Genomic DNA, 275,936 nt, shown 5'->3' with positions numbered 1-275,936 from the left:
GCCCCTCTGTCCCTGGGATTCTCCAGGCAAGACTACTGGAGTGGGTTGCCATTTCCTCCTCCAGGGGGTCTCCCCGACCCAGGAATCCACCCCAGGCCTCCTGCACAATAGGCAGATTCTTTACCATCTGAGCCTCCAGGGAAGCCCCGGAGCTGGAGCTCTGCCTTCTGTCCCTGGAGGCCGGCCTCCCCACCACGAGCGGGGCCCTCGCAAGACCGACCGCACACCCAGCTCGCCGAGGGACCGAGGGACGGGGCTCCAAGGACCCCGTCTGCTTCCCCTGCCCAGACCTGCTCCCTTGTCCTGAGAGAGAGCACCCCGATAAATCCCACAGCCCGTGACAGCCATGCCGTGGGACCGCCTCGAGCAGCAGGAGACAGAGGAGCTGGTGTCCAAACACGCGTGTCTCAGCGCCCCAAGGCTCCAGGAGGGCCAGGCTCACCGCCCAGCACTGTCTGAGTGTTAGCCTCCGTCTCGGCGTGTTCTAGAAGGGTCTCTGCCCCTCTGGCCCTGCTGGCCCAGGGCTGAGAGAGAGCCCCGGCCCCTCCCGGAGGCCCGGCTCTGCAGTCCCGTCTCCTGGGCGTCCAGGGGGACGGTCGCTCCCCCTAGACCCAAACCAGACTCGAGGGAGAGCACACGGGTGGGAACCCTGGACCCCTGCCCCGACCGGTCTGCTGTGACGACCGAAGGCCCAGGGGCCCTCCCAGAGACGGAGCAGCCCTTCCAAGGGCATCAGAGCTGCTTTCGAGAAGCCCCCTAGCCCTACCCCCCGGGTTAACAGAGGGCTGAGGCCATGCTGAGGGTATCTCAGAATCGGTCTCTTCAAGGAAACAGAGACGGCCCGCTGGTCTACGGCCACGCCACGCTGACGGCGCCCGTTCTCTTCTGATCTCGGAATGAAGCAGGGTGGGGCCCGGTTAGGGAGACGGGAGAAGGGCCCTGGGCAGGGCAGGGACCCGTGGGTGGGCCTGACATGCTGCCCACAACCCAGCCAGGGGACCGGGGGGCGGGGGCCGCGTGGGGGTCCCGAGGCCCCACCGCCGACGTCCGCTCTGTGAGAGTCTGGAATTAGCCTTGAGGTTTATGACCGTTTTAAGCCCGTCCTTTTCAACAAGTGTAAAATGTGCTAAAGGGCGCTGAAGGTTCTAGTAAAAAAGAGGCCCAGAATGACTACAGACGCGAAAGGACACGGCTTTCAAAATAGAAACTGGTGAGAAAAACGGCAAATGCTGTGTGATGACTGGGCTGAATCATCCGACGGCAGCCGCGACTGGCAGGACGCGGTGAGTCAGGCCTCGTGGGAGGGGGCTGCCGTCCTCGGGCCGCTGCGGGACCCCCCAGGACCCGCGTCTGCGTGCCTGAGGCCCGGGCCAGCTCCCCAACCCCAGACTGGGGGGGACACTGGGGTTTCACCGGAGCTCACAGGCCAGGCAGGACGACTGTGACTCCGGGAATCCTCTCAGGCCTCCTCAGGACCGACCCCACCGCAGCCAGCCAGATTCACGGCCTGGGCGTGAGGCCTCACCCTAGCTCCGCTGCACACCTCATTCATTCATTCTTTCATTCAGGAAACGCTGCTGTCCAGACCTTGAGACTGTGTCTCAGAAGGAGGCGCCCCCCTCCCCAGCACCACCAAGGGGATGGGCTGCCCTGGGGAGCCCTGAGCCCCCTCCCTGTCCCCCCGGGAGGCACACAGCGTGCCTTGGCCCCCAGCTCGGGTGGAGACCCCTCCTGAGGACGTGGGAAGGTGACAGGGACAGCCTCGGGAGGAGCAGTCCCGAGTGGCTGCTCCTGCAGGACGCGGGGGCCAGTGTCACCCCGGCCTAGCACCAGGCACCCACACACTGCGGACAGACCCTGGGTGCTCCCGAGACCCCCCGGGACCAGCGTCCTGGGGCTGCCATAACAAAGGCCTGCAGAATGGGGACTTAAAGCAACAGGACCCTGCTCTCTCCCAGCCCTGGAGGCTGAAGTCCGAAGTCCAGGGGCCGGCAGGGCCGGTGGTCCTCTGGGGGCTCCAGGGAGGGGCTTCCCACCTCCTGCGGCTCCTGCGGCCCCGGGGACCTGCCCGCGTCACCCCCACCTCTGCCCCCGTCTCCACCTGGCCTCCTCCCCGTGCGTGTCTGGGCCTCCCCTCCTGTCTTATAAGGGCCCCCGTTGTTGGATGTAGGGTCCGTCCAGGACAGTTTCATCTCAAGACACTTAACTTAAGCACATCTGCAAAACCCTTTCCTCAGATAGGGTCAGGTTCACGGGGTCTGGGACGAGGTCGTCAACACTTCTTTCGGAACCTCCATCCCACCCTCTACAGCCCCTAGACCGCCACCCTGACTTCAGACTTAGCTAGACCCCACAAAGCCAGTTCTCTGAAAACAACTCTTTATATATATTAAATAATTAATTATATAAGTATATAATATATACAATACATAATTAATTTATATATTAATTAATATATATTATTAATAATCTCACACACACACACACACATATATATATACACATGCACGTGTGTATGTGTTTTCACAACCCATGGACTGCAGCCCGCCAGGCGCCTCTGTCCATGGGATTCTCCAGGCAGGAATATGGAAGTGGGTTGCTATTACCTTTTTCAGGGGACCTTCCGCATGCAAGGATCGAACCTGCGTCTCCTGTGTCTCCTGCACTGGGAGGCAGATTTACCGCACACATGTGGTTCTTTTCACTGGAGAACGCTGATAGATACATAGGAAATAAGCAAATGAAAAATGGGCAATTGTCTTCCCCGGTGGCTCAGTGGTGAAGACTCTGCCTGCTGGTGCAGGAGACACAGGTTCAATCCCTGGTCCAGGAAGATGCCATGTGCCGCAGAGCAACTAAGCCCGTGGGCCACAACTCCTAACTCTGTGCTCCAGAGCCCAGGAGCCGCAACTCGTGAGCCGGCACACCTAGAGTCCGTGCCGCTCTGCAGCAAGTGAGGCCAAGCCAACGAGAAGCCCGCACACCAGCAGGGTAGCCTCCACCCTCTCCAGCTAAAGGAAAAGCCTGAGCAGCGACGAAGATCTAGCACGGCAAGAAACAAATAAATATTTTTTTTTTAAAAGCGAAACGGGTAATTAACTTCAAGAAAAGGAAAACTCAGCCAAGAATGGAGCTACGCACAACCCAGCAGGGACAACTGACGCTGGTGGGTCTCTGCACTGGGCAATCCCAAGCATCACTCTGTAAAAACCCCACGTGGTAAGCTCGACCGTCACTCGCATACTCTACAGATGGGGAAGCAGGCACAGAGAGGCTTAGTAACTTGCCCGAGGCCACACAGCTCCCAACTGCAGAGGCAGGGCTCAAACTCCGGCAGGCTGGCCTGGAGGCCCCAACCCAGACCAGAGCCAGGGGCTGGGACCCCAGATTGTGACGTGACACCTTGAAAGGATGAGGAGGAGAGGCCAGCTTGGGAAAGCTGTGGCCTTGACCACCGTAACCGGCGTGCGGGCTGGCAAACCCCAGGGTGAGCGCGTTGTGTGGTGACCATGCAGACACTCCAAGAAGCCAGGAAAGAGCCTCGGAAGTGCTCAGTCTGGGCTCACCTGCGGCCCACGAGGGTGGGAGGGGGTTGGCCTCTCAGCATCCTTTGTCTGTTTGACTATAGGCAGAATTTTCTGTAGCAGAAGCAGAATGACTGGTCCCTGCCTGTCGCCACCCCCAGGAGGCCTGGGACCTCCCAGGGCAGGTGCAGGGGTGGGGCGGTGGCCTCTGGGCCGTGACGCCTCAGGGTGCCTGGCCAGCTCCCCCCACCCCCGCCCCATGTCCCTGGAGAAGCCAATCTCGCTCCCAGGAAGCCTGGGTGAGTCACAGTCCCCAGGGCCGTCTGGAGCCGCCAGCCGCCTCCTGCCACCAGTGCCCTCGGGCCCTGTCTCCCCTTCCTTCAGCAGTGTCTGCATCCCCAGCCACCCAGGGGTCACCCTGGCAGCGTTCAGACCTGCCCCAAGGCGGCATGATGCGGCTCAGCCTCCACCTCCGCCTCCCTGTCCAGTGTCTCCGGCCCAAGTCCTCTCTCTGGGCCTGGATGTGCCAGGGGGCTCCCCACCCTGGGCCCTCTGCTCCCAAATCTCAACCTCCCCGAATGCCCCCCCAGGCCCACACCCCCCTAGACCTCCTGCGCAGATGGACTCCTGCGCCGATGGACTCCTGCGCCCCCAGACTCTGAGCCCCCCCTGAAGTGACCCTTCCCAGCCCACGTCTCCTCCTAGAGCAACTCGCCCGCTTCTCCCGACTCTGGCCTGAGCTCAGCTCCGCGGGAACGGCTCTGAGCTCGCCGCCCCGTCCTGCCCTGCGCACCGCAGACCTCCTCCTGGGGCTTCGTCCTCACCTGCCCACACACCTGCCCCTGGGCCCCCACGACCTGCCACCCCCTGCTCAAGGCCCCCGGGTGAAGCCCCGCGTGCCAGCCAAGCCTTCCCCTCTGCCCCAGGGAAGCGGTACAGTCACAAGTCCTCTTCCTCCCGCTGACCTGTCCCCCCACCCTCCCTCCGGCCTCCCTGGGAGCACCACGACCCCATTCGGAAGCAGCGCTGGCTCACGGGCCTGGAACCTCTGCTCGCTGCCTGCGTGTCTGCGGCCAAGTCACCGCACTCTCTGAACCTGTTTCCTCATCTCTAAAATCAGGAAAATAATTCCTAGCACCGTGGGGGCTGTGAAAAGTCAGCAAAATAACGTGCACTCCACGCTTGCAGGGGGCGAGATGAGGCAGTGCTATTTAAAGGGATGTTTCCCCTGTCTGAGCACTTGGCACTACCCATGAGCATCCTGAGAGTCCTCTGAACCGCAAGGAGATCCAACCAGTCCCTCCTAAAGGAAATCAGTCCTGAATATTCGTTGGTAGGACTGATGAAACTGAATACTTTGGCCACCTGATGCAAAGAACTGACTCATTGGAAAAGACCCTGATGCTGGGAAAGATCGAAGGCGGGAGGAGAAGGGGACGACAGAGGATGAGATGATTGGATGGCATCACCGACTCAATGGACATGGTTTGAGCAAGCTCCAGGAGATGGTGATGGACAGGGAAGCCTGGTGTGCTGCAGTCCATGGGGTCACAAAGAGTCGGACACGACTGAGCGACTGGACAACAACGGTGGATATCCCAGCTGAGTGCTGACGTTCGGGAGTGGAGAGTATCCTCCCTCTCGGCTCAACGCCACCGACCCCCGGCAGAGACAGGGGGAACCAGTAAGCGAGCAGGGCGGGGGCTTCCTCCCCTTCAGCTTCCTGGGAGAATGTACACGCTGGTTTCCTCTGTTCCTCAGGCCGGGGGTGGAACCCTCCAGTGGAGCCCTCTGGCCTGGAGTTCGCTTTATGGAAAGGTTTTAACCACAGATTCTATTTCTTCAATGCAGGTGCAGCTGCTCAGATGCTGTTTCTTCTCCAGCAAGCTTTGATGGTTTGTGTCTCTCAAGGAACTTGTCCATTTCATCTAAGTCACCCTTTCATCAGCCTTAAGTTGTTCATCATAGTCCCTTGTTATCATTCAAATACCTGTAGAATCAGATGACATCACCTCCCTCCACCCTGATGTTGGAGATATACGTCTTCTTTCTCTCTTTCCTGATCACTCTGGCTAGATCATCAACTGTGCTGATCTTCCAAAGAAGCGTCTTTTGGTTTCATTTATTTTCTCTATTATTTTCCTGTTTTCTATTACACTGATTTTCCACTCTGTTTATGTTTCCTCTTTTCTGATTTGTTTCCTCTTTTCAATTTGCTCTTCTTCTTCCTGTTTCTTAAAGGTGGGAGCTAAGTTCATTGATCTGCGACCTGTCGTCTTTTCTGATGCAAGCATTCCCTCCAAGTACTGCTCCATATACACGCCGTAAATTCTGATACATCATTTGGTTTAAAATAGGTTCTCGTTTTCCTCCTGCTTTCTCCTTTGGCCCAAGTGTTATATGGAAGTGTGTTAGTTGGTTTCCAAATATTTGGGGTTGGCTAGCTAGAATTCTGCTGCTGCAGTTGAATTTTAATTTAGTTCCATTGTGTCCAGAGAATACACTTTAAATTACTGGAATACTTTTAGGTTACTGAGACCAATTGTATGACTCAGATTTGGTCTGTCTTGGTGAAAGTTCTCTGTGAATGTTTCCACTGCGGTAGGAAAGAGTGCTTACAAATGTCAGTTAGGTCTGTTGGGTGATTCATTTGCTTAAGGCTCTATGTGTGTGTGTGTATATATATATATATATGTGTGTGTACAATATGCATATATATCTATAGTGGAAAATCACTCAGTCATAAAAAAGAATGAAATATTGCCATGTGCAGCCATAGGGATGGACCTAGAGATTTTCAAACTATGTGAAGTAAATCAGAGAGAGAAATACATATATGCCATCACTTAATGTGGAATCTGAAAAATAATACAAATGAATCTATATACAAAACAGAAGCAGACTCATATAGAATACAAATTAATAGTTACCAAAGGGGAAAGGGAGGATTAATTGGGACTAAGGGATAAATCCCTTTAGTTAATTATATGTGATTAACATATAATGGAAAATAATCTAATATACATACATGAATAACTTTGATATACACCTGAAACTAACACAATATTGTAAATTAAAAACACTTCCATTTAAAGAAATGAAATAAAGTCCCTTAAAGCAGCGTATTATTGGATCTCACTTTTTCTCTCTCCAACTGACAACCTCTGCCTTTATATTGCAGTGTTTAGAACACTTATAGTTAGTGTATTTATTAACGATTGAGTTTAAATCTACCATTTTGCTATTTCCTTTCCTACTTTTTCTTTGTTCCTTTTCCTCTTTTTCTGTCTTCTTTTGGGTTAATCGAGAATTTGTTGTGATTCCATCATATCTCCCTTGTTGGTTGACGATTGATAACTTCCTGTGTTAACGTCTATGATTCTCCTCACCTCGGCTCACCTCCGGTATCCCAGTGATCATACCCCTTAGCTGAATGCTATTTGATGTCCCAAACACCTCGGGTCATACCTTTTGTCTGGGTTTTTTGTTGTTTTTTATTGTTCCCTGCTACATCATTTTGGCTGGAAGTAGAAATCCTTGCTCCTGTTTTTTGGTATTTTTTTAATTGAAGTATATTTGCTTTACCACATTGAGTTAATTTCTGCTGGATAGCGAAGTGATTCAGTACACACACATGTACATTCTTTCTCATATTCTTTCCCTTGTGGTTTATCAGAGGGTGTTGAATATAGTTCCCTATGCTATACTGATGGGCTTCCCTGGGGGCTCAGACAGGTAAAGAATCTGCCTGCAATGCTGGAGACCTGGGTGTGATCCCTGGGTTGAGAATATCCCCTGGAGGAGGGCATGGTACGCCACTCACATGTTCTTGCCTGGAGAATCCCACAGACAGAGGAGCCTGGCGGGCTGCAGTCCACGGGGTCGCAGAGTCAGACAGAACCGAGCGGCTACGCGCCCAGGGCTTGCTGCACGACAGGACCTTGTTAGTCATATTCCACACGTAATCGCTTTTGCACCTGCTCACCCAGCCTCGCGCTGCATCCCGCCCCCGCCCCCTCGGCCACCACAGACGGTCCTCCGGGTCTGCGGGCCTGTCTCTGCTCACAGAAAGTGCGTTGGTGTCACACTGCGTATTTCACGTGTTAGTGATGTCCTGCAGCATTCGTCTCTCTCTTTTTGACTGGCTTCACCCAGTATGATCATCTCTAGCTTCCTCATGGGGGGAACTGCCTTTCTCCTCTCCTCTCTCTCTATTAATCCCTTTTTGTCAAAGTCACTTTCTCTTTGTGCATCTTTCACGCTAAGAAATGGCAACGCACTCCAGTGTTCTTGCCTGGAGAATCCCAGGAACGGCGGAGCCTGGTGGGCTGCCATCTATGGGGCCGCACAGAGTCGGACACGACTGAAGCGACTTAGCAGCGGCAACAGCGTGCTAAGTCATTTCAGCTGCATCCGACCCTGCGACCCCGTGCACTGTAGCCCACCAGGCTCCCCCGTCCCTGGGATTCTCCAGGCAAGAGCACTGGAGTGCGTTGCCATGCCCTCCTCCAGGGGATCTTCCAAACCCATGGACGGGGCCCCCGTTGCTCATGTCTCCTGCACTGGCAGGCAGGTTCTTTACCGCTAGCGCCACCTGGGAAGCCATTGACACATTTCATGGGCTTAGTCACTCAGTCGAGTCAGACTCTGCGACCCCCATGGACTATAGCCCTCCAAGTTACTCCGTCCATGGGATTCTCCAGGCAAGAATACCGGAGCCACCAGGGAAGCCCGACTTTCTCTTGCTTACAACCAGACTCCTCGGCTGACACCCCAACCCCTGCTCCCCCTGCCCGGCCAGCTCTCTCTGTGTGGGCATCAGCCCCTCCCGGAGCCCCCCCGGCCCCACGTCTGTCTCAGATGACCGGTCCCGTGCCCGCCAGCCCCTCACCTGGCTGCACCCTGCCCTTACCTGCCGTGCACCCTGCATGCCGCCCCACCATCATCGGTCCTGCCTGCCTCCCCCACCAGACCAGGGGCTCCTTGAGAGCTGGACTGTCCCATTGCCCGGCACCCTGCCTGGCACTCACTGAGCCCTCGGAGAGGTGGTACTTCGTCTTACGGTCAGTGGATCTCCCCTCTGCCTCCCAGGAGATCCCAAGCCTTTCGTGCCTGGGGAAGAACCAAGCACCTCGGGAAAGGCTTGCTTCACAGTTAGATCTGGGGCTGGCTGCTACGTGATGAGTGTGAGCTGGGTTCCCAGCCTGTTCCTTCGAGGCCTTGGGCTCCCTCCTTCTCTCTCTCTCAGCTTTTCTTCTGGGGGCTGCAGCAGCACCTGCCCCCTCCACGCCCCCCCCCCCGCCCCGGTCATTCTGCAGACCCCGTCAGCTGGGACTGGAGAGGCTCGGCCTTGGGGCTGCTCATGGTCCCATCTGTCGTGGTTACTCGCTATGCCGCCGAGCTCACTGGACAAGCATCGCTGGGCGTCTGCTCCAAGCATCAGGGACTGAAACATACAGGAACCTCTGCCCATGGAGACAGTTCACATGCAGCTGACCAAATGAGTAAGAGGTTATTCCAGGGCGGCGGGGGGGTGGTGGCTAGCCGCACAGCCTGGTCAGAGCCCCGAGCGTGGGGAGGGGTGGCCTGGCGTCATGTTAATCACAGCACTGGGGGCCTCCCTGTAAAGGGGCCCTGAGCCCAGGAAGGGACCCCCCAACCCCAGCCTGGCTGCATCGGGCCGGGGAGGCAGGAGACTGCCCGGCTGAAATGCACATGAGGGACCCAGCAGCGTGTCCAACACCGACAGTGATGCCTGGACAGCGGGGTCCACCGCGAGGACCGCCCCCGGCCCCAGTGTCAGATGGGCAGTCTCCCACCCCACCCCGCCTCCCCATCCCCGCCTCAGTCCTCAGTTTCTTGGCCTCCGTCTCGGCTATGATTTTAGGACTCCGGGCTTCGGGTTTGTTTGGTTCTTACCCAAGGTAAACACCGTCTGTTTCAACTGATGGAGAAACATTTGCAGAACAGAGTTTTTATAGCTTGTTCTTTGAAACGATCTTTGAAATCATCACTCTATTCAAGTTAAAAAGTGAGGTCAGATATTCAGGTCCAAAGAAGCAGCGCGCCTGGACGTTTCCAAGCGCCAGGCCCTTCTGCCCCTCCCTTTCCTGGGTACCCCCCACCCCAGCCTGGGCACCCCCCCACCCATCTGGATCACCCCACTACTCACCTAGCCCTCCCGCTACCTGGAACCCCCAGGCCCCCAGACAACGCCCCCTCGAGTGTGGAGAACCCACACTCACCTGTACGTGGCCTCCCCGCAGGACGCCCTGGTGGGGCCCTGGGAAGTCTTCAGGAGGAACTTAGGGGTGGCCCCGGGACCCCGGGACCCTGAGAGCCAGCTGGGAGGGGGAAGTTCGGCCTCAGTGGAGTCCTGCATTCAGCTCCACTGAGCACCTGCTGTGTGCTGGCTCGGGAGGGGCGCGGACCAGCAGCGGGACGGGACCTGCTGGGATGCTGGTCTTCTGCGGGAAGAAGGGTCCTAGTGCCACGGGCCAGGGCGGGGCCGGGGGCCGGGTCATCCTCCCCTGTCTCCCCCCTCCAGTGACAAGTTCCGGCGATGTAATATCACTTCTCGGATGAACGTGGGCTCTTGAGCAGAGGAGGGCAGGAGGGGAGCGCGGAGGGGAGCACGGAGGGGAACACGGAGAGGGAGTCGAGAGTCTGGAGGCAGGACGGCTCGCTCTCCAGGAAGCGCCGTCTCCAGACCACTCAGAACCCTCTTGGGAACAAATCATCAAGCAGAGACAGTGTCTTCTCCAGGCGTCTGGGCAGCTGGCCTTGAAAGCGGGGGCTGGTGGGCGGGGTGGGGGGTGCCTGGCAATCCCACTCTCTCAAAGGATGGTGAACTCGGGGTTCGGGGCGCTGGAGGACGCGTGGGCCCAGGAGCTCCAGCCGCGGCTGGGTGGTTCTGACTCAGGCAGGCCGTCTCCCTTCCACGGGCCTCTTTCCCTCGCCCACAAACACCAGCATCACGGGCTCCTGTGAAAAGGAAGCAATGCTTCACCTTGCCGGGCTCGGCCCCGGGTACACGGCGACCTTCGCCAGCACCAGCAAAGTCGGGCCTCCAGGGCCGACACCCCGTCTGGGCCAGCGCCCCTGCCTACGGCAACCCCTCATCCCCTCGAGTTCACACCTGCTTCGGGGCTCCAGGTCACCCCCAGACCTTCACAGGAGCCCTGCGCCAACCCCCAACTCTATCACCACCCCCCCAAGGTCTGCAGTGACAGGCCAGCCTGGGTGGGCAGAGCAGGGGGTCCCCCTCTGCTGAAGGACCCAACCCCTCTCCTCGGGGCTCATTGGCACCCCCAGACTCCTCCTCCATCGTCAGGTAGACTCGTGATCTGAGAACAGTCACGGCCCCCCTAGGAGGCCTGGCCATGCAGAAGGGAGAGGTCTTCCCTGAGCTTCCTGGAGGGTGGGGCAGGGATTCCACACCGACAGGCAAAGCCAAGAAGGGCACTTGGGCCCACCTCCAGGCTCAGGGTATTCCCAGGCCTGCAGCCCCCGGCCAGCAGGAGGGCAGAGGGGTTGGTCCAGGCTTCAGGGGTCAAGGCCTGCTGCTGGCCCCTGCCTGCCCAAAGGCCTCCATGTCCTCTCCGACACAGCAAGTCTCTCCCAGTCACCAAGGTCCAGCCCAGGCTCCCGGGCTGGGGTCTCTGGGGTCTCTGGGGATATCTCCATCCTTGTATTCCTGAGAAGCTCATCACTGATCCCCCCAGCAGGAACCAGCCTGGGGGAGCACAGAACCCACCCCACCCTCAGCACACCCCAGGTCGGCCTGGGAGAGGCTGTGGGCCCCCCACCGCACCCTTCCCCTCCCTGGGTGTCCCTTAGGCACGGCGGGCGGGGTGGATGGGACATGCAGGGCCTGAAGCTCTTCCCAGACGCAACCTCACCCAGCTCTCTCTGGCCCCACCGAGCACATTTCTTGGGACTGAAATCAGCTCGGGACCCTGTGGGGCTGCAGAGCCCTGCCCACAGACACGTCCCTCGTGAGGCCTCCAGGAAGCAGTGGGCTGTCCTTGGCCAAGGCCCTGATGCCAGCCCCCCCCCGCCCCAGCCTTGGGACACCCCAGGATTCATCCAAGGCCAGGCCCTGAGGTCGGCCCTGGGGGTCCCCATCCAGCAGGGACAAACCAGCTCCACCAGGGTCAGCGACTTCCGAGCTGGACTTCCCAGAGCAGAAGGCTGGAACCTGGGTCCTGGACCCACTGTTGGAACAAGAATAGAAGTGAGAGTTTTCTGATAGAAAATAAGGAACAGGCTGCAGAAACAGCACAAACGGGCCTGAAGGAGTTAAGCAGGCTGGGTTATTCTCTGGCTGTTACTGCTGACAAACACTTGTAGCTGGACTTGTCCTTCACAGAGCTGCACAAAGCTAATTACTCTCTGACTGCCTATGAATTGCACTCTGCACCTGACCTTCTCCCCCCAACACACGCTCCCTGTAGCATTCTGTATTTCAGAAAGAAAGTCAGGCCGGTAACTTCAGGGCCACCAGACCTGGTTGGCGAGCCGCCTGACACCAGCTTTGGCCATACGGTTGCAGAAGGAAAGGAAAAAAAATTCAAAACCTTCATTACTCTGAGCCTTATCGCCTCTCCCAGACCACAAACCCCAGGATGTAAACCTTCCTCTATTCCCCAGGGACGGGTTGGGGGGGTTGGTTCTTGAGGCACAAGCCTGCTCTGTTTCCCATTTCTCCTGGCAAAGAATAAAGCTATTCTGTCTTTAGCTTTTTTCCTCCAAAACTCAGTCTCCATATTTCTTTTCAGCATCAGTGCACAGAGAGCCAAGACTCTGGCACCGCTGCCAAAGGCCTGCGTGGCCCTGGAGCCTACACAGTCTCCCCAGGCCTTGAGCGTTGGCCACCTCTGCCCTGCCCAGCTCCTGCTCTGTGAACTGTGAAGTCCTCATGTGAAAGGCACAGCTGGTGCTAAAGTCCTGCTGAGGACCGGCTCAAGCCAACCTGGCGGAAAAGCCGCAGCCTCGAGGCCTGGCTCCAAGATCAGGGGGAAAGCGTCTGACGTTTTTCCGGTCAGCAGTAAGGAACAGGGGCCGACCCAAACCAGCTCAAGCAAAACTGAATCTCAAATAAAAATGCAAAATGTGCAATAACCTTTAAATAATTATTTATTCACTTTTTAATTTAAAATTGCAGCTGATTTCCTGGCTCCTGTCATTGAGAAACCGTGCACCTTCAGGCACCGCTGGATCCAGGGACTCAGAGGCGTGGCCTCTGGCTGTCTCTCACTGCTTTCTTCTGCACTGGACTCATCCTCAGACAGCTTCTCCCCGGAGGGGTGCTGGATGGCCCCAGAAGCAGAGCAAGACCAACAGTGGCAGCCACAGTCCCGTGCTCAGTACTGACCTGTCCAGTGTGGGTCCATCGCCAGGGCTAGAGGGACACAGGTGCTTCCTACGGGCCATTCCTGGATCCCATGCCCCCCTGGAGTAAAGAGGGGTGCTGTGATAACCCAGAGCACATGAACTGAGAGTCCAGAGGGCTTCCTGGAGGAGGGGACGTCTAAGCTGGGGGATGAAGGAAGAGAAGCCTTTTTCAGGCCAAAGAAACAGCACATGCAAAGGCCCAGGGGTCCAAGGCACTGGTGTTAGCACACAGCAGCAACGTCCAGCACTCCCTGCCTGGAGGAGCTAAGCGACCTGAGGAGGAAGGAGGAGGTGAGGGACGTGTCCTGTCACCATCTGCAAGCAAGCTGAGCAGCTCGGCCATCACCTGCTGGCAGCCGGGATACTGAAGTGGGCCTGTGGGTACCCAGTGGCGGCTGGAGGGCACTGGTGAATCACAACTGCCCACGACAAGGAGGCTCCAGAACCCAGAATCAAAGGCCAGAGACTGCCCTGGCTGTGACAGGACCCACAGGAGACCTCAACCCGGCTCCCCTCCCTCTGGCCACCTGCTTGTCCTCACCCGTAAAACCGGATGTCAGCCCCAGAGGCCCACCAGCTCCCTGCATGGTACGGGGTTTATAAGGTAAGGGCAGCCCTGTGGTTAGCCTGGAAGGGGCACCAGGGAGGAAACAGTCCTGAGCCCCTGGAGGCCCAACGTCCTCCCCGCTGGGTGCTGGATCCGCTCCGGCAGAAGGAGCCGTGGTGCCCAGTGAAAGGAGGGGGCAGGAAAGGAGGACCCCTGGGGCAGCTGTGTCCCTGGAGATCTGGCAGGGGAGCTTCAGAAGCTTCTAGCAGAGCCCGTGAGAACCCAGTCACTTAAGCTAACTCTAGTCCACAGGGAATTCCAGGCCCACTAAGGCCGAGCTACGAAATCGCTGCTTTCTTGCAATTGGATTCCCCTGCCAGCAGTGGGTTTTGGCTCCTTGACTTTTAAGCAGGAAGCAGCTACAGGAGACATGGGCTTTTTCTGCCTGGTCAGCGTCTCCTGTAAGTTGCCCCCTGAGAAGCCCCAGCCTCAGCCTCTGGATGGGACAGCTGCCTTCACCCACCGCTTCTCAGGAAATCACTATAGCAGGCACCCTGACCACCCCCATGGCAAGATTCCAGGTCAAGAAGACCCAAGAAGGGCCCACATTGAGCTGGAGCTTCCTGAGAAGAATGGGACCTCAGAGAACAGACTGAAGTCCATGGAGACCAGAGGAGAGCCTCATCTGTGGGGTGTCAGGAGGGAGACTCAGGACAGAGCACCGCCTCCCCCCAGGACCCAGTCCCACCAGCCCCCCGGGGAACAGGTGGGTGGCAGGGTTGGCTGGTGAAGAGGACCCACCCCATGGTCAGGCCAGCCAGCCTTCATGAATCCACTCATCCAGCCACCAATTCATCCCCCCTCACAACATCACCAGTCCAGTTCCCCAGTCACCCATCCACACACCCAGCTAAACCCACCTTCCACCATTCAACCTTGACAAGCACATCCACCCACCACCCACTTACAGCATCCTTTTATCAAACCATCCACCCGCCGTCCACCGACCTGCACACCCACCCATCCATTCAGACGTCCAGTCAGCTGCTGACCCGGTCCTCATCCACGTGCCATTCATCTACCCAACATACACGTAGCAGATAATCATCTAGCCATTCACTGATGATCATCCAACCGGTAACTAGTACATCCACCCAATCTTCCATTTGACCACCAACAATTCATAGATCCACCCACCCATCCAACCAGCAATCCACCCCCCACACCCTAGCCCTAACCACCCGTACGCTGGGCTTAGTCACTCAGTCCTGTCCGACTCTGCCACCCCATGCACTGTAGCCCTCCAGGCTCCTCTCTCCACGGAGATTCTCCAGGCCAGAATACTGGAGTGGGTTGCCATGCCCTGCTCCAGGGGATCTTCCCAACTCAGGGATCGAACCCAGGTCTCCTGCTTTGCAGGCAGATTCTTTACCCTCTGAGCCACCAGGGAAGCCCCCTACAACCACCTATACAACCCCCATTCAATAATATAATCACATATCAATTAATCCACCTCCCATCTACAACCCAGGAACTACCCCATCCTCCCACTCACACATCCATCCAACCAGCCAACACCCACTCATTTAAACAACCCACCACACACCCATCCCTCAGTCTGCCTCTTTTTCCTCCGAGATCCCACAGCAGCCTCCTATCTAGTACCCTCCACAGGGCCGGCTGTTTCTGCATCACCTCTCAGGCTCCTTCCAGGCTCCAGCATTGTCTTCCCAACTAGGAATTACCAGGAAGACATGCCCCTGACCACCGCAAGGGTGTCCCTGGCTTATCCACGCTCAGAGCTGAGAGCTGCCTCTGCAAACCTCACGGCTGGGGACAGCTGGCCCCCAGGAGCCGCACAGGGGCTGGGGGAGCTGGGGCGGGGCCGTGAAAGCCAAGCTTCTGCCTCATCATCCCGCCGCCATGCACCCTCATGAAGGGGAGGCCAAGGCACCCTTCCCCAACTGTAAAGGGGGGGGGCTTGTTTAGCCTGGAGGCAGGGAGCACGTGGCCACCCCACAGGGAGAGAAGGGACGGCACAGAGAGTGGCCGGAGCGCAGAGGGCAGCCTGGTGCCCCGTGAGCCCCAGTCCCGCTGCTCCTAGACCCCAGATCCGGTCCCCAGGCTGGCAGTCCGTGGAGGTGCCAAGCAGGGCGGAGACAGAGGCAGACCAGGCTCCTCCTGGAATGCCCTGGGGGGTGCCAGGCTGACAGCCGTGCCCAGGGCACTGAGGTGAGATGGGGAGGCTGCGTCTCCCTGGAGGAATCACCCTTGGAACTTGCCTTTCGTTTCTGGTTTCCACAGCAATCTGAGCCCAGAAACGGCTTTGAGAAGCTCCAGGGTGATCTCTCATCGCTGGTTCCACGCTGAAAGGTGGCCCAGCTTTGCTCTCTGCATCCCTGGAGCCATGCCTGGGTGGGGAGGGGGGGAGCAGGACACGAGTCCCGCAGGAGCGGTCAGCCGGTCACAGACTAAGCATGCAGCAATCACGGTCACCTGCTCTGCAGTCCTGGGCAGGGACTTCAGCCCGCCCCCCGCGGGGACGGAAGAGGAAACCAGACCCCCGTGCAGGGAGCTGCCCTCCTCCCGGGAGGGTGAGTGATGGCCAAAAAGAGCATCAGCGGTGAGGCTGCCACTGTCACTGTTTCCCCTTCTATTTGCCATGAAGTGATGGGACCAGATGCCTTGATCGCAGCTTTTTTAATGCCGACTTGTAAGCCAGGTTTTTCTCTCTCCTCTTTCACCTTCATCAGGAGGCTCTTTAGTTCTTCTTCATCAGACAGACAAACTGGTGGATGGGACGCAAGAGGGCCCAGAAACCCACCCACCCCTGTGTGGTCGGTCAGGTGACCTGTAACGAAGGTGATAACGCAGAGCTAGTCAAGACGGACGGGGAGGACCATCCTTCAGACAACAGCACTGAGTCGACTGGACAGTCAGATGGAGGAACGATCTTGACCCCTACCTCACACCATACACCACGATAAATCCAGGTGGGCTGAGACCTGCCGGGGAAACATAAAACAACAAAGCTTTCAGAGGAAAACACAAGTAAACGTCTTCATGACTTCAGCCTAAGCGAAGATTTCTTAAACAAGCACAGAAAGCATTTGCCTCAAAACGTTTGATAAATTAGACTATATTGGAAACAATTTCTTGTCATCAAGAGACACCATAAGGAGCCATTCAATTCTTGCAAGTGAAAAAGGACTTAAAACAGGTAAAGAATTCATATAAATGTGTACAGAAATGTTGACAACAGCATAGAAAAATGGGCAGAAAACGTGACGAGCACTTCGCAAAAGAGGAAACCTCAGTGGAGACAAGCATATCAAAAGAAGTCCAACATCACCGGTTACCAGGAAATCGCAAATTTTCAAACCGTCACGTGACACCCTTCCATACCCGCCAGCCTAACTAAAATGAAAAGACAGATAATCCCAAGTGTTGGCAAGGCTGCGGCCCAGCTGAGCCCTCACACCACTGCTGGTGGGGGCGGAAGTGGCGCTGGCCCCGTGGAAACACGTTTGGTGGAACGCTCGCCCACCCCACGATCCCAGGGTCACACCCAGGACATGCGGGGAAAACACACCCCTGAGGTCCCATAGACGCCTGCTGGAACATTCACAGCAGCTGCCACGGTGATCGCCTCAAGCTGGAAGCCGCCGATGCCCACAGTGGACACACAGCCCTGACGAGGAGGAGGAGGAGGAGGAGGACTCACATAGCACCCGGCCTCGTGGGGAGCGAGGAGGCAGGCCTGTGTCCCACCGAGGGCAGGAAACCCGGCTCTGTCCCCTAGGGCTGGGAGGGAGCGTCTGCTGGGTGTTCAGTATGCTCTTTCTCTTGACCTGGGCACTGTGCTAGCTACATAGCGTGTCCAGCTCATAAAAACCCACTTACCATGCGAAATATACAAAGATATGTGTGTTACTGTGAGCTTCCCTGATAGCTCAGTTGGTAAAGAATCCGCCTGTAATGCAGGAGACCCCAGTTCGATTCCTGGGTCAGGAAGATCCCCTGGAGAAGGGGTAGGCAGGTTTTAGCATCCCAGAGCTGCTGTAACGTAGACTGGGGACCTAGACAGCAGAAATTGTCTCGGTTCCAGAGACCAGAAGTCCGAGATCAAGGTGTCAGCAGGGCTGGTTCCTCCCGAGGCCTCTCTCCCGGCTTCTGAAGGTTGCCAGCATCTTCCACGATCCTTGGCTTGTGGAAGCATCACTCTGCTTCCCGGCTCCATCCTCACATGGCCTCCTCCCTGGGTGTGTCTGCATCCAAATATCCCCTTTTGACAGGGACACGGGTCAGACTGGGGAAGAGCCCGCACTAACGGCCTCATCTTAACTAATGATGCCTGCACCAATCCTATCAGCAAACAAGGCCACGTTCTGGGGTCCTGGGGGTTTAAGACTTCAGCATATGAATCCTGGAGGAACACAATTCAATCCACAGCCACGCGTACATGTCTATAAAGCACATTAGACTGCAATAAAAGTGGGGTTTTTGAGTTAACAATAAAAGTAGCTGAAGTGGATTAAACATTTACGAGGAGCTGGGCACAGCTCCGTATATTTTGCAAGCATTACGTCACCCTCAGACCATTGCTCCAGATCCTTGGAACAGAGGCGCAGATTTGGGGTGCAGTGAAGAGAAAGGGAGGGGGCCTGTCTGAGGCAGGCAGCCCTCCCACCCCAGGGCACCCGCCCTTTGGAGGATGTACCAGGCTCCTGCGACATGTCCAGGACTGCAGCTCAGAGCAAGACCCACACACAAGTCTGGCTCAGCCAGGCCTGGGCTCTGATGCATCTTCCAGCAGCTCCTACATTCACGGAGGAAAGAGGCAGAGGCGTGGCCCACAGGTCTGTCTTTAGACGGACGGGACGCTGTGCAGGAGACTTAAGAGACCTGAGATGGATCCTGGGGTCGGGAAGATCCCCTGGAGGAGGGCGTGGTAATCCACTCCAGTATCCTTGCCTGGAGAATCCCATGGACGGAGGAGCCTGGCGGGCTGCAGTCCATGGGGTCACAAAGAGTCGGACGCAACTGAAGCGACTTAGCACACACGATGCTGAACCGAACCAGGATGAAAACCAGAGCAAGAGGCTGGGCGCTGCTGACCCGAGCAAGACGGCTAGCTGCGCTCTCCTGTCCTCACACTTACAAGGCTCAAACTCGCTTTTCTTTCATCGCGGCTCAAAGCAACAGAATCCCGAACGGAACCCTAGATAACCCCCTCTCTGGATCTGAAGAAACGCAACACAGTGGCGGTAATAAAACCTTTAAGGGAGGAAGAGATGGCAGGCTTGATGGCAGGCTGGAAGCCGGAGCAAAGCAAAACCATGATACAGAGGAAGAGTTTGAGAAACATTTTCAAAATGCAAAAGAAAAGGAAAAGAAAAACATGGAAGCAAGAAGCCAGGGAGGATGGTGGTCTTGCATCAGTTCAGTTCAGTCGCTCAGTCGTGTCTGACTCTTTGCAACCACGCGGACTGCAGCATGCCAGGCCTCCCTGTCCATCACCAACTCCCGGAGCTTGCTCAAATTCATGTCCATCCAGTCAGTGATGCCATCCAACCATCTCATCCTCTGGTCTTGCATCACCTGACCCCAATTACTAGGAACTCCCAAACGAGGTAGAAAAGGAAGCGGCAGAAGCACCCAGAAACAAGACTGCAGGGAAAAGTGAAAACTCAGAGAGAGCAGTAAAATGTGGTCAGGCGATCCATTTTCAGGGAAATCGAGGCGTCTGAAAAGCTCCCAAGAGGAAAAATAAGTAGATGATCTTGAAAGAAGCTGCAGGCAAGTTGTGCTCACGTTTCCCACCAAAATGAAGGCTGCCAGAGGACGGCACGTCTGTGTAGGAAGCTTCAGGACCCAAGATCGGAAAGCCCCAGAAAGATGCCCCCACAAACGTGACTCTTCAAAGACCCACGGGATCCGTTTTAAATCATACGACGAGGAGGTGTCATGCTAGAAAGTGCATGTCTGGGAAGTGTGAGCCAGATAGAAACAAGAGAATAAAAGCCCTAACCACTAGGAAGAATGTTGCTGCCGACACTGATTTAAAATGAAGTTATTAATACAACAACGCCAACCAAACAGAATGCATTTAACACCTCAGGGTGATTTAAACGTTAAAGCAGAAAGAGTGAGGTTTCCAGGTTCTGAGGACTTAGATGCACTTAGAGAAGGAATGAAGAGGAAGAGGTTCTTCCACCGTGGGCCAGCAGTTAAGACCCCGCCTTCCACTTCAGGGGGCAGAGGTTCCTTCTCTGATTGGAGAACCAATATCCCACATGCCATGAGATGCAGCCAAAAAATGTTTAAAAATAAAAATAAGCAATTGAAAAAAGAGAGAGAGAGAAAGAGGAAAGCCTTCTGTCTTCCAAAGAAGGGGGTCAGAAGTTATTCTTTAGATTTTGATTATTAGAGAAACATAAATTTAGGACTGTTTGTTTAAAAAAGAAAAGTGGTAGAATAAAAAGCATGAAGCCTGCCTTCTAAACCATGACAACAGATTTTCTTTTCTAAAAGGGAAAAAGCTGCGGGCAGAGACAAAACGAACAATAACGTGTAAGACAAAAGAGTCTGAAAAAGGATGTATCACTGAGTCAGAGCGCTACACGCTTGAGACAAACACAACATGCAAATCAATCAACCGTGCTTCAATTTCAAGAAAAAAAAAGAAAGAAAAGAAACTACAACCCAGCAAGCAGAGGGAAGGAGGAAAGGACTAAAACTGTGTCAAAAACTCGTATCAGGATTTCTGCTTCTTTTTTTTTAACAACACTGCAATGTCTTACTACTTTTGAGAGATATCAGAAAACAAAATAACAAAGGAGAGTATAGAATTAAAAGATAAGGAAGGGCACAGATTGAAAAAAATACAGAAAGCCGCTTTAGTCAAGAAAAATTGAGTTTATAGCAAAAGCACACTCAATGTGAACACGGGGATCATTTTTACATTGTTCAAATATGCAAATAAAGATAGAGAAAGATGGTAAGAAACATTTGTGAGCTGACCGAGACAGCAAGAAAACAACAAAGGAAAAAGAAAATGATTATCCACGCAGGGAGACAGGATGAGGTGCGCTCTGTGGGCCGGATAAACAGGGTGGCAGGGCGGAGACGGGCCAGCAGGTGGGTGAGGCAGGCACCCTTCAGGACGTACGCTCATATTCCTGCGGACCCCACGTGGATCTCAATCTGTGCTGGAAACAAAAGATTTATACAGCTTTTGTCTTCTTATCAGCGTGTGACAAAGCTACAAATAATAAAAGTTTAAGCAGAAAAATCAACCACTTAGAAATGTAAAAGTTTTGGAGCAAGACGGATATGAAATACTGTATTGTTTATAATAAAATAAATATAAGGGTACTAAGGATCGAAACATATGAGACAGAGCCAAAACTGTCAGCAGGCATAAATCCATAGCTGCAAGAGCTAATGCAATTTTTAAAAGACTAGAGAAATATGCTTGGCGTTCAACTTGGGAGTTTGAAAAATATTCCTGATTTAAAAGGCTGTTTGGCCAGCAGCCCTTGACAGACCCCGAGACTTCCTGCTGGAGAGAAGGCCATCCACGGACAGAGCCACACGCACAGAACCGCCGGCTCCTGCATCAGACGAGTGACCCACGCTGGGGACACTGGGGAGAGTCATCGCAGGACCGCCCCTCACCTGCGCCCCCTCCATCAGGCGACCCTGTGTCTGGCTCCAGGTGGGACCCCAGCATCCTTCTACCATGCCACAGTGCCTTTTGGGGTGACAGTCACACTCCCCCCTTCCTTCTGCACCACCTAAACCCATCACCGCCTTTCAATGTGGCCCAAGAAACTTGTACCCAGCTTGATGGGCTGAAAAAAGAAAGAAAGTGAAAGTCACTCAGTCACATCCGACTCTGTGACCCCATGGACTATACAGTTCTGGGATTCTCCAGACCAGGATACTGGAGTGGGTATCCGTTCCCTTCTCCAGGGGATCTTCCCAACCCAGGGATCGAACCCAGATCTCATGCATTGCAGGCAGCTTCTTTACCAGCTGAGTCACCAGGGCTGATGGGCTGAATGTGTCCCAAATCGATGTATTGACACCCTAACACCTGGGAACTTGGAACGTGACTATGCTCAGAGAGAGGAGTTTTAAAGAGGGGATTGAAGTAAAATGAGGTCATTGGGGTGGGTCCTAATCTAATTCAATTACTGCCTTTATCAGATTAGGACACAGACACGCACAAACGGACCCAGAGAAAGGATGCCTTTCTACAAGCCAGGGAGAGACGCCCCAGAAGAAACCAACGTGTCCACATCTTGATCCCAGACTCCCAGCCTCCAGGATGGTGAGCAGATAAATTTCTACTGTTTGGGCCTCCCAGGTAGCAGTACTTTGTTACTTAGCCTGAGCTGACTAGGACAACAGCCCAGGAAGCGACAGGCCTCGGGTGTGCAGGAGGACGCCAGCATCATCCCTCAGGTGCACCTGATGGGACTGCATGTCACCCAGGCGAGTTCCGCCCCCTCGATGGAATTCACAGCCCAGGGGCCCACCCTCCGAGGGGCTGTCTGCCCTCAAACACAGCAGCCTGGTGCTTCCCCACAGAGACAAAGGATGATCGGATCAACCTCCCACATTTTCATCCTGTGAGCTTTGTTAGATGAACCGAGAGAACTCTGACAAACGGCAATAAAGCACAAAACCACAGAAAGGGCACACAGTGCCACACTCAGTGCTCCGACCCTGCAACAGACCACCACTGACCCATGGCTTCGTCGAAGACTCCTGGACACTCACAGATCTTTGGTCTTCGGAGTCTCCTGGCAAACGAAGAAGGCTGGCCCATCTTCCTCAGATTGACTGGGATCCCCGCTGTGCTGCAGCTCCTCTTCCTGCCTTTCTTCCCTGAGAGCCCCAGGTACCTGCTGATTCAGAAGAAAGATGAAGCAGCTGCCAAAAACGCTCTGAGGAGGCTTCGTGGCTGGCACGACGTGGACGCAGAGATAGAGGAGATCCTGGAGGAGGACAAGACTGAGAAGGCTGCAGGCTTCATCTCTGTGCTGAAGCTATTCAAGATGAGGTCCCTGCGGTGGCAGGTCATCTCCATCATCGTTCTCATGGCTGGCCAGCAGCTCTCCGGAGTGAACGCGATCTACTACTATGCAGACCAGATTTACCTGAGCGCAGGAGTGAATGAGGACAATGTCCAATATGTGACGGCGGGCACAGGTGCTGTCAACGTGCTGATAACTGTCTGTGCCATTTTCATAGTGGAACTGATGGGGAGGAGATTCCTGCTCCTCCTGGGCTTCTCTATCTGTTTCACCGCCTGCAGCGTGCTGACCGGTGCCTTGGTTCTGCAGGACAAGATATCCTGGATGCCCTACGTCAGCATCGCCTGTGTCATCTCCTACGTCATAGGGCATGCCCTTGGGCCCAGTCCCATCCCCGCACTGCTCGTCACCGAGATCTTCCTGCAGTCTTCCCGGCCAGCTGCCTACATGGTGGCGGGTACTGTTCACTGGCTCTCCAACTTCACTGTGGGCTTGGTCTTCCCATTCATCCAAGTGGGCCTCGGAGCTTACAGCTTCGTCATTTTTGCTCTGATATGTCTTATCACCACCATCTACGTCTTCCTGATCATCCCTGAAACCAAGTCCAAGACCTTCATAGAAATCAATCAGATCTTCCTCAAGATGAACAAAGTGCCAGGGGTGCACCCAGAGAAGGAGGAGCTAAAGGAGTTCCCACCCTCGACTACAAGGCAGTAACTTGAGAGGAGGAGCCCATCAGTAGGATCTATGTAAAACTTCTCTCCTGGGCTATGAATCCAGAATAAGGACAAGTCTGGTGTGGAATGCAGGCACTGCTGGGACTGTCCAAAGGGCTTCTGTGCAGTTCTTAAAGCCAGGCTGTCTCTTTCCAGATTGACCCACCACCAACCCTGAGGCATGGTGGACAGCTGTCCCTCAACCGTGCTGGTTCAGCCATTAAGTGGCTCCTGGTAACACCAGCTCCTATCACAAAAATCGTTACCATGATGTCAAGACAGAAGGAATCAAATGTGGCCAAAGAAGCTATCTCTCCTCCAATCCCATTGTCTTCCAGGAGCGACGGGCATGTATTCAGAGTGGAATCCCTCCTCTCATCAGATCCATCTCCAGAAACCCTAGTCTTAGAAAGTGTGATGTCACAAATAATGTCTAGGAGTCTGGGAAGCAGGTCCCCATGGAGACTTTAACCAAGTCAGAGATTACTGATCCCAAATTATATTATGACAGGACCATGGCATTGCCTCTGTATACTCAATAAAACAAATATGATCACTTTTCAAAAAAAAAAAAAAAAAAAAACACAGAAAGAAGACATGGAATGAAAAGAAGTAAGAGTGGGGCCAGCCTGGAGCCAGCATCAGGATGACCGAGACGGGCAGAAAGGCAGACACAGCAGAAACACTTCTTGAAGAAGACATGGCATGAGCTAAAACTGAGGACACGGACCAAATAAATAATACACAGCGTACAGACTGCTAAGAGGCTCTGGGTTTCCTTCCTCACCAGGGACCCGTGGGTCCTTGCAACTCACAGATGCCTCCATGAGACCCAAGCAGTCCACTGGGAAGGACCTCAGGTGTGCGGGAGGATGCCAGCATCATCCTGGAGTGCGCATCACCCAGGTGAGTTCCGCCTGCTCGTGGGAATTCACCACCCAGGGGCCCACTCTCCGAGGGGCTGTCTGCCCTCAAACACAGCAGCTTGGGTGCTTCCCCACCTGCAGACCAATTACAGAAAATCCGAAGGAAAACCACACAGAATGAAGACCGGGAAAGACACTGGAATGCCTGGCAGAGGCTGTGGTGAAGCAGAAAGTGAATCTGGGAGATTATCGGCCCATTCTCCCGCCCTGCGACTCCACCGTGAGGACAGATCCCCTTCTTTCTGCCGCATCCTCTTCCCCAGCTCACCCAGCCATCGGGCACCTCTTGACAGGTTGCTCCGCCCCAGGAGGAGGTCAGGGACCAGAGAGAGAAAACCGGGACACGCTTGCAAATCCAAGCCGGACAGACCATGAACGCCTGCCTTCCAAGACTTAGTGTTGGCGGAGAGGCAGAAGATGACGCACATAGTAAATACGCTGGATCCTTACAGGTTAAATTCTGGGCGAGTACCACGCCCAAGGGCAGTGCTGGAGCTGCAGGACAGAGGGCATCCAGGAAGCCTGCCTGGGGGAGGCATTGCTTGAGTTGAGTCTTGAAGACTGAGCAAGAAGGCCCGGGATGGATGACTGCTCATGCCTGGGGAGGTGAGGAGGGGTCGTGCAGCCACTTCCGGGCAGAGTGAAGAGCTAGGGCAGGTCACCCAGGCTGGGCAGGAAGAGCAGGCAGAGACCCATCAGTGTTGCTGATTTCCAGTCTGCCCGCCTAACGGGCCACCACTGCCATCCACCCGCCCCTGCAGGCCCTCCAGGACTTGCTGGTCATCACCCCTGTGGGTGCTGGCGGGGGTGCTAGGCTGACCGCCCGGGGGGGCTGCCATTCTCCACTCCCGCTGCGTGCCCCCGGCACCCAGCCTGCTACCGGCAGGCCTCCCACCGAAGTCTCACCCCCACTGCAGCCCCGTGCCTCCTGCCTGGGTTCTCCTGCATCCTCGCTGGGGTGGGCCAGGTGTGCTTGCCTTTCTTCTTGGAAATCACTGCATTCCTTGAATCTGCAGATTCAAGCATTCCATTAGTCTGCAAACACTGGCCGATATCTCTATAAATACTGCTTCTGCTGCATTCTTTCTGCTTCCCTCCCCACCCCCCGCCCCACCCGCCCACCCGTGTCTGCTGGAGGCCGTCACGCACATGTCAGCCTGGCCGTGCCTGCATGCATGCTAAGTCGCTTCAGTCATGTCTGACTCTGCAGCCCTATGGACTGTAGCCCACCAGACTCCTCTGCCAATGGATTTCTCCAGGCAGGAATACTGGAGTGAGTTGCCATGCCCTCCTCCAGGGGATCTTTCCGGCCCAGGGATCGAACCCATGTCTCCTGCGTCTCCAACACTGGCAGGCGGGCTCTTTACCACCAGCACCCCCTGGGAAGCCCCATCAGCCTGTTCACCCCCCTGCGTCCCCATCCAGCGAGTCCTGCGTGCTTGGGGTTCTGGTGGCCCCAGCGGCCACTCAGCGCCTTCTAACAAACGGTATTTGTTTTGCTGTGGTCTTCATCTGGCTTTCCCATTCTCAGCAGGAGGCAATGATCCAAGAACATTTTTAATTAAAGCCCCAAACCTGGCCCAGCCAGAAACAAAGCGAGCTGCCAAGCGGCAGGGATGGTCAGCCCAGCTCAAGGGCCAAACGCGCTGAGTTTCCGCGGACGCCGGGACCCGCGCCAGCCAGCACGATTTGCCCACCACTCCTTTCTCACCTGGACACGCAGCCTGGAAATGGATCGGCCCCCTGCTCACCGAGATTCTGCCTGGGCCCAGAGCCCACTCTTCCATCTAGCAGGCAGGTTCCAGAGTAGGAACCGAGGGAGGGGCTGACGGACTCAGGAAGTCGGGGGGCGGGCGACGCCTTTTGGGTGAACGGGGCAAGGAAGGGGATGCGTGGAGTGAGGGGAGGAGAGTGTCCACCTCGCCATGACCCTGGCAGGGGGGGACCCTTGCCGAGACAGGTGGCAAGTGTCCAAGGTCCTCAACAGGGAGAAGGGGTACAGCTCAGCACCCCGGGAGCTCCGTGCGTGGCAACACAAGCAAACCCTCCAGACTCAAGGAAAAGCACCTGTTTCCTCCCGTCTCACCCAGTCAGTCACACCAGACACCGTGCGTTTGCTGTGGTTGTTCAGTCGCTCAGTCGTGTCTGACTCTTTGCGACCCCGTGGACTGCAGCACGCCAGGCCTCCCTGTTCTTCACTATCTCCTGGAGTTTGCTCACACTCATGTTCATGGAGTTGGTGATGCCATCCAACCATCTCATCCTCTATTGTCCCCTTCTCCTCCTGCCCTCAGTCTTTCCTAGCACCAGGGCCTTTTCCAATGAATCAGTTCTTTGCATCAGGTGGCCAAAGTATTGGGGTTTCAGTCCTTCCAATGAATATCCAAGGTTGATTTCCTTTAGGATGGTCTGGTTTGATCTCCTTGCAGTCCCAGGGACTCTCAAGAGTCTTCTCCAACACCACAGTTCGAAATCATCAATTCTTCGGCGCTCAGCCTTCTTTATGGTTCAACTCTCACATCCATCTGTGAGTACTGGAAAAACCCAAATCAGTCAAACCAGTGACTGTGCATTTAATCTTATTGAAAGTGAGACCCAAGGTCAAATGGGATTGAGTGGAGAAAATCTGGAGCCCAGTCCCCACCTTCATGGCGAGACCCCTGCCCCCAGGTGTCAGAGAGGTGGACCACCCCTGACCTCGTTCGTTCTCAGCGACCCAGGTTTGAGCTCCCAGCACCCCCGTGATGGCTGCATGTAGATCCCGGGGCTGGGTTGGCCACAGTCACTGCCCTTGGCAATGATTCCAACACAGCTGGTTGTTTGTGGTTTAGCACAAAAACCCTGTTTCAGACGAAGCTGTCATGAGCAGTGTGACCCCAAGAGGGAAGGTGTTGTTGTTCAGTCACTCAGTCGTGTCCGACTCTGCGACCCCGTGGACCGCAGCACACCAGGCTTCCCTGTCCATCACCAACTCCCGGAGCTTGCTCAAACTCATGTCCATTGAGTTGGTGATGCCATCCAACCATCTCACCCTCTGTCGTCCCCTTCTCCTCCTGCCTTCAGTCTTTCCCAGCATCAGGGTCTTTTTCAATGAGTTGGCTTTTCAAGAGCTGGTGTTTATTCACGGCCCTCTCACGGATGTTGCTTCCTTTCTTCTCTAATCTGTAGCAGCATCTGTTTTCTGAGAAAGTCAGTCCAGGTATGACGGCCTCGGGCTCTTTCCTGGGAGCTCTGCTGAGGCCGCACAATCCCCTTGAGGAAGCAGTCCAGGGACAGGCGGGGGAATTCACAGCCCCTGAGGAGCTTCAGGGCCCCAGGGAACGGTGCCTCCTCTGGGGAATGATGCGGTTTTCCTCTCAGACTGCTTGCAATCAATTCCTGGCTCTTCAAGGAACACAGAGGGAATTCCCTGGGGGTCTAGTGGTTACAACTCTGAGCTTTCACTGCAGGTGTGGGTGTGACCCCTGGTCGAGGAACTAAGATCCCACAAGCCATGCCCTCCTCCTCCCGCTCCTGCACTGAACAACTGGGGAGAAGAGAGCCTTGGTCTCAAGTAATCCAGCCGGCTGGAGCTCTGGCCGCACGGGCGGGGAGGGGGTGGAGAGTGGAGCGAGGGGTAATCACTGAACATTTCTGGACAGTGGTGGCCGTGGGCACAAGGGTGGGGCCCGGTGTGCAGGCTGCCTGGGGAAGATGGGGCTGAGGTCTCAGGGGCTTCCAAACTGGCTGGCATACTGAGTGCAGCACTTTCATAGCAGCATCTTTCAGGATTTGAAATAGCTCAGCTGGAATTCCATCACCTCCTATAGCTTTGTTCATAGTGATGCTTCCTAAGGCCCACTTGACTTCACATTCCAGGATGTCCAGCTCTAGGCGAGTGATCACACCGTTGTGATTATCTGGGTCATGAAGATCTTTATGCATTCATGACCCAGGCTCTGGAGACGCTCCCAGTCCATGGGGTCACAAAGAGTCGGACACGACTGAGTGACTGAACTGAACTCAGAGGCCTTGTCAAATTCAGCAGGTGCCGCCTGGTGACGCCCTCCTTGGCGGACAAGCGCGGCCCTACTGTCGGCTGATCAAGGCTGGGCTTGAGCTGGGAGGCCAGATCCGAGCCGCCCCGTGGGTCTGGGCCTGCTCCACGTGTTCCCCATCCCCCCGAGGTCCGGTGGCCTGGCCGGAACGCCCTTCCCAGGACAGCGACCGAGAAACCGGGGGGAGAGGAGAAAAGCCGCCCTCCCAATCCCAGCCTCAGACGGCACGGGGTCTCTTCCATCCAGGCTCGAGGCCCGTCAGGGGCCGCCCCTCAGGGTCCCAGACGCCCGCTCCCCCTTCCATCAGGAAAGCAGTCTGGTGGCAAAGGGCTTGGACGCAGGACAGAGTGAAGAGCTGTGGCCAAGGATGCCATCTGCCGTTGTGGCTGAAGAACCTGGCCCCGGTCCTAGGGTGATAAGGAGCTGTCAGCAAGTGACCCAGAGCGAGGGCAGTGGAGTATCGGAGTGAGGGGTGACTCAGGGGTGACCGCAGGTCATCACGCAGAGGACAGATGACCAAGGCCTGACTCGGGCCGGCCGGGGGAGGGTGAGAGATGAGAACAAAGCTTGGAAGGAAACCCTCTGACCCCAGGGGCCCCTGGGGGCCCAGGACTGAAGGAGCAGGTGTCGGAGGATGCGGCCTGGCTTCCGGCTGTGAAACTGCCAGCCAGGGGACCAGACACTGACCAGAGGGATGAATCCAGCTGTGTGACCCCAACGATGAGGGGCTGGATCTGTGACGGAGACTCGGTGTGGTGGGGGGAGGGGAGGATCTCCAGCAGAGCCGCCCCCACCCCCAGGGACCAGGCAGGGGCCCTCTGCCATGGACCCCAGTCCCTCGGCGCTCTGCAATCCAGCAGGACCCTGGCCCGGGTGGACTGCGGGAGGGCTTGTCTGCCGCCCCCTCCGGGGCTCAGACGTCTGACCCTCCAGAGCATGGGCTCCCCCACGAGCCCGAAATCTGTGCCCCCCCGGCTGCAGGCCGGAACGGGGTCCGCTAAGACGGCCCGCGCTCATCTCCCTCGCAGGAGTGAGAAGCAGCTAGTTGCCATGGCAACTGGCAGGCCAGCCTCCCTCACCACCTGACCCGGGCCCACAAGCGAGGGCCCAGGTGGGGTGGGCAGGACACCCTCCTGACCACCTGACCCCCAGAGCGTCCGCTGAGATCATCTGTTCCTCCACAGCCCCGCCGGGGGCTCTAAGCCAAAGAGCCTAAGGGGGGGACAGCAGAGAACACCCCCAGGTCAGGCCAGGCCATGTCCGCAATGGGTCCATCACACACTCAGAGTGATGCCCTGGGGACTGCTGGCCCAGGTCCTGACCTCTGAAACCTTTCCCCTCCTGCTGAGGAGAAACAAACACACAGACACACACATAGGCACACACACACACACACTCAGGCACACACACACACTCACGGAGCTCTCAGCCCCCTTGCCCAGGTCCCCTTGACAGAGATGGGGAAACAGCGCCCGCGGCCCTGGGCAGGGGGAGGGGAGCGGGCACTTGGCAGGCCATGGCCGGGGGGGCCACCCCAGCGTGTGCACAGAGGGAGGAGGCTCCTCCGCGTCCAGTGAGGTCAGATGGCCTCTGCCACGGCCCCCACCCCTCACAGAGCGTCTCGCCATCTGCACACGCGCTTGCTGCCAGCTCTGCCACCCTGGCCTGCACTGGGCCTGCCTGCCCTCAGCAGCCACCTTCTCCAGGGAGGCTCTGACTCCATCCTGGTGCCGCCCACAGCCCTCCGTGGCTCCCACTGCCCTCAGGACCGAACCCGGGCCTGACTGCCCACCTGAAAAGTCTCTGCTGCTGGGCCGGGCCTGGCTGTGCCCTCCCTGCCACAGTTAAAGTCAGTTCAGTTCAGTCGCTCAGTCGTGTCCGACTCTCTGCGACCCCATAGACTGCAACACACCAGGCTTCCCTGTCCATCACCAAATCCCAGGGCTTGCTCAAACTCATGTCCATTGAGTCAGTGATGGCATCCAACCGTCTCATCCTCTGTCGTCCCCTTCTCCTCCCGCCCTCAATTTTTCCCAGCATCAGGGTCTTTTCCAGTGAGTCAGTGCTTCACATCAGGTGTCCAAAGCATTGGAGTTTCAGCTTCAGCATCAGTCCTTCCAATGAATATTCAGGAGTGATCTTCCTTAGGATGGACTGGTTGGATCTCCTTGCAGTCCAAGGGACTGTCAAGAGTCTTCTCCAACACCGCAGTTCAAAAGCATCAATTCTTTGGCGTTCAGCTTTCTTTATAATCCAACTCTCACATCCATACATGACCACTGGAAAAACCATAGCCTTGACTAGACGGACCTTTGTTGGCAAAATGTCTGCTTTTTAATATGCTGTCTAGGTTTGTCATAGCTTTTCTTCCAAGGAGTAAGCGTCTTTTAATTTCATGGCTACAGTCACCATCTGCAGCGATTTTGGAGCCCAAGAAAAGAAAGTCTGTCGCTGTCTCCTTTGTTTCCTCATCTATTTTCCATGAAGTGATGGGACTGGATGCCATGATCTTAGTTTTCTGAATGTTGAGTCTAAGCCAGCTTTTTCACCCTCCTCTTTCACTTTCATCAAGAGGCTCTTTAGTTCTTCTTCACTTTCTGCCATTAGGGTGGTGTCATCTGCATATCTGAGGTTATTGAAAGGTCGTTGCTGAAGACGCGGGATTCTTGGCCTCTGGAGGAGACGAATTCAATCCGGAACCAGAGACGAGGCTAGATCGCTCAGAGCTTTTGTGTAATAAAGTATATTTACTTTATTTATTTAATATTTAATATTTAATATATATTAAAGTATAAAGGAGATAGAGAAGGCTTCTGACATAGGCATCAGAAGGGGGCAAAAGAGTACCCCCTTTGCTAGTATTAGCAATGGAGTTATATACTCTCCAATGAATCCAAAGAATGTCTGGAAGTTGTAAAGACCTCACCAGACCCACTCCCATAATTTACATTTTAAGATGACAGAGCTGGCCAGAAGGTCTGATCCAGAGACTGTCCTCAGGCAGGACACATTATTGTTATATAACCCTAAGGAATGTAGAGGAAAAAAAGTAAAAAAGTTTGTCCTTTCTTCCTTGGACATCCTAAGGAAGTCCATCCTAAGGAAAATCAGTCCTTGAATATCCCAGACCTCTCTCTCCTTGGGGACCCCTAGACTTCTTATCAACCTGCCTAGGAAATGACTCTCTCATTATTGATATTTCTTCGAGCAATCTTGATTCCAGCTTGTGCTTCATCCAGCCCAGCGTCTCTCATGACGTACTCTGCATATAAGTTAAATAAGCAGGGTGACAATATACAGCCTTGACCTACTCCTTTTCCTATTTGGAACCAGTCTGTTGTTCCATGTCCAATTCTAACTGTTGCTTCCTGACCTGCATACAGATTTCTCAGAAGGCAAGTCAGGTGGTCTGGTATTCCCATCTCTTTCAGAATTTTCCACAGTTTGTTGTGATCCATACAGTCAAAGGCTTTGGCATAGTAAATAAAGCAGAAATAGATGTTTTTCTGGAACTCTCTTGCTTTTTCAATGACCCAGCAGATGTTGGCAATTTGATCTCTGGTTCCTCTGCCTTTTCTAAAACCAGCTTGAACATCTGGAAGTTCACGGTTCACATACTGTTGAAGCCTGGCTTGGAGAATTTTGAGCGTTACTTTGCTAGTGTGTGAGATGAGTGCAATGTGCGGTAGTTTGAGCATTCTTTGGCATTGCCTTTCTTAGGGACTGGAATGAAAACTGCCCTTTTCCAGTCCTGTGGCCACTGCTGAGTTTTCCAAATTTGCTGGCATATTGAGTGCAGCACGTTCTCAGCATCATCTTTTAAGATTTGAAATAGCTCAACTGGAATTCTATCACCTCCACTAGCTTTGTTCGTAGTGATGCTCACTAAGGCCCACCTGACTTCGCATTCCAGGATGTCTGGCTCTAGGTGAGTGGTCACACCATTGTGGTTATCTGGGTCCTGAAGATCCTTATGCATTCATAGTCCAGGCTCTGGAGACACTCCCAGGTGCCCTCTGCCCTCTGGACGTGCCTGCTGCTGGCTAGGACCTGCCCGCTGCTGCCTGGGACCTGCCTTCCAGGGCCTTCGAGAAGAGAAACTCTCTCTGCCACTCATCTCTGCTCCCCCCCACCAGTCACCACACCTCAGCTCCCTCTAGATAACGCATTTTACAGAAGAAAGTGCCCTGTGGGCAGAGACCCCAGGGCTGAGGCTTTGAGCCGAGTGGACACGGGGAGCCGTGAGGCGGGAGCGCCCTGGGGAGTTGGAAGGATGAGCAGAAAGGCCGTGAGGCTGGGTGGGCAGAGAGTGGTGAGTGGCCGACGGGCCGTCGAGAGGATTCAGAGCAGGAGACGCAACAGGCAGCCTCAGAGTGCCCGGCCGAGAGCGGCAACCTTCCCCGTGCCAGGCACCGTCCTGGGCACACGTGCGTGCCCGCGCAGTGGTTTAACCCTCAGAGCAACCCGCTCAGGATGCCAGGCTGCAGATAAACAAGCACAGAGACAGGCAGTGGCCTGCCAGGGCCCCACGGCGGGTAAGCCCACACCCCTGCCCGCCCCACCTGGGTGTGTGTCCTGCGGCGGGGCCTCTCCTCCCCGCCCCCGCCCACGCCAGTCCCGTCCGGCCCGGGTCACGGACCGGCGCGCAGAACGCGGGGCGTCAGCGACCCTCCCGGAGCTAACAAAACGGAGGAGCCGCAGGCTTCCAAGGCCCTCAGATCATTGAACACGAACGTCCGCTGACTCCCCACCCACTCACTCACTCATTCATTCACTCACTCAGTCACTCACTCACTCATTCATTTCTCGTGCATCCACTCATTCATTCGCTCACTCATTAATCATTCATTCACTCATTCATCCATTCACTCTTTCATTTGGTCACTCATTCATTCATTCACTCACTCATTAGCTCATTCATTCACTCACTCATTCATTCATTCACTCATTCTTCTGCTCACTCATTCACTCATTCATTAGCTCACTCATTCATTCGCTCACTCATTAATCATTCATTCACTCATTCATCCATTCACTCTTTCATTTGGTCACTCATTCATTCATTCACTCACTCATTAGCTCATTCATTCACTCACTCATTCATTCATTCACTCATTCTTCTGCTCACTCATTCACTCATTCATTAGCTCACTCATTCATTCGTTCACTCATTAATCATTCATTCACTCATTCATCTGCTCACTCATTCATCCACTCACTCAGTCACTCACTCACTCAGTCATTCATTTCTCGTGCATTCACTCACTCATTCACTCACTCATTAATCATTCATTCACTCATTCATCCATTCAGTCATTCATCTGCTCACTCATTCATCCATTCAGTCATTCATTCACTCACTCATTTATTGAACGAATCCCACTAAGCCCCACCCGCTCCTCAAGCCCACACTGAGGACACAGACCCACCCACGGCTGGAGGGGTCCATGGATGCAGACAAGAACCACAGTGGGGAATGTGCACGAATGGCTGAGCGCGAGGAGACCCTTTCCTGGGCAGCAGCCAGAAGACACTCCATCATCGGGGGGGTGGCCACTTGCTCCCAGCCTTTAGGGCCGCCCTGTCCATCCCTGCTAGGATCTTCAGGGACATGAGACCCTGAGGTCTCCTGCCACCCCAAACCACCCTGTGTCCTGGGCCAGGAAGAGAAAGTGTCACCTGCCTGTGACCTAGAGGGGTGGCACAGAGCCGGCCTCCCGTCCAGGCTGGCCCAGACGCTCTGCTGACCACGGAGCTTCAGGAGGCCGGCAGACGGGCACGAGGCAGGGGCTGCCTGAGCCTGCCAGGCGCTCTGGCACACAGCGGCCGGCGGAGTTGCTCAGGCCAGACCTCAGGCGGGAGACTTGGAGTCTGGGGTCCCGAGAGCCAAGGTAGATTGAGGGCAGGAGAGGAAGTGACATGTCCTGGCCTTGGTCCAGCTGAGTGGACAAGAGCAGCCGAGAGGTGTGAGACAGGCCCCAGAGTCCAGAAGCAGCAGACGCCGAAGTGAGAGAGAGCCCCCGTCCCTCCCGCAGAAGAGCTGCTCTGTCCTGAATCCCGTCCCCGGGCTCACGTGCTGGCGTGTTAACCTCCAGTTCTTAGCACATGACTGTTTGGAGGTGATCGGGGTGGCCCTAACCCAACATGACCGACGTCCTTCTGGGAAGAGGAGGTCAGGATCTAGACACGCAGGGAGGGACAGGCCAGAGAAGGCGGCCATCTACACGCCAAGCAGAGAAGGCTCGGGAGGAGCCAACCCTGTCCACACCCTGACCTTGGATCCCCAGCTTTCAGGACCGTGAGAGATAAACGTCTGTGGTTGAAGTCACCCAGCCTGGGGTTCTTGGTTACCATGCCCAGAGCAGACTAACAAGGCCCCCAGAGAGAGTGGCCTGCATCCGAGTTTGGTTCTACTCAGCCCCGTGGCCTCCCAGATGCGTGGGCTCAGGCGTGGTACCACCTGGGAGTGGTTGCCGTAGTTACTGAGCCCCACAGCCACGCCCAGCATGTCATCCTTTGGCTCCGTCCAGCGCCTCTTAACAATGAGCAGCATGTATATAGTGGAATATTACTCGGCCATTAAAAAGAATGAAATCACGCCATTTGCAACAACATGGATTCGCCTAGGGAGAGGCCTACTGAGTGAAGTGAGCCAGACAGACAAGGAGAAATGTTGTCTAATATCCCTTATATGTGGAATCTAAAAAGAACTTACAAAACAGAAGGAGATGCGCAGACAGAAAACGGACTGCTGGTTGCCGGGGGGAGGGGACAATTAGGGACTTCAGGGAGGTCACATGCACACCGCTCTATTTAAAGTGGGTAACGGCCAAGGGCCTACGGTACAGCACGTGGAATCTGCTCAGGGTTATGTGCCAGGCTGGAAGGGACGGGGGGCTGGGGGAGAATGGATCCTCGTGTATGTGTGGCTGGTCTCCTGAAACTGCCACAACATTGTTAATCAGCTAAACCCCAATACAAAATAAAAAGCTTAAAGTCTGGGGGGGAAGCAGTGGGTACGTCTCTGCAGTTCACTCACAGGAACAGGCTCAGGGTGGCCGGCCGTGAGGGGGTGGGGAGCCAAGACCCCAGGACCCCTGCACATGGCTGACCCCTCCTGGGGTACAGGTGAGCATTCGGCAGACGGCGGGAAGCAGGGGGCCCAGGGCCCACCGTTTCACTCTGGGGAGCCTGGAGCCCAGTCCCTGTCTGGCTGGTGGAAGCTCAGAGTGCCCAGGAGGCCAGCCCTGCAGGGTCCTCCCAGGCCCTAGGCTTACGGAAAGACAGGGCTTGAGGAGAGCCCCCCAGGGATGGCGGCTGGTGACTGATGAAGCTCGGGGCTCCCGCAGAATATGCATTTGCAAGTTGATCTTCATCCTGGGAGGAGCAGAGGCGTGACTGGGTCAGAGCCTGGGCTGCCCGCGCACGTGTGCTCCGGGGTCCGCCCTGCTGCTGGTCTCGGGGCAGGGGCGGAGGCTCCCCTGCGCTACAGCCTGGTCTCCCGCGTCTTTTTACTGCTCACTTGTTGCCGATGAGCACACTGGGCCCGGAAAGGTTGTAGCTTGCCTGGGGTCACACCTCCCACGGAAAGAAGTGAAATTTGAACCCAGGGGTCTTTGATTTATGGACGTCCCTTTTACCCATGGATCCCACACACATACTCCCCGGCTCGTTCTCCCAGGTGTTTCCTCTAGTTGGAATGCCCCTCAAAGTTCTGGGCAGACAGGTCACCTCCTCCAGGAAGCCGTCCCTGACTTCTCCCCACCACAGCCAGCTCGGGTAGACTCCCCCTCTCCCGTGGCAGACAGCCTGTCATTAGCTCATGTGACGCATTCAGGGAAGAACCGCGTCCCTCTGCGGGTCTTCTCTCCATCGCCTGGTGCGCCAGCCCTACCGGATCCGCCCCAGTCTGAGTAATTTCCATCCGCGGGCAGCTATGAGTAAGCCTCCAGTATTTTCAGCCAAGCCCCTTTCATTAGCTCAGTGTTTGTTTGGGTTGTTTTTGCCCTTTTAAAGTAAAAATAGTTTATTTTTAACATACTGATGTTGTTGTTTTCTTTTAAAGAAGGTGCCAAAAAATGGCTGTTTCTTTTCTTGTCTCAGCCTCTCTGTGACTAGGCCTCCTCATCAGACACCCCGAGGCTCTGTCTGGGCCCTCCAAGTGTGTGGTTCCCCTGGATGTTCAGAGGGGAGGCACTCTGGGCTGGGAGGGCAGGGAACACGGAGATCTGCCTCTGGGGGACAAAACAGAGATGCAAAGGAAAGCCTAAGGACCCCTCCCCACCAAGACCAAGGCGTCTTTGGGCTTCAGAGAGATGGGATCGGACACAGACAGTTAGAGCCTCCTGTCACTCCTGGGAGCCAGCCGGCCATCCATCCTGGCTGGGCACTGGAGCCTGGGGAGACAGCCCCGTCCCCCGTCCACCACCGTCTGGAAACTCGTGGAGCAGAGAAGGCGACAGAATGAAAGGCGTGAGTGCTAATGCCTAGCAAAGGAAGGGGAATGGGGTTACAAAGAGGAGCTTGGAGGGCCTCCTGGAGGAGATGGCTCCTGAGCTGACCCTGAAGGATAAGCAGGAGTTCAGCAGATGAACAGGCACAGGAAAAATGCTACAGGAACACTTCAGCCCTTGAAGGTCTGGAGACAGTCACGGTTGGTAATGTCTGCCACTGGATCATAGAAAAACAAGAGAGTTTCAGGAAAACATCTACTTCTGCCTTATTGACTAAGCCAAAGCCTTTGACTGTATGGACCACAGCAAACTAAGGAAAATTCTTAAAGAGATGGGAATACCAGATCATCTGACCTGTCTCTTGAGAAATCTGTATGCAGGTCAAGAAGCAACAGTTGGAACTGGATATGGAACAACAGACTGTTTCCAAATTAGGAAAACGAGTACGTCAAGGCTATATATTGTCACCCTGCTTATTTGACTTATATGCAGAGTACATCATGAGAAATGTCAGACTGGATGAAGCACAAGCTGGAATCAAGATTGCCAGGAGAAATATCAACCTGAGATATGCAGATGATACCACCTTTATGGCATAAAGTAAAGAAGAACTAAAGAGCCGCTTGATGAAAGTGAAAGAGGAGAGTGAAAAAGTTGGCTTAAAGTTCAACATTCAGAAAACTAAGATCATGGCATTTGTTCCCATCACTTCATGGCAAATAGATGGGGAAACAATGGAGACTGTGACAGACTTTCTTTTCTTGGGCTCCAAAATCACTGCAGATGGTGACCGCAGCAATGAAATCAAGAGACGCTTGCTCCTTGGAAGAAAAGTTATGACCCACCTAGACAGCATATTAAAAAGCAGAGACATTACTTTGTCAAGAAGGGTCTGTCTAGTCAAAGCTATGATTTTTCCAGTAGTCATGTATGGATGTGAGAGTTGGGCCATAAAGAAAGCTGAGCGCCAAAGAATCGATGCTTTTGAACTGTGGTGTTGGAGAAGACTCTTGAGAGTCACTTGGGCTGCAAGGAGATCCAATCAGTCAATCCTGAAGGAAATCAGTCCTGAATATTCATTGGAAGGTCTGATGCTGAAGCTGAAACTCCAATGCTTTGGCCACCTGATGGGAAGAGCTGACTCATTGGAAAAGACCCTGATGCTGGGAGAGACTGAAGTCAGGAAGAGAAGGGGACGACAGAGGATGAGATGGCTAGATGGCATCATTGACTCGATGGGCATGAGTTTGTATAAGCTCCCATCTATTCCTTTCTCCCTTCTTCTTCCAGTGGCCTCCAGACTCTGAGGAGCTCCTGTCCTTTGGCCCCACCTTTTTTGGGGCACTCTTGCCTCTTGGCCTTTGGTTTCTGGGCATCTCTTTGCCTTTTGTTTTATTTGGAGTATGACTCCCGGATGGTGAAGTTCTGGTTTGGTTTGATTTGGTTGGCTTGAGTGTGCAGATATCTGGTTCAAACTGCTGGAGCTAATCTGGGAAGTGCTTCCTCTAAGTTTCCACACCCAACCTGGGAACTCCTTGTCAACCTATAGGTCTGATCCAACGATCAGAAAAACTGGCCTAAAAATATTAGATCTTCATTGACATAGGATAGGAAAATGGACTAACGTCCCCTTAGGGCCAGGACACTCTCCTATAGTCAGCAGCCTGGGGCTGACCAAGAACCCACCACTTACCCAGAGGGACAATGCCTGCTGGGACCAATCTGCACTTGGTTATCAGGGCCAATCTGAGCACTATCTGGTCTAAATTTTGGCTATGAAACTATGACCATGGAAAAGCACAACCTTGACAGTGTGGTCACAATCTTCTTTAGACTCCAGAGAAAGCGTGAAGGAAATTCTCCTTAAGAATTCTTGCCCTGAGGAAATAACTCCTCCTATGCCTTAAGACGGGCTTCCCTGGAGGCTGTGATGATAAACGATCTGCCTGCAAGGTGGAAGACACAGGTTCCACCCTTGGGTGGGGAAGATCCCCTGGAGGAGGGCATGGCAACCCACTCCAGTATTCTTGCCTGGAGAATCCCGTGGACAGAGGAGCCTGGCGGCCTGCAGTCCACAGGGCCGTGAAGAGTCGGACACGGCTCAGCCGCTGAGAACAGCGCAGCGTTTTAGCTCGCCTTCCCGCCTCCCCCGGTTCCAGCAGCCTCAACCTGCGGGAGGAAAACCTGCCCCATCCCCCATCCGCACACGGGTCGGGAGAGCTGTGCCCACACCCCCTGGAGAGCACGCATTCCTGCACGCGGGCACACACGGGCGCTCAGCTACACACACAGGCACCCGTGCACACGCACACTCACCAAGGCTCCACATCACGGTCTCGTGGAACCGGGCAGGAGTCAGTGTGAGGGCCTGCAGCTCCGCAGTTGCCATGGGAACCTCCCACCACCACCACCACCACCCGTGTGTGCCCTGGGTTTGGCCCTGGCTCCGTGAGAAGCACGGCTCTCTCCACCTTCTGCTGCCTCTCGGAGAAGACCTCTCAGGGCCGGTCAGGGCCGGACGGCTCAGCACTCAGTCATCGTCTCCTGCCCTCGCGGCCGGAAGGGGCGGCAAAGCACCAGGATGGCCCCCACCCTGTCCTTAAGATGATGCTGGACCTTCTGGAAGCCATGGCCACGCCGAACCTCAGCTTCTCGGGGCCAGCAGAGCGGAGGCCACTGTCTATGGGCTGAGGGTGCTGACCGAGCCCGACACACGGAGCCACCCCCTAGTTAGGGGCTGTCCCTTGACTGGGTCTGGGTGTCCCGAGTGGGGACCCCAGAAGTGAGGCTGGTCTGTATGTCACCTGGCGGGGCACAAGGGCAGAGGTGCCGGAGGGCACGGCGACCCCTGCAGCCCCTCGGCAAGGGCACAGAAGTCCCGCCCAGCCCTGCCCACTGACCCCGCAGGGCAGAAAGGCACCCGGGCAGCGCCGGTCACCCAGGGCCCCGGCCCCCAGAGCTCTGTGAACAGCAGTCACTGTCTCAGCCAAGGGTGTCCTGTGCCACCCTGGGTCCCCGTGGGAGCCGGATCACAGGCCACTCTCTACTCGGCGGCAGGTAACCTTTCCATGTCAGGGGTCAGGGTCCCTGCCTCTCACCCTCATGGTCTGCCCAGCAACACATGCCCCTTTGGGGGTCCCACACCTGCCTCCCGGGCATTTCCACTCACAGAGGGAGGCTGCTGGGAGCCACCAGCCTAACCCCAAACCCCCAGCGTGCTGCACCCCCGAGCCAAGAGTCAGCAGGCCTGTTCCTCCGTCACATGGCCAGATCCAACAGCCCCAGGTTGGCGGCGCAGCCGCTGTCCCTGGTTGGAATCTGCATGGCCCACCAGCCAGCCCAGCATCCCCACACTTCCTGTGAGAGACCACCCAGCCTCTTACCGGCCCTGACTTCTGTCTGGATGAAGAACAGACCATGTGTCCCCGCTGCGCGACACCCTTCCACCCGTCCCAGAACTGTGCGTGTGGACCCCTGGCCGCCTCCCGAGCCAGCCCCATCCCTCCTCCACGCTCAGGTCACGGGCCCACCTGTGCCCCACGGGTCCTCTCTAGACACGGCAGCGATCACCAGGCAGCATCCCTGCAGGCCCCACGCGCCATACGCCCATCCCGGCCAATCCAGCAACCACACGGCCTCCCCCTTCTCCATCTCGACGCCTCTCAGCAAGCTCCCCCCGGACGGTTCCGGCTTCTGGCCTCCACACTGACCCCATCAGCAGCCGCTCAAGGACAGATAAAGGGTCAGCCACTCAGTCGTGTCTGGCTCTTTGCCACCCCATGGACTGTAGCCCACCAGGCTCCTCTGTCCTTGAGATTTCCCAGGCAAGAATACTGGAGTGGGTTGCCATGCCCTTCTCCAGGGGATCTTCCCGACCCAGGGATCGAACCTGGGTCTCCCGCACTGCAGACAGACTCTTTACCCTCTGAGCCACCAGGGACAGATACAGACCCAGGTCAAATCCCATCCCAGCGGCTTCCTTCTCAGACCCTCAAAACCACGTGGATGAATGGGCTAATGAGAGCATGAGCCCTGTGGGCAAGCGGGGGATGCAAGCCCAGGCTCCTGGGGGGGCCACCCCTCTGCCCTGGGGGACACAGCTGGAGGATTGCAGCCAGGCCCTGACCCTCCCTGCCCGGGGCCTCCTCCTGGGAGTCACAGCTGCCCCTGCCCGGGGGTGACCCAGCACCCTCGCTCCGTGAGAGTCACCTGAGAGCTCAAGGGAAACGGCCACGTGCCAGGGGTGCACACGGACGCCAGACGCTCCTCTCGGCACGGGCAAGCGGGCGCCCAGCCCTGGCTCCCAGCCGTGCATGCAAACAAGAATCGAGGAAGCCGCTCCCCCCGCGGGGGTCCTGGGCGCTGGCTCGGCCGCCCCAGGGAGCCCGTGAGGAAGGCGGTGGTGGGGGTTACTGAGGCTGAGACACAGAAGCCCGGGGTGCCCATCCCCACCATGGACGAGCTGGGAGGCTTGGGTGGGGACCTCCCTGACCCCCTGTCTCCTCCTCTGTAAAACAGGACAGTGTCACCCATTGCCTGGGGCGTCCCTGGGCGCTCAGACGGTAAAGAATCTGCTTGGGGTGCAGGAGACCTGGGTTCGATCCCTGGGTCGGGAAGATCCCCTGGAGAAGGAAACAGCAACCCACTCCAGTGTTCTGGCCTGGAGAACCTCCTGGGGTCACAAAGAGTCGGACACAACTGAGCGACTTTCACTCGGTCACTCACCCATTGCCTGGGGCTGAGGGAGCAGAGGACACAGGGTGTGTGAGGCCCTAGGGCAGGGCTGGAAGCTTGGTCAGTACCCAGGAAGGCCACTCCAGCAGCGTCCACCCCCTGCCTTCAGAAGGCTCCCTGCTTTGGGGCTGCCTTGGGGCAGTCCCAGCTGGGCCACGCACCCTGACCCCCTTCCAGCCAAGTCTGGCCATGTGGCTGAGCTCAACCAGCAGGGCTTAGAGGGAGCGGATGTGCTGTTACGGGCTGAATCACTCTAGAGGGTGAGGTCCTAACCCGCAGGCCCTCAGAATGTGACCTGCTGGGCAGTCACGGCCGCGTCACCAGTTAGGATAAGCTCACTGGGGTGGGCTCTCAGTCAACGCGGCTTTTACAAAAGGGGACATTTGGACACACAGGTGTGCTCCAGCAGAGGGAGAGATGGCAAGGCGTGTGTAAGCCAAGGAGCAGCCCGCTTGGCCAGTGGACCCCCGAAGCTGGAGAGGGGCCCCCGAACCCCCGAAGCTGGGAGAGGGGCCTGGAGCAGAGTGCCCCGCCGTCCCGGGCTCAGACGTAGCCGGCCTGGCCCCCTCGATCTCAGACTCCAGCCTCCAGAGCGGAGAGGCCCTCGGTGTTAAGCTTCTTCAGGGCCGCCTGCGCCTGCGTGGCCGCCTCAGCTCCGTGTTCAGGGGACGGTCAGGCTGCCCTCAGCCTGGCCCTCGAGCCCTCGGCCACCTCCTTCAGGTGATCAACCACCATGAGGGCGTCCCTCGCAGCTGCCGCTCCCTCCTGCTGAAGGACCCTGGAGAGACCCGGACTCCCGGAGACCCAGGCTGCTGTGAGAAAGGGGTGTGGAGCCAAGCGGAGACCCCCACCCAGAAAGCGAGGCTGTCTGGTGGGAGCTGTCTAGTGAGCCAGGGGTCGGCCTCATCACTCAGCAGAGACCCAGAGCCAGGCAGGACTGGGCGAGCTTCCCAGCAGAGAGAAAGGGGGGCTCAGCGTGCCTGATGGAGCCGGGGGCCCGGGGATGCTCTAGAGGGGGGCGTTCCAGGCGACGGGGCGGGGCCAGGCAGGTTGGTCCGGAGTCGGAAGCAGGACGACGGTTTAGGAGGCCGGCAGTCATTGATCGAGTCCTGGCTGGCTGTCACGGGGGTCGTTGTCCAGCTTCTGGGTTGTCGCTGGAGGCGGCAGGCTGTCCTCCTGCAGCTCAGAATCACGGCAGGCTGGTGCCCTGGGTGGGCGGCTGTGGACCGAGGGTCAGAGTTCTGTCTTCACGTACAGTCTGGTCGGTGTTCATTTGTATATTCAGTCTCTCAGCCAGGTGGGTAAGGTTTTAAACCGCCTGCTGGCTGGGGTCCACCCACCCCTGACCGGGGGCTGGAAAGACCAGGTGAGTTGGGCCTGGACCACGTTTCTTGGGGAACAAACTACCCCCACATACAGCTGGCCCACCAGTCAAATAACTGCCACTTGGGGTACAATTCAACAGTCCAGACCCAACCACGTGGATCATCTAAAAACGTATATTGTCAACCTCGGTAAACGGCTAAAACATTTTTAAAGGAGGCCTAAATAAGTCAAAAAGGAGATGAATGGAATTTTTAAGTGTCCTATCAAAACAGAGATGGCAAGAAAAGAGGGGGAAAGAGAATAAAAGCAAAGATAGGCAACATCCTCCCATCTGTGCTTCTGGAGAAAAGCAGTAGAAGAACACAGCTCACTGATGGAAAATAAAAGGGAAATGTCGCTCATGAGGGGCTCACGCCTGAATTCCCATTTAGAGAGAAAACCGAGACACGGGGACGCATGAACATGCCGGGGGTGGGGATAGATGCACGATGTGGACGCCACCCATCCCTGAGCAGCCCTTCGGAAGGAACGTCATGAGAAAATACATTGAGCATCTCCAGTACTAACCCCAAACTTTGAATCTAGAAAGACTCTTGTAGATGAAAATATACCAAAGAGGCAAACCAGTGAGGCAGTGCAGGAACCCCGGCTGGGTCTTGGTTCTAACTAACAGCTACGAAACAGATTTGGAGGACGCACTTTCTATCTGGACAGGATATTAGATGATATTTGAGAACTGATGGTTAGTTTTCTGAGGTGTGACAGTGGCATTATGGCTCTGTATTTAGGGTTAAGTATCCCTGTGTCTGTAATTTATTTGAAATGTTCAGCAAAATATTAAAAGAGGGACGGGGAGGAAGAACATATATGTCAAGATGCTGGTAACTGTTGGACCAGGTGGGGGAGATACAGGCATTCATTGTGTTCATCTTCCATATTATCCTCTCATTGCGAAAATATTTGTAAGAAAAAGAATCTCATAGTTACGCACAGTTCAGATTTCCAGGAGGTTCAACCATCTGGCACACGGGCACACGCCCAAGACTGAGCAAGAAGGGTGGCTCAGCGGCCACCGTGGCCAGCACCAGGCATGCAGGCCGTGTGTGCCGTGTGGGAGCTGACTGGTCGAGGCCCAGCATCTACCCCACCCCACCCATCTGCTCTGATTTCCATCTGGTGATCTGTGTGGTTTGCAGGAAGCTGGCTCCACCCTAATCTGAACGTTCCAGCCTCCAACAACAGAAGCTGGTTCCAGGATGTTCAGGTGATCTAAATCAGCCCAGGCAGTTCAGGGTGGGTGTGGGCAAAGAGTCGCCTCAGGAGTTGCTGGCAGACAACTGAGAACAGAAAGGGGAGGCAGCCCTGGGGCAAGCCAGCCCTGCAGAAGCAGCATGCGGAGGCTAAGGACTGGGTCCTGGGTGACAGTCAAGCTGCTAGAGCAAGCCTCACCTGAAGCTGCCAGTCCCACTGGGCTGGTCTGCTGCAGGAGCTAATAGGTTCACTGAGGTTGCATTCCTGTGGCTTGCAAGCTAAAGCATCTTCTAATGCTATACAATTTTAAAGGGGAATCCTTCAGGCCCTCAATTACAGCCTTAAACCAGCAGAAGATTCATTATCTTATTTCCCAGAACTCAAGATTGTATACCCTAAAATTTAGGAGAGCGAGGGGCAGCTGCAGGCAGGCACGCCAACAGCACATGAGCACATGAGCTCTTCATAAAAGAAACCCGATGCTCACCCTTGTGCACGACCAGAGAAACGCACATTAAAGCCACAGCCAAGGGCTTCCCTGGTGGTCCAGTGGCGAAGACTTCGAGCTCCCAATGCAGGAGGCCAGGGTTCGATCCCTGGTCAGGGGACTAGATCCCACATCCTCAACTAAGAGTTCACGTGCTGCAACTAAGACCCGGTACTGCCAAATAAATAAATTTTAAAAAAAAAAGTCACAATAAGAGAGCGCTTCACACCCACCAGGCTGGCAAAACCAGCAAAACCAGGGTAATATCAAATGCTGGCAGGGATGTGTAATACCTAGACTGTTGACACACTGCTGGCAATGAAAGGGTAGCAGGAGGAAATAAACTGCAAGTGGCAGACATTTTTTGGTGGCTCAGACGGTAAAGAATCCACCTGCAATGCGAGAGACCTGGGTTCTATCCCTGGGTTGGGAAGATCCCCTAGAGGAGGGAATGGCAACCCACTCCAGTATTCTCGCCTGCAGAATCCCATGGACAGAGGAGCCTGGCCGGCTACAGTCCACGGGGTGGCGAAAAGTCGGACACGACTGAGCGACTAAGCCCACACACACAAAATTAAGAGGCTTCTTTTAATTCTGTGTTGAAGACACCTGCTTCTGCCTTGAGCTAACAATGCGTTTTTCTTATGGAAATGTTTTTCTTAAGCTGCGCTAATGAAACTATGTATCTGCTTTGGAATTTGTCTTTCTTCAAAATGGTTCCACCTAAGACTAGCTTCTTTTTCTTTTCTCAAACCTTGGGCCGATAATAGCTCAACAAACCAGTGTTCATCTCAGTTGTTTTACGGCTGGGGGATGACACAGCTCATGCCATCCTATCTCAAAGTGCACATTGTGGGAGAGGGGCCTGGTGAACCTCCCTCAGCCTTGAGGGGTCTCCCGTATCTGATTAATAGCTTTCTTACAGACATAGAACCGCTTCAGACAAGCTAGCACGAGAGCACTCTTTCTGCCCCCTTCTGACGTCTGTGTCAAAGGCTTTGCCTATCTCTGTTATACTCGAATAAAAATTCTCTACACAAAATGTTCCAAGTAGTCAAGCCTCACCCCTGGCCCCGGATCAAAATCCTCTCCTCTGGAGGTCACGAATCCCAGCATGACACATGGCTTGCTGCAGCGAACTTTCAGTAGGAGTGTCAATTCATGGAGCATACTTCAGAAAGCAATTTAGTACACCCAAAACTAATGCAGCAGTGTAAAGCAACTATACTCCAATTTAAAGTAAAAATTTTTAAAATAAAAACAATTTTTTTTAATTTTAAATGTCTAAAAGAAAGCAGTTTATCACACATATACATGTGCATATACACATATACTTGTGTCTGCAATTTGCATTATATGTATGCATATGTGTGTAGGTCTAGGTGTATATAAATATTTATGTTTATATGGGAAAATAGTAAGGACTAGTAAATCTAATTAGGAGAAGGCAATGGCACCCCACTCCAGTACTCTTGCCTGGAAAATCCCATGGACAGAGGAGCCTGGTAGGCTGCGGTCCATGAGGTTGCTAAGAGTCAGACACGACTGAGCGACTTCATTTTCGCTTTTCACTTTCATGCGCTGAAGAAGGAAATGGCAACCCACTCCAGTGCTCTTGCCTGGAGAATCCCAGGGACGGGGGAGCCTGGTGGGCTGCCGTCCATGGGGTCGCACAGAGTCAGTCACGACTGAAGTGACTCAGCAGCAGTAAATCTAATTGGAGGGCATACAGGTGGTCACAGGCTTGTTCTTTCAACTTACCTGTTTGCTTGAAAATTCTCTAAAATAAGCTCAGGGAAAATAAAGTAAAAGAACGCCAGAAAGGGAAGAAAATATACCCAGAATCAGTAGACAAATAGAAAGCACAAAATAGAAGCTGTGAACTTCAATGTATCAGAAATGCATCGAATATAAATGGACGAGACGCGCTAGGGAAAAATCCAGCAGTGCAGATGGAATACGGCGGCTGGAGGCGTCAGAAAGGGGTGAGCTGACACCCAGAGGCCTGGCGTGCTGCTGTCCGTGGGGTCACAGAGGGTCAGACCCGAATGAGCCACTGAACCGAACTGAATACCCAGAAGACGCTGCGTGCAGAGAATCTCCGGAGAGTTTTCTCCAAAATGACTGGAACAACAAAGCCAGAGCCCTCCCTCGTGGGCGACGTTCACGGAAGACACCCCACGGCACAGAGCAGCCGAGGCCTGGCCTGACGGGGCCCCCCAGCTGACGCTGCTGGCACCCTCACCCCAGGTCCCACCACCCTGATGCACACAGACTCACAAGAGTGCCCTGGGTCTGCTTCAAGGAGAGGGAGCCCCTGGATGCTCCCGACACTCAGGGATGCAGTGTCCTGCACTAGCTAAGCAAGGGGCCACCCAGCAGCCCTGGCCCGCGCACCCCCTGGCTGGCCCAGGGCTCTCCGGCTATGGACAAGCCACGTGGGCAGCAGAGGGTCAGGAGACGTCCCGGGAGCCAGAGTCAGGCCGGGAGCTGCCACCTGGGAAAGGCAGCCGCCTTCCTCCACACCCCCCCGGGGTCAGCGGTCCACTCTCCCTTATCCTTGCCTCGGCCATCCCGAGCCCGGGTAGGCCTTCCGGAAGGAGAGCCGGCTACTCTTCAAGGTCAAGGTCACACGGCCTCTCCTCCCCTCCTCCCCTATGGAGCATCCTCGCTTCACCTTGTCTTCCTACACGTGCTCAGGAGCCAACGTGACCCTACAGTTGTGCAAATCCCCCCCACCCCCAAAGTCTGTCTTTATTTTTCTCTCTCTTTTGGCCACACCGCTCAGACTGCAGGATCTTAGACCCTGGCCAGGGAGAGAATGTGTGCCCCTGCAGTGGACCCACGGGCGTTCACCCCTCCAAGTCCCCAGAGCCTGTTTCATGAGGAGGTGTTGACTGTATCATGGAATTGAATGAATACTCGACCCAAAGTGAAAGCCAGACCTGTCCTCTGGGCCTAGAGGGGTTGTGAGTGTGTCGGTTGTCAACCTTGTGATCTCAGGCTGACCAGGAGCTTTGGCCACGACCCAGCCTCTCAAGCGAAGATGGGACTGAAGGTGGAAAAGCCGTAAGTCACGCCATCATCAGTCGGGCCCCACCTGCGTTCAGCGGGAGGGGTCTGTCTCAAGGAACTGACTTCCACGGGGGTGGAGGTTTGTGGGTCCAGGATCGCAGAGTGCGCAGCAGGCTGGAAACGCAGGGAAGAGTTGAGCTCAGGTCCAGAGGCGGGCTCACAAGTCCTTCTTCCTGGGGGAGGGCACTCTTTGTTCCACTAAGGCCTATCAGACTGGAGGAGACCCCCAGACCCAGGAGCGTGGACACTCATCTCACCCCGAAGATGCTCCAGCAGAAAAACCTCCTGCCCAGATTATCTGGGTGCACGGCCCTGCCGTGCTGACACAGAAAATCACCCTCCACAGACACCATCTCTAGGAACGGCTAACAGGAAATCCCTGGGAATGACACTGACAAAACATGGGCTAGTACAAACAGAAAAGAAACGGACTTTTTTTCTGCATGTCCTTAGAGGAAATCTAAATTAGCGAAGAGAGAAAAACAGATCTGTTTAAAAATCAAGCCTGTGGACTTGCTTGGCGATCTGGTGGTTGAGAATCCACGTGCCGGTTCAGGGGACGTGGGTTCAAGCCCTGGTCCGGGAGGACTGCGTAAGCCACGGGGCAGCTAATAAGCCCGCACGCGGCAGCTACTGAAGTCCTCGGGCCCCAGAGCTCGTGTCCACAACAAGAGAGGCCTGAGCACCGCGACAGAGTGGCCCCCAGTCGCCGCAACTAGAGAAAGCCCGTGCGCAGCGACAAAGACCCAGCACAGCCAGAATCAGATAGGTTAAAAAAATTTTTAATAATAGTAAAAGTTAAGCTGTTCTACTACAAAAGTGAAAAACAAGACATGTATGTGAATTAGAAGTCCCTACACCGCTACCCCCAAACGACTTGTAGGGTCAATTCAATGCCGATCACAATCTCCTCTGTGTGTGTGTGTGTGTGTGTGTGTGTGTGTGTAGTACTTGACAATCTGGTTCACAAATTACCACGGTTAGCCCAGATACTCTTGAAGAATAACAAGGCAGGGGGACATCCCTGACGGTTCAGTGGTTAGTTCTCCAAGCTTCCAGTGCAGGGGGCACAGGTTCGATCCCTGGGCAGGGACCTAAGATCTGGCACGCTGCAGGAAATGGCAAAAAAAAAAAATAGAACAACCAGGTAGGAGGGCCTGCCTGCCCTACCAGATGCCAAGATTTCCTTTAAAGCTAGAATAAAGCCCCCGGTGAGGAAGCAGAGCACAGGCACCGCCTACACTAGGGAAATACAGCCTCACCTGTTTGCTGGTCCCAGGGACCAGCGGATAAAGGGCAGGCCTTTCCTTACAGCAAGTTTGTAGACCTGATTATCCAGAGAGGAAAAAATATTAATGAGAATCCTGTTTCACACTGTCCACAAAATTCAATGCCAGTGGGGGAAAAAAAGTACTAAATTAAAAGCAGTACTAGGTGGATTAAAGACTGAAATACGAACGACAAATCCACAGATCTTTCAGAAAGGCGTAGACAAGAAAATGCGATGATTTCAGAGTAGGGAGGAATTTCTTAAGCAGAGCACAAAGGGCACAAACTATAAAGAGAAGGAAGAATTAATTGGGCGACATTAAAACATAGTCCCTTCAGTTCACCAGACACCACACAGAAAATGAAAAGATAAGCCACGCTGGGAGGACACATTTGCGGCACAGACAACCAGCAAAGACTCATTAGGAAATATGTGGGGAACTTCACTGTTCCTTAAGGAAAAGACGAAAAAAATATTTTTAATGGACTAAAGCCTTGAACGGGTGCTTCAGGGGGAAAAACTCAAATGGCAAAGGAACACAAGCAAAGATGCTGCCCTCACGAACACTGGAAGGGAAAGTGAAAGTCACTCAGTTCGAGCCCGACTCTTTGCGACCCCCTGGACTGTACAGTCATGGGATTCTCCAGGCCAGAATACTGGAGTGGGCAGCCTTTCCCTTCTCCAGGAGATCTTCCCAACCCAGGAATCGAACGGGAGTCTCCTGCATTGCAAGCGGATTCTTTACCAGCTGAGCCGCCAGGGAAGCCCAAGAATACTGGAGTGGGTAGCCTAACCCCTCTCCAGGGGACCTTCCCAACCCAGGAGTTAAACCAGGGTCTCCTGCATTGTAGGCAGATTCTTTACCAACTGAGCTATCAGGGAAGTAACACAAATATTTAAGGAAATGCAAATGGATCACAGGCAGTCCTCTTGGACATTCACTCAGTTGTCCAAGTGTTGAAATCGGATAGATCCCAGGGTTGGTGGGACACGGAGCATGGGTCAGGCTCAGAGCACGCCTGGGCACCTGCCCCTCGGCCACCAGCCCGCGAGTCCAGGGAAGCTTAAGGGGTGGGGACCGTGAACACAGCAGGTCCCTTCTGGGCCTTTCAGTAAAGGAGATTTCGTGACCCGGGTGCCAGAATACGGTGCTTCCAGCGTGCACCGCGGGGTGGGCCCTGTGATCACAGGTCACACGCGGCGACGACAGTGACCCTCAGCTGACGCCAGCCTCACTGCAGCGAGGCACCGAAGGGATCCGACCACGTGGCCCCGCTTACAGCAAATTCAGACACAGACGAGGGAGCCGCCCGGGTCCAGAGTCGTACCTGTGGTGGAGACACCGTCGAGGGAGCCAGAACCGGCGCCCCAGAAGTAGCCTTAGGGCTTCCAAAGTCGAGGGGGCTACGTCCGCCCCCCACCGGAGGAGCTACAGCCAGACAGGGCCCACGCCCACCCTCCTCCAAGGCAAGCTGAAGAGAGCCCCTCGTCCTTTCCCCTGCGCACCCCCCCACCCCGCAGTTAACGTGCGGGTCACCTGCAGAAGGGCCTCCTCCTGGCCCCGAGGTCTGTGGGGTTCGCAGCTCCAGGGACCGAGCCACCTGGCCGGGAGGGGCCTGCCTGTGCGGGAGGGGGCCCGGGGTCCCGAGTCCAGCGCTGGACACGCACACTTTGGTCCCGTGACCCGGGGGAACTCCCAGCCCCTCAAGGCCTGTTTCTCCGGGAGGGTCAAGAGGGCCCAGAAGTGAGTGAAGGAGTGAGTGAGTGATTAGCCCCGCCCCGCCTCCCCCGCCCCTCCCTCCTCCTCTGCAGGCCACGCCCCCCACCGTCCTGCTCACAGCACTCACTGGGCCCCTCCAGTCCCTCTTAAAGGGAGAAAGGGTCATCGAACCCTCCAGATCTCGCCTCCCTTGGCAGCCGCGTGTCCAAGCCCAGGATTCCTGCTGCCCCTCCCGCCCCAGAAATCCCCTCCCCAGCCCAGCCACCTACGCTGTCCCCCTCCAGTCCCCAGGCCTCTGGGCTGCACGACTTTCTGTCCTTCAGTTCCGTCACTCAGCCGCCTCCGACTCTCTGCGACCCCATGGACTGCAGCACGCCAGGCCTCCCTGTCCATCACCAACTCCCGGAGTTTACTCAAACCCATGTGCGTTGAGTCGGTGATGCCATCCAGCCATCTCATCCTCTGCCGTCCCCTTCTCCTCCTGCCCTCAATCCCTCCCAGCATCAGGGTCTTTTCCAATGAGCCAGCTCTCCGCATCAGGTGGCCAAAGTATTGGAGCTTCAGCTTCAGCATCAGTCCTTCCAATAAACACCCAGGACTGATCTCCTTTAGGATGGACCGGTTGGATCTCCTTGCAGTCCAAGGTCCTCTCCAGAGTCATCTCCAACACCACTGCCCTTACATCACTTCTCTCCTCGCTTCACTCGGCCCCAGGGGTTCTCCCTCCCTCTCCCCCCACTCCCCCCTTTTTCTGAAACCCACCCCCCAGGGACCCGACCACCCACCCAAGCTGGAACCTGGCATACAGTAGGAGCTCAAGCAGCGTCTTCTCCCTCCAGCCAGTTCATTTGCTCTGCACACACTCACACGCACCCAGCAAGTGTAGACTCTGAGGACCCAGTGGCCACCCCCACCCGGGGACCGTCCCAAGCAGGAGGGTGGGCGGCGGGGCCAGGTGGCTGCAAGCAGGGGACCTTCTGTGGCCCTGAGACGGTGGTGGACAGGGAACAGCGGAGGCCTGAGGACTCCATGTCCAGTGAGGTCTGCTGGGGCGGCCGGGCTGGACAGAGGGTTTCAGGTACATGTCCATGTGTGGACTGGAAAGGAATTTCCAGACACGTGGCCGAGTGAGAGGAGAGCCAAGTTATGAGAGGGAGACACCCGGCCCAAGGGAAAGCCAAACGCTTTCGCTGACTTGCAGCCAGTTTTTATTTCCTCGGGACAGAGAAAATTCCCACTGGAAGGGTGGTGTTAGGTGACTGGCTACGATGCTCTGGGGTGGATAATAGGGTAGGTATTTTACCTAATATGGGATCAGGGAACTGCCTGGATTAGGTCTGGAGGCTCACGGCAGTAGCTGCTATGGGGCTGGGCCAGTTCTAGACTTTTGCCCTGTGATCTTTTTTTTTACTTTTTAACATTTTTCTGAGAATATTTTATCAAGTGCAGAAAAAATAAGAGTATATTGAATGACATCATTAATAATTTAAATATAATAGATCTCTATTTGTATTCATTTATTTTAATCCTATGTCCTACAGAAACATATTTAAAATTTTGTATCTCATACATTGTTATTAGATGTCCATGGGACATTTAGAAAAACTTTGTCCTGTGATCTTGATTCAGGGCTCCACACCTGTGACCTTGGTATGGGGCTCCATATTGAACATGGAGGAGACAGCATTCAACGTGATGCCAAGGGTCACGGGGCCCTGGGGGCTCAAGCAGCCAGGTCACACACGTCTGGGAAGATGCTGATCTCCTGGGGCGGGGCAGAGCCCTCACCAGACAGAGCAAGAGGACCGACATCCCAGACATGAGCGCCAGGCTTCTCCTTTGCTGCACGCTGTGCTCCAGGGAGGCTGCAGGGCCTGGCTGTCTGCATGGGTTCCCGGGCCAGCTCATCTCTCCTAGGCCATCCCTCAGCCCAGGCCTGGCGGTGGGGTGCCAGGCAGGGGGCTGCCCGGGAGGGGCTGTGAGGAGGCTTGGTCAGCTCCCCTTTGATGCCGAAGACACTGTCCCCCACGAAGAACTGTCTCCTTTCCATCCTTTCACAGACCAAGTTCACGGCCTCGTAGCTCCTATGACGGCTGCAGCTGTCCATTTGTCTGTGCCCATCACTCCCGTGAACCCAACCCCTAAGTGCAAACACACACACACACACACACACACACACACACCCGTCAGGGGGTGTCCAGCAGGGCTCCTGGCCACAGACCCAACAGGAACAGCTCTGACCAAGGGCTGGCAGGAGGCCCATGCCCCCGGAGCCTTCACCATGAACCTTCGATGTCGAGGCTTCTTTCAATGAGCTCCACAGCCAGCATCACACAGAAGGAGGAACTGGGCGTTGAATCTGGCCACTGGCCCCAGGGCGCGCACACCTGCGTCTGCACCTGCGATCCCCGACAGTGGGGACAAGACAGGACAAGGGAGGGGAAAGGCCAGAGGGGGGCCGGGCAGGTCCTCCCAACGCCCATTCGTCACGCACGTCCTACCGTCCAGAAGGGGCCTCCCTTTAGCTGTGGGTATTTTTCTAACGTCTGCCACCTGCTAGGTCCTTTAGGCAATGCTTGTTGGCTGGCTGGATGAACGGGTAGATGAATGAACGGGTGGGTGGCTGGATGGGAGGGTGGGCTGATGGACAGATGGATGGGTGGGTGGGTGAATACGTGAATGAGCAGGTGGGAGGCTTGTAGGGCCGTTGGACCAGAGGCTAGGGTGTGGAGGACGCAGGGTGACAGGGTAGACGGCTGAAGAGGAGGAGGAGTGGGTGGTGGTGTTAATGTGACATTGTTTCTAGGTCTGCGAGCTGGCTTTTTACTTAGGAAAACTATCCAGAAATCCGTTTTCTTAATTAAATTTTCATTTATTAATGTTACAAAACCAGAAAGCTAGATTTTTTTTCCTTTAAACTCAATTCAATCTCATTATACTTTTAAGTCTAACAAATTTCAAAATTCTTTTTAAGTGTTCTTTGATTAACATTATGTCCCATGTTCAGGCTTACTTAACAAAACATCTTCAGAAATATAATTACATTCATAAACTTGATGTACTTTATTTTATCTGATGAATCTTCCCAATATGTTAGGTAATTCTTATAAACCTAAAAAGATAACTTCTTGGGACTTCCCTGGAGGTTCGGTGGCTAAGACTCTGTGCTCCCAGTGCAGGGGGCCCAGGTTCGATCCCCGGTCTGGGAACTAGATTCTACATGCTGCAGGGAAGGTCTAAGTTCATAAGTCTAAGTTAAATAATTAAGTATATATTTTAAATCTGAATTAAAAGGTTAACATGTTCTCCTGATTGTCCAAATTCCCTCAAGTATCACAAACACTTACAATATCAGACACCTAGATTCCTTCCCACAAAAATATCAGTACTGTGGAGTGGATACCATTAAACATTTCTATATGGAAGTGAGAAATAGATTTAAGGGTCTAGACCTGATAGATAGAGTGCCTGATGAACTATGGACAGAGGTTCTCATTACACTGTACAGGAGACAGGGATCAAGGCCATCCCCAAGAAAAAGAAATGCAAAAAAGTAAAATGGCTGTCTGAGGAGGCCTTACAAATAGCTGTGAAAAGATGAGAAGTAAAAAGCAAAGGAGAAAAGGAAAGATATTCCCATTTGAATGCAGAGTTCCAAAGAACAGCAAGGAGAGATAAAGAAGCTTTTCTCAATAATCAGCACAAAGAAACAGAGGAGAACAGCAGAATGGGGAAGACTAGAGATCTCTTCAAGAAAATCAGATATACCAAGGGAACAGTTCATGCAAAGATGGACACAATAAAGGACAGAAATGGTAGGAACATAACAGAAGCAGAAGATATTAAGAGGAGGTGGCAAGAATACACAGAAGAACTGTACAAAAAAAGATCTTCATGACCCAGATAATCATGATAGTGTGATCACTCACCTAGAACCAGACATCCTGAAATGTGAAGTCAGGTGGGCCTTAGGAAGCATCTCTATGAACAAAGCTAGTGGAGGTGATGGAATTCCAGTTGAGCTATTTCAAATCCTAAAAGGTGATGCTGTGAAAGTGCTGCACTCAATATGCCAGCAAATTTGGAAAACTCAGCAGTGGCCACAGGACTGGAAAAGGTCAGTTTTCATTCCAATCCCAAAGAAAGGCTATCCCAAAGAATGCTCAAACTACTGCATAATTGCACTCATCTCACACGCTAGGACAGTAATGATCAAAATTCTTCAAGCCAGGCTTCAACAATACATGAACTGTGAACTTCCAGATGTTCGGGCTGGATTTAGAAAAGGCAGAGGAAAAAGAAATCAAATTGCCAACATCCACTGGATCATCGAAAAAGTATGAGAGTTCCAGAAAAACATATATTTCTGCTTTATTGACTATGCCAAAGCCTTTGACTGTATGGATCACAACAAACTGTGGAAAATTCTTCAAGAGATGGGAATACCAGACCACCTGATCTGCCTCTTGAGAAACCTGTATGCAAGTCAGGAAGCAACAGTTAGAACTGGACATGGAACAACAGACTGGTTCCAAATAGGAAAAGGAGTACGTTAAGACTGTATATTGTCACCCTGCTTATTTAACTTATATGCAGAATACATAATGAGAAATGCAGGGCTGGAGGAAGCACAAGCTGGAATCAAAATTGCCGGGAGAAATATCAATAACCTCAGATATGCAGATGACACCACCCTTATGGCAGAAAGTGAAGAAGAACTAAAGAGCCTCTTGATGACAGTGAAAGAGGAGAGTGGAAAAGTTGGCTTAAAGCTCGACATTTGGAAAACAAAGATCATGGCATCCAGTCACATCACTTCATGGCAAATAGATGGGGAAACAGTGGAAATAGTGGCAGACTTTATCTTGGGGGGCTCCAAAATCACTGCAGATGGTGACTGCAGCCATGAAATTAAAAGATGCTTACTCCTTTGAAGAAAAGTTATGACCAACCTAGACAACATTTTAAAAGGCAGAGACGTTACTTTGCTAACAAAGGTCCATCTAGTCAAGGCTATGGTTTTTCCAGTAGTCATGTATGGATGTGAGAGTTGGACTATAAGGAAAGCTGAGAGCCGAAGAATTGATGATTTTGAGTTGTGGTGTTAGAGAAGACTCTTGAGATTCCCTTGGACTGTGAGGAGATCCAACCAGTACATCCTGAAGGAAATCAGTTCTGAATGTTCATTGGAAGGACTGGTGTTGAAGTTGAAGCTCCAATACTTTGGCCACCTAATGTGAAGAGCTAACTCATTTGAAAAGACCCTGATGCTGGGAAAGATTGAGGGCAGGAGGAGAAGGGGACAACAAAGGATGAGATGATTGGATGGCATCACCGAGTCAATGGGCATGAGTTTGAGTAAACTCTGGGAGTTGGTGATGGACAGGGAGGCCTGGCGTGCTGCAGTCCATGGGGTCGCAAAGAGTCAGACACGACTTAGTGACTGAACTGACCTGATACTTAATTCTTAATACCCTTCTGAGTTTAAATCCCTTATTGACTAAGCAAACCACCAAGAGCTTTGAGGGCCATCATCCTGCTGATCTGAGGTTGTAACATACCAGCCCCTCACATCTCTGGGTTTTTTCAGTGCTTTGATGATCCATCCATCCGCACAGAGGGAACTTGCAGAAACCTATTTATTATGCTTTATTATGTACGAGGACTTCATAACTGAGTCCAGTCTTCAGCCCTTGACCCCATGCGTTCCCATCCCCGTCCTCTCATGCACAGCCCCAAACCCCAGCCCAGAAGCTCTACTGGGTTTTGCATTTATCAAACCCTCCACGAGGAGCACAGCCTTCCTGGTAAGACCACACATCCCAGGTGCTCAGAGGATGCCAACCGGATGGCAAAAATCTCAAAACTGAGTTGGAGTCTGCAGCGAGGCCTTCTAAGAGCCCACCACTGCTGTGTGATGTTCGGATATCTCGGTGGATGAGGGACTGTGATGTGGTGGAGAGATGGGTTGGCGAGTGAATATCAGAACAGGGGTGTGTGTGGGTGGATACAAGTTTCATGAGCGTGGGGTAAGTGGGCAGTAGGGCAGGAGGGTGGGGGGTGGGGGAGCAGGTGGGTGTGTAGGAGGTGAGCGAGTGGGTGGGTGACAGGGAGGGGGGCTATGGATGGAGGAGGGGCAGCTGGGCGTGTGGCCCTGCATGGAGCCGGTGGAGGAGGTGGGCGTGTGCTGGGTTAATGGTAGTGGGTAGGTTGAGGAACGCATGGCTGGATGCGGCCACAGGGAGGTGGATGGAGGGGCAGGTAGATGAATTGGGGGAAATGTGGGGGCAAACGTGTTCAGCTAGTTTGTGGGGGGATGGATGAATGAGCAGGGGGACAAGTGAGAGGGGGGTGAGTGGGTGAAGGGGCAGGGACTGGGTGAAGGGACAGAGGAGGGATGGGAGGCTGGTGGACGCAGTAAACATAGAAGCTTTGAGTTCAGATTACTTGTCGGAAGTTACCTGGTGATCCAGTGGTTAGGACTTGACGCTTTCACTGTCAAGGGTCTGATCCCTGGTTGGGGAGCCAAGATCCCACAAAAATAGACAAATAAAGGGGACCAATACCCCTCCCAGAACCCTCTCTGAGCGTCTCCCCTTTTGCTGGGCTGTTTCCCCATCTGCTCCGCGAGCGTCTTGGTGCAGATGGAGCAGCTGTGCCCGCTGCAGCCGTCCAGCCTCCCAGGCCAAGCCCGGGTGCCTGGGAATGACACCCCAGGACACAGCACTTGCCCCTGGGGCCAGGGTCAGCAGCCACTGGCCAGGCTCGCCCCCTAGGGGCCAGCTGGACCGGGAGAGGACGCTCTGTCACCGCTGGTTGCTATAAGAAACTCCTTGCTGCTTGCTTTTCTCCTTGACTGATTAAGGAAAGTGACTCGTAAAGTGACAGCGCCTCGCAGGTCTTTGCCTCTGGCCAGCCCTGACTCGTCCCCTGACATTTCCCGAGAGCCAGCTGACCTTTTCTGCCACAAATAAGGCTGACGAGGCTCCCTGGAGGCGGCTTGATCTGGCAGGGTCCAGTCTCAGGGGAGTTGGGGAACCAGGGGCAGGAAGGGGAGTCAGATGATGCTAAAGACCAGGCAAGAGTGCAGGCAGCTCTGCGGGACCCGCATGTGCAGAGGTGGCTGGTGGGCACGGTAGGGCCGTGGGGGCTGCAGGAAGACAGACTCCCAGTGGAGCAGGTGGCCATGGGCACCCCCGGCCCCAGAGATGGCGAGCTCCCCGTCCTTGGAAGTGTGCTAGCTAAAGCCACCCGACCACCTGGCAGGCAGCCTGCAGAGTCCAGGGGTCAGCGAGGTCTAAGCATTCCCAACCAGCCCTGCATTTCTGTGTCTGATGCTCTCACAGGATTCCAGGATTCTGGGCCGTCCTGCAGGGAGTCAGTTAGGCAGCCACTCTCTGGTCAAGGGATATATGGCCAGTTTGGCTGCAGTGGTCAGGGAGGGCAACCTGGAGGAGGTGTCATCAGGCCAAGAGCTGGGGGAAGGGTGTTGCCGTCGTAGGGAACAGCTTCGCAGGTGGCACTAGTGGTCAAGACCCCGGAGCAGGAAAAGGTAGCCGGATCTAGTATTCTCGTCTGGAGAACCCCATGGACAGGGGAGCCTGGTGGGCTACAGTCCATGGGGTCACAAAGAGTCGGATGTGACTAAGCGACTTAGCACAGCACGCAGCACCCTGCCTCAGGGTGGGTGAGTTTGGGGCCCGGATAGCAAAGGCACGAGGGGCCTGGGAGGGCACGGCTCCAGCCTGGGCTCAGGACAACGGTCTGAGCACGGGGGCCTGGGCAGCCGCAGGGGGTCACCTGGGAGGTCGGGTGGGGGGACCTTCTCCTGCCTCCTCTCCTTGCTGCCCTCCCCGAGTCCCAGCGGCGGGTTGGGCGCCTACTTCCCCAGGGTTCGTGGGGCTTCCCTGGTGGCTCAGATGCAATGCAGGAGACCCGGGTTCAATCCCTGGGTTGGGAAGATCCCAAAGAGTTGGACTCGACTGAGCGACTTCACTTCACTTTCCCCAGGGCTCTGCCTTTCTGACCACGAGTTTGGGTGGGGCTGAGCCGCTGGCAGCCCCCCTTTCAGACCTGAAGGCCCCAGGGGTGGGCTCTGGGCCCAGCATCCATGGAGCCGTCATGGCAGAGTCTCCCCAAGCAGGTTCCCAGGGGCTGGGTGCCCCTGTGGTAGGAGACGCAAGGCCCCCTCCTGCACAGCCCAGTGGGATCGTGGGACCCCCCAACCCGCCAGGAGCCAGTCAGGGAACTCACGGCCCAGGGCGACCCCTCGGCGGGCTCCACTATGACCTGGGGGCCTCAGGAGGAGGGCTGGGGGCTCCCGGACGTGGCGCCCAGCACGCCTGGGTCTGGGGGTGCCCGGCAGCTGCGGGGAGCTGGCTCTGCCTCCAGACCAACCCTCGCTGACCTGCAGCCCAACAAGGGAGCTGTCTGTGCGCGCTAGGCCCAGCCAGGCTGGAGAGACTCGGGAAGGGCCTGAGGCGGCTGTTAGATACTTCTGTGCTTCCGACTGTAAATCAAGGATTAGCCACTGAGCTGCCCCCGAGACGGAGCAGCTTGTCCACAGGATCCGAGTCTGGCCTGAGCCCCAACAGGAGGCCGCTCACTCTGGAAGTCCTGGCGGGAGGTCAGACAAGCGTGTGAGCCAGCATCACACCTCGTGGGTGGCTTGAAACCTCACCTACAGACCAGGAAACCAAGGGAGGGCCTGAGACCACAGTCAGACCCACCCAGAGCCCCACCCTGCCTGTGTCCTGTCCACGCTGCACCCCCACCCAGGGCGAGAGGGATGTGGGGTGAGGCTCATTCTCCCACCTTGGGGGCCAGGAGAGGCCCCGCGAGGGCCTGGGACAGGGTTGGAGAGGTTGACGAGTGACCAGCTCATGGACAGAGGGGCCCAGGCCAATGGAGCCCCCTCTGGGTTTGCTTTCTCTAGACACAAACGCAGCTGAAGGCACAGCCTCAACCTAGGAGGTGGGCCTCAGGCCACCAGGCCCGGTTCCCTGGTTTTATTGATAGGGAAGCTGAGACCCAGAGCCACACACATGTTGGCATCTCCAGCGATTCCAGGTCCCTCCAGGGTCCCACCCTCCAGAGACCCTCCCCCATCTGGGGCCCCAGCCCCCGACCTGGGCAGTCAATCTGATAAATACTGGCCTCCATGCCTACACGGGGCCACTGGTCTTCAAGCGAGCATTCTGGAGCGGACAGAACCGAGCCAGGGGTGTGTCTAGAGGCACGGGGCCAGCCTGGCCCCTGATGGTGCTTTGGAGCAAGTGTGACGGCCAGATCAGGCTGACCCCGGCCACCCCTGGGGCCCAGCGGTGGGAGGGAGGAAAAGGGCTATTTGTGCCACAGCAGGAGGTGAGGAGGGGGCTGCCACCTGAGATGTCCCCGGGACCCGCGGCTTGACAACTCTGACTCAGCGAGTGTCCCCTTCACAGGCTGTGTGCGGCTGCACCCAGAGCTTGGGCACATTTGACCTTGGAAAGCCGGCTCTGTGGGGAGCTCCTTCCACGCTAACCACCCCAGGGCAGGCACTGGGCTTCCCAACCCAGAGGGACAAGTGGGGAACCTGGTGAGGGGAGGGGAAGGAAGGAGAGAGAGGGAGGGGGAGGGGGCCAGGAAGCGGAGGGGCGAGTGGGGTTGTCCCTGCGGAGAGGGTGGTCTAGGAGGCGGCTCCACACAAGCAAGTATCTATGGCCAGAGCGACGCGGGCAGTGCCTGGTGAGGGCGGCCACTGAGGGGGCGGCTTCTCTGGTCCCTGTTGGCTCGCTGGGCCACGTGCCCCTTTAGCCAAAGGGAATCAGTACCTGTGATGCCAGAGGAGACTTGAAAAGCTCCAGAGCCTGGGGTTTGCGCTCACACCTCTGCCTGCCGGCTGACCCACAGCCCAGCTCCGGACACAGGAGAGAGGCCACATACCTGACCGAGATCCAGCCGTGCCACCGGCTGAGGGCAGAGCCCAGCCCAGCCCGCTGGGACCAGAGGAGCTGCCTACTCAGCCCAGGAGTCTTGAGCTGAATGAGGTCACTGGTGTGTTTGACTGTGGCCTCACCGGGTGGCATGAGACATTTTAGCTCCCCAAACGGGGATCAAGCCTGCACCCCCTGCACTAGAAGAGCAGAAGCTTTTTTTTATTTAATTAATTAATTTACTTATTTTTGACAGCACTGGGTCTTCGTTGCAGTGTTCGAACTTTCTCTAGTTGTGTGAGCAGGGGCCATGCTCCATCGCGGTGCTTCTCTTGTTGCAGAGCGTGGCTCAGGAGGTGGGCGCACAGGCTTAGTTGCTCCACCGAATGTGGAAATCTTCCCGGACCAGGAAGCGAACCCGTGTCCCCTGCATTGGCGGTCGGATTCTTTATCCACTGGACCACCAGGGAAGTCCTAAGAATGGTATCCTAACCACTGGACCTTCAGGAAGTCCGGCTGCTGATGTTTAAGTCACTTAAGTTTTGAGGATTTTTAAGCAGCCAAAGCTCCCCTGGCAACAGCCCCCTCTTCCTCAGGGTCTCTGTCTGCCCTGGAAGATGAGCTTGAACACAAGACCCTGGTCCATCAGGCAGTGTGGACGCTGCACCCCTCCCCACCTCCCCGGCAGAGCGCTGGGCTCCAAGCTCCCTCCTTCATCAAGCACCAAAGTTCACCACTGGGCCGAATTTGCTGGGATGAGGAATTCCACATTGTAACAACGCGCCATTTGTCATCGAGATTTCTAAACTGGAAAACAGATGGTGTAGGCATGTTCAGGGCCCCAGTTCTCAGCGGCAGCGCTGAGGAGAAAGAACCCTGGCAGAGGAGTCAGCAGGTGGAGAGGCTCACGCTGCTCAGTCGAGCCGGCGCTGCGGCTTCGGGAGGACTCGGCGTGGGGGGAGGTAGAGGTGGATGGCCCCGCCCACCCACCACTAACAGCATCCCTGGTCCTCCGCCGACAAGGAGGCGTGGCTCCCCAAGCCACGCCCAGAGGGGGCGTGGCCACCCAAATCCCCACCCCAGGGAGGCGTGGCTCCCCAACCGCGCCCCGAGGAGGCGTGGCTCCCCAATCCCCGCCCTGAGGAGGCGTGGTTCCCCCCATCCCCACCCCGAGGAGGCGTGGCTCCCCATCCTCACTCCGGAACACAGGAGTCGCCTCTGACTCTGGTCTGCCTCAACCCTGACCCTCCTCCCTGTGCGTGTCCTGGCCCCTCGGGGAACCCCCAGGACAGCCATTGACCCTCCCAGATCACAAAAGTAAACTGGAACCTAAAGACCGCAGGCCGGCGAGGATGGAGGAGAAGCAGCAGGGTTCAGTGCGCTGAGCTGTTCTGAGAACCAGGGAGCCTTCCTGGAGGAAAAGCTGGTCCATGGGGACCGGGAGCCCTGGAGCAGCGTCCCCACCCCCACCCCACTCCCCCATCCCCCACTCCCCACCACCACCGCCCACCTCCGGGGTCAGCACCAGCCCCTGGGCCTAGAGCTGGTGGAGGGACTTCCTAACGTTTTAATTAGGAACATTAACAACCTAGAAAAAAGATACAAGAATAGTACAGTGAGTACCCCTACACTTCCTCATCACATACACGTACACACATACACACTTGCAAAACCAGTTAGCACTGATACGACAACATTGCCTAATACACAGTCAATACTCAGACTTCTCCCAATGTCCTTTCTGGCCATATTTTTGGACCCAGGATCCAACAAGGGAGATCCATGGAGTTTGGGTGCTGGGGTTCCTGTGTCTGATTTTCCTTTAATGACCTTGACTGCCTTGAAGGGGTCAGGCCGGTTTCTACAGCGCATACCACCATCTGGACTGGCCACAGTCAAACTCAGCTGGGGCACTCTAAGGGATGCTGGGACATCCCGTGGGGACATGTGACGTCCGGCTGCCCCTTTGCAGGCGATGCTAATTTGCCCCACTTGGGTACAGGCCCCCCGACACCCCACCCGATAGTTCCCCTTTTCCTCTGTGGTCAGTGAGTCATTGGCGGGGTGTTTCCCTGAGTGTGAACTTCCTGTCCCCAACAGCCTTTAACTCAATGGTCTCAGCAGCTGCGTTCGTCTCCTCCTGCTGCTGAAACAAGTGACCATGAACTCAGTGCTCTAAACAATATGAAATTATTCTCTTATGGTCCATGGATCAGGAGTCCAAAGGGGTCTCACTGGGCAGAGGTCACCGTATCCCAGGGGAGGTTCCTTCCAGAGGCTCCAGGGGAGAAGCGTGTCCTCCCCAGCTTCCCAAGGCACCTGCCCCCCTCCTCACCTCCCACGTGGCCCTCCTCCACCTCCAGCCTCTGCCTCCATCGTCACTTCACCTTTTCCTCCGACTGGAATCTCTCCCCCTAAGGACACTTGTGATTGCATTTAGATGGGGAGGAAATGGTACCCCACTCCAGTATTCTTGCCTGGAGAATCCCATGGACAGAGGAGCCTGGTGGGCCACCGTCCATGGGTCACAGAGTCGAACATGTCTTAGTGACTGAGAACACACCAACCCAGAATAATCCCCTGCCGCGCCCGGGGAGGAGGTGGGCTTGGTGAGAAGTGGTCCAGGTGCCCAGCTCCTGCCTCATTTCTCCGTGGGCTCAGGACTCACAATGGAAGCGTGAGTGATCCCTGGTCCCCTCAGAGACCCCGCAACTCTCTACCCCATCACTCTGTTTCACTTCCTCAGCCACGCTTGCCACCATCGGAACCATCCGAAGCATCTGCCTCCCTGCCAGGAAGCCCAGTGTGCAGAGCAGGCCTGGGGCTGACCCCCAGCACCTCAGCATAGCAGGTGGTCCTTCGACCACTGCTGGATGGAGGGATGGATGGTAATGGATGCAGGATGGGGGAAGGGTGGAAGGAAGAAAAGAAGGAGGGATAGAGGGTTCGGTGGGGGTGGCCCATGTGGGAGATGGGTAGATGGGCAGAAGGACGAGTAATAAATGAATGGGGTGTGAGCAGATGGATGGAAGAACGGAAGTGGAATAGGGGTGGATGAAAGAAGGAAGGAAGGAAGGAGAGAAGGGAGGGAGTGAGGGAGAAGCTGGGTGGCAGATGGATAGAAGATGGAGAGGCAGGTGGGTGGACAGAAGGATGGATGGATCGCAGAGCAGCCTCAGCGCTGTGCTCTGTGGGTCCCTGCATCGCCAGCCCTGGGCTGGGCGCAGGGGGAGGGGCTGAGTGGTATCCTAGAGCCAGTCAAGGCATCGTCACAGGGACTGAGATGACCCCCAGGCCTATCCCCCAGACCAGGGCCCCCCACAAGCCCCCTGTCCCCACCCCCAGCCACTCTGAGGGCTACAACACAGCCCAGGCCTGGGAGCTGCCTCCGGGCTCCTCCCGTGCAAACTTCACGGCTTCTCTCTCCTATTGGCTCCTGTTTCTGGTCACGAGGACCAACGCACAGGTCACGGTGACATTAAAGCTCAATTACGTGCAGCCATTTACAAAGTCAACTGGAATATAGCTGTTCCCCTGGGAAGCTGGAGGGGTTCTTGTGCCACCCCCCCCCCGCCCCCAAGAGAGCTCTCCTGCATCTGCTGTCAGCCCCTCTCTTCGCTGTTGTTATTCAGTTGCTCAGTCGTGTCCGACTCTTTGCGACCCCGTGGACTGCAGCAAGCCAGGCTTCCCTGTCCATCACTATCTCCCAGAGCTTGCTCAGACTCACGTCCACTGAGTCAGTGATGCCATCCAACCATCTCATCCTCTGTTGTGCCCTTCTCCTCCTGCCCTCAATCTTTCCCAGCATCAGGGTCTTTTCAAGAGTCGGCTCTTCACATCAGGTGGCCAAAGTATTGGAGCCTCAGCATCCATCCTTCCAATGAATATTCAGGGTTGATTTCCTTCAGGATTGACTGGTTTGATCTCCTTTCTGTCCAAGGGACTCTCCGGAGTCTTCTCCATCACCATGGTTCAAACGCATCAGTCAGCCCCTCCATGTCCCTCACCAAACTGTCGGGCTGTGTGAGAGCCCAGCCGCCGTCCACCCCACCTCCTCCTAGCACTCAGCGAGGGGCCTGGTACGAGGCGAGTGCTCAACGCAGCTGAATGAGTGAGTGATGCAAGACTCCAAGGGCTTCGCACAGTGACGGCACCGCTCGTGATGCAGGGCTGCGGTTCAGGAGGACGTGGGAAGAAGCAGGTGCTCCAGGGCAGAACCGATCCATACACACGCAGCACGCACGCACACCAGGTGTACACAGGCAGCACAGGCGGGGTGAGTCCTTCCCTTTGGAGTGACAGAAACAGCAGGTGCCTCTAAACCTGCCCCCCCATGGAGGCTGGAAAGTGACTCTACAGTGATTTGTCTCCAACAGCCCTCCCTCTGCGCAACATCCCAGAAACAGCCGGCAGCCGGCGAGCTGCGGGAGCCCCAGGGCGAGCCGCTGTGGCTCTGCTCCCGTGCACGCCACCTGTGGAGAAGCTTGGCCGGAGGAGGATGTTGTTTGCACCCCAGGCTGCCGGGGTCAGAGTCCCATTGATGCCGGAATGCAGACGCTGCCAGCCGGAAGGAGGGGCATATTAGGAGTCTGCACCCACCTGTCTCTCCATGAAGGTGTCCTTGGGTGAATGCCCCCTCTGCACTCAAGGCTTACCTACCACTTCCAGCTGTGTGACCCGAGAAAGTGCCTTCCCTTCTCTGAGCCTCCATTTGCCCTTCTGGAGAAGAGTGGTCAGGGTTATGACGACTATTGGCAATAGCACATGTCCATCCCAACCAGAGAGGCATAAACAAGACAGAGCCTTATTTCTTCCCTACGTAAAAAAGCCTCAGGTTCACGAGTCCAGGGAAGCACAGCAGCTCTGCAGTGTCCTCAGGGGCCCAGACGCTTGCTGTCTGCTGTTCCCCATCCTCAGTGCATGGCCTCCTTGCCCACTTCATGGTCCAGCGTGGCTGCCAGAGCTCCAGCCATCAAGAACGCAGGACAGGAAGAAGAAAGCTGAGGAAGCACAGGGCAGGAAGGGCCCCTCCCAGGAGTCCCAGTTGAGTCAGCTCATTTTTCAAGCAGCCATTCTGGAAGCCTCACAGAGAACTTCCTCTTTTATTTCGTTAGTCAGAATGCAGTTGCTTGGCCCCATTTAGCTGCCAGGGAGGGAGGTTAGGAGATGTAGCCTTTTATTCAGACCAACTCCTTGGCCAGATAAAACTCGGGGTCTGTCCCCACAGAGGACAGGGGGCAGGGGTGTCCAGGAGGACGTGGTCCCAGCACGAGGCTGACCCGTAACAGACGGAGCCACCGCTCTTGCTGACGTCGCCAGCATCCCCGGGGACCACCCACAACTCCGCCTGTCCTGAAGTCACACCCCCTTCACCAGCATCCAGCCCAGGCAGGTCCTCCTGCAGCCAGGAGGGGACCAGGGTGCAAGGGGACAAAACCACATCAGAGAGGGAGCTGAGGCAGACGCCACCCAGGGCAGGGAAGTCCTGGGGCTGCCTGGGCAGGGGGCCTCTCCCTCTGCCCTCTTCCTGCCCCCTCTGCTCCCCTCACCCCCTTGCTATGGACTTTTTACTGCATCCCCCCCAAATTCATGCGCTGGAACCCTACCCCCCGGTGTGATGGCTTGTGGAGTGACGGGGGTCAGATGGGGTCACAGGGCTGGGGCCCTGTGAGGGATTAGCTTCTTCTTCTAATTGGGATCAGAGGGGAGATCTGTCAGCCCCGCTCACCGTGTGCACCCCCGGAAAGGCTGTGAGGATGAGCCAGGCAGGGGCCTCCCCAGAACCCAGCCTGACCCTGGAGTCCCTCCGGCAGATGCAGGGGTGAATGTCTGTTGAAGGCCCGTCTGTGGCGTTCTGTTTACGGCGGCCTCGACCTGCACAGGGTGGGGGACACACACACCCCGGCTCCCCTGAGGTAGGAGGAGACTGACAGCCGGCGTGGGACGGACCCCCGCCGAGGCTCTCGGACAGGCCTGGACTAGATGCCCCTCACGTGGGCCCTCTGGGGGGTGGGGAGCCGGGCTGGCGACCTCTGTCCCAGGGGCTCTGCAGGTGGATGGCGGGCGGGGGGCGGGCGTGTGATCTCGTGGGACCTGGAGCTGAGCGCCGACTGAGAGCCCCGGCTCTCGTGAAGGTCTTTGCACTTGATTATTCACAGACACCCGGAGTATCTAGTGAAACATTTTTTAATCAACATTTTATTACAAAAATCTTCCAACACACAAAGTCACTGCCTTCTTTTTTTTTTTTTTTTTTCCAGTTTGCATCATCTTAGCTCCCCAACCAGGGATCAAACCCCCGACCCTGCAGTAGAAGCACGGAGTCCTAGCCACTGGGTGTCCTTCTCACTGCTTTTTATTTTTTTGTAGATATGCTTTGGTTTTTTTGTTTACTTCTGGCTGTGCTGGGTCTTCACTGCTGTGCGGGCTCTTCTCCGGGTGCGGACAGTGGGCTTCCCTTGCTGTGGACCACGGCGCTCGGCTCACCGGGCTAGCCTAACCTGGGTTAGCCCGGCTAACCTAGGGCTCTAGGCGCTCAGGCATCAGTGGTCGTGGCTCCCGGGTTTCATTCCTCTGTGGCATGTGGAATCTTCCCAAGCCAGGGACCGAATCCATGTCTCCTGCACAGGCTGGCGGATTGGACCACCTGGGAAGCCCCTGTCATCGTTGTTTAAACTCACGCTGCCCCGCTCCGGGCAGGGACCCCCCTCCATCTGTCCGTCTGTCCCCCAGGTTTCCTGCCACGTTCCCACTTTCCTGCCACAAGTCCTCCTGGTATCCCTGTCCACATTCCTGATGGAGACATCAGGAAACTCCACGTCGAGACACTCCACGTCCGGACCCTGAACGAGAGCTCACACTCAGAGTTCTAAGCAGGGTCTCCAGAAACGATGTCAGAGTCCCGCAGGCTGGGTGGCTTGAACCAGGAGGTCATCGTCTCAGGTCTGGGGACCAGACGTGCCCGGTCAGGGTGTCAGCAGGGCAGGTCCCTTCTGAGACGGTGAGGGGCCTCTGCGCGTGGCCTTCCGCCTGTGGTCATGTCTGTGTCCCGAGATTCCGCCTGCATAAGGACGCCAATCAGACTGGATTCGGGATGCACCCTGCTCCAGTATGACATCGCCTTAACTAATTCCATCTGCAGGGACCTGTGTCCAGAAAAGGTCACATTCTGAAGAGCTGGGGGCTTCACGTATGAATCTGGGGGGAACACGACTCACCCCGTAGCAGTGAGATGTACAGACCCCCAGTGGGCCGCCCACAGAGCTCCGCAGACGCAAACCCCATCAAGTGACAAAGCGTGACCGTCACCCGACGCCTCTCCCCGTCCTGCGTAGCCACCCCTGCAGAGGCGGCCCCGTCCCGCCTCCTCCCCACAGATCGGGCGGGCTGTTCTCGAACTTCTACCAACGAAGCGGGGCTGAGCTGGCGGGCCCGGGCGCAGGGCCGCTGTCCCTCGGGCACCAGCACAACCACCAGCCGCGATGGGGCAGCAGGACCTCAAGGCGGAGCCCGTCCACAGGCCAGGCAGGAACGCACGGAGCTGAGGGCAGGAACCGTCTGCACGTCCAGGGAAAAGCGCGCCACGTGAAGGCCAGTGACAGGACAGGAGCGCTGTCTCCACTTTAGGGACCGCACCGTGGCCCCGCAGCTGAAGACTCAGCCGACGATTACCACCACAACCAGCAAACCTGGCACCTGAATCTCCAACATGAACTTCAGCTCTGAAGGAAGACCGCGATTCAGGGCAGGGGGGCAAACAGCACGGAGTCTGACACGGGAACCGACGTGATTCGGGAAAGAAATGCGAGGAAAGGCAAAACCGTTTCAGAAACAAAGCGATGACTTTAGAGGGAGGTGAGAAGATAGACAGATATCATAGCAAGGGACATTAAAAAAGGGGGGAAGTGAACGAATGAGAAGAAATAGGGAAGAGATTAAACAGGATTCGAGAGAAAACGGCAACCATAAAAGGCAGGGGAAGAGTTAAAACACGCGCATAGTTGGAGTTCTGCGAGGTGACCACCAAAAACAATCAGAGTATTTGAACAATTGCTCAAGAACGCTTTCTTGAAATAACTTGAAACACTTTCTTGCATCTGTGTATCAGAGTCCATGCCGTGTGCGTGGGCATACTGACCACGGAGCGCTCAACAGCAGGACATAGCCTGGCAAATAGCCTGAATTGAAAGGAAGAGAAAAAAATCTTCTGGGTAACTGGACAGAAAGAACAAGCATCTTATCAGGGGAGGAGGACCAGGCTGGCGTTAGATTCTCAACAGGACCATCGAACGCCAGAAGAAACAGAACAACATCTAGAAGAATGTGCCGTGTCTGACTCGTTGTGACCTCATAGACTGTGGCCCACCAGGCTTCTCTGTCCATCACCATCTCCCGGAACTTGCTCAAACTCGTGTCCCTTGAGTCGATGATGCCATCCAACCGTCTCATCCACTGTCACCTCTAAAAGATACCTGTGGGTTGAAAGTGTCCCCCCCTTCCAAAATCTATGCTGAAGCCCTGAGCCCCGCACTTGTGAACATGATCTGCTGTGGAAGAAGGGTCTTGGTAGGTGCGCTCACGTTAAGATGAGATCATACTCCATTCGGGTGGGCCCTGATCCAAGATCACTGGTGTCCTTATAAGAAGGGGAAAAAAGACGCAGACACAGGGGGAGGAGGCCGTGTGATGGGGACGCAGAGATTGGCGTGTTTCAGCCACAAGCTCGGGGTCACCGGCAAGCTGAGAGCACAGAAAGTGGGCGGTACACACGCTCTCCTGGAGGAACTGCTGGGCAAGGCTTCTCGCTGCAGAAAGAGAATTTTGGCAATTCTCTGACTCGTTGAGCAGAGAGCATTAAGTGCAATTAACTGAAGACTTTTTAAAAAATTATCAAGAGGGGGAATGAGACTGGCCTAACAGAAACTGAATGCAAATGTGTCATCAGACAATGACACGGAGAGAATAAACCAACAAACTGGGGAGACAAGAGAAAAACGCCTCGGGCTCCAGGCTCAGCTTGTAAGCGCTGGAGGGCAGAGGGTACATTCAACAGCACAGAGCAGGCCCATAGAGAGAATTCCTGACCAGGTGGGGAGTGAGGGAAGATGGAGACGGGCTGGGAGATACGAGCCGGACACCCCCAACCCACACACACGTCCAGACGACGGCAAGCGCAGTTCCTAAGCAGACTCACCCAACAGTTTCCCGCGAGGGGCGGTGACCACACAGACACCCAGCAGGACCGGCCCAGCGGTGGGTGTCGATCCTGAAGCTGCAAGTGCAGATCCTGTGTAAGCCCCTCTTTCCAGCCCAGGGATGTCCCCCCATGTTAATCCTGGGTTCTACCCCATTCCCTCTGCTGTGTAATGTCCCAGACGAAGGGCCTGCGGTGTCTCCCCTGCAGAACCCCAGACCCTCCCACACTCCCAGGACCCCCAGTGTGGAAGGACCCCCACCAGGCTCCGGACCCCCTGCCCCAGGCAAGTCGGGGCCAAGGGTGAGCGTGCCTGGAGTCAGTCTGGCTCTCACGGACGAGGTGGGTGGTAACCCCTGCAGCCTCTGCTTCCTCCCGGGGGTCTGGCAGGGGCCCAGGGGCTCAGGTGGCCGTGGGGGCTTCTGGCCCTGAGACCACAGTGGGCATCCTGGCGTGGGTGAGCAGTGGAGACCCCCTTCCCTCCCAGGCTGGTGAGGAGGAGGTGCTGGGCCAGGGAAGGGGCAGGACCAGCCTGAGGCTTCTCCAGGGACCAGGCTGGCTCCCAGGCCGGTTGCCATAGCTGCCGCTGCGGAGCCCCTGGCAACAGGGCTGCCATATCCTCCAGGACACCAGGAGGGTTTGTGAGCAGAGGCTGCGGGGGGAGATCCTGGACAAGCTTCCTTTCCCACACCGTGACACGAGACCCACCCAGACGCCTTCCTCTGCCGGCCTTTGTGGGCGTCCCCGTCGGGGAGGCGGCAGCTGGGGTGCAGGTACCCCTAGGACTCATCGTGTGTGACTGTTCACACCCGGCTCTTGGGAGAGGCTGAGGTGCGGTGTTTGCACAGACTCCCGCTGCAGCTGACATCAAGCTACAAAGTGACACCATACCCCGAGCTCTCACTGTAGAATCAGCCTCGAGTTTCAGTCTGAAACTTGCACGGGAAAAGTTGGGAGGAAAGACCCATCTAACAGCTGTTGTTCCCTCAGTTGTGTTCGGCTCTTTGTGACCCTGTGGACTGCAGCAAACCAAGCTTCCTGTCCTTCACTATCTCCTGGAGTTTGCTCAGATTCACATCCATTGAGTTGGTGATGCCATCCAACCATCTCATCCTTTGTCACCCCTTTCTTTCCCGTCATCAGAATATTTTCCAATGAGTCGGCTCTTCACATCAAGTGGCCAAAGTATTGGAGTTTCAGCTTCAGCATCAGTTCTTCCAATGAATATTCAGGACTGATCTCCTTTAGGATTGACTGGTTTCATCTCCTTGCAGTCCAAGGGACTCTCAAGAGTCTTCTCCAACACCACAGTTGGAAAACACCATTTCTCTGGTGCTCGGCTTTCTTTATGGTCCAACCCTCAATCCGAGCATCCCTACTGGAACTATATGGTGTTTGTCCCTATTTCAGCAGCCATATTTGCCTACCTTGTCTGGCCCAGGCACCACATTCCACAGCCAGTCGCCCAACCCACCACCAGATCCCCCACTCAGAGGAGGCAGGAACACCCTCCCAGAGAGACACCTCCGGCCAGTAAGCAAAGGACACCGCTGTCCCACCCCCAACCAGGCCAAGCCCCGCCCCGCTCCAAGCCCCTCCCCTCTGCAAGCACCTCCCCACTCCAAGCCCCGCCCCCTCCAAGCCCCTCCCCTCTCCAAGCCCCTCCCCTCTAGCCCTGGGCCCGCCTTCCCTCCCAGGTCCTGACTCAAGGTCTCCGAACAGCCTGAGGGTGTCGGGGTCCCCACCCACCCCGAGGGTCTGCACTGCCCCACCTGGGAGATGCACATTCCTATCTCCAGACCCTCCCTAGCCCAGAGCGACCCTGGCTGGGCCCAGAGGCCGGCTCAGACCCGCCCCCTCCCCCTGACTCGGGACCCCAAGCACCATTCTCACTGGAGCCCTCCCCACTGTGGGAGAGGACCGGATGGACGGGGGCAGAGCCCAGCCCCTTACACAGCGAGCAAAGCAGCGAGGTTCCAAGAGGTCAGGTCTGAACTGGCGCTACACAATCAGGAGGCAGACAGCAGCCACGGCTCCTCTGCTCAGATCACCCGGCCCCCAAGGAGCATCCTGTCCAGCAGGACAGGCCGACACCCACCCCAGTAGGCAGCCAGGCCAGGGGCCACTCAGCCCTGCCTCTGGCCAGCTGGGGATTAGGGGCTGGGGCTCCTTTCTGAACCGCAGGTCCTTTATCCACACAAGGGGTGTTGCACTTGAGTGTGCAGAGCCCGGGGTTGTGGGCGCGCTGGGGGACTCCTGCTGCACCCCACATTCCGCTCCCTCCTCACACACACAGCGGCAGGCCGCTCGAAGCTCCTCAGGGGCCCAGCTGTGACCACCCCTCAAAAATGCAAAGAGGCCCTTGAGGCCTCATGAAGGTTATTTTCTTCCCAAACAGGTAACCTTACTTAGTGATCCCACCGTGGAATCTCGCCGGACAAGCTCAGAAGGCCTCCAGGACCGGCGGTTACAGATTCCAGACTCGCTGGGGTGGGCCCAGGTCTGGAGGTGCAGTTGGGGTGGGAGGGTCCTGTGAGGTGGGAGTGGTTCTGGGCTCTCTGCTCCTGGCGTGGTTTCACCAGCTGCGTCTGCAAAATGGGGGCGAAAGCCTTTCCTTCTTGATTCTCGGAAGCGCAGGAGGACAAAATAAGGACGTGATCTGGAAGGTTGAATTTCTCCACACTTGAGGAGTTTTCTGAGGCAGAGTAACTGGGATGCAAACCCTGAGCTGTGGGACTGGCTCGGGCAGGCAGGGGGACCCAGCCTTCCAGGACTCTGTCTTTCTGTGAAACGGAAATAGGCGTCCTTGAGCCCACCCCAACTTCCAGCAATAAAACGTCTTGTTTTATTGCTTCCCTGACCACCAGATGGCACAGACCCATAGATCCCCAAGATCGCCCCAGCCCTGGGCCAAGCCAGCACCTCTGCTCGGCACCAGGCCCTTCCCCCTCCCGACACTACAGGTGGGACTGGATAGCCTGTGCGGCGGGGCTGCCCCTGGCATCCCTGGCCTCCAGCCCTGAGAGGCTGGTTTCCCTCTTTCTGCTAGCTGGTGATGACCCCGTTGCCAATTGTCCCCGGGGGAGGGGGGGGGGGCGGGTGCAGAAACTTTCCCCAGTCGAGAACTAGTGATCTGGAGACCAGAGCATCCTTTTTACTATCTCTGACTCCTTCTGCAAACAGGGAGTCTGTCTGAGTCCTCCTCAGGCCCAGGCCTCATCCAGCTCAGGTTTTTATAAACCAAGCCCACCCAGCACCGGGCCCCACCCTGGGAAGGGAGGAAGGGAGGAAGGAAACAAGGGCAGGACACACCCCACAGTGTGACCTCTCGGGAGCTCTGGTTTGTCGAGGCCCGTGTGCGTCAGGTTCTACTCTGATCACTGCAGGCGGTCACTCTCAAGCAGGGTTCCAGGAGGTTCTGTCTTGCCCCTGCCGTGCACAAGTCCCCATCCAGCGATGACCCCAGGCCTCACGAGCTCCACATCCCCCAGCCTCCGCCGTGTCCTTCCTCCACCCCGGCCCAGCAGGCAGGAGGCAGGGGGCAAGTGGGATCCACGGAGCTTCTTGGGACCTGAAGCTCACACAGCTTGGGGCTCTCTTTACAGAAGAGAATGCAAAGTTACAGAAACAAAATTAGGTATGAAAGGGAACATTTATTCAGAGTGAGAAAAAATGAAGACAACTTTAAACTCAGACAAATACACAAAATCTGAAAAACCAACAAGACGTTTTTATTAACTAGCTGCCTGGTCCATCTCCATCATACTTTTCCGGGTATGTTTTGGTCACATCTTTGTCAGTCATCTCAGGGTGTGGCGTTGTGATGTCATGTCTGAGAGAAGGAACAGAAATGCTGTTGCCGTTCTCCCAGCAGGGCTGACTGAGATGCATTTTGCTTATTGAGAGTTAGGACACGGAGAACGTGGTACCCTACCCCACATAGCGTATGTACATGGCTTCCCTGGGGGCTCAGATAGTAAAGAATCCACCTCCAATGCTGGAGAGCTGGGTTCGATCCCTGGGTCGGGGAGATCCCCTGGAGAAGGGAACAGCTACCCGCTCCAGTATTCTGGCCTGGAGAAGCCCATGGTCAGAGGAGCCTGGCGGGCTACAGTGCATGGGGTCACAAAGATTTGGACGCCACTGAGTGACTAACACTTTCTTTTCTTCTATGTGTGTATTTTTTGTGCTTAGGTGCTCAGTCCTGTTTGAATCTTTGCAGCCCCATGGACTACCAGACTCCTCTGTCCATGGGATGCTTGATGACTTGAGAATTTACTCTCCTCAAAGAACCATTTCAACATGGAGGAAAGGATGAATCTGGCTTATAAAGGATTTTTGTGAGTCACCAGTTGGATGGCACCACCGATTCAATGGACATGAACTTGGGCCAACTCTGGGAGATGGTGAAGGACAAGGAAGCCTGGTGTGCTCAGCCCACGGGGTCTCAAAGAGCCGGACGTGACGTGGCAACTGAGCCACAGCAACAGTTCTGCCTGGCGTTTGGACCACTGGATATTTGTGTTTGAGGGCCCAGACTTTAGGGCACTGTTCTAGGGCACAGCTAGTGTCTAGTGCCCTAAACAGCAGCTCTGGTCAAATCCATCTCCTAAGATTCCCATTTCTGAAAAGGAAACAATGCATGGTGCACGTTTGTCATTGCAGACAACGCACGACCGACCACATTTCCGCTCTGAGAACCTCCCCACCCAGAGGCCCTCTGCTATGTGCTGGGCTAAGCCGCTCAGTCGTGTCCGACTCTGCGACCCCTGGACTGTAGCCCGCCAGGCTCCTCTGCCCATGGGATTTCCCAGGCAAGAATATTGCAGTGGGTTGCTATTTCCCACTCCAAGGGATCTTCCCAACCCAGGGATGGCACCCGTGTCTCTTATGTCTCCTGCATTGGTAGGGAGGCTCTTGGCCATCTCAGCTACCAGGGAAGCCCCCTAAAGCCATCCTCAAGAATCAATCCCAGATGGAGTAGAGACTCCAATGTGAAAGGCGAAGCCACAGGGTCTTTAGAAGCTAATGTGGAATGTATTCATCTCCTTGATGCTGGAAAGGCTTTATGCAAAAGCAGTAACAAGCGAAGGAAAATATTGATCGTTACAGGTATATTAAGCTGCCTATACATCAAAAGAGGCCATCAAAAGAGCGAAAGCAAGCCCAAGGATGGGAGGATATATTCACAACACGCAAAACTGATGAAGCATGTGTGTCTGAGCTTCGGGGACTTCACGAAGAATATTGGAGAGGCTCGCGCCAGAGCCCCGGTCAGCTCAGGGGGTGCATGCGCTGGGCCCAGAGCCAATTTCCCTGCACCTCAGCAGGCATCACCGCGAAGTTGGAGTCACATGGAAAGTGCCTGCGTGCAGGTCTCTTTGGGGAAAGATGGAGGCGGGGGAGGACGAACTCTTCCCAAAAACGTCAACTTTTAAAAATGCATTTTCAGTAATCGCTGCTCTGTGCCAAGCGCAGCCTGGTAGGAGTTTCGTGTCGGAGTCACTAAGTGGGACGTGATAGCGGACAGGTTAGTCGTCCTCGTGCAGGGATGTGGGGCTGAGCGCTGATCCAGCGACCAGGCGAGGCGCTTCCCCAGGGCTGCCAGGGCAGGAGGGCACGGGCAGGGCAAAGGGTGCAGGAACAAGGGGGTGGGCGAAAGCAGGGGAGGGGGCCCAGTGGCCCCATTGCAGGGCTCGCCTGGGCTGGAGAGGCTCCAGGCCAGCCCCCAGGCCCTGGACCGGGAAGCTGCAGTCTAGAGAAACGCTGCGGGGGCAGGGGCTGCGGGGACAGAGCTGTCTGGAGCCTGGGAAAGGAGTTTAGAGCCTCTTCTCCACCCCCACCCCCACCCCAGCCCCCTTTATCAGATCCTGATGGCTGATGTCACTCCCAGGCCCGCTGCGGATCTGAAGTCCGTATGAGATGCTCACCATCTTTCTCTCTGCCCATCACCATCAAGGGCTTTGTGGCATCTTGTTGTTGAGAAAAGACAGCATATTCTAGGACCAGGCTGGGAACAAAGGAAGAATTCATTACGCATCCCTCCATCCATCTGTCAATCTATTCCTCCATCACAGCTTGATTCCAGGCACCTCAAACCCTTTCTGGAACAACACAGGCTACAATTTACTACAAAGTAACTAAATGCCTTGTGTTAGCTGCTCAGTCCTGTCTACTACCCCACGGACTGTAGCCCGCCAGGCTCCTCTGTCCATGGGATTCTCCAGGAAAGAATATCGGAGTGGGTTGCCATTCCCTTCCCCAGGGGATCTTCCTGACCCGGGGACTGAACCCCGGTCGCCTGCACTGCAGGCAGATTCTTTACCATCTGAGCCACAAGAGGTGCTGTTCAGTTTAGCTCAGTAGCCTAGTCATGCCCGACTCTTTGCGACCCCATGGACTGCAGCACACCAGGCTTCCCTGTCCATCACTAACTCCTGGAGCTTACTCAAACTCACATCTGTTGAGTCGGTGATGCCATCCAACCATCTCATCCTCTGTCTCTGGAGATGCTGTACTCAGTCATAAAAAGGAATGAAATGATGCCACTTGCAGCAAGACCTAGAGATATCATGTTGTCAAAGACAAATATCATATAATGTCACTTACATGTGGAATCTTTAAAAAAAAGATACCAATGTCCTTATTTACAAAACAGAAATAGACTTACAGACACGGAAAATGGAACTTATGATTACCAAAGGGGAAAGGCGGGGAGGGATAATTTGGGAGCTCAGGATTATTAGTTATACACAATAATATATAAAATAAACAACAGAAACCTACTGCATAGCACAGGGAACCATAGTCAATACCTTGTAATAACTTATTACAGAAAAGAATTTGGAAAAGTAAATATATATATATATACACACACACACACACACACACACATATACATATATCTCTAACTAAAATACTTAGCTGTGCAGCTAAAGCTAACACAACATTGCAAATCAACTATGCCTAAATTCTTTTTAAAAAGGTAAATACCAGTTCCTCCCAAGGTGCCCAGATTTTCTCCACTCCCCTCATTTTCTTTCATGGACCCTCCACTTGGAACGCCCTCCTGTTACCCCCAGAAACTGGGTTCACCTCTTAGTGGGCATCAAGCCAAACCAATCAAATCAAAAAGTGGGAGAACGACTTATTATCTGCAGCAAGTAAGGAGAACTTTGGGGGTACTTCGCAAAGCATTGTCTCCCAGGACAGCAAAATGGGGGAAGTTTTAAGCTAAGGGAGCACGCATACTCATGAACGGGCTTGTGCAAAGTGGAACTGAGCACAGAATTGGGGCAAGCGTCATCCTAGGCTGACAGAGGCCAGGGTCTTGGTTGACTGAAGGCAGCAAAGATCAACATCGTCAGTGGTCTGGCTCCAGTTAGTCTGGTGGCCAGTTGTCCAAGGGGGTTTGGACCCTGTTTGACAGCTCAGAGAATATGTGTCAGACTATTCTTCATCTCTGAAACAGAACTGGCAGTCTCTATGACTGATGTGAGGCTTCCCTGGGGGCTCGGTAGTAAAGAATCTGCCTGATATGTTGAAGACTGCCTGCTATGCAGGAGATCTGGGTTCGTTCCCTAGGTTAAGAAGATCCCCTGGAGAAGGACATGGCAACCCACTCCAGTATTCTTGCCTGGGAAATCCCATGAACAGAGGTGCCTGGCGGGCTACAGCCCATGGGGTCGCAGAGTCAGACACGACGTAAAGACTACCAGGACCGACGTATTATCTCCAGTTAAATTGTTAGATTATTTCCCTGGCCTGGTAACAGCTGTCTGCTCCCACATGCTTTTGTTCACTCCCGAGGCCTATTCCTCCTCCAGGTGGCGTTGTGGCCAGGCTGAGATGGCACCACGGCCTAGGCCTACAGTGGCTTCTCTCACCTCAAGAAAGCTGCGCTCGGCCCCCTTTCCCCGGCACTCCCTCCCAGGTACGGTCCATCATCCTCACCAGACGGGCTCGGCCAGCTCCTTCTCGAAGCACCAGAGCTCCCCGTGGGTGCCTCTACCTGACCCCAGAGGCTGCCCAAGGCCGCAGGCTGCGTCCCACTCTCCCCGATCCCTACTCTCCCGGGAGAGTAGCCTTAGCACGCTGGCTGTATTCACCTTTGCTCGCTTACTGAAATACAGCAGATGGGGAGGGAGAACAGGTACACAAACGTCTCTACTAACAGAACAAATGCGGGGGGGAGAAGTGGATGCGGTTCAAAGTCAGCGTTGAGGTGCGGGCACTCTCTAGATGGTGGGGGAAGGAGTGGGCTTGGGAGGAGGGATCTAGGCTTCCTGACAGAGACGTTCATGGTGGGGTGCCAGCCGAGGCCAACTCACAGAGTTCATGATGCCAGGGAAGGCTCAGCACCAAGGCAGGTGACACAGAAACAACCTAAGGTGTCAGCTAGACACAGTCCCGATTTCTGAACCGTTTCCTCTTTCCACGCAGCCGAGGGGAACGCGCCCTTGGAGGGGTCAATCCAGGCTGTGAGATCAGATCTCTGCCCCACCTATAGCCCTAGCAGTCTCACCGTCCCAGCCGCACTGATGCTGAACCTGAAATTCCAGTACTTTGGCCACCTGATGTGAAGAACTGACTCATTGGAAAAGATCCTGATGCTGGGAAACAGTGGAAACAATGAGAGACTTTATTTTGGGGGCTCCAAAATCACTGCGTATGGTGACTGCAGCCATGAAAATAAAAGAAGGTTGGTTGCTCCTTGGAAGAAGTTATGACTAACTTAGCATATTAAAAAGCAGAGACATTACTTTGCCAACAAAGGTCCGTCTAGTCAAGGCTATGGTTTTTCCAGTGGTCATCTATGGATGTGAGAGTTGGACCATAAAGAAAGCTGAGCACAGAAGAATTGATGTTTTTGAACTGTGGTGTTGGAGAAGACTCTTGAGAGTCCCTTGGACTGCAAGGAGATCCAATCAGTCCACCCTAAAGGAGATCAGTCCTGAATAGTCATTGGAAGGTCTGATGCTGAAGCTGAAACTCCAATACTTTGGCCACCTGATGCGAAGAGCTGGCTCATTGGAAAAGACCCTGATGCTGGGAAGACTGAAGGCAGGAGGAGAAGGGGACGACAGAGGATGAGATGGTTGGATGGCATCACCGAGTCCATGGACATGGGTTTGAGTAAACTCCGGGAGTTGGTGATGGACAGGGAGGCCTGGCGTGCTGCGATTCATGAGGTCGCAAAGAGTCGGACAAGACTGAGCGACTGAACTGAACTGAGGTGCACTCGGGCCCCGCGGCGCCCGGTGACTCCCTGCCGCGGTGCGGTTGCCTAGGAAACGCCCCCGCGCGGTGCCTCCCAGGGCTCTTCGGCCCTTGTAGTCCGCCTGCTGCTCCTTTTGGGTCGGCCGCGCAGGAAGGGACTACAACTCCCAGGAGGCAGCGCGGTGGGCGGGGCGAGCCCCGGTGGGCGGGGCGGGGCCTTTTCAGTCCCTCAGCGCCCGGGGCTCCGAGTCCGGAGGCGGAAGATGGCGTCGCGCAAGGTGCTGTCCGCGCTGCGCGCGCTCCGGCGGCCACTGTCGCCGCTGCTGCTGCTGCTGCTCCTCGGGCCGTGGGCCGCGGCGGGCCATGCCGGCAAGTACTCGCGGGAGAAGAACGAGCCGGCGCCGCCCTCGAAGCGCGAGCCCGCGGCGGAGTTCCGCATGGAGAAGCTGAACCAGCTGTGGGAGAAGGCCCAGCGGGTGAGCGGCGGCCGGGTCCCTCCACCTCGGGGCTCCGCGGGCAAGGGCGTCCTCTGATGCTGGGGTCCGCAGAGCCCAGCCCCGGGTCTCTTCTGTCTCGAGGGTCCGCGGGGTCGGGCCCGGGTCTCTTAAGTCTCGGGGGTCCGCAGGGCGTCCTCTGATCCTGGGGTCCGCAGAGCCCGGGCCGGGGTCTCTTCAGTCTCGGGGATCTGCTGGCCGGGGCCTCGAGCCTTTGACAGCCTCAGACACGCCTGCTCATACAGGTGTGAGTCCCTCTCACTGCGTTCCCTCTACCCTTCACCAGGGAACAGGGACCCTGGCCTGGCGGTGACAGGTGAAGACAGGAGGCCTTGGCCTGGGCAGAGGGGCTGCCCCGTCAGTTTGAGGCCGAGATTCCCTCCCAGCAGGCAGGCCCAGGTCTCCTGCCTTGCAGGTTTTTGCCTTTTCTACATTCTGTTTCCCTATATAGAGAAACAAGAAAACAGGTGATGCTGCTCCTGAGGACAAGTCAGGGATAGCAGAAATCCTGGAAGCAAACAGGTTCTTGTTAAATTGGGTGAGAGGCTGTGGTGAGAAGGGAATGGCTACCCACTCCGGTATTCTGGCCTGGAGAATTTGCAGCCCGACACGACTGAGCGACTCACTTTTGCTTGTGGTGGGAGGATAACACCTGAAACTCCTGAAATACTCAAGTGAACTGAATCCTACCTTCCTGGAAGCCCAGAGGGCAAAGACGCCCCTAAGGTCACTCCGCCTGGAGGCAGCTTGCTAATTGACCTGCACCAGTGGCTTCCTCATTAACATAAAAGTCCCTTCTGTTTCTGGCGGGGTGTTTTTAGAGAAATGGGTATATACTAGCTTCCCCCAGCCTCTGGGCCTCTGTCTTCATCTTTCAAATGGAGTCTTATCAGCTCCAGTCTTCAGTTTTAAGCATTCCTGAGTCCTTGAAAGAGTAAAACAAAGTGAGGATTAAGTTTTGGAAAAGAAAAGAAACTGAGGGGGAAGAACAGTGGGGGAGGAACGCGAGGAGAGCCGCCTGCGAGCGCCTGCGGGGCGGTCAGGGCCCAGTGGATGCCCCCAGGCCCTTAGCTTCCAGGCCCCACACTCTTCCTAGGCCAGTGCCCTTGAGGATTCCGTTGGGGTCCCTAGCTGTCAGGGCCACTGTGTGTGCGCAGTCTGCCTGGTGAGAGAGCACCCTGGGTTGGAGAGGCTGGAGGGCTTCCTGGAAGAAGGGGCTCTTGAACCTGCCTGCAGCCCTCCTGCCCCCAGGGCTGTGCTGGTCAGCCCTGTCTTGTCTGTCCAGATGCCGCTTTGCATCTGCTGGCCTCCTCACGCCTCCTGGCCGTCCCCTGCCCTTGAGCTGCGCCTCCATGACCCTCCCCGCCACCTCCACCCCCCCCCCCCCGCCCACCCCGCACTCAATTCACTGCTGACCTGGTCAGTCTCGGGTCACATCTGTCTGAGAGGGCCTGCCTTTGTTCTCTGGGAACCCCATCACTGTCCTTGGATGGGCCGGCCTTGCACTAGATGTCTTTTCTGGGCTGCTCGGCCCTGCAATTCCCCAATTGCATGTACAAGTGTTTTCTGCTGAACGAAGTGCACACGTCCTCAGGGTGGGGTTCACACCTGGTGGCATCATTTTTTGGCTCCCTGAGCAGACTTGTGGAATACAAGCTGGCCTGTCCCAACCCCCTAGTCCCCTAGGAGCTCCCTAGCTTCAGGAAGCTTGTGACTGTGGCAGGAGCCCGCCCGGGGGCACGTGTCCCAGGGTCGGCACTCCCCCGCCCCGAGCCGAGCCCAGGCAGGAGGCAGGGCCATCACGAGGCACTTTTGGTTCTTAGCCTTTTGGTTTTGTTCTTGGGATAATTTGCTCTCTGGAAACATCAAGACTTTGGCCACCTGATGCGAAGGACTGACTCCTTAGAAAAGACCCAGATGCTGGGAAAGATTGACAGCGGGAGGAGAAGGGGACAACAGAGAATGAGATGGTTGGATGGCATCACTGACTTGATGGATGAGTTTGAGCAAACTCCAGCAGTTGGTGATAGACAGGGAGGCCTGGCGTGCTGCAGTCCATGGGGTTGCAAAGAGTCAGACATGACTGAGCGGCTGAACTGAATGACAACATCACGTGTTTCTTTTTTTCTAAACGTGAGGTGACCTCACGGTGTGTCTTGCATGGTGTGTGCGCAGGGTGAGAGAAGGTGTCTCCCCATCGTCTCGCCAGTCCTTCCGCGGGCCGGTGATACGGGCCCCACCTCGGTCCACGGTCAGCGTGCAGAGCTGTGGCTGGAGCTGACTGTACGTGGATGCTGGGTCCCAGGGTTTTTTTTTTTAGTTGGTTGTTGGTTTTGGTTTTTTGTTGTTTTGTTTTACCACTTCTGAGGTATGATTGGCCTCTGAAAATCTCCCGAGCTCTTGTTTGTTATTATTTGTGGTAAGAACTTAAGCTCAACCCCCACTCCCTTAGCAAATTTTTAAATAATAAATAAACAGTTTAAATGGGATTCCCAGGTGGCTTGGTGGTGAAGAATCGCCTGCCTTGCAGGAGACCCAGGTTCGATCCTGGGTTGGGACGATCCCCTGGAGAAGGCATGGCAACCCACTCCAGTATCCTTGCCTGGAGAATCCCATGGACAGAGGAGCCTGGTGGGCTACAGTCCGTGGGGTCACAAGGAGCTGTACACGACTCAGTGACTAAACAACAAACACACACGTCTGGTTGCCAGAGTCACACTGACAGGGAGTCTCCGGGACTCACTTGAGCTGCACAGCGGACTCTGCGCCCTTTGACCAGCCCTTCATTTCCTCTGCTCTGCCTCTGAGTTTTGTCCACTTTCCTCCCCTCGTGTTAAGCGTTGTTGTGGAGGAGTGTTTGCTGATATGTCTGGCTTGTCTCACGCAGCATCTCGTCCTTCAGGCTCACCCGTGTCGTCACCAAGGGCCAGTTCCCCTTCTGTTTTGAGGCTCGTATTCCATTGTGTGTCTGTCCCGCATTTTCCTTCTTTATCTCAATGAACATCTTGGTTGTAGTTGTTCGTGTATCTTGGCCGTTGTGACTGCTGCTGCAGGAAGCATGGAAGCACAGATCTTTCTTGGAGATTCTGCTTTCAGGTCCTCTGGATAGGTACCCGGCGGTGGGATTGCTGGATCGCACGGTAGCTCTAGTCTCCATTTTTGAGGCGCCTCCTCGCTGTTTCCCGCAGCGGCTGCGCCCGTTTGCATTCCCACCAGTCGCCCAGGGGGTGCCCTTCGCTCTCATCCCCGCCGGCAGGGGCTGCTTTCCATTCTCCAGAGTGACCGTCCTGTGATCGCAGTGAGGTGGTGTCGCCTCATGGGGTTTCCATTCCTCCCGATGATCTGCAATGTGGAGGGTCTGTTCATGTCCCTGTTGGCCATTCGTGTGTGGTGTTTGGAGAAATGTATATTCAAGTCCTTCACCTGTTTGTTTAAGAATTAGGTTGTTACTTCTATTCAACAAGGAGTGGAAGCTCCAGGCAGAACAGCCAGGCAAGAAAAAAGAAAGAAAGGTCATCCAGATCCGAGAGGAAGAGGTGAGAGGATCTGTTTGCTGACGACGTAATCTGTGTTTGTAGAAAACCTGAGCACTGCAGAGAGTCAGTAGGTCCGATCAAAGCCTCACCAGAGTCACAGGGCACAGGGGCGACACGCAGGCCTTGCTGACAACTCTCTGAGAAGGAAACGAAGGCCATCCCCCTTCCAGTAGCAGTGGAAAGGGTCTGATACCCAGGGACATGCAGCCGTGTCCTCTGGGCAGGTCCTTACCCTCCCCGGGCTCCGACGGGAGCAGAGGCAAGGGCCCCAAGCTCATAGAGCACCTCCAGAGAGGCGGCCAGGATGCTGCCCAGCGTCCGCCCCGCAGGCCCAGCGTCACCCACGAGGGCTGCGAGGCTTCCTCCCGCCCAGCCGGGCAGGCGGACAGCCAGGGAAGTCGGGGCGAGTGGAGCCCCGGTGTGCCACGCTGCCTGGCAGCTTTGGTTTCCTCTCCACACCTTCTTCCTGCCCCAAGTGAAGGTTCTCACCCCAAGAGGTCTCCCCCTGCCTTCCTGCTCCCGTGCACGCGCGGGCACGCACACGCCTGTGCCACCAGGCCCGACTCATGAGGGTTCCCTTCCTGCAGGACAGGCAGGCTATCTGGGGTCAGGTCCCAGCGCCCGCCCCTGCCTGGGGTAGCGGGGCCCCCGGGGAGCTGACGGATGCGGAAGGGCTGCCCAGGGGGGCCCGCACTGCAGCCCTGGGTCCTCACCGTGTCACCGCACCCGCCCTTCGAGGGTGCAGGTGTCTGCCAGGCATGCTAGCACGTTGATTTAAGTTGCACATTTAATGGGCCTGACGGCAGCCTTCACATGCCGGTTCTGGCCAGAAGCAAGGAGGCGACCTCGGGCTGAGCACAGAGCAGGGTCTGCCAGGAGCCGGAGGGGGCCCGTCTTAGCCCCGCAGCCCATATCCAGGGAGGCCCCGCATCCCTCGGTCAGCCCCCAGCACTGGCAACGACCCTGGGGAGCCGTGGCTGTGCTCTTTCTTTTTAAATTGGAAGTTTTCCTTAAATATGATCTATTCTCCAGTCCTTGCAGTTTATTTTTTATCCGAGTTACATATACAGGGAGAAGTTTCTCGAGCAAGCCCAGCATCCATGCGCCCGCATACCCACGCCCAGGTGCGCACAGGCGCCCAGGGTCCAGGCTGGAGGGCGAGCCCGCCTGTCTCCCCAGTGCCCAAGCTCAGGCCACTGACGCCCCGGGGCTCCCTGGGGACGCGGTGTCCGCCGAGGCTGGAGGGTGGGCCTGGGGCCTAAAAGCTGCTGGGCTCCACGCTGCGCTCAGAGGCCCCTTGGACGCTCCCATGTGAGAGCGCAAGCAGGATCCTGAGCTCCTGGGACCCCGGCTCCTCCTCCCCACCTCTGGCCTCATCTCCTCTCCGAGGACAGTTTCTTCCGGCTACCGTTGGTCACCACGCGGCTGGTGGTCAGGCGTCCTCTCTTCCTCTCCTCCCACAGCTGAACCTTCCTCCTTTGAAGTTGTCCGACCTCCACACTGATCTGAAGATTCAAGAACGGGATGAATTCAAATGGAAGAAGCTGAAGGCTGAGGGTCTGGATGAGGACGGGGAGGAGGAGGCAAAGCTGGTCCGCAGCCTCAACGGTACCTCTATTCTCTGTTCCCTTTCTCCTCTCTCTGGCCAACGGCAGCGGCCTCCCCGGCTCAGGCCCCGGCCTGTTGTTCTGACTTGGTCTGTGGGCAGGACAAGTCAGGACTGCTCCCGTGAGCCTGATCCTGCAGGGTGACCCTCAGCTCCAGGCAGGCGCGGCTGCCAGGCTGCCCTCAATGGGCCTTGGGCAGCAGGAGGGGGTCCAGGGCGAGGGTGTCTGGCCAAGCGAGTTCCCAGCAGCCGAAGCCCCGGGTCTGTCTGGTCCAGGGAAACGGCCGGGAGTCACCTGGACGAGGAGGCGCGGTGTTCCTGGGGTCTGGTCCCCCGGGATGAGCAGCGCCCTCACGGTCCACGGCCGTGCCCAGGCGGGGCCGCCCTGTTTGTCTTGGTGATGCTGGTCTCTGTGGGTGCCCAGGTGACCTGGCGGAGACCCAGCCAGCCTGGAGAGCCGGGGCCTGAGCTGGGCCCTCCAATCTAGGGGCAGTGTTCCCCGAGCAGCTGGCTGTCTTCTAGGTGTGGCCCCGAGACCCCACATCCCACCTGCCCCCCTCCGCTGCCCCAGCCCCTTTATAAGGCAGGTGCCACACCTAGGTGTCCACACAGTGCGGCGTCCAGACCAGGACCCAGCGGTGGCCAGGTCTGCCCTGGGCCCTGCCAACGGTGGTCACCCATGCCCGGCGTCTTGGGGAGCTGGTGTGGAGGGTTGGCCTGGCGACTGGGCTGACGGCAGACCTGCCCCCCAAGCTGAGTCCTCACGGAGGCTGGGCCACCCACGGGCTGCACCTCCTGCGATCAGGCTCCCATCGCCGGGTGAAGGGCTTCTGCAGTTTAGGGAGAGGATCACGGACGGGTTCTTAACGTCTCGAAAACTGCAGGCCGGAGCACACCCTCTCTACGGCCCACTTGCGGCCCCCGTGGGCTGAGTCCCCGGGCGGTATAGGCAGGGCAGTTTAGCCTCACGAGGTGCCCCTGGCAGCAGGCGGGCGCCCAGGGCCAGGAGTTGTGCGGGGGCCGCACAGGGGGCCGCAGGCCCCTTGGAGACCACGCGTGTCCAGCGCTCACGCGGTCAGCCCCAGAGGAGGGGCTGCGGGTCAGGGGCCAGGTGGCCTCGGCTTGACTGAGGACCTCAGGGATGGAGGGCAGGGGAGAGAAGCCCAGGACCCAGGGCGGCCCCGGGGCAAAGTCTGGAGGGCAGGTCCTGTCTGCAGCCTGCAGGCGGACCCATCCCTCCAAGCAGGGAGGGTGGGGGGGGGATGTCGCTGGGGGTAGGAGGGGCTTCCTCCAGGGCGGACCCAGCAGCCCAGCCCTGCTGCGGGAGAGCTGCCTCCAGACCTGCCCGGGCACCCTCGCGCATTGTGTCAGAGACAGCGGCGCGGAGATGCAGGCCCCTGTTTGGTGCAGAGGCCCTGGGCGGGCGCTGCGTCTTGGGCGCTGTGGGGAAGTGTCACCCGGCCGCTGGCCTGCAGTGACCCGCCGGCAGTGGCTGAGCCAGCGTCCCCCCGGCTCCACTGTTAATAGTAACTTTTCCCTGAAGCTGTTGACAGGAACATGCCGTGTTTAGAAATCTCCAAATAAAGACGTGGGTTGTGGGGGGGGCGGCCCCGTCCACGTCCGCCCCAGCTGGGGCTTGCCCCTCGACAGAATCAGACGGCGGGTTTGGTTTGGTGAACACGTGCAGCCGGTCCCGAAGGTGGTCCCACGGGTGCCAGGCCTGTGCGCGGCTCTCCTCACAGGCAGGAGGCAGGGGGTCGCCCGGAAGCCGTGTGGGGGGACCCCCGGTCCCGGCTCCTTCCCCAGGTCCTGGGCGCGCAGAGGAGGGTGCAGCCCCCAGCCCACCGCCCTGACCGCACCCCGCTCCCTCCTAGTCATCCTGGCCAAGTACGGTCTGGACGGCAGGAAGGACTCGCGGGTCGTGAGCAGCAACTTCATCGACCACGGCGCCGATGACAGCAGCCTGGAGGACCCCCGGCTGGAGAAGCTGTGGCACAAGGTACCCTCTGCCGAGCGCGGCCCTCGGCCTGGCGTCCAGCCCGGGGCGGCCGGCCTCACCCTGCGGGCCCTCCCCTGCCCTGCGTCCCTGCAGTCCCGTCTCTGCCCCACCTGGAACGCTTGCTGCTGCGACCAAGAGCTCGCAACGCGTGTTTACAGGGTCGCTCGTGGCGCCTGGGGACCTGAGCCTCGAGCATCAGAAGCGTGCTCCTAACCTGTGGTTAGAAACGCAGGCTCGCGGTGTCCCGAGCGGCTCTTTTCGCTTGGTGGCTGGACCGTCGACCCGTGAAGACAGTGGGTGGTGGGGCGCTGACCCCGCCCTGCCCAGGGAGAACCCGCGTGTGGCTGGGAGTCAGCCCTCTGTCTGCGGGGTCAGCCAGCCGCCGGTTGCATAGCGGTGCAGTGTTTTTGAAAATAATCTGCCCGTAAGTGGGCCCACACGGGTCAGACCCTGTGTTCAGGGTCATCTGTGTGTGACATGCGATTGGATCCTGTGGACGGCTTCTGCGAGCTCCGCCGGGGTGGGGGTGCTGGCCGGCCAGCCGGGGGGCGGTGGGGGCGGGGAAGGGGGAGGGAGGCCTCCTCGGGGCTGAGCCCAGGACCCGTTCTTCCCTCGTGTGTCTGCACCCCCATCCCGGGCAGGTGGGGCGATGCCCTGGGGAGTGGCCAGGACTCGCCCGGCCCAGGGTCCTGCTGGGGTCCATCCCCATGCCCGCCTTGCTTAGTAGTCTCCCCGCCATCCGCCCTGGAGGCAGGCAGATCTGGGCCCCTGCCCTGCCCCCGGTAAGGTGGGTAAAGGCTGAGAACCGGGCCTGCGCCGGCGTCCCGCTGGCCCGGGTGAGCGTGGCCCCTGGGGGCGTTCACCGGAGGTGCTGCCCTTCCAGGCGAAGACCTCCGGGAAGTTCTCGAGCGAAGAGCTGGACAAGCTGTGGCGGGAGCTGCAGCACCACAAGGAGAAGGTGCAGGAGTACCACGTGCTGCTGGAGGCCCTGGGCAGGACCGAAGGTGCTCCCGGTGGGCAGCCCTGGGCCCGGAATGTTCCAGAACGGGGGGGAGAGGGGGAGGCCTGCGTCACGCCCTCAGGCCTCCCAGCCTCTGAGCAGGAGCCTCAGCGTCTGGGTCCGGTGCACAGACGGACTGGTTCTGCGGTGACGCGGGCGCCTCTCCTGTCACCTCGGGAGTGGCCCCCAAGGGGTGGCGGTCTCGGGGCCCACCTGGGCGTAAGGAGGGCAGTGGCGTGGGGCACAGCGTCCCCGAGCCGGCCCCTCACAGGCTCCCGGCCTGGGCTCCGGCAGAAAGCCACGAGAACGCCATCGGGCCGGTGGACCTGAGTGGCGTGCAGGCGGAAGCACTGGCGAGCAGGCACGCGGAGCTGAAGGACCGGCTGCGGAACATCGGCCAGGGCTTCGACCGGCTGCGCAGGGTCAGCCACCAGGGCTACGGCGCGGAGACCGGTGAGTCGCCGCCCGGCACCCGGCGGTGATGCCCGTCCCGTCGTCCCCCACCCTCTGTTCCCCGAGCGCTGACCACGGGGCAGCCACTGCTCTTGGCCCAGGGACGCGTCGAGGCCGCACCGGGCTCCCTGCTCCTCTGCCCTACCCGGGCACCCTGGGCTTGCTCAGCCTGCCGTGGTGGAGGACCCGGACCACGCCGCGGGCCCACTGTGCCGACCTGCTGAGTTTCCGGGGAGCAGGGACCCCCGCAGGCCCGGCCATGTAGGGGGTGGGGCCAAGGCGGGCCGCAGTGCCTCAGCCCCTGCCCTCCGGGGTCCATGCACCTGGAGTCCTTCCTGCAGCCCCAGGCGACAGGAGGGGTCGGCTGGGGGCTGGCCGCGTGGCCCGGTTGCCCCTGGCTTCCTCCGGGGCAGGAGGGAGGTGGGTGATGAGTGCTCACTAAAGGGTCTCCTCCATTTGGTTTCCCTTGCCCCAGAGCTGTGAGGAGAGGCAGCAGCCCGAGCCTCGGCCTAGAACTGCGGGTGGGGGGGCCCTGCAGAGTCAAAGGCGCCCCCAACCCTGGAGTGCGCCCCCTGCTCACTTTGAGCGGTGGCTTCTGCGCCCTGGGGAGCAGCGGCCTGGCCTGGGAGCTGCCGGCTGAGCGCGGGCACAAGGAATGCTTCCCGAGGACGCTGGCACATGCCCTGTGCAGGTGGCGTGCACGCCCCTGGGCGTCCCAGGCTGGGGTCACTGAGCCCGTCTTCACTCTCGTGCAGAGTTCATGGAGCCGCGGGTGCTGGATCTCTGGGACATGGCCAAGTCAGCCAACTTCACTGAGAAGGAGCTGGAGTCCTTCCGGGTAAGGATGGCGCCCCAGCCCCGTGGGGTGGCAGAATGTCCCTGGTGGACATGGTGATGACGCGGGAAAGGCCCCCTTCTCCAACCCAAGCAGACCGGCGCGCACAGCACCGTCTCTGGTCGCCCCCCGCAGCCCCGAGTCCTGGTCGGCGGCCCGTGTGGGACAGAGCTGGCCTCCAGCGCGCAGACACTGCCTCGAGGCCGTCTGCTGAGTTTGGGGCTCGCCGGGTGTGAGGAGTGGGCTCGTGGGACGAGTGGATTGAGAGGGTTATGGAGGCGCCACCGAGGCCCTGCGGGGTCCGGGCTGGACCCAGAGAGAGGGAGGGTCTTGGGGTCACTCGCCTCCGCGTGGCCGAGCCACAAGTCAGCGGTCAGGGAAGGGCACGGGCCCCGGGGCGTGAGGCTGCTGTTTCCCTGGACGGGAGCGCGGGGCGGGGTAGGGGGTGTGCTGTGGTGACCTGAAGGTGGTGGACGTGTGCGGGAAGCGTCTGACGCGGGCCTGGAGGTGGTAGAGGGGGTTTAGTTATTTCAATCTCATCCCAGGAGGAGCTCAAGCACTTCGAAGTTAAAATCGAAAAGCACAACCATTACCAGAAGCAGCTAGAAATTTCTCACCAGAAGCTGAAGCACGTGGAGAGCTTCGGGGACCAGGAGCACATCACTCGCAACAAGGAGCGGTACGCCATGCTGGAGGAGAAGACCAAGGAGCTGGGCTACAAGGTCGGTGCGGCCGCCTGCCGGCCCCCCCGGGCTCATCCGCGCCCACGGAGCTCGGCGGGGGCGTCGGGGGGCGTGGACACCGTCAGGCCCCCGCCCCTGCCCCTGCCCGGGCCTGCACAGCCCTGAGGGGGTCGGGGCTGGGCTGTGGGGCAGGGGCTTCCCAGGCCTTCCCACCACCCCCCACCCCGCCTCTGGGCCTGTTGGAGCCGGGCCCGCCCCCTGGTGACCAGCAAGAGGTCTGGTGTGGCTGTGCCCACGGGAGGCGGTGGGTAGGCAGGACGGAGCCAGGCTCTTCCAGCCACACAGCTGGCCTCCTGGTCCCGAACGTGTGCCTGCCCCTGGTCCTGAGTGACCTTCACCCGCGCGAGCTGCCGGTGACTCTGGGGGCTCCTGAGTGGCCGCAGGGGCCGGCAGTTTCCCGGGCTTCGGGCCTGGGACACGGGGGTTGGTTCCGCACTCGGCGCCATGGGAAACGGGCTGCAGCAGGTGGCCTGCACGGGGTCGCTCCTCATGTGCAGCCCTGTGGGGCTCGCAGATGCCCTCGGCGGGCTGACGTGAGACCCCAGAGGACGTACGGGATGCAGAGACCAAAGCCCCCGCGCTGGAGGCACCTGACCCGGCAGGGCCTGCGGCTGGTCATCGGCGGTGAGGCCACAGCTCAGGGCACCTCCCAGGCACCAAGACGCAAGGGGCCCGTCTCCAGAGGGGCATCAGGTTCAGACTCAGTGAGGGAGTGAGAGGCAGGCGGCGCGGAGGCAGCAGCACAGGCGTGGGCATCGCTGCGGGTGCCCAGGGGAGCCCGGGCCCGGGGCGGCTCTGCAGGGACCCCCTCTGTGCCTCCTGCACAGGGCGCCCTCCCCTCCCTGTGCAGGATGAGCTAGGGGAAGGAAAGGAAAGAACCAGAGAGGGGGTGGAGATGACCAGGGAGAAGCCAGACCCCGCTGGGACGAGAGGAAGGAGAGGGAAGCTTCCCCCACGGTGCTGCCCGCCCCGGGGCCCCGCCAGCCTGGGGGGCTCCCGCCCGCGGGCTCTGTGCCCAGGGAGCAGGGCAGAGTCCAGGCCCGGGAGGCCACGGAGGCCCCCGCCACTGTGATGGGGACAGAGCCTGGGGAGCCGCAGACGGGCTGGGTCTTCATTCACTGCCTGTCGTTGTTGTTTGTTTGTTTTTTTTGCTGCTCCCTAAAATCACATAGCTTGAAATTCAGACTAAACTACAAGAAAAGATAATTTTGCAAAAACCGTAACACACAGAGGTTACACGGTAGGCTACTAAACAATCAGTGGATCACTGAAGAAGTGAAGGAAGAAGTCAGAAGGGACCTGGAGACAAAAGACCTCCCCAAACTCCAAACCTAGGGGGCGCCGCAGAAGCAGTTCCAGGAGGGCGGTTTGTAGCCACACAGGCCCACCTCAGGGGGGAAATGCAACCTGACCTTAGACTTGAACCAGAGAAAGAGCAGATGAAACCAGAGTCAGCAGAGGGACAGGGATGAAGGTCAGAGCAGAAACAAATGAAGCGGGGAGAAAAAGACAAAAAGTTAGGAAAGGTCCATGAAACGAAGAGCTGGTTTTTTAGAAAAGATAAACAGAAAGGATTCCCTGGTGGCTCAGACGGTAAAACGTCTGTCCACAGTGCAAGAGACCCGGGTTCGATCCCTGGGTCAGGAAGATCCCCCAGAGAAGGAAATGGCAACCCACTCCAGTATTCTTGCCTGGAGAATTCCATGGATGGAGGAGCCTGGTGGGCTATAGTCCATGGGGTCACAAAGAGTTACAAAGAGCAACTTCACTTTCACTTACAAACAGAATTGATAAACCTTTAGCCAGGCTCATCAGGAAGAGGAGAACAAGAGTCAGTGAAGTCAGAAGTGAGGATGCTGGGTTGGAGAGGGAGGCCGCTCACGGTGTTCCCTGGAGGCTGTTTCTGGTTGATGAGCTGCTCGGATGGTTTATCTGTGATGAGTATAGATGGGGGTTGCGGGGGGTTAATGAGCTGCTCGGATGGTTTATCTGTGATGAGTATAGATGGGGGTTGCGGGGGAGGCACTTGGAAAGCAAACCGCCGAGCTCCGACTCTGCATCGGGAGGCTGAGTCTCGGGTCGCGAGCAGATGTCCCGTGTGACCGGCCCGTGCTGTTCCTGCAGGTGAAGAAGCACATGCAAGACCTCTCCAGCCGCGTCTCCAGGGCCCGCCACAACGAGCTCTGAGCCCACAGCGAGCTCTGAGGCCCCGCGGCCCAGCCCGCCACACGGAGGAGGCACCAGCGGCCTGGGGGGGTTCCCAAAGAGGGGCCCGGGCCCTCGGGGGTCGCTTGTCCATCAGCAGGACCTCAGGGAAGGTGTGAAGGGGACGGGCCGGGAGGGGCTGTAGCCGGAAGGACAGACGGACTGCTGCGGGTGCCCCGGGGCCGGGAGGAGGAGCTCCACAAGCCCTCCCCCCAGCTGCCCATGGAGTGGCGGCCCCCTGCACTACAAGGTCACAGTTTGCATCGAAATCTTATGAATCTGCCACAGGAAATACTATGTACAGGAGTCCTTACAAATACATGACAGTATTTAATTAAACCTCGTGGTCACTGAGGTATCACTGGGCCCCGCCTCACTGTGTCTGCTGGGCCTGGGGAGTCCAGGCCCCTCTCCTGCCCCGTCCCTACCCCCAGTCTCTGGTGGGAGATACGGGAGGGCTGGTGGGCTTGGCTGGGCCTCCCTGGCTTGGCGCTGAACTCCCGGGACTGAGCAGGCAGCACCCTGGCTTCTGACGTGAGGTCTTGCCCCTGCGGGTCGGGGTTGTGGGGGAGCCCGGCAGCCTGCAGGGCTCTCCAAGCATTCCAGACTGTTCCCTGGCCCCTTGGCTGAGGCCCTTTGGCAGGGCCGGATCCGTGACATGCAGACCCCAGACAGTCCCGCTGGGTGCCATGTCCTACTCTCAGCCACGTCTGACTCGCTGTCATCACTGGCATGCCAGGGGCAGATGCCCTGTTAGCTGGTCTCAGAAGGAACGCCAGGGCAGCCGGCCTGGACCGTCAGGGCGCCATAAAGAGCAGGGAGGGGGCCCCATGGCAGGAGTTCCCCCCAAGTCACTGGGCCTGGCGCCTGTCCAGCCTAGGAGACCCACCCAGGCCCTCACTTCACGTCTGCCCCCGACTGCGCCTGCTGCCCTGTCCCTCCCAGCCATGACCAGGCCGCGGGCAGGGCTGGGGCCGCTGCACTGACACAGCCGTCTGAGGATGGGGGTGGACCCCGGGCTTCCAGGGTGGACCCCGGGCGTCCAGGGTGGACCCCGGGCATCCAGGGTGGACCCCGGGCATCCAGGGTGGACCCCGGGCTTCCAGGGTGGACCCCGGGCGTCCAGGGTGGACCCCGGGCTTCCAGGGTGGACCCCGGGCGTCCAGGGTGCTCGGGGGCGGGGGGCTCAGAGCCCCCAGCCACACACTCGGGGACTGAGTCCCCCTCTGAGGAACATCCTGGCCCTCGTGGGTTCACAGTGGGGGACAGTGCAAGGTCTGCCCAGGACATGCCCCTAACGGGGACTCAGTTTACCGTCAGAGGAGCCAACAGCCTGGGGGCTACTCCTGGGCTCAGGCGTGCCGGAGGAGCGATGGGCGCTCGTTGCCCTGAGGACGTGGCTGAGGCGAGGGTCCTGGTCGGGGCAGCGGCTGCCCTGTGCAGCTGTGGCTTGTCGACGGTCATTTGGGGCTGACGGTGTTCATGCGGGCGAAGAACATGCCCGCGGCTCAGCAGGCTTCCCCACGAGTGCTGGGGACCCGCGCCAGCTCACGAATGCAGGGCCCCCCAGCACTCCTCTTCCCTAAAGCGAGCCACTTAGGGTGTCCCCAAAACCTCCAAGTTGGAACCTAACTCCAAGGAGATGGTACCCAGAGGCGGGGCCTCGGGGAGGTGATCAGGTCACGAGGTGGGGTCCTCACGGTGGGAGTTAGTGCCTTTACAGTAGAGGCCCCAGGGAGCACCCTCGTCCCCTCCAACGTGAGACGCGCCTACGTCTCGGTGACACTTCCCTCCTCCCTACCCCCACCTCGCGGACCCCCTCCCCAGAGACGAGCCGCGTGACCTCCCAGCTCCTTACTCCCTGCCTTGGGCTTTTCTCAGGACCTTAACCAGGTCCCTGTCAATGGACACATAGAACCAGACGTGGAACAGTGGACTGGTTCCAAATTGGGAAAGGAGTATGACAAGACCGTGTATTGTCACCCTGCTTATTTAACTTATGTGCAAAATACATCATGTGAAGTGCCAGGCTGGATGAAGCACAAGCTGGAATCAAGATTGCTCGGAGAAATATCAATAACCTCAGACATGCAGATGACACCACCCTTATGGCAGGTGAAGAAGAACTAAAGAGCCTCTTGATGAAAGTGAAAGAGGAGAGTGAAAAAGCTGGCTTAAAACTCAACATTCAGAAAACTAAGATCATGACCCAGTCCCATCACTTCATGGCAAATAGATGGGGAAACAATGGAAACAGTGACAGGCTTTATTTTCTTGGGCTCCAAAATCAATGCAGATGGTGACCACAATCATGAAATTAAAAGACGCTTGCTCCTTGGAAGAAAAGTTATGAGCAACCTAGACAGCATGTTAAAGCAGAGACATCACTTTGCTGACAAAAGTCCGTCTAGTCAAAGCTATGGTTTTTCCATTTGTCGTGTAAGAGTCAGACCATAAAGAAGGCTGAGCATTGAAGAAATGATGCTTTTGAACTGTGGTGTTGGAGGAGACTCTTGAGAGTCCCTTGGACTGCAAGGAGATCCAACCAGTCCATCCTAAAGGAGATCAGGCCTGGGTGTTCATTGGAAGGACTGGTGCTGGAGCTGAAACTCCAATACATTGGCCACCTCGTGCAAAGAACTGACTCATTGGAAAAGACCCTTATGCTGGGAAAGATTGAAGGCAGGAGGAGAAGGGGACAACAGAGGATGAGATGGTTGGATGGCATCACTGACTCAATGGACATGAGTTTCAGCAAAGTCAGGAGATAGTGAAGGACAGGGAAGCCTGGCGTGCTGCAGTCCACGGGGTCACAAACAGTCGGACATGACGTAGCAGCTGAACAAGGACAGTGGTGCTGGTATCAAACACACACAGATCAGTGGGACAGAACAGAGGTCAGAACAAACCCACACTCATGGGGTCGGTTAATTTATAGCAGAGGAGTCAAGAATATACAATGGGGAAAGGGTAGTCTGTTTGATAAATGGTGTTGGGAAAACTGGGCCACTATCTTACACCAGGGGGCCCAGTGGTGAAGAACCCGTCTGCCAACGCAGGAGACGTAAGAGACGCGGGTTTGATCCCTGAGTCGGGAAGGTTCCCTGGAGGAGGGCCTGGCAACCCACTGCAGTATCCTTGCCTGGAGAGTCCCATGGACCGAGGAGCCTGGTGGGCTACAGGCCGTGGGGTCACAGTTGGACACAATGAAGCAACTCAGCATACATCTTACACCATGTACAAAAATTAACTCAAAATGGATTAAAGAATGTAAGACTTGAAACCATAAAACTCCTAAAAGAAAACCTAGGCGGTAAGCTCCCTGACATCGGTCTTGGCGATAATTTTTCGGACCTGACACCAAAAGCTACAGTAAATAAGTGGGACTACACCAAACCAAAATTCTTCACAGCAAGGGAACCACTGACTAAGTGAAAAGACAGCCTGTGGAATGGGAGAAGAGATCGGCGAACCACATGTCTGAGAAGGGGTTAATATCCAAAATTTATGAACTCATTACTCAGCAGTGAAAAAACCACAACAAAGATGCTCAGCATCACTAACCATTAGGGAAACGCAAATCAAGCCCACGGCGAGACATCACCTGGCACATGTCACAAGCACTGTTACTAAAAAGATGACAGACAGGCTTTCCCTGGTGGCTCCGCCATAAGGAATCCGCCTCCCAATGCAGGAGACGGGGGTTCCATCCCTGGTCTGGGAAGATCCCACGTGCCGCGGACCAACTAAGCCCGACAGCCACAACTCCTGAGCCTCCAGCCGCGGCTATGGAAACCTGTGCTCCCGGGAGACATGCTAAGCAACAAGAGAAGTCACTGCAATGAGAAGCCCAGAAATAGAGAGCAGAACCACAAATAGAGAGTAGCCCCTCCAAGAGAAGTCCCTGCAGCGGTGAAGACCCAGCACAGCCAAAAAGTTAAAATTATACAAAAGACAACAGATGCCGAAGGTCAGCAAGGATGTGGAAAGAGGACCCTTATGCACTGCTGTAAATGGGTGCAGCCTCCATAGAAAACTGTGGAGATGCCTCGAAAATAAAAATAAAAACAAAAACGGAACTACCATACAATCCAGCAGCTCTTCTTATGGGTATTTATCTGAAGAAAATGAAAACATTAACTCAGAAAGATATCTGCACTCCTTGAGTTCACGGCAGCGTTATTTGGAGCAGCCAAGATATAGAAGCAACCTAAGTGCCCGTGGACAGCTGAGTGGATAGAGATGTGGTATATACACACAGCGGAATACTGAAAGTGAAAGTCGCTCAGTCATGTCTGACTCTTTGCAACTCCATGGACTATACAGCCCATGGAATTCTCCAGACCAGAATACTGGAGTGGGGAGCTGTTCCCTTCTCCAGGGGATCTTCCCACCCAAGGGATGGAACCCAGGTCTCCCGCATTGCAGGCGAATTCTTTCCCAGCTGAGCCGCCAGGGGAGCTTATTCCTAAGTGGAATATTACTCGGCCATTAAAACAATGAAACCCTGCCATTTGTGACAACTTGGCTTACCTAGGAGGGCATTAGGACAGAGAGCCAAATGTATGATCTCATATATGTCCAATCTTAAAAAAAATTGAACTGGTAGAACAGATGAATGTGGTTGCCAGAGATGGAGGTCCAGGAGTGGACGCCACGAAGGGAGCCAAAAGGCACCAACTCCCAGTCACAAACCAGGTCACGGGGTGCAGTGTACAACGCGGGACTCTGGTTAGCGATGCCGTGTTTGTGACAGCTGGTGGAGAGTCCGTCTTCAGAGTTCTCACCATGAGAAAAAGAAACCTGGTACCTCTGTAAGGTGACGGATGTTAACTAGACTTACTGCGGTGGTCATCTCACAATGTACACAGATACAGAATCGTGATGCTGCACACCTAAAACTAATATAATCTGTCAATTATACCTCAATTAAAAAAAAAAAGCTTCTGGTCTGAGACTGATATTCCAGAGTCGGGATGCTAAACCCTACCCGGGACGGGAGGCCCCCCGGCTCCAGGGCACCCCTCCGCCGGGTCTGTGTCCAGCGCCCTGTGTGGTCCCCCTGAGGGCCAGGGGCATGACAGGACAGGAGTGGGGCGGGCAGTGACCGCCAGGCCGGGGCGCTCCTCTCAGCAAAGGCGAGGAGCCCTTCTCAGGCTTGATTCAGGTCCAGGCTCCCCGAGACCTTCCACAACCACAAAGTGATCTGCGTGCCTCACCCCTGGCGGCTGCGACAGTTTTGCCGAGGTGACCCCAACGGACTCGGCCACCACCAGCCACCCTTCACGGCTCTGCAGAAACGGCAGGCGTTTGTCTGGTCCCCACCTGGCTCCGTGTGGCTTAGCCCCCGCGCCCCAGAGCCTCCCTGGCCAGAGGGCAGCCGTCACGTGTCAGGACAAACCCCTGCCCCTGGTATTTTGACTCCTGGCTCCTCGACTGCCCCTCCGAGGTGCCTCTGGCCAGGCCTGGAAGACCTCCGTGGGGAACTGCTCAGCTTCCCACGGCCACGTGCCTCCAGGCAGGCGCTGCCCAGGAGACCCCCGGCCACCCACGGGGCAGAGGACCAAGGGGCCGCAGGGGCCCTTCCTGGGTGCCCCCACATCCTGGGTCGGCCTCGTGAAGGCACGGCAGGCTCCTCTTATTCCTACAACAGGAGGACCCAGACGCCAGTCACCCGAGGTCACGGGTAACGCCTGGGACCCAGGCTGCCTGTCCGCGCGCTAGAGCATGTGGCCTGCCCAGACCCCAAACCCCCAGCTGAGGGGCCCCAACACAGCAGGAGCCCCGGACTGGGGTGCACTTGGCCACACTCTGCCCGCACGTGCAAAGACAGAAGCTTGCTCCCCTTGGAGTCCTGTCCATGGTCTGTGAGACTCGGACCTGCGTGTGGAGTGGCCCTGGGGCCTTTGCATCTCACTGGGGGCATCTGCTGGCTCAGGCTTGGCGGGGGAGGGGAGCTACATCAACCCTGGCCACATCAACCCGAGGGACCCTCCCCCGAGAGGCGGAGGACGTGTGGGGTGTCCCACAGGGTTCCCACGGTCAGACTAACCGAGGCTTGCTGGGTCCTGGGTGGGATCACCGCAGGAGGCAGTGCACGTGGGTCTGTGTGTGTGGGGTGGGGGGGGTGGGGGGTTGGAGCTCCCACCAGGCAGAAGAGCCCCATCACATCTCTGAGACCAGGGTGGGCGGGTCCAGCCCAGCAAGGAGGACAGAAAGCCCACCACCAACTCCAGGAACTGCCCAGCACCCAGGCCACCCCCACCGGCCAGGGGAGCCAGGACCAGCCCTCCTGCCCACTGAGTCACGGACACGCCTGTCGACCCCCAAGGCCTCGGGAAACCCCCGCCCGCCGGCCAGGGGTCCAACCGGTGCACCCAGAGGCACACGGCAGGAGCCCCAGCACTCAGGAAATAACTGGCCGTGTTGACAAGGAACATAAGCGATTTTAAAGATCTAAACCGTTCACAGGACTAACTGAATGGGTCCCAGGAGGCCGGCAGTCCGCTGAAGGGCTCAAGGGCCACGCCCTCTGGGCGCAAGGCAGTGGTGACCCGGGGGGGATGGCGGGGCCCTGCAGATGGACACCCCCCCACCCCTGTCCCGGCTGGAGACGAGGGTCCTCGTCACTGGGCCGCCGCCTCCAGGGAAGGTTGCGGGCAGCTCACATCCCAGGGCCGGAAGCTGCTGGCCAGACGCTGCGTCGGGTCCACCGGAGCGCCGCGGACACCTGTACAGGCGGCACCTCCCGCTGGCCTGGGGGCCAGAGCAGGCGTCAGAGGGGCCACCAGAGCCGGCCGTCCACCCGCCGCCCCCGCCCGGGCCCGGGGAAGCGCGCCCACCCTCGGCTCCGAGCCCGACCGCCGCGATGGCGCGGGGCCGCTCCCTCCGCCGTCCAGGCGCGTCGCCGTGGTCCAGCCGCCTCACCGCGGGGCCGCCTTCGGCCTCTGCTCGGGCGCGGGCAGCCGCTCCTCCCGGGCCTGCGCGTGCTGGGCCCCGGCCCTCTGCGCCGCCTCGGTGGCCGCGACGTCAATCAGCGCGTAGCGGGAGGCGCCGGCCCCTGCAATTACCGCGGGGTGAGCGCGGCCGGGCGAGCCCCCGCACCCCGGAGCTCCTGGACCCCCGGCCCCCCAGCCTCCCGAACCCCGGACCCCCGGAACCCCCGGACCCCCGGGCCTCCTGAACCCCGGACCCCCGGAACCCCCGGACCCCGGACCCCCGGAACCCCCAGATCCCCGGGCCTCCCGAACCCCAGAACCCCCGGCCCCCCAACCTCCCGAACCCCGGACCCCCGGAACCCCCGAACCCCCGGGCCTCCTGAACCCCAGACCCCCGGAACCCCCGGCCCCCCAGCCTCCCAAACCCCGGACCCCCGGAACCCCCGGACCCCCGGGCCTCCTGAACCCCGGACCCCCGGAACCCCCGGACCCCCGGGCCTCCTGAACCCCGGACCCCCGGGCCTCCTGAACCCCGGACCCCCGGAATCCCCGGACCCCGGACCCCCGGAACCCCCGGACCCCCGGGCCTCCTGAACCCCGGACCCCCGGGCCTCCTGAACCCCGGACCCCCGGAACCCCCGGACCCCGGACCCCCGGAACCCCCAGACCCCCGGGCCTCCCGAACCCCGGAACCCCCGGCCCCCTAGCCTCCCGAACCCCGGACCCGCGGAACCCCCGAACCCCCGGGCCTCCTGAACCCCGGACCCCCAGACCCCGCGACCCCCCGGACCCCTGAGGAGGAAGCCCCGCCCGCGCACCCACCTCGCACGCCCGCGCCCGCCTCCGGCAGCTGCAGGCCCAGGTAGTGCAGCCGCTTGGCAGGGCAGGGGCTGGCGGGCACATTCACGTAGGTGGGCGCCTCACCTTGCGGCCTCCCGGGGCCCGGCGCTCCTGCGGGGACAGCGGCGTCAGTCCCCATGCGGTGACCCCCTAGACGGTCCAGAAAAGAGCTCCCCACTGCGGGCCATCCCTCTGGCGTCTTACCTCCACCTTTCCAGGGCCTCCCCGATGCCCCCATCTTCCCATCACCTTTGCCCACCCCCGGCACGCCCGCCTCCCTCCCCGCCACGTCCGCCTCCCTCCCCTCCCTCCTCTCCCCCCACCCCCCCCACGCCCCCTCCCCCCCCCACGTCTCCCTCCCCCGCCCCCCACACACACAGCCGGCTGCCCAGGGGCGCCCCGGTGGCCCCGCTGGGCCCAAGCAACCACACTTCTGTCTTCAGCCCCTGGCCGCCCAGCCTTCCAGCGTCTCTCCCCACCACTTCCTCCTGGGCTCCCCAGTGCCCTGCCCTGCTGACAGCCCCCAGCTCCCCCTCCGCTGTCCTCCTGGGACCCCCCGCCTGTGTCAGGGACCCCCCGCCTGTGTCAGGCACCCCCTGTGGACTAGTGAGTCCCCCCCTGAGCACAGGCCCACCCACACTTCCTTTCACAGTGACACCTTCTCCAGGATGGCCCCCGGGCACTCCTCTCCCCCCATCCAAGAAACTGCACCCGGCCGGCCCCCAGCGGGGCTCAGGGCCCTGGCTGTCTGTGGGGTCCACCGGGGTCATGGCCAGGTCAGGGGGTGGCCCCTCTCTGCGGGGCAGCTGGCTGAACGCCCTCATCAGGCAGAGGATGGGAGTGAGTCCAAGCCCCAGACATCTCAGCCCTGAGGCAGGGCTCAGAGCTCAGGGCTCTCTGTAAATCCACTGTGTCTGTAGCACAGAGCCCATCGCCCCATCACCCCCGAGAAGGAGAGCTCCTCCCCGAGGCCCAGTGGGCAGTGCAAGAGGCTTGGCGGATGGTGCTGGGCAGGGCCCTCTGCACTCCCCCAGCCCAGGGCGGCAAGGAAGAGCCTGGCCTCGCTGAGCCCATGCTGGCTCCAAGCTCCCATCCAACACACCCAAACAGCAAGGCAGGACCCCACTCTGGGCAGGCCTGTGTGAGCACTGGCCCACAGACGGGTAGACGCAGACCCTCTCCCGTGTAACCCGAGATAACAGGCAGAGGCGCCTTGGGGAGGCTCTTAGACCAAGGGACCCAGGGGAAATCTGGGCGGGCTGCCTGGAGAAGGGGGCATGTGCCAAGGGATGAAGTTGGGGGCCGGGGGGGCGGGGAAAGGCCTGGTTGGAGCGAGGAGAGTCCTTGGGGGCTGAGACAGGGGTGTGAGGGGAGTCTGGGAAGGAGGCCCAGCTCCTGAAATCCGAGAGAAGGACCCTGCTTGGCCCTCAGGGGCCAACCCCAAACGGGGCACGCCCCCCTGAAGAGAAGAGGGAAAGACCTAGGATTGTAAGGACCGCCCCCCAGGCTGGAGGGGCCTCTATGCAGCAAGAAGAGCAAGCACAGAGTGGACCCTCCCCAGCCGGGCCAGGCCAACCGCCCCCACCCGCGGCCCCTTCCACCCGCCCAGGCCTTCCCAGCCCAGAGCCAGGTCTGCCCAGCTGTCCCCCCGTACGGGGGCGTCCCCGAGGAGACCCTGGATCTCCCCTCGCTCCCTGCCTGGGCCCCCTCCCACCACAGTCCGCTGGGCAATCATCACCTCCATTCTCTGTCCCCTGGGGGACAGGCTTCCTCGTAAAGGCTTGGGCTCCAGGCCGGTCCTGGACCCGCCCGCCCTGTCCACGCAGCCCCGGCGGCAGGCTGGACACACTCGGCCACCTTGTCCCCAACCCGCTGCCTGGCACCCCCCGACTCCAGCCAGGGCCCACCCAGCCACCGTCCCCCTCTCCCACCGTCCCCCTCCTCCCGCTGTCCCCCGGCGTCTCATCTGGCAGACACTCTGGCTGGGCCGTGACCACAGCCACCGTGACCCCACGTCCCTGCCCCGGGTTGGTGGGCGCTGGTGCCCAGGAGAGGCCTACCTGCGTGCGTCACCAGGAGCCCGGGGCGCACGGCAGCAGCTGCCTAGACCAAGGAGAACACGCGTCAGTCGTCCACCCAGCTCCACCCTAGGCAGAGGTCAGGCTCATTGGGTTTGCCCCCTCTGAGGGTCCTGCCCGCCCTGACACCCACACAGCCCACGTGGGGCGAAGTGGTGGCACCTCGGGGCCCCAGACGTGGCCCGCAGCCTCGCCATGTGTCACACGTTCACAGCGGGTTCGTTGTGAGGTGTTCAAGGGCACTGTTCACTTGCTCTAAGCAGGGCACCCCGGGTGAGCCCCTCCTGGGGGCTGCATGAGATGAGTCAAGGCCCCCAGGCTGCAGGGCAGCCACTCTGGGGCCTCTGATTGGAGGTTCATATGGGCCTGGAGGAGCAAGACGGTTTGGAGAACTCAAGAGCTGGGGGCGGAGCAGGCGGGGGGGACGCCCCACCACGGGCACGGTCATCACTGCCTGGGCCTCTGCTTCACACACCTGGGAGGAGATGGGCCTCCCCAGGGCTGGACCCAGCACCCCGGCGTGGCTGAGGGGGCAGCCTGGCAGTGGGGCCTCCCGGGGGGCCATGGACTGGAACAGGGGGTTCAGAGGCCAACCCGCTCTTCAGGGGGGCAAGGGTGCTGCCCACACTCAGGAAACAGGACCCCAGCCCCGGCCCCAGGCCGGCTCCTTTTGGGAGCCCCGACCCATCACCTGTGAAGAGGCCACCGGGCAGGCTCCAGGACTTGGGGAGGGTATGTGTGAGCCCTGAGACCTGGGATGAGAGCCGGCTGCCCTCGGGGGCCCCCCGTTACTGGGAGCCCCACCCACAGTGGCCCCCGCTTCCGGGGCCAATCCTGCAGGCATGGCCTGCAGCCCCAACGATGCACCCAGGGGCTGGGGGGGCAGCGAACACAGTCCCTCCCGTCCGCCCTCCCTGGGGGCCGGGACCAGGTGGGGGCAGGCGGGCACACATGGCCCGTGGGGTGAGGGGGGCTCTCCAGTGGCCCCGGGGGCAGGGGTGGGGAGCAGGCGTTCCCAGCCAGGAGCACACATGAGGCCCAGGGACCCAGGCCCATCCTACGGCCTCACGCTTCCCTCTGGGAAGGGGGAGGGCTGTCTTTGTCACCCGCCCTGACAGCTCAGAGATGAGAGTAAGTGAATTGGAAGCCTTGTGGGGGCGGGCGGGCGCTGTCCTGGGGCCCACCCAGCCCCACCAGGCGAGACGCCCCCACCCCCACTGGTCCCCTGGGCCACGCTAGGCTCAGGGGAACCTGAGAGGCAGCCACCGTGGGGGCCAGGCCTCCTCCAGAGCCTCCCCAAAGGGCCTCGTGGTCAGGGGCCACCGCCACGAAGGGCCCTGCCTCCCCCGGCCCAGGGCCCCCACTGGAAGGCCTGGGCCGCCCACTCTACCCGGGCCCGGGTCCCCCCCACCGAGCGTTGCCCACAGTCCACCCTGCCCGCCTCAGCCCCCAGACGGCCCTTCCCCGAAGTCCCAGCCATCAGCCTCTGACAAGGAGCCCGGCGCTCACAGCCAGGACACCCTCGCGGGGCGGGGGGCCGGCAGAAGGGAGGCCTCGCTTCCAGCCCGCCCGGCTTCACGTGGGGGTAGTTCCCTGGGCCGCCAGGGCCTCCGCCGGCTCTGCTGGAGGGGTGGCCCCGCGGGACAGAGCCTGGAAGACCCCCGCCTGCAGCTCCAGCCGCTCCCAGCCCCTCGCTCTTTGGCAGCAAGGCCAGCGGGCCATCTGCAGGGAGACGACTCCCGTGGACAAGCTTCCACTAGATGCGGTGTCTAGCTAGTCCCCAGCTCCCAGGCCGGCAGCACTGCCGTCCCATGTATGGGGCAGGGGACTCCCGACGGGAGAGACCCCCCAGCCTGCCTTTCCCACTGCAGTCCTGCAGGGGCCAAGTCAGAGCCTACTTTCAGCACCCCTGGGGAACCTGGGACCCGGGTCCCCACCAGGCAGTGAACAAGGGTGAGACGCCCCGGGATGTGCAGGGAGCCCATGATGGGGGGGTCCCGGCAGCTCTGCCGCCCACACGGGAGAGACGGGACGGGGGCGCTTCAGGCTCAGAGCCAGGACCCTCGCTGACCCCGAAGATGGCGGGGGGTCCACCCTCCCTGGACACTGGGAGCCACCTGCCTGAGCCCAAGCGGACCACTGAAGACTGCGCTGTGGTCTCCAGTGAACGCGTGCAGACACGGTGTCACACACACGGGCGCACACGCACACACCTGGCACACAAGCACACATCACACCAGACAGGCAACACGCGCACGGCACATGCGAGTGCATGCACATGTGTACACACGCGTGCACGCCGCATGCCACACTTGCGTACACACCTCATATGCAATGCACACGCATGCAGACGCACGCTCTCACATGCACACATCACGCGCAGACACACACCACACATGCATGCATGGGCCCCGGGGGCTGTCCGAGGCCTCTTTCCTGGTTCATGCTTCCGGCGTGTTCAGGCTTACGGCCGACCAGACAGGCAAGGCCTTGTGCGGCTGCAACCCACGGGCCAAAGGAGGCCGGACCCCCGGATTTCAGAGACAGCGAAAGGCCCCAAGCGGCAGGGCCGGGGCAGGAGGTGGAGAGAGCCAGCCACACGGAATAGGACAAGACAGTAAGAAAAAACAGTTTTATTTCCAGTCTAAGAAGGTCTTACAAACGGTGTCAGGTTTTAAAAATGTGAAAAGAGCGACAAACGGTCTTCAGCTGACAGTGAAGGTACAAAGCGGAACATTTACGGGTGAGCTGAGCGCGGGATGCCCGCCGGCCGGAGCCCAGGTGGGCAGCCACGGGCCTCGCCTCCCACGGGGGCGTCTGGAACCAACTGCGGCGCCAAGGGACACAGCAGGCCACGCAGCCAAAGTCCATGCGGGTGAGCAGGCTGCCCCCGAGGGCGCACGCGGTGCCGGGGCCCCGGAACGGGAACGGACGTCCCCTCCCTGCACCTTCTGGTCCTGACCGCAGGCCCTGGGCTCAGCCAGGAGTGGGAGGAGGGACGGTCCTGGGGCTCCCGACGCGTGACCCCAAACCCTGCCCTTCCCCGCCCACAAGAGGCCGCTGTGAGTGAGCCACAGAGGTGCTCGGGTCCCAAGAGCAGACCCCCGCCAGCCACCAGGCCCCCTGAGCCTCGGCGTCCTGTTCAAAGGATGGGCCACCTGTGGGGGCAACCTCGGCAAGGAGATGCGGGGGCCAGGCAGGTGGAGGCCCCTGGGACGCGCGTGGAGGAGCGCTGGGAGGTCCTCGGGTTCTGCCGCCCCGAAGCTGCCCAGGACGCAGCCCTCCCTGCAGGCTGGGCCCCACTCTGACCCCGGGCCCTCCCCACGGAGCTAAGCACCGCCCCCCCACCCCCAGGCCACGGCCGCCCTCAGGGAGGGGGCTTTACCTTCAGTCCTCCGCAGACGGGACACGCGGAAAAGAGCGCGGGAGGGGGCCCGGCGTGGGGGACGCCCGCTTCCCAGGGCTCGCCGGCCCCCGCCGCTGCCGCCTCTGGCGCCGGTCCCCGCCGTCTCTCGCCAGGCCAGCCAGGGGGACACCCTGAGTCCCGGGCGGCGCCCCCGTCGGGGCTGCCCGGCGCGGCGGGGGGCTGGTCCCGGGGCGCCTGGCGCAGGCTCCGGGGCGTGTCGTAGTGCGGCCGCGGGGCGGCGGGCACCTGGTACTCGGCCGCCCCGGGTGGGCAGGCGCACAGGCCGGGCTCTGGGGCCCCGGCCGCCGGCAGGCTGAGCAGGGAGCCGAGCTCGTCGCCGGCCCGCCACACGTCCAGGCTGCTGCCCGCGCACGACGAGCAGCTGCCGGAGCAGGAGGAGTGGCTGCCGGTGGCGATGCCGCTGTCCGAAGAGCTCTGGCGGCCGAGCTCCCGCAGCTGCCGCGGCCGCAGCGGCTGTGCGGCGGGCCTGGCAGCGCCCGACGCGGCGTCCCCAGGGGCCTGGGCGGCCGCCAGCCCGGGGCCCTCCTGCGACGTGCTGGCCGAGGACGAGGACGGCTCCGGCCACGGCGTGAGCCGGCTGCTGGCGCTGACGTCCGAGTGGCTGGCCTCTGACGACGAGCTGGACACGCTGCGGTCGTCCCCTGGGTGGAAGAACCCGGGGCTGAGGCTGCGGAGGGGCTCGGCCACTCAGGTGGGCGGGGTCGGGGGAACCTGGGTGGGGGGCTGACGCCCGGCCCCTGAGGCCCCGGCACTGCCACTGCGGAGGGCTGGCGCTCATCACGCTGGGACGGCTCACACATCCCCTCCCCAGACCCCGCCCCCAGGGCCCGCCCCCCAAGACGGCCCCCTCCCCACGTCAACGCCCTCCCCACCTTCGCCCTGGGAACCAGACATGAGCGCCTTCCCCAAGGATGTGGCAGCCCCGGGCACACCTGAGACCCCCGCATGTGGGGCCGCCGTCCCCAGCGTGCACCCGTGGGGCTGTCGGCCACCCCAGAGGACAGAGGGCCCGCAGGGCTCCCCTGCTCTGGGCCCAGAGACCCCGGTGCCGCCCCCCAGCCCGGGGGCTGGCCCCCTTCTCCAGAGCTGCAGGGCCCCTTGAGGATCTCAGCCCCTTCCTTCCATCACCCCATGAACCACAGCAGCGGGGCGGGTGGGGGGGGGCCTCTGCACCAGAAGCTGACCCTCCCGGGCCCCCGCTCTGGGCACAGACGGTGCAGCCTGTCCTCACCACGCCCGGGCGGCATCCAGGCTGGAGCTGGGTGAGTGTGGCCCCTTGTGTGAGGGGGACAGAGGAGTGGACAGGAGCTCGGGGCGGGGGCGGCTTAAAGGGGCGGGGCCAGCCCCAGGGCCACCGGACCGGACCGCCCCGCCCCGCCCCGAGCCAGGTCACGGCCCTACCTCCGCTGCCCGGCCGGCCGGAGTGAGAGAGGAGGCTGAGCCGCTTCTCCAGCTGCAGGGCTTCCAGGGCCTCCTGCGCCACCCTTTCCTCCAGGGCGGGGCCCCCAGGGCTCAGGTCTGCGGCAGAGCAGGGTGTCGGTGAGGACGCGGCCCCAGGCCTGTCGCAGCAGCGTCCTCCCCGCGACCCCAATGCCATCGGAGCTGCGTGGACCCTGGTCCAGCCCCAAAGCCAGGATGGGACCCCTGGGAGCCCCAGCCACCGCCCCCCCCACCATGCCTGCGCACCAGCCACTGGACCCCGAGCTCAGGGTACCCCAAACATCCCAGCGCAGGTCCCCTGTCCCAAGGAAAGGACAGCCCCTCAACCACCAGCTGATGTCCCTGGCCCGAAGCTGACAGTCCCTGCAGAGGGTGGTCAGGACGCTGACGGGTCTGCAAGACGCTGGCACTGGACGGACTCGCGGCCCCACCCCTCGCCCTCCCCAAGCCTGGCATCAGCATCTGCACCCCAGTCACGATGGGGCCCAGGTGGGAAGACACAGAACATGTGCTCAGGGCGGGGGCGGGAACTCAGAACTCTAATCTCTCCCTTCCTCCTCGCAATTCTGTCTGTCTGAGGCAGCTCCTGCCTCCGGGCCTTGGGGCCTGCATGGGTCCCCGCCAAGCCGCAGTCAGCTGGAGGAGACACTCCAAGATCCTCGAGGGTTAAGGCTGCGCAGCCAGTGGAGGCCACGTCTCAAGAGTCCCTGACAATCACAGGCCTCGGTGGGATGCCAGCCAGGCTCAGAGAGCAGAGCCCCACCAGCTCCATCCACACCCCACGTGTCCACCCCTGCCCTGTCCACAGGCTCCCCCATCCACGCCGCCCACGCCACACCTGTGGCTGCAATGCAGGAAGGTGCCAGCAGAGGGCACAGCCATGCCACCCAGCAGAGCCTGGGCAGCGGGGGCTCTGGTCCCAGGAGCCCTGTCCCTGCATCCATCACCCGCGCCTCCCTCTGACTCACTGAGGGCTGGGGGCCCAGGGGCTGAGGCGGGGAAAGGGGGTCCTGGCACAGCCCCAGCCTCCCTAGAAGGTCCACCTGACCCCCGTCCGGCTGCAGGGCTCATGCAAGAAGGCCACAGCTGAGAGCTCGGTGACCACCTGCTGCCTGACGCAGGTCTTGGTCTCCCACCTGGACCAGGGGACAAGCGCCACCTCACTGGGGCCAGGGCAGCAGCGGCAGTCCCAGGTACCACCGCCCAGAGGGCCTCGGTGCAGGGCGGCGGCGATGCCCAGGGCCCACCTTTGTCCCTCCCAGGGCAGCTGTCCCCGAGCGGGGGGGACAGAGCTCACCCGGCGCAAGGAAGTGCCTGGCTAGCATGCCCTCCGGGGGCCGGCAGCATCCCCAGCCCAGGACTGGAATGAGAGGGGCGCCCCGCCCACGCCAGGGAAGCTGGGAGAAGGCCAGGCCAGCTCAGAGCGGCGGGCCCCCACCCCCACCACCCCGACATGCAGGCACCGAGACCCCACCTCACAAGGCGGCCTCCAGCCCGAACACCGGCTCAGACGGGGCCAGAGAGCCGATCCCAGCGACCTCGGGCAAGGCTCTCGGCCAGGTCTGGGAGGCAGGCCCCACTCAGGTGTTTGGGGGGGAGGTGCGGTTCCAGGCTCTGGCCTCGCACTGGTCCACCCAGTACGGCCGCGGTAACTTGTCCCGGCCCCAAAGCCGCGGCCTCTGAGCATCTTGTGAAAAAGGGGCTGTGCGGGTGTGAGCGCCCCCCATCCCGGGAGCCCCGCGGGGGCTCACAGCAGCAGCCCCCCAAACCCTCCAGCCAGGCCAGGCGTCCCCTCCGCCCACCACGCACTCACCTGGAAGAACAGGCCGCAGCCCGAAGGGGCCCTTGGTGGGCGAGATGCCTCGGACAATGCAGTCGAAGAGAAAGCTGATCTGGTCTCCCTCGGCGGAGGACAGGAAGAAGACTCCGGCCCCTGAGGGGGAGGACAGACCCCGCTGACAGCCTGGCCCAGAGCATCGGTGGCGTGGGACCCCCGTGGGGTGGGCGTGGGCCGCCAGATGGAGGCTCCCGCTGAAGCCAAGCAAATCCACGAGTCCCCCCCCAACCCCTGCACCAGGGCGATGCGAGCCTCTTCCCCGCCAGGGAAAACACGCAACTCGCCCAGGAGGCTGCGGCCACACGCAGCTCTCCCAGGCCTGCAGGCACCGGGCCGGGCTGAGCAGCCTGGACGGGGTGGATGAAAACAATGGTAGAGGGTGGCCGGAGGCCAAGGAGGGCATCCTGTCTGCACAGAGCGCCCAGCAGCCACTTCCCACACCCCGTGCTCCTCTGAGGGGTGGCAAGGGCGGGTGCACCCCCCAGGAGGCGGCTGTGGGGCCTGGCTTCCTCACCTGGGGCTGTGCTGAGCGGCCTGGCCCCCTCCAGGCCTCTCCTCTTCCCGGGCGTGTTCTCAGGGTGGGGACCCCTGGAGCACTCCCACCCGCAGAGAGGGTCAAAGGAACACTCACATCTTGAGATACAGGAAGGTCACGGTGGCTCACGCAGGAGTTAACCTGAATTTGATGCTAACCGAAGCCGCCTGTTTGCAGCCTATCAAACATACACTGAACATCTGCTTTGATCATGAAAGCAAAGGGCACCCTAACCAGACGTAAAAACGTCCGTGTTAAAGAAGACAGTGCTGGCTCTCCATCCAGGGTGACATCCCTCCCCAGGTGCCAAGGCCACGCAGACTCACTGGGCACAGGCCGGTCCGTTCTTCTGGGGGAGGAGGAAGCGTGAAACCACGTAACCCTGACTTCTTTAATGTTCTTTGTTCTGACAAGATAAACTCCGATAAAGCCGCTGAAAACCCCTGCTTCTGCAGAGCCATTTGGCAAGCAGGCTTATGGGTCAGTCCTCAGGTGGAGCTCAAACAAAACTCTCCTCTGTTCTTGTGACTGAAGTTTTGTTGATCACTGTTGTTGACAGGGGGAGGCCAGCTAGGATCCTGGCCCCAGGGGGGCTGAGGGTGCTGGGGGGCGCCTGGGCCTGCGGGAGCCTGGGTGGAGCCCGCTGGCGTGAATGGAGGCCCGCGGCCGCGTGAATGGGGACACCGGGTCCCGCGGGCCACGCGCCCAGCGTGCCATCACCGCCCAAGAATCCCTCGTGCCTCACTGCTGTCTGCCCAAAGAAAGGCCGGCCCCCGCGCGGAGGAAGAGGGCGCTCGGGGTGGGGCGGTGACCGGCCTGGTCACGCTCGCCCGCCCTGGATTCCAGGGCCCGGGCCAGCCCCACACGTGGTGACGCCGCTGTGCCCCTGGGCGGCCCCCCAGGGCCCTAGCTGGTGGCACACCCGCTGGAGAGACCAGGAAACAGAGGCCGGGACAGGCACCACGGAGCCCCGGCCAGGAGCAGAGCAGCGACACCCCCGCCCGCCCGCCGGGCCCCCTCTAGGGGCCCCCCTGAGGCTCGCTGCCCACGGGGCTGGGCGGGGTCTCTCCCTCTCCCGGCCCCAGGGTGGGGGGGCTGCTGACCAGGAACTCAAGCCGGGACCTTGGCCGGCAGCGGGCGGACAGGAGGAGGCCCTGTCCCGACCGCCCCGCTCAGCTGGGGCCAGGCCTCTAATCCCGAGCTTATGGTCAGCTGGCAGCGGCGCTGGCACAGCCAGTCCCCCGACTATAAAAAACTGCGTGACAGGAGGGAGCGGAGCCGGTGGCATTCCGCGGGCGTCTGCGGGCTCCTGCTCCTGCACTGGCCGCCAGCCGCCCCCGTCCTTGGCAGCCCCAGGGGCTCCCGCGGGGGACGTGAATCTCTGAGGGGGCCCACCCGAGCCTCGCGACCGAGAGACCAGGCCGCCCAGACCCAGCGCTGACCGCTCACCACCCCGGGCTCCCCTCTCCACCCCAGGCTTTGAGGAGCAAACGTGCATGGCCCACCTGGCACACCTCCCCGGGGGTGGCCACATCCGCAAGCCCCCGCCCCGCCCTCGCCCAGAACACCCCTCAGCCACACGCACCCACCCTCCTCCTGTTGACTCTGCTCCTGTGACGCGGCCTTTCCTGGCCCCGACCCCTGGGCACTCGGGGACACTTTCACGGGGCCAGGCGCCAGGAGCGGGCCCCCACTGAGTGTGGATGGAAAGAGGGGGTGCGGGCAGCCAGGCCCCTGCCTTCAGATGCCCTCCCCAGGAAAGTGTCTCCGTGTTTCCTGTTTGCTCGTCTGTCCGCGAGGAGGGGAGGAAGGCTAGAGCCTGGCCCGTTTTGCCCTGTTGTGCAGGTGTGGTCCACAGTCACTGCAGGTGGTGGCCGCAGCCATGAAACTAAAAGATGCTTGCTCCTTGGAAGGTTATGACCAACCCAGACAGCACGTTAAAAAGCAGAGACATTACTTTGCCGACAAAGTCCGTCTAGTCAAGACTATGCTTTTTCCAGCGGTCATGTATGGATGTGAGAGTTGGACTATAAAGGAAGCTGAGCACCGAAGAATTGATGTTTTTGAACTGTGGTGTTGGAGGAGACGCTTGAGAGTCCCTTGGACTGCAAGGAGATCCAACCAGTCCATCCTAAAGAAAATCAGTCCTGAATGTACATTGGAAGGACTGATGTTGAAGCTGAAACTCCAATACTTTGGCCACCTGATGCGAAGAGCTGACTCATTTGAAAAGACCCTGATGCTGGGAAAGATTGAAGGTGGGAGGAGAAGGGGACGACAGAGGATGTGATGGCTGGATGGCATCACTGACTCAATGGACATCATTTGAGCAGGCTCTGCGAGTTGGTGATGGACAGGGAGGCCTGGCGTGCTGCAGTCCATGGGGTCAGGTCGCAGAGAGTCGGACACGACTGAGCGACTGAACTGAACTGAAGAGGTGTGATCACTGCCACCATGCCCCTCCCACCCGCCCCCTCTGATCCATGTCCGTGAAGCCCCCACTCCACCCCGAAGCGGGGCCAGCCCCTCCCCTGGGCTCTGGACCACAGGAGGTGGCAGAGGGGACACTCTACACGGTTTGGGGCCCAGGCACGAGGGGCTGGCAACCCCCAGGTTCCCTGTCTTGGAACCAGCCACCCGGGTCGTCCTGTTGGAAGGTAAGGCCCGGAGGAGAACTGAGGAGTCCCAGCCAGTAGCCAGCACCGGGGCCCCAGGCCACGCCTGAGGCCACCCACCAAATGCCACTGCCCAAGTGACTCCAGTCGGCCGCTCAGAGCAGAGGGAGCCCCGCCCAGACCGCTGACCCGCAGAGTCGCAGCCAGGAAACAGCACTAAGGTTTGGGGGCATCTGTCTCCCAGCAATAAGTAACTTGGAAAACTAAGATTCGGAGCAGAGCGTCTTGCCCGGTAGGAAGCAGCTACCTGTGGGTTCACGGCCACCTTTTGCTTCTAGAGACAGACGCTGTCGGTCATAAGGGGGTGCAGCAAATTTCACTCCGGTCATAAATGCAATTGCTCCCCGGAAAGAATATCTCTAGGGGAGAAGCATCACGTTCAACTCGAAGAGTCACCAGCCATGAGAAAGAAAAACCTTCCTTCAAATATCCGATGAGCCCGGTTAGATCCGGGCTTTCATCTCCAGGCTCCAGACCTTTGTCCCTGGATCTCGGTACCCCAGCTCCTCAGAGAATTCCACTCTCTGCTGACAAAGACCACACAGCAAAGGCCAGTCGGGGACAGGGACTCTGAAGGACTTTCCTGCTGAGAAGGTTCTAGAAAGCTCCCTCCACACAGCCCTGGTTATCAATCAGAAAGCTGGCAGAGCTAACTGAGCCTTGGGATGTTATTTTGCAGTTTCCTAATAGAGTGAAACATCTACTGATTAAAGTTTCATTTGTCTCTGCCTCTATTTTGGGAGAAAGAAAGTGCAATGAAATAAGTTCATGTGAAATGAAGTTGAAATCTCACCTGATGGTTTCATACCCACTAGGAGTGGCTATTTAAACCTATGTAAATAACAGGTGTACTATTTAAATAACACACAGAAACGAAACAGAAAACAAGAGCTGGTGAGGGTCTGGAGAGACTGGGACCCTCGCACACTGCTGGTGGGAACCTAACATCGAACAGTCGTGTGGAGAGTAGTGTGGCAGCTCCTCAACACGTTCCACCGAGAACCACCATCTGATCCAGCAAGTGTATTTCTGGGCACGCACCCAAAAGAATTAAAAGTAAGGTCTCCAAGAGACATTTGCCTGCCCGTGTTCACAGCAACATCATTCACAATAGCTAAAATGTGGACGCAGTCCAAGTGTCCATCGACAGATGGATGGATAAACACAATGTGGTCCGTCCATACAGCGGAATCTGCTTCAGCCTTAAAAAGGAAGGAAATTCTAACACCTGCTGAACGCAGATGAGCGGTGAGGCTGCTGAGCCAAGGGAAATAGGCCAGTCACAAAAGGGCAAATCCTGAGTGATTCCACTTATATGAGGTCCCCAGAGTTGTCAAAATCAGAGACAGAAAGCAGAATAAGGGGTGCGGGGCTGGGCGGGGAGGGGAGCAGGGAGCTGGTGTCCGGGGACAGAGTCTGGGACGAGGAAGAGGTTCTGGGGACGGCGGTGGTGATGGGGGCACAGCCACGTGAACGAACGTGCTCACTGCCACTGAACTGCAGAAGAGGCTTAAGTGATGGAGTGCGCACCATGTGGACTTGGCCACGGTCAACCAAAAACAAGGACAAACACCACACAGGCTCCTCCCACCCTCCAGCGAGCCACCTCCCCACCCCACCCCGCCACCACCCAGTCGGATGCAGCCATGCGGGCCAGGCACCTCACATGATCGGAGCAGCTCCTGCTAAAGGCCAGGAGCTCATCCTAATCACCCTGACAACGCCCCCTGCACACGGGAAGGGGGGCACCCAACCCCACCCTGAGCAGACAGCAGGGGCGTCAGCCTCGACCCTGGACTCTGTCCCTGGGTGGATGCTGGCCTCCGGCTCCCAGTCACCCACCGACACCCTGCTCCAGCCAAGGCCTCTCGCTGGTGACCCACCTTCCTCCTGTGCTCCCCCCAGCCCTCCCGCAGGGATGCACTGGGCATCTGCCCAAGTGAGGGGCCCCTCAGGGCGAGCCTGGGGCCTTGCTTTCCTCTGCATCATCTCCCCAAGTGCTGGCTGAGGGTCCTGCTCTGAAACGGTGTCCTGAATGACCCGGCCACAGAGAGGGCCTGCCTGTCCCCACCTCCACCCCGTCCCCCAGGGGTGCAGGAGGACAGCAGAGAGGGTCAGCGGGTGTCCCCACTCCCGCGTTGGGACAGGGAGCTGAGGTGCAGGCCGGGGAACAGCAGGTGGAGACCCAAACCCAAGCCCCACTCACTGCACGGTCCCTGCCATCCCCCGGGACCTGCCAGGGTGAGACTCAGAGGCCCGGGCAGGAAGAACACGGCTCAGACAGAGTGCCCACCACTGGGAGAATTCTGCCAAGCACACCTGCCAGCCCGGAGCCATCACGGAAGCGGGGGCCGGTGCCACCCGCCCAGTCCGTGCAGGGCCAGTCTGGCCAGTAGAAGTCTCTCCCTGGGAGTGTGAGACTCGGGGTCCCCTCTAGGGGACACTGTGACCCATGGCCCACGACCCACTGCACCAGACACCAAACACTCCTTGGCCAGAGACCCGCCGGTGGGGTCAGTCCCAACCCACGAGAGGCTGCGAGGCTGCTGGCTCTCCGGCAACCTCCGCGGGAGCCTGGGCGAGGACGGGGCCTGAGCACCCCGGGGCCGGGGTCCAGGTCACCACGTGGCACACGCCTCCCAGGCGGGGGCACAGGAAGCCGGGGCGGTGCAGATGAGAGACGGAGGCTCGGAGAGGCTGAGACGAGCCAGACTCGTCCCTGGGAGCCTCGGGTGAGCCGCGCTTCCTGCCCACGGACCACCTTTCTCCCACGTAAAGATGTGGGATGCGGCTCACACGCCATCATGTTCAGATGGTCCCATAAGGCCACCCTGCCCGTCCCCGAGGACGCACTGGGCCCGCTTTTCAGCCTGGGAGGGGACAGACTGAAGACAAACGCCCCGAGAAGGAGTCCCGGAGGCCGCTGAGAGCTGGACGGGGCCCCGCCCCACTCAGGCCTGGTGCCAAGAGGCTCAGGGCTGGGCACCGAGGGGGTCAGGCCCCCCAGCATCACCACGCTCAGACACAGACTAGGGCACGTCTCAGGCCGCTCCGTGCCTCAGTGTCCCCATCTGTAAATGGGCGCGCGCACACACCGCCGAGGGTTGGTGTGCGGATCCGGACTCCCCCGCCAGGTAAGGCGTCCTGCAGGGGCCTCGCAGGTGACTATCACCCTTGGCCCCTCTCTCCCTGACCCTGAGTGACCTCGGCCTCCCTGGACACGCAGAGGCTCCAGAGCCATCCCCGGGTGCACATGCCATCGTGGGCTGCAGAAAGGTGACAGATCCCGGCCCGACTCCGGCCCCCAGAGCACAGACCTCCGGGCAGAGGGCTGAAATTGACCGCAAGTCTGTCCCAAAGTGTGACAGGGGCTCTAGACCCAAAGAGAGACTCCGCCTCCAGGGGTAAACCTGATCCGGCTCTGGACAGGCTTGAACCCCACCTGGGGGCCTTCCCCTCCAATGCAACGAGCCCTGGAGCTCAGCCCAGGCCCCCCTCCTCAGACCCTCCCCTCGGCATCCTCACCACCCACCCCAGCTGGCCCTCCTCCCTCCCCCCTTCCTAACGCTCCTGAACCCGCAGGCCCCGCCCCCAGCCTCCTCACGCCCCGCCTCCATCCCCCCAGCACCCTGGGGCCAAAGCCAACACCCTCAACAGGTCTGCTGGTGGCACCATCCCGCTCCAGCACCTTCGAGGCCTCTCTGCTTCCCTGGGAACACAGCCCAGCTCAGGTCCAGGCTCCGGGGCCTCCCATAACCAGGACACAGCTTCCCCCCTCCAACCTCACCTCTGCCACTCTACCAGCCAGGGTCCCGCACACACCATTCCTGCCACCAGCCACGCTAATGTCTGCCTGGAACCCCTTTTCTCTTCCCTCCACTCTACCCTACCTTCAGCAGCCAGGCTCAGTTGAAGTCCTATCTGACCTGCAGAGGCCCCATTCAGGCTCAGCCTGCGAGGGCCTCCCCAGTCTGTGACCCCTCCTGGCTCCCCTCGCACCCCTGAGGACTCGAAATGTCTGTGTCCTCTCACATAGCCTGAGTCTTCCCCGCCCGGGATGTTCTCCCCACTCCAACCCCGCACCCAGGGCCGGGCATGGAGAATCCCCTGAACACGATCCCCCCTCCTCCAGGCTCCGGGGCTGGAGACCACGGCTCCAGCAGCTCCAGCAAGACCAGCCTCTGGACCACAGTGCCCACAAGAGGCAGCCGAGGGCGTCTCGGTGCTGGACACGCTGGCAAGGCGGCCTCTCCCGCTCCAGAGCTTCACCCTGTGCTCACGTATTTGCTTTTGTTCAGGCGCTTGTTCTTGTTCAGTCGCCCAACTATTTGTGACCCCATGAACTGTCCTCCACTATCTCTCGAAGTTTGCTCAGACTCATGTTCATCGAATTGGAGATGCCATCCAACCTTCTCATCCTCTGTCATCCCCTTCTCCTCCCGCCCTCAATCTTTCCCAGCATCAGGGTCTTTTCCAGTGAGTTGGCTCTTCACATCAGGTGGCCAAAGTGTTGGAGCTTCACTATACTTGCTTACATATATATATTCACTATACTCACTTGTATACCCATGAAGAATTGATGCTTTTGAACTGTGGTGTTGGAGAAGACTCTGGAGAGTCCCTTGGACTGCAAGGAGATCCAACCAGTCCATCCTAAAGGAGATCAGTCCTGGGTGTTCATTGGAGGGACTGATGCTGAAGCTGAAACTCCAATACTTTGGCCACCTGATGTGAAGAGCCAGCTCATTGGAAAAGACCCTGATGCTGGGAAAGATTGAAGGTGGGAGAAGGGGACGACAGAGGATGAGATGGTTGGATGGCATCACCAACTCCATGGACATGAGTTTGAGTAAACTCCGGGAGTTGGTGATGGACAGGGAGGCCTGGTGTGCTGCGGTTCATGGGGTCACGAGTCGGACACGACTGAGTGACTGAACTGAACTGAACTGAACACTCACTTATAAAAATGATATACAATGCTCACTGCTCCCCAAAGGGCTGACGGGATGGGCTGGACCCCAAGAGCTGGGGAGGAGGAGAGGCAGAGCAGCGGGCAGAGGTCTGGGCGCCAGCCTTGGACTCTGCCGTCCACCACCTGCAGAGTCCTTCAGCAGTCAAGGACCCTGATCCTTGTGGCCGCAGCCAGCTCACGCGGGTGTGGAAACGCCTTGGAAGTGTACTTGACAGGACCTCACCCACCAGTGAGGGACGGGGACATCCCATGGCCCCAGTGCCAGAAACTTCCATTCACCCCTAGGCCCTGTGCAAATGCCCCCCAGCACTCCCCAAAGCCTTCCCAGCCCTGGCAGGACACCCCACACCGGGTCCGCCACTCTCCTTGCGACTGAGCCTGTCCTGGGCGAAGGGTGCCCCAAATTTCTGCACCACCCCCATCTGCGTGACATGCCCCAGCCTGGGAGCCCTAAACACACCGCCGTGACCACCCCAGAGACAGAGACCTCAGGCTCCTGTTCAAAGAATCTGATCAGGCTGCCGTCCACGTGGAGGCCACAGAGAGATCACGCCCACCCACGGGGACCCGGAGCCACACGGAGCCCCCGGCCCCGACCCCTCCCTGACACCCACGGGGCACTGACCGCCCCCACACACTCCCCAGGGCCCTCTCCTGACAGCCAGTCACCTGTGTCTCAGTGTGGGTGAAGGGGCCGGGGTCCGGTCGCTGCTCTCCGGAGTGGTCTGGGGGCGTGACTCTAGGGCCCAGGGGCCAGGCTGGGGCCTGCCCCAGGCAGGAGATGTTAATTCCTTCATCCAGAACCTTCCAGAGCCTGCTGGTGACTCTAACCCCTGCTCCAACTCAGGGCCCACAGACTCACTGAGATCTGAATTCTGGCACCATCAGAGTTGGGGTCACCTGGTTATGGGCTAGATGGTGGCCCCAAAGGACAGGCTCACATCCTGGAGGCTGCGACTGCGTCCATCCATATCTGGAAAAGGGTCTCTGCAGGTATGCCCAAGTGAAGGCGCTCAGGCCCTCCCGAGTATCGAGGGGCCTTGACGCCAATGACCCGTGTCCCTCGTGAAGCCGGAGCAGACAGGAGGGGTGTGGCCACCAGCCTGGAACACTCGGGGCCCCCGGGGACTGGACTCGGGACCCCCGGGGCCAGAACAGGCCAGGAGGACCCTCCCAAGAGCCGCCAGGAGTGCGCAGCCCCTGCCCGTCCTTGACTTTGGACAGAACGGTGAAGGGGCAGACTGCGCTGTTCTCAGGCCCGGGATGCGGTCACTCGCTACGTGGCCCTGGCCCTGAACTAGCCACCCTCCTCCCCAGAGGCCCGCGTCCTGAGCGGCCTGCTGCTGTGACCACACGCGGGGCTGCACGGTCCTGCTCACCCCGCCTGCGTCACCCGGGTCTGGGGACCATCTACGAACCGGCAGAGCCGCGGCACCTGCGGGGGGCAGAGGGTCGTGTCCCTGGAGGAGAACGGAGGCCCATGGGACCCGCCGGGTGGCAGAGCGTCAGAAAAGGCTGGCCCAGCCCCCCGCCGCACCCACCGTGTTCTCTGGCCACCACTCACCGGCCGGCTTTGCCCAGGGGCCTCCAGACAGTCTGGAGGTGAGGGGAGGACCCCCAAGAGGGACTTTCTGTGGGAGGGAGAATGTCCACCCTGGAGCCCTCGGGTCTAGGCAGACCCGTCGGGCCCGCTCAGGGCCGAAGGCCCAAACTCAGGCCTTGCACAGAAGCCCCAGGGCGGCCGGCCACAGTTCACGCTGTTGGCCTGCCCGCCCGGGACAGGACTCAGCAGCTTGAGTTGCAGCTTCCGCCCTCCCAGGAAGCCCTGCGACTTCTGATGCCTGGAATCGTCGACGGTTGGAGAAGGAGCCCACCCACACCAAGAGCTGGAATTTTAAACTCTGAGGCCTCTGGGGGAAAAACATCCAGTGGACTCTATTACATTACGTCCGGGCAAATAAAACAGTCTCCAAGGAACCGGTCCTCCTGGCCGCCCCCGTTCGAGGGCACACACCATCACCAGCCACGGCCTGCACCCCAGGCCTCACGGCAACCACAGGCCACTCTGCCCGAGTCTCGGCCCCGGGAGTCCCAGCAGTCCAGCCAGGATGCTGGTCTCTCTCCTGCCGGGGCCCCCAGCAGCTCCAGGGCCCCACGTGAAGGACATCTAGGGAGGGAAGGGTGGCCACACACACCAAGCATGCTGCAGCCTGCTGTCCACCACCGTCCATGCAAGGGAGGGGGTGGGAGCCAGGCTGGGGCCCCCCACCCGCCTGCTGCCGGTGCCTTTAAGGTCCGGCGGAGAGGACTCTGGACGGTGTCCCAGGCAGGCCTTCCCCACCAGACACGGAAGGGCCAACAGCTGCACTCACCTCTTCCTCCTGCTCGAAACCCCCCAGGCAGGAAAACGCACAGACCAAGCCTCGCGCCCCCCTGCCAGCCCTGGGCTTAGCTCCCCCGGCCCGCCTGCACCTCCGCTGCGTCACCCCTCCCCGCCTCTCTCTGCATCTCAGAGCTTCTAAGCTCCCTGGAGCCCAGGACGAGCCGTCAGCACGAAATCCAGGGGCTGCAGTCCCTGTCTCAGCAGCAGCTCCGACCTGCTTGTTCACCTGCCTGCCAAGGTCCACGGCAGTTTACATCTCGTCCCGTCAAAGGCAGGGCCCGCCGGAACCGTCCTGCCTCGCACACCCCCCACCTTGAGGAATGAGGGCCACGGGCCCAGCATCCAGCACGACCACATCCTCAAGTGCGTTCCCTGCGCCCAGAGAAATCTGGGCGCAATTGAGTTCCGGAGCGTGGGGTGGGGGGCACACCCTCCCGCCGGTCACACTGACTGTGTGCCGGGCCCTGTGGGCGCCACTGGCCGGCTCTGTCCTCTCCAGGGGCTGTGGGTTGGGGAGCGATCTGTGGCGGGGGGAGGAGAGAGGTCACCCCCAGCTCGGAGCCCTGATCGCCCTCCGCATGAGGGAGGGGCCCGTGAACCCCGAACCCCAGCTGGGGTCGTGGGCTGACCAGATTTGGGATGCACAGCCCCCACCCAGGCCGCACCCTCCAGCCCAGCCCAGTGACCGTGGTCGTCGAGGAGGCCCGGCTGGCGGCACTCAGCTGGACAACAGCCTGAGACAGCTGCACGCACAGGCTCGGACGCTCTGGACAGAGGAGGGGAGGGACTCGTCCCCCACCCTCAGGAGCAGGTGCAGGTCCACAGCAGCCCCCTTCACTGGGAGAACAGCAGGCTGGGGGCGCTGGAACACACACACACCCACCCTGCACCCCAAACTCTCCAACCGAGGGCCTGTGTGCTCCCCCTCCTGAGCCCCTCCCAGCCAGAGGCCAGCTCCCCGCAGCGCTCACCCGGCCTCGGATGCCACCTCGGCCCTGGGGTTCCCCCGCCCTCGCTGCTGGGCCCTCGCATTCAGCCCTCAACTCCAACATCGGCCAGGGTGGGGGCTCAGGGCCCAGGGAGCCGAAGTGTCCGCTCAGCATATCCTCAGTGGACACGTCTATTCTCTTTTTTTCCCAGCTGAGCGGCTCTGATGCCCTGTGACTGGGCCCTGAACCTCCCCCAGGCAGCCCTGCACCAACTTCATGCGGGACGGTCCCTGCTCGGAGCCCCCAAGCCCCTGCCTCCGGCCGGAAGCCCAGAATCCGGGCTGGGGGTAACCGCCGGCCCTTTGAGACCTCAGGCTGCTGCAGGCCCCAGAGAGGCCACTGCAAGTGGGAGGGCCGGCTCTGGGTCGCGGCCCGGCCAGCAAGCCCGCGGCCCACGTACTTACAGAATCCACACCTGGTCCCGCCTTCAAAGATGAACCCGTTGGGCACGGCCCCGTAACGCCGGAGGTCCGACAGCTTCCACTGCCCCGCCACGGCCGGGGGGACGTCCCTGGCCACCACGAGGATGTCGTTGCAGAGGTGCAGGGTGGCGGGGCCGCTCTCCAGCTTGGTGCCCGGAGCCACGATCACGGGGAACCTGTGCACTGGGGCGGGGCGGGGGGACAGGGTGTTGCTGGGAGCGGACGGCGGCCAGGAAGCGGCAGCCCGGGTGTCAGCTCCCGGGGGCAGGGCCACCCGGTGCCATGGCCCCGCCCTGTCCCGTCCTCAGGGGCCCGCCCTGAGTGCCCCCCCACCTCCCACCCTAACGAGCCTGGACCGGCCCCAGCGAGATCCGGGAGAAGCACGTGGGCCACGGCTGGCAAGTCCGAGTCCTCAGGCGCCTCCTCTGAGAAACCCCACCCAGCGCAGCTGCTGTGGTCCCATTCCAAAGATGGGGACCCTGAGGCCGAGGAGGCCCAGCCTCCGGTCCCTCCTGGAGACTCCCAGCCCGGCCGCAGGGACACACAGGAAGCCCCAGGCCCTCCCCGCTCCAGTGAGAGGATCTCCCTGGCGCTGAGCACGGCAACGAGCTCCCCGAGACCTCCTCGCCGCCTCGGGCTCAGCCCTTTGCCCCTGAAGCCCCTCAGGAGGGCGGTGGTGAGCTCTTCGCTCTTCACAGGGCCCCCCAACAACCTCGGAAGGACTTTGGAAGAGGGGTGCATCCCAGAGCAGCCAGGCCCAGGAGCGGATGGCGGCCTCCCAGACTGTGCCCACCGCCCCCGTGTCCACCCCGAAGCCGAGGGGCCAGCCCCAGCCCTGCCTCCTCCTCCCTCCTGAGCCCACCGGAGCCCCCGCGGTGGGCAGGGGCCCCTGGGCGAGAATCCTCACAGCCTGGCCCCAGGGGGCCGGGGGTCAGCGACCCGTCACCGCATCCTGGTGATGTCTGTTAAGATGCCGGGCCAGACCCCTGCCCACCCCGCCCCGCCCCAGCAGAAGAGGAGTCACGCCCTAAGCCAGGCTGAACTGGCTGAACCCCAATGGGAGAACTTTCTGGAAGAGGCTCTTCCCTCCTGCCCCCGCGCCCCCTCACTGGGCCCTCCACACATCCCCCTCCCTAGATGCCTGGTCTGGGGTCTCCCGGAGGAGGGACGAGCCGCTGCCCCCTAGCTCGACTGGGCTGAGGTGAGTGAGACTCCTTACTCAGGGGCCAAGATCAGTGATATTTTAACGATGACTTAAACAACAAAAATCAGCGCAAAAAGTCCATGGTGAGTGAAACAGCTTAAATAAAGCCCAGGCCAGCTGTGGCATCAGGGTAGGTGTGGACGGGAAAGTTTAAAGACGGCTCACAGACCAGCTTTGCTTTAGATTTTGACATTTCTGTTCATCGTGGGCTTCGAGCTTTTAACTCTTTAATTTTAACTCTTAAATATTGTGTTAAAACATCATGGCTTTTGAGATAAATCAGGGCTTTGGGATTAAAACGTACACACTGCTATATATACGTTAGGTAAACGACAAGGCCCTACTGTACCAGCACGGGGAGCTATACTCACTGTCTTGCGATAACCTGTAACGCACAAGAATCTGAAAGTGAACACATACGCATGTGCCCACCACACACACGGACAACTGAGCCAGCCCGCCGTCTGCCTGAAGCTGACGCAACACGTGAGCTAGCTGCGCTTTGATGAAAGATGCCGACCGTGCGTACTGATGACTCAGCTGGGGGCTGGCCCGCCTCTGCTAGGTCAGTCGGGTGGGCGCTGGGTCTTCCCCTTCTCCCGAGAGCACCCCGTCCTGCACCCCGCGCCCCCCCCCCTTGTGGGGCTCAGGGGCCTGGCTCCTCCTCCCCGGGGCTCCAGGCTCGGGCGACCACCCGCTCGGGCTAAAGACCCCAGTTCACGTGAATGTGGTCAAGTTCGGGAGCTCGAGAGGCATCTCCCCCATGACCCCACCATCGCCCCAGTCACAGCCGACCAGAGGGCGCTCAGCAGGCACGGGGAGTCCTGTCCCGGCCCCTGCAGCCCACCAGTGAGACCCCCGGGGACCCCTGAGGGCAGGCAGAGGCCGTCCCCGCGGACCCCAGGCGCACTCACCCTCGCCCAGCGCGTAGCGGATCCGGGCGTCCCAGGCGCACATAGCCTCGCGGCTGTCGAAGCCCAGCATGACGGCCTGCGACAGGCAGACGATGGCCAGCGTGTGGGCCAGGCCCTCGTAGGGCAGGCCGGGCTCCAGCCCGCAGATGTCCTCCAGCGTCAGGCTGCTACGCTCCCGAAGCCCCTTGGCGCGCTCTGACTTGTCTTTGTAGGCCAGCATCAGCAGGCAGTCTGCAGGGGGCACAGGGCGGGTGGTCAGTGCGGCCAGGACCCCAGGTGCCCGGCACCCCCACACACACACGCCCCAGAGACCCGGGCTCCAGGCACGGCCGGCCCCCAGCAAGCCCCAGGCACCCCGGCCACGGGCCATGCGGGCAGAAGTGGGCTCAGGACACTCCCTGGCGGGGGCCCGCCCACCTGGCCCGGGGCCCCCAGCCGGGCCCTGCACCCTGCACCAGCCCTGGGGGGACACCGTTCCAAACGCAAATATGCTGCCGAGCCTCTGCGTGGCCCTGGTGAGCGGCCCTGGGTCAGCGGCCCTGGGTCAGCGCCCCTGCGGCCCTCCTGAATGCAGGTGCGCCCCGCCGGCCACCACCCAGGTTCTGCTGAGCGTGGGGGGTCCCGGGCCTGATGCGAACGCCGAGACCCTAGAGTGCAAGGCGGCCCCGAGCTCGGTGAACAGGCCCCCTCCTCAGGGCAGGAGAGGGTCGGGGGCGGGCACTGAAGGACCCCTCGGGATGGAGCACTTCCCCGCCCCCGCCCAGCACTGGAAAGTCACCCTGCAGGCCCAAGGAACACCCAGACCCCGGAGCTTGACTCCACACTCAGCTCGGCCAGCAGACGGACAGCAAGGGTGACGCCTCCTGCCTGCCCGCCGTCAACCCCAGCACCGCGAAGCCAGGGGGCCGACGGCGTGTCCTGGACGCACACACACCGCTCGGTCAGAGGGGAACATAGCCACAGGGAGGCTGGCTCCAACAAACTATTTACAGATCTCCAAGGCCTCTGATGGGGGCTTCGCTCCCTATTTGACCCTGTTCCTAGTGTTTGAAATGCTTATGTCAGAAAAAAAAAAAACAAGACTGTTTTCATTCTCAGGGGACACACAGAACCCCAGAACCTACGCACACCCAGCGGCCGCCCGAGGGTTCTGCTTGCTCTCTCTGGAGCACAGTGCCCTTGGGAACGCGTGGCCTGGCCCAGAGAGAAATCAGTCACTCCAGAGGCAGAAAGGGCACGTGTTGTTATGGAAATGTCCCCCAAGTGTCACCAGAGGCTCAAGAGGAGAAAGCCTGGGGAGGCTGTGAGCACAGAGAGACTCCCAGCAAAGAAGCATGTGGACAAAGGGAGGCCACCGGGCGGCCACGGATGGGAACCTGGCGTGCAGACCCCAGGGCGGCCACGGACAGGAGGCGGGCGTGCAGACACCAGGGTGCCCACGGATGGGAGCCCAGCACTCGGACACCCAGGCGGCCTTGGACAGGAGCCAGGTGTGTGGACACCAGGGCGACCATGGACTGGAGTCCAGCATTCGGATACTGGGGCGGCCGTGGACAGGAACTGGTCGTGTGGACACCAGGGTGGCCACGGACGGGAGCCCAGCATTTGGACACTGGGACAGCCATGGACGGGAGCGGGGCGTGCGGACACCAGGACGACCAAGGATGGGAGCCCAGCATTTGGATACTGGGACAGCCGTGGGTGGGAGCCCAGCATTCGGACACCCGGGCGGCCTTGGACAGGAGCCAGGTGTGCGGACACCAGGGCGACCATGGACTGGAGCCCAGCATTCGGATACTGGGGCGGCCGTGGACAGGAGCCGGGTGTGTGGACACCAGGGTGGCCACGGACGGGAGCCCAGCATTCGGACACTGGGGCGGCCGTGGACGGGAGCCGGGCGTGTGGACACCGGGGCGGCCACGGATGGGAGCCCCGCGTGCACACTGCCCCGCCACCCACACCAGGCTGCTCCCCAGACACGCCAAGCACCTCCTGCCGCTCCTCCCCGCTGGCAAGGCCGGCCTCTCCCGCTGGTGTCGCCGTGCGGCTGGCTGTCCCGTCTCCCATCTCCCCGCTCCCCACCCTGGAAGGCGAGCTCGCAAAGGCAGTCCTCTTCTGCTCTGACAGTCCCGTCACCCAGCACAGACGAGCGTGAGTCCCTTCAATCCCAGGGAAGACTGTTTGCTGCGGTCGTGGCCTGACCAACAAAGGCAGGGCAAGACGGTCACCTCCTTTGTTTTAGGAGTTATGCTCCCAATGATGTAGCCAAGAGCAGGGTCCGTAAACTTCCCTGTGAGGAGACAGACAGTGACTACATTCCAGTGCGTGGGCCACGCAGTCTCTGTCACAGTTCTTTCTGATCGTTATTTATTTATTTCGTTGTGCCGGGTCTTAACTGCAGCCCTGGGGGTTTTCAGTCTTCGAAGTGGCAGACAGGATCTGCAGGATCTTTCATTGCGGCCTATGGGAGCTAGTTCCCTGATCAGGGATCGAACCCACACCCCCCGGATTGGGAGCGTGGAGTCTTAGCCACTTGACCAGCCGGGAGGTCCCCGGCACAGCTCCTTAACTGCGAAAGCAGCCAGACCACACTCACGGTTATGGCTGTGTTCCAACCAAACTTCATCACAGAAGCAAGAGACGGGCCGGATTTGGCTCAGGCCCCAGTTTGCCGATTCGTGGTCTGGGGTCCAGCTTGCTACAAGGGCCCCTGGGCTGCCCCACAGCTCCCTGATGCCCCCTGCTGTCACGGAGGGAAGACGCCTGCCCTTGCAAGGCTGGTCTGGGGACGTGCGTGCCAGAGCCAACATCTGTCCCTGAGACCCTTTCCCCCAGCCTGTCCAGTCTTCCTGGATCCTGGCTCTGTCTGAAATCAGCTCACAGCCCACTCCTTACAGAGATATGAGAATCGACTCGTGCCCTCACCTGTCTGCAGTGGGGTAAATGGGGACCCCCTCAAAAAGACGTGTCCACGTCCTGACCCCCAGAACCTGCAGATGTGGCCTCGCTTGGAGAAAAGTTCTGTGCAGATGTGGCCAGGTTAAGGATCTCAAGGGATTGTCCAAGGGGGCCCCAAATCTAAAGCTGAGTGTCCTCGTAAGAGATGGGAGGAGACACAGCGACACAGAGAGGAGAGGCCACAAGAAGACACGCCACGGAGCCACGTGCTCGTGAGCCCGGGAGCCTGTGAGCCCAGGAGCCTGTGAGCCCGGTAGCCTGTGAGCCCAGGAGCCTGTGAGCCCGGGAGCCCGAGCAGGCGTGCAGCGCGCCCCAGCGCCTTCGCAGAAGCACGTGGCCCTGCCCACACCTTGACTGTGGGCTTCCAGGCTCCAGGACGGGGAGAGAGCACACCTCTCTCGTTTCCAGCCCCTTGGTTAGAGACACTTCGTTACCGCAGCCCCAGGAAGCTGAGACACCAGGCGGGTCACTGGTCTCATTTTTAAGTATGAGCATAAACGGCGGCAGAGGGGGGACACGCTGTGTGCCAAGCCCCCACCTTCTGCCCGGTGGAAGCCGCCCGCAGTCACAGCCTGGTGATGGTGACGGCCGGAGGAGTCATCCCGGACCCCGCCATGGACTCCCACGAGCTGGGGCAAGATGCGGCCCAGGGGAGGGGCAGCAAGTGTGGGGCCAGGAGGGGCCCCGGGACGGGCAGCTGCCCCGCCCCCTCCCCTCCCATCACTTTGGCCATAAAGGGATCCTAATTTTAAAACCCATCCTATATAGAGTGCTGCTTGGTGAAAAAGCTGTTGAAGGAACAGGCGCCGGGGAAACAGAAATTCTCAGGTCTGGGACCTGAGGCAACACGGGCCTCAGAGGGGCTCTGCACCCAGATGAGCGCGCCCGAGCCTCCAGGGGGCAGCAGCCCGCTGGCCCTGGACACAGCACATGGAGGCCGCAGGGGCCTGCACCAGCTGCCCAGCCCGGCCGGGGCCCCCCGCCACGAGCACCCAGGGCCGCACCCCTCACACGAGCGAGGCTGGCCCCTCGGCGAGGTCTCCCAGTCACCAGCGAGGGAGCGCCGCCAGCCTTCCCGCCCTGCACCCGGGGCGCCCCCTTGTATCCACGCCAGGCCTCATGGGCCCGAGGATCCTGCTCACAGCAGCCGGCCACAGCCAGGCGGCCACCGGGCCTGGAGCCACCTGGAGCCACCGGGCCATGGAGCTGAAGGCGCCCGCGGGGCCTGGAGGGCGGGCTGGAAGGGGCAGCTGGGGCAGGGGGTGGAGCGGACCGGGGTGGTCGTGCTGAAGGGAGGCAGAGAGGGGCCGGAAGCAAAGTGGGAAGATGAAACGAGGTGGTCCACGCACAGACACACACACAGCCACACCTCCGGTCACGCGTGCCTGCGTGCCCACATGCATGTGGGGACACGCACACCCGCTCGCTTGCACGTACACATGCACACACACTCTCCATGGGCACCGCGGTGGGGACCGCCTGACTGGTTCAAGCCCCACGCCGTGACCAGAGACCCCTCTCAGCTCACAGAGCCTCTACTTTCAAAGGAGAACTCCGCGGAGTCGAGGCACTAACACAGCCTTGGCCAGGCACGCAGAGGCCCTCAGCCACCGGCCAGCCAGCCGGGACCTCGGCCTGGAGCTGGGCACCGTCCCATCACCACAAAACTCGGGGGAGGGTCTGCCTGTGGACCACGCATGCTCACCCTGCCCTCCTACACCCGCCTGCCCTGAGCCTGGCCAGGGGCAGGGGGCAGGTTCCTGGTGCAGAAACGGCAAGTGCCCAGTGGCCCCGCTCGCCGAAAGGGCCGCTGAAAGACCCCCATTGGGGCCCCTCGGAGCCCACCCCACCTCCTTTTCTGTCCCCCCCGCCTGGCGGCCTCCCCCCGCAGCACTAAGCCCGGTTCACTCTGCTCATGAGTCGCCCAGGCACCTGGGGACACGGCCTGACTTCTGTGGAGCTGAAACCCAAGAGGGGGGATGGTCTGAACGTGGAAAAGGTGGGCAAAAAAGCAAACCCTGAGGACGTGCTGTTCAGGGGCCCGGAGCGGGCACGTGACCACAGCAGCTGTTCATGGGACCTCCCAGACGGGACGCAGACTCCCGAGGAGGGAGGGACACCAGCCCGGCAGCACGCAGGGAACAGCACTGTGCCAGAGGGAACAGCCAGTGCAGAAGCCCGGAGGCCAGCTTGGGGGGTGGGGAAGAGCCGTCTGAGACGTAAGTGGGGTCCAGCCAGGTGGGCCTGCTGAGCCAGACTGAGGCCTCATCCCAGCTCACGGGGGCCTGAGAGATGTCATCAAACAGGGCCCAGGCTGGCTGCCTGCGGAAAATGGACACAGGGAAACAGCAAAGCTCCTGACCCTGCAACTTCCCGGCCAGGGGAGCTGCTGGCCTAGGCTGGGCAGAGGAAAGGGGGCCCAGGCTCTGCAGTAACCGCAGTAACAGTGGGCAGGGCCTTCCCCCTGCCAGAGGCCAGCCAGCTCACGAGACCCCTTGGTGGGCAGAGGCAGGGCCTGAGGGAAAGGAAAGAAGAGGATGATTCTGGATGGGGGGCGGGCTGGTACCTGGGGAGATGAGGGGGCAGCAAGGCGGGGTGGAGTTTCTGTCACAGACACATGAGCCCAAGAGGCCCAAGGGACACCAGGCGGCCTGCACGCAGGCAGCTGGACACGGGCGCCTGAAGATGTAAAAATAACCACGAGAGTCATGGGCACTCGGAGGCGTTTACGGCCCGGGGCTGAGCGCCTGGGAGGGCAGCCGGGAAGCTGCGGGCCTCCGGGCCTCGTGGGGGCGGGGGGCTGGCAGGGAGGACGGAACTGGCAGGGGAGACGAGGCGGACGCCCACCCACGGGGACACAGCCAGAGCAGCGCTGTGGGGCTCAGTCCTCGCCGGTCACAGTGACCTTGGGCTGTGGCTTCCACAGAGCTGCTGGGCAACGGCCCTAGGGGCCACCCGAGGGCTGGGGCTGGGGGCTGCTGACCAGGCCCACCTGCCAGGGCCCCAGGCTGCCTGACCTACAGGCCTCCTGACACACAGGCCCAGGCCTGCTGCTGATCCAATTCAGGGGGGATGTGCACCCACCGTGTGTGTGTGTGCAGGGTGCCAGGGGGCTTCACGGGGCGCCAGAGGGCTTCACGGGGCGCCAGGGGGCTTCACGGGGCGCCAGGGGGCTTCACGGGCTCAGCACACAGGTGGCAGCAGGAGCGGTCAGGGCCCCAGGCTCCCTGCAAACCCGCTGCCCGTCCACCCTCTGCAGGGTCCACCTTGCAAGCCCAGTGAGGACTCATTCTTATCACTCAGTTGGTCAGAGCAGAAGCCAGACCTGACCCCAGGTTCTCTGCTCCTGGTTGGAATCAGGGGCTGCAGGAAGCCTGGCCCTCCGTGTCGAGGGTCCACGGGGACCAGAGGGCTGGTCACCACCCTCAGCCCGTGCTTGGGGGCCGGCCCAACCCCAGGACTGAGATGGGACACCCATTCCCAGGGGACACGACCGATCCCAGGCCAGAAGGTGGGACCGGAGCAGGGCCCTCCTGGACGCCACCACCTGGGAGCCCCACCTGTCTTGGAATGTGCCCGCCTCAGCAGAGCTGCCACTGCATGGGGTGGGGCGGAGGCTGGTGGGACGGAGGCTCAGCGGGCTTATGGGGCACGTGGCCCAAGGGCCCCGTTCCTGGGCATGTCTGCAGGACCCAGGTGTTGCTGAGAGAGGCTGGGCTCCCAGGCTGCGTCCCCTGGCAGGCCCCAGCCCCAGCATCACCTGTGAGGCTGAGTCAGGGTCCCTGCCCTCCAGGAACTCAGCACCAGGACGCAGCGTAGTCGGCAGGGGGAGCACTGGACCAGCCCTCCCCAGGACAGCCCGGTGAACTCCCACCGGGCCGAGGGGCGGAGCACACGGGGGGCGGAGTCAGGAGACCACACCCACTCACCCAGGGCCAGAGCCCTTGGGTCACCAGGTCTCAGCCCCGCTGCCTGCAAGGCCCTGCCAGATCCAGGACTCAAGGTCCCTCCTGCCGGCTTTTCTGGGCAGAATAACGCAGCCCCGGCAGCACACACAGGAGTCCCTGCAGCAGAGCCGTCGGAGCCGGTACCCGGGGAGCGATGATACCAGGGGGCCGGTACCAGGGAGCTGCCCTGGCTGCTTGCCAGGACAGAGGTGGGGACCCCCGGGGGCAGTCCTCACTGAAGCTTCTGTAAAGACCGTCCGCTGTTTCCATAGTAGTTCTCCTCCCTCTGATTACCTAAACTTTATTACGAGTGTAAGTGGTCCTGGCTAAGACAAAGTGCAAACAGCAGAGAAGAGACCAAGTGGAGGGGGCCCTCTGTGCCCCCCGCCTGCCCAGAGCCTCCAACACCCTTTCTACTGCTGTCCACGGGCCCTCCTGGGAGGGAAACAATTTCTAAAAGCAAGAGCCCTGGGGTCTTCACGAAGAGCAGGCAGGGCGGCCCTTCCTCCCTTTCCCAGGCTCCCCTCTACTGCAGCCGGGATCTGGGGAGTCTCAGCGGTGAGACCTCCGCATGCAAAGGCCTGCCCCCCACCCAGGTCCACCCGAGGGAGCCGGTCTTCTGGATAAGGAGGACCAGGCAGCTGCACCCGTCACAGCCAGGCCCCTAGTGAGCCAGAGAGGGGCCGGCTCATTGGCTAAGGGCCAGGGAGGAGGGACGGGGGTCGGGGGACGGATCCTCAGACCGGATCCGGGGCCACAGTGGGGGTCCCAAGACTCTGGGGACCAGGACATGGGGCACAGGGCTCAGGGCGGACAGCAACCCAGAGGGGCCATGTGGACCCTCCCCCAGCCCAGTCCTCTCCCGCCCAGTCCCCGGGCCAGGTCCTGCCTGGAGCACCTGACCCTCTTCTCCGGGGACGTCCCCTCCAGCCGCACTGCCCTAACGCCCTGGAGAGGCGGCTCTTCCCTGCCCTGAGGCCCGTGGCATGCTCCCCTCCCGCAGGTCTGCGCGTGGGAGGACCCAGGAAAGGCTTCACGACCACAAGTCCGCTTACAGACCGGAAGTCTGCAGTGGGGAGGAGCCAGTGCCAGAGGGCCCCAGTCCACAGGTGCATCCGCTGGGGCCGGCCAGGGCGCAGCCTTCACCCAGCTCTCTCGGATATGGACACGATACCACCACCAAGGGCTGCCCGTCACCACCTGCCCCAGCAAGAGGGACGAGGCCCGCCCAGGGCTGCCCTCGGGTGGGCCACCTTCCCCAGAGGCCAGCACAGGCCCTGGCTCATCAGCCTCCCCGCAAGCAGCCCCCGCCCCGGGCCCCGGCCGGCCCCTGCCTCCCCCGTCAACACGGCCTGCGCCCTACCTCAGCCACCCGCAGCCTGGCTGGTGCGGGGACCCCACTGCCTCCCGGCCCCTAGCCCTACCAGGCCTCCCTGAGCTCCCCGGGACGAGGGCCCCCCAGCAACAGGCACGGGGCTGGGCCCGCAAGATCGGTCAGCTGTGTGAAGGGGGTGCAGAGCTCAGGCCCCCTTGGTGGGGACGCTGAGGTCCAGGCAGGAGGAGACTGTGTCCGAGGCCAAACACAGGCCCTTGCCCCACAACCGTGCGGCTCCCAGAGCCGGCTCGGCCTCCGGATGGAGGAGGGGAGCTCCCTGGAAACTGCCAGACACCCCTAGGCATGCCGGAAGACCGACAGCCTCACACGTGTGAGGCAGCGTGCACACACACCCCCAGCAGCCCACACAGACCCCCGGGGGCCTGGGCCGGCTCCAGGGCACCTGTCTCCGGGAACAGCTGCAGCCACCCGGCTCAGAGCTTCCAGGACGCTGCTGCTCACTGGGGACCGTGGCTGGAGATGCCCAGCTCCGCGTGCCCGGCCGGCCTCCTCTCGGGGGGCGCGCTGGCCCTGGTGGGGCGCTGGGACTGGGGGGCTCCCAGGACACACCCCCAGAGGACGCCGCTTTCCCGTTTCTCTTTTCCCACCTGGGCAGTCCGGCCTCAAGGTGGAGGGGCCGCCTGGGGTTAGCCCGGCCCTGACACCCGTCTGGATTTGGGGTCAGTGACACAGCCCAGTCCTCACTGGGCCGGGACTTTCTGGGGTGCTCCCTGCGGAGCGATGGGGGAGGGGAGCAGAACGGGCTCCTGCCCTTCCAGCCCTCGGGTCTCCACGGCACCCCATAACCCCAGCAAGTCCCTCTGAGGTCGGGTCAGCCCTCCTGCCAAGGGGCGTCGGCCAAGGGGCCTGGGGTCTGAAGCCACGACAGGGCTCCGGGCCGAGTCGGGGCTGCGGGCCGAGTCGGGGCACCGGGAGGGTCCCCGCAGGCCGACGCCGGGGCGCTCTCCGGTTACAGCCCTCGCCCCGGGGCGCCCGCCGCCGGCTATTTCGGGCGAGCTGGCCGCCTCTCTGGGCCTGCCGGGCGTACGCAGGAGGCCGCCGGCGGCCGATCGCGCGCGCGCGCGCCCCCCGACCCCGCGCCGGCGCCCCGAGCCCGCTCACCTGCCACCGGCGACGGCTTGCGCAGCACCAGCCACCTAGTCTTCCACTGCGGGGACAGAGGGAGCGTGAGCCGCCGCCCGCGCCCGCCCCGCCCCGCGCCCGCCGCGCGCCCCGACCTTCTTGCCGTCCCGCAGCTTGACCTGGCCCTCCACCAGCGCCGCCTCGGTCATCTTCTGTCATGGTTCCCGCGCCCCGCCGCGCCTCTCCCCGCCGCCCCGCGGGCCGCCCAGCCCAGGGTCACTTTCAAAATAGCTCCGGGAGCGCCGTGCGCCGGCCGGCGGGGCGGCGGGCGGGGCGGCGCGCGCGGCGGGCGGGGCCGAGGTGCCAGCCCGCCGGTCCTGCCCCACCCGCGCCCCGCCTGGGCGATGCGCCCCCCGCGGCACCTGGGGCCACCTGAGCGCCCTGCCCTCCGGGGCTGCGCGCCCGGCCGAGGCCCGGACCCTGGGGCTCCGACGCTGCTCACCCCAGTAGGGTGGGCGGGGGAGGAGGCCCCCCTTCCGAAAGCAGAGGAAACGACCACCGGAAGAGGCATCCCGGGCGGCCCGGGTGGGTCCGGTTTTCAAGTGCGCCTTCCTCTGGGCTGGCTTCACCCTCACGCACCTGCCCCTCCCACCACCCTGAGCTGTCACCGGACACCACGGACCACACACTGACCACGTCGGCTCTGGCCAGGCCGTTGCCTCACTCCCCTACCCAGCTCTCCTGCCTGCTCCCTGCTCCCCTCCAACCCCAGGCGACGCCTTCCCCATGGGCAGGGGAATAGAGGAGGGGCGTTCATTCCTGTCCCCGGCAGCAGGCAACCCGGTGCGGATTGCTGCCACGGGGCTAAGGGGCCACAGTACCCCAGGCTCTGAGTCTGCTCCCGGACCTGCACACCCCGCCACTGGCTGCTAGGCTGGGGAGGCCCGTCCCTCCAGGCTGCTCCGTAAAGGCCCCTGAGAGAGCCCCCATTGCAGCGGGGGAGCTCTGAGCCTCGGGTTTCCGTCTTCCCACCCACCCTGGGGCTGACCCACAGCCCCAGCTCAGCTGCCCAGGTTCTTTGGGAACCCAGGTGGGTCCACATCTCAGACGTCAGCCCCCATTTCTGAGACAACCTCCGACACTCACGCCTTTAGGAGCATCGACGAGGCCCCGTGGCCAACGGCAGAGATGGGGCGGCACCCTGAAAAGCAAAGAGAAGCCGTGCACCCCATCCGGGGTCCCACCCTAAGGAGGCTGAGGTTCTGGCTGGCAGGAGGGAGGCAGGCTCTGCAGTGTCCTGTTACCCTGAAATCCGCAGGGGCAGGAACGCGGGTGCGTGTTGTTATCCCATCCAGGTCTTGCCTCTCACGGGGGAAGATCTAACACTAAGAACCGTGGGCACCTCCAGGACTGACCCCCGTTGGCTGAGCCCCGAGCAGGGCATGGGGGCCATGGGGGTGGGCAGACCCCTGGGCTGGGGTCCCAGCTCAGCAACAACCATGCTGGGCACAGAGAGGGCCAAGTCTGTCCTCTCTGGACACCCCCATCCCCGTTGTCCCTGGGAATCTGAGAAGGCAGGGCCCTGGGGGGTGGTGATGAGCTCGGTTCGAATGTCCCAGGAATGCGTGCCCAGGGTGTGATGCGGAGCAGGATCACCCCAGACCCAGGAGGCGCCTCGCTCTCCCCTCCTCCAGGGGCACCGCCTCTGCAGGGCAGCTGCCCACTCTCCCCAGGCCCCCAGTCCGTGGCCCAGGACAGCCGGCAGGGAGCCAGGCGGCGGAGCTGGGGGGCTGTGGCCACCAGCACCTCCGCCGCCCCGGGCGCTGGGCACGTGCTCGTCCCCGCGGGGAGGGGCAGCGCCCTGCAGCATTCCGCAGCGCTGGCCCTGACCCAGGCTCCTGCCACGCCCAGCAGCTGCACCTGCTCCCGCACGGGCCCCAGGAAACACGGGCTGCTGTGGGGAGAGAAGGCTGCCCGCCGCCCCCCTCCACGCCGGCGACCTAGAGGCGGGACCACCGGCCTGTCTCCCGCTTCGGACCTGGGGGGGAGTCCTGGCCTCTCTTTCCTAAGCTCCTGCTGTGGACCAAATGCTTGGGTCCCCACCCCCCAAATTCATGTTGAAGCCCAGCCCCAAGGGGATGGAACGAAGAAGCAGGGACTTTGGGGGGTGATAAGGTCGTGAGGGTGGAGTCCCCAGGACTGGATTAGCATCCTCGTGAGAAGACGTGATATTTCTCCCCACCCACCCTGAGGAAACAGCCAGAGGCAGCTATCTGCGCGCCCGGAAGAGGGCCCCCACCCCAGACCCCAACCAGGCTGGCACCCTGATCTCTGACTTCCGGCCTCAGCAACTGTTGAGAACCGCATCTGTTGTTTCAGCCTGACAGTCTACAGTATTTCTGTCATAGCTGCCTAAGCAGACTCAGACAGTTCCCTCAGCCGTGGCAGCCAGAGTCGCTGGTGGCACGTGGCAGAAGCTGACTCTGGTCACTCAAGCAGGAAGGGATCTGTGGGAAGATCTCCAGGCCTCAGGTGGAACCCAGGGCAGGCGGGGGTCAGCAGGAGCTGCAGGAGGCGGAGAGGACAACCACACTCCGGGGACCAGACGCCACCCCAGCTCTGCACCACTGCGCGGCCGGACTGCACCGCCACGGGCCACGGCCGCTGCCTTCTGAGAAGCCCACCACCACCACGGGTCAGAGCCGCCGATCACACAGCCGCGGGGGCTGCTGCTGGACGTCACCGCCGAGAACACCGCCAGACCCCAGGGCCACAGGGCACGGCCACCCCATCAGTGGCTCTGCAGGGACCTGCCATCTGACGCCGCACCTGACACTCGACACCCACATGAACTTTAACCGTTCTACGACTTCTCTGGCCCGTCTCCTCTTCCAGCCGATGTTATTATGATGAGCTCCTAAATGACAGGGCTTCCCTGGTGGCTCAGACGGTCAAGAATCTGCCTGCAGTGCAGGAGGCCTGGGTTCGGTCCCTGGGTGGGGAAGATCTCCTGGAGAAGGGAATGGCAACCCCACTCCAGTATTCTTCCCTGGAGAATCCCATGGACAGAGGAGCCTGGCGGGCTACAGTCCATGGGGTCGCAAAGAGTCAGATGCGACTGAGCACACACCTGAATGAGCGGATGTGTGTGAGCGTCTTTCAAAGTGACCCTGAGTTTTACAAACGCAAGAGAATGCTGGGACCAGGGACAAGCTGCCTTGTCTTGTGTCTCCGGGTGCTCAGTGAGGCTGGAGAAAGACACATACCAGCTGATCATGGCCATAACTCCGCCTGACTCCACCCGAGTGACTCTCTGAGTTGCCCCTCTGCAGGTCCCAGCTCCCTGCAGATAGGTGGAGCCACAGGAAGGAGTTGTGGCCAGTGGATTGTGGGCGGGAGTGATGACGGCCACCTCCCAGCCCTGCAGTCTCCTACACTCATTCATCGTGTGGTGAGATAGGGCGTTACGGACCCACCTGTACGCCTGCTAATCCACCTGGTGAGGCCCTAACCCCAAGGTGACTGGTGTGTGGAGATGGGATCTCTAAGGAGGCAGCAAAGGTCAAATGAGGTCATAAGGGTGGGGCCCTGATCCCACAGGACTGCGGCCTTTTGAGGAGGAGGAGAAGTTCTCTCTCTCTCTCTTTCTATACGTCTCAGGTCGTGCACAGGCACGGCCATGTGAGGCCACAGCAGGAAGGCCCAGAGGAGAGTCTCCCCAGAAACCCACCTCACTGGATCTTGATTTTGAGCTTCACCTCCAGAATCACGAGAAAATAAATGTCTATGGTGTGAGCTGTCCCTTCTGTGGCCTTCTGTTACAGCAGTCCCAGCAGACGGGTACAGAAAGCATGTAAGATTAAAAGACACTGCAGTGTCTCTGGCCTGCACCCACACCCCTTGACGTGACCTCCTCCCACTGAGAGCTGGAGCGTGTCTGTCTACCCCGGCTTTGACGAGTGAAATGCAGTGCAGACACTCACATCCACTGTTTCTTTGGAGCCCAGCCTCCACCATGGGAACGGGCCCAAGCCAGCCTGCCAGATGACAAAAAGATGTGTGTCCCAGTCACCCTACCGCCCCAGCCAAAAGCCTGTTGGCCCTCAAAGGCAGAACTGTCTAAGACCCACCGATGACCCATGTACAACTTGGGCCACGAAAACCACCCCATGAGCAAAGCCAGGGACCAACAGGCCCAGCATCATGAGCTAAGTAGTTTGGGTGTCATTTGCGACACTCTTGAGAGTCCCTTGGACTGCAAGGAGATTCAACCCATTCATCCTAAAGGAAATCAGTCCTGAATACTCATTGGAAGGACTGATGCTGAAGCTGAAACTCCAATACTTTGGCCACCTGATGTGAAGAACTGACTCATTAGAAAAGATCCTGATGCTGGGAAAGATTGAAGGCAGGAGGAGAAGGGGACGACAGAGGATGAGATGGTTGGATGGCATCACTGACTCAGTGGACATGAGTTTGAGTAAACTCCGGGAGTTGGTGATGGACAGGGAGGCCTGGCGTGCTGCAGTCCATGGGGTTGCAAAGAGTTGGACACGACTGAGTGACTGAGCTGTGACACTGAGCGGCATTCTGATACAGTGTCTGTGGCAGAGACTCCAAGCCTGGGGGGACACGGGAAGCTCTGCAGAGAAGGAACTTGGACCCCGAGTTGCCATGGCCAAGGGCACCAGCAAATGTCCAAGCTGAGCAGGGGTCGGCACACAGCAGGCACGACCAGACAGAGCGAGGCCCCCCAGCGCGTCCCGTGTGAGATCACAGCACACCAGAGACAAATGCCAGGCATCACAGGGAAAAGCGATGTCAAAAGACACAATTCACAGTCCGATTTTTTTTTCTGGCCACATGGCTTGCATGATCTTACTTTCGCAACTAGGGATGGAACCTATCAGAAATGCAAAGTCCTAACCACTGGACTGCCAGGGACATCCCCACGATTCCATTTAAAGCAGATTTCTCAACAGTAGGAACAGAAGCCAGTGGAATACCTTCCAAGTGCTGACAGGAAATAGCTAACAATACACGTGAGATGAAACGCCGAGAGAACAGCATGAACGATGTTGTGGCAATAAATGTGGAAATGTAGACAGATAAATTCACCAAAGTGGAGCTTCCTAAACTAGCTCAAGAAGAAACAGAATTCTCAACAAGTCCCAAACTATTAAAAAATGACTCAGTAGTTAAATATCATCCCGTAAATAAGACACTGGGGGCTTCCCTGGTGGCTGAGTCGTTAAGACTCGCCTGCCAACGCAGGAGACATGGGTTCGAACCCTGATCCGGGGAGATCCCACACGCCATAGAGCCACGAAGCCCGAGAACCACGACTACTGAGCCTGTGCTCTAGAGCCCGGGGACCACAACTAGAAAAGAGCCCTCGAAGCAACAAAGACCCAGCACAGCCTATAAATAAAAAAGAAAGAAAACCCTGGGTCCAGGGAATCTTATAGGAGATTCTACCAACCTCTGAATGAACAGACGACCAGCTTTCTACAGCCCCCCAGTGGACAGGGAAAGAAGGGGCAGATTCTCTTAGTCCATGAGGTCTGAGGGTAGCCCTGCAGACGGTCATTCAAACAATGGAAGAAAGGAAAATCACAGGCCAACCTCCCTCGGGAACATAAATGCAAAACCCTAAACAAAAGCAAATTCCGAAAAAGCTGCTAAAACGTCAGCGTGTGTCGGCCAGGGGCCCAGCTGCTGACATGTTAGGACAATTCAGAGAGGGTCTATTTACAAAGGTGTGGTCTTGGAGGGAACCACCAGCGGTGGTGACTGTATGTGTGTGTGTGTGTGCAAGTTGCTTGATTATTTCCGACTCTTTGCAATCCCATGGACTGCAGCCCACCAGGCTCCTCTGTCCATGGACTTCTCCAGGCAGGAATACTGGCGTGGGTTGCCTTTCCCTTCTCTAGGGGATCTTCCTGACCCAGGGATCAAACCCTCGTCTCCTGCATTGCAGGCAGATTCTTTACGTCTGAGCCACCAGGGAAGCCCACTGTGATTGTGTAGCCTGGGCTGGTTAGAGAGACGTGGAACTGCTTCAAGACCTGGGGGTAGGGGGGTCCCTGAACCACAAAGGGGCGTGATCGACACCTTGGGAGGAGTGTGACCTTCAGGTAAGGGATCCGGGTGTACGCTTTGCTGGGATACCAGAACAAATCACCGTCCTGGAGGCCTGAAGTCCAAGGTGAGGATGTCGGCACGGCTGCGTCCTTCCTGCCGTTGTAATGACCCGCTCGGGCCTCCGGCCTCGCCTGTGGGTGGCCGTCTCCCCCTGCGTCTCTTCACATCACCTTCCTCCAGCAGGTGTCTCTGCGAGCACGATTTCCCTTCTTACGGGAACCCGGTCATATTGGATCAGGGCCCATTGCAACGATCTCATGTTAACGTGACCTCCTCTCTGAAGACCTTCTTTCCAAATCAGGTCACATTCTGAGGTCCTGGGGGTTCGGACTCCAGTCTATGAACTTGGGGAGGACACAATCCAACCTGTAACACTGAGGTCACCCCAGAAGGAGGAGCCAGGGAAATCAGCACCCCAATCTCACGCTCCCCTCTCCTGACCTCCTGCTGGGCTCCCCCTACCCGAGAGCATGGGCGCCCATAGATGCAGCCTGTCAGGGTCAGCAGACGGGGCACAGCGTGAGGTGGAGAGGACTCCCTCCCTGACTCAGCACCGCTCGCTCCAGGAATGCAAGGTTGGCTTGACATCAGACCACCTGTAGACGCATGTCACCTCTCTAACAGATCCACACTCCACATCCACAGAGAGAACGGGGTCGGGGAGCGCTCACAGCAGGCAACGGTGTGGGGAACCTGAAGCTACATGGCTCCTGGAGGCCGAGGACGGGCAGTCAGAGGCCCCAGGTCAACCGGTGGGAGCTGCTGTGCCTTCCACGGGACAGGGGTGACCAGCACCAGCCTCTGCCGCCCTGGCTGAGGCCAACACAGCGATCCCCGGTCCACCGCAGGCTCCGAGCCCCACCCAGGGCTGGGGCAGCAGGCACCCACGGAGGCCACCTGTCTTCCTCTGGCTTTGCCGGGGGGCCGGGTGCCTTCCTGGCAATGTGTCCCGTCCTGTCCTGACAATTCTGTTCCCTGCCCTCCCAGCCTCCCCAGCAGCTGCCTGTGGCCACGTGACCCTATTCGGGCAGATGAGAGCGAAACGCAAAATCTGCTGGAGAAGGGGTCCCTGGGGAAACCCTTCCTCTCCTGATTAAAGGGGCTGTGGCTGGACTTCCTGCTACGGGAGGGAAGCAAAGCTCTCCAGCCCCGTTGGTCAGGTCCGAACGGGGCCAAGAGGCAAGGGGTCTGTGCCTACCTGTGTGCGAGACGATGGGGAGGGACTGGAAAGGACTGACCGCCAGGCCTCTAGGGACGTCGAAAGGGTGAGTGGAGGAGAAGGGGCAGCAGGGGACAGAACGTCCTAGGCAGCAGTGGGAGCAGGGTGAGCAAGGAGCCTGGTCAGTTTCACGAACACAGGGAGGCCAGGGTGGCCGGAGCAGTTTGGGGGTCAGGGCGGGGCAGAGGAGGCTCTGAGAGCAGCCTGGCTGGGGAGAAGGTCCCATCCTGCATCTCTTGACCTGAGTCTCCAGGCCGTGGGGCCAGACCCCTCCTGATGGGGTTGCAGGCTCCCTTCTCCGCTGAGGAAGGGCAGCTGGGGTGCTGGCTTGGGGGGCCCCCAGCCCTGAGGGCACGTCACCCACAAAGCTGGGGGAGGGTCATGGCCTCGGAGGGAAGGCAGGGCTGGGGGGCTTGGGCAGGGGGAACTGCAGTGTAGACCCGGAGTCTTGGAAGCATCTTTATTGGCAGCAAGGAGGGAATGTCGGGGGGTGGAGGTGGGGCTCAGGCGGGACTCGCGGGTCGCTTGGGGGGGCGAATCCGGTCGTTGATCCAGTCCACATAGTTGGCCACGCGGGTGTAGACGCCGGGCTTGTTGAGCCTCCCGCAGCCGTCGCCCCAGCTGATGATGCCGTACAGGTAGGCCACGCCGTTCTTCTCGCAGGCCAGCGGCCCACCGGAGTCTCCCTGTGCAGAGCGACCCATCAGGGCCTGAGACCCGCCTGGAAACCGCCCACCACCCCTCACCCCAGCCTCCCGCACCCCAACCCTGAAAGTGCCGCCGCAGGGGTCCAGAGCTGCTCTGGGGTGCAGATTGTCAAGGTAGACCCCCAGCAGCCTGGGGGGAGCGGACGACACAGGCATCCCAAGAGAGGGAGCAGTCCTGCTCGCGCTCCCCCAGCCCCAGAGGAAGCGAGGCCTCTGGCTCCTGGACCGCCGTTCCGCAGGCCCTGCCCTGCCTCCCTCCACCTCCACAGCGAGCAGACCGCCTCAGTCTGGCTCCCCACCCACCCACCAGCTGGCACCCTGCTGGAAACGCCCTCTTCACCACCTGGAAAACTCCTATTCACCCCTCAGGACAGGTGCAAGCGCCCCCTCCTCCGTGAAGCCATCCTTGACCTTCCACAAGGCACGTGCAGGACCTCGTGGTCCAGGGGCAAGCCACCACACCCTTTGCCACTTCTCGGATGGGTAACCCAGGAAGAGCGAGCAGACCCTTCTGGGCATGTCTCCCCGCCCATGAACTGGGGAGTAAAGCAGCTTCTCCATCTCAGCCCTGAGGCGCAGCCCCCCAACCAGGCCTTGGTAACTGAGCTACTGGGATCGGCAGACCGATCAAGCCCACTCGGAAGAACGCGGGGTGAGATGGGCTTTGGCCTTTGGTGTCATGTGGACATTCCTGCCCTTGGTTCGATGTGCCCAGGCTTTGGGACCCGGCACGGGTGAGCACCCATCCTGGGGGCAGCCAGCGACTGGGAGGTGGGCCTCCCGCCCCACCTCCTGGCTGGCCCTGAGGGTCTGGCCGCTTTTGGCTCTGAGCTCCGGGGCGGCGGGCTGTCCAGACTAACCTGGCAGGCATCCGACCTGCAGTCGAAGTAGCCGGCACACAGCATGTTGGGGCTGATGTCGGCCCCATACACCTCGGGGCTGCTGCACTTGTGGTCCGCGACCAAGGGGACCAGCGCCTCCCGCAGCGAGGGGGAGTAGCCGCTCACGTCTGCGGGCCAACACGGGGTGGGGGGGCGCTCAGGCTGGGTCGGGCCACCGCTCCCGGGGGCACAACCCTGGCCCCCGGCCCGCACTCACTCTCGTCCTGGTGGCCCCAGCCCGCTATCTGGCACTTGTGTCCCGCGGGGAAGGGGCTGCCGGGCTCGGGCAGGCAGATGGGCTGGACAAACTGGGAGCGGACAGCGCAGCGCTCCCCTTTCTTCTCCAGCCGGATCAGGACTGGGCGGGAGAGAGGTCGGAGGTCAGCCTGCCGCGCGGGAGCCCGTGACAGCCGAAGGTGGCCACGGAGTCACATGGGGTGCAGCCCGCTGGGCCAGAGGGCTGTGTCCTGGGAGGCCCAGGAGGGAACTGCAGGCAACCTTCCCCCTCCTCCTCACCTCCTCCCTCCCCCCGCCCCCATCTCTCCCATCCCTCCCGGGACAGCCTGAGGACTCCCCCAGGCCTGCCTGGCGCCTGCTCCCAGCACACAGCCCTGGTCGGAGCCTCACCGAGGTCGTGGTCACTGGGGTTGAACACGGAGTACAGTGGGTACGGGATGTACTTCTCTATGCCAAACGTCTGTGTCACGTCCGTCGTGCGGTTGAAGAAGTGCTGGCCCAAGACCACGGAGACGCTTTCCCTGGGGGGGCTGTGCGGCAGGGGCTGGTGGCGGCATGACCCTCAGGCCCCTGAGGTCGGCTTGCCCCTCCCCACGGGCACAGAGCATCCAGGAGACGACCCAGCGCGGGGGGTGACACTGCACAGGGCCCTGCCCCCACACCCTGGGAGAGACCTGAGCAGGGGTGCAGCGGGCTGTAGTGTGGTGGGGCTTGGCGGGCTACGGCCACACCCACGGTCCTGGCAGCACCACCTCTGAGACCAGGGCCCGCGCGAGCCGGGGGCCTCTCGTGGGTCCAGGTGGGCTTGCTGCTGAATGGGGCCCAAGCTGGTGCAGGTCCAGGTTGGGGCACGGTTCTGCCCGGTGCTCCTGGCCTGGAAGCAGGCCTTCCTGTTAAGTCACCCGGGGGTCTAGGAGCCTGAGCACTCCTCCATCACACCTGCCCATGAACGCCCTGCTCCAGCCACCTGCTTGGCCCAGGCCTGGGACCACTGCTCTGGGGCCCCACCCGCAGAGGGTGGGTACCTCCACCCAGCTGGGCCCATCCCCTGATGTGAGAGCAGGCCAGCTCCTCTTCTCCAGCCTGTTAACCACCTCCAGCCCACTGCGTACCGAGGAGGATCCAAGGGACGTTTCACAGGTCCAGCGGGGAAGGGGGGGCCCAGGCCACAGGCAGTCAGCACAGGGCTGGTGCCCACTTTCCCCACCCCCGCGGTGTAGTCCTCAGGGTGACTGCTGGGGGAGGAGTGCTCATTTCGGACTCTCACGCAGCCAGACCCCAGCCTGCCCCAAGCCCCTGACCCCTGGGATGACACTGGACCCCCCCTCCCGAGGACAGCCCCTTCCCCCCAAGGCAGAGAATTTAGGAGCAGGGGATAGGCAGGCCTTTCCCGGCTCTGAGCTCGCTGCCCCTACCCCTGGGGTGTGGTCGTGGGCCTCTCACCCCTGACCCCGACCCTGGACGCCAGCCCCGGCCGTCCTCGCCCACCCAGAGGAGGCCCCCGAGTGGGCAGGACCTCAGGCTCCCCGGGGGCCACCTGCTCCTTCAGGGCAGAGGCGGGGCCGGAAGGGGCGGGGCCTCATGGCAGGTCACGCCCACCGCCTGCTACGCCGCGCGCCGCCACGCCCCGCCTCGCCCCACACGCCCCGCCACGCCCCGCCTCGCCCCACCACGCCCCGCCACGCCCCATCACGTCCCGCCCCGCCCCGCCACGCCCCGCCCCGCCACGCCACGCCCCGCCACGCCACGCCCACCGCCCTGCCGCGCAGGCGCGCCGCCCCGCCCCGCCCCGCCATCGCCCCGCCATCGCCCCGCCCCACCCCGCTGAGCCCCAGGCTCCGGACCCGGGAGCTCCCAAGAGAGGACCGTCCACCCGGACAGACTAGGGACGGCGCCACGGGGCAGGAGCGCGGCGGCTCTCGCAGTCTCCGGGCCCAGCACCGAGCTGAGCGCGGAGCCCCACCTGAGTCAGAGGGGCGACGGGGAGCGGAGGGACCGAAGGACGGGCCTTACACGGGTAAGGTGGGAACGCGCGAGTGATGCTCTGGAGCGGCGGGAGTGAGCGCGGATTGCTGGCGGCGGAGCCGGGACGCCGCGTGTGGGGCCGGGCGGGCGGGCGGAGAGGCGGGTGGTTGGAGGGGGTCACAGGGATGGGTCGTGGACACCGGGGCCCAGGGCCGCTCACCTGCTGGAGAAGCAGTGGGCGGCAGACACCACCCAGCAGGTGTGGACGAGGCTCCCTGCACAGAAGTTGTTCCCGATGTAGATGGCGGCCAGCCAGGGATGGGAGCCGGGCAGCGAGGAGGAGCCGCCAATAATGCGCGGCCGCAGGAAGGTCCTCTTCTTGTGCCTCTTGCCGCAGGTCTGGCGTCCAGCTGGCCCAGCGGCCGCGGGCCCAGGCAGGGTCAGCAGGGCCTCGGTGGGCGGGGGCTGAATCCTGGCAAGGGATTCTGGGGACACAAACCACTGGATCGCGCCGCAGGTCCTGGCTGTGTCCAGGATTCTCTAGGCCCCCAGTGGTTCACCGGCCTCCAGCCCCAGCCTAGGCAGCTCCTCTGAAAGAGGACCCCAGCTCAGGCCCAGCTCTGCTTCTCGGGGCAGGGCACAGGACTTATTCTGAGCCTCAGTTTTCCTCATCTGCAGGATGGGGAGAACTGCACCTGATCACAGGCTTTGCGGGAGCCAGGGTGGCCCAGCATGCCTGGTAGGGATTCCTATCCCTTCCAGCAGCCTGGGACCCCAGAGCCAACCTGGGATGGGTCAAAGAGCCCTGGGACAACGGGGCCAGAGGGCAGGCTGGCTTCTTGGAGCCACCTACCCCCAGGGGCTAACCCCAGGGACACCCAGCTATCCGTGTCCGTGGGGACTCTCCAGGCATAGTGCAGAATGTGTGGGCCCCCTGACCTCTGGTGCCGACCCACTGCATGGCCTTGGACCAGCCCCGCTGTGGTGAGCCTCAGTCTCCCCATCTCTCAGATGGGCCCATGGTCGCCCGGGGAGAGGCGGCTGGGCATGGGGGTGGAGTCGGGAGACCCCAGTGGGGGTGGGGCCAGCCTGGTGCCCACCCTGCTCCTCCCGAGACCACCTCCGGCTGCTGCGCCCACCACAGGCCGCCAAGCGGCAGTACTCCCAGGAGAGGGCGCTGTCCTTCACCACGTAGCACCAGGGCCTCTCGTCCTTGTCTGGATTCCTGGTGGATGGGGACAAGCGGGTGGGTGGGGGTCATGGCCCCTCAGAGGCAAGGGGAGGAGATGGGGACGCCTGCTGGGGGGTTCCTGACCCGCCCAGCAGCTTCTGCTCCTGCAGAAGGTTCTGAGCTCCAGCCCCAGGCTCTGCTCCCTGGGCGGCCTCCCGAGCAGAGGGGTCAGGGCTGTGGGGACAGTGCTGACCGGCAGTAGGCGTGGGGGCCCAGGCCCAGGAGGGCCGCAGCACCCACGGAGTCCACGTGCAGCTCCTGGTAGAGCAGGTCGGAGTTCCAGGCCAGGCAGCTGAGGCCCGAGGCCGCCGTGCTGGCCACGCCTCGATACTCCGTGCCCGTCCCCACGAAGCAGCGCTGGGCGGGCACTGTGGGCGGCAGGAGTGCAGTGAGCCTGGGCCGCGGGCCGCGAGGCCCACCCTGCTCCAAGGCCGGGCAACTCACCGATGTTGCAGAGCCGCCCGGCGTAGTCTGGGGGGCAGGCGCAGACGGTGGTGCCGGTGGCCACGATCAGGTGGCAGGAACCCCCGTTCAGGCAGGGGCTGCTCAGGCAAGCTGCGGGGGAGCACTCGGGAGCTAGGCCTCGGCCCCAAAGCGGGGGCAAGGGGGCGGGTGTCAGGGCCTGGTTCCCGCCCCGGTGCCCCTCTCTGGGTGGCCCTGGGAGGTCCCTTTCACTGAGGGCAGGCTCAGTGAGTGGCCCGCCCCGCCGGGCCGCGCGCTTGAGTACCTGTGTGGCGGGTCCCTTCGCAGCGGGCCTGGCCCCCCACGCACTCGCACTGCTCCACGCGGCCCTGGTGCACGCGGGCCCAGCGATCGCCTGGCTCCAGATACTCGTAGCGGCTCTCATCAAAGCACTTCTCTGGGGGGTTTGGGAGGGCACGGTGAGCCGCGGCTCCCCGCCCGTGGCCGGCGCCCCACCGCCCCGCTGCCCCGCTCACCTGTGCCGCAGTCCTGGCCGGTGAAGGCCGCGGGGCAGGTGCAGTGGTACGACTCGGGGTCCTGCGTGCTGGAGCACGAGCCCCCGTGGAGGCAGGGGCCAGAGGCACAGGGGTCCCGGGGGGCTGGGCACACGTGGGAGGGAGGGGGGCGTCTGAGAGCCCCGCAGGCTTCGGGCCCCCGACCCGCACCGTGACGCTGCCCGCTTGCCAAGGGCCTGCCGCCTTCAAGATGCCCCTTCTAAGGCTCCTCGGGGCCTGTGTGCCCTGCAGGCCTCCGCCCTCCCCACCCCTGCCCAGCTCTCAGACCCCAGGCAGGTGGGCCTCTGACTCCACATCCAACACCTTGAAAGCCAGACCCGCCGCAGGCAGCACAGGCCCCTGGAGCGCCCTGGCCCCGGGAGCACATCTCTCGGTCTGCGGCCCTGTGCGGGGACCCCTCGAGCCCTGTGGGGCCGAGCCTGACCAGCAGGGGGCGGCGTGGCCCCAGCAATAGCCAGAGCAGCTCTGTGGCCCCCAGAGAGGGCAGGACCCTGCCTTGTGGGTGGGCGGGTGTTCCCCACTCCCCACTCCTCCAGCCCCCAGGCCTGCAGTGGGATGAGCCGCAGACAGGACAGGACCCCCCACCGCACCTCAGCTCTGACACCCCCAGGAGATCCCCACCCCAGCTCCAGACGCCCGGGCACCCACCTGGGCGCCCCTGGGGAGCGGGGTCCTGCACACAGTAGCCCCAGGCCCGGTCCCGGTCGTAGTTGTGGGTCGTGGCACACCTGGGGGTGAGGTGTGCGCTGATGGGGGGGCGCCCACAGACCGGCTCGGTGCGACCCGACTCCCCGCAGGGCACCCTGGAGCACTCTCCCGCTCGTCCACTCCACCTGCTGCGTGCCGGGCTCAGGCCGGAGTCGGGAGGGTGGAGGGCAGAGGGCGGGAGGGCCTCCAGGGTGGACACGGGGGCGCAGGGACCCACCACTTCCTGTGGGCGCTTCCCTCTGCGGTGCAGGAATGCAGCATGCGGCCGCCATAGCGGAAGGGGAACCTGCAGGGCTGCCCGGCCTCGGTGAGCACTGTCAGGGTGGGGGGGGGAATAGCAGTCAAGGGCTCCCGCGCCAGATGCCTTCTGACCCCCATCACCCTCCCCACTCCACCCCCCAGCACTGCGGCGGTCCTCCCAGACCACTGTCTGGCGGTCACCCGCCGCCTCCTCCAAGAAGCTCTCCTAACGCACCTGTGCCCCCAGGGCTGTTGGAGGGGGCTCCCCTGGGCAGGGGGGTGAGCCCGCCACCAGGGGGCCCCTCTGCCTGGGGTGTTTCCGCGGCTGCAGTGCTGGGGGTTGCCAAGGTTACAGGGGTCACAGGAGTCACTGTGGCGTTGTGTCCTGGGGGCTCCCTTCGGCTCTGGGAAGGACCGAGAGGGCTGTGATGGGGTGTGTGGGGCGGGCCCCTCACACGAGGACCTGCCTCCGTTTGCATGTCGGCGTCCTGAGGCCTCAGAGTGGGGACCAGGGGATACCGGCTGCAGCTGAACACTGTCCCTCCCCGCCCGCCCAGGCCAAGGAGCCGGGACACCAGCACCGCTGCCATCCAGGCTTGAATCCTGGGGCTGTGGTCAGACGAGAGCAGCTGTGTGGCCTTCGGAGCCCCCGCACCCTCAGACACGTGGACCCAACAGAGGCCCAGAGGGTAGGGACCAGCCCCCGCGCTCCCAGGCCGGGAACCAGCAAGTTGGAGACCCAGTGTTCTGTCCCCCAGGCCTGCCCATCTCGGCCCTGAAGGTCCGCTGTCCCACGTTGGGCCCCTCACCCCGTCCACACCCTGCCCTGGCTTCGCCCCAGGACCCGGAATGGGCCCAGGGTAGCCTGTGGTCACAGTGCTGGGATCAGCGCTCACCCTGGCAGCCTGGGGCTGCGCCCCGCAAGGCAGCAGCAGCAGCAGCAGCAGCAGCAGGGCTGGCCCGGGCGAGGGGCAGGGGCTGGCGACCCGGGCCCAGCGCCCCATGGCTCCTCCTGGGCTGGCGTGAGGAGCGGCGGGAAGCGGGAGCAGGGTGACGGTCAAGGCCGCCTGCAAATGATTAACCCTGGCTGCTTCCCGCGCCGGGAGGCCCGCACATCTGCAGTATCTGCCGCCTGGCTCACCCTGCCTGGGCCAGCGGTCCCCTCTCGCCTCTGCCGTGCTGTTCCTGGACCTGACCGCGTCCTCCAGGCTCGGCACAGACGCCTCCTCCAGGAAGTCTTCCAGGATGACGTGGAAGGAAGGGGCCTGGGCCCCCCAATCCCAGCTTCCGGTCCCCACCCAGCCAGAGGGCTGGCCACTGTGTACTTATGAGCTGTACCAACCAGAGCAGCTGTCCGTGCTGGGCCCGTTGGTGCGGCCCCATGGCCGCCAGGAGGCCCGGCGCAGAGGAGCGTGTGCGCGCTGGGCTGAGAGTTGAGGACAAGGCCCCGGACGGGGACCTCCGCCACCGTCCTCCACAGCACTTCCGTCTGTCCCTTCCCAGGGAGAGCCTGGAGTGGGGCCTCCCGTGCGAGGGGAGCAGGGAGGAGGCCTGCCCCCAGTACCCCGTCCCCACAGCTCCTGGACCCACAAGCCTCCGGAAGCCCAGGACCAGGACCACCCAGGACCACCCGTGCCGTCCCACCTCCCCCCTCCCGAGCCCCTGGCCAGGCACGCGGGCCCACAGAGAACCCAGCTTGGGGCCCTGCCCTGGTCTGGGGGCACTTCGCTCCCCGACCCGTGAACGAGGACAGGGTGTTGCCCCCCCAGACACAGCTGGAGTCGTCGTCCCAGCCAGCCTGTGGTTTGTGACTGCAGCCGCGGGCAGAGCTGCTCGGGGACCTGCTTCGGCAGTTTGAGGGGGTCACAGAGGCCAGGAGACCCCGATCCCCGTGAGTCAGCTCAACTGCCGACACGGGGCGGAGGGAAGGGCTGGCTCAGAGGGTTGGCCTGGCACTACAGCCGCCTCACTGTGCACCCCCAAATTGCCCTCTCTGGGCCCCCGTTTGCCCTCTCTGTGTAGGGAGAGGGAGCGCAGAAACGGGGGCACCCTGCTTGGCAGGCGGTAGGCGCCGGGCCTTCTTCCACGCAGGCACTCTCGGGCCCAGCTCAAGGCACAGCCCGCGGCCCCCGGGTGCACTGAGGCCTAGGGCCCTTCTGCAGACCTGGAGCGCGTCTCCTAGGGCAGGGCGCTCAGCACGGGCTCCGTCCGCCCAGGAGCCTGGGTCCGCAGCACTGTCTCTGCCTCCCGCCACCCCGCGCCCTGCCCGCAGCCTGGCTGCCACCCCATTCCCCCCCAGGCCCCAGCCTCAGGGCCTTTGCACAGGCTGCTGCCCTTTCCCAGGCCTTCTCGGGCAGGCAGGGCTTCCCTGACATGGTCACTGCAGCCTGGCCCTGCCAGACCACTTGTCTACACAAGGCCGGGGGCAGGGGTTCGGGGCAGGGTGGCCTGAGGGGTCCCCGGGCCGGGCCCCGCCCCCACTGGCGGCCGCCCCAAGAGGACGACCCTGCGGGGCCCCTGGCAGACGGCATGGAGCAGACAAGATGGGGCCTGGACGTCGCAGGACCTCGGCCAGCCGCCCACACGCTGGGCCCCGCACCCCCTGAGGTCAGCCTTGTCTCCCTGCCCGCCTCTGACCTCGCCCCCTGAGCCGGTTCTCCCCAGCCGTCCCCGCGACGTGCCCGGGGCCACGGGGGCCACGGTTCCCTGGGGACAGGGCCTCTGCCCCCGGACCCAGCACGAGGCCGACAGTCGGGTCCGCACTGACACTTTATTGCGGGAAGGCTGGACTCCAAGCAGCAGGGACCGGACCACCAGACCTCTGAGCTGGCCCTGGCGGGCCTCTGAGGCCAGGCCCTTGGGGGCGGCTGACCTGGCCTGTCTGAGGCCCCCGATGGGGGGCTCAGCTGCCCCCTGAAGACCACCACTCTCCACGCACATGTCCTGGCCGGCAGCCTGGGTGCAGGGTCCGCAGAGTCGGCTGGCGGGCGGCAGCCTCAGACGAAGGTGGCGTGGTGCGGGCTGGCCTTGGGCTTGGTGGGCCCTCCGGGGACGGGGCTCGGGGTGGGGCGGGCTGACGTTGGGGCCCCGCCGGCCCGTGGCCTCCAGGGGGCCGTCCGCACCCCCGGGACGCTGCTGGCCGGCCCCGGCGGTGCGCCAGCAACTCGGTCCATGTCCACGACTGCGCTGACCGGGGGGCGTCGGCTGCCACGGGCCCCGCCTGCTGTCACGGGGAGAGGAGAAAGGCTGTCACCCGCCTGTCCACCCTGATGGGAGACCCCGGCCGCCCTCCTCGCTCAGACCCTGCCTAGGGGTTCTCGCACCAGCCCCGCCTCCGCCCCATGCCTCCCAGGGGCGATGGCCTCTGCCCTGCGGCCCCTCGGCCTGTGCTCCTGGGAGCACTCAGCAGGCACCCCGAGGAGGGTCCCAGGTCGAGGAGGGTAGCGGTCTCCGGGGAGCGGGCAGGGGCGAGGGCAGCTGCGATCCTGAGTGCTGGGGGCGGGTCTGGAGGTGCCGGGCCTGGGAGGCTTGGTGTGCTGGGACCAGCGGGGCCCGTCGTCTGGCAAGCGGACACCCGGGGCTCCCGGCCCGGGTCCAGTGCAGCCAGGAGACGGGACAGCTCACCCACCTAGGGCTGCCCGCCCAGCTGGGCCCCTCTGGGAGGAGCTCAGAGGCGGGGCAGCTCCCCACCGCCCCCCACCGCCCCTTGTTCTCCTCCCCGTGGTGGGGTGCTATCTGCAGCCGAGGGGCGTCGGGAAGGCGGTCGTGATGGGGGCTCCAGGGAGACGCGCACTGCTGGGCTCGGGAGCGCGGAGTGCTGGGTGAGGCTGTCACAGACGGGCTGGACCCTGGGAGCAAAGCCCTCCGCGGGCACTCGGGGTCTGCACCCACGGGCCGCACTGCTGGCTTCTCAGGGCCGTGGCCCCCCAAGCCAGGGTGGGCAGGGGGCCCCCGGGGCCCTCCTGACCTGGCCCTGCCATGGTCCACCTGCCGGGCCCCCCTCCACGCTCTCCCGCTCCGCCAGCAACACCGCAGGCCGAACGCCCCTTCCTCCAGCCTGCTCGCTGCTCAGAGCAGCCAGGCCCTGACTCCAAGCTCCCCCTTCACCCCCAGGAGCTCCAGGCTGCCTGGGACTGCCTTGGAAGCTTCCAGACACTGGGGTAGGCAGCCACACCTCCCTGCCCACCACCCCAGGCGGTGGTCACTGCCGTCGTCGCCCTGGCTGGTCCCAGGTGGGGCCCCAGCGGGACTGAGTGAGGTCCCCAGGAGCCAGGCGGGTGTGGGCAGGGCACAGGGCACTGGGCGGGCCCTCAGCCTCAGCCCCAACACGGGCTCCCCAGGTTCACCCCAGGACAGGCGCCAGGCTCAGGGACACAGGCGCGACTCCAGACCCCGGTTGGGCCAGGTGTAGGCGGGACACAGCGTGTCTGGGGTGGTCTCGGTGATCCTGAGGCCAAGGACCCTCCGATGTCTGGGGTGCAGGGGAAGACGCTCCGGCCCCGACCCCCCGGTGGACAGGCTGGAGGAGGGGGCTCCAGCCCAGGAGCACAGGGTCCCGCTCCCCTGACCGCCCCTCCCCACCTGCGGGGGAGGGTGCAGACGGCTCCTTCCACGGGCCAGAGGCCTACGAGTGACGGAGGGTGGCTGCAGGGGTCTGCACCTTGCTTCCCCAGCTGCTCCATGGCCACCGGGACCCCTGGGGCAAGTCTAAGCCAGCGGCAGGGGTCCGGCGTCCTCTAATCTGACGGAGGTGGCAGGAGGGGCCCCCACGGCGGATCAGCCTCACGCCTCCCAGGGGGGCTGCCCAGCCACACGCGTCCTGCTCGGCAGTGTGACAGGGTAGGGGTGGAGAGCATTTGCAAGGGAAGCGGCCTCTCCAGGGCTCCCAGGGTCCAGCGGAGCAGCCCGGGAAAGATGCTCCTCCCAGACCATCAGTCCTTTAGTCATTCAACAGACGTTCCGCTTGGGCCTGTCACGCGCTTGCCAGTCAGCCCCCCGGGGGCCAGGAAGCCAGGAAGCCCCAGTGGGGCTGGTCTGCCCTTGGATCTGAGGCGGTGGGGACAGGCGGGGGTGTGCTCCTCAGCCGCTGGCCCCCACTTGGAGCACCTGTCTGGAGCATGAAGAGGCCTGTGAGCCCACACACACCGCGTGGCACGGCCCGCTCCTGTCCAGCCCCGCTCGGATGGACCCGCCAGGAGGACAGAGATTGGTGAGCAGGGTGGGCCCAGCCGCGGGCTCGGGATGGGTGCGTCTCAGGAGGGCGGCTGCAGTCCAGGCTCCTCCCGCCACCTAGACTTGCTCCTCTGAGGCAGCGGCAGCCCCAGGCCTGTGACTCAGTGTCAGGGGCACGGCCTCTGTGCCAGGGCCTGCCCATAGCGACTGCTCTCCCGGCCTCCCTGTGACCCTCCTGGCAGGGGGCGGAGCACACAGGACCCCCCACCACCCACCCAGAGCTCAAGGGCCACCGCTTCCAAGGAAGCCGGGCTGCCCTGTACACCAGGCTCACTCCTGGCACCAGCTGGCCCAAGCCCTCTGTCCAACATCTCCCCAGACCCCACACGTGGGGCCAGAGCTGGAACTTCACTGCCCACCCCTCAAGCTGCCCCAGGGGTCACAGGCCAGGACCCCTGGCCGACCGGATTCTGTGCTTCTGACTGGCACAGCCAGCCCCTCCCTGGGGGCCCCCTGCTGGACCCCTCACAGCAGCTGGGACCAAAGAGCCCCTCCTGGGACCCTCCAGGCAGCCCCTGGCTAGCAGCCGATCTGCTCTGGCCCTCAAGGCTCCACGTCGGGAGAAGGATCCTCCTCTGGGGGGCTGGCGGGGCTCCTGACGGCCGTGGTGCAGCCTGACCCATCGCCCACCCCCAGGGTCATGGTCTGGCCTCAGCCTCCAGACCTGCTGGGCCCTTGCAAGGCCTTCGCTGGCCCTGGGAACCCCATCCCACTCAGCTCCCTTCCACGGAGGCTGCCTGGGCCCTCAAGGGCAAGTCAGGGAACAGCCCAACCAAAGCCCTGGTTCACATGAGGTTCCCCCCACCCCGGCCCCCAGCGTGTGTCTGTGATGGGGCAGGGAGGTGCCTGCTCAAAGCCCCTCAGCAGATCTCTGCTGGGTGCCAGGGCTGCAGCACAGGGCAGGTTGGGGGCCCACACGCAACGCAGGCGGGCAGACCTGGGGGCGGGGGTGTGGGCAGGGCTGCCCCAGCGGAGGTGGCGGAGGTCATACTACCAGCCACCAGCGGCCCGTGGCTTCCACTGGGAGAGACCCAGAGGTCAGGTGGTATGGGACCTGCGGGGCACTCGGGGTAGACACGGAGAAGGGGACGCGAGGGGGACAGACATGCAGCAGAGACCCAGGGCCGGCGACCTGCGTGGCCAGGAGGACGGAATTGTCCTCACCCATGCTGGGGCCTGGGGACGGGTGTTGGGCCAGCTTGGTCAGCCCCAGGGAGGCCGGGGAGCTGGCCAGGTGGAGGTGGGAGCCCGGGACATCTTACGGGAGGTCCGCTCAGGGCCATCCTGGCCAGGGCAAGGCCGGGGTGCTGTGCTGGAAAGGGGATCCTGGATATAGCCCTGGCTGAGGACTGCCCTCCCGGGACCCCCAAGCACCCACGTGTCCCTGAAAAGGTCCAGCAGCCGCCCCATCTGCCCTGGAAGGTAGGTGTGTGCAGTGAGGGTGGCCCTCTGCGGCCCAGATGGAAGGGCCAAGCCACCGCTGGAGAGGGGATGGCTGAATGGACAAAGTGCAGAGGAGGTGGCCGGGGCGGGAGGCACCTGGAGCAGGCACACGGGGCTGGGCCCCGGGCCGGGGAGACCTGCAGAGCTGTCCCAGGAGGCCCTGACGCCCCGGGCGCAGGCAGCGGCCCGCTGCGGAGCCAGGCGGGCTTCCCTGGTTGTCCGCGGCCCGGGGCTCCCGCCTCACCTGGGCCTTAGCAGGTGAGACACGCCAAGCCTGTGGCTGGGGGCCCAGGCTGGAGTGGGGGGCGGGCAGACAGGGGCAGAGGGGCTCCTGGAACTCGGGGCCACCCCGAGGGCACGCGGTCTGGCCGCCTACACTGCCCAGTGGAGGGCGTGGCCCTGTCGGCCTGGGTGACGCGCCCCCCGGTTTCCATGGAAACCGATTTACCAGGCCACAGCGACCCCTGGCGGGGCGGCCGCGTGGCAGCACTTCCTGGATCCGCGGAGAAGTGGCTGCGGGCCCCTCCCGCTCTGGGCGGTGGGACTGGACGTGCCTCTGGGGGCCCGGGACTCGGTGCAGGGCTACGAGTCCCCAGGGCGGGGGGCTTCCGCCGGGTCCAGTGCTCCTCGGGCTGAGCCCCCAGAGGGGCCAGGATGGTGGCGAGGGCTCCTCGGGAAGGGTAAGGGAGAGCTCGACCCCTGACCCAGGCCCCACCGCCCAGCGCTACCGGGCAACAGGAGGGGGAAGCCTGCCCAGCGCCTGGCGGGGCCGGAGGGCCGGTCCGTGGGCAGAGCGGGCGCGGAGGGACACACTTCTCTCAGCCCAGCGCCCGGCAGCAGGTCCCACAGGGTCAAGTCTGCACCCGGGTTATGGCACCCCGCTGAGCGCTCAGCCGGGGGCAAGGCCAGGACCCATCCCGCCCAACACCTGGGGGCGACGGGGTGCTGGGCCGGGCCCCACCAGTCAGCGCTGCAACGGCTCCTCTCCTTGAACACCCTGCTGTCTCCCTGGGAACACAGGGCCCTTCGGGGTGACTCCCACACCCTCGCCACACCCACCCACGTGGACAGGGGCGTCTCGACCCCCTGAGTGAGCCCTGAGCCCTCTGCAGGGCCCTGGACAACGTCCTTGGGCCTGACACTTGCTCCGCCGGGGCCAAGGACTCATACCCACACCCAGCTGGTGCTCCCGGGGGCGGGACATGCCCACCACCTCCTGGGGCTTTGCTGGACACCAAACAGGTTAACAGGACCAAATCCACGGCGGCAAGGCCGTGCCCTGCGTGGAGACCGCGCTGGGCACGTGTCCGTCCCAAGGGCTCTGACAGGCCTCTGAACGTGGGCGCTGGGGCCCGAGGCCCACCCTGACGAGACCCTCTCCTCGGGGTGGCGCAGAGCTGGCAGCCCTGGGTTCCACACCTCCCGGCCTGGCGGCATGGCCGTGCTGCCTCTCACCCTGGACAGAAGGGTCTCGGTGGCCACGCTCTAGGAAACAGCTCACAGTACCTATAACTGGGGGCGCACGCTGCCTGAAACCTGCCAACGGACCCCAAGAATAAGCACACTGGCCTAAGGGTGCCCGCAGTGGCCCACTGGCTGGGGAACCCCCGGTGCTGTTCTGAGTCACCAAGGTGAGCCCGAGGCTCACGGGAGGAGTGGAGGGTCCCTCTGGTGAGCACCCCCTAGGACACCCAAGGAGGCAAGCATCCAGGGCCCCCACCTCGCTGGGGGCTGGGGGGCGGTGGGGGTGGCCATGGTGGTCAGGAGCAGCTGCCGGCACTGGCCATGACCTGGGTTCCTACCCACCAGTGCGCGTGGGGGTGGGGATGGGGCTCACATGGCCCCAGCAATGTGCCGGGAGATGCAGGGACCCACCCGTCACCCTGCCCAGGCTCCGGAGCGAGGGGCAGAAAGAGGCCCCACTGGGTAAACCGCTCGGGCATCGAGCCCACGAGCCCATCGAGCTCCAGTGTGGAGCTGGGGAGGAGGGAGCTGGGCCGCAAGCAGCGAGCACGCCTGCGCTCTGGGTTCACTAGGGGCAAGGCGGAAGGACCGGCGCCTCACCCAGCAGGGCCAGCACTCCCCACATTGAGCCATCCGAACCCTAACCCCAGGGCTCAGGGAGGGGAGAGCCATCCCCCCGTGTGCTGTGTCTGCCCGTCCAGCGCCCCCCCCCCCCAGTCACACCCCCCTCATCCCGCCCTCATGCAGGTCTCTCTGCAGACACACCTGAGGCTCCCAAGTGTATCTAGAGTGGTCTATTTTCAAAAGCCAGTATATTAAACAATGAATTACACGAAAATGTGCAGTGTTTGCCATGGATTAAAATACACCTATCGTTTTCTAAAGAGAAAATAGGTTTTCAAATGAAGGAGGAAAGAGTTTTCAAGCAGTCCGATGGTCAGACGTAGAGTTTATTTCTCCTGAAGGAGCACAGACTCAAAGCACAGATGCAGCTGCACGGGTGTGCAGGGGATGGAAGGGGAGACGGGGTCGCAGAGCAGGCCACATGCGAGAAGGCCCGGTGTGGTCCCGCGGGGAGCCCGCCCACACAGCCCGTCGTCCAGAGCCGGCACCCCGCGCACCGAGCCAGGCCACCGCGGCCCGGGGTCCCCAGAGATGCGGCTGCGGGTCCCGGAGGACCCATCCCAGGCAAGACTCAGGCAAAGGGGGCCTTCCCGGCGGCAGAGCAGCCCACAGCGAGGAGCCGCCCCGCCCGCGGGCCGGGCACGGGCGTGGCCCTCGGCAGGCGGGCGGAGTGCCCCCTGAGCCCCTTCTCCACGAGGCCAGGGGCCTCGCTTCCTCAGCCAACATTCATGCGTCTCGGGACCGGCTCACGTGACAGGTTCACGCCTCCGTTTGGAGGAACCGTGCTGACCTCCCGGGTCAGCAACCCCAGGCCCACGGGCCCCCACGTGCTCTGACCGATGTGGCGAGGGGAGCAGCCCCCGCGGCCGGACCTGGGGGGTGACCGTGAGCCTCGGGCTCTAAGCCACATAGGGCTTCTTCCACTTGCTCAAGACAAACACTTTTTTTTTCAGTCTTGAGATTAAAATACTGAAAGTGCTAGCGATCTAGATTGTAAAAATAACACACATTTTTCAGAAATCCCCAGGGCCTTGCTTGGTGGCATTACTGCGCCGGGCCCGGTGGGGGCGCCGCTCACGAGCGCCCCCCACGGGAGGCCTCCTCCGTGCCCGCCGCCCCCTCCCACCGTCCTGGCCACTCTCCGACCTCAGCGGCGCTGGGCCCTCAGGGAGGGCGGGGGCAGCCAAGACAAGCACGGTCACCGAGGGAGAAGCACGCTGAACCCTCCCTCAAGGGACTCCGGGCGGGGGGCTCACGTCCCGCCGCCCTCTCGTTTTAACCGGACACTGAGTGGACAGCGCCAGCGCCGGGCGGACGGCACGGGGCCAGCGGGAGGAGGGCAGTCAAAGGGGAGCAGGGGCGGCGCGCCCGGAGGTACCTGGTCTCGGCGGTGCGGCCGCGTCCCGCGGGGCGGCGGGCGGCGGCAGGAGCGTGCTGTTGGGGCTGCTGATGTCCCCCTCCCCCGTGAGCGTCAGGTCGGCCACGTGCTCGCCCTCCTCCGTCTGGACGCTGCCGGCCTCCACTTCCTGCGCCGGCGGGCTGGGGGTCCCGGGGGCGCCGAGCGGCAGGCTGTCGCCGGAGCCGGGGCTGCTGGCTGGGCTTTCTCGGGGCCGGGGTGCCCGCTCCTCCCCGTGACCCGTCACAGGTCTCGGGCCGAAGGCCTTGGCAGCGGCTGAAGGGGAGGGAGCGAGCCCTGGGGGGCTGGGGGGCAGACGCAGGAACTCGGGCAGCACGAGGTCCTCCTTCCTCAGCAGCCCGCGCTGGTCGTCTGCTCTGCTGCTCTGAGCTTTGGAAATGAGCTCAAAAAACTCTAGCAAGAAAACCCAGTGACCAGGTTTTAGAGTGGGTCCCCTCCGGCCCGCGGGCAAGCGCGCGACTATTAGTCCCGTCCAGCTGCCCCGGGCCTTCCCACCCTCTAGTCTCCAACCAGAGCCCGGGAGGCTGCAGGTCCTCCCTGGACTGGCTCTGGGTGCCGGGGCAGCAGCCACCTGGTTCCCTTCTGAGCAGGAGGGAGGCCGCTGACCAGACGCCACGGCCTGACAGAACCAGGAGCCTAGGTGTCCGGCGCCTGTGAACCCGCGTGCGGGCGTCCGTGGGCACCACCTGGGCCTGTGAGCCATGCCTGGCCCTCGACCCCCTCCCGCAGCTCCAGGACGCCCGCCTGCGGCGCCCCTGGCCAGGTACTCTAGCTTCCTGGATGCCCCCCAGAACTCTTCCTGTTCTTGAAAGTGGAAGTGTTAGTCGCTCAGTCGTGTCCGACTCCTGGTGACCCCATGTAGCTCCCCAGGCTCCTGTCGATGGAACTCTCCAGGCAAGAATACTGGAGTGGGGTGCCCTGTGTTCCTCCACACCGTCCCCACCACGGGTCAATCCGCGTCTCTTCTGTCTCCTGCACTGCGGTGGGTTCCTTTCACGGCTAGCTCCACCTGGGAAGCCTGTTCTTACAGGGCTGGGTTCTCAGCTGTAACTCGAGTCCACCACCCCGGGTAGATGGTGTCTACACTGAGCCTTCTTGGGGTTAGCTTAGCTAACCAAGGCTACAGTCTTAGCTTCTGACCAACAAGCAGCCTGCAGCCTCACACCTGAGGGCGCGCAGAAGGCGGGCGCCTCGGCGCGGGCGCGGCCGGGCAGCGCAGGAGCTGCGACGAGCCGGCCGAGCGGAAGCGCTGCCGGGTTCAGCCGTCACAGGGTAGCTCTGAGCGGAGCTGCTCCGAGCGCTTCTCTGTGTTACTGGCTTCTGGAGGGAGAGCTTCCCGCCTCCCTGTCTCTCACGCGCTGCCTTCCTCCAGCCTGCGGTCCCGGGGCAGCGCGGGCGGCCAGCCCCCACGGCCTGACCCACAGCGTTCCCTGTTCCCTCCGGGCCTCTGACCTGGGCGGTCAGCGAAGTCAGGGCTCCGCCTCACCTGGGACCCTCCCCTGCGAGGACCCGCCCCGCCCCGCGAGGGCCCGCCCCCTGACGAGGACACGCCCCCGACGAGGGCCCTCCCCCTGACAGGACCCGCCCCCCGCGAGGGCCCGCCCCCTGACGAGGACACGCCCCCGACGAGGGCCCTCCCCCTGACAGGACCCGCCCCCCGCGAGGGCCCGCCCCCTGACGAGGACCCGCCCCTGGTGAGGACACGCCCCCGACGAGGGTACACCCCCTACGAGGGCCCGCCCCCTGACGGGACCCGCCCCCCGCGAGGGCCCGCTCCCTGACGAGGACCCGCCCCAGGGACCCTGAGACCACCTGTTGCAGCCCCAGGCCCGGGCTCCCTAATCCTGAAGGGCCCGGCCCTCTGTCTGAAAACTGGGGCTTTAGTAAGGTTACACCGACAGCTGCAGACCCACACGGGCGACTTCTCAGTGAGAAAGGGTCACGGTCACCCCAGCGGCATAACCCAGAGAAGGGTCTAGGGATCCTATGCATTCACCAAAAACGTGCAAGTTTTAAAAAGTACACGTACCCTCTGCTTCGTCCAAATTAATTTTCTGATTTTTTTTTTTCCCAATCTTTGCAATAGATTCTTCTCTCTTTGAAAGCCGGGGCTCCCTAGCATTCTTCCCATTTTCTCCTTTAATTTTAATAGAATTAGACTTGCCTAGCGTTCTCTCCTCTCCCTGCGTCAGAAGGAAAGTCAAAGTTCTACTCACGTTGCAGACACGATAGCACGTTCATCAGTTACATAACAGGGGACTTGGAAACAGACCGCACAGATTTGGGCTTTGCATGCGTTGCAGAAAAGTCAATCGCAATGAAGACTGCATGTGAGGTACACACTCCCACCCAGCGATTCCCAGGCCAGTGGGAGCAGGCACCACAAAGGGGCCCTAGAAGAACCCCCCACCCCGGGGCACAGGCCCAAATGCTGCTGGGGCCGCCGCCCCCGAGCATCGCAGGTGTGGGGCGAGGGGAAATTACCGTAGCCGAGTGATTCCTGGAGCTCGCGTTTCCAGCTGTGCTCTGTCTGACGGGCGCAGCTCTCTGTTTATCTGTGGACGCTGAACACAGCAAGATAGACTTTATACTGCAGTGAACCACAAGCCCATCAATACAATGACGTTTATCCGTCTTTGAGAACAAAGCTGCACAGAAGCCAAACCTCTCAGGTCCCTTATCTCCATCATGTTCAGGCCAAGGTGCCCGCACAGGGCCAAGGGACAGAGGACCAGCGCCCTGGACTGGCCGCCTCTGGACAGGGCGGGGGGAGGGCGACCATGCTCACTGGGCTCTGCAGTGAGAGACAGGGCCTCCTGGGGACTGTTTGGCACGAGCGCCTTTAGAAAGTAGGAGGCTCTCACATTCATTACGTATCTTCAACCACGGCCCCTGCCCCAAGTCAGGGCCGCAGGCTGGCCCCCAGCCCTCATGGTGCACGGCCACTGCTCTGGCCCAGGACGGGCCGGCGCAGTCCTGCCCTCCTGTCTATGAGCAGCATTCTGCACCCTGCACACACCTGCCTGCAGCTGCACCTTCAGACTCACCTGTGCACACGGGCCGGGGGGTCCGACCGCATCAGACCCTGGAGGGGGCCCTGCTCAGGCTGCTCGCCCCCCAGACCGGTCGCCGGGCAGGGGGAGAGCGCACTGCACTCTCAGAACCCAGATGGGCCCAGAGGGGGACGAGGGGCTGCGCTGGAGCCCCGAGGGCCAAGAGGCCACCACAGCCCAGGTCACCCGGGGGGGCACAGACAAGTGACTGGCGCCCCATTTCAGAGCTGAGTCAGCCCGGGAAAGGCATGGGGCAGCTCCCAGCACAGCTCGCCCTGTTCTGTGGACTCCAGGGGCTCCCTGCAGGAGACATGGGCCCGCTACCCCCTGCCTGAGAGGGGCTGAGCGCTCCGGGGAGTGCCGGTCCCTGAGACCCAAGGCAAGGCCAGGTGACACTGCTGCCCTGGGGTCTTGGCAGGGCCCGTCACCCTTCTCCTGGCAGATGAGACACACTCGGTGAGGCCCCAGCGCTCCTGCCCACATCACATGGCTGTTAGGCTTGAACTCGGCCATGGCGGGTAGCTGCCGGGCCCCGGGAGACCCTAAAGCCGTTAGCGGCCCTCTACGGCGTCATGCTGAGACCCAGACAGCAGAGCCCGGGACCCAGCATTGCTCCGCTCACCTTTCCCGCGGGAGGGGTCCTTCTCCTCCAAGATGACCCGCTGTCCGTCCAGACTCGAGATGGGGGCCCCAAGGTCCAGGGGCTCCTTCTCTCCACTCTAGAGGCAGAGATGGTGCAATGAGCAGCCCACGTGGGCTGGAGCTCTCCGGAACAACCACGTGTGGTCCATCTGCCAGCAAGACCACCCCGGCCTTGATGGAGTCACACGGGCCAGCTGACCCCACCTCCTGCCACCTCAGCAGGGCTGGCCGCAGACCCCAACGCTGGCAGGCCCACCCGAACACAGGCACCCCGAGGAACTGGCGTGAACGGGGCTATCAGCAGGGGCCAGCTGCGGGCTACGCCGAGTCGGGTTGAAGACTCGGGGGTGGAGGGCACGCGGTGGCACCACTAACAGCTGCGTCCCCAAGTCAAGCTGGCCGAGGTCTCAGGACGACTCTCAGCCTGGAGGGGGCGACCCCGAGCCCGCCTCGCTGCTCCTCAGTCTGCCAGGAAGCTCGTGTGGGGCTTCACGCCCCTCCCTGAGAGCAGGAAGCAGGCGGGTCTGAGGCCCAGGGTCCTGCCCTTCTCCCCTGGGAGACTATTTTGCTGTTCGAGTCCCACAGCTTCTGTCAGAAAACAATCTGAATTTGCAGTTTGGCTCTTGAACTACCTAGGGACCCGACCCCCAGCCAGAGCTCCAGCCAAGTGGGGAGCGGACAAGGCTAGCAGGTCCAGGTGGCTCACGACCTCTGGCCTCAGCGGCCCACAGCTCACCCAGGAGGGTCCGCAAGAGGGTCCCGGGACAGCCGTAACCTTGGAGACCACCCACGGGACCCCCATTCTGCCCTCCCCAGTTCTCCCGGCCCCTCGCCCTGGAGCGGCTGGACCGCCCTTCTGGCTCAGGCATCCGCATGGAAGGAGCCCTGCCCGCCGGCCAGCCCCCCCGGGACAGAAGCCCCACAGCTGCCCCACGAGCAAGCTGCCCTGCTCCCCCACTTTACAGACAGCGCTACAGGCACAGAGCGTGAAGCCACAGCTTAGGATCTCAATCAAGAGAGGGCAGGGAGGCCACGTGACACCCAGGCCGTGCGCCTCTCCATCGGGCATATTCTAGACTCCAGATTCTGGGACAGCGCTCCCCCCGTCCCCTCCCCCACTGTCCCAAGCTGGGGGGAGGGAGCCCTGGGTTCCCCTCAGGGCTGGTCCTCTGCTTCACTTCAAATTTTCTGAACAATTCTGGAGCTCGTCTCAGAGAAAATAAAAATCCTAACAATACTTGCAATCTAGCTCTGATACAGCATGTTTTGTAAAGATAGGAGAACACAGGCCAACGGGCCATAACTGTGTGCCCAGTCGCCTCAACACGTCCAACTCTTCGCGACCCCAAGGACTGTGGCCCACCAGGCTCCTCTGTCCATGGGCTTCTCCAGGCAAGAATCTGGAGTGGGCTGCCATTTCCTCCTCCAGGAGATCTTCCCAACCCAGGGATCGATGTCTCCTGTGACTCCTATGTTGCAGGCATGTTCTTTATCGCTGAACCACGAGAAAGCCCCCAGTGGGTCCCAAAATCACTACATTTCAAAGCAAACATGTGGCTCATGTGGGGACAGCCCCGAGTCTGCTGGCCCGAGTCCCCCCAGACGCCCTCCGGCAACAGGGTGGGGCTCTGCTCTGTCCCTCCTTAACCCATTCACTAAGTAACCCGATGGCCGGCTGGGAAATGCCCAAGTGCCATCAGACCCTCGGCGTGTGGGCAGCCGGGCAGTTAGCGGGCGCGTGAGGGGCTGGTGAGGATGGATGGGGCAGCTCCCGCCCTTGAACCGACGCCTGGTCAGATGCGCAAACAGCAGGAGGCTGCAGGCTTTTCCTTGTTTCTTTTCTTGGCCTCCTTGGGCCAAAACCCCAAATCTCAACTCAAACCCAGAGGGCACAACGGAGGTACGAACAGCAAGCGTTTCCACTGCAGGGCGGGAGGCAGACGGGCGGAGGTGACACCCTCTCAGGGCTCTGGGCACCACCAGCCGCTCCTCACCCGTCCCTTGCGATGCCAGAGGCCACTCTGCGGACGAGTGGGGGCAAACTGCACCCCGGCAGGCAGGAGCTCGTGGGCAGCTCGGAGCACAGGGGGCCCCGTGACCCCGTCAGCCTGGTCACTCACCAGCCGGGCCACCAGCTCACTCAGGCGCAGGCCGTACTTGGCCGCCACGGGACGCAGCACCTCCGTGACGGGCTTACTGGGCTTGGCCTTGAGTCCCACCGATCGGTTAATCGGCACCAGATCCAGCCTGGGCGGAGGGGGAGAAACAAGTACGCCTTTGCACATGCATATGCAACCCTCACGCAGACGCTTTCCCTCAAGAGCAGAGCGGCGTGGCACCCACGGCGTCACCATCACCAGGGCAGCCCTGTTCCACTGGGAGAGAGCCCGCAGGGGCTTCTCCAGGACCCACCACGGGACGGCCCGGCGCCGCGTGCAGCCCGACAGCGGTCGCTGGCAGGGAACGTGACCCCCTGGCCCCAGGGACTCCTCCGCCTCCGAGCTCACAGTGGGAGTGTTGGCCCTCCCATCCCAGCGGAGTGGAGGCCAGCATATCAAGTCTTCAGAAACGGCCCTGTGGCTCTGGAAACCTTACGGAACCGGCAGCTGCATTTTTCTTACCGAAATAAAGTGCGTTTTTCTAGGCGCAGGTCCCTGGACTCCAAGATGCTACTGTCCTGATGCAGCACCAGAGGCTTTAAGCACATGGAAGGAACGGAGAGGGACGTCAGCGGGGGCCGGGCACACAGCCGCGGGGAGCACAGCCGCGGGGAGCACAGCGCGGCTGCGGAGCCCGCAGGGGGAGTGCACAGCCAGGCCAGGCTCCTGGATGGGCCTCCGGCAGAGGCGGCAGGGAGCCCGCGGGTGAGGTGGACAGATGCGGCGGGCTAGCTCCCCACCAGCAGGATCCCCACGGGGCAGGCGCCCCCCAGAGAAGGGCCCGAGGTCGCGCAGCCGTACCTTGTCCCCGCCCACCAGGAAGAGGTCCACGGCAGCCCCGTTGATGCCGTGCCGCTCGCAGAGCCCGGCCAGCACGTCCTTGATGGAGAGCCCCGCCCTGACCAGCACCACGCAGGCCGTCCCGTCCGGCAGCTGGATGCTGCAGCGCTTGGCCGGCTGGTCCCGCTCGGGCGCGAGAGTCCTGCAGGCCTCTGGCTGGGGACAGGGAGACACGGGGTGGGCACATGCCGGGGGGGGGCAGGGCGCCCCCGTGCACACCAGCCCCAGCACACAGCCCGTTCTGACAAGCGCACGCTGCATTGCAGGGCCTCCGGCCGGCACGGGAGGGAGCCAGCCCCTCTCTCAACCTCGGGTGCCATTCGGATGGGCCCACCCTCCAACCTCTGGGTCTAACTCTCACAAGGGTTAGGCTGACAGCTAACCACACAGCTTTCCTGCTCAGAACAGGACGGGTCTTTCCACTGTGGTTTCTGGGGGTCTGGTCTTGGCCTCCCTGACCCAGAAGCGCATGCAGTCACCTCTGGAGCCCCGTGGGGCCACTCGGGGTCCATGAGCGGCGCTGCATGCCTGCCACTCAGTCTGGGGGCCGCGGACATGTGAGGCAGACTGGACCAGCACTGAGGGCCTGCGGCCCAACCTCCGCTGCTCCTGGTTGCTTTTCTGGCTCTTTCTCCCTGACCTCCCAGGACTGGAGGCTTTTCTGGGAGGAGCAGACTGACAGCAGGGCAGGGGAGGCGGCCAGGCCGAGGCTCAGGGGCAGAGAAGCAGGCGGGGGGAGGCGGGGTGGGGACACAGGGACCCCGGGCCCTTCCTCCGGGGAGCAGGCGGGGGCTGCAGCCTGCGGTTTCCCCAACCTGGGCCTCACGGCGGTCAGCTGCGTCTCCCTCTACCAGGGGAAGGGGCCGGGGCAGAGCAGCGCTGCGGTGTCCACGTGGTACGGAGGGGGCGAGCGCGGGGGGGCGGCCCCTCACCGCACTCAGAGCCGGGTCCCAGGGCAGGACAGGAGCCGCCCAGCGGCCCAGCTCCCGGGGCGGACCCCAGGTCCCTCCACAATGCACCTCCAGGTCCCTGAGCCACAGGAGCCCCTACTGCCAAAAGGGGCTCTCCACATACATCCTCCTAAGGTCTGACCACCCTGCTCCTCAGGTTCGTAACACACTCTCCTCCTGGGGTCGGAAAATCCCTTTCACCCAAATGTGACTTCAGAAAACGAGTCTGTAGGTGGCAGACAGAGAGAAAATGGCCCCAGCGTGCCCTTCTCGGATGCACGTGTGATATACACGCACTTTGAAGCCGCTGGACCACGGGTGGCCCGTGAGGCGTCAACAGCCGACTGGTACACAGTCTGCCTGACAACTCTACCTGGTACTGCCTCAGCTGGAGAAGAAACGCATCCTACATTAACCCCTGCCTGACCGTTTCAAGAGACGAGGCTGCTGACAACAGGGTTTTCCAGAGCTGGCGTCAGACAGCAGCTAAGAAGCCAGCCGGTCTGCCAACGCCTCCTCCACGTCACTGGAAACGGGGGCCCAGCAGGCGGCTCAGCGTGGTGAAGGGCGCGGGGCCGGGCAGGTCGGGCACCACCCCCAGCACACAGGCGCGGCTGCGGGGCGCAGGAGCTCACCGCCCCGCGGATGTGCAGGTGCCAAGACAAAGACGAGCACCTGCTGCTCCCGTGGGCGCCCAGAGTCACGTGCCCGATCGAGAACAAACGCTAGGGAATAAAGCCCGAGATATTCTCGGTGCTCCGGGGTGCCCTCCCACCCGTCCCCGCTCCTCCTGGAAGCCCCGTGGATGAGGGCGGCGGCTCTGCAGGCACTCACCAGGTCCAGGCTCCCAGCCGAGGACACGGAGCCCTGTGACTCCCGGCGGCCCAGGCCTCCGTTGGCGTGCAGGGCGTCTGCGGGGACACGGGCACTCAGAATACCACCACACCAGCCTCACGCCTCTTCATGTAACGCAGCCACTCCCCAAGCGTGGCTGGGCCCCCACACCCCCAGCGGCTCAGGCTGGACAGATGTACTCGGAGGACAGGAGCGTGGCTCGGAGGCCCGTGCGCGGCACGGCCTCCCCTGGCACCTACCGGAGCCGGGAGCCCGACCCAGGCCTGCGCTCTGCTCTGTTCGCGGCCGAGCGCCCCCCACCCCCGCCTCACAGTCAACACACAGCAAGTGCAGGGCCTCGAGGCCCCTCACTAATCCGGATTCGTTATCTCCGCACGCGGCTTAACATGCAGCAGGTCACTGCAGCTTCACCGTCAGCTCCTGGGAAGTCCTGAACCAGCGATGATCGCACTGTCTGAGGTCACTAACAGCTAATTATGGTCTGAAAGTCGCGCCTACTCTGCCGCAGAAAGGCCCTTCCAGAGCACAGCGCCGACTCCCGGATGAGGCCTCTGTGCAGGGCCCTGGGGCTGAGCAGGGGCCCGATTACATGGAGGCCCCCAGGGCCCACCGACCACCTTCCAAAAGCAACAGACAGCCAGGCAATCGAGTCAGAACTCCTGGGGAGGGCCCTGGACTCAGGGTTTAGCACCCCTTCCAGGTGGCTCTCTGAAGATCGGGGTATGGGGGCCCTGACCTCCTGGGGTCCTCTCTGGGGGCACAGCCCTAGAGAGGCAGGCCCTCCCCATCTCGGGTCCTCGGGGGTCCCTGACCCCACTGACCACGGCGCCCCCATCCCCCGGCCGTCTGCCCTTCTTTGTGGAAGGACTGCTGTCCCAGCGGCCCCCGGCCGGCCCGGAGCCTGAGGGCCCCACCAGGCGCACAGCCTCCCCCACGCCTCTCTCTGTAAAAGGGGCACAAGGCCCCCTTCGTGGGCTGCCCTGAGGAGGAGACAAACACCCTCCACAGCGCGGGCCCCGCCCCTGGAGGCCGCCTCCACGCCGTCCTCAGCTGCTCCCTGCCTGAGCCTGCGACAGGCTCCCGGTTTAAACCTGGGGACCAGGCCTGAAGCCTACAGGTGACTTGCTGGAAAATAACCCTGCTCGTTGGCAGTCTGTGGGGAAGAAACAGCCCGCCCCCCGCTGCCTCGCACTCCTGCCCCACCACCTCCTCTCAGCAACGCCCCCGCCCCCCTCACCCTCTCTTCCCAGGCACACAGGAGAAAGCAGCATGGGGAAACAGCTCTAGAATGCTGACCTTTAAGATTTGCAACAATAAAGTGACGATTTTGAAAATGCTTGATAACCGAGCTATGGTGTCACATTTTCTTTAAAAAACGACAAAGGCTCATGGTCCCCGGCACACCGCAGAAAAGCAAGAGCTGCCTGGGTGGACGGAAGGCAGACACCTGTGTTTCCCTCATTTCTCCTGGTTGTATCTCCCAAACTTTCTACAGAGAGCTCGGGCAAGACGGTGGTTGAGTGGCAGGCACCAAGCCCCCCGCAGGGCACCCAGGCTGGGGGCCGGGGGCGGAACGTATCCTGCGCCTCTCAGAGGACCTGGAGCCGCCCCGCGTCCCCAGCCGGCCGCCCCATGGGCCGCCGCACAGCACAGCCCGCACTGGCTCCTCCGTGCCCCCAGCCCCCGCACAGGACAGACCACGAACCGTTGGGACGGTCGCCGTGGTCCTTCTTCTTCTGGGAGCGTCCGGTGCTCCTGGTCCGCGACCACGAGAAGAAGGCGCCTTTCCGCTTCCTCTCACTGTCCTCGTCCCCCAGCTCTTCGTTCAGGGACCGTCCTGATTTCGATTTTCCACTCAACTGCCGTCAAAGGGAAAGCGCTGTTAAAACAGCATGACGCTGCTGCACGGCTGTAGGAGACGCACGCGAAGGGAAGTGGGGTGGGACGCCCAGGCGGGGGCGCCGAGGGAGGTGCAGCCCGCCAACCCCTCCAGACCGGCAGCTGGCCCCCGCCCCGCCCAGAGCCCCAGGAGTGCAGGCCTTTCGGGTTCTGCGAGTGAGGGAAGACGCCAGCAGAGACGTCTGCTGTCTGCAGAGCGCCCTCCTGGGGAAGGCCGGCGCGCGGGATGGGCACCTTCTTGGGCGTGGACGTGTTGGAGTGGTCTGAGCTGGCGCTGTGCTTGGAGACGGGGCTGCTGGGGACCTGCTGCGCGTCGGGCAGCGGGCGGCCCTCCACCTCCGCCAGGATGCACTCTTGGTACAGCGGGGATTTCAGGAACCGTGTGTAGCTGTCGAACTTCATCAGGTTGAAGATCTGCCGGGAAAAGGCAGCGCTGTCCCATCACAGACGGAACTGGACCCTCGGTCCCCAAAGTGCAGGCCTCTTCCCAGAGCCCCTGTCTCCCTTGCAGGGGTCACCCAGGCTCCTCAACGTGTGATCACGCTTCTTGCAACACGCCAGCCCCTGGGGTCACGCTTACAAACAGCCCGGTCCAACACCGACATGAAGCCAGGGCCTGAGGTGACGCAGGACAGGCAAGGTGCAGTTGTGGAGAACCTTGACTTTGTTAAACAGGAATGAAACCAGGGCAACCAGAATCTAAAGGAAGTGAGACCTGCCTTGAAAATACATTCCTCGCGACTTCCCTGGTGGCCCAATGGCTAAAACTCCAGGGCTCCCATGCAGGGGCCGCAGGTTCAATCCCCAGTCATGGAACTAGAACACACACGCTGCAGCTAAGACCCGGTGCAGCCAAATATATAAATATGTATAAAAAGAAAATACCTTCCTCCATTTTTTAACCTAATTCTTGTGACTAGGCAATAGAAGGAACTTCTGCTGAGGCCAGGGGACACGGCCTTGACAGTGGGTCCCACGTGGACACGGGCTCTGACACTGGGTCCCATGTGGACACGGGCACTGACACTGGGTCCCACGTGGACACGGGCTCTGACACTGGGTCCCCCGTGGACACGGGCTCTGACACTGGGTCCGCGTGGACACGGGCTCTGACACTGGGTCCCGCGTGGACACGGGCTCTGACACTGGGTCCCATGTGGACACGGGCTCTGACACTGGGTCCGCGTGGACACGGGCTCTGACAGTGGGTCCCGCGTGGACAAGGGCTCTGACAGTGGGTCCGCGTGGACACGGGCTCTGACAGTGGGTCCCATGTGGACACGGGCTCTGACACTGGGTCCCGCGTGGACACGGGCTCTGACACTGGGTCCGCGTGGACACGGGCTCTGACAGTGGGTCCGCGTGGACACGGGCTCTGACAGTGGGTCCGCGTGGACACGGGCTCTGACACTGGGTCCCATGTGGACACGGGCTCTGACACTGGGTCCGCGTGGACACGGGCTCTGACAGTGGGTCCCGCGTGGACACGGGCTCTGACAGTGGGTCCGCGTGGACACGGGCTCTGACAGTGGGTCCCATGTGGACACGGGCTCTGACACTGGGTCCCGCGTGGACACGGGCTCTGACAGTGGGTCCGCGTGGACACGGGCTCTGACAGTGGGTCCGCGTGGACACGGGCTCTGACAGTGGGTCCGCGTGGACACGGGCTCTGACACTGGGTCCCATGTGGACACGGGCTCTGACACTGGGTCCCGCGTGGACACGGGCTCTGACACTGGGTCCGCGTGGACACGGGCTCTGACACTGGGTCCCGCGTGGACACGGGCTCTGACAGTGGGTCCGCGTGGACACGGGCTCTGACAGTGGGTCCCATGTGGACACGGGCTCTGACACTGGGTCCCGCGTGGACACGGGCTCTGACACTGGGTCCGCGTGGACACGGGCTCTGACACTGGGTCCGCGTGGACACGGGCTCTGACACTGGGTCCGCGTGGACACGGGCTCTGACAGTGGGTCCGCGTGGACACGGGCTCTGACACTGGGTCCCGCGTGGACACGGGCTCTGACACTGGGTCCGCGTGGACACGGGCTCTGACACTGGGTCCCGCGTGGACACGGGCTCTGACACTGGGTCCCGCGTGGACACGGGCTCTGACACTGGGTCCCCCGTGGACACGGGCTCTGACACTGGGTCCGCGTGGACACGGGCTCTGACACTGGGTCCCATGTGGACACGGACTCTAGCAGTGGGTCCGCGTGGACACGGGCTCTGACACTGGGTCCCACGTGGACACGGGCTCTGACACTGGGTCCCCCGTGGACACGGGCTCTGACAGTGGGTCCCGCGTGGACACGGGCTCTGACACTGGGTCCCCCGTGGACACGGGCTCTGACACTGGGTCCCGCGTGGACACGGGCTCTGACACTGGGTCCCGCGTGGACACGGGCTCTGACACTGGGTCCCGCGTGGACACGGGCTCTGACACTGGGTCCCGCGTGGACACGGGCTCTGACACTGGGTCCGCGTGGACACGGGCTCTGACACTGGGTCCGCGTGGACACGGGCTCTGACACTGGGTCCGCGTGGACACGGGCTCTGACACTGGGTCCGCGTGGACACGGGCTCTGACACTGGGTCCGCGTGGACACGGGCTCTGACACTGGGTCCCGCGTGGACACGGGCTCTGACACTGGGTCCGCGTGGACACGGGCTCTGACAGTGGGTCTGTGTGGACACGGGCTCTGACACTGGGTCCCGCGTGGACACGGACTCTAGCAGTGGGTCCGCGTGGACACGGGCTCTAGCAGTGGGTCTGTGTGGAGACGGGCTCTGACACTGGGTCCGCGTGGACACGGACTCTAGCAGTGGGTCCGCGTGGACACGGGCTCTGACACTGGGTCCGCGTGGACACGGGCTCTGACACTGGGTCCCGCGTGGACACGGGCTCTGACACTGGGTCCGCGTGGACACGGGCTCTGACACTGGGTCCGCGTGGACACGGGCTCTGACAGTGGGTCCGTGTGGACACGGGCTCTGACACTGGGTCCGCGTGGACACGGGCTCTGACAGTGGGTCTGTGTGGACACGGGCTCTGACACTGGGTCCGCGTGGACACGGGCTCTAGCAGTGGGTCCGCGTGGACACGGGCTCTGACACTGGGTCCGCGTGGACACGGGCTCTGACACTGGGTCCCGCGTGGACACGGGCTCTGACACTGGGTCCGCGTGGACACGGGCTCTGACACTGGGTCCGCGTGGACACGGGCTCTGACACTGGGTCCCGCGTGGACACGGGCTCTGACACTGGGTCCCGCTTAGACACGGGCTCTGACACTGGGTCCCGCGTGGACACGGACTCTAGCAGTGGGTCCGCGTGGACACGGGCTCTGACACTGGGTCCGCGTGGACACGGGCTCTGACACTGGGTCCCGCGTGGACACGGGCTCTGACACTGGGTCCGCGTGGACACGGGCTCTGACACTGGGTCCCGCGTGGACACGGGCTCTGACACTGGGTCCGCGTGGACACGGGCTCTGACACTGGGTCCGCGTGGACACGGGCTCTGACACTGGGTCCCCCGTGGACACGGGCTCTGACACTGGGTCCCGCTTAGACACGGGCTCTGACACTGGGTCCCGCGTGGACACGGACTCTAGCAGTGGGTCCACGTGGACACGGGCTCTGACACTGGGTCCCGCGTGGACACGGGCTCTGACACTGGGTCCCGCGTGGACACGGGCTCTGACACTGGGTCCCGCGTGGACACGGGCTCTGACACTGGGTCCGCGTGGACACGGGCTCTGACACTGGGTCCCGCGTGGACACGGGCTCTGACACTGGGTCCCGCTTAGACACGGGCTCTGACACTGGGTCCCGCGTGGACACGGACTCTAGCAGTGGGTCCGCGTGGACACGGGCTCTGACACTGGGTCCCGCGTGGACACGGACTCTAGCAGTGGGTCCGCGTGGACACGGGCTCTGACACTGGGTCCGCGTGGACACGGGCTCTGACACTGGGTCCCGCGTGGACACGGGCTCTGACACTGGGTCCGCGTGGACACGGGCTCTGACACTGGGTCCGCGTGGACACGGGCTCTGACACTGGGTCCGCGTGGACACGGGCTCTGACACTGGGTCCGCGTGGACACGGGCTCTGACACTGGGTCCGCGTGGACACGGGCTCTGACACTGGGTCCGCGTGGACACGGGCTCTGACACTGGGTCCCGCGTGGACACGGGCTCTGACACTGGGTCCGCGTGGACACGGGCTCTGACACTGGGTCCGCGTGGACACGGGCTCTGACACTGGGTCCCGCGTGGACACGGGCTCTGACACTGGGTCCCGCGTGGACACGGGCTCTGACACTGGGTCCCGCGTGGACACGGGCTCTGACAGTGGGTCTGTGTGGACACGGGCTCTGACACTGGGTCCCGTGTGGACACGGGCTCTGACACTGGGTCCCGCGTGGACACGGGCTCTGACAGTGGGTCTGTGTGGACACGGGCTCTGACACTGGGTCCCGCGTGGACACGGGCACTGACACTGGGTCTGTGTGGACACGGGCTCTGACACTGGGTCCCGCGTGGACACGGGCTCTGACACTGGGTCCGCGTGGACACGGGCTCTGACACTGGGTCCCGCGTGGACACGGGCTCTGACACTGGGTCCCGCGTGGACACGGGCTCTGACACTGGGTCCCGCGTGGACACGGGCTCTGACACTGGGTCCCCCGTGGACACGGGCTCTGACACTGGGTCCCGCGTGGACACGGGCTCTGACACTGGGTCCCGCGTGGACACGGGCTCTGACACTGGGTCCCGCGTGGACACGGGCTCTGACACTGGGTCCCCCGTGGACACGGGCTCTGACACTGGGTCCCGCGTGGACACGGGCTCTGACACTGGGTCCCGCGTGGACACGGGCTCTGACACTGGGTCCCGCGTGGACACGGGCTCTGACACTGGGTCCCGCTTAGACACGGGCTCTGACACTGGGTCCGCGTGGACACGGGCTCTGACACTGGGTCCCCCGTGGACACGGGCTTGACACTGGGTCCCGCGTGGACACGGGCTCTGACACTGGGTCCCGCGTGGACACGGGCTCTGACACTGGGTCCCGCGTGGACACGGGCTCTGACACTGGGTCCCGCTTAGACACGGGCTCTGACACTGGGTCCCGCGTGGACACGGGCTCTGACACTGGGTCCCGCGTGGACACGGGCTCTGACAGTGGGTCCGCGTGGACACGGGCTCTGACACTGGGTCCCGCGTGGACACGGGCTCTGACACTGGGTCCGCGTGGACACGGGCTCTGACACTGGGTCCCGCGTGGACACGGGCTCTGACACTGGGTCCCGCGTGGACACGGGCTCTGACACTGGGTCCGCGTGGACACGGGCTCTGACACTGGGTCCCGCGTGGACACGGGCTCTGACACTGGGTCCCGCGTGGACACGGGCTCTGACACTGGGTCCGCGTGGACACGGGCTCTGACACTGGGTCCCGCTTAGACACGGGCTCTGACACTGGGTCCGCGTGGACACGGGCTCTGACACTGGGTCCCGCGTGGACACGGGCTCTGACACTGGGTCCCATGTGGACACGGGCTCTGACAGTGGGTCCGCGTGGACACGGGCTCTGACACTGGGTCCCCCGTGGACACGGGCTCTGACACTGGGTCCCGCGTGGACACGGGCTCTGACACTGGGTCCCGCGTGGACACGGGCTCTGACACTGGGTCCGCGTGGACACGGGCTCTGACAGTGGGTCCCCCGTGGACACGGGCTCTAGTAGTGGGTCCGCGTGGACACGGGCTCTGACACTGGGTCCCCCGTGGACACGGGCTCTGACACTAGGTCTGCGTGGACACGGGCTCTGACACTGGGTCCCACACACACTTCTCATTACCGTGATGTCCTAAAGCTGAAAAGACCCAAACACCTATGGATCTGTGTGTGTCAACGCCCATGAACCTGCGATCGCGCACAGAGAGGAGCCAACAGACAGGGATGCGGTGCTGGGCCTTCCTGCTCCAGGCCCTGCTGAACCCTGGCCCTGAGATGGGAGCCCAGTGCGGGGGGTCCCACTACACTCCCTGTGGGGGGCTGGTGCCTGTGGGAGCAGCCCTCCAGGACCCCATCCTCTGTCCCCACCGGGGCCGTCACCTGGAGCTGCTGCTCCTTGAACATGTCGGGGTGGGGGGCGCTGAGGATGTCGTCCGCCAGCTGGGCCTGGCTGTCGATGTTGACCGGCGTGGTGGCCTTGCTGCCCAGGAACTTACTGAAGATCTCGCGGGCCCTGTAGGAGAGCTGACGGGGCAGTGTGTGAGCCAGACACGCAGACTGCACACGTCTTCTGTGTCTGTTCACCACTGCAGCCCGAACGCCTGACATGACTCCGGGCACTGGAGACACATTTTCTTGGGATCTAATGACCATCTCTTGGTTGAAAACTGACCGAAAGTATCAGCTCGGCATGAAACTTTTCAATGAATCGGCTCCTCTCCAGGTCCTGTCAAAGGGCAATCTGAATGCTCGGAAGACCTGGGCTGGGACCTGCCACGCGGTCCCCGCGGTGCCGAGCGCGGCGGGCAGAGGGAAGCGGGGACCGGCCGCCTCAGGGCAGGTCGCGCCGGACCCGGCCCGCCCCACGCGGCCTGCACGTGGCTGCCCAGACGGAAGCTCCTGGAATGCACCCCCCCCAGATTCTCTCCCAGCTCCCCGTTCACACTGGGCGGCAGGCAGTACATGTGCTGAGGAAAGTGTTAGGGCTCCAGGCATTTATGAAAGCTAAGTTTAGGCAAAATTAAATATCACATATATTAAGAAACATTCTGAAAGAGGCATATTTTTTAATCGTGTGAAAGTTGTGTGTGGACTTTTCAGACCGCACTAGGTGTGAACCTCCACTGAAACCCCCGTCCTCCACCCCCCACCCCACATCCCCGTCCGAAAAACCTACCTCCTTTTTGTCATGTGCGGGAACATGATTAAAATATTCACAGGCCTGCCAGAACAAAATGTTTTCTTCACTGAACTCCTTCCTCAGAAAATCCTAAGGAGAACACCATTGATTAACCATCACATGGTCCTCAGAAGAGGGCCCGTCAGTGGAGGGGGGACCTCACCACGGTGCTGTCTCTTCCCCACTTTACTCTGATTTTCCCCTTTCACAGAAACCAGAGGTGCCAAGCGCCTCTCCAGAGTTCCCCTAGAGACAAACCCAAAGGCTGGGGACGCCCAAGGAGCCGAGCATCCCTCTCGAGGGCCGACCCAGCTTGCAGGCAGCGGATGAGGGTTCACGGAGGCCCTGATGCAGCAGAGAGAGGCGCCCTCCCACCCCGGCCTGAGAGTCCGGGGCTGAGGCAGAGGGGAAGACGCCTGCCCCGCCCGCCCAGTCCCGCTGGAAGGGGTGCCCACTGCCCGTCAGACTCACGGAGAAGTAGCGAACGCCGAGTGGGTCCTGCAGAAGGCGCTCGAAGGAGACGGCCCAGCTGGCCACCCTGCGCTCGCGCAGGCGCCGGCAGCTCTGCACGCTGGGCAGGCTGGCATTGCTGCTGAGGCTGTGGTTGCTCACGCAGTCCTTCAGGTCGGCGCCGGTCAGCTCTGCGGGCCAGACACCTCGCTCACCACGGCCCTGCCCTCCCGCCCGCCGCCTCCCGAGCCGTCCCCTCTGGGCAGAGGGAGTGCCCACACTGCCGCCACGTCGTCAGGCGCCGGGGACGAGACAGAACGTGCCTCCTGCAGCCGAGGCGCACCCCGACACGGGCGCTCCCAGGTCGCGGCCAGCCTGGCTGCAGGCGCCACAGGGAGCGAGCTGAGTCTGCCCGGGGTCCTGAGGCGCCTGGAGCCGGGGCCGGGTGATGGTGGGCAGAGCAGAGGGCAAGGGGCACCCAAAGAGACACGCACGTCATTCAGCGCACTGCGGCGCCCAGCAGGGAGCAGGACCCACGCACGCACCATGCAGACCTGCTCTGCTAGAGCCCGACACAGAACCGCAAGGGGAAAGCTCCAGTTCTGCGTGCACTGACACACTCACAGGCCGGCTCACACTCACACTGACACAATCACAGGCCAGCTCACACACACACACACACACTGACACACTCACAGGCCGGCTCACACTCACATTCACAGACACCCTCACAGGCTGGCTCACACTCACACTCATACTTACACACTCACAGGCAGGCTCACACTCATACTTACACACTCACAGGCCGGCTCACACTCACACTCGCACTGACACACTCACAGGCCGGCTCACACACTCACAGACACCCTCACAGGCCAGCTCACACTCACACTCACACTGACACACTCACAGGCCGGCTCACACTCACACTGACACCCTCACAGGCGGGCTCACACACACACACTCACACTGACACACTCACAGGCTGGCTCACACACTCACAGACACCCTCACAGGCCAGCTCACACTCACACTCACACTGACACACACACAGGCCGGCTCACACTCACACTGACACACTCACAGACCAGCTCACACACACACTCACACTGACACACTCACAGGCCAGCTCACACTCACACTGACACACTCACAGGCCGGCTCACACACACACACTCACACTGACACACTCACAGACCAGCTCACACACACACTCACACTGACACACTCACAGGCCGGCTCACACACACACACTCACACTGACACACTCACAGACCAGCTCACACACACACACTCACACTGACACACTCACAGGCCAGCTCACACTCACACTGACACACTCACAGGCCGGCTCACACTCACACACTCACACTGACACACTCACAGACCAGCTCACACACACACACTCACACTGACACACTCACAGACCAGCTCACACACACACACTCACACTGACACACTCACAGGCCGGCTCACACTCACACTGACACACTCACAGGCCGGCTCACACTCACACACACCCCTCCTGCCTCTCCTTGGGGCTGGGGTCCTGGAAGACCCCACGGCTCCACATTTGACTGAACACCAGAGATTCTCACCCCGAGTCAACCTCTCCTCCCGACACACTTCCCCACATGTGCTTTATCAGAACTGGACAAAACCGAGTGTGGAGATCTGTGAGGACAACCACACAAGACAGAGGCAGAGACACCCCGCCCGCCGTCAGACGCACGGCACAGCGCGTCCTGCAGACGCGTCCACTCCGCCGACAGGACACACCAGCCACCAGGGAGCGCCGCGGGCCAGCGGCGGCCGCCTGGACAGCAACAGGCTGGGGGCTCCCAGCGCTCCAGGACAAACCCCACGCGGACCAAAGACTCAGACGCGAACAGTGAAGTCAGAGAAACGCCAGGAGGGAGCACAGCAGAGTCCTCTGAAATGCCGAGTGAGAACCCCCAGAGCACTCCCGCCCAGAGCTGGGGGGACAGACTCAGAGCCTCCGTGTGTGAGAACAGGCTGTGTGATGCCGGGCGTGGGCAGCGTGGGTGGGGGCCCGAGGGCACGAACACCAGGCCCGAGATGAACCATCCCTGAGACGGGATCCACAGCGAGTACAGTCAACACCGCGTCTGAAAGCACGGCTACGAGACAGAACGTGACAAGCTCTCCACGTGTGTGCGCTCAGCCGTGGCCGACTCTGACCCTGTGGACTGTGGCCCACCGGGCCCCTCTGTCCATGGGATGCTCCAGGCAGGAACACTGGAGCGGGCTGCCATGCCCTCCTCCAGGGCATCTTCCTGGCCCAGGGATCGAGCCCGCGTCTCTCACGTCTCCTGCAGTGGCGAGCGGGTTCTTTACCACTAGCCCCCAGGAAGCCCTACAACTTCTCATCTCAAAAGCTCTGCAACTGTGTGTGGTGACCCTTTTACAACATACACATTTTGAACCATCGTTGTCCATCTGAAACGAACGCTGTCTGTCAACTACACCTCAACAAAATAAAATGAAATCTCGGTATGTAAAAAACACTGCAAGCGAAGTCAAAAGACAAGCAAGAAACTGGAAAATACATGTAACACGTTACACAGTTGAAGGCCTAGTTTCCTGTGTGTTTAAGAGCAACTAAACATCATTAAGAAAAAGATGAAGAAGCCCAAGAAAAGCGGGAGAAGAGCACGGTCAGTCCCCAGGCAGGGGCTGCGGCGGACCCCACCCCAAGGAGCCAAAGCGACGGGAACCCAGAGCCAGCGTCGGGGCACAGGGGCTGAGCCAGGAGGCTCTCCTGCTGCACTCCACGCTGAGAAACGGCTGTCCTCACGAGACGAGCAGTCTTCCTGGAAACACTGTGACTGTGAGCCCGAGACACTCTCCAGCTTTCCTCCCTTGAGGCCACGTGGCTGAACTGAGAGCTGAGGGGTGAACAGTAGGTAACCAGCCTGAGAAAAGCTTTCCGTGAGGACGAGCACGTGCAAAGGCCCTGGGGCTGGAGACACACGGCTCACAGCTGGAGTGGTTGGGCGTCCGAGCGGCAGGAGAGCCCCGAAGGCAGGGCCAGCGGGGCGGGTGGTGGACGCCCGAGCTGTGTGGGTTTCACCCTGGGGGCAGCCATAAGCAAGGAAGGGCAAGATGGGAGAAGATACCTGCAAACAAGGCAACTGACAGTGGCTAATCTCCGAAATATAGAAGCAGCTCACACAACCCAGCAACAAAGAAACAAACAACGCCATCGAAAAACAAACAGAAGACCTGAATAGACATTTCTCCAAAGAGGACCTACAGATGGCCTATAGCACATAGAAAGATACTGAACATCACTAATTATCAGGGAAATGCAAATCAAAGTTACAACGAGGTATTACCTCACATCAGTCAGAATGGCCACCATCAAAACATCTACAAGTGATAAATGCTGGAGAGGGTGTGGAGAAAGGGCGTGCGTGGAGTCAAAGTTATGGTTTATCCAGTGGTCATGTGTGGATGTTAGAATTGGACCATAAAGAAAGCTGAGCGCCAAAGAACTGATGCTTTTGAACTCTGGTGTTGGAGAAGACTCTTGACAGTCCCTTGAACTGCAAGGAGATCCAACCAGTCCATCCTAAAGGAGATCAGTCCTGAATATTCACTGGAAGGACTGATGCTGAAGCTGAAACTCCAATACTTTGGCCACCTGATGCGAAGAGCTGACTCACTGGAAAAGACCCTGATGTTGGGAAAGACTGAAGGCAGGAGAAGGGGTCGACAGAGGATGACATGGTTGGATGGCATCACTGACTCAATGGACATGGTATAGGACTGGGAAGCCTGGCGCGCTGCAGTCCATGGGGTCACAAAGAGTCACAGGACTGAGCGACTAAACAACGAATATACAGAATGGATAAACAACATGGTCCTAATGTACACCACAGAGAACTACATTCAACAGCCTGTGATAAACCAATGAACAAGAATATTTTTTAAAAAGAATGTACATATATATGTGTGTGTACACGTGTGTGTGTGTCTATGTGTTGGAATGTAACTGAATCGGTGTGCTGTACAGCAGAAATCAACACAACATTGTAAATGAACTATACTTCAGTAAAAGATATTGGGGAAAAATCACATCTATGTTAGCAAATAAGACAAGGAATAATAGTAATAGTAACAGAAGGGACCTGGCCCTCCTGGCTGCCCGTGGAGAGGGGCCCTGGGCGCTGCCGGGCAGAGGTGTGCCTGAGGGCACTGGGGCGGGGGGCGGGGCCGAGAGGACTGCAGGCGTGGGGCATGGGGGGCGGGGAGAGGTGGGCAGCAAGCTCCAGACCAAGCAGCTGCACCCTTCAAGGGTGTGAGAGCTTCTGCTTGTCAAAGGCAAGGCGTCTGGATCCCAACACGGAGCAGGCCCTGAGCAGGCACGCAGGGCAGGAGAGAGGCGGGTGCGGGCCCCACGCTGCAGGTTCGCGGAGGGATCAGGGAAGGGAAGGACTAACGCGGAATACACGCTTTAGGGAAAGATGACCCGTACACTGACTCATTTCTCTTAAGACTCGGCAAATACGAATTGCTTTTTAGGACTCACAGATCAACCAGTGTCACTTTAAAGGTCTCATCGAGGGCTTCCCTGGTGGCCAGTGGTAAAGAATCCACTTGTCAACAGTGCAGGCTCCATCCCAGATGCGGGAAGACCCACGTGCCTCAGAGCAGCTACAGAGCCTGAGGTTCAGAGCCGGGAGCCGCAGTTACGGAGCCCACGTGCAGCTGACCGCAACGAGAGAAGAGCCGGCAGCCACGAAGAGCCAGCACGGCCGAAAATAAATAAGATTAGTTTTTAAGTCTCATCGATAAAGACGCTTTACAATCAGAATAAAAGGAACCTCCTGGCCCCTGGGTGCGGGCTCTGTGGGTCTGCAGCACACTCTGGGGTCCGCCTTGACAGACTCCTGGTGGGAGCCGGGTGTCCCCGCGGAGTCTTGGGGGCCCTGGCATCCTGCACAGGAAGATGGTGCAGGGAAGGGGGGGGCCTCCACCTGCAGACAGAGCCCCCAGGAAGTCACTTCAGCTGAAAACTCCTGCTCCCCTGAGGGGCGTGGGGACCCACACGGTCAAAGGGACCCCGCGCCCGCACCACCCCCATGAGCTCCTCCTCCGTCCTGTAGGAGACACCCCGGCGCTGCGGTTTCTGGGACCCGAATGCCTGCTCTTGGGGCCTCAACTCCAGCGCCAGGAGCTTGGAGGGCGGACGGCAGAGACCCTGCAGGAGCACCCCAGGGCCAGGCCACGCCGCCCCACTCTGCGGACCTCAGCCAGACCTCAGGGAGCCTGCACCCGCTTCAGAGGGGAGATTTGGAGACACTTCCCGGGGGCACAGAGCATGTGCCTACGGCTCTGTCACCATAAGACCTCCTGGTGGGCCTTCGGCGGGGACCCTCCGGGCGGGTGCAGAGCCCCCTGGGGACGACAAAACCCGAGCACGTCCGTGTGTCCACACACGTGGACAGTCCCCTGGCCTTTGACATGCACTGTCAGATTCTGAATTTCACAATTCACAGCACCTTTCAGCTCTCAACACACAGAAAACGACGCACATTTGTGGAAGGGCTGCCCTTGACCACAAATGAAATTCCTCCCAACGCCAGGGTTCCCACCCCAACTCCAAGGCCAGTACAGTCCCTGGGGTGTCCGGTGTTTGGAAAACCCACAGGCACTGTCCAACCCAAGAGGAAGACTCCATGGAAGACCCCCACCCCCACCTCCGCTTCCGAGATGTTTCCTGGGCTCTACTGTCACTGTTGTTGTTTTCCCCCTTTCAATCAGTTTGAGTCAAAGAAATGCTTTCCTGATGAGGAAGTTTATGAAGTCTATCAGGTTTGCTGAAAGCGGGAACGCTCCGACCCCTACATTGGCTGGACGAACACGCAGGTCACCCTGTGGCAAGTGTCTTGAGGCCCGGCCCTGGATGAATGTTTTATGGATAATTCTGTAACTCAAGGCTCTCTCCCATCACTATCTCGCCAGAATATCTCATCCACCATAACCTCCAGCACTGTAAAGCCAATTCACGGTCAGGCTATAGGCTTGACGGCCGCCTGCCTGTGAGCGGCGCCCCCCCCCTGCACACGTACCTGGGGCCCGCGCGGCCTGCCTGCCCCCGCCAACCACGACAGGGCGCAGACCAGAGGGATTTACCTGGACACAGCTGATAAGAGCCACTGTGATGCCACTTAACCAAATACTTCCAACCATTCACCGCAAACCACCCCTCTGAATCCATACCAGGGTCAGCCGGCACAGCCCCCGGGGCCCCGGGCAAAGGCCGAGGCCACACACAGAGACATGGCTCCTCAGTTCAGCTCCCCGAGGAGGCCAATTAGCGCACTTTCTCCAGAGACGCCCGTCCCCAGGCTGACAAAGGCGAGTCTCTCCCTTCGGCGCAGGGAGAAGGAGGCACAGGATACTTAACACAAAGCCTCAGAAAGACGCATTCATAATTCAGAGCAGACCTTTCCCCGTGGCTGCCGAGGAGGCTGAATTATTTAGCAGGCGGAGCAGCTCCCAAGGCTGCTCTCTGAGGCTCCAGGGCTGGAGCTGAAGCCCTGGGGCCTCGGGGAATCCTTTCTGTTAAACCAGCTGTGATGAAGGGAAAACAGACGTCTCGTGATAAAACTCTTATTTCCCTATTAACAAAATTCCAGTCTGTAATGAGAAGGTGAGCACCCAAAGCTCGCAGCGTCAGGAATGAGCCTTCACTAGGTGGTGAGCAGCCAGCCCAGACTGAGCCACTTCTAAACCATCAGGAGCACTGTGAGGTCAAAGCGAAGCTCACAGGCGACTGTGTGGTGAAGGCTTTGTTTACAAACACGTGGCGGGGGTCTGCTCCGGATTCTCGGATGGACGCTGCGGCAGAAACCGGGTGACAGCTCTGGTAAACAAGACGTCAAATCAATCTCAGCGTCGGCCTCCAAGGGAACAATTCGGGGAGAGGCTGTAAGGCCGCAGCCCAGCCCGCGGGGAGCCACCTTCCCAGCAAGCCCTTTCTGATCTCAAGCTTCCAAGGCGCGGCCACGTGCCAGCAAGGAGGCGGCAGAGCTCAGGAGGGCATGCGCGGAGTCGGGCCGTGCCCGCCGTTTGCCCAGGGGCTTGGCCACGGGCACGGCTGATACCCCCGGGGAGAGCATACAGACAGAAGCGTGAAAACGCCTCCCCTGGCACCCCTCCCTTAGGCCACAGGTGCCACCCTGTGCAGGCAAATTTTCATTCTGGTATAAATTAAAACTTGCAGAGAGTTACAAAGACAGTAAAAGGGCCCTTCACGTACCCTTCACCCTGATTCACCGGCATCCAGTCCTGCCCTGGGGGATGTGTGACCTCTCCCCCTCCTGCTCACTCCCTCCCCTTCTCCTTGTCTGAACACAAACCTGGTAGCTCTTCCCAAACCGGAGATCAAGCTGGAGACAGCATGCCTCTGGCCCCTGAACATTTGGTGTGAATTTCTGAAGAGCAGGGACAATCCCTTCCATAGCCAGAGCACAGCCATCAAAGCTGGGGAAAGTCACACAGCGTGAGTCCCCGTTTCATCAACAAGGCCCTTTCTGGCTACTTCCCGGTCCAGGGTCCAAGTCAGCACTGCTCAGGGCTCGTGCGTCTTTAAAAGCTCCCGGCCCCTCTGCTTCCGAGACCCAGACGTGGGCCCGTTACGTGTGCACGGCCCTCAGCCTGGGCGGCCTGGTGTCCCCGGCTGACCTGGCCGCTGCCCCGCGTGTGTCCTCCTGGCGTGTCTCTGCAGGAGGGCAGGGGTCAGCCCATCGCAGGCGGCGCTGGCGCTGTTGGTCAGGGAGCCAGGCTTCTCCACGGTGGAGGCTCTCACGTGGTGGACGGAGCCTGCTCCTGCATTTCAGCATCCAGGGGAGACTTCCTGAGGCCGCCGGTCCTCCTCCACTCAACTCTGCGAGAGAGCCCCTTCTCCCCCCTTGCTACAAGCTCGTTCATCTATATCAGTATGCGCTCAGCGGGCCTGTTTCACCCAACGGCGTATAATCCACAAACACCGGGCCTGTTTTTCTTTCACGCTCGCCTTCCTTCCAGCTGGGGCTTGGTCCTTCTGGGAAGCCCTCGGCACGCATTGAGCACCTCCTCATTTCCTGGCAGGGGACGCGCGTGGGGCTCATCCGTTCCCTGCTCCAGCCCAGGAAATCAGTCTTTGCTCCCAGGAGCCCAGTTCCTTCCACTGAGGAGAGGGGTTTAGACAGCAAGATCTGGACACTAGGGCCACTCACTGCTGCTGGGGAGTCGCACTGCTCTCAGGCCCGTCCAGCAGACACAGCTGATAAACACTAACACACGTACCCCCACGTGCCTACGATACACAGTTCAGATCAGATCAGTTCAGTCGCTCAGTCGTGTCCGACTCTTTGCGACCTAACCCCATGGACTGCAGCACGCCAGGCTTCCCTGTCCATCACCAGCTCCCAGAGTTTATTCAAACTCATGTCCATCGAGTTGGTGATGCCATCCAACCATCTCATCCTCTGTCATCCCCTTCTCTTCCTGCCTTCAATCTTTCCCAGCATCAGGGTCTTTTCCAATGAGTCAGTTCTTCCCATCAGGTGGCCAAAGTATTGGAGTTTCAGCTTCAGCATCAGTCCTTCCAGTGAATATTCAGGACTGATTTCCTTTAGGAAGGACTGGTTGGAGCTCCTTGCAGTCCAAGGGTCTTCTCCAACACCACAGTTCAAAAGCATCAGTTCTTTGGCACTCAGCTTTCTTATAGTCTAATTTTCCCATCCATACATGACTACTGGAAAAACTAGCCTTGACTAGATGGACCTTTGTTGGCAAAGTAGTCTCTGCTTTTTCATATGCTGTCTAGGTTGATTATAACTTTTCCTCTGTGTGAATGAACACACAGGTACACACCTATTTATTTATTTCTACATGTTCACATCCACTAAAGCCATGAGTTCACAGTGATACCTCAAGCTCTGACCCAACCCCAGGACATCCTCCTTCTCCAGTTCTGTAACTCCGTCCCAGCAGTAGAGAGCTGGGCTCCCATGATTCTTGGTGTATTTACTCATTTGCTGGAGCACACAAAACATCCTTTAAGAACCAGTAAACACACAGTTGCCAAAAACAAAACCACTAGCGAGAGTCCAGTCTTTCTTTACAGCTTTTGAGATAAGATCCACATACGGTGAAATGTACAATCTTGGGTGCAGGACTCTGAGTTTTAATGTCACATCATTTACTTTTTAAAGCCTGTGCTTGCTAGTGAGCTGGTCCACCCTTCAAACCGACCAGACCTGGAGAACACCTGGACACGGTCACTGCAACGGTGCCACTTGGCTCTGGGGGGAGCCCGGGGGAGGCTCGCGCCCACACGGGTCACTGTGGCTCTGGGCAGCACCGCGTGATACACTGCAAGGACCCGAGTATCGCTACGCCTCGGTTTCCCTTATTAGGGGAGGAACAGACAAATACAGTGCTTGGGCCAAGAGCAGATCTTTACACCGCGCATCCAAACATTGAGCAGATGTCAAAGAAGCTAGTGCACTGTTAATAAGACTCTTCGGACGACCTGGAAGGCCAGGCGTGGACTCAGAATTCCAGGCCGTGCCCGAGTCCCACACCGCCAGGCGGAAGCCCGGGAGGGCTGCCAGCCCCTGCGCCACCCTCATCAGCCGTGTGCCCACGTCTGCCCCGTGCTGCCCCATCCTGCCACGCCCCGCAGCAGTCACATGGAGCGTGTTCGCTTCAGTCCCCAGATGCAGCCCTGGTATGCTTTACAGATTTAAAGATGCAGCCCTTCTTTCCTCAAAGAAATCGCACAGGCAACCCCCGTGAGTGGCCGGGCCCCTGGGGAGGAAGAGGACACGGGTAAGAACAGGCGGGACAGACCTCAGGCCGCGTCCTGCTTGACCCGGTGCAGCCTCGGGCAGGCGGCCCAGCTCCTCTCCGAGAAAGGCCTGCCCCTGTTTACAGAGCCCTGCCGACAATGAGCGGGACTGTAGAGCCTGACGGCGCTCCTCAGACCGCAGCCCACCAACTGTTGGTCCATCAGCCCATTCTACAGGCGAGGCTGCCGAGCTGCGACACGTGAGATCAGCCGGTGACAGCGCTGGGACGGCGTCCGCATGCTCCACGGGACGCTCCTGGCCAGAGGTCGCACCCCGGAGAGCGGGCCATCGCCCCCAGGGGTACGGAGCAGCCCTCGGCGTGCAGCATCCTTGCGTGTAGCCCCCAGGGCCACCAGACACGTGCGCCCAGACGGGAGGAACCTACATCTGAGTCTCCTGGAGCCAACATCAGAAAAGTCGAGTTATAACTATTCTGGCAGAGCAAAGCAGAACAAACTCCCTGGGTCTGAGATGACACAAGTCCTTCTGGAGACTGAAATGCCAAGCAGATGGGGGTGAGACGCCGGGAGTGCTCGCGAGGCCGCGAGTGGGCAGAACGGCAACCAAAAAGGGTCAGTGTGGGAAGTGAGGCGACATGCAGAGGGGACGCTGGCGCTTGTCACGTTGAGGGCCCAGGATGCGAGGCGCGGAGATAGCAACCGAGGCCGCACGTGGCTGCCCACTCACCAGCACCCGACCACAGGGGGTCCCCGGGACTCACCAACAAGAGACAGAACGCTTTTCAAAGATGAGCCCTAATCAACTTTGCTGATTTGAATGGAAAAACTTACATTATTCACTTAGTAATTCTTTCATGAAGCTAATGTATTTCACTTCAGTGATTAAAACCATGCACTCCATGAAGACCTCCTTTCACACAGGTGCCAGGGGCCACACGCGAAGCTCAGACCCCCCCTGCTGTGGCCTGACCCTGTCTGCAGGCCGCTGCTCAATGCAGAAGGCCAAGGACCCCAACTGGGTGCTCCACAAGGCAGACTCAGACCGGGCGCTGACCCCGCCCTCAGCCGAGGACAGAAACCACAGGCGCGGCGGGGAGCCCAGGTCTGCACGGGGACCACGTCGCTAGGACCAGGCAACCCCAAAGGACGGGGCCAGCAGGCCGGCCAGCAGAGAGGGAAAAGGGGCAAGGCTGTGGGGTCATCCGGGGCGCCCGGGGCAGGCGCCCCCTCCCGCAGGGAGGGCGCCGAGTGCAGAGGAGCCACACAGAGACACGGAGAGGCGGGCTCCCGTCTCAGGCGCAGCCTGTGCGACTCTGACCCGGGGTCTGGGACAGTTAGGGTCTCATATAGTCTCAATAAGGAAGGCAATATGTCAGGTGCAAAGCTAAACAATACTCGTGGCTTTGATGTGATTTTCAAATAAAGCAATCTAATTTAAAAAGTCACTTATCCCAGGCTCCCAGAATCTGGTCACCAGGCTGGTTCCTGTTCCATGGGGTCTTCAGGCCCCACGTCCCGCTCACTGGCCACTACCCGGGAAGACAGGCAGCTCTCCTGCCCCTTCTCCTGCACAAGGTGGTACTGACGAGGCGTGAGCGTCCCAAAGCCCGCACCAGTGGCCTGGATGTCTCTAGTGGGCAGAGCTAAAGGCAGAGGTGACCCACACTGAGGTAGCCCTTACACAAGGAGTGATTCTGCAGCCTTCAAAAGCGGCACGAGTGTGAACAGCAAGGGCAGAAGGAGGAACTCTTCTCCTGAAGGAGACGGGAGAACCACGACAACTAAAAGCAAAGTGTGATTCTAAACTGGATCCTTTCACTGTAGAGTTGAAATTCACCATGAATTGCTGAAATGAATAGACTGTGAGGACAAGATCGTGGTAATGTATCAGCGTTAAGTTCCTAATTTCGACAGTTGTATTTTGATTTTGCAAGAAAATTTATTCCTCTGGAAGAAACTGACTCTAAAGTATTCAAGATGATAAGCGCATCATATCAGCAACTTACTTTCAAATGGTACAGGAGAAGTTCTTTGTGCTACAGCTGCAAACTTTGAGTCTGATACAGTCTCAGGCTAAAAAAAATTAACACGGTGCAAAAAAATAAATAAACGCTGAAGCGCCCACCTGGCAGGTGTGCCCTCTCTCCCCCCACCGGCCCCGGGGATCATTCAAGCCTAACTCTTCCATGGAGTAAGTCAAGATCAGGGCGCCACTACACCAGGAACCAACCATCCCTCACGCTGCCAGCCTAAAACTGGATGGGATGCTAAGATGGACACTGCAACATACGTTTGTTGAAAGTCTGCTTTGTGGCAAGCTATGCCTGGAAGCAGGAGTCTCCAGCCCAGCTCTGCCCGACACAGGTAAGCCCTGGACGAAGCACCCCGACTCCTCCTTCTGTAACGCTGCGGTCACCAGTCAGCTCAGTCGCTCAGTCACCTCTGACTCTTTGCGACCCCGTGGACTGCAGCACACCAGGCCTCCCTGTCCATCACCAACTCCCGGAGTTTGCTCAAACCCATGTCCACTGAGTCGGTGATGCCATCCAGCCATCTCATCCTCTGTCATCCCCTTCTCCTCCTGCCCCCAATCTTTCCCAGCATCAGGGTCTTCTCTAATGAGGTGGCTCTTTGCATCAGGTGGCCAAAGTATTAGAGCTTCAGCATCAGTCCTTCCAATGAATATTCAGGACTGATTTCCTTTAGGATGGACTGGTTTGATTTCCTTGCAGTGCAAGGGACTCTCAAAGGTCTCTCCTACACCACAGTTCAAAAGCATCAATTCTTTGGTGCTCAGCTTTCTTTATGTTCCAATTCTCACATCCACACGACTGCTGTAAAAACCATAGCTTTGACTACACAGACCTTTGTTGGCAAAGAAATGTCTCTGCTTTTTAATATGCTATCGAGGTTTGTCATAGCTTTTCTTCCAAGGAGCAAGTGTCTTTTGATTTCATGGCTGCAGTCACCACCTGCAGTGATTTTGGAGCCCAAGAAAATAAAATTTGTCAGTTTCCATTGTTTCCCCATCTATTCGCCATGAAGTGATGGTACCAGATGCCATGATCTTAGTTTTCTGAACGTTGAGTTTTAAGTCAGTTTTTTCACTCTCCTCTTTTACCTTCATCAAGAGGCTCTTTAGTTCCTCTTCGCTTTCTGCTGTAAGTGTGGTGCCGTCTGCATATCTGAGGTTATCGATATTTCTCCCGGCAATCTTGATTACAGCTTGTGCTTCTTCCAGCCCAGCGTTTCTCATGATGTACTCTGAATATAAGTTAAATAAGCAGGGTGACAATATACAGCCTTGACGTACTCCTTTCCCAATTTGGAACCAGTCTGTTGTTCCATGTCTGGTTGTAACTCTGGCTTCCTGACCTGCATACAGGTTTCTCAGGAGGCAGGTAAGGTGGTGTGGTATTCCTATCTCTTGAAGAATCTTCCACAGTTTATTGTGATCCACACAGTCAAAAGCTTTAGTGTAGTCAATGAAGAAATAGATGTTTTTCTGGAATTCTCTTGCTTTTTCTATGATCCAACGGGTGTTGGCAATTTGATCTCTGGTTCCTCTGCCTTTTCTAAATCCAGCTTGAACATCTGGAAGTTCACGGTTCACATACTGTTGAAGTCTGGCTTGGAGAATTTTGAGCAGTATTTCACTAGTGTGTGAGATGAGTGCAATTGTGCAGTAGTTTGAACATTCTTTGGCATTGCCTTTCTAGGGACTGGAATGAAAACTGATCTTTTCCAGTCCTGTGGCCACTGCTGAGTTTTCCACATTTGCTGGCATATTGAGTGCAGCACTTTCACAGCATCATCTTTTAGGATTTGAAATAGCTGAGCTGGGATTCCATCACCTCCACTAGCTTTGTTCATAGTGATGCTTCCTAAGGCCCACTTGACTTCGCACTCCAAGATGTCTGGCTCTAGGTGAGTGATCACACCATTGTGATTATCTGGGTCATGAAGATCTTTTTTGTACAGCTCTTCTGTGTATTCTTGCCACCTCTTCTTAGTATCTTCTGCTTCTGTTACATCCATACTATTTCTGTCCTTTATTGAACCCATCTTTGCATGAAATGTTCCCTTGGTATCTCTAATTTTCTTGAAGAGATCTCTAGTCTTTTCCATTCTATTGTTTTCCTCTATTTCTTTGCACTGATCACTGAGGAAGGTTTTTTTATCTCTCCTTGCTATTCTTTGGAACTCTGCATTCAGATGGGCGTATCTTTCCTTTTCTCCTTTGCCTTTTGTTTCTCTTCTTTTCTCAGCTATTTATAAGGCCTTCTCAGACAACCATTTTGCCTTTTTGCATTTAATTTTCTTGGGGATGGTTTTGATCACCGCCTCCTGTACAACATTACGAACCTCCATCCATAACTGGGTACTAACGGCAGAGGATGCTGTGAAAACTCCTCAACCAAGTCACCTGACCATTCTGTAAACCCACAGCAGTCACTGTTTACAGGCGTCATAAGAATACTGTGACAAGGGACCCCCTGGTGGCCCAGTGGTTAAGAGTCCTCCTTGTGGAAAACAAGGGAATTCCAGAAAAACATCTACTTCATTGACTACACTAAAGCCTTTGACTGTGTGGGTCACAATAAACTGTGGGAAATTCTTAGAGATGGGAATACCAGACCACCACGAGGAGAAATATCAGTAACCTCAGATATGCAGATGACACCACCGTTATGACAGAAAGTGAAGAACTAAAGAGCCTCTTGATGAAAGTGAAAGAGGAGAGTGAAAAAGTTGGCTTAAAGCTCAACATTCAGAAAACTAAGATCATGGCATCCAGTTCCATCACTTCATGGCAAATAGATGGGAAAACAGTGGAAACAGTGGCTGACTTTATTTTTCTGGGCTCCAAAATCACTTCAGACGGTGATTGCAGTCATGAAATTAACAGACGCTTACTTCTTGGAAGGAAAGTTATGACCAACCTAGAGAGCATATTAAAAAGCAAAGACATTACTTTGTCAACAAAGCTCCATCTAGTCAAGGCTGTGGTTTTTCCAGTGGTCATGTATGGATGTGAGAGTTGGACTATAAAGAAAGCTGAAAGGTGAAGAATTGATGCCTTTGAACTATGGTGTTGGAGAAGACTCTTGAGAGTCCCTTGGACTGCAAGGAGATCCAACCAGTCCATCCTAAAGGAGATCAGTCCTGGGTGTTCATTGGTAGGACTGATGCTGAAGCTGAAGCTCCAATACTTTGGCCACCTCATGCGAAGAGTTGACTCACTGGAAAAGACCCTGATGCTGGGAGGGATTGGGGGCAGGAGGAGAAGGGGACGACAGAGGATGAGATGGCTGGATGGCATCACCAACACAACGGACATGAGTTTGTGTGGACTCTGGGAGGTGGTGATGGACAGGGAGGCCTGGCGTGCTGCAGTTCACGGGGTCGCAAAGAGTCGGACACGACTGAGCGACTGAACTGAACTGAACCGAACCACCTTACCTGCCTCCTGAGAAAACTGTACGGAAGCAACAGAACCGGACATGGAATAACGGACTTCTTGAAAACTGGAAAAGGAGTACAAGACTGTATATTGTCACCCTGCTTATTTAACTTATATGCAGAGTACATCATGCAAAATATCAGCTGGAAGAAGCACAAGCTGGAGTCCAGATGCAAGAAATATCAACAACCTCAGATACGTAGATGATACCACTCTAATGGCAGGAAGCAATGAGGAACTAAAGAGCCTCTTGATGAGGGTGAAAGAAGAGAGTGAAAAAGCTGGTTTAAACTCAACATTCAAAAAGAAAAAACAAAAAACGAAGATCATGGCATCCAGTCCCATCACTTCATAGCAAATAAATGGGGAAAAAGTGGAAACAGTGACAGATTTTTGTGGGCTCCAAAATCACTGCAGATGGTGACTGCAGTCATGAAACTAAAAGACACCTGCTCCTAGAAGGAAAGCTATGAGAAACCTAGACAGCATATGAAAAGCAGAGGCATCACTGCCAACAAAGGTCTGTAGTATCAAAGCTGTGTTTTTTCCAGTAGTCATGTACGGATGTGAGAGCTGGACCATATATAAGGCTGAGCACCAAAGAACTGATGCTTTTGAACTGTACTGTTGGGGAAGTCTCTGGTGAGTCCCCTGGACAACGAGGAGATCCAACCGGTCCATCCTAAAGGAAATCAACCCTGAATATTCATTGGAAGGACTGATGCTGAAGCTGAAGCTCCAACATTTTAGCCACCTGACATGAAGAGCTGAGTCATTTGAAAAGACCCTGATGCTGGGAAAGATTGAGGGCAGGAGGAGAAGGGGACGACAGAGGATGAGATGGCTAGATGGCATCACCAGCTCAATGGACATGAGTTTGAGCAAAGTCCAGGAACTGGTGATGGACAGGGAGGCCTGGCGTGCTGCAGTTCATGGGGTCACAAAGAGTCGGACACGACTGAGTGAGTGAACAACAGGATATTATGTACAACACAAGGAATACAGCCAATGCTTTATAATAACTGTAAACGGTGTACTGCATATCCTTTAAAAATTATGAATGAGTATATTGTGCACCTGCACTATATACTATTGTAAATCACCTATACTTTACTAAAAAATGGAGTGGGGGCTTAATTTTACCAGATACTCCTTTAGTTCCTATTGTGATAACCATACGGTCTTACCCCTTTAATCTATTCATACAACACGATCTGCCTATGTGCCTGTGACATCCCTGTACCCCGTGAAATGTAAACCCCGTGAAGGCAGGGGCTTTGCTTTGTTCACCAATATATCCCCAGTGCGCAAAACCGTTTTTAGAAGAAAGTAGGAGCCCTAAAAACAATTGTCGAATCAATGAATCACGACTTCAGCGAGAAATTCTCTATTTTTAAACTATCCTTGCATTCCTTGAATAAGGGTGGCTGAAATGGTAAAGAATCTGCCTGCAATGCAGGACACCTGGGTTTGATCCCTGGGTCGGGAAGATCCCCTGGAGAAGGGCATGGCAACCTACTCCAGTATTCTTGCCTGGAAAATCCCATAGACAGAGGAACCTAGCGGGCTACACACAGTCCATGGAGTCGCAAAGAGTCAGACATGACTGAGCGACTTTCACTTTCACTGTCCATACAGATGAATTAAAAAACACGGCTGGATTCAATTTGCTAAAATTTTATTTAAGAAGTTTCCGTATTTGTTCATAAGTTAAATTGGCCAGTGGTTTAATTTTGTGCTATCCTTGTCCAGTTTTGGTATCAAGGTTATGCTGGCTTTGCAAAATAAGAAAGGGGGCTTCCCATCTTCTGTACCCTGCGTGGCAGACCACGTGAAGTCCACACAAAATGCTGGCTGCCCCTCCTCATGGCAGGGCTGTCACGCCCTCTGCCTCAGGGTCGGGCTTGGCCAATGAACGTGAGCGGGTATCAGGTGCCGCCCCGTGCGGGGCGCTGCCTGCTTCTGCCACGCCCCTTCTCTCTGCCACAGGACCCACAGGGCCCCACGAGAAACTGCTCCAACAGTCTGGCTCCTGGGGTGAAAATACAGAGACCAGAACACATCAAACATAATGAAAGATAGGAAAGAAATTTTCCTTTTTTAGAGCCACTGAGAGTTTGGAATTACTTGTTACTGCAACATCATTGTCCTAAGCTGACGGATACACTCACCTATAAATTGGTTTGGGCATGTTGCCTTTTTCAGTATAGATCTCTGGCTTCCAAATCAGTTTTGCCTGTGTTGATTCATCTAACCAATGTTTCTCTTTCCTCTTAGGCTAATCATATTTTCCTAAACTTTGTCCAACTGACCTGGTAATCAGAGGCATTAGTATAAAGTTATTCATAGAATTCTCTGTTGTATTTGATGTTAACTTTGTCTTCTTTCTTCTTCATTCTTGACATATTTTCCCTCCTTTCTTTGGTCATACTTACTGAAGACTTCTTTTCTGGTCTAATTAATCAGTTACACACTGTTTGTTTTGTTTGCCATTATCTTAATTTCTACTTTATCCTTATTATTTCTTTGATCTTAATTTGAGTTTGTCATGTTTCCCCCACTTTAGGTTTTTATGTTGAAAGCTTATTTCCTGCATCTTCCAACTTTTCTTTTTTATAATATATACATTTAAAACTACAAAATTTTCTCTGAAAACCACTTTGACTATATTCCATGGTGTTAATGTGCACCACTATAATTATTAAACAGTTCTAAACTGTAATATAATTTCCATTTTAGTTTTTTCCTTGACCCATGGATTATTTGGAAATATAGTTTTAAACTTTCAAACATACAGATTATGTATGTTTTTTTTTCAACTGGCTTCTATTTAATTACACTGATAATAGATGTGACCTGTATGCCATAAACATATTTTAAATTTGTAAGAACTGTATTTCTGGAGTAGAATACTGCCAACTTTGGTAGATACTCCACCTACCTTTGGGAGTGAAAGTATATTCCCTATTGGGTGTAATATATATATGTGTGTGTGTATAAAATGTAATATATGTGAGTGTGTATATATATATGTAATATAAGTTGTCTGTCTCATTCTATTTCTTAGCTTCTGGAAAAGGTATATTATAGCCTTCCCCTAAGAATACTTGTCCACGTTTATTGCAGGCCATCTAACTTTGTTGATAAGTGAGACTCTTATTTTTGGTGTATTTTGCCTGCTTTGTTCTTTTTATAGGTTTTTAACTTGAATTATTTTGTGTGATGTTATTATTGCCATACCAATTTTCTCTTTTCTTAGAATCTACCCAAGAAAAAGATTAATTTCATTTAATTTTTTCAGTCTTCCTGTGTGTTCTAATTTTGAATTTTAAACAATCTAAACAAGAGCTTTTCTCCTCTGACGCCCTTTCCCTTCCATTTGCTCTGTGACCCGTCCTGGGTTCTTCTCTCTGCCTAGTCCTTCTAGGAAGTCTTGTCCCTTCCTAGGGCGACTTCTACCAGGAACGCAGTGAAACAGCAACAGGGATGCTAACATGAAACTGGCAGCTCTTTACTATGTACATGTCACGTGCTGCTCCAAGGGCTTCACAGTTCTCACAGTAACTCTGCACAGCGGGTCCCGGCGCCCACGTTACAGACAGAGACCTGAGCCGCGCGCACTCGAGACTCGCCACGCATCCCAGCGCCTCTGACAACGCCGTCTCCACCGTCCTCTGCTGCCCACTGATCTCGCAGGTTTGGGCCTCGTCTTCTCGTGACCTCCCATCACTCAAGCCTCTCCCAGCACTAAACCCACCAGCAGACTGAAGACCCCCAAGCTCACATTTCCAGGCCTGACCGCTTCCAGCATCCGCACCCACTGACCCTGCTCTCGACACCACGGTCCCATCTGGAGCCCGAGGAGCCGCCCGAGAGTCAGCGTGTCTTCCTGCCCTGTCACCCGCTTCTCCCGGCCCTGCCCCTCTCGCCTGCCATGCCATGACCGTCGCCCATGGTGGTGTCTTCGCAGGCAGAGCACCTTCCTCTCCAGGGTTCCACAGCCCCACGGGTCCTTCCCTGCTTCCTCCTGGCTCTTCCCACCCCCCCAGACTCACATCAGGGGTCACCTCCGTCACAAGACTTTCCCTCCCCTCCCCTGAGCAAAGCATGTCTGAGGGTGACACTGGCCTGAAGTCAGCTCACTTCATGCTGGGTTTAGATACTGAGAGAGGTTAACTCATCTAGAAGGGATGACTTTTTAAAAGGCAAACAAACCCAGCCAGATTTAGTATTTACTCCTGGGGGAATGACCTGAAGATTTTTAGAAAAGAAGACACAGTGAGGACCACAAAGGTCCAGTCACAAAACATAAAAAAATCCAGCTGTCCTAATACCAGCGTGGCTTGTGCCACCATTTCCAGCAAAAGCGTCACACACAAATTCCAAAAGTCTTGTGTCTCCACCAGCTCAGGCAGAAGAAAGGTGACTCTGGAAAACCACCAGCAACCCACTAATGGCTCCAAAATGTGCCAGAAAATGCCAAGCAATCTCAGGACTACACAAGCAGACCTCTAAGTGCAGACAGCATGACAGTGATTATGACATGAGGCACTGCTCCAGTGACAAAGAAACCAACGGAACAGAAGACAGAGGCCAGAAACAGACCCACAAACATATGATTACCTGATAAAGACGCCACGTCTGTTCAGTGGGGAGAGGATGTGCCTTTTCAATAGATGGAACTGAGTCACCCGGGCTTCACAGGGAAAGTGAATCCTGTCCCCTAACTCACATCATACAAAAATCAGTTTCAGACGGCCAGGGGTTTCACCGTAAAAGAGTAAAGCTTCATGGTCTTGGGAAGGGCAACCCCTGCTCTACAGGATATAAAAGCATCAGCAGAAAAGGAAAGGGGTGGAAAACTGATGGTCATCAAAAGAGCATGAGGAGAATGATCAGGCAAGCCGCAGACTCACCTGAACATATGAACTCAGGGTGAGAATCAAGTCCAGGATATGTTTCAACGTTTCCTACAAACCAGCAAGGAAAGGCAGGCGACCCAGGAGGAAAACGGGCAGAGGTCCTGCTCAGACACTTCACAAAAGAGGACCTGCCAGTGGCCAGCAACACACAATGGTGCTCAACCCACCGGTCGTCACGGCCCTGCAAGCTAAGCCAGAACCCAGCGCCGCCCACCACCTCCAGGAGCTTGCTCAAATTCACGTCCCCTGAGTCAGTGATGCTGTCTAACCATCTCATCCTCTGTCGTCCCCTTCTCCTCCCGCCTTCAATCTTTCCCAGCATCAGGGTCTTTCCAATGAGGTGACTCTTCGCACCAAGTGGCCAAAGTATTGGAGTTTCAGCTTCAGCATCAGTCCTTCCAATGAACACCCAGGACTGATCTCCTTTAGGATGGGCTGGTTGGACCTCCTTGCAGTCCAAGGGGCTCTCAAGAGTCTTCTCCAGCACCACAGTTCAAAAGCATCAATTCTTCGGTGCTCAGCCTTCTTTACGGTCCAACTCTCATATCTGCAGGTGACTACTGGAAAAACCGTAGCTTTGACTAGACAGAGCTTTGTTGGCAAAGTAACGTCTCTGCTTTTTAATACACTGTCTAGGTTGGTCACAGTTTTTCTTCCAAGCAGCAAATGTCTTTTAATTTCACAGCTCCAGTCACTGTCTGCAATGACTTTGGAGCCCAAAAAATAAAGTCTGTCAGTGCTTCCATTTTTTTCTCCTTCTATTTGCCATGGGGTGACAAGTGTAAAATGCAACTGTGTGTAATTATTTAATCACTCAGCTATCAGATACACTGCTTTCTAGATGTGTTACCTACATTTTATAAATCCACACCGGCCAAGGTGGCGTCTCAGGTCACGTGTGAGGGCGCCCTGAGTGTGTGCCCCGAGCTCCCATGGCCGGTGGGGATCACTACGCACACACTGCCCTGTCCAGGAGGGGCTGGCGCTGCCCTGACGAGGGGGACGGAGCCTGCACACACAGGAAGCAACCCTGGGAGGCCAGGAACAGCAAAGCTGGGAGCTGCAGGCTTCGTGCTCCCAGAACCCGCCCGGGGTTGTGCGATTTCTGAGTCCCCACTGGTTCTGGCTGAACACCTGGCCTTCGAAGGAGACTCCACATGTGTCAGCCGTAAGTAGTGGGGCTAAGCTTAGAGTGAACGCTACTTTAGATCTGTCCTTTGAAAAAGCCTGAAACAAGCCTCAAAGGGATCAAGCCAATCCCCAAGTGGCCTGACAGCCAGTTAAAGCCAACCCCAACACTCTTTAAGGGAAGATAACCAAATCGAGCACCCACTCAAAAATCACTAGCCAAGGAACGATACAGAAATGAGATCTACGCCCAGGGGAAAAATCAGTCAGCAGAACGGACCCAGGCAGGACAAGGATGAGTCAGCAGATACAGACTTGAAGACACTCTGAGATGCTGCAAACTGTGCTCAAGAGTTTAAAGGAAAGCATGAACATATGAGGAGAGAAGTGAAGCGTTACACAAGGTCAGAGAGGGACTGCTAGAAACAGAAAACAAAGCTCTGAAGTGAGACTCCACAGGAGGGAACTAATGGCATATTAAACACTGTAGAAGAAATCGGTGAACTCAGAGAGCAAAAACACTATGAGACATGAAGCATATGGAGAAGAAAAAAGGCTGAAAACGAGCAAGCCCCAGTGGCCTGCAGGAAAAGCCCACGTCCCCAAAGCGGGAGAAGAATGAACAATCTCTGACCCTCAATGCACCCCAAATGGCAGGCACACAAGACCCACTCAAGACTCTTCATAATTAAGTTGCTAAAGTCAGCAAGAAAAAGAAAACCTTACAGGTAGAGAAGGTAGGCCCAGAGGCATCCACTTCTCTCCTCATAACCTGCACAAAAGCGCCTACAGAGAGCCCTTGAGACAAGTCACAATCCTCCGCAACCTCAGGATCAGCTTTTAGACCTCTTCCCCTCAGTGACTTGGGCAAATCAGATTTTCAACCCAATCTATATAATACTTTCTCAGCAACTCTATACATATTTTCTTGAGAATGAATCTAAAAAAAATGTCAGACCATGTTGAAGGTTCTTGGGTAGAAACTTTCATGCATTTAAACCAACATTAATTATTTTAGTAAACTCTCCGCTGAAGTAGCACATGTGCCCCGAGAGGACACAGACCCTGAGTGAACGCTCACGTGAGGGGACCTCGGGCTGCGTGTGGCGGGAAGGGCCGCAGGGCCACCGCCCCTGATGGCGCATGGCCACTAAGCCGTCCTCACACTGCTCCTCAAGCCGCGGCTGCCTAGCAGACGCCACCCCTCGGGAATCAAACGGACCGTCCCTTGGAGCAGAAGGACACACACCTGCGTCCAGGTAGGGCCTCTGAGGGCGCAGCAGAGTGGACAGGAGGGACACAGAGGGGACCACCTCCACGGTGACTGCAGCGCCGCGCAAGAAAGGTCTCAGGCAAGCACACACAAACGTTAGCCGGCGTGGCTTCTGGGGCGAAGGTGTGAGGTCACTGCCTTACGACTTATGAGCTTCTGTGTGCTTGGAACAGTATAAATAATTACTAATAAAAACTCTCTAGCAGAACTGGAAAGAAATAAGTATGTTGCAAAGAATCTTGGCAGAAATCAAGACTTCATGCTTCTAAAAACGAAAATCTAAGTCTGACTCGTGTTTACAAAATACATAGTACTTCAAACCCTATAAATACACGATGTTACTCTGGGTATAATTTTTAGGTTCAAAGCAAACCGTAAGGAATGCGACATATTAAACCAAAATAAAGACGTCTGCTTTAAACAACCCCTCTCACACAGCAAATTACAAATTACCATTCCATCTCTACTATTTAGCAAACATTTTTGAAAGTGAGCAATTAGGCTGCACTGTTTTTCCAATGAGGAAAATATGAGTTCACCAGAATCACACAAATCCTACCCTGGCACGACCCCGAAACCTTTACATTCCTCTTTCTCTTTTGCAGTCTGGCTGCTGCTGCTGCTAAGTCGCTTCAGTCGTGTCCAACTCTGTGCGACCCCAAAGACGGCAGCCCACCAGGCTGCCCCGTCCCTGGGATTCTCCAGGCAACAACACTGGAGTGGGTTTTGGCAGTGTTAGAGAATGCAAATTCATTTGCAAAAGCACGAGAGGCTGTAGCACCTGACATTTTGAAGAAGGGGGCAGTTTAACTCCCTCAGTTATTAACAGGCATGCAGGCCTCGCTGCCAGGCCCACCACGAGAGGCCAGGAAGCGGCCTGACCACAGGGCTCCCTGCTGCCTGCCACCCACCAGGCAGGGGAGGAGGTACCCGGAGTGAAGATGCAGACACAGACAGAGACTCCAGCCTGCGCGCTTCCCTCCAGGCGGGGCCCCGCTGCACGCGGTGTCACTGGGCTTGGGGGACAGGCGGCCCACCAAGGGGCTGCCAGGGGAGTCGGCTCTTCCCAGCGAATGACCAAAGGCAAGAGGAGCTTCTCTGTGCGTTGACTCAGGTTCTCACACGGGATGCTGTTAAAGGAATGGCCCTCTACCCCAACACCTGAAATAACGAGCCCCTTCTGGAGATAAGTTTGCTGTGAATGTAAGCGCAGGCGGACCGGGTGATGGACTGGGGCCGGACTTGGGCGGGTGGCGGGAAGCACCCCCACCCTGGAGGTGGGGCACAGAGACCCCTGGTCGGATCTGACCCAGATTCTGCTCAGCACGGTTCCCTGGTGTCCAGCAGGTCATGGAGGGGGCAGAACCCTGGCAGACGGGACCGGGCAGCCGGGTCCCTGAGTGGGGTGCAGCCCCAGCCAGGCGTGTACAAGCTCTTGGGAGAGGATCTGGGCCCTGAACGTGCTCTGCCGGCCCGGGACACACCACGCAGCTCCTGGAGGAGTGGGAGGACAGGAGGAACGGAAGCGCCGCTCGTGACCACCCACTGTCCTCTTTCGCTTCCTACTGAAGGTCATTTCAAGACAAGACCAAACAGACCAGCAGCCAGCAGCCCCCCGGGTGAGTGTGGGCACCTGAGGAAGTGCCAGACTGCTTCCCGGCGGCAGCACCGGCGGGCCGGAGCGGAGGGGCTACAGAGCAGCCACCAACCTAGCAAAACAACCAACACGGAGGGCACGGTCTGAGGCCATTAGCCTCAAACAAGAAGAAGAGAAAAGGGGGGAAAGCCAAGAAAAGGTAAAACATAAGAAGGTTTTGACAGGCTCTGTGTCTGACCCACCCCCGAGGTGGGCAGGTGTCCTGGGGAAGCAAGTTGCACCAACGAAATCCTAAGCATTCCAATCAAGGCAGGCGAACAGGGACGATGGGGAAAGTCAGGGACACACCCTCGTGCGCAGAGCCGGCTGGTGAGGAGGGTGTTGGCTGAGGCAGGAAAGACGGGAGCTCAGCACTGTGCTCTCTCTGGGCTCAAGAATCTCTGTGCCAGAAAGCACGATGACGGGGCGGGGGACCTACTCACATCCATGGATGGGGGGGTGGGCTGACAGACAAGTAATGGACGGGTGGGTGGGTCAGTGGATGGGTGGACGGGTGGATGGATGGATATATGGGTAAGTGGATGAACAGTGGATGGAGGGATGATTAAGTGGGTGGATGAATGGGTGGATAACTGGATGGATGGGTAAGTGGATGGATGGATGGAGGGAGGGAAGAATAAGTGGATGGATGGGTGAATGGATGGATGGATAAGTGGATGGATGGATGGGTAAGTGGACAGATTGATGGATGAGTAAGTGGATGGATGGATGGACGCATAAGTAGATGGATAGATGGATGGGTGAGCTAATAGATAAAGGAAGGTATATAATATGCAAAAAGCAAACACAAAGTCTGGTCTGGAAGAAAACATAGCCTAAAGAACTTTAGAAATTTTTAAAGAGACAGGAATACCAGATCACCTTACCTGTCTCCTGAGAAACCTATATGTGGGTCAAGAAGCAACAGTTAGAACTGAACATGGATCAATGGACTGGCTCAAAATTGGGAAAGGAGTATGACAACGCTGTATATTGTCACCCTGCTTATTTAACTTCTATGCCAAGTACATCATGCAAAATGCTGGGATGGATGAATCACAAGCTGGAATCAAGATTTCTGGGAGAAATATCAGTAATCTCAGATATGTAGATGATATCACTTTAATGGCAGAAAGAGGAACTAAAGAGCCTCTTGAAGAGGATGAAAGAAGAAAGTGAAAAAACTGGCTTAAAACGTAACATTCAAAAAACTAAGAACATGGCATCCAGTCCCATCACTTCATGCAAATAGAAGGGAGGAAAGTGTATTAAAAAGATAACATATTAAAAAGGAGAGACATCAATTTTTGTCAACAAAATTCTGTCTCGTCAAAGCTATGGTTTTTCCCATAGTCATGTATGGATGTGAGAGCTGGACCATAAAGAAGGCTGAGTACCAAAGAATTGATGCTTTTGAACTGTGGTGTTGAAGAAGACTCTTGAGCATCCCTTGGACTGCAAGGAGATCCAACCAGTTCATCCTAGAGGAGATCAGTCCTGAATGTTCATTGGAAGGACTGATGTTGAAGCTGAAACTCCAATATTTTGGCCACCTGATGTGAAGAACTGACTCATTTGAAAAGACCTGATGCTGGGAAAGATTGAAGGCAGGAGGAGAAGGGGACGACAGAGGATGAGATGGTTGGATGACATCACCTACTCGATGGACATGAATCTGAGTAAATTCTGGGAGATAGTGAAAGACAGGAGAGCCTGGTGAGCTGCAGTCCAGGGGTTACAAAGGGTCAGACACAGCTTAGCAACTGAACAACGAGAGAAAGGGGAAAATATATTCTATGAGAGAAAGGGGAAAATGCAGAGATGATGAAACAAAGTGAGGACAAAATCAGTATTATTGCAAAATGACTAAAAAGTTAAAAAAAAAAAGAGGCAAGGTGTGTCTGAAAAATCAAACTAATGACACAGAAAAAAATGTCTACAACAGAATTGCCTTTGAATACAGCTGACATACTTTGCAAAAGAAGCGGAAGGGAACACAACACTCTCAGGCTCTTAGAAACTGGCCTGGGGTGGGGAACAACAATAAAGAAGCTGAGGGTCTGAACTGTTTCATGGAGGAAGTGTGGTCAGGATTCCTTCTGAAGGTTTGCAACCTATCTGAAGAAAGATTAGCATCCAAAATACACAAGGAACTCATACAAGTCAATAACAAAAACCCAAATAATCAGGTTAAACATGAGCAAAAAACCTGAGTTGAACATATACATTGACAAACAAGACATACAAATGGCCGACACGCACATGAAGAGACGCTCAACGTCAGTAATCTCGAGGAAATGCAAACCAAACCACAACGAGGCGGCACCTCACGCCCATTAGTGGGCAGCCGTGTCTGCTATCGGGCGGACAAGAGACAAATGCTGAAGGGGTGACCCTCCTACACTGCTGGTGGGAATGGGACATGGGTGCAGCATGTGGAAAACAGCATGGAAGCGCCTCAAAAAAATTAAAACTAGGACGACTATATGATCCAGAAATTCCATTCCTGGGTATTCACCCAAATGAAATAGAATCTCAAAAGATATCTATATCACCACGTTCACTGCAACACTACTCACAATAGTCAAGATACAGAAACAACTTCAGTGCCACAGATGAATGGATGAGGAAATTACGGCATTATATAATATCCTATTCCAATATTCCATTAAAGGAACATTATTCAGTCTTAAAAGAGAAGGGAATCCTGCCTGTGCAACAGCATACATGACTCTGGAGGACATGCCAAAATACAGCCCCGACACAGAAGGATGAATACCGCATGCTCCCCTGTCTGTGTGGAAACTACAACACCCAAATTCATTAAGTAGGGGCAGGACGGCGGTGGCCAGGGGCCGGGGGGCGGGGGAGGTGGGAGATGCAGGTCGAGGGATCAGAGTTTCAGCTGTGAGAGGAGGACCTGCCGCATGGTGGCTACAATTAACCGCAGCGTTTTGTACACTTGTCTGCAAAGACGGTCGGCCTCCGTGGGCCCGCGTCACACACAACAGGTACCGTGTGCGGTGACAAGGGTGCTAATTAGCTTCACTGCAGTGATTCTGCCATGTGTGTGTATATCGACATCTCACACCATATACCTAAACACACAATTTTTTATCAACTATACTCCAATAAAACTGGAAAAGAAGCAAAATAAAACCATTTTTAAAAGGGAAAAGAAAGCCTTGTGCAGGAAGAGGCTGCTGGGATCAAGGGTGAGTCAGGATGACACGCACGGGCGGGCACAGAGCAGGAGGCAGGGCGCTGGGCTCGCCCACAGCCCGCTTCTCTGAGGGCATCGCACAGCCCAGGTTTACGACAGGATCCTGGTCACTGAAAGCACTGTCGGCGTAATCCGACACACTCAGCCGCACTCCACACGGACCACAACCACCAACGGTCCTAACCAGCTAACACTACGCTCCGCCCCCAGTCACAAAGGAACGGGCCAGCACGCGGTGCCCCCAGGCCCCGGCCCCTCCCCGCACCTGAGCCCCAGGACCGCGCCGGCTCAGGCCAGGCGCAGCTCACGGAGCCAACCCTGGCGCCCCTCGCTGGGCGACACCCCGGGCCGGGCCGCCGGGCTCCTCGGCTGCAGGGGACACAGAGCCCCGCTGTGCGGCCTTCTCGGCCTCTTCTAACCTGCCAGCCCCTTCCTCGCCTCCCACGCTTGACCAAAGCTGAGGTCCGTTGGAAAGAGGCAGATGGAGAAGAGCAGGGCAGAGGGTACACACAAACTCAAAGAATGTCTCCGTTCAGAAAACAAACAAGAATTAGAGGACGCACATCTTTGGCCTCAGGTACTATTTCTGATCTCTAAAGGCCCAGTTTCTGTTAGAACAGTAAGCAGAAATGTTACAAAGTACTGCTGATTTGTTTATGGCAGGGAGCTTACAATCTACATTGAAACTATTTGTCCGTTAATCAGAAGTGGTAAACTGTGGCTTCTGGAGAAAGACAAAGGAAACTACAGGTGTCCCCGTGGAAGCTGGCTGCTCAGGTCCCCCGGCCTTGGAAGCCGGAACATCACCAGAGGGTGGGCTACACCCTGAGAGTCCAGCGGACACGTCTGCTGCTGCATTTACAGAACGGATGCTACCGAGCTTGCCTGGTTCTTTAAGAGGACGTTCCTAAGAAGGCCGCCACCCTAACCGCCTAGCGCAGGTCTTACTGCGCCCCCAGGCCCTGGCTGCGGCTGCCACGCGGTAAACACCTTCACACCACGTCCACTCGACAGACACCTTCTGTGTGACCTGCGCTGGGGGTCGAGGACAACCCTGACCCCACCGCGCAGAGGTCTCCATCCCCGGGCGGAGGGAGCAGTGACACCGACAAACCAGCAAAACGGCAGGACCTCGTCAGCAGTGTCAGAGGGGCTGAAGCCGGGCTGACCCTCAAGCGAGGGCTGGGCGGGCAGCACAGCGCTCTGGGGGGCTGCCCCCGGCCGGGGAGACACTGGCAGCAGACGGCGCTGTGTGGGGCCACCGAAGCCCCCATGTGTCTGAGCGCCCAGCGGAGGCCTGGGGAGGAAGCCTGCCCACTCGGAGGGCAGTGCCCAGGTCAGCAGTGAGGTGGGCTGAACGGGGGAAGGAAGCGGGAGGCTCCAGGCTGCAGAGACGGAGGAAGGTGGGGAGAGCCTGGGACCAGTGTGCCTGGAGGTCGGAAAGGTCAGGCCGGCGTCTCCGCAGCAGCCAGAGAAGACAAGCTGTGTGGACATGTCCCCAGGAGCCGCAGTCACGTCCCCAGGGTCACAGCCGACCTGTGCCTGCAGATGGGCGCGTCCAGGCAAAAGCTCCCGAAAGCCCCCAACTGCCCAGCCTCAAGGGGCAGGTCCAGGGACGGCAGGGACGGTCCGGCCCTTCCAGGACGTGGGAGCGGGGTGGGAGGGGCATCCTGGCAAAGCCGCTCAGTCCAAAGGAGGAAAAGAAAGAAAGCAAGCAGGAGAATGAACTTCTACCACGACAAGGCTGCCTTGTCCAAAAGCCCAGGTCCCAGGGCTGCAAGGCTCCCTCCCCCAATGCGGGAAGGCCTTACACCTCCTCGCAAGCTTCTGCCTGTTCAGCTGCTGGGGCCTCTGTCCCAAAGCTGGGGGCGGCAGTGTGAATACACGTTTGGATGATTCGCCACAAGACAGATCTTTGCATTTTTAAACCTCTCTCAAGTGCTAGAATGTTCTTCCTGCTCTTGAGGCAGACTCTGCCTCCTTGACTCAGCCCACGTCCCAGTCTGCCCTCCACAGAGACTGACCTCTAACCCTCCTTACAGGGTGGTCGCAGGCTTTGGGCCCCTCTCCTGAGAAAGTGAAGACACATTTCAGGTTGACAAAGACTGCAAACACAGCACTGTCCAACCTCCTTAAAATAAAGCCACAAAACTAACTACATGGCAAGAACAGACACAGTAAAACATAACGTGTGAAATGAGTCCAATAGGTCAGTCAGTCCAATGATCTCACCGACAAGGTTAACTGATCACAAAATATTAAGTGTTGACTTATTAGTCACGCACACCAGACGGGATGACTAGGTGGGGACCATGCCAGCCTGTGGAAAGGCCGCTCCCCAAAGCCGGCTCCTGAGTCAGCGCCGGATGTATTTCCCACGGCAACTGTGTGTTCCTGAAGCTCCAGGTCCCGGAGCCGGAATCTCCTGCTCGGCACGAACCGGAGATGTTTCTGTGTGGAGACACGTTCCAAGCTCCCACCTGGATCCTCTCACCAGCCCCCGACCACACGGGGAAAGGCGACCCCAGGAAGCAGGCGTCGGGAAGCGGAGGGCCCAGGGAGGGGCCAGGACGCTCGGGTGAGAGCGGGAGACCCCAGAGCCTGACCCCAGCCCCCTAACTCGCTGTCTGTGGGGCCCTCTTCTGCCGGCTGCTTTTACCTGCAAAGATGGCAGAATATATTTAATAATACATACCTCCTAGGACTAACATGCCAAATAAATGAGATCACTTTTTCTCCTTATTTATGATCAGAAAAGAAACTAAAAGTGGAAAATAATAAAAGTGGGGAAAAACTCGTCAGAACACACGCACTCGTCTGTCACCTGCAGCCGCTGAAACTGAAGGCGCGCTCATGAAACAGCGACCCCGCCCGCCCTGCACAGAGGGGCTCACGAAGCGGGCGCCGCCCTGAGTGGCACCGGGCCTGGGGAACGGAGAGAATGACAGCGGGGAGGGGAGCCCCAGCCGCTGCCACCAGCCGGGACCCCACTTCCTTACGGAGGACACGGGGCCGTGAGTCTGGGGCTTCCACACTGGGGAAATTTAGCTTTCCAAAAATTGTAAAATGCAGTATATAATAAAACAGTATGGGGTTCCTGCATCTACTGCTGACAGAAGAAAATTTAACAGATGAATAAAGCTTAACATGTATGATTAAATTGAACATATTAAATAAACTTCTCAAACGAATAAGTTTTCTGCAGAAATGAATGGCTTCCACCAGGAAAGCTAAATGAGTACATGGAGAAAGGCTAACGTGAACAGAATACTGTAAAAACCACTCACTGTTATCCTGGGTTTGGTTACAGGTCCTATTTCCTTTCATTAAGGAAGTTTTTCCCACTCCTAGCTTAAGGTGATTAAATGACAAGATTATCACTGTACATAAGACAGGTTAACATAATTTCTTTAACTAGAAAAATAAATTTGCGAACACATAGGACCCATCTGGTCTCAGCTTCAGGTTTCAGCGCGTTGCTCATACTTCCCATGGCTGGACAGACCCCGATGGGCAGAGGGTGACTGGTGGCTCTCCGTGGTGGCCTTTGCGCCCACCCGCCTTCTTCCCACCAGCCTCCCTTTCTAAGGCCCGCGACTGAAGTCAGCAGATGTTGGACAACAGAAACCCAGAAAACTCGGTTTCCCTTCAGCTCACAATAAAGAGGGTAACCCTGACCCCAGGACCCCCCCCCCCAGCTCTGGCACTTCTTGGCCCCTCCAGTTAGCGCATCGATGAAAATAAAATGCTGATACGTTTTGACTAACTGTAAGATTCAACTGTCAACAGACAGAATAGAGTCGTTAAAAACACGTAAAAAGAAACAAACCTGTGAGCATAAGGGCTTTTACGAGTGCTGTAAGGAACAAGGAACCTTCGGGAGAAACCCTCCAAGTCAGTCTGGAGAGTTTTTAAGAACTCACTGAGCCCAAGGGATAAGGGTTACATCAGAGGAATCACTTAAGTGAAACAGGAAGTCTCTGGCCACCTCCTTTCAGGTCAGTCCTAGTAAAAGAATCCCCTGAACGGAATCACTTAAAGGCAGAAAGAAAGCTTCTTCCTCTTTGTCCCACAGGTTCCAATCATCTACTGAACTTTTCCTAAGAAACGGAAATTCAGCCACTGAGCGTCTCGCCGAACTTCCAGAGCCACCCCAGTCTGGCGAGCGCTCTGAAGCCTGGCTCGCTGGTAAAGCTGGCAGGCCTCTACTTGCCCCCACGGGATACGTGGGGACGAGCCCAGACGCTGTCACGACAGCGCATCAACAGACTGCTTCCCAAACACGGTCGTGGGCCGGGGGTGACAGACCCCCAGCGGGCCCAGGGGAACCACCCCCCACCCCGCAGAGGTGGAAATGCCGAGAAGACAACGTCAGAGTGAGTCAACAGCAAATACACTCCACATTTGAAAACTTCGTTAAAAATAATAAAAAAATAGACATTAGAAATTGTGACTTACCACCGTCGGACACAGTTGCGGACTGAAAGAAAAGAGAGAGAGACATGAGTTAACTGGGCCTCATGACCGGTCAGAAGACAGCACGTCCACGTGAGGAGCGAAGCCAGCCTCTGGCCAAGCCCGTTCTGGGAGCAGGTGCCCGGGCATGCCGCCTCCTGGGGCGTGGCCCTCCGCTTCCTGGGTGAGCCCCGCCCCGCCCCCGGGCCAGGACGCAGGCCGGGCGACCGTCCCCTTCCTCCCTGGAGAACAGATCCCGTCACGCCCCACACCGCAGGCTTCGTAACAGCCTCTGAGCAGCCTTAGAGGTCGGGCTGACCAGCCCGGGCTTGAGTCTGCCAGGCACACCCGCGTCCAGGAGGCAGGCCTGCCCTCCGTCCATCCAGGGCGAGGCGCGGCCCGGGGCACATGGCAGTCCTGCTCCGCGCTCTCACCCCAGGCCCACCCGGGGGTAGATCCGCCTCGGTGGTGGTGGCTGAGGGGGGCCGGCCTGCAGCCAGCCTGGACCTCTGAGCCAGCCACCCTGGGCAGGCAGGTGGGGACAAGCCAGGCCTGGAGGGAGGAGGTGGTGGAGGGAGGTCCTGGGACAGCAGGCAGGGTCCCGAGAGCTCCAAGCAATTGAGCAAATTCTTTGACGGGATGACTGAGCAAGTCCTCCTGAGGACGCAGTTCTGAGGCTGCGATCTAGGGAGGGGCCCTGGGGCTGTGGAGGGAGGGGCTTCAGAGAAGTCCGGAGAGGGGAAGGGGCCTGGGGAGGCAGCACAGACACCAGGGAGCCTCCCCGCAGGAAGGGAGTGGGTTCAGCACCTCTGTGATGAGTCCTGGTCACAGCCCAGGCACAGCCTGGCAGGTCAGAGGCAGCCAGGGCCCCAAGGCAGCCACACGGGGCCCACAGGCCTTAGGGCAGCCAGCATCCCAGGCATCTTGGCCCCCGAGTCGTGCCCTGAGAAGAAGCCCGCTGCAGAAGCCCCGGGCCTTGCACGCCTTCCGCTCTGCAGAGCGAGGGGAGACCAGAGAGCAGGGCGTGGAGAGTGACGGGGAGCCCCTTCCCAGGCCCGGGGCCTCCCCAGTCAGCTGGGGTCACGTCTCAAGACCCCCAAGGCCAAGAGCAAACAGGTGGGGAGGAGGTGCCAGACCAATGCTTCCAGGGACAGCCCCCCACCCAGGGGCAAAAGCAGGTGTTTGTGGCCAAATTGTGAAAAGAGTGATCCATATCAACTGCACACCCTATACACTGTTTGGCCTCCCCGTCCACAGCCCACGCCCCCAGCCCCGGAAGACGGGGGCCCTCACCTCCTGGGGCTCACCCCTGCCCAGCCCAGGGAGCTGCCCTCCTCCCCCAGGCTGTCCTCTAGGATCCTGCCCTGGGATCGGGTTCATCACAGCTTCACACCATCTTGAGTCCTGGGTCACAAACACTCTGCTACTGCATCCTGGTACCTCATCAAGATATTTTTCAACAGTAAAAGCACAGGCTACGGTGGATCCAGCTTTTAAACCTTCACCTTGCCAGGCAGGCAGCAAAGAGCAGACCCAGGGAGCCTGCGGCCCCTGCACAGCAGGATCTGTTCTCGCTGGAGAAGCAGGGGGGTCCCCGCCCCAGGGTGGACGAGGGCTCGCGGATGCTGTCCTCCTGCCCATGTTCACCACAGTCACCTACGATCCTGGGAAAACTAAATAATATCGAAGGCAAAGCACTCCTTGAGATTGCGAGAGGAAACTCTGCAAGGCCGTACACAAAAGCAGAAATACGATCAATAATAACTTCTGAAAACCAAGTCAGAAAATGCAAAATCCATCAATGTGAAGGACGTGCTTCACTCCCTGTATGGTCACAACTAAAACTAAAGTCTCAGGCTTTAGCAGACTAGACAAAATGCAGTAAAAAATGTATACACACATCCCCCAAGTGCACTGAAACTCAAGATCCCAGACAGAGGCGTGTCCCTGAAGCCGAGAAGGTGGCCGGTGAGCGCAGGCTGCCCGTGGGGAGGCTGGGCCGGCTGCGCAGCGGGGACAGGGCCAGCAGGGCGGCTCGCGGCTGCAGAGGCTCCGGCGGGGGGCCCTCTGGTGCGGGGTGAGCAGATCTAGCAAAGGTCCCCAAACATGCCTTAGAGCAGCTTTTCATTTACAGAAACACTGTGAAGCCAGCACAGAAACAAACCTGCTTTCTAACACAACCCTGCTCGGAGGGAAGCAAGGGGCCCCGAGGGAGGAGCGGGGAGGGGACGGAGGGCCACAGGGCTGAGGGGTGCGTCCCCTCACTTGGATGCTCCCGGGGTGAAGAGCCCAGCTCCACAGCCACAAACACAAACCTTCTGGGGAGAAGCGGCCCTGCAAGGCCCACAGGAGTTCCAAGAGCTTGAGCCCACCTAGAAATAAGTTCAAAAATCCCCCAAGCCCAGGGGAAACCCCCCTGAGAAAGCACCAGCAGAAACAGCAATGCACAGAATCTCAGATACTGGCGAGGTCTAATGCAGATGTCAAGTGCCTATGAAATTGTGAGGACACAAAGGTTTCAATAAAAAGGGAGAAGCAGGGTGGTAGATTTAAAAATAACCCTATAGGATGACTGACAGTGAAATCTGCAATTGTTGAAATTGCAGAGGGGTACTCCGGAGAGAGGTTACCAGAGATCGGGGACAGAAGGGGAAATCTGGGAACTGAAAGACCGACCTGAAAGAAACGCCCTGACAGCAGCGCAGAGGCGGCTGAGGGCGAAGCCGCGCGGAGGACGTGCGCCCCGGGCCTCGGGCCCACCCCCGCCCCGGCCCGGGACTCCTCAGGGCGCCACGAGGAGGACGCAGCCTGGCCCAAACCTCAGTTGTTCAGTGTTTTCCAGGAGGGGCTGAGAATCCGTAAGCCACAGCTTCAGATGGCGCACTTCCTTCCCTTTCTGAACGCTGGGCAACTGTGCCGAGAGGACTTCCCAGCTCTTGGCACCTGAGGAGTCACAGCTGGTGGGCCGTGTGTGTGTGTGTGTGTGTGTGTGATGTCTGCTGTGTGTGTGTGTTGCGTGTGTGTGTGTGTGGTGTGTGTGTGGTATCTGTTGTGTCTGTGGTGTGTGGTGTGTGTGTGTGGTGTGTAGTATGTGGTGTGTGTGTGTGTGTGTGGTGTGTGTGTGTGTGTGTGTTGTGTGTGTTGTGTGTGTGTGTGTGGTGTGTGTGTGTGTGGTGTGTGGTGTGTGGGGTGTGTGTGTGTGTGGTGTGTGTGTGTGTGTGTGTGGTGTGTGTTGTGTGTGGTGTGTGTGTGTGTGATGTGTGGTGTCTGTTGTGTTGTGTGTGGTGTGTTGTGTGTTGTGTGTGTTGTGTGTGTTGTGTGTGTGTTGTGTGTGTGGTGTGTGGTGTGTGTGTGATGTGTGGTGTCTGTTGTGTTGTGTGTGTTGTGTGTGGTGTGTGTTGTGTGTGTGGTGTGTGCGCACCGAGGACCCCCCGCAGCGCGCCAAGCCTGCCCGCCCCGGCCTCCGCCCGGGGCCCCTGAGGAGAGGCAGGCTCGGGGCGGCGCTGACAGGACCCCGGGGAGGCCGGCGGGCCGCAGGCACAGCCCTCCTCGCCGTCTCCCCGTCCGCTCACGACCTGCTAACCTGGTCTGCGCCCCCGTCAGCCGTGAACCGGACGGAAAGCCGGGGAGACACGCCGTGCCGTCCCCTGGACGGAAAACCACGGCCTCCAGCTCACACACCCCTGGAGAAGCAGCTGAGGACTTCCGACCAGACGCCTGCCGTCCGGCACCGGCTCTGTCCACAAGCACGCAGCGGGAAGGGGCGGCCGGGCCACCCTGGACCGCCACCTGACGCCCGGGAGGGGCCCTGCGCCCCTCGGCGGCGCCTGACCCCGGCCCTCCTGAGAAGGCACAGCAGCAGGCTACGGAGCGCGCACGGGGCTCTATATATATGTTATATATTATAATATATTATAACCGGAGCTGAGGCTGAAGGGGGTGACACGGGGCCGCACAGGTGCCAGGCGCTGTCGCAGGGGGTAGGTGGCCAGCGCTCCATGGAGGGGCGGACGCGGAGGTCCAGGCAGGCAACTTGCCGCACCAGCTGGGGGAAGAGTGAACCCCCAAATCGTTTCTATTGGCCTCGGGGCTGACATGCCCAATTCTGACCAAATCACCCTTTTCAAGCCTAGCTTGCAACAGTTCAGCACTTCTGAAGTGGGGCACCCCCAAATTTCTTGGCATTCTTAAACAAAAAACTTCACATGCCTGTGTTCCGATAGCCAGCATAATCTGTATTAATGACATATTTTCACTAGGCTGTCCTTCTTGCGTTCTTCCCACATTCCCATGTTGGCACGCTATTCTTATAACAAGTGCAGCCACAAAAAAAGAGAAAAAAGCCACCAGCTAAAAGGTCCGAGAAAGTGAGCATTTTTCTGTACTTCAGATTTAAACACAAACCATAACTAAACAGCTCTAAAAAGGTCTGCTGCTCCCCAAGCCTGGAGTTTACACTAACGTAAATATATTTGTTTCTAAAAACTTTCAAGTATTTATTTTAGATAAGTAATTTAAGTTCAAACAATTTCTATTCCTCAGGTCAGCCCAACAGTTCAGTGCTAACTGATTGGGATTTATTCCCAGCAGGACATTCATCTGGACCACACACAGGCGTGGATATTTCATTCTGAATTAACGTTTTGAAAGTTGATTTCCATGAAGAATGCTGATTCTGATTTATCAAAGCTGATTCTGTCAGTAACACTGGATAATAGCAGTTATTAGAATATATCATTTCATAATTACTTAGTATATAGAAATACAAAGTTATAAACATTTTCACTTTTGAGCCAATGAAAAAATTTCCTACCTTGGGCATAAGAAATATTAAACAACCATCTCTAACTTTTAAATAAGAAGCAAGGGCCTGCAACTTGCCCAATGGTATCACACATTTTGAGAAAAAGAAAAGAAACTCAAATAATTCCAGTGGGAAAAAACCTTAAGAATTCAGCAATCCAATCTGCATCTACCTTAATTCATTTCGCCTTTTAAAGGCTTGCTCACCTAAGTTTTAAGGCGACTCCCTGCTGGACAGAGCACAGAAGAGAGCAGCGCATGGGCTGGGGGGACCCTGGGAAGACCCCCAGGGGTGGGACAGAGGGCCACTCAACAGGGGGGCCCTTCTGCTGGTCCCACCCAGGGGCCCGCCCGCCCTCTGCGCCTCGAGCGCAGGGGCCTTCCCACTCGGCTGCGACCCTCTAAGTTTAAGTTTAGTTGCTCAGTTGTGTCTGACTCTTTGAGACCCCGTGGATTCTATACTACCAGGCTCCTCCGTCCATGGGATTTTCCAGGCAAGAGTACTGGACTGGGTTGCCATTTCCTTCTCCCTCTAAGGAGCTGCCAAATCAATTCAGTGGGTCATGAGCAGCGTTTGCGGGAAAAATGGGATAAGACGGAATAGAACAACATGAAAAGCTCACGTGCAGGCCAAGAAGAAGTGCTCAGTTCAAACCGTGACCTCCACAGAGGGTCCCTGTGACCCCGAGGCCGGGGCAACAACAAAAGCACGGGCGTGTTCAGCGCTGCCCAGCGACAGATGGGGCGGCCGGACGCAGGGCGGCACGGGGACGGGCAGGGAGCCTGCAGTCAGAAGAGGCAGGGCCCAGCTCAGAACAGGCTCTGAGCCTCGTGTGTGTGTGTGTGTGTGTGTGTGTGTGTGTGTCCCAAAGAGCTCTTCAAGCCTCAGTAAAATCAAGAGAAGGAAAACCCACAGTCACAGCATTTTCCTAAGAATTTAACAGCTAGCGTTTCTGCCCTGCCCTTGGAAAAGCCCCAGATCACTCTTTACAAAACCTTTAAAAGCCCCAGATCACTCTTTACAAAACCTTTAAAAGTCCAGAGGCACACGGACGAGGTGGCACGCGGGCGCCACGTGAACGCTGCGGGCTGGGGGCAGCATCTGACCTTACACGAGGAACCTCTGGCCTTCCTGCTACATCAAAACAGAGACCTTCCCCACCAGCCGGCCCGGCTGCAGGAAGACCCGCGCCCCCACTGCGTGGACAGGGCGGGCGTCACAGAGGGCACGTCCCCACAGACAGCTGGACGCCCACAACCCAAGCCAGCATACACACTGGCCTGGCGGGTGAGCTGGCACCAGGCATAGCCTCGGGCAGACCCGTGCACCAGAAGCGCCTTCTGCATCAACAGCCACTGACTGAGCCAGAGCCCAGGCCCCCTGGCCCAGCTTCACGACACGCTTTCTCATGAAGGCCGAGACCCAGCCATGGGGTGGTGGGGGGTGGTCCTGGGTCAGGGCCGCAGGAAGTGGGGGGACTGCTGGGACAGCTTCCACTTGCTCAGCCAAGCCCAGGCTCCTCCAGACACAGGGCGCCCACCATGGCAAACCTGCCCCCGGCACTCCTGCCAGGGCCGGACACCAACCCAGCAAGTTACACGCCCAGCATCCGGGCGGGCGCCCCAGAGCGGGTGGCACGGAGTTAGGGTCCCCAGGACCCCAGGCAAGAGGGCAGGCAGGCGAGGAGTGTGAGCTCCCATCTGAGCTCAGAGGGTTTCAGAGGGTCAAGCCCAGGGCCTGCTGACCTCCGGGCTCCGGGGTCGGGCCTGAGGCAGGAGCGGGGGCTCGTCCTCGTCTCAGGGTCTGCAGAGGCGGGTGGGAAGCGCGGCCTCGGTGGCAGCTGGGATGCAACTACCAGAGGAGGTGAGCCCGGCCTCCACGTCTGCCCGACGAGAACTGCTGTGGGCTGGAGGGGAGAAAGGAGCCGCCCGTGGGCACGCGAGGAGACCAGAGGCACGACAGCGCGGTCTCCACGAGAGTGACGCAGGGAGAGCCCAGCTCAGGGTGACCGGCCTCCGAGAGAGAAAAGGGAAGACGTGGAGAAAGGGGAAGACCACAGCCTCCCTCAGCCTTCCTCTCACGGGGACGACGGCGACCAGAGCCTTAAAAGGTAAAGGCGTCTGTCTGTGCAGCCCACAGACCAAGGGGCAAAGCAGCCGGTCCAGACAGACGGACGTCCCTCCCCGGGCAGCTCTGGGGTGAAGAGGCCTGGGGCGGGCGGGCCCGAGCCGCCGGGGCGCCCCGACCACTGGGGTGCCCGCTGGAGCAGCCCCGTGACCCGCGGCCCCGGCTCTCTGCCCAGCGCTGCCCAGAAAGGGCCCCGGGCCACCCGGAAGAGACGCCGGTCCCGCTCCTCACGTGCAGCCTTCTGGTTCCACGTGCCGCCCAGAGCCCAGCGCACAGAAGTAACGCTGCCAGGGACGGCCACACAGGCTCGTCACGTCCACCCTCGCACAGACCGCCACCGCGCGACGTGGCACAGCTGTCTCACGCCCAGGACCCCCAGGACTGACTAACCTTCGGCCCGGCCACCCGAGCGGGCGCCCCAGGGGCTCGGACATCTCTGCCCGGCGGGCACGGAGGACGCTGACTGCGGGCCCCGTGAGAGCAGAGCGGGGTCAGGGCACAGAGGGCAGCGCCCAGGCGGTGCCCTGGGCCCCAGATCGCGAGAGGGGGGCCGGCTCCCACACCCCAGGGCCAGTGCAAAACCCGCCCAGCGGTGGCGGTGACCCAGGGTCCCTGAACTCAACAGCCCTGCACGGCGCGGGCTCAGGTCCGACAGCTCGGGCCAGGCGAGTTCCGTCCTGCCCCCTGGACGGCAGTCCGGCCACGGCCCCACCCCAGCAAGCTGGTCAGACGCGGCAGGGGCTCTAAGGGGGCCACAGAGAAAGCCCACCTGAGCTCTCTTTCTTCCTGCAACAAATCCTCCTGACCCGAGGCTGGACCAGCACGTCCTCCCGTGCAGTGGTTGAAATACGGTGGATCGCTTGGGACTGGCAGATGGGCGGGTCCTAGAGTCCAAAGTCCGCTCCGCTGGACCTCATGCCTACGAGACGGGGGCACCAACAGGGCAACGGCAGTGAGAGCCTCGGGTCACACCCGAGAGCATCCCAAGTGGTCCTGGGAGATGCCTCCTCTCAAGGCCTGCAGGTCCTCCTCTCCAAGGTGAAAGACGCTTTCGAGACACAGCCCTTCACAGTCACGGCTTTCCTTGAGGCCCCAGGGCGCCCGAGACACCCCCGCTGTGACAACGGACAGTCTGAGGCTCAGAGCCGTCAAGGGTAGGGGGCCCTCCCACACGGCCCCCGCAGACCACTGCCCTCCACCTCGAGACTTCTCTCTCGAGGACTGAGCTGGAGGCCACAGCACTTTCTGCGCCCTGCCCCTCGCCCGCGGGCAGAGCCAGCCAGCCCCTCAGTCCTGCTCACCACCCCACCACCTTCCTGCAATTTTCTGTTGCTTAAAAACAGGACCACACCAACCAGACTCGGTCACACCCACCGTGAACAACTTCTTCGCTGGGTTGAGCACTTGCAAAATTTCAAAATGAATCCAAAGAAGACAGATTTCTAGTGATTTTTTTTTTCACTCAAAAAAACAACCTTTTCTAAAACTTGCCTCTATATACTATGGGAATGGAAATGCAGCCTACACGTAATACAAACTAGTAACTGGTTAACCGGTATGTGTACTGCACACGGGATTTCCGAAGTTCACGTTCCAGAGAGATAGGAGCGGACAAACAGGAGCCCAGGACTGCTCCTGCGGGGCCGGCCAGAGGCAGCATGCAGCAGGCACGCCCGTAAACATCAAAGCGGCTCCCCACCCTCTCAAGTGAGCTTTATTAGCACAGGGAGTTCTCCAAATACAGACGGAGTACTTTTAAAATCCATTAAAACCTGCCCTTCCTTCATAGGCATAACTCTTGACCTGTCCAGCAGACCTATTTCTATCTCCTATTTGAAAAGCCAGTGCGGTCACGTTCCTACACCCAGCATCCCCACCAGTCACCTCTGAGTGAGCAGTTTCTCCTGCTCTCCTCTACACAAGGTTCTAATCTGAAGTCAGGAGAACAGGCTAAGATGAAACAACTCCCAGGAAAGGATGAATTTAAACCAGTCCCCAGTAACTAGGGACAATCGTCTATAAATAATCGAAACGTATTTTTGCCTTTACATCAACACGACACAGCCAGAGAGGAAGATAAAATGTATTATTCCTACTCTCAAAGCCTTAAAAGCATTTTACAGTAAGTTCACGTTGAGAAGCTCAGACACTAATCAGTCAGTAAATAGGTTTGCCAGTAGTTTCCTGCGCATCTATATGAAGCAGAACCAGCTCATCCCATTTAAAAATACTACATATAGAAAAATAAATAACTAAAATAAAAATACTACATATACAACCAAGTCACTTGGCTGCACACCCGAAACTAACTCATTGCAAATCCATTTTTTAGAAAAAGAAAACTATACTACAACTCTTAAAAAAGGAAAAACAAATGTTAACACATAAAACGGCAATTTAAAAAGTAAAAGACGATTGTAATACAGTTATGCAGTTGAAATCTAAAGTCACTCATCTTCCAAATCTGTTCCAGTCACCATTGTGAGGACGATGGGCCCCCGATGCTCCCTGTAAGGCTGACTCGGGATGCGGGCGGTGTACCCCCGAGGGGTTGAGGGGACTGGCATGAGGGCCTCCCAATCCAGCCCCACTCGGGGTATGGGTCTGTGGTCCCGGGGACTGGCTTTTACCTCCATGGGAGACACTTCAAGCTCCACAATGCAGACACAAGAAAGACATTTTCAAAGTTTACACTTAAAAGCCACCATTCACTACCAGGCTGAAAATAAAGCTGTAACCGAGATGCCAGGCTTCCTCAACAATTCTGTAAGCAACAAAAACATCTGGAGTGGCGTACCTGCTGGCCGTTTAAAACGTGAGCCTCCTCCGGCAACCCTTTCTCCGAATTCATCCTAAGACCTGAGTACTTCCTACCCACTCCAGGCACGCAGCTCTGAAACACAGCACCCAGCCCCGCCGCACGCCTGTGCACGTCAGAAAGTTTAAAGGCATTTCAGATGAAGTTCCATCCGCTCCCTCCGTCACCCATGGCAACAGGACACTGCAGGAAGCTGCGGTCTGCCCGGGATTCAGGCTCTATCTCAATTGTCTCGCACAAAGAAAAAAAAAAAAGCCGTTTACATAAATCACACCGTGAGATCATTTTTAAAGTACTTCCTCTCTCAAATCAGAAGAATAAAACTTCAGCTGATAGTGGCAATTTCTCAGTCAGCACAGCAGCTGCAGAGAATTTGTTTTCTAGCCGCGTGGTGCGGGGTGCAGCCTTAATTACAGCCGCCGACGGGTCTATTATGAGCTCCACGTGCAAGCGTGCAGGGGCCCAGCCCGGGAACAGCGGGCTCCTGAGACCTGGCCCCGGCCAGCCCCTGCTCCACCTTCGGCTCTGTCTGCCCCCAGCACCCCACACGGCCTCAAAGTGAGGGCGCCGCGGCAGGTCCTGTTTTAACTTAAAAGGGAAGCAGGAAGAGAAAGAGCCCTGTGTCCAGGAGCGAGGGCCCCTGCAGAGCACCTGCTCGTCTCTGGGCGTGCGGACGCCCGGGGCCTCATCTGAGGGGCTCCCGGGGGCACCCTGCCCAGGGCTGCGGGCGGGGAGGGCGGCCTGGGGCTCCACCTTGCTCGGCCTTGGGGGGAAGAGGCGCAGGCGGCCAGCGGGAGTGTCCGGTGCCCAGACTCCATGACGCCGCCGTGTTTACTGCAGAAGCGCAGGGCGCGGCCCGGACGGCAGCTCGCAGACAACAGGCGGCTCCGGCCCGGCCTCCTCGGACCCATTCTCACACGATAAACACACGGAAGCGGGAGTGGGGAGCAAGCCAAGGCCGCCACGGCCACCCGCTTGGCCTCAGGGAGGACCCTGGGGCCGCGAGGGCCAGCGAGGGCCAGCAAGGAGAGGCGGGGCGGGCACAGGCTGCCCCGCCCCAGGACACAAGGGCCTCGGGTGCCTGCTGGCCTGGAGGGGCCTCAGACGCTTTCCTGGGTAGGGCTCGGTCTTTAAGGAAAGTGGGGGGCCCTCTGGCCTGCAGAGGTCCCCTTCACCCCCTTGGTGGCAGGGCTGAGACAAGGAGTGGGACGCGGTGATCTTTGCACTCCCCAGCCTCCCCTTCCAGCACACACACACACACACACACACACACACACACACACACATACGCACCCGCACACGTGCAGAGGAAACCCACGGGAGGGTTCTGGGGGGTGACCCTGCGGTTTTCATGGGGATCAGCTGAGTCCCTGACTCTGTGACCCTGACTGTCCTCCTCGCTGACTTCCAAGGGCCGTGCCTGCACTAATTCACAAGATTTGGGGGGAGGCGGTGACCCCTCGCCAGAGCAGAAGACAGCAGTCTGCAAAGGGCCCCAGACAGAGCCTAGCCACGACCCTCAGGGGCCGAGAAGCAAAAGAGACTATGGGACAAGCCCCGCCCATGGGCACAACCTCCTGGGACAGGCCCCGCCCATGGGCACAACCTCTGGGACAGGCCCCGCCCACAGGCACAACCTCCTGGGACAGGCCCCGCCCACAGGCACAACCTCTGGGACAGGCCCCGCCCACGGGCACAACTTCCGCGGACAGCGGGAAACCCTGCGTCCTGGAGCTCAGCTGCTCAGACCAAGCCCCACTTGGTCTGTATTTTCACCGTCTCGCACGGACGTCCCAGTGAGCCTGCACAAGAAGCAGGGCGTCACTTCACGCGTCTCATTGTCACATTCAGCCCGAAAGGCGGCCCCGCCCCGCCAGGTCCACGTGGAGCTGTGCCCTCCGGGTTCCTGCGTCTCTCTGGGGCTCTGTCTCCCCTTTGGCTGTGAGTCTGCCCCTCCTCTGCTGTCCACAGGGCAAAGAGAGGAGGAGAAGGGCTGAGAGTCGGGCCACAACAGCCCTGTGCCACGCGGCACCCTGGTTGGCAGAGCCCGCTGGGCCTCCTGGAGCTCCTGGACCAAGGGACCAAGGCACTCTGAGCACCCACCACGCCCACCACCGCGTCCTGGTGGCGCTGACCCATCGCCAGATGGGGGTGGGCTCAGAGACGGGCGCGAAGCCCAGCACCCCCCCAACACGCCTGGCACGTGCCAGTGGCATGGAGCTGTCCGGCTTGGCCAAGAGCACAAGGGCAGACAACCTCAGAGAGGCCCCTGGCTCCCGCTGCTCCCGGAGGAGGCGGGGCCCCTAACCCGAACCAGGAGGAGGAGGCCAGCGAAGGTCAGACCACCCACCCTCGGGGATGCCCAAGACTTCCCGAGGCAGAGGCGGGGCGTCCACAGTGACCATGGTGACCATGGTGACCACCGGGGGAGGTGCCCAGGAAACCAGCCTTGCCCGCCCCCAGCTCCTCTCCGCAGGCTTCCTGCAGCTGCCTGGTCTCAGCTGTGACCCCGCTGGGGCGGGGGCGGAGGGTGGTCTGAGGTGAGACGTCTGACCATTCACCATCCACTGGCCCAAGCCCCCCATTCCCCAAGCCCTCCCCTCGCCCGGACCACCACGGGGCCCCAAAAGTAATCCTAAGGCCCCTTCCTGCCCCAGCGTCCCTGCTGTTCACTCTCAGCAAAGCAGCCCAAGGGACCCTTTCTGAACCCGACTGCCACCCCTCGCGGCGGGAAGCCAGTCCCCCGGGGCAGGGTTGGCAGCAGTTTCACGCAGGGCTGCCCACACCCAGTGTCCATAAACAGTCCCTCAAGGAGACAAGGCGCTGACAGATCCTAGCGTGCGCCCCTGAGTCAACGGGACCTCAGCGAGAGCTAAGATATTTTCCTACATAAAGAAGTTAAAGCTAGCACAGACAGACCAAAATAAGCAAAAATCCAAGTTGAATTTCCCTTGAAAGAGCAAAGCAGCAAGAGTAAGAAATAGGTAAAAAAAAAAAAAAAAAAAAAAGGCTTGTTTCGAAATGTCTGGGGAGATTTCACCCCAGACCATGTGAGCTCTGTAAATGGCCCAGAGTGCCCCAGAGGTGAGCCAGGGGCTGGAAGGTTGAACCTCTCTCCCAGTCTCGGGTCTGAGGTCCAGGTCGGAGTCCCCTGCCTTTCCTTCAGGGGGTCAGCCCCGCAGAGCTGACGTGAAGCAACTCACTCGACCTCAACACCGGCAGCAGACGGACCACGGACAGCCAGCCTCCTTCCAAAGTGCCCCCGCCCCGCTCCCCGGGGAGAGTCTGGACCCGCTCCCAGGGAGGGAAACGCATGGCCTCAGCGCCCCCTGCTGTCCAGACTGGGCACTGCCAGTCCTGCCACAGCCCCTGGACCCACTCACAGGCGGCCCTGGGTGGAGGGAGCAGGCTGGAGACTCCTGCCCACGGTCAGCAGAGGCCCAGCCCAGCTCCACGCACAGCACGGCTCACGGTCTCCAGTGGGGTGGGAGGGCCGCTCCCCTAGGCCTGCACTGCTCACCTCGGACCCCCACACCCAGACCCCCCTTCAAGACCCTGGCATCTTGAAGATGTCGCGCAGAGGCGAGGACCTCCTTCCGAGGCGGCTGTACACCTTCAGGCAGGGGCGGGCGCTGCTGACCCAGTCTCCGGCCCCACCTCTCGGGTCCTGGTCTCTCGGGGACCGCATGCCGTGATCATGACCACAACATATAGAAACCGACCTGTCACTTCCACACCTCCTGTCTCTGGAGACCCCCAGGGAGGACCACCCCCCGCACCTCCACCTGCCAGCAGCACCTCTCCCCTCCCTGGCCCTCCGCCCTCCTGCACACCCCTCTGAGACTCCCTCCCCGGCCCCCACCCTCCCGCACACCCCTCTGAGGCTTCCACCCACCCCCCGCCCTCCTGCACACCCCTCTGAGACTCCCTTCCCACCCCCGCCCTCCTGCACACCCCTCTGAGACTCCCTTCCCACCCCCGCCCTCCCGCACACCCCTCTGAGGCTCTTGGGCTGCACTGCCCGCTCAGCACTCACAGGCCCGGAGGGCACACGATCACGCACGTGGCACTCCCGGGAAGCCACCCGTTCAGAACAGAGCACAAGCACAGACAGCGTGAAGCCCGCGCAGCCCCGCAGGTCCCAGGGAAAAGCGTCACTGGTGCCCACTTCTTTCTACGGTTCTACACTGGACACGCCACCCCGGGCCACGGCTACACAGACGGAGCTTGCAGAACGCTCTCCAGCGCCCGCCCGCCCCGTGACGCCTGCACGTCCATCCCGAGGTGGCCGGGGCGGCAGCCCAGTCACGCTGCGGTGGAGAGGCGGCCTGTGACGACGCTGCCTTGGGTTGCTGCCGGTCTCCGGATCCACAGGCTGCCGTCTCAGACAGGAGGGACGCCGTCTGAGATGGTGTCTTAAGTGCTGCTGCGAACAGCCAACACTCCTGCCCCCTAGGCGAGAGTCCGGCTGCTTCACGTCCACAGCAACATCTGCACTGCCCGCTGGTCTTCCACGTCGGACATTCTGCGGTGTGGGCCTCGCGAGCTGCCGTTTTCTTCCCTGATGACTTCCGTGACTGGAGCCACCAGAGCTGGGTTTGCCACTGGAGGTCATCTCTCATCAAAGGCCTGTCTGCATCTCTTGCCGGCTTTGCTTTGCCTGCTGGGCATCAAGGGGACACGGGGCCTCTGAGGGTCGCCGCACTAATGGGCCCCTGTGCACCCTAGGGATGGGATGCTGGGATGAAAGCAGGTTCCAAGCATTCGCTGGGTCAGAGTCGGTCTCGGCGTTTACAGTTTGTGTTCAGCTGAGAAAGTCTTTCCCTCCCCAGCACCACGAAGATGAGTGTCTACTTCATCCTCCACTAACTCTCGCTTTGCCCATCCCAGGAAGATTTCCAACACAGCTGGATTCACTGTCTGCACAGCACGGGGGAGAACCCAGCTTCTCTTTCTTTCTCCCTTTTTCCATGTAGACCTGTCCTGGCTGCAGCACCGCTGAAAAGCCCAGGCCGTCCCGGCTCTGCACGCAGCCGGCGTGTCCACAGGCGCGCTCTCCCTTGCTCTCTCCTGCCCCACTGTCTGTCTCTCCGGGTACTGACACTCACACTGTCTTCCACTGCTCTAAGTTTGTAAGCTTTGGAGGGTGATAGAGGACGTCTTCCTACCTCATTCCTCTTCAAGAATCTCTTGGCTACTACACTTGACCATCTGCATTTCAACAAATTTTTTAGAATTATCTTCTTAAACTCAACAAAATTACCTGTTGGGATTCTGATTCAAATTACATCAAATCTATACATCATTATCTAACTATCTACAAGTGACTTTTAAATTTTTAAATTAACTGAGGGTCTTCTTTTAGGTTAGGGTCTTTGCTGCACGTGGGCTTTCTCTAGATGCAGCGAGCAGGGGCTACTCCCTAATTCTGGTGCCAGGGCTACTCATGGCAGAGGCTTCTCGTGCCGCCGAGCACAGGCTCCCGAGTGCACGGGCTTAGCTGCCCTGTGGCGTCGTCCTTCCCCTGCCACAAGAGACAGAACCCACGTCCCCTGCACTGGACCACCACGCAAGTCCCCACACAGCTGACTTCTGTGTATTGACCATATATCCAGCAATCTTCCTAAATCACTCATTAATTTTAAGAATGAACCCATAGATTGTTTCAGATTTTCCATGTTACAATCCCATCGTTGGAGAATGATAACATTGTCATTTTCCTTTGCAAGTTTTTAAACCTCAGTTGTTCTACACTAACCTGGACTTGCAGGAAACATTTAAATAGAAATGGCAGTGACAGATATCTTTCCTCATTCATTCCTGATCTCAAAGGGAAAGCTTAAGTCTGAAGCATGCTATAGGTTTTTTTTTATACCCTTATCAAATTAAGGAAGTTCCCCTTTAATCCCTATTTTAAGGTTTTTTTTCCTTAACCATGAACTGATATTGAATTTTACCAAATGTCTTTCCTGCTTCTGTTAAGATGATACATGATTTTTCCACTTTACTCTGTTAATGTGGTAAATTACAGGACTGATTTGCAAATGTTGAAAACACTGTGTCCTTAGAACAAGCGTGAACGGCTGCACCAGGTGACGTGTGTAGCTGAGGATCCTCCACCTCTCTCAGCAGTGAGCTGCCCTGTAAGTCTCCTTTCCTCTAAAGTGTCTGCCAGGTTTGGGTTCAAGGTTTTGGAGGCCTCATACATGAGTTGGGAAGTAATCCCGCTTGACCGATTCTTGTGTTGATGTTTGCTCGCTTTCTGTTTCGTTCATTTCACTCTGGTTTCATCATTGTCCAGCTTTACTGCCTTTGCGTCTGTGTTACAGCTGTTTTCCTGAGCTTTGATGTGACTTCCCACTTTTTTTCATTGCTAACACAGGCACTGAAAAGCTATGACTGTTCCTCTGAGTACACTTTAAACTGCGTCCCCCGGGCTTAGATGTATTTTCCGTATCATTCAAAATGTGCTCTAATTTCCAAACTGGTTCTCTTTTAAACTCTGGACCTCGTGACGTGTGTGAGGCGCCTTGCCTTTGTTGCTGGTTTCTGCCGCACCTGTCTGTGGCCGAGGACAGGCTCCGAGTGAAGAGACGTCCGCACCTGCTGAGCCCTGCCATACGGCCCAGCGCACGGTCAGCTTCACTGCACGTGCCGGGGGGCTGGGGGGGCGCGTCTGCTGGGTGCCGCACGCACACCCATCCCGCGTCATGCTGGCCAGGCCCTCTGAGCTCTCCCTGCTGACCGCGCCAGTCACTGAGCGGGGAGAACCCTGCCCAGGACAGACCCGCCCAGCTCTGCTCCTCCTTCCCTGGGTTTCTGCTGCAGACGCGTGGAGACTGTGACGGGATGCACGTGAAACTTACAACGGCGGCTCCCTGCGCCCCGCCACGATGACGCTCCCGTCCGTTTAAGGGGTGTGCTGCCTGGAGACGGCCCTGAGATCACTGCCGCTCCACCTCCACCTTCCGATCAGTGCCGCAGGCGTCTCCTCCTCCGTCCTTCCTAAGTGCTAGGGACGCCCCTCGTAGACGGCGCGACCAGGTCTCTGACGCTACCTCGTCTCTCCTTTCTAGCTGAGATGTGTGACCCCATTAGCGCTGACCCCACAGCAGCACGGCTGCTGGAACCCTGGACGGAACGGCTGGACAGCTAGACAGAAACACCCCGCGAGGCTGCCTGCCTGTCCCTCCTGCTCTCTGCCCTGTATCGCCCCTTTCTTCCCGGCTCACCTTCTTTCAAATTTAACATTTTTCATTATCCCATGTTTTCCTTCTGTCAATGTAAGGTGCATTCATTACTGTCTTACACTACCTTGGAGATTACGTGCATCCTTACCTCATAAAAATCGAATTCTGATCGCCCCTCACACTCTTCCTAGTGGAGTGGGTACCCAGAACACCTGACCTCCATTCATCCCTCCCAGCGTTCAGCCTGCCGTGCTGTAGTTTAATTTCATGTATTTTCAAACCAAACACAGCTCCTCGCTTTTCACAGTCACCGCTCGTCTGGCCTGACCGATGCTTTCACCGTTTCATCTTCTGAGCAGACCTTCCCCGGTCATCCTCCTCGCCCCCACGTTTAGACAGCCCTCTGTCTGCCGCTCCCAGCAGACCCAACCCAAGACACTGGCGTCCTAAGGGCCTGGGAAGTGGACTTGGACCTGGCCTTGTGCGGAGGAGCCGGGCCGGCAGCCGACACAGAGGCCCTGGTGGGGCTTCTAACAGGCCCAGGCTGCTTAGGACCCAGAGGCAAGAGGCGAAGGCCAGTGCGCCGGGGAGGAGCCAAACAAGGCTGGGAGGCCAGTTCAGCACGGCCGAGGCGCCCAGCTCACCTGCCGGAGGGTGTGGGGCAGGGGGAGGACAGACAGGCTGCCTCAGGAACAGCCTGGCCAGCGTCACTTCTGCACTTTGATGTCTTCAAGCAGAAAGGCGCAAAGATTCAGCCCCGTCTCTCACGCACCACTGGGACAAAAGTGAGAGCTTCAGAAGCGGGGGGAGCCCGGGAGCTCCGCGCCCCGGGGCCTAAATCTAGAACTCTCTCCCTGCACCTGGGTTCTCATCTGTGGACGGGGGACAGTCAGAGGGCAAGGGCGGGGGTGTGCGGCCAGCGCTCGGTCAGGCACGCGGACGCCGGCTGGCCCCTGGACATTCATTGCGAAGAGGAGTGGGCCCTGACCACAGGGCCCACGGCGCAAGTCCAGAAGCAGACCTTGCGCCACCCCAAGCCGCTCGGCTGGCTCAGGCCCCTGCAGAGCCCCTTCTCCCAGGACGATGCAGAGACCCTTCTCCCAGGACGATGCAGACATGATGCCTGGCCAAACCCCCGAAGGGAGAATGCAGGCTTCGTGGGGACCCCCTTCTCAGGACCCCAGAGCCCTGAGTCCCTGCCCTGGGGCCTGTCCCCGCCTTGGGGCCTCAGGGAGCCGTCCCACAGCTACTCCTGTTCCCACCACCCAGTACCAAGCGCCGACCACCTTGCATCACCCCCGCCCCTGAAGACCTCCAGAATCAGTCCCTCCTCTCGTCTGGACAACGAGGTCATGTCCAGGCTCTTTCCAGCTCTAACAGCCAAAGATTCCAGCTTCTGCATCAGAACACAAATTAACTTTCTGTTTTAAGCAAAAAGAAACCCCACAGACAATTTATTCCAGATAACTATTATTGAGTTTGTAAGAAATTATCTTGCGGTCTATTTTTAAAACATCACTGAGCTCAAATAGACAGCTGCATGCTTGCATTCATAACCACTGGCCACATTAATCAAAGATGGGAGCAACCGCAGGGGCCATCATCGTCAGAAGGATGAATAAACACAAAGTGTCCGTCCACACAGTGGAACGTTATTCAGTCTCAAAAAGGAAAAACACTCTGACACCTGCTACATGGGTGAACCGTGAAGATGCTATGCTAAGTGAAATAAGCAAGACACAAAAGACAATTCCCGGAGGCAGAAAGCAGGCAGGGGTGGGTGCCAGGGGCTGGGAGGAAGGGGGACTGACTGAGTCATGGGCACGTTCAAAACGATGTGAGTGCTTACTGCCTTCAACTGGACACTTAAAATGGTAAATTCAGTGTTCTGTTCTACCACAATTAAAATACACACGCACACACACACACACACACACACACACACCCTAAATAAAGGTAAACAAAGGTAGAAAAAAGTCACAAAGATATTTTCAAAACATTTATCTGACACAGGATGTGTCCCCAAAACATAAAGAACTACTACAAAATTTATTTTTAAAATAATAAAATAAAAATTTAAAAACTAGAAGGACATGAATAGTTTATTAATTCAAAAAAGGGAAAACGCATACAGCCAAAGAGCCCATGATGGATGCTCAGCCTCACTCACAGTCTGTGAAATGCAAATTAAAATGAGCTGGCATTTTACGGACACAGGAAGATTTCAGTTCGACAGTCCCAAGCATCAGTGGCGGGGGGACACGTCCCGCTGGTGAGCAGACGCTGGGTGGGCTCAGCCACACCCGTCACAGCCACCGGATGCCCAGACGGCTCTCAGGGTCCCGGGTGTGCCCGCCCCCCGCCCCCCGCCCCCCGTCCAGGGACGACCTGTTCAGAGAAGACGGTCCCGACCTTGCATGCAGTGCCAGGCGGCAGCAGAGTGGAATAAAATTCGTTCATAGTGAAATGTTGCATAATAAGTAAAATAAACTAAAGCTACAAGGCAAAGCTTGAAAACATGAAACAGTGTTTAAAAACTGGCAGAATAAGACATGTAGTAGAATTACATCTCTGTAAAATTTTAAAACACACAAAATGAACCAGCGAAAGGACCGTGCCGCCAGGGTTGAGGGCAAGCAGGAGCGGTAAGCGGGCGGAGCACGTGGGGTTCAGGGCTGGCGGCCTGCTCCATGGGACCCCACGATGGCGACTGCGCGCCCTCCTCCATCCGGCCAGACCTTCCGGATGACGGCACCAGGGGCGGCCTCCACGCAAGTCTGAACTGAGGCTGAAAGTCACGGACCCGAGCGGCCTCCACGCAAGTCTGAACTGAGGCTGAAAGTCACGGACCCGAGCGGCCTCCACGCAAGCTCTGAACTGAAGCTAAAAATCACGTAGCACAGCATACACGCGGAACTCTCGGTACTTCCCGCTGAACTTCTCTGTAAACCGAGAACTGCTCAAGGAGTGAAGTCTATTCGCTTTTCCAGCGTTACAGATCAAAGAGAAGAGCCACACAAGGTGACACTGTAGGACCCGTGGCTCAGAACCAAATCTCTAAGAGGGGCTGTGAAAGGGAGCAGGAGCCCTAGAGGCCTTCCTGGGACACACCCTCCTGCGCCCCCACCTCCTGTTTGCAGGAAAGCTTCCGCCTCCTGACTTTCCCCCAGGCCCGAAGGGCAGAGTCAACCAGAGAAGTGAGCCAGCACGAAAAGGAAAGAAAACCGCCAAGCAGGACAAAACAGTAACAGTTGAGCCATAAAACAGAGTCAAGGACCTTCAGTTTCTCCTCAAGGGCTGCGGGTAATGTCCTGAGCCATGTCCTTGAGCTGTTCTGCAGACACTGAAACCCTCGCCAGGAGGAAGAAGCGAACTGCGTGCTGCCCCCACAGCACCTAGACCCCAGACCAGCTGGAAGCAGAAGGCGGATGGCTGAGATTCCCATAACATCCCCTTGTTACATCACCACCCACCAGCCGGAGAGCTGCCCGTGAGCTGATCAAGTGCCCCGTGAGCCCCTGCCCTGAAGCCCGCAGGAGTCCGGGCCTCCTGAGCACGAGCTGCCCGCTCCCCTCGTCTGGGGCCACAATAAAGGCTGTGCGGTCCTTCCCCACAGCCCAAGTCAGTGGACGAGCTTTTCTGTGCATCGGGCAAACGGACCCAAGTCTGGCTGAGTAACAGGTCACGACAGGCCCCTGAGGGTCCGTGTGTCTAGAACACCGTGTCCGGCACGCAGACAGCACAGGACTTATCACGACTCTGCGTCGGCCGAGGAGCAGAGGAGACAGGTCAGGGCGGGCAGGGTGGGTAAGGACGAGGTGGGGAGGGGCTGGACGTGCATGGACACTCACCATGAAGATCAAGGCTACGGGAGAGGAAGGGGGGCAAGGGAAGGGTGGGGGTCAATGGAGACTCAGCTGCATCATTCCTTAAAACCTGGAGAATAAAGGAAGACACGCTCAAGTCACGTTACCTCGAGATCATCGAGGGAGCGGGTGATGCTCAGCCTCCGGGACCTCCCGAAGGACCTCCGGCTGGAGGCACGCGGAGCCGGGGGCACGAGTCCGATGCCCCGCCCGAACTTGGAGCCCTGAAACAAAGACAAAGACCCGTTACCGTCTTGGGAGGAGATGCTGGTTCTGCCCGACGCAGGGCGCCGCCTGGAGAGACGGAGCGGAGGGGAGGCCTCCGGGGCGCCCAGGTAGATCTCATGGTGCATGAGTCACCACAACCGAAAACCCAAAGCTGGAAAAGGCCACCCGGGGCCCCGAGTGCTCGCTGGGCCACCTCCAGCTATGCGTCCAGAGGACGACCCCAGCCTCAACCCCACGTCCACGGGCAAGGGCAAAACACGAGCACGTGTCAGGGATAGCTCGAGCGGGTGGCGGAAGTCGTTAGTGATAGACTAGTTTTCGACAAGTTTGTGCTTTCACACAATTTTATAGGCATTTTAGGAAATTAAAGAGTCTCGGGACGTTCAGCTGGTGTCTGAAGACCAAACCAAGCCCGTGGCATGAAACAACCAACCATTAACACTTCTCATTCTTTCTCTGGGAAATGACCAGAATTAATTCACTGCCATTATGCCAGACATCTCCCCAACTGTGGTTCAGCAAATAAGCCATCACGTTTTAAAAATAAAAGGCATCACAGCTGAAAATCTCCAATTTCCTGGGCACGCAAAATCCTAGGTGACCCGCTTCAAGCACAGAAGAAGTTGCAAATTTCTAAACACTCCGAGATCTTGGGTTCTCCACTCCGGACCTGCGGAGGGACCCAGGGCATCTCGCGGAAAGACAAAATGTACACCACTTCCTTGTGAAGCTCTCTGGGCTGAGTCTCTGCACCGCCAACCTTGCAGACATGCCCATGCCCTGCTGAACGCACCTCTTCCGGGGACAGAGGTCCACGCACGGCCGTGCTGCAGACACGTGAGTAGCAGAGGTTCAGAAAAGCCACCTGGAGCAGAGCGTGTAAGATTGAGCAAGGAAAATCCTGAACTAACAGGAAAGAGAGGGAAGGAGGGAGGGAGACAGAGAGGGAGACAGAGGCAGAGGGAAGACGGAGCTGACTCAGGGAGAGGAAACGCAGTGACGACCGGGACCCCTCAAACGTGTCATCACCGGCAGTAAGGGGGTCCCCGGCGCAGTAACGCGTCACCACGCGCTCCTCAGCCCCCGCGTCCCAGCAAGACCCCAGGCATGCACACGTCCCCGCAAGCGCGTCCTCATCTCTGCACGTCAGCCCCGGGCGGGGCTGTGCTGCCAGCCTGCCCGCCGAGGTCCCTGGGCGATGCGATGCCCACGGGACTGTGGTGCACAGGCCTCAGGACAGCGGGGGGCAGAAAGCGGGCCGTGAGGGTGCCAGGCCAGAGTCAGACCCCCGAGGCCCCGAGAGCGTCACCCTGAAAGCGAGCCGTGGAGCCGTGCAGGGGTGAGGCTGCGCGGGGCGGGGGCTCGGCCTCTAAGGAGCCAAGTTGCCCAGAGACCTCCTTGTCCCCAGACGGGCCTGGGAGCCACCACGCTGCCTCTCGGAGGCCGAGGAAAGGCCTGCGCCAGCCAGAGTGTGCTCAGGGCCGGGTCTCCGAGACCCTCCCCCACCCACCAACCAGGGGTGAGCCTGGGGTTCCAACTGCGCTTCTGCTCCAGGAGACGGCCCCCGGGCCGGCCCAGGGGGCACTCTGAGACACTGACGGACCCTCACGGGCTCGTCCCTTCGTCCCGAAGTCCCCTCCTCCTCCGCCCACCCCCTTTCCCACCCCAGCACCCTGGCTCACTGGTGGGCCTGGCCAGCACGTCACTGACAGATTCTTCAGCAATATTTGTCTAATGTCTTTTTCAAAAAATATGCCTCGGGCTGAGTCTGTGTGTGAGATGCACTGGAATCCAGCGGCCCTCTGCAGACCCATGCCGCCCCCTCCGCCCCTGGGCCCCCCCCAGTACAGAGCCGCCTTCAGGCGTTTTCCATAAACAGCGCCCACAGCCCCGGGTGAGGCGGTCCTGGAACCACAGGCCCCCAGCGCGCCCACCTCCCCAGCAGGGCTGCAGGGCCTGTGCCCTCTGTGATCCCTTCGGGAACACCGGCTTGGGGAAAACGGGAGGGCAAATTAACCGGGGGCAGGGGTCCTCGCGGCGTCTACGCTGGTTGTGCACAGGCTGGAGCTGGACTGGGACGTCAGGGGAGGCCCGAGCGGACCCCGCGGGGCAGCCTCGGCAGCAGGAGGAGCTGCAGCTCTCGGTGAGGCCAGAGTCGCTGCCCCCTCCGCCCCCCGCCCCGGGCGTCACGGGGACGAGCTCCGGGCGTTAACAAACTGCTGCAAAGGCCCCGCTGGCCTGGCACCGCATCACCGGCTCTCCCGGACAGAACTACTGACACGCAGCAGCGGTCACGGCAAGGCGCGGGCCCGCTCTCTGCACAGCCCGCTCTTCACCCTGCGGGCCGAGGGCCGCCCCGGCCTCAGCTGAGGCTTGGTGACCTCAGCACGGTCCCCGAGGGCCACCGTCTCATCCCCCCCAGACGAGGCCCAGAGAAGGGAGACAGCCGACGGGGTGAGGGCAGAACCCGCTGCCCACCACCCATGGAGGGGCCTCCCAGAGCCCACACAGTGATCTAGCCCGGTCCGTCCAGCCTCCTCAGCCTGCAGGTGAGCAGCCGCAACCAGAGACGGGCCCACTCGGGGCCAAACCCAGCTCTCGTCTCGACGATCAGAAGCAGGAACGCCCGACTGAAGGGTGAGGACACCCCAGGGGGGCAGAGCCGGGTCCCCGCCGGACAGTGCCGGGCACACGGCGGGCGCTCCGTGAGCACTTATGGAACAAACCCCAGCGCACGGGGCCGTCTAGCTTCCAACGGAGGCCAGGTCAGCTGAAGCTTTCCCAGGAGACTCTGAGGAGCGAGGTTTCCAGCTGACGTACCTCTCCTGCCCAATCAGAAAGCAAAGCCATCCCGACTGCCTCACAGAGCGTCCCCGTAAAGACCCGCCAGCCGGGCCCCAGAGAACCGAGCGGGCAAAAGGGACTCACAATGCCAGGAGGCCGGGGTGGCATGAAAGAGGAGCTGTCTGAGCCTGTGGGCAGGGGAGCAGCGTGCGCGGCAGGACCCCATCCTCGGACTCGGGCCTCGGGGGCACGGGCGATGGCTGGTGTCAGGCAGAGAGGCCCTGGGAGGCGGGGAACCACACGCTGGACGCGGGCAGCGGGGACCACTGCAGCCCCCAGCCGCTGCGACCAGAGCCGGGCAGCAACCCAGCTGGCCAGGGGCGGGGCGCAGAGCCCGTCCCGAGCCCGGCACAGGAGCAGGCCCCGGGGCTGAGGGACGAGAGCCGAGCGGCCAGCACAGCTCGTGAGGTCCGGCTCCTACAAACTCCGCCGTCAGGAAGAAGTCTAAACCCGACATCCAATCAGTTTTAGAATCAACAGAAATCCACTTCCAACACGGCCCTGGACAAACATGCAGAGGTGACTCAGGAGACGTGAGCGCTGAGGGAGGGCCCCTCTTCACTGCGAATCACCTTCTCGAGAAAGAAGCCGAGGCTGGGTCTCCCGCTCAACAAAGAAAAGGGCAAATGTGTTTCCTGTCGTTCAGTCGGTCATTCGGTCCGACCCTTGGCGACCCCCGGGACTGCAGCACGCCAGGCTGCCCGGTCCTTCACCATCTCAAGGACTTGGCTCAAATTCACGTCCACTGAGTTGGTGATGCCATCCAAGCTCTCTATCTCATTCTCCTGCCACCTCCTTCTCCTTTCACCTTCAACCTTTCCCAGCACCAGGCTCTACCTGCAGAAAATTCTTAAAGAGATGGGAATACCTGACCATCTTACCTGTCTCCTGAGAAACCTGTTTGCGGGTCGAGAAGCAACAGTTAGAACGTGTACAAAAGGTCAGTCAAATCAAGACAGAAAATTAAGGAATATGCCTGTTTATTCAATAATGTCTAAGAGACAGGCAGTCATCAAGAGTGAAAACACAGACTTGTTCAAAAGACAGAAAAACGGTGTGTGGGAGAACTTCCAAGCCAATAAAGGAGGTGATGAAGGAAGCAAGAAAGCCAACAACAGCCTTGAAAACAAAACATACAAACAGGCAGGAAAGGAGAAGCCTAGGAAAAACAGACTCACAGGCAGCACACGGCACCGTCATGGAACCAGGACTCTACATGGCAGTATCTCAATGAATATGGACGGGCCAGATTCGCCATTTACTCCAGTCTCACTCCTGAGCCTCAGAACATCAGACTGCATCGGGGTGAACATCCAACTACCTGCCACTCATAGGAACAATCCTAAAACATGAGAAAATTAAAGACAGAAAATGCTGACCCAGACAAGGCTTGTGTAGCCATGTATAACAGAGAAAACAGATTTCACCTCCAGTGCAGGTTTTTAAATAAAAGACTCAATATGCCAAAAAGAGAAGAGAGGGAGGAAAAAGGGGAGGAAATGCTACCACTGGTTCATGGCTTCGTGAGGTTAGGGTAAACCTGACACGAACACTAAACAGTGAGAGAAGGGGAAGTGCAAGACAGTCTCACTCCAAAGTACGGATGCGAAAATCCTGCAAGAAGACTAGCAAGCCAAACCTGCAGTGAATGAAAAGACAAGCACAAGTCAGGCTTATCTCAGGAATGTAAGCCGGGTTCAGTATTTAAACTCTATCAGTATAATATGCCATATTAGCATTTTTAAGGAGGAAGCCCATTTGATTGTCTCAATGAGTGCAAACGAACCAAAAAAGAAAGGCTAAAATTCAACACCCATTCATGATGCCAAGTATTAACAAGTGGGAACAGAAGTAACCCTGACAATGCAGCTGCACATAGAAAGAAGCAAATCCACTGTACTTTTAAATATCACAAATGATGACATGTACAATTTTTATGTATGTACCACTTATAATAGTAACAAATCATATAAGGTATCTAGAAATCAGTCTGGTCAAATAATCTAAGAATAAAAGTAGTCAACAATGTTTATGAAGGTATTTATGAAGGCATACGATTTTACTGAAAGAAAATCTAAACACATGGCGAGAGATAGCACTTTCACGGATAGGACAGGGTGTAGGATATTTCTTCCTGGAGATGCTGTCCCAATTAAACAATCAATAGCAATTTTTTTGGAGAATTTATTACCTGATTATAAAATCTGCATAAAAGAGCAAGGCTCAAGCAACGCCAAGATCAGATCAGGCACATCAGACACAAAGCTACAGATCTGAAAGAAAAGGGCGGCCGGGGCCCTGGCAGGGGAGGTCAGAGAATCGAGACCCACACGTTCGTGGATATGCAGCACGCGGCGCCGCCGGGCCTCCTGAGAACACGAATTCAGTGCTTCCGACCGGTTGTCCACACAGAGGAAAAAATTAACTTGTCACCCACCTTATGCCACACACAAAAATCAACTCCATAAAATGTTAGGGGGAAAAATAGGAGAAAATATTTCAGAGCTCAGGGTAGTAGGGAATGTGCTAAATCACATCCATGAAAAGAGAAATGCAAGAGAAAGGCGGACAAGCTGGACAACATCAAAGTCAAGAACGTCTGTTCATCAAGGTGACACCGCACGTGGAACACCGAGAGGGCATTCACGGACCGTGCGCAATCGGCAGAGGTTGACAGCCAGAGTCTGTAACTCCTGCCCATCAGAGAAGACGACCCAACAGAAACATGGGCCAAGTTTTCAGTAGGCCCCTCAACAAAGAGGAAATCACATCTTTGTGATCAGGGAATGCAAACTAAAGCCTCAAGATAACATAGGTTAACAGAAAGTGGAGGAGCCTCACAAAGGCAAGTTTCAGCAAGCACGCGGGGCAATCTGAGCTTAGAGGAGCGGGTGCAGGGCTGTCGGGAAAACAGCGTGCTTCTGCGTGGTGAGGGCATTGTGAGCAAATTTTACTGAGCTTGGAACCTGAACGAAAAGCCTCCAAGTCGTGGGACTCAGCGGTTAAAATAGGACAGAACAGATGGTGAGAACTCCAGGACATTTAGAGGAGCGTGGCCTCAGACACCTCCCGAGAGAGCTGGTCTTGTGTTCCTCCTGGAGACCTACCTAGACTAACGGCTGAGCAGAAGCCCTGGACTCTTCCCTGGGCGCAGAGAGGCCGTGCGCAGCGTAGAGGTTTCCCTCCTCTCTAGGGAGGGGAAGGGGTGGCATGGGTAGAAGCTCCTGGACCCGTCTGGGGGGCGTGCAGGGTGACACCGGATACGGTTCTCACTGCTTCGGTCTGGGGCAAGGACTGGGCACCAAGAGCCACAACACTGGCAGTACCGTCCGCCAGTGACTCCATCTGCGTCTGCTCGAGACCCGGCTACTGTCGGCACGAAGGAACAGAGACCAGAAGCTTAACACTCGGCCCTGCTACAGAGCAGCCCTTCCATTCTTTGGACAGACCCTGAGAAATGCCTTCAATTCACAGCTGGAGACGTGTGCAAGAATGCTCACCGAAGCATCGTCTGTCATTTTGTTAATGGCTGTGTGTGTTTGAGTGTGTGGGTGTGAGAGAGAGTGAGTATGTGTGTGAGTGTGTGTGTGAGCGTGGTAGTGCTGGTGGTATACTCATACGATCGGTTATGATATAGCTGAAATGAGGAACTGCAGGTGAAGATAATATCATGGAGAAGTCTTTGAAGAGACATGCCTTATTAGAGAACAAGTTTCAGAACACTGTCTTATAAAGCCATCTAAAGCTCAAGAAACAGCAAAACTAATCAATACGGGATTCAAGCACTTCAAACCCTTCTGATTCTGGCAGGAACGTGGTGGCCACTTAGCTGGGAACATTCTCCCTTTTCCTGGCAACTGTCTAAAGCCAAGAACGGGAAGCAGTGGCTCTGCTACGTCCCCGCTCCCTTGCTGCCCGCCTCCTTCACCTGAGTGTCCTCCCCTCTGCGCTCCACACGGTGTCCAGCTCCTCTGAAAGCCCTGCCCCGCCGGGTCCAGGAGGGGCCGAGCGCTTCCCCCCGGGGGAGCACGGGGTGCAGGCGGTCAGAAGGACCACCTCGTGCAGAGCAGAGGGGCCCATCCCAGCATGCTGTCCCGGTGTCCCGCCCCCCACGTCCCAACACGCCATCCCCACGTCCCCGTGCGTCCCGGCGTCCCCACGTCACGTCCCAGCGTCCCCAGGCATGCCATCCCCGCGTGCCATCCCTGCGTCCCCACGTCCCGGCGTCCCATCCCGGCATCCCCAAGTCCCCTCCCGGCGTCCACGCGTCCCATCCCGGCGTCCCCGCATCCCCACATCCTGGCGTCCCATCCCGACATCCCCGTATCCTGTCCTGGCGTCCCCGCATCCCATCCCGGCGTCCCTGCGTGCCGTCCCCGCGTGCTGCCCCGCCGTCCCATCCCGGCGTCCCCGTGTCCCGTCCCGGCGTGCCATCCCTGAGTCCCCGCGTCCATGCGTCCGTCCCGGGGCAGGGCACCTCCACCGGCGGGCGGGCGGGGCAGGCCCTTTTATCTCCCAGACCAGCTGACTCTCCCCATCATCCTCGGCTTCCTCCACCACCGACTCTCAGAGAGCCAGGTGTTGTTGAGCAAGGGCGCTGTTTACAAGGGTGGAAGATCCAAGCCGCTCTTTTCAGAGGCAGTTAAATCACCAGGCCTCGCCCAGCTTTTTTAGTCTTCTCTAGATTTTTTTTTTTTTACAGTCTATTTTAAAACTTCCTCCCATTGTACTAGAAGAGAGGTCAGTCTGTTGAATCCGATACTGTCCTCGTGGGAGGACAGATGAGCCTTTCCTTAGCAAAGTCGCAGAAATACCGATAAGGCTTCCAGCACCAATCCTCACTTTGATCTTAATAAATAAAGAATTACTAACATAATTTTAAGTTTTTTCTTCAAATGCGTTCTTTTTAGTTGAGTAAAAGATGTTCAGATTCCCATAATAAAAAAATCAAAACAACAAAAAAATAAAATTCTAGTGTTCTGGACCCTTCCCAGTTTTCACTTACTGCCCTGGGTAACTAGTACTATGCGTTTGAAGTGTTTCCTTTTCATTTCTTCTATATGTTTACATAAAAACATGTGTACGCTTTAAAATGCACAGGTTTACTTGGGGGGTATTGACATGCCTTAACAAAAGCGGGGCCATGTTAAGTGTGCACGTGTGAGCGGCTTGCCCGCTCCTGGGCTGTCCCCACGGGTGACTCCCCACCCCACCCACCTCCCCTGCAGCAGGTGCAGCCCCGTGATGAGGCCGGGCCCTCGAGGAGCAGCAAGAGGGTCCCCGCAGCTTCTGCTGGGCCTCCATCGCTCCCTGCCCCCTCCTGCAGACCACCTCCGCCCCCCCATCCTCCTGCAGGCTGGAATGTGGACAGACGCTGTCTCACCCCCGAGGAGGGCTGTCTTCAACCTCAAGTTCATGTGCAGACACACGTGGGACCATGGAAACAACAGGAAGGAGGAATACGGCTCCTGATGAAGAGGAAGCCTCCATGCAGGCCCTGGGCAGCCCACCCAGGCCGACCAGCGGAGCGCACAGCCCTGAGGGTTCAGGCCACACAAAGTCCTGTGTAACAGACTGAAACCCATCACTTGTAAATGAGCGCATGTAGCCTACCGTACGAAAATACATCATTCTTCACGCCATTGTCAACAAGCACGTCTTATTCAATCAAAAAAATTTCAGTGATGACCACTTCTGCCGGTTTGGAAATGACTCACCCTTGAAAGCCTCCCCTCCTGCGTCCCCCGAGAGCCGCTCTGGGACGGCTGACCTGACACTGGCCTCGGGACACCTGGAGAGGTGTTCACCTGTACAGGCAAGAGTCAGAAAATGCCTTCCCTCCAGGCCTCACAGCAGAAAGGGGTCCCAGAAAGCCAAGATCTGGACTGAGGCAGGGTACACAGGACACAGACCAGGTAAAGGCGCATAATGAAGAGAGGACCATCTGGACACGAGGTGATGGGCCTTGGGGACCAACTGGTGACCGAACGCGGTGATAAGAGTCCTGCTAACAGCCGGCTTCCTTCACGCAGACAGAATAGAAAGGCTGTGTGCCAGGAGTTCCAACGGGAACACTTAACACAAAGAGCTGCTGAGCACGACACAGAAGCAGTCATGAGCACCAGAGGGTGGAGGGAAGACAGAGACAGCGCGCGCCCCTCGGGGGCCCCTCCCAGCCCGGGGTCAGGCCTGCTTGCCCCCACTGGCCACAGGCTACCCGCTCAGGGGCACAGCCGGAGGGGCTGAATAGGAAAAGCTGGTGAGAAGTCCCCTGGGGCATGCGAAGCTCCCTCGGGGCCCTGGAGGGCCGTGCGGCAGGGCAGAGCCGGCCCATCAGGAGCGAAGGCCCGGGCAGGTGACAGGTGCCCGTCTGAGCGATGGAGGCGCCACGTGCACCGGGCCCTCCGTGAAGACCGAGACTGACCAGCTCCAGGCACGCGGCAGAACCTCTGAGCAGTCAGCCGCTCAGCCCTAAGTGGAACATGCCAAGGCCTCGAGGCCACATACAACGAGGAAGGCCCTGGACCGAATTCGCTCAGAAAAGCCCGTGCACGAACCTAGCAGACTCAAAGATGCTGCGTGGGGACGGGGTTGGGGGGAGGGCCGCAGAGGGCGCAGGGGCGGGGCGGGGCGGGGCGGGGCGGGGCGGGGCGGGGCCGGAGGGGCGGGGCGGGGCGGGGCGGGGCGGGGCGGGGCGGGGCCGGCGGGGCGGGGCGGGGCGGGGCCGGCGGGGCGGGGCGGGGCGGGGCGGGGCCGGCCTCCCAGGCGCTCCCTCTCAGCACCAGGCACTCAGCACCTTCCTTGCCCGCATCGGACGCTGGAGCTGGACCGTGCGGACAGCACTCTGCCTGCAGGGCCGTGCTGGTTCCCGCGGGGCCGTCGTGGCCACACTCTCCCGAGGCCATCGCCCGGGGGCAGCCTGCTCCCCGGCAGCCAGCGCCGCCCGGCAGCCCGCCGCCCGCGGGCCTGCCCTCTAGGCTCTAAGCCTCTGCCTTCACCCCCTCTGCTGCTTCCTCCGCAGGGTTCCATTTGCACTCCCGGGGCGGTGAGCCAGCTCTGGCCTGGTTCTTCCTGATAACTTCTCCCCGTTCAACTCGCAGGCGTGTTTTCTGTCTCCCGGCCGGATCCTGACGGACGCAGCCTGGTTCTGCACAGGGTAAGACACTGAAGCCACAGTCTCCATGGAGAGGAGCTGACGGCAATTCCAGACCCACCTACCCAACCTTCCACCATCTCTGGCCTCGCTCCCTCCCACGCCTAACACGTCTTCCTCTTGGCTTTCCTGGCACTTCCGGCCTCCATCCCTTCCTGCCCTGTCCTCTGCTGATGCAGACAAGCCTCACGCCAGCTCAGGCCAGGCCAGGAGGGACACCGGGAGCCCCAGCTTAGGGCCCTGGAAGCCTCTGCCACTCCAGCTGGGGCCCTGGGGTTAGACTGTGCTAAAATGAGGAGAACCCACTTAGCAAAGAGCAACGGATACACTTCCAGAGACTGGAGCTGGGATGCAGCAACGTACAACCTATTACTACTTATTTATTACTGTACTACTTGCTACAATTTATTACTACTTAGATAAATTGTGTGTCCAGCACATCGCAAGATGAATGCCACCTGACTACTGGCAAGTCGCTGGATGTGCATAAAACCTACTCTCCTTATCAGTAAGATGATGAGCTCACAGCATCCCCATTCAGGTCAAATAAAGAGATAAAATAAACGCTATGTCGCCACTCCCCAGCACCGCAGACCTCCCTTCCGCGCCAAGGGCTTTGTTCTTCTGTCACAGTTTACACTGTAGTAACAGCCAACGCCTTTGTTTTCACTACATTTTTGTTCAAGGTGAAAGAACATTAAAAAGAAGTCCAAGATGATCTCTGACAAAGGGTCAGATAATACAAGAGAACAATGACCGTCTTTTCTACAAAGGGTGCTGGAACAACAGGCATCCACAGCCAAAAACTGAATCTAGACACAGACCTCACACCCTTCGGAAAATTAACTCCAAGTGGATCACAGACGTCAGTGTAAAACAAAAAATCAAAAAGCTCCTAGAAGACAGCACAAGAGGAAACCTGGAAGACCGTGGGTTCAGTGACATGTTTGGTACAGCACCAAAGACACGATCCATGAAAGAAAGAACTGATAAGTTGCTGGACTTCATCAAAATGAAGAATTTTTACTCGTGTGAAGGCCTATTATCCAAAACAAACAAAGAACTCTTAAAACTCAACAGTAAGAAAACACACAATCCAGGACTCAGGGCTCCCCTGGCAGCCCAGTGGTTAAGACTTCACACTTTCAGTGCAGAGGACACGGGTCTGATCCCTGGTCAAGAGAAACTAGGACCCCACGTGCCATGCAGTGTGGCCAAACAACCTGATAAAAAATGGGCCAAAGATCTTAACAGACACCTCACCAAAGATACACAGACGATAAGTAAGTGTAGGAAGAGACATTCAACATCACAAGTCATCCGGGAGATGCAAGTTAAGACAATGAGATACCACTACGCAAGTGTCAGAAAGGCAAAAACGCTGAACACTGACACACAATTGGGGCCAGAACGTGAAGCGACAGACACTTTTCATCACTGCTGGCAGAAATGCAAAATGGTGCAGCCACTTTGGAAGATACTTTCTTACACAGCAGCACACACTCTGAGCCCACAATTCAGCAATCTCCCTCCCTTGGAGCTTACCCACAGAAGTTGAAAACTTACACCCACAGGAAAACCTGCACACAGATGTTTAGATCAGTTTTATTCAGAGCTGCCGGAACCTGGAAGCAACCAAAGTGTCCTTCAGGAGGGGAATGGATAAATACACCGTGATGCCTCCAGACAATGGAATGTTGTTAGTGCTAAAGGAAAATGAGCTAACGAGCCATGCAAAGACAAGGCTAAGTGAAGGAAGCCAATCTGAAAGGCCATAGCCGTGTGCTATGCTGGCATTCTGAAAGAGCGGAGCAGTGGAGACGGTGTGAGCCTGAGTGATGACCAGAAGCTGACAGAAGGGCGGGGGGCGGGCGGAGCTCGGAGCGTGCTTAAGGCCGTGAAAACCACTCTGCGTGATCCACAACGGTGAGTACACGTCCTTATACATTTGTGCAAGCCCGCAGAACACACACAAGAGTGACCCTAGCAGAAACTGTGGAGTCGGGTCTGCTGATGGTGACAAAGGTCCCTTGGGGGGAACGGGGACAGGGGTGGGGGAGGCTGTGCACCTTTGAGGACAGAGCTACCTTTCTGTGCCTTCCCCTCAATTTCATTATAAACCTAAAACGGCTCTAAACGACAGTCTTGTGAAAAACAGAAAGAAGCCCAAGGTTTGAATCATGAGCCTGCTTCATCCTGACGGCTGACCTCAGACAAGTCCTTGGCCCCTGGAGGACCAGTCAGCGGCCTGCAGGGGCACAGAGCACCCACGGTCCCGGGATCCCTGAGGTCAGACCCCTGCCCCCGAGGAGCCTGAGACCGCGTGGAGCTGGACGGGGCCGATGGGCATTCCCACCCAGGGGGCAGACGTGAGGCGCACTGCCATCCACCGGACAGACAGACACCCTGCGTCCAGTCAGTGTGAAGTTCCCCGACACAGCGGCCGTGGGGAGAACCCACTCGCGGGGTACGTACTCAGAGGGCCAACGCCTGTACTTCAGATAACGCTTTGGCCACCTTCTGGGGCCACCCCTCCCCAGCACCCCCCGACCCAACAGGGAAGCCCAGGCGGAAGCTGCCGCCCACCTGTCCACGCCGCAGGTGGCCCAGCGGGAGCGGGTGGGAAGGAGACCCCGGCCAGGCAGCTCAGACCCGGGGAACTGGGGGAGGGGCCCTCGGGGGCAGAACCCCCGAGCCCGGCCACTGTGGGAACGCGGTCAGGCCCTGTGATCACAGCTGTGTTTACGGAAGCACAGGTCTGAGCTCAGACACAGCAGAGGGTCACCCGGTCGTCGTGGAGGGAAAACCCTGAGACTCTCCCGTCTCCAGGTTTTCTTTCAAGTGTACCCCACCAGACCTGGGAAGGGGTCGGCTCGTGAGGACGACAGCCTCAGACTCCACAGCCCAGCCCCTCCTCTACTCTGCCCCCACCCGGCCAGCCAACCCCTTCTGGGGCTTCTCCCGGGATTTATTTTCAGCTTCTGGGAACAAAGGTGTGAACAAACACAGAAAAGGTACTTTAAATCACAAAGGTCCTCTGAGAACAGTTCCTCTCAAACCATCTGAGCTGCGAGCCAGCCCCCCTTGTTCCAGCCGGCACCCCGTGTCTCAGCCCTCCCGCCAGCATCTGCTGGGGGCCCGGTCTAGCTCAGATGGTATAGAACCCACCTGCCAATTTTGGCAGGTTTGATCCCTGGGTCGGAAAGACTCCTGGAGGAGGAATTGGTAGCCCACTCCAGTATTCTTGCCTAGGAAATCTCATGGACAGAAGAGCCTGGCGGGCTACAGTCCATGGGGTCGCAAAGAGTTGGGCACGACTTAAGGGACTCAAACTTGGACTGTGTATTCCAAGCCTGTCCCAAGCTGTCTTCAGTGACTTCAGCTGGTGTTTTCTCATAGCAGCACCTCCTCTGTGGAGGAAACGCCCCGGGGAAGCTCCCCGTCCTGAAGAGAACAGGCTGAGCATCCAGAATTTGCCCTCGTGGCACCCGCCGCAGCAGGAAAGGGTGGGAAGCGGGGAGGAGGGCCTTACCCCGACCAGGTGCTCACCGCCCCTCCACTGCCACCTGTCCCACCTGGGCCCCACCCAGAGCCCAGCTGAACCCGAGGGAGGTGCCGTGAGGCCGCCAGAGGCCACCCGGGCCAGGCGGGAGGAAGCGGGCACGGGGGAGCGAGCCACGCAGGTGCCGGCATCCATCGGTAACTGACCAAGTCAGGAACCACGCTCGCCTCCCCAGCCCTCCCTCCAGGCTCACCTTTTTGTCTTCCTTGGTCTTCCTAACACTTCGATGGGGGCCGAAGATGTTCTGCACGCCGAGGGCCTTCCTGGCCCAGTCCCTCCGCTGGGTGCTGGGCGGGGGCTGGGCGGGGCTGCCCTCCACGCGGTAGCGGTCGGCAGGAATCTTGCTCATGGGTGGGGGCAGCGTGCCGCAGTTGATGCTGGACCAGCCATCCGTGGAGTCGGTGTAAGACTCCTGGTCGCTGACGTGCCCGCACTGCCACTCCTGCAGCACGTGGACTGGGAGCCACCGCTGGCCGGAGCCACCGCCAGGGCCCGCAGCGCCCGTCCGGGAAGGCGGGGCCGGACACCTCAGGGGGGCCGGGGGGCCCTCCACGTGCGGAGCGGGCCCCAGGTGCTTGCCGAGGTCCCGGCACCTGTCAGCCTGTGGGGCGGCCTCGAACGGGGCCCCCTCGGGGTCGAGGCAGAAGGCCCCGTTCCAGGGGGTGGCCCAGGGCTGGGGGCCCCTTCCGCCCGCGCCCTCCCAGGCACCGCCACCAGGGCCGTGCCTACTGGAGGCGGCACCCAGGTCCACCACGAGCACGCGGCTGCTCCTGTCCTCGGGGCTGAAGTTCCCAATGCCGCTGTCGCTGTTGCTGCTCGTGCTGGTGTTCTGGTGGGCGTCGGCGTCCCCGTCAGCGAAGGCCCGGGCCCGCACGCCCTCGATCAGCTCGCCCATGTCCCGGTAGAGCACCGAGATGAACTGCAGCACGGGCAGCGAGGACGCGGGGAACTCCAGGCAGCCGTTGGTGTCGGGGTCGGCCGTGCACTCAAACCCGAAGCGCCGGGCGATGCCCTGGTGGATCTTGTGGCTGAACAGGTCGGGGTCCACCATGAACACGTGGCAGGACGTCCGCAGGACACCGTCCTCCTCCTGCGCCAAGCTCCCATCATCACCCGCCTGCATGGTAACCAGCCCGAAAAACCGCCTGTCGTCCGGGCACACGGCGCTGAAGGCCAGCCTCTCGGCCGGGTAGCGGGCCAGCACGGCCGCCTTGTCCGTGCACAGCTGCACGCAGTCATGCATGACCTTCATGGTCACCAGCGAGTGGATCTTCTGCTCAGCCCGAAGGCGCCGCAGGCAGCCCCGGATGGCCTGCACGCTGTCCGACTCCAGGCTGCAGCCGGTGGACGGCAGCTCGATGGAGCCCAGGTAGCCCACGACCATGGCCACGTTGAGAATGCTTGCGTCCAGCCCAAAGTCCTCAGGAGCCTCCAGCCCCGCGCTGAAAGCAGAACCGTGGTTCCCCACTTTGGGCGTCTCCTCCTTAGAAGGCAGGCTGGGATGCAGATTACTTGCACTCTCGTGTGCAAGGTCACACCGGCCGGCGGCTGACTCTGAAAGCGACCTCTGTTTCAGCTTCAGGGGCTCCGAGTTGCTGGCTCGAAGGCCAGGGTTTTCAAAGATCATGTTGAAAATCCCTCCTGACTGCATTTCCTCAACGACTCTCTCTGCCCTGTTTATTCCTAAGGCCTTAGAGTCGAGTTTGGGCTTCAGCCAGCCTTTTCCTTCGTAAAAGCCGACCTCTTCGTCACTGGAGCAGGACTCCAGGTGGCCGCCGCCCTCCGCGATCACCATGTGCAGGACCCCGGAGCACTTCCCGATTAGCTTCACCACGTCTTCGTGGGACGCCTTCCTCACGTTGATCTCGTTGACGGTGAGGATCTGGTCGCCGGCGCGGAGGCCCACGAGGTCGGCGGGGCTGCCCCTGAGGACGCAGCTGAGCACGCAGGGCGCCTGGCCCGAGAGCGTGAAGCCGTAGCCGGCGCGGCCCCGGGCCACCTCCACGCTGCGCAGGCGCGCGGGCGCCGGGTCCCCCGCTCGGAACATCTCCGCCGCGCCCCGTGCATCGCTCACCCCGCCGGCCGGCCCATGGCGCGAGGCTGCCGGCAGCCAGCCCGGTCTCCTCGGAGGGGCGCCCTGCGGAGGAAGAAGAGAGAGCTGGTTGTTGAAGATCGCACGCTGCGCAGCGTGCTTGCTTAAACCCGAAGGCACAGCTCACAGCGCAGCCGCCCCGGGTCAACGCGCAGAAGGGGCGCGGTCGCTGTGCAGCCCAAGGGGCCCCCTTCAGGGGCAGGCCTGCCGCCCTTCCCACCCCCACCTCGGCCCGCCCCACCCCGGGTCTGAGGACAGGACTCCAGCAGAAGCTGCCCCCTCGGGTCTGGACGCCGAGAGGCGCGCGCCGGACCCCAGCGCTCCGGCGGGCCCAGGGCGGAGCGGAGTCCCTAGTCCAGCCTGTCTTTGATCACCACTGCCTCACCTCTGCCGTCCACACCAAGTCCGCCCCCGGGGAGGGGTGTCGGCTGGTTTTCCCTCACATCCCCGGCCCTCTCTGCAGTCATTGACTTTGAACAAGGCCTGGTGTGGAGAGAACACACCGGCCTGAAAAAAGCCCTGCAGGATGGAGGCCACCCCGCGGAACAGACGAGAGAAGCGAGGAGAGCAGGAATCTGTACTTAACTATCCCAGGGGGACGACTGCACAGTGAAAAGAACTGGTTGTCAGCAGAAACAAACCCAGGTCGGGGTCCCCAAGGCCACCCCGGGTTCCAGCAGGACAGGCAGGACTCAGCACATTCGTCCTCTCAGCTCTGATCCATCCCAGCGAGAAGCTGCGAAGCGGAACTAGCGATGGGAGAAGGTCCAGGGGGGAGGGGGGTGGGGTCCAGGGGAGTCGGGCGCCAGCTTCCAGAACCCCGTCCCGAGGACACACACGGACCCACAGAGGCACGTGTCCCCAGGGAAGCCCGTCACAGACTCAGAGCTGGGGTTCTTACTGGGGGCCGGGCCCGGGGGCCCCTCTGCTGGGCAGACACTCAATCCAGCCCCAGGGAGAAGGGTGTGAGCGCAGACACAGCAGGGAGGCACGGGGAGCCCCCATCGGTGGGGGTGCTGGGGGCCCTGCCGATACCTCAGCTCCTGGACGCCAGCCCAGGGCCAGCCCCGCACGTGGGCCTCTCGGAGGAGGGCAGTCAGGCCCGCTAGGAGGACCGCTCTCCTCACAAAACCCTTTAAAGATCACTTCCAAAAGCAGCACACTGAGTGGATTATACTGTGAAGATCCAGGATGTGATAGAACATGTTTTCTTAAAGAGTGTATGTTTTTTAAACAATTGTTTTAACATTGTCAGAAGAAATTCTCAGGTCTTGGGAAACAGTTTCCAGTAACAGAAGCCTAACACAGAGTAACTGATGCATCCTCACCAAACAGTGTAAGAGCTGGACAACACGGGAAGCCTATTATCATACAGCTACAGGCGCAGCTTCAAGGACGACGGAACAATGGTCTGAAGGACGTATGTTTAATTTTCTTATGATGAACACAGAATAATTTATTTCTAAAGTGAAAGTGAAAGTCACTCAGTCGTGTCCAACTCTTTGCGACCCCATGGACTATACACAGTTCATGGAATTCTCCAGGCCAGAATACTGGAGTGGATAGCCTTTGCCTTCTCCGGGGATCTTCCCAACCCAGAAATCGAACCCAGCTCTCTTGCATTGCAGGTGAATTCTTTACCAGCTGAGCCACAAGGGAAGCCCAAGAATACTGGAGTGGGTAGCCTATCCCTTCTCCAGCGGATCTTCCTGACGCAGGGATTGAAGTGGGGTCACCTGCATTGCAGGTGGATTCTTTAACCAACTGAGCTATGAGGGAAGCCCTAAATGACCATATTATTTAATATCTAAGTGATGCCAAATTAATCACTTAAATATGATGACTGGAATAACATCCATCACTAAAAATGTGTGTATCAAAGTGTGTCATGCACTGTGCTTCACTCTTCCCACTGGATCTCCTAAAGGGGTGTGGGCTGAAACACATCCCAGAGCCACCCATGTCCAGATCCCTGGAACCTGTCAACTCACAAGGCCAAGGAGACCCTGCAGATGTGATGAGGGGAAGGGTCCTGGGAGGGAGGTCCCCCTGGATTCACGGGGTCGACAGGGGGGCGGGGGGAAGCATGTGACCACAGGGTCCTCGTCAGAGGGAGGCAGGAGCTGGGAGTCAGAGAGAGGCCTTGGTGACGGCAGCAGAGAGCAGAGCGCTGGGCCTGGAAGGTGGGGTGTGGGCCCCTGGGGGCCTCCGGGAGGGAGCAGCCCCTCCCCCACACGGGCTGCGCTCCACCCCCCCTCCCACCCAGTGGCACTGATTCTGGACTCCTGGCAACGCTGTTCTGGGGACTTTATACTTGGGAAGGCGTGTGTGTAAGATGTCACTATTAGGTAGGTAACGGCTGTTATTCCCATTTTGCAGATGAGGAAACAGAGGCACAAAGAAGTAACTTGTCTTCAGCTGCAGAACTGCTCAGCATCAGAGGTGGGCTTGAACCTGCTGCTCTAGGCTTCCCTGTCCCCAAACAAAGGGCTTCCTAGAGGAAGCGGAGCGGTGCCGGGAGGAGACCACCAGCAGAGCCCTGCCCCTCACACCCACCCCCAACGCCAGCCTTTCCCAGCAGGGACCTCCAGCCACCACCCTGGCTGCTGACACCAACACCCGCCAGGCACCGCCTCCCCCAGACACCCCTCGGGGACACACACACACACACACCCCAGATGCACGCTGACTGCCCTGCGCCCCGGCCGCCTCGTCCCCCAGTCCATTGCAGCCCTGCTCCACGGCCACGCCAGCGCACGGCCTCCCCAGCAGCAGGGCCCGAAGCCCCGGGAGGACCGTGGGCGGCCGCACTCATCAGGGCCACTTCCAGCGGCGCACCGCCACCCTCCAGCTGCGCCTTCACCCAGCCTTCACCCTGAGGGGCCCCTTTTCCACGGCCTGCCCCGACTCACCACTGCCAGTGTCAGCAAGGCCTGTCACACGTTCATCGGGGTCGCCAGGACCCTGCCATGCACTGGACGGGGCCAGACACAGGGCTGTGAGGAGGGAAGGTCCCTTCCTGCAAAGAGCCCTGGGCAGGGGACGAGGAACCAGGGCCCCGATAGCAGCAGCTTCTGGGGGTGCCCGCAGCCCTGCCGGCAGCTCCCAGGGGACCCGGGAGGCAGCCCCCCTGCCGCGCTCCCTGTGGATCGCTGCTGCCGGCTCCCCGTCCCTGCCCCCTCTCCCTGAGGACCTGCTTCCTCTCTGAATGCAAAGGTCCAGGTGGGCGACCCCGTGGCCTGACCGCCCGCTGAACTCTCTCCTAAGCGCCCCGTTTCCCGAGCTCTCAGCCTCCTGTCACCTCTCTCTGCACACTGACACCCAGACACGACTCTGCCCCTACGCCCACCCACCCGGGCCCCCAGCGGTCCTTGGTCACCCCGCGTGCCCTCCAGGCCGTCACCCCCACCCCGTCTCACTGTCCCTTGTCCCTGGCACCTTTGTCCCCCTGATGCTCCACCCTGGGCCTTCTCCACGCCTCTCCTCGTGCCAGCAGCCCCTCTCAAGGTCACGCGTGTCCACCCGCTCCTCCCTGGCCTCACACTGACCCTTCACCCCGGAGATCCCGCTGCAGGGCTCCCCCGGCCGCCCCACCTCTCCCACCCACAGCCGCTCCTGCTGCCCTGCCCTCCACACCCACTCCAGTCCACCGGGTGTAAGCCCGGGAATGCTCCTGCCCCCCACGTTCTCCACCCTTCTCCAAAGTCACTCGCAGCCCCGGGGCCCTCAGCACCCCTGTCAACCGGACACTCTCCCCCAGCCATTCATGACCACCCAAACCCACCCAGGGGCCCAGCTCTCCCCTCCCTGCGGCCTATCTCTTCTGTTACGGAGAAGACAAACACCTGCCCCGACCAGCCCTCCCCCAGCAGTGCGCACCCTCCCCCTCTCCGCAGGCCAGCATCTCCCCTGGACCCTCAACACCGTCCCCAGCACCTCGGGGTGGGGGGCGGACCCCACCTGCCGGGGTCTGAAGATACGCAAACCTCCCTAAACAGGGAAGGAGCAGAGGCCTCCTTCCCCAGGCTGCGCTGCCACTCCCCCGGGCAGCTTCTTAAGGGCTCATCCGCACTGGGGGCCCAGCCCTTGGTGCCTCTGAAGACCTCTCACGCTGGCCACCGAGGACCACACGAGCTGGCCCAGCTCCATGCGGTCCTCTCCCCCAGCCGCTCAGCAGATTCAGCGCCTGTCTGTCCCCCCAGGCTCCTCCACGTGGCGTCTCTCCCTCCCCCGGCGACCACACCCACCCCGAGCAGGGCCTCCCAGCCTCTGAGCTCCACCGGCAACGCCTGGGCAAGCTCAAGGGCACCACAAACTCAGGAGTCAAAACAAACCCTCTTCCCCAGACCACCCTCCGCGACTGGCCCGCCACCTCCTCAGTCACACAGTGGGGGCAGGGGGGTGGCCAACACAAGTGGGGGCTCCCAGACTCTCGAGACCCCGATCAGGACGCGTGAGATTCACACAGGTGCACTTTCACCTGCAGAGGAAGGAACACTTCTGAGTTCATTCTATGAAGCCAGCACCGCCCTGAAACCAAAACCAGACAAATGTATCACGAGAATAAAAAAGTAAAGGCCAATACCACTGATGAATATAGCTGCAAAAATCCTCAACAAAATATTAGCAAACTGAATCCAACAACACATTAAAAGAGATCGTACACCATGATCAAGTGGATTTATCCCAGGGATGCCAAGATTTTTCAGTATCTACAAATCAATCATTGTGGTAGACCACATTAACAAATTGAAAAATAAAAACAATATGATCATCTCAATAGACACAGAAAAAGCTTCTGACAAAATTCAACATCCATTCATGATTAAAAAAAAAAAAAAAAAACTCTCCAGAAAGTAGGCATAGAGAGAACCTACCTCAACATAATAAAGGTCATATATGACAAACTCACAGCTAAGATTGTACTCAGTGGTGAAAAGCTGAAAGCATTCCCTCTAAGATCAGGAGCAAGACAAGGATGCCCACTCTCACCTCTTTTATTCAACATAGTCTTGGAAGTCCTAGCCACAGCAATCAGAGACGAAAAAGAAATAAAAGGAATTCAAACTGGAAAGGAAGAAGTAAAACTTTGCAGATGATATGATACTATACTGAGAAAATTCTAAAGACACCACCAGAAAACTACTAGAGCTCATCACCGAATTTGATAAAGTTGCAGAATACAAAATTAATACACAGAAACCTATTGCATTTCTTTTCACTAACAATGAACTATCAGAAAGAGAAACTAAGGAAACAATTGCATTTACTATCACATCAGAAGGAATAAAATAGTTATGAATAAACCTACCTAAGGAGTTTGTAAAAGACCTGTACTCAGAAAACTATAAGACACCAATGAAAGAAATGGAAGACAACACAAACAGATGGAAATATATATCATGTTCACAGACTGGAAGAATTAACACTGTTAAAATGTCCACTCTACACAAAGTAATCTACAGTTTCAATGCTTCCTATTAAAATGCCACAGGCATTTTTCACAGAAATAAAACAAGTTTAAATTTTCTATTGAAACACAAAAGACCCTGAATACCCAAAACAATCTTGAGAAAGAAGAACAGAGCTGGAGGGACTCACACTCCCTGACTTCAAGACTATATGACAAAGCTACAGGAACCAAAACAGCATGGCACAGAAAGTGACGTGCAGATCAGTGGGACAGAAGAGTGAGCCCAGAAATAACCACACACACTTATGGTCCACTGATCTACAACAAAGGAGGAACGAACGTACAATGGAGAAAAGAATCCCTGCAGCAGGGCTGAGATAACTGGAGAGCTTCATGTAAATGGAAGAAATTAGAACATTCTCTAACACCACATACAAAAATAAACTCAAAAAGGATTAAAACCCTAAATGTAAGGCCAGAAACCATAACACTCCTACATGAAAACAAAGGCAGAACACTCTTTGACATAAATCATAGCAATATTTTTAATCCATTTCCTTAGCAAAGGAAATAAAAACCAAAACAATGGAGCCTAATTAAATGTAGAAGCTTTTGCACAGCAAAGGAAACTATCAACAAAATGAAAAGAACCTACTGATTGAGAGGAAATATTTGCAAGTGATATGACCAGTGAGGGGTTATTATCCAAAATATACAAACAGCTAATACAACTTAACACCAAAAAAGATCTGATTAAAAAAGTGGGTAGAAGACCTGAATAGACATTTTTCCAAAGAAGAAGTGCAGATGGCCAACAGGCACGTGAAAAGATGCTGAACATTGCTAGTCATTAGGGAAATGCAAATCAAAATCACAATGAGATACCACCTCACACCTGTCAGAATGGCCATCATAAAAAAAGAACACGAATAACAAATGCTGGCGAAGATGTGGAGAAAAGGGAAACCTCACACGTTGTTGGTCAGGATGTAAATTGGTGCAGTCACTGTGGAAAACAGTATGGAGGCTGCTCAAAAACCTAAAAATTAAACTATCATATGATCTAGCAATCCCACTCTTGAGTATATACCCCCCCAAAACACTAACTCAAAAAGATACATGCACCCCAGTGTTCATACCAGCATTATTTACAATAGCCAGAACATGGAAGCAAACTGAGTGTCCAACAACAGACAAACAGATAAGGAAGATGTGGTAAACACATGCAACGGAATACACTGCTGTCATTAAAAAAGTGAAATCTTGCCATTTGCAACAACATGGATGCACTTGGAGGGTGTTATGTAAGTGAAATAAGTTAGAGAAAGACAAATACTTATCACTTACATGTGGATACCATTTGTATTATAATATCACTATATAGGGAATCCAAAAGATACAATAGCCAGTGATTATAACAAAAAAGCAGACTCACAGACACAGAGAACAAAACGGTGGTTATTAACGAGGAGAGGAATGGGAAGGGGCAACACAGAGGGGGAGGGTTAGGAGATACAAACTATTATGTATAAAATAAAACGCAAGGATATGTTGTACAGTATAGGGAACACAACCAGTGTTTTATAATAACTATAAACGGAGTACAACCTTTAAAATCGTGACTCACTATATTGTACACCTGTAACGTATACGATTTTGTACATCAACTATACTTTGACTAAATAAGTAATTTGCCCTGCAAAAAGCAAAACAAAAAAGATGCAGCCTCAAGCAAAGGTTATCACAAACAAGGAACAACTGTGGAAACAGACTCTGCAAAAACCCACAAATGACCGGGGCGGGAGGACAGTCCAGGGCCGTGTCCACAGCGGAGCGGGGCACCCACCGTGGGAGAGGCAGAGGCCGAGAGGGTGGGCCCAGGGGCGACTGGGAGGGAAGCAGAGGATGAGCTCAGCGACAAGCCTCTGGGCTGGGCTGTCGCTGCGGCCCGTGAGGCAGCCTGGAAGGGTTTCCCTAATGTGCAGTGTGTGTCTGGGGTCGGGTGACTTAAATTGTAGATTACGTGGAAACACAAAATTATCCCTGGAGAACCTTAGAGGGAGCTGAAACCAAAGCCAGGCTTTAGCATTTGGTGGGATGTTTGACCTCATTTGACTTTAAAAAAAGAAAAAAGTGGGAAAGGAGAGAAAGAAACTGGAAGAAATAGCAGAGGGATCCTATAGCAGTTAAAGAGAAGACCCCTCAGCCCCGCGCCCCGCGAACTCAGGAGACACAGGCCAGCACACTCAGGTCTCTCAGACAGAGACAAGCTTGGCGCTGCATTACAAGTGCCAGCCACAGCTTACACCGAATCTCCAGGAGTGTCCGCAACAGGCTGCTTCTGCACAAGCAGCTGGTTACCACAGCGCCCGGGAACACCGCTCGAGCGACGGGTGGACGGGTGGAGGGGAGGGCGGATGGGAGGATGCAGGGACACGTGGATGGCTGGGGAGGACGGGGGAATGGGTGGGGAAGGACGGATGGGAGGACTGATGGCAGAATGGAAGAATACGTGGACGTGTGACGGACGGGGGAGGGAGGAACGAGTGGAGGATGAGAGGATGATGGGGAGACGGATGAATAAATGGATGTGTGGATACAGGGGTGGACAGCGGACGGAGGAATGGATGCATAGGTGGGTGGACAGACAGGGGATCAGAGGATGGGTGAGCAGAGGGTGGAGACGGGGTGGATGGAGGTACTGACTGAATTCATTAGTGGTGATCAATGTTTGCCCAATAACACCTGCTTGCCAAGCTGGTCCAAAAATTAATTGACCAGTTCCCAGAGGAACAGATAGACAAGAACCTTCCAATTCAAAGGGCCCATCAAGCACTAAGCAGGATAAGTGAAAAAGCCCCCCCAAACCTTCAGAGAGAAAGGTCTTGTGCGAAGGACGAGAACCTGCCAGCAGGTGTCTGCGGACAGCAGAGCCCAGCCCCCCAGGCGCTGGGCCCCCGCACGCGGGGCAGCAGGCACGTGGGGGCCGCGGCTGGGTGCCCAGGCCGGGACGCACCGAGGCTCTGAGTGAGTCAGCTGTGCTATCAGCGCCCCCCGCCAGGACTTCCACCTGTGGCAGCTGTAACAGGTGGGGCTGGGCAGAGAAGGCGGGTGTGCACCACGGCCACCTGAGTGTGACGGTCAAGCACAGGGAGGCGTCCACTGCAGCGGCCGGCAGGAGGGGCCCCGCCAGGACCAGAGGCCCCTCTCAGCAGCGCTGGGCCTGAGCCCCACGCACACACCGGCAGAGGCAGACTGAATCCACCAGCCAGCCAGCCAGCCAGCCAGGAGTGCTACAGGCAGGGCCCCCAGACCCACCCTCCACTCTCTGGCCGGCGGCCACAGCCGGGCACCACACCCCCACCCCGAAGGACTTCTCAGCCTCTGCAGCAAAGAAGGAAGGACTCTTCAAAAGGCCCTCTGGTCAGGTAGCATCTCCTGAGTGCAGAGTTTCACCCCTCCCCTGAAAACCAGAGGTACTAAAATAGCTCTACTGACAGGCGTCTGCCCAGGTCCACCCCACGTCCACCCCACAAACTCGTAGGAGGCCTGTGCCGGGCAGGTCTATTCTAGGACGAGGAAGAGAGACATGGGCTCAGCCAGGGGGAGCCCGTCCTGGGGAACCCATCTGTGGGGGGAGTCCGTCCTGGGGAACCCATCTGTGGGGGGAGCCCGTCCTGGGGGAGCCGTCCTGGGGGTCCACCCTCTGGCTGTGCCAAACGGCTGAGATGGCACAGCCGGCCGCTCCAGTCGGGGCCCTGACTGTGCAGCTGGGGGCCCGCCGGGCATGTCCTGTACGGAGACCCCGGAGCACCTTTCCTGGGGGGCAGGTGGAGGCTCGAACTCTTCCACCGTCTGACGAGCCACAGGGCCTGGTGGACAACAACCCCAGGCCAGCTCCCCAAGGGCAACAAATGGCTTGGGCCCCTCACCCCTACAGCAGCCTCGCCTCTACCCTCCCCCCTGGATGTCCCTCCCAGACCACCCGCCCTCCACAGGGCCCAGCTCCAGCCCAGAAGGCAGGTGCTATGCGGGTGTGGGGATGTGCGGGCGTGGGGATGTGGGGGCGTGGGGATGTGCGGGCGTGGGATGTGCGGGTGTGGGATGTGCGGGCGTGGGATGTGCGGGTGTGGGATGTGCAGGTGTGGGGATGTACAAGCGTGGGGATGTGCGGGCGTGGGGATGTGCGAGCGTGGATGTGCGGGTGTGGGGATGTGCGGGTGTGGGATGTGCGGGTGTGGGACGTGCAGGTGTGAGGGTGTGGGATGTGCGGGTGTGGGGATGTACAAGCGTGGGGATGTGCGGGTGTGGATGTGCGAGCGTGGATGTGCGGGCGTGGGGATGTGCGGGTGTGGGATGTGCGGGCGTGGGGATGTGCGGGTGTGGGATGTGCAGGCGTGGGGATGTGCGGGTGTGGGATGTGCGGGTGTGGGATGTGCAGGTGTGGGACGTGCAGGTGTGAGGGTGTGGGGATGTGCGGGTGTGGGATGTGCGGGCGTGGGATGTGCGGGTGTGGGATGTGCAGGCGTGGGGATGTGCGGGTGTGGGATGTGCGGGTGTGGGATGTGCGGGTGTGGGACGTGCAGGTGTGAGGGTGTGGGATGTGCGGGTGTGGGGATGTACAAGCGTGGGGATGTGCGGGTGTGGATGTGCGAGCGTGGATGTGCGGGCGTGGGGATGTGCGGGTGTGGGATGTGCGGGCGTGGGGATGTGCGGGTGTGGGATGTGCAGGCGTGGGGATGTGCGGGTGTGGGATGTGCGGGTGTGGGATGTGCAGGTGTGGGACGTGCAGGTGTGAGGGTGTGGGGATGTGCGGGTGTGGGATGTGCGGGCGTGGGATGTGCGGGTGTGGGATGTGCAGGCGTGGGGATGTGCGGGTGTGGGATGTGCGGGTGTGGGATGTGCAGGTGTGGGACGTGCAGGTGTGAGGGTGTGGGGGTGTGCGGGTGTGGGATGTGCGGGTGTGGGATGTGCGGGTGTGGGGATGTACAAGCGTGGGGATGTGCAGGCGTGGATGTGCGAGCGTGGATGTGCGGGCGTGGGGATGTGCAGGTGTGAGGGTGTGGGGATGTGCAGGTGTGGGATGTGCGGGTGTGCGGGTGTGGGATGTGCGGGTGTGCGGATGTGCCGGTGTGGGGATGTGCGGGTGTGGGATGTGCAGGTGTGGGATGTGCAGGTGTGAGGGTGTGGGGATGTGCGGGTGTGGGATGTGCGGGCGTGGGATGTGCATGTGTGGGATGTGCGGTGTGCGGTTGTGCAGGCGTGGGACGTGCAGGTGTGAGGCTGTGCAGGTGCAGCTGGAGGTCTCTGCGTCCAGGCCCTGTGTCCCCTGGAGCCGGAGGAAATGCGCAAGGAGCCCCTGCGGAGTCGGGAGCCGTCCAGGACTCAGTGTTAGGTTTAATGACTTCAGTCCACAGAGGCTAAGTTTTCTACAAAGAACAGATATGACCTTTGCCGTGAGGAAAACAGCTTCCTGAAAAGGGCGCCGGGTTTTTGACACACAGGCCCATCCTCAGCCACACGCAGCCCCCAGTCGTACACAAAGGAAGGCAGCTTCTCTCCAGCCCCAGGTCGGTCCTGCCCCACCGAGGCTCGGGAAACTGCCCTGCTGGGGGTCTCAGGAGACACTGCGTGCCCTGGGAAGGGGACCGGCAAGGGCGTGAGGCCTCAGCAAGACCCCCGCCCTGGTTGAAGGAAAGCAGGTGCCAGGGCAGGGGGTGGGGCGCCCCCTCACGTCCGTCACCCGCGGTCTGGACAAGCGCCACTCAGAAAGGAGGCGCGGGGAGCGGCGGGCGCCACGTGGGAGAAAACTGGAGAAAGTCCGCTCGGGCACGTTCCCAGACCCCCGAGAGGGAAGCGGCAGCCCACCTCACTCCCTGTCCCCAGACCCTGGTGCGTCATCACCCCGGCGCCCCGAGCCAGCCCAACACCTCCAGCGACGAATGCCGGCCCAGCCGCACAGCCAGCTGGGCCTCCTGGAGCCCCCCGCCCCGGAGTCCCTGCAAGCATCCAAACGAGAGCCGCAGGGGCCGCCTCTCTGCTCAGATCACCGGCCTCTTCCGAGTCCTGACCTGGACCCCGAGGGATGTCCTGAGGCTCAAGTGCCAGAGCAGGCTGACCTGCTCCTATCCAGGGGAGGACCCCGACAGGAGGTGTCAGATCACAGGCCGGGAACCCGCGGAGGAGTGTACAGGGTCGGATGTTCACACGCGAGACACAGGGAAAGCCTCAAGCTGAAATCCATTAGCCTGAGTCCAGATCACAGCGGAGACGGGGACCCCGAGCTGCGGGCTCGCTTCACGGATGCGCGCCCCTCCCACGGCGGGGCTGGGCCCCCGGCAAGCCTGCCCCTCCCACCAGGCTGCCTCCGAACTCATCCCGGCCCCCGGCCCCCGGCCCCCCACTGGCCCTGGCCCCCCACTGGCCCTGGCCCCCACTGGCCCTGGCCCCCCACAGGCCCTGGCACACTGGCCCCCGGCCCCCACTGGCCCTGGCCCCCCACTGGCCCTCGGCCCCCCACAGGCCCTGGCGTCCCAGCTGCTCACCCCACCCCGCCTCTGTGCAGGACAGCGTCCTTTCCCTGGCGGTGGAGGGGGTTGTCCGGTGAAAGCCGCTGCGGTGGGGAAAGGTGTAAGAGATGGGCTCCCTGTCCCTCGCCGGCAGGAGCCACGGCAGAGGAGGGCTGGCCTCAGCGAGCTGGGAGCGAGGGCCCTCCTCTGGGGAGAACACCACGCAGGCTTCACGGGAGGCCCCCAACGGTCTCAGGAAAACTGCCAGTGGAAACCCAGCCAGCGAGAGCGGAGTCATAGGGCGGACAAAATGAAACCTGGGGGCCAGCCCCCCCAGATTCTACTGGCAGGAGGCAGGCTGAGAAAGCAACTCAACCGCAGACGCGTGCGATCCTGCGAAGCGGGAAGGCGGAGCGAGAGCCAGCGCCCCGGACTTCGGATCTGGGAGCTTCCGGCACGTCGGGGCTGTGCCCGGGACGCCCGCAAGGCGCTTCAGAGGCGCCTCTACGGGGTCATCCCGAGTCTGTCCCAGCGCGGCCTTCCTGCTGAGGGCCAGGGCCGAGCGCCAGTCTGCGACGCAGAGGAGGGGCAGGCCGGCAGCGGCACTCCAGGAACCGCCGCCGGGGGGCCGCCTGCGGGGGTCGTGGGGGCGTGGGTCTTGCCTGTGGGAGGGATGAGTCGCTGAGGCCGCGGCCTGGACAGACTCAGGCCTCCCAGAGGCCCCGGTGATGCTGCCCGCGGCCGCCAGCTCCTGGCAGGCCCCTCCCCGGGGGGCAGGCTCCAGAGGGCCCCCTTCAAACCAACAGAACATACAGACGTGAGAAGAGGTCGCTTTCAAAGGCTCGCCTGCTCACCCCTCCCTCACCTGCTCCGAGGAGGGTCAGCTGCCAGGCGATGAGCTGCCCTTAGAAGCCGCCCACGCGGCAAAGGAGGCCTCTGGCGCCAGCCAGCAAGGTCACACGAGTGACCCGGGATGTGGATGCTCCGAGGCCACCAGGCATCGTGACGGTGAGCCTGCTGCTCTGCACCGCGCCGGCCGTCACCCCGACGCCAACCTCGAGAGACCCAGCATGGAGGAGCCAGCTAGCGGCAGCGGGCTCCTGACCAAAGGGACTGGGAGGCAAGAAACACTAGTCTCTTGGGGGTGGTCTGTCACTCGACAGCAATAACTGATGCGCTACCGAATCCAGTAACTAACGTGCTGCCTAACTCCAAATCGGGAAAGGAGTACTCAAGGCTGTATACTGCCACCCTCCGTATTTAACTTACATGCGGAGTACATCATGAAAAACGCTGGGCTGGATGAAGCACAAGCTGGAATAAAGACTGCTGGGACACATATCAATAACCTCAGATATGCAGATGACACCACCCTTATGGCAGAAAGTGAAGAGGAGCTAAAGAGCCTCCTGATGAAAGTGAAAGAGGAGAGTGAAAAAGCTGGCTTAAAGCGCAACATTCAGAAAACTAAGATCATGACATCCGGTCCCATCACTTCATGGCAAATAGATGGAGAAACAGTGGAGACAGTGACAGGCTTTATTTTGAGGGGCTCCAAAATCACTGCAGATGGTGACTGCAGCCATGAAATTAAAAGACACTTGCTCCCTGGAAGAAAAGGTATGTCCAACCTAGACAGCATATTGAAAAGCAGAGACATTACTTTGCCAACAAAGGTCCATCTAGTCAAAGCTATGGTTTTTCCAGTAGTCATGTATGGATGTGAAAGATGGACCATAAAGAAAGCTGAGCGCCAAAGAATTGATGCTTTTGAACTGTGGTGCTGGAGAAGACTCTTGAGAGTCCCTTGGACTGCAAGGAGATCCAACCAGTCCATCCTAAAGGAAATCAGTCCTGAATATTCATTGGAAGGACTGATGCTGAAGCTGAAGCTCCAATACTTTGGCCACCTGATGCGAAGAGCTGACTCATTGGGAAAGACCCTGATGCTGGGAAAGACAGAGGGCAGGAGGAGAAGGGGACAACAGAGGATGAGACGGTTGGATGGCATCACCAACTCAGTGGACATGAGTTTGAGCAAGCTCCAGGAGTTGGTGATGGGCAGGGAAGCCTGGCATGTTGCAGTCCATGGGGTCGCAAAGAGTCGGACAAGACTGAGTGACTGAACTGAATCCAATACATGAACGCTGTCACTTTATTTGTCCCCATTCCTGCTGCAAACACACACAAAACAGCATGATGTTTATTTCTAAGCAGCAATGCATTGATTAAGCATTTTTCCCTCAAATCTAATCTGCGATGAGCTGATTAAGGGAATCATGCTGCATAAACCAGAGATAAACTGACTGGAAATGGGGGAAATCTCCTAATAAAAATGATTACTATCGGATGACAACCTGGTCAATCAATGTGTGACGGTCCCATTTCACAGAAGAGGAAACCGAGGCTCGGGCTCCTTGCTTACAACCATGACTAAAGACAAGAGTTAGGATTCCACCCGGGTGGACTGACTTCAGTTTGGGCTCTTAACCAGACCCTGGCTGCCCCTCCTTTTCACATTAGCATGGATGCAAATGATGGTGTGGAAGCTGACCTCCCCTGAAGCATTCCTGCTAACAAAAATTATCCACCTGCTTCTCAAACGGCCTGTCTCAATTCCTAGGGAGCGTCATCTCCCACGTTTGAACATTAAGTTCAGGAAGCAGGTCAGCAGCTCCCCAGATTATTGGGATGCATGGTTGTTGAATAATTTATGATGGGCTGAATGGAGTACAACATATAAAATGTTCCAGCTTTGCATTTGGTTATTATGCAGAGTTTTTCCTGGGGTTTGTTTTTAAACGTCACCAAGAGGCCAGGCTGCAGAGACGCGGAGTGGGTGTTCTGGCTCTGTCCTCGGAGGACACGTCCATCTCCGCTCAGCAAGAGCCAGGTCACAGCGAGGCAGCCGCACGTCCATGAGGGATGGAGGCGTGTGTGTGTGTACCTATGGCTGATTCATGACGGTACTTGGCAGAAAACAGCAAAATTCTCTAAAGCAATTATCCCTCAAATTAAAAAAAAAAACAAAAACGCAAAACAGTGAAGTGGCTCTTGGAATTAGGAGGCACAGCAAATATAGACAACCAGGAAAGAGGAGAAAAAATGAGAGAGAGGAAATGAAAGACTAGCAGACCTAAGAATACAAAACACCTCAGGAAAATGTAAACACAATTATTCCTCATGGTCTAATAATGTGAAAGGACACAGAATTCCAAAAATAATGTCAAGTTGAAGATGTACAGCGATACTGATGCCATGCTTACCGCCTACAGAGACGCTAAGACACCAGCTTTAAACTCATCCAGCTTCATTTCCCTCCATGAGACGGCATCACAGGGTGTCTGTCTTACCCTCTGCGCTCTCTCTTCCCTCCGTGGGATGAGCGAGCTCAGCTCAGCTACAGAGGGAGGGAGGCCACCGAGCCCGCAGGCACGCCCAGCGCGCAGAGCAGAAGGGCCCCGGGAACCAGACACCTCCCGGGCAGCCTGAATATTTCATCACCGTCCCCAGCGCCCCTGCTACGCCAGCCCTCTGCCTTTTCTCCAAGTGGAGAAGAGAGTCTAGACTTAGCAGAAAAGACACTTTTAAATCACAAAGGTCCGTGTTACTGGCTCAGATTTATTACTGTATTACATCTTTTTGAGTGATTCCGATGCTATATAAAGTTTACATCATGAAAAATCCACATGATAACCAATGAAGAGAAGCAAATGTTTGCACTCTCTCATCTAAAAGAAAAAAATAAAAGTGTAAAACACTGCAAATCAACTGTGCCACAACACAAAATTTAAGTTAAAAAACAATTATTTTTTAAGCTTAAGACCTCCAATGAGTAGGTGCCCTCAGTTGGGCTGGCACAGGCACTGAGGGGCCAGACCCCTGCAGCTCAGAGGACACGAAGACCCCAAGCTGCGGCCAGACGTCCGTGTCCATAGAGACCGCTCCCGAGCACACGGGCATCACTGGGGACCAGGGACCCTCTGCTAGCCCTGAGCATCGCGCTCCCGAGCACACGGCGTCACTGGGGACCAGGGACCCTCTGCTAGCCCTGAGCATCGCGCTCCCGGGCACACGGCATCACTGGGGACCAGGGACCCTCTGCTAGCCCTGAGCATCGCGCTCCCGGGCACACGGCATCACTGGGGACCAGGGACCCTCTGCTAGCCCTGAGCATCGCGCTCCCGAGCACCCGGGTATCACTGGGGACCAGGGACCCTCTGCTAGCCCTGAGCATCGCGCTCCCGAGCACACGGCGTCACTGCAGACCAGGGACCCTCTGCTAGCCCTGAGCATCGTGCTCCCGAGCACCCGGGTATCACTGGGGACCAGGGACCCTCTGCTAGCCCTGAGCATCGCGCTCCCGAGCACACGGGCGTCACTGGGGACCAGGGACCCTCTGCTAGCCCTGAGCATCGCGCTCCCGAGCACCCGGGTATCACTGGGGACCAGGGACCCTCTGCTAGCCCTGAGCATCGTGCTCCCGAGCACACGGCGTCACTGGGGACCAGGGACCCTCTGCTAGCCCTGAGCATCGTGCTCCCGAGCACCCGGGTATCACTGGGGACCAGGGACCCTCTGCTAGCCCTGAGCATCGCGCTCCCGAGCACACGGGCGTCACTGGGGACCAGGGAACCTCTGCTAGCCCTGAGCATCGCGCTCCCGAGCACCCGGGTATCACTGGGGACCAGGGACCCTCTGCTAGCCCTGAGCATCGCGCTCCCGAGCACCCGGGTATCACTGCGGACCAGGGACCCTCTGCTAGCCCTGAGCATCGCGCTCCCGAGCACATGGCGTCACTGGGGACCAGGGACCCTCTGCTAGCCCTGGGCATCGTGTTCCCGAGCACACGGTGTCACTGGGGACCAGGGACCCTCTGCTGGCAGTGGGCATCGCACTCCAGTCTGCTGGGCGTGATGGAGACACTGGGATGCGTGCACTCTGGAGTGAGTCTTTGAATCCTGTCACAACAAAAACACTCTACACACGAAGGAATTTCACAAAGGTCTCAATTAAAGGCAGGCAGCCAGACACCAGGTGGGAAACGGCAGGGCTGATCCCAGCCAAGGTGAGGGCAGGAACGGGGGGGCAGGCCGGGTGGGGGCTGCTGGCAGCTGCAGGAGCCCACACCTGCGGGCCCCGCCCCCCGCCACCCTCCCCCCCCAGATGCTCCCAGGGCCCCGCCCAGGCCGCAGTGCCAGCCAAGCAGACCCAGCGTCAGCAGCCATGGCCGTCCTGCTCGCTCACTCACTCGCCCACCCAGGAGCCGGCCGGCGGCCCCTGCGGCAGCACTAGGCAGACAGGCGCGATCAAGTGACCAGTGGCAGCCCGCCCTCCGGGGCCGGCCGCCCTGAGGGACAACAGGCCGATGCGACCACACCCGGACGTGGGGACCCAGGAGGCCCCGCAGCCCTGAGCCCACTTGAAAAACCGCTCTTTCCGGAACCTACCCACCACCTCCCCCCGCCGCTCCTTGGCTCAGCCTGCCCCGTTCCTCCCGAGACCCCCTCAAGCCCTCCCACCCACGTGACAGTCATAAGCAGCAGCAAAAACATCAGCTCGGGTCCACGTGCCACAAGGTCAGGACGCACGGAGGCCGTGAACCCAGAAGCCCTGACTGTCCAGAAGCACCACACCAACCAGGAGCCCCCTCGCTCCCACCCGGCCCCCCACAGCCAGGCCTGAGTGGGAGGCGGGTCCAGAAGCGGGTGCCGACCTACTCCTGCCTTCGACAGGCAGACCCCACCCACGAGCTCCTGGCTGGCTCGGGGCACCAGCCTGGCCATAACTGGCTGGGGAAAAGCAAGCAGAATGAGCCAAGCTACAGTGTTTCAGGGTCTACAGCTGATGGGACTGCGGGGCTATTTCTGACTCCAGAAACAAAATCTGGTTCAATAATCTTCAAACTAACTGGAGGTTAAACCATTTCAATTTTCCCTTCCCATTATTCTTTGGCACTCCCTTTTTATCTGTGCTCTGTATTTATTTCTGTTTGTGGTTTTTAAACCTGGAGAATGGAGGATATAAATAAAGTTACTGGGTTTAGCAAATAAAAATAAAGGACATTCAGTTAAATTTGAATTTCAGATTAAAAAATATATCTTTGTAGTCAAAGTAGGCCCCAAATATTGCCCAGCAGGTTTTATCTGAAGAATCTAACTACAAAGAGGGCCCCGTTTCAGGCCTCCTACAGGAGACTGCCCGCCGCCTGCAGATCCGGTCACCCGCTGCAGGACGCGAGAGGGAAAAGCCGCGAGCGCCGCAGCGTCCTGACTCCGCTTTCTCCAGCGGGGCGGACGGGAGGCTTCTGCAGCCTGCGTCTCTCTCTGGCGCCCTCAGGGAGACACGGGGTCCCCGGTGCCCACGGGAACCCACCCAGGAGGCACGGCTGCGGCAGGGCAGGTGGCAGGAGGCGCGTCTCCACCCTCCTCCGCCCCACCCACCCCACCCGCGACCCCACGGGGCTCCTCACGTCCAGGTCCAGGGTGTGCCGGGCGGACGGCGGCCCCAAAGTCGTGAGGTCTGAACGCCCAGGGCCTGGAACTGCCCCTTGTGGAAAGGGCCCTGCTGATGGGCCTGCAGACGGGTTCTGAGAGGAGGAGGCCGTGCCGGTTACCACGGGCCTGTGCCATCAGACGTGTCCTTGGGCGGGCAGAGGGAAGGGGGCCCTGTGAAGACGGAGGCGGGGACTGCGGCGGGAGCGTCACTGTCTCAAAGAGCCTCCAGAGCTGAGGGAGGCGGGAGGACCCCCCACCTCCAGGAGCCTCCGGAGGGCGCAGGCAGGCCCTGCCCACACCCCCAGGCGGGCATCTGCATCCACAGAGTGAAAATAAACCTCCACCTGAGGCCCCCAGCTGGCGGGACTGTTACAATGGCCGTGGGAAACGGGGCCTCCCCCGGCCCCCGCCGCTCACCCCCGCGGTGCGGAGCAGCCGGGCTGCCTGGCACCACTGCCCATCCCTCTGGGCCACCCAGACCTCGGGGGCAGAAGGCGGTCTGGGCACCTCATGCTGCCCAAGTACCTCCAGGTAATATGTGTCCCAGGCCGGGCTTCGCGGGGCGGGTCACAGGCTGGCACGAAGCAGGGGCTGGACGCAGATGCACCCATGGGTGTCCACCAGCTCAGAGCAGCCAGGCTGAGGGCACCCGCAACGCCACGCAGGCCACACGGCCCCCGGCGTCTCACACTCACTCTCCTAGCTCATCCACACGGCAGTCTCAGCATTAATCACGCTTTACAGAGACTGGCACGGAGAGGCAGCCTGCCGAGGCTGGGCTGGACAGCAGGGTGGGTGAGGAGCGGGTACCCAGGGCGGTGATCTGGGCTGGGTCTCTTGGCCCACAGCAGCAGGACAGACCCGTCAGAGGTCAGCGGACAGACACCCTCCCGACCCTCGGTGACCTCACCGGAGGGGGGCAGTGCGGGGCGCCCAGGGTCACGGCGCTCTACGCACCTTCTGCACCCCAGGCAGGCGCGTGGCAAGTGCAGCCCCGGGCGTCCACCCGCTCCGGACGGCTAAAGAAGGGCTTTCTCTTAGGCTAGAGTGGGTCACTCCCTGGCTACCCGCTTCTCCAGACCGGCAACAGGTCAGCCCCGAGGGCAACACTCGGCCCAGCAGGTCCCCCGGCGAAGGCAACTCACACGTCCTCCTGGCTCGGCCGGGGGCACGATATGAAACCTGACCACCCGTAGGGGCTGAGCGCAAGGGTGGCGGGCGGACACCGGGGGTGCTGCTCCCCGCAGGAAGAGGGCTGCCTGGGGTGCGGAAGGGCAGTGGTGTCTGGGCACGTCCAGGGCTCAGCCGGACGCCGCGCTCCTCCAGCTTCGGGCACAGACCCGAGTCGGGCACACGGGGGGCTGTAAAGAGAGGGGCATCGCAGCATCTCAGACGGGAGGGAGCCAGGGAGAGAGGAGGACCCGAAACCTGGGGGTAAACTCTGCCCAGGCCCTGGGGAGCCCTGAGCCCCCAGGGATGGGAGACGGCGAGGGGCCAGCAGCCCCAGCACCCCAGAGACCACGACGGAGCCATCTGAGTCTCCACAAGTCAACTCCCGGGACGAAACCAACGCTCTCAGAACAGAGATCCACTGCTGTGGATCATCTGCGCTGTCCAGCGCACACCTCCTACTAGAGGCTCAGAGAAACAGGAAGGCAGGACCCACAGTCAAGAGATAGACAGGCCAGGGGAACCGACCCTGAAATAACCCAAGAGCTGAAGTTACAGGCCAGGGCTTTAAAGCAGCTAATACAGTGTGTCCAAGGATTTAGCGGGAGATACAGCCACAGTAAACAGGTGGCCTATTTTAGTAGAGAAATGGAAACTATTAAAAAAAAGAAGCAAGTGGAAACTCTAGAAATAAAAACTACAGTAATTGAAATTTTACAACTCATCGAAATGGACTTAATTTGGATTGCAGATGGAAGAAAAAAGAGATGAAAAAGAAACAAAAAATTTTAAAATTAGAACCAGGCCTGAGTGCCCTGGGAGACAATAACAAACATGTAATACAAGCACCAGGAGGAGAGGAGAAACGGGGCGGGAAAAACATCTGAATAAACCATGAACAAATCTTCCCCAAATTTGGTAAAAAAAAAAAAATTATAGCTCAACAAACTCTGCACAGGATAAATTCAGAGAAAACCTTCCCAAGGACATCACGGTCCAAGCGCTGGGATTCAAAGGTGCAGACAAGAGCCGGCAACACAGGGGCGGGTACATGACGGCCGGAAGACGGGCGGGCCAGTCAGAGGGCCGGGAAGAGAACCCGGACTCCTTTAAAGTGGAACGAAAATGAGCACAGTTCAGAGAAACCCCAACTGGGAGAATCTGTCACCAACAGGCAAGAAATGCTAACGGAGTGTTTCATGCTTAAGAAAACTGATACCAGATGGAAAGTCAAATCTATACCCAAGGAAGGAAGCACAACAGAAATGACAAATACTGGGTAAACATTTTAAAAATATGATTTTCTTTCTTTTAATCTCTTTAAAACACATATGACTTCTTAAAGCAAAAACTGTAATAGTGTTTCATGGCTTAGAGCATACGCAGATGTAAGACAAATGACAACAAATAGCTCAAAGGCAGCACAAGTGGAACTTTTATTACTATTATAATACACAACTCTTACATTTTATCTAAAGTGTTATAAAATTAACTCTAAACAGATGGCAAAAAGTTAAGATAGGCATTTTAGACTACTAAAAAATAATGCAGTTTATAATAGCCAGGACAAGGAAGCAACCTAAATGCCCATCAGCAGACGAATGGATGAGGAAGCTGTGGTACATATACACCATGGAATATTACTCAGCCATTAAAAAGAATTCATCTGAATCAGTTCTAATGAGAGGGATGAAACTGGAACCCAATATACAGAGTGAAGTAAGCCAGAAAGATAAAGACCAATACAGTATACTAACACATATATATGGAATTTCAAAAGATGGTAATGATAACCCTGTATGCAAAACAGAAAAAGAGACACAGATGTACAGAACAGACTTCTAGACTCTGTGGGAGAAGGCGAGGGTGGGATGTTCTGAGAGAATAGCACTGAAACAAGTATACTATCAAGGGTGAAACAGATCACCAGCCCAGGTTGGATGCATGAGACAAGTGCTCGGGCCTGGTGCACTGGGAGGACCCAGAGGGATGGGATGGGGAGGGAGGTGGGAGGGGGGATCGGGATGGCGAACACATGTAAATCCGTGGCTGATTCATGTCAGTGTATGGCAAAAACCACTACAATATTGTAAAGTAATTAGCCTCCAACTAATAAAAATAAATGAAAAATAAAATAAAAAATAATGCAAAGAGGTACAGCCAAAAAAGTCAATGCAGGAGTTAAGGTGCAGTACTAGAAAATGTGTGTATTTATTACAGATACACACACACTTGGTACATGAACCCATAGATGCAAACATGTGCATCCCTTGGTGTAAGTACACACAGATACGCATGCACTCAGTTAACCCGAAACAAGCTAAGAGAGGAAAAGCAGCAACAACAGCAGAAAACAGGACAAACAGAAAACAGAGTGAGACCAGAAGGGCAGGCAGACGCCACCGGCCGTCACAGGCGAGCGCAGAGCACCTGGGCGCTGACGGTGCTCTTCTGTTTGCTCTGCCTGGAGCCACATGTTTTCCACAATCAACACTTTTTGATTAGTATCAAGAGTGTTCCAAATATGATTGTAGTCAAGTGGGCCTTAGGAAGCATCACTACGAACAAAGCTAGTGGGGGTCATGGAATTCCAGCTGAGTTATTTAAAATCCTAAAAGATGACGCTGTTAAAGTGCTGCACTCAGTATGTCAGCAAATTTGGAAATCCCAGCAGTGGCCACAGGACTGGAAAAGGTTAGTCTTCACTACAATCCCAAAGAAAGGCAATGCCAGAGAATGTTCAAACTAGTATACAATTGTGTTCATTCCATATGCTAGCAAGGTAATGCTCAAAATCCTTCAATCTAGGCTTCAACAATACATGAACTGAGAATTTCACATGTACAAGCTGGATTTTAAAAAGGCAGAAGAACCAGAGACTAGTTGTGTCAGACTCTGTGACCCCATGGACTATCCCCACCAGGCTCCTCTGCCCATGGGATTCTTCAGGCAAGAATACTGGAGTGGGCTGCCATTTCCTCCCCCAGGGATCTTCCTGATACAGGGATGGAATCTGCATCTCCTACATCTCCTGCATTAGCAGGCAGGCTCTTTACTGCTAGCGCCACCTCCCAAGAGCAGGGCAAACATCAAGCAGATCGACAAAAGGAGGAGGATCGAGGATTAGGTCAGCCCCGGAGTTCCAGCCTCTAAATAAATGGAGTTCCAGAGAGAACACAAAACTGAAAGAAAGTGGAGAAGCACACAAAAAAGACCAGGCCCGTCTGCACGGGGCTGCCTCGCCCACCAGTGATGAGAACACGTCATCGTGTTCTGACGGCTCAGAACTCAGGGAACAAGGGATGCTCCTGCGGGCCTCCTGGGGCCAGATCACAGAGACTCACAGGGCGTCTGCTTCCCGCCAGAGCCGGGAAGGTGCCACATGCAGTACAGCAGCGGCTTCGACATTCTGAGAAAACACTCCTCGGTAGAATTCTATACCCAGCTAAACTAAAAGTTAACTCAAAAGCCATCTTCAAAATCAAGAGCAAAGGAAAAACCCAGATGAGGTTTCTTGGCTATCATGAGCATGCACTTCCACAGAACCGGGAGTGAGCCCAGACTGGGAACAGAGGTCCTGAGCGCAGACAGCTGTGGACACGCAGGTCCCGTGGGGGCCAGCACAGAGCGGGGTGGGGAGCCAGACCCGGGAGCCAGACGCCACCACAAGAGGGGAGCCACAGGCCTGCGCAGGAAAGGGCTTGTGCTCAGGCACCTCGTTCGAGGAACAGACAGGTGAGCAGCAGACACTGGTGTAACCAGCGGTGCACTGACTGAGCTGGGAAACAGAGGGCGAGGGAGCATCACCGCCTCGGAGCGGAGAGCCAGGGTCCCTGCGCCTTCCAGAGAAATCAAACACACAGACTTTAAGACAGCAGCTAAGACGGCAGAAATGCCTGAGAAGACGGAGCCTGGGATGCCTGCCCCGGGAGATGAGGCCAGCAGGTCAGGAGAGCGCCTGCTGTCTTCATTCTTTAATCAGTAGGTTTAACTCCTCATCTAAGTGTCCTAGAAGGGTGGCCAAGACCACAGGAAGGGACAAAAATAAGACGTAGAGAAAGATATATACGTAGCACAGAGTGTGTAAAAAGAGTCGAGGCAGGACCCACGTGGGCTGTCATCTGACGACGGGGCTGGGGACAGAGGCGGGGAGAGCACAGGGAGGACGAGTCGGGCATCTCCTTTGTCTTCAGTCCACGGTCTCAGGGCTGAATCTGGTGAACCCCCAGAAACCACAGGGAAACGTGCTTGTTAAAATCGAACGTGCCCGTGGTTTGAGTATACTTCTGAGGACTGACTACAACTTTTATTTTTTTTACATTACTTATTTATGTATGTAGGCCGCACTGAGCAGCGTGCAGGATCGTAGCTCCCCGATCAGGGACGGGACCCAGGCCCCTGCAGTGGAAGAGCACAGTCCTAACCCCTGGACCACCACGGAAGGCCCTGCTTCCAGCTCTTCTCGGACGGCCAGAGGAGCGGGTAACCGCCACCCCCAAAAGTAAACATGAGCGATCCACCAGCCAGAACCCCGAGCCAGGCTCATCTCCTCCCCGGGACCACTGCGGCCTCTCCTCCAGCGCTGGGCGGGGACGCCACGAGGCAGGAGCAGCAGCGCCTCCTCGGTGGGGGTGCGAGACGGCTGCCCCCCAGCCCACGACAGGAGAGACCCCAGTCCTTGCAAGAGTGGCCAGGGCAGACCACAGGGACTCCAGGCCAGAGGCCCTGGAGCTGTGAACGTCACCTTACAGACGACAGGGCCTTGGCAGGTGTGATAACACTAATGCGCCTGCCTGGGGAGAGGACCCGGGTTCCACACACGGGTATGACCACGGGTGTCCTCCTGGGAGGGACGCAGAGCGAGGAGCCAGGACAGAAAGAGGGAAGCAGGAGCCAGGGCTAGATGGCGCGGGCCGGGCGTGAGGGTGCCCCCGCTAGCCGAGAGGACGTCCAGCCTCCGTTTATGCTTTTAAGCCACTAGGCTGTGGTCCTTGGTTACAGCCGCCACGGGAAACTCATACAGGTGCTAATCAGAAAATAAACTGTGTCTGTGAATTCCACCAAATTCAGAGAAAACGTAACATGCCGTGGCCTCGCTGGACTGCCTGTGTCGAGTCTTAACGACACACTGTTCTTCCTTCATCCTGACTTGCTTGACCCACTTCAGACAAAGGCAAGTGTCTAAAGGCAGTGTAATCAGAAAGTGCACGTGCTCTCCTCTGCTGTGGGAGGCCTGAACCTCCCAGCCTCCCCCTCCTTGCATGCCCCTGCAGGCTGGCCGCCTCCTCCAAAAAGGCCACCCGGTCCAGGCCTCCCAGCCTGCAGCTGCTCCTCTGCCTGGCCACCGGCCCCTTCCTCCCGGATGCCCTCCTCCTAGAAGAGGGGGAAACCAGCCTGCCCTTGAGCCTGGGGCGCCGGCCCACCCAGCACCCGCTGCTCACCTCCTGACCCCGCACAGGACGCCACCACCCACCCCACCCCAGGTCCGCTCCACTTGCCAGCCCAGGTCCTCCTGTGCCCACCTCTCCCAGAGGTGCTGCACCACCCAGCACCGCGGTGGGCACCTCGGCGATGGGCTTGTCCCCGTCTGAGGAGCATCCCTGAGGCCCAGGCCCCGCGTCCTCACCCCATGGCCAGGACCTCTAGGCTCAAGACCACTGGGTCGGAGGACGTTCTGATGAAACGTCCCACTGCAACGATAAGTCCCTAAGGCAGGGTTTAAACAACTCTCTTCTTGGTCATTGCCCGCTGCCCACCACCTATCCAGGTGCTCGTCTCAGACCCGGGGTGGAGGGTCTCCTGAGGAGCAGCTCCCTCCCTGCCAGCCTCACGGTCCGTCTGCGGGTCCCACGGCCTCCCAGGTGCCCTTTAACCACAGCACGTGACACTGATGGACACTGACCACTCGGATCCACTCACAACCCTGAGTGACCCCACGGTTACAGGCAGGTCCCATTACAAACCCAACCCTGCAACGGGGAAGCCGAGGCACAGAGAGTGGCGGCCTGCCCTGTGGTCCGTCTACACTCACAACTCTGGGCCACCCCATCTACACCCACAGCTCTGGGCCACTACCCACAGCCCCGGGCCACTCGTCTACACCCACAGCTCTGGGCCCACTCGTCTACACCCACAGCTCTGGGCCCACTCGTCTACACCCACAGCCCCGGGCCACTCCATCTACACCCACAGCTCTGGGTTACCACTCCATCTACACTCACAACTCTGGGCCACCCCGTCTACACCCACAGCTCTGGGCCCACTCGTCTACACCCACAGCCCCGGGCCACTCCATCTACACCCACAGCTCTGGGCCACCAGTCCATCTACACTCACAACTCTGGGCCACCCCATCTACACCCACAGCTCTGGGCCACTACCCACAGCCCCGGGCCACTCGTCTACACCCACAGCTCTGGGCCCACTCGTCTACACCCACAGCTCTGGGCCCACTCGTCTACACCCACAGCCCCGGGCCACTCCATCTACACCCACAGCTCTGGGCCACCACTCCATCTACACTCACAACTCTGGGCCACCCCATCTACACCCACAGCTCTGGGCCACCACTCCATCTACACTCACAACTCTGGGCCACCACCCACAGCCCCGGGCCACTCCGTCTACACCGACAACTCCGGGCCACTCCGTCTACACCCACAACTCCAGGCCACCACTCCGCCTGCACTCACAGCTCCGGGCCACCCCGCCGGCGCCCGCAGCTCCGGGGCCTCGCAGCGTCCCCCACCCCCTGCCCTGGGCCGCAGCTCGGAGCCCGCATCGGGAAGCGGGCACAGGGCTGCGTCGCGGCGCCGCATTCCCAGAGCTGGGGTCTCCGAAGGCGGCCTCTGATCCGACAATGCGGCCGCCCGGGAGGTCGGGCAGGAAACTCGGGAGCCCGTGAGAACTCGGCCCGGGCGCCCGCCGTCGGTGGGCGTCGCAGGCCCCGCGCGCTCGGCCCTGCCTCGATCCCGGGCCTTCGGGTCCCGCGGCCGCCCCTCCGCCCGGCCTGAGTCGCGCCGAGGAACAAAAGGAGGGCGGCGGCGGCCGGGTGGCCCCAGTGAGCCGGACCCCGAGGCGCCGGCCGCCCCCGGCACCCTCCGCTCGGCCGGGCGGGGCGGGCCGCGGAGGCCGCGAGCGCGCGCCCTCAGAAGAAAGAAAGCGGAGGCGGGGCGCCGGCGCCCGGCCCGCAACCTACCCGCCGCTCGCTCTCCGGCTGCGATCCGCTCCCCCAGCGCGCGCAACGGTCGCAGCCGCCGTAGCCCCGGGCCGGGAGGGGGCGGGGCCGATGAGAGGGGCGGTAACCTGAGTGGGCGGGGTCGAAAAGAGGGCGGGGTTGTGGCCGGGACCGAGGAGAGGGGCGGGGTCGCCTAGAGGGGCGGTAACCTAAGGGGGCGGGGTCTAAGAGGGGGCGGGGTTGTGGCCGGGGCCGAGGAGAGGGGCGGGGTCGCCTAGAGGGGCGGTAACATGAGTGGGCGGAGTCGAAAAGAGGGCGGGGTTGTGGGGCGGGGCCTTTGAAGGGGTGGTCCATCCTTGGTGGGCGGGGCCGTCCGTGTCTGGACCAATGAGGGGAGGGGTCGCGTAGGGCGCGCGTGGTGGGCGGGACCTGAGGCGGGGACGGGGGCGGGGCCGGGAGGAGCGGACCTCAGGAAGGGAGTGGGGCGGGCTTGGCCTCCACGGCTGTGGTCGGCTCTCAGGACGCGGCCGGCGTGCGCGGTCTACAGAGCGGAGATGGGGCGTCCCGTGGACAACAGGAGGGGCGGCCCTTCCAGGGAGGAAGGTGGAAAGAACAGAGGGACGGAGCCCGAGGGGGCGGACCTGGAGGGGCGGGGACCCCCCCAGAACTGGGGCGGGACTTCCGCTACCCACGCGCGGCGGCGGGCTCGGCTCTGGCTGTGGGCGGCCTGCGGCCCCCGCCGCTAGCAGCCCGTGTCCCCTCCCGCCCTACGCTCCCCACCCGGTTTCCGAAGGCGCGGTGACACTTCTGTGCCCGGCTTCTCGGGGTCCCCGCCCCTCCTCTCGCAGGCCTGATGCGCACCAGACCCTATTCTGCCGGGACATCATTTTATTTTTAAGGAAGGGAAGCGGAACAGAGCGTGGTGTCCCACAGCACGCGGTCACCCCCTAGTTCCCCAATAGGAAGGAGTGGTCAGGCAGGCCTGGCGGGCGCCCAGCTCCACCCGCTGTCCTGGAGGTCCCGGGGGTACCTGCTGCCCCCCTCTCCTCCTGGAAACTGGCCTTGTTCCGGGAGGACCATCCAGGGTTACTGTCCCCCCCCCCCGCCCCCCACGTCCAGTTGTCTTCCTCCTCAGCAACCACTCCTTTGGAAATTCCGTTTCCCGCTAGTCACAGTGACCTAATAGCGACCTGCCAGAGCATTTTCAGGAAACAGTCGGCTGGGCATTTATTGTACAAGACAAGAGTAGGAAAGATTTAAGCCCGGGACTCCTGGCTGTTCACACCTTGACTCTCAGTTATTCGGCCAGCTCCCAAACCTGGCCAGAGCCTCCTCACTTGTAGGATAAATCATTGTGACAAATATTAATATACCAGCCATCGCCCTTCAAGCCCTTCCACTCACGGTGGAAAAATCAGAAATCTTAACTGATGCTTCATCTTCCCTTCAGTGTTCCCAAAGTGGCAGCGAATTTATATTTGCAAATGAAATTCCTCAGACAGAACCCTGGGATGTGGACCTGCAACAGCAGGAGTGTGCTGGCCTGTGGGAGGGTCGGGCTCTGCCCAGCAGAGGGCAGGAAGTGTGAGATCTCAGGCACTGGGGCCAATGGTCTCTACAACAGGACAGCTACAGACTGTGTCCCCCCAAAATTCACATGTTGAAGCCTGTTCCCGGATGTGACGGTGTTTGGAGGTGATGAGGTCATGAACGTGGAGTCCCGTGAACGAGATTAGTGCCCATGCAAGAGAGACCCTGGAGAGCGCTCTCATCCCATGGGCCACGAGAGAATACAGACCAAAGACACCTATCTGCGAACCACGAAGCAAGTCCTCACCTGACAATGAATTTGCGCATAACTTGATCATAGAATTCTAGCCTCAAAAGTGCAGGAAACAAACCTCTGTTGTTTCTGAGCCGCCAGTCTGGTATCGTTGGGGTAGCAGTTAGTGGGGTGAATGTATCATCTTCCAGGGACACCTAGATTCGCTTGGCCCACCTGTGCGCTCAGCCAGCAGGGAGCACTGAGCGCCGCTTGTCAGCTGGGGCTGCTGTGACAGCTGCCACAGACCGGGGGGCTGAGACAGCGAGTGTTCATGTCTCACATTTTTGGAGCCTGAAGTTCCAAGATCAAGGTGCAGATGGATCCTGCGTCTGTTGAGGGCCCTCTTCCTGGTTTACAGATAGCTGTCTTCTCAGAAGGAAGAGATCGGAGAGAGAGGACAAAAGCTCATATCTCTTCCTGTGCTGTTCTTAGACTCTCAGTCATGTTAGACTCTTTGCAACCCCGTGGACTGTAACCGTCCAGGCTCCTCTGTCCATGGGATTCTCCAGGCAAGAATACTGGAGTGGGTTGCCATGCCCTCCTCCAGGAGATCTTCCCAACCCAGAGATCGAATCCAGGTCTCCCACAGTGCAGGTGGATTCTTCACCAGCTGAGCCACCAGGGAAGCCCTGTCTCTTCCTATAAGGGCACTAATCCTGTTGGTGGGGACTCCTCCCTCATGGTCTGATCACCTCCTTAAGGACCACCCCTAACACCATCACCTTGGAGATCAGGGTTTTAACTCCTGAATGAGGGTGGGGGGGACAGTCCAGAGTGGCACGGCTGCAGGTTTGACAGCCTGCATTGGCCAGGCCAGCCTCGCAGAAGGTCTGGGGCAGGTGAGCCAGACATTTCTGCAGCACAGACCCCACTCCCAGACTCAGAAGATGCACTCGCCCTGACATGGGGGTCCTGGCTCCCCTCCAGCCTTCCAAGGGCTGATGACTGGGCAATGAGAGGCCTGAGAAGGAAGGGTCCTGGGTTTCGCTTCTCATCCCTTCACCCAGGGTCAGATTGCTCCAAATGAAGCCATTCACAGGCAGCCCAGGGACGACCAGCATCACTGGGCAGAAGGCCAGGCGCTGTGCCGGCTCTGGGGACAGCCTCACGTGTCCCCTCCTATCCCTGGTTTCACTGCCCTCCCACAGGCTCTGTGCTCTAGGGAGACCTGGCCCAGGCTGGCAGATCAATTATAACCCTTCCAGAAGGCAGGCCGCCAGGAAGGAATTTGGAACTGGATTCCCGCCCTGTGTGAAGGACCCTGCTGCTAGTGTGAGTGATGTGAGGGCAGGACTCGAGTCCATGGTGACCGCTAATGCCTTCGTTCATGGTCACTGGACCAAGATGCAGGCCAAGGCAGTGCTGGGATGTGTGAAAATTAACAAAGGGAACTCTCACTTAAAATAGAGCTGGGGGGAGCTCCCTGGTGGGCCAGTGGTTGTTACTGAAAGGTATGCATGAGGGTCTGGCTGCTTGCCACTCAAAAGCCAGTAAACAGGCCAGGTTGGTAGAAATGAAAGTTTACTTTATTTCGGATGCTGGCAACTGGGGAGGAGGGTGGTGGACATCTGTCCAAAGGCCGACTTCCCAGCTCCCCCCAACAAGCAGGGGGTGAGTGCATTCACAGACAGAGTGGCGGGGGGGTTACATGCAGAAACAGCACAGTCATCTCTAACGGTCGTCTTCAATTGGTCATCAGTGGTCTGACTAGCAGCATCTTGGTTGTTTTAGGTACAATTAATCTTCAGTTCTGGGGTACACTTGTTCCCATTTCTTTGCAGTCAATTATCGGAATTGTGGCAGCTCAAATCCTGGGTTCAGTCTGCTCATCACATAGTTAACTTCACCTGGTGTTTTGGTATCTATAAGAGAGCTCACAGGATATGGCTCAGAAAATTATCTACAGCCCTTGAGAAAGAACTAAAGGTCCTTGACTATGTTTAATGACTACATTATTATCGTTTAGTCTGCTTTGACTGTGTTCCTTTGTTTCAGCATTTCTCTCTTCTCTGATTATTCTTGGAGTAAAGTTTTCCTCAGGCAAAAGGCAGGCAGAGAACAGGGTGGGGGGCAGGCAAGGACCAGGCGGACCTCCTCTCTTTCAGTTAGGCACTCCATGTTTTCACCACCGTAGACAAGGTTGATCCCCGGTCAGGGAACAAAGATCCCATATGTGCGTGTTGTGGCAAAACACACACACAAAACCAAAACCAAACAAACAAAACAAAAAGAATAAGTAAATAAATAAAGTACAGTTGGGAAGCCCTAAAGGGGACCTCTCGCCTACAGGGAGAAAGTACTTTGCATCTTTGCATCTGGGCTGCTTTACTTCCCACCCCTACCCCCACCCCATAGGAGGAAGCGCCTCTCTTCACTCGGCAACAGCCTAGCCAATGACAAGCCTCCACTGCTCGGCCAATGAGAAGCCGTCAGCCCTGAAGCCCTGCTTTCCTGCAGTGGGCTTGGGAAGCAGCCACTAGCTCCTTCCCCCCCTCGCTGTATCAGGTTCCTCTCCGCCAGCCCCACCCCAGCCCTACATTTGCCAGACTTGCTCGTGGTTTGGCCGTAGCTTACACGTCTGAAATGCAGTTCCTCTGCTGTTCCTGAACAAACTCATTCTACTGATAAAATAACTGATGGGCTGTTTTATCCTCGAGGTTGGCAGAGGTAAGTGACGTGGGCACCTGCCCTCTGTTAGCCCTCTGTTACCTGCCCCTTTCTCTCCAGGAGGAGGCCCGCTGGGGGCAATAAAGCGTGTGCTCACTTAGCCTAAGACCTGTTCTCTGTGGAGAGTCCAGCATGCCCAGGGCCTGGCGGGGGCTGCCCTCGGGGGCCGACAATGGACAGTGGAGGGGCTGCCATGGCTGATCCCCCCCTGGATGCTCAGGAGGGAGTCCAGAAGAAAGGGGATGTGCTTCCTCCGCAGGTAAGGTGGTGGAGCCATGGAAGTGGGCAGGCTGGGGAGGCCTGACCCCGGGGGGGGCTCTGTGGCAATAATGTTCTCCAGGCAAGAAAGATGGGCAGGTCATCGGGTGCTGGTCATTTTCCACAGCTGAAGAAAAGGAGGGCTGGTGAGCAGAAGGCTGCGGCAGCAGACCCAGTGGAGAGCCCAGGCCCTCCCGGGTTCCCGGATTGCAGTCCAGGGCCCAGAGCCCTTCCGCAGAAGGACCTGTGGACCTATTCCTCCCACAGGCCCTGCACACCCACCACTCACTGGGGGCGCTGTGGTCTGACGAGCACCTCACGGTGCTTCCCACACCTGGGCCATCCCTGGAAGTCCCGAGTCGTGGGGGACACACTGCCAGGCCCCTCTCCCAAGCCTGCGTCTGCTGTTCATCCCTGCTCAAATGCCCCTGGGGGCCCCCACCATCTGCAGGAAGAAATTCACTGAGTCCAAGGCCGGCATTCAAGGGTCCCCTACTTGAGGGCCCTTTCTGCCTTCCAAGGAGTCGGAAGGATCCCACCTTGGGCCTTACAGCCGGGCATCCAGATGCAGCTGGACACAAGGCCAGAGCAGAGTGCCAGTCAAGCGACCAGCGACCGTGGTCCGAGTTGCCTCTCACTCCCGAGCCGGCGCACTGTCCTTGGCAGGACTGCTGGGAATCTGCCCCCAGCCCATCACCTGTCAGGGCTCAGCTCAGGCGTCACACGCACCCCGCCCTGGTACCCACCAGACCTGCAGACCCACCTGTCACTGTCCCAACGTTCTGTAAAGGGGTCAAGCTCACGTTTGGTCCCCACCCCCCAGACCACACCCCTCCACCATGAGCTCCTAGGCAGGGGTGACCATCGGTAGGGTGGGCTTCTGAGCACCCACCCATCCCAGGCACGTGGTAGGCTTGGGGACACAACGTCCTGGACCAGAGCACAGGAGGCCTCAGGAGTTCCGGGTGGACCGGCCCAGCCTGGGCGCCATGTGCAGGGGCGGGGGGCGGGGGGCAGCAGATGGGGGCAGGGGAATCCGGCCAGCAGAGAGGCCTGCAGGCTGCTTCAGGAAGACTTTGGGAACCACGTCCAGGACACTGGGCAGAGAGGCTTCCAGAAGCGACCTTGGCTGGGTGAAGGAGGGGACAGCAGAGAGGGGCAGTGGTGGCGATGCTGGGGACGGGAGACAGTGACCCGGCCTCGGAGACAGAGAGGGCCCTGGGGAAGGAGCCGCAGTGGGTTACAGAGCCTGAAGGCAGCGGTGTGGGCCAAGCGCCACGAGGCCAGGCTGCCGTGCACCCCAGGGGCTTAGGTGGGACGATGCCCCCCGCCTGGGCCCCGCTCACGCCCTGCCCCCAGCTGAAGTCCTCCACCCCAAGCAGCCCCTGCTGAGGCCATGGCCTGCGGGGGGCCACCAGCCCTCCCTGAGGACCTTCTGGAGTGGGGGGCAGCGGAAGCAGATGACCAGCCCTAAATGTGTGGACTGCACCCCTGTGTTTTGGAATACATTAGGATCCATGAACAGAGGAAATCAATCAAGTGAAGCACTGTGTGGTTTTTAACCAGAACACAGGAAATTAATTAAATAGACCATATTGTCACTGACTAGAACTTGTATTAATTAGGAACATTGTTACCACACAGGGTGGCATAAATGAAATAGACCGTATTGTTCCAGAAAAAGAACATACGCCAATCAACCACAGCACGGGGCTGCTGGTGGTCTGGGGAGGGGGCGGCCCCACAGGCAGCCTGGCCTCGGCCAAGGTCACTGAGCCGGAAGGGGAGGCCCCCGCCTGGCGTGAACGTCCTGCCCGGGGCA

The 275,936-nt window shown here is 59.0% G+C and overlaps 4 protein-coding genes, 1 long non-coding RNA gene and 1 pseudogene across 12 annotated transcripts; 3 read left to right on the top strand and 3 right to left on the bottom strand.

The window, feature by feature from the left end:
• The first annotated feature begins 22,226 nt into the window (after positions 1–22,226).
• Positions 22,227–23,780, top strand: LOC136153068 (solute carrier family 2, facilitated glucose transporter member 5 pseudogene; annotated as a pseudogene).
• A 55,284-nt stretch (positions 23,781–79,064) lies between these two features.
• LRPAP1 (LDL receptor related protein associated protein 1) lies at positions 79,065–92,045 on the top strand. Of its 2 annotated transcripts, none has more exons than XM_065914574.1 (8): positions 79,065–79,311; positions 84,329–84,473; positions 86,346–86,470; positions 87,354–87,483; positions 87,765–87,923; positions 88,679–88,761; positions 89,304–89,480; positions 91,626–92,045. In XM_065914574.1, exons 1-8 carry the CDS (start codon positions 79,099–79,101, stop codon positions 91,686–91,688), a joined length of 1,095 nt encoding a protein of 364 aa, XP_065770646.1. In that variant the 5' UTR covers positions 79,065–79,098; the 3' UTR covers positions 91,689–92,045. The 2 variants fall into 2 exon arrangements, with proteins under 2 accessions (XP_065770646.1, XP_065770647.1); XM_065914575.1 differs by having other exon boundaries at positions 79,067–79,311; positions 87,354–87,474.
• A 6,087-nt stretch (positions 92,046–98,132) lies between these two features.
• Positions 98,133–132,333, bottom strand: DOK7 (docking protein 7). 5 transcript variants are annotated; one of them, XM_065914565.1, is made up of 11 exons: positions 132,226–132,319; positions 131,763–131,808; positions 122,361–122,591; positions 120,225–120,425; positions 108,243–108,362; positions 106,391–106,507; positions 104,948–105,630; positions 101,545–101,587; positions 99,467–99,595; positions 98,549–98,766; positions 98,133–98,462 (listed from the first exon to the last, which is right to left on the bottom strand). In XM_065914565.1, the coding sequence occupies exons 1-10, from the start codon at positions 132,292–132,294 to the stop codon at positions 98,630–98,632; spliced, it is 1,776 nt and encodes a 591-aa protein (XP_065770637.1). In that variant the 5' UTR covers positions 132,295–132,319; the 3' UTR covers positions 98,133–98,462; positions 98,549–98,629. The 5 variants fall into 5 exon arrangements, with proteins under 5 accessions (XP_065770637.1, XP_065770638.1, XP_065770639.1 ...); XM_065914566.1 differs by lacking the exon at positions 132,226–132,319 and adding an exon at positions 131,879–132,045; XM_065914567.1 differs by lacking the exon at positions 132,226–132,319 and adding an exon at positions 131,903–132,005.
• Positions 132,334–139,554: 7,221 nt separating this feature from the next.
• Positions 139,555–147,941, bottom strand: HGFAC (HGF activator). The gene is made up of 14 exons (XM_065914580.1): positions 146,929–147,941; positions 146,268–146,436; positions 146,010–146,106; positions 145,733–145,812; positions 145,046–145,168; positions 144,835–144,966; positions 144,552–144,662; positions 144,301–144,475; positions 144,016–144,101; positions 143,097–143,361; positions 141,302–141,441; positions 140,892–141,032; positions 140,654–140,802; positions 139,555–139,772 (listed from the first exon to the last, which is right to left on the bottom strand). The coding sequence occupies exons 1-14, from the start codon at positions 147,034–147,036 to the stop codon at positions 139,590–139,592; spliced, it is 1,959 nt and encodes a 652-aa protein (XP_065770652.1). The 5' UTR covers positions 147,037–147,941; the 3' UTR covers positions 139,555–139,589.
• Positions 142,754–146,715, top strand: LOC136152972 (uncharacterized). The gene is made up of 3 exons (XR_010660304.1): positions 142,754–142,928; positions 146,043–146,099; positions 146,590–146,715. It is a non-coding gene; the product is annotated as an uncharacterized lncRNA (long non-coding RNA).
• Positions 147,942–148,005: 64 nt separating the features above from the next.
• Positions 148,006–269,479, bottom strand: RGS12 (regulator of G protein signaling 12). 3 transcript variants are annotated; one of them, XM_065914533.1, is made up of 18 exons: positions 269,386–269,479; positions 240,700–242,643; positions 226,827–226,943; positions 205,918–205,939; positions 174,006–174,175; positions 173,532–173,624; positions 172,736–172,879; positions 166,845–167,024; positions 166,417–166,570; positions 164,691–164,767; positions 162,868–163,062; positions 162,529–162,602; positions 162,028–162,154; positions 159,888–159,984; positions 158,697–158,776; positions 158,242–158,395; positions 156,174–156,605; positions 148,006–149,255 (listed from the first exon to the last, which is right to left on the bottom strand). In XM_065914533.1, exons 2-18 carry the CDS (start codon positions 242,551–242,553, stop codon positions 149,029–149,031), a joined length of 4,197 nt encoding a protein of 1,398 aa, XP_065770605.1. In that variant the 5' UTR covers positions 242,554–242,643; positions 269,386–269,479; the 3' UTR covers positions 148,006–149,028. The 3 variants fall into 3 exon arrangements, with proteins under 3 accessions (XP_065770605.1, XP_065770606.1, XP_065770607.1); XM_065914534.1 differs by having other exon boundaries at positions 148,006–149,252; XM_065914535.1 differs by lacking the exons at positions 148,006–149,255; positions 158,242–158,395 and having other exon boundaries at positions 156,395–156,605.
• Positions 269,480–275,936: the final 6,457 nt, after the last annotated feature.

This window comes from Muntiacus reevesi, chromosome 22 (genome assembly GCF_963930625.1).
Source record: "Muntiacus reevesi chromosome 22, mMunRee1.1, whole genome shotgun sequence".
In the NCBI taxonomy this organism is placed as follows: Eukaryota; Metazoa; Chordata; class Mammalia; order Artiodactyla; family Cervidae; genus Muntiacus; species Muntiacus reevesi.
Note: the sequence above shows the minus strand (reverse complement) of the source record. Positions and strands in the feature narration are given on the sequence as shown.

Bases quoted from the DNA above. Each gene is read 5' to 3' on its own strand.
- LRPAP1 (XM_065914574.1), top strand. From the start codon at position 79,099: ATGGCGTCGCGCAAGGTGCTGTCCGCGCTGCGCGCGCTCCGGCGGCCA. The intron at 87,484-87,764 runs GTGGGCAGCCCT...GGGCTCCGGCAG, and splicing joins CAGGACCGAAGGTGCTCCCG to AAAGCCACGAGAACGCCATC. The intron at 88,762-89,303 runs GTAAGGATGGCG...ATCTCATCCCAG, and splicing joins AGGAGCTGGAGTCCTTCCGG to GAGGAGCTCAAGCACTTCGA.
- DOK7 (XM_065914565.1), bottom strand. From the start codon at position 132,294: ATGCCTCTTCCGGTGGTCGTTTCCTCTGCTTTCGGAAGGGGGGCCTCC. The intron at 108,363-120,224 runs GTAAGTACGTGG...CCTCCCCCTCAG, and splicing joins CGGGACCAGGTGTGGATTCT to GGGCCGGAGTCTTCTTCCTG. The intron at 99,596-101,544 runs GTAGGCCTCTCC...CTGTCCCCGCAG, and splicing joins GCTCCTGGTGACGCACGCAG to GAGCGCCGGGCCCCGGGAGG.
- HGFAC (XM_065914580.1), bottom strand. From the start codon at position 147,036: ATGGGGCGCTGGGCCCGGGTCGCCAGCCCCTGCCCCTCGCCCGGGCCA. The intron at 144,967-145,045 runs GTGAGCGGGGCA...CAAACCCCCCAG, and splicing joins CGGCCAGGACTGCGGCACAG to AGAAGTGCTTTGATGAGAGC. The intron at 141,442-143,096 runs GTGAGCGGCCCT...CCTGCCGCACAG, and splicing joins GCCCACTGCTTCTCCAGCAG to CCCCCCCAGGGAAAGCGTCT.
- RGS12 (XM_065914533.1), bottom strand. From the start codon at position 242,553: ATGTTCCGAGCGGGGGACCCGGCGCCCGCGCGCCTGCGCAGCGTGGAG. The intron at 167,025-172,735 runs GTGACGGCCCCG...TTTTCCCGGCAG, and splicing joins TCAAGGAGCAGCAGCTCCAG to ATCTTCAACCTGATGAAGTT. The intron at 164,768-166,416 runs GTTCGTGGTCTG...GTGTCCCCGCAG, and splicing joins CCACGGCGACCGTCCCAACG to ACGCCCTGCACGCCAACGGA.